The sequence below is a fragment of the Carettochelys insculpta genome, chromosome 3 (assembly GCF_033958435.1).
Source record: "Carettochelys insculpta isolate YL-2023 chromosome 3, ASM3395843v1, whole genome shotgun sequence".
NCBI lineage: Eukaryota > Metazoa > Chordata > Testudines > Carettochelyidae > Carettochelys > Carettochelys insculpta.
Window position 1 is genome coordinate 93,847,379 of NC_134139.1, and position 288,358 is coordinate 94,135,736.

Here is a 288,358-nt window from a genome sequence, read left to right on the forward strand (position 1 = left end):
AACCGTGCTGGTTCCCCTGGCATCTGTGCTGATGGCTGTGCCTGGGATGAGTGTTCCTGTGGTGATGAGGACTCCCAGTGCGGCTGTAAGAGGCCCTGCATGGCACTGAATGTCTCCAGTGTTGAGGGCAGCCTCGGAGAGCATGGGCTCTCATCTCATGCCAGCGTCAATGCCCACATTCATGACCCAGGTCATGGTGAGATCTGGCAGATGCCTTAGAGGGTTTTCCATAGTTAACCTTTTTGTAGGACCAGCCCCGTTCTCACCTCTTTTTCTTGCAAAGCACTAGGGACTGACTTCTATGGCACCTTGAAGTGCTAGGCGCCAACTCTTGGGCTCGAAGTTGGGAACTTTCTGACAGCACCAATGGTGCTGGAGTGCTCTGCACTGTTCTGAGCTCCTGCAGCAGAAATATCTGGGTGCAAGGCTGCCTCTGTCAGTAAAGCTTTTAAACATTGTGCTCTGTCCTTCAGAGTCCTAGGCTTCAAGGCCTTGCATATGGCGCAATGTTCTCAGAGATGTACCTCAGCAAGGCAACTCAAACAAGTCCTATGTGGATCACTTTGGTGCATTTGTTTGCCACATTTTGAACAGGTTTTGAAACACGGAGAACTAGTGCTGAAGCGCTAAGAGGGGTTAGAGTCCCGCCTCGGCTCACTAAGTGGAACTACTTACAAATAAAAGGCAACTATCTAAACTACTTACAACTATTTACACAAATTACTATCTAATTTACAGGTAATAGCTACCAGCCAACTACACAAGAAGTGAGAGAGCCCCAGCAACCAACAGCACGGCGAGAAGGAACTGAGCGGGTGGCGGGGCGGGCAGTGCATATATGAGCCGCCACATGGGCGCCACTCCAGGAGGCTCTGCGTGGACCCTATGGCTACTCACTAGGGCAAAAAGCTTCCGGTAACTGGGCAAGCACCAGTGCGCGCACACACCCAACTTGGAATGCACATGAGCAATCACTTGACGAAGAACTCATCTTTCTTTCGCAACTGCACTTCCTGGCCTTAACATCATGCACTTAGATAAAAATAATAAGGACTTTATTACATAAATCTGAACGGTTAGCAAGAAGCAATAGGCGAAAGAAGTTTTAAAAAAATATCCAACATACACCAAACAGACGTGGTTTTATTTAATTTTTTATTTTAACATCAAATAGGTTGAGAAAATCTTGGACAGGTTAAGTATGCTGCTGGATTTTTTTTTTTTGTTAAGTTCTTTGTAACATTCATTTCAAGGTGCAAAAGGTTTACATGTGTGTTTCATGTAACATAGCAAAACTTTAACAAAACAAGAAGACATCAATAACAGTATACGCATAAGCAGAATAATCCAACAAATACATGATGGCATTGAGCCGTGTACTAAAGAGAGGGCTCTACAGTGAAAAAATGGGTAGTGCACACAAAGCATCTTTGCATGCTACACAACAAAGGGACATAAAGTGGCTTTTTTAATGCAAGTCTTTTCATGCAAGACAAGCAACTTCTTTCCCTTCATTCTTAGATGGGCACTAGCTAACAAAACTGGTGCACAGGGATTCAGAGCACACTCTTTGACAAGGCGGGGTTGCAATATGGCAGCATAAATTACCTTAAAAGTTTAGGTAGATTTGAATGCAAAATAAATGAGATTTTAAAAAAAAAAAAAAAAGAGAAAACTTACCACAAAATTTGAAGTGCCCTCACAAAGGCAACAATCACTTAGAAAAGAACCTTTAGAACATAAAAAAAATCTACATTTGAGCTAAAACATAAAAAAGAATGCATGTAGAAAGAAAAGTGTTTTTTTAAATGAAATATGAATTTTTGGTACCCAAAATTTAAATCACTGAAGGCAATTTGAAATTGTGGTTTATTTTTGGGTACTAGCTAAGAATGCTATGCATTAAGACCTGGTCTTAGCTCAGTAAATACAAAAATATTGTAAAGCTGTAATATTTGCAAATATCTTTCAAAATACCTGACTCATATTATAGAGTAAAAGATCACAGTAGCTCTGCTGTCACTGTCTTAGTGTTTTCATCCAGACAATCCTGCTGGCTTTAAATTGTGTTGCATCCTAGTTTTGAAAGCAGAATATATGTACAAGAAGAGGAACGTATTTTGTTCCCATGTAAGTCTGTGGTAACATTTAGACTGACTTCAATGGAGCAGGACTGCTGGTGGAAATAGTTTTAATCCTTATATGTTTGGCTTCTTTTTAGCACAGTTCTTTAAGCATCAAATTAATCAATTATTGAAACAGATGAATCCAGTATGAGCTCTACCATTTCCACAGCCAAACACACTGACCCTGCATTATCAGAAAAAAAAAAACCACAAGCCAACATTCTTTCTTCCTTTCTTGTATATTTTCTAGTCTATCAGTCCCTTAAATGTACAAGAAGGAACAATTGGGCAGTGTCACTGACAATGTAACAGTAAAATCATCACACAAAACAGCTCCTGTTGTTTCTTTCTTAGGAGTTTTACCTTAGCCAAAGTTTGCAAGATCAAGTTCACTACAAACGAGAAGTGGCTTTCACATGCTGCTGGAAACCCAGACATCATCTGCTGAGCAAGTTCATATTACTACTTTCACATGTGCCCTGAACTTTTTCAAGGAATTGTTATTTGAATGGCAACAGATTTGCTATGCAAAGCAAGTTTGTCTGCTCTAGTATTATTTGGTAAAAGCATAGTTAGCAGCCCCGAATATTTTTCCTTCTCAGATATAGTTGCAACAGGATACTATTTTTCTTTTCATATCCAGCACAAGGCATCTGTTAGTGCTGGTTTCTCTACTGCACAAATAAAAGACTATAATCATGTAGGCTTACAATCAGTTAGGCTCAGGCACCAATAATTATATATGTGATATGGTATTTCAAAAGCATATGAAAATATATTTGTTTTAGGTATTATAGTTTTTATCAACTGGGTTTACTAAATGGCTACATTCAATTGTCTGATATGTGAGCAATGCATCTTTTATATATATAGCATTACGTAAGGTGCTTTTTAGAAAAAAATAAGTTTTGGACAAGTTAATGATGTCAATCTAAAACATTGCCACCAAGTTCAAAATATGTATTGTGAGCAATCACCAGTTTTCTCTCTTGGGGGTCCCACAGTATGTTACCATGTATGTTTGAACAAAATGAGTTCTTACTGCAAAGGCCAAGGCTAACGAAAAATCCCAAGTTGCTGGTGTGCACTCTATTTGTCATAATTTTTACTATTCTGGTGTACATTTTGATAGCCTTCCTTATGCCAGGTAGCACTTTATCCCACACGTAGGTTCATTGGCCTCAGTGGGACTCTTTGCAGAAGACTGTGCTATTCACCATGGGTAAAATATCAACATCTGGCCCTCTGTTTCCAGTTGCCAACCATGGGCCAAATTCATTTGTTTAAGGTCATCTATGGATTAATTGGCCCCTGGGTGCTTATTTGTTGGGAAAACTAAGGAAAGAGCCATTAATTAAATTATGTGACATTTAGAGGTGCTCTGGTCTCAATCTGTCTAAGTTATCATAAAGAACATGGTAGTTGTTAACACATTACATTTCCCAGGCAACTGTGAGACGTACTGGGCTCCAAATGGGCGACGTTTGCTTTTTTAAGCTTAGCTATACAATGTTCTGTGGCCCATTCAGATTTTCACCTCCACTTATTTATTTCACTAACAGATAATACGCCAAGATTTTCTCAACACATGATAAACTGCTACAAAATGAAAATAAAAATGTGTACATTTTGGACAAGGCACTTAGGAGCCCCCCAACAGCCTTCGGGAAAGGAGTTGCAAAGATACGGTAAAGCTTTCTCTGCAGAAGCACCAAGACAAGTGCTTTATCACATACACCAAAAAAATGATGCTACTGGAAAAGCACCTAATGATATGCATTAGCAAGCGAGCTGCTAAATTAAGATGAGATGAAAGCGCTTCACAAGTTTAGGGCTCACCAGCTTCCTAGGGATTCTGAAAAAAATACAACACGTGCAGCTAGTAGTTACTGGCAGATTTAGAATAAAGACTGGGTGCTGATATATACATTCTGCCCTCACCGGCAATGCCAACTCCCACCGAAGTCCACGTGTCAGTGCCTGAGGGCTTGCAGTATGAACTTGTAATGCCCCTCTCTTTGTCTGTTCTTCCCTACCACCATGCACACTGGGTGAACTCTCGGCTTAGGGAAGCTAGCCCTCCTGGCCCCACCCTCACAAAGCCCAGCCCCTCTTTGTGGCTGCTGGCTCCTGCCCAGTATGCCAGCCCCCCTCATATTGTATCCACTGCTTCAGGACAGTGGGGAGGGGAGCAGTCAGCAAGGCCCTAACCCCCTAGCCCCAGAGCATGAGGTTGCCATGTAGCATGGCCTCAGTCTCAGAGCACCATGCCGCGCAGTGCCTACGCACCCTGATCCCAGAGCACCGAGCAGCACAGCCCTAGCCCTCTGGTCCCAGAGGATGGGAAGGATGGGCAGCCAGTCAGGAGAGCCAGAAGCAGGAGGGGGCAGGGGGTGTTTGTGTGGGGAGGTGCATTATTCTTTAGAAGATGAGATACTGCAGTCAGCTGAACTGGAGAGGGTCGTATTGTCTAATTTTTAAAGGTACCCTGGACAGAGAGAGGATGAGAGAGTACCTTCCTCTTTATTAGATGTCCTTCATAAGTGGTTCCAACTCCTGTTAGTGTCAGTGGGAAATCCATGCATTCATGCTTCCAAAGCCCAAAGGGACTCTTGTGGTCACTTAGTCTGACCTCTGGTAGAAACACAAGCCACAGAGTGCCCTCACACTAAATGTATGGTGAGTTGAATGAGTCTGACAACACTTAGCAATGTTAAAGGCAATGGCATACTTCCATAGAAAGGCACCCATGGTTTCCAGCTCATTTCCCATCCAAGCACTACCTACTCCAGGACTGAGATCAGAGAAGATTAAATATATTTAATCCAGTATGGCCAGTGGATGAGATAATTGCAGCTGGATATAAATTCAATGTACTCCTGAAGGGGAAAATATCTGCTGAAGTCAACTAATAAGGGAAATCTTAAGGCAACGTTACTTTCCAAAAGGTGCAGTTTGTCACCCTGTGAATATGACAGGCTGGAATCTACCAAGATCTGAGCTATATAATGAGTCAGTCTTTAGTGGGGCTTCCTTGTGGCTCACCCTGGAGCCACTCAACCTTTCAGTAGAAACATCAGTTTACTCAAACTCAGCTTGTACTCAGGCTCAAATGATTCTCAACAAAGCCCAAAATCTTGTAAAGTAAATCTGGAAACCCTCACTCTACTTAACGCAAGAGGTACATCAGAGTAATTGTAAATTAAGCTGGCCTCCCATCCTTGCAGGTCATCTCTAACAAGTGATATGAGCAAGTGATCAATGAATACTCAGATTAGAAATCACTGATGCCTATTGGAGTGTTTATGCATGTGGCAATTTAACTAAAGTGATGTATGAACTAGGTAGTATGCTGTTGGGATTCTCAGAACCTTGTAGGCTTTTTTTAACGTGTGAAAGCTCATACTGTATTTTGCAAATTCTCCTCTTCCCTGCTTACATAAAAGGGCTGCAAGGAATGTGATGAAGTTGATGCAGTTGTCAGCTGGCTCTGATTCTCTTCTTCCAACTGGGCAGTATTTCTGGTTCCTCGGGCATGCAATCGGTGAGCATCTAGCATTTCCAGCAACAAATCATAAAGAGGGACTACATTTTTGCACTTCATGTTGTACAGGTGCTCCATCCCTTTATTGCTGTGGTTTTCAATGAAAACAAAGTCAAACACTCCATAATGAGATAACAATACATAATATCTAGCACCATCTAACAACTGTTACCACACTATGATAGCTCAGCTATCAGCTCCTCACCCACCCAAAAAATGTTGACTTTAATGATAATTTTGTGTCTGACCCAGAACTCCCAAACCAATGACTGTCAGACTTTTCATGACAAGAAAATAACAAGGTTTACAAATAGAAGAAGAAAAAATAATCAAAACCAAAAAATAGCCAGACAATCACTTTAGTTTTGCCTGAAGTGCTAGGTCACCTCAAGAACTGAATAATTTAATTGATCAGCATTGTAGAGATCTTTTGCTTAGACTAAGAGGAAATTAAATTCTTCAGACACATCACCTTTAAATGTTAATTGTTATTTAAAACCATGGAGGTAGAGTCTGACACACACATTCCTGACACCTTGAGAAAGCCTTTTACTATCAATGTGAGTAGGGGTTAGAGATTTGGGGTGTTGTATACCACTCCAATTTATTGAGCATGTTATAAATGGAGTGAGACATTGTGTATATAACAACAACCATCAGGTCCTGCGTCTACCATCAGACCCCTGTGCAGTGTAGTGACAGCAGAAGCAGAGAAACCATAATGAGCACAAGTGACAAAAGAAGACACAAATAAGGTTAGAGACAGTTTTCCCTCCCACATGATATTAAGCAGAGGGGCTGTTTATGGTTCTGAACTATGTACCACACTGTGATCTTCTCACTCACACTGATCTGTGGGAAGCCCTCACAGCTAGTTTAACTGAAGGAAAAGCCCACCCCCCCCCCCGCCCCCAATGGGGCAAGTTACTATTCAATATGCATTTATCAGAATCCTGGTGTATCAACAAAGCAAATCCTTCCCCACATGCTGAACTTTGCAGAATTGCCCAGTACAATACAAGAAGGCCGCACACGCACCCTCTTACCTCATGTGCCTGAAGTGTGAGAGTATGAGGAGGAGCTGAGCCAGTCGCCTGTGTTGCTGCTCTGGAGAGAGACCTGACTTGGCCATTAAGTGAATCAAGGTATCTGTGATTTTGTCCAGGACACGATGAATATGGTCTTTCTCATCCAAAGATCTCAAGGTGCTGGAAAGAAATGTATATACACCTAGAGGGGGTGGGAGAGAGAGAAAGAGAGAGAGAGCTCAGATTTCATTGCTGTAGTCTCACAGAGAGGGGGCTTTCAAGAGATCTGAAGAGGCATGAGAGCCAACCACACTGTGAACTTGTTCTCTTCTGGCAGTAGGAAAGTGGATAGGTGGTTAGAGACAATGCAAAGAGAACATGACTAAGTTAAAAATGGAGGTCTCTCCAAAATGGCAATGGTGAGAATCAGGTGTGGATGTGTTGGTCTAGATGAAAACAAATCAATGGGTGTACACAGTATCTATTATACAACTCAAACTGCAACTAAAAGTAACATATAGTACATAATTAGTTTTCTTGTTAAGCATCCTCTGCCCTGATGCTTCAGCTCCCAAAGATCATTATTTAAATGGTGGTGGCTTTCATGCATAAACAAACCCAGTCCCTCAGCCCACCCAGAGTATAGGGAGAACTCAAACTGTTTGGCACTTGTGTTGGACTCCTTTGATGTATCTAGAAAAAAACAGCGTTTCTGCATGAGAAAAAGTGTTTCTCCCAGATAGCCATAACACAGGCTAATCAAAGCGACTGAAAGGGAATCGTGCACTGCAGCCATTGCCCTGCCTCCTCCCTGTCTTAGGGTCTCTATATAGTCCAAAAAATCTGATTCTTCTCCAAGACAGGTGATCCAACTAGGCCAGTTACTGTTAAAACGAGATGGGATGGGTTCTTTAGAAATGCCAAACCACCTACCTTCCACAACAATCCACAATAAAGTCTAGCACTTGCCGGTCATTGGCTCTTCCAATGCAGGCTGATAAAACTGGTGCAGTCTCAGATGAGCCAGCAACTAAGGCAGTCATGCTTTCAGCAGCTGGAGAAATAGTCAAGAGTAACTGGAGCTAGAGGGCTGGCATATGAGCTCAGTTACTCCAGATGTAATCCCATGCGAGAGACCAATTTACTGTAGCTATAATAAATTGCCCACTTTCCTTCTTCCCCCACACTGTGTATTTGACCTCACCACGTATTCTCTTTGAGGTTACTCCTGTCCCCACCTCTACTCAGACCCTCCATTGGAGGGGGTGGGGAGGAGACAAAGGGGGCAACCACCCTAGGGCCCGGTGATTCAAAAGGGCCTGGCGCTCCCAGCTGCTGTCACCACCGCTTGGCAGCAGCAAAAGTTGAACCCCGGGCCCTTTAAATCTCTGCTGGGGCCTCATGCCGTGTGCTCTGGCTGGCTCTGGGAGCTTGCAGGGCTGAACTGGGGGCCACAGCTTGTGCTGGGCAGCACTGAGGGCTGACTGCCTGAGGCCCTGCCCCTTCTGGGAGTGAAGAGCCAGGACCGCCCACACCTTGCCCAGGAGCCTGGCAACGCTGTCGGGCCCACCCCCTGCCTCGACTGTCTTGACATGCCTTTCTCGCTTTCGTTAGGGGCTGGGACCCTGCTACCTCGCTGCACTGAGCACCACTTACAGCTCCATTGTACGCCACAGGAATCAGCAGCGTCGTAATGATCAGAACTGTACTGCTGTTGATTTCATTGGCATTTACACCAGTGTTAGACCAGACTCTATCCTACTGACTGAGAACAGAACAGACACTTACTGTAGACTGGCCTGGGAAAGGCAGCAGTCTCAGTGCTTCCTTTCATTGGTTGGCCTGCTCTAGATTATTGCCCTGAATTTACTGTATAAATATGAAGCAGTGACTGCTTGTCCCGTATCATTTTTCACACTGGAGTAACTCCAGCAAAGAGAACAAGGCCCTGAGACCTTTCTCAGCCAAATGATGTTCAACCTGCCTCACTCCCATGCTACTAAAATGTTTATGACTTAGGAATGTTCTAGAGGGACTAATTCTTTAGTTCTGACTGATTTGGCTTAAGCCATTAGTGGGAAATGTGTCCATAGTCCCACAGTAGCACCAGCACAGCTCGTGCTAGGCCGGGAATGCTGCCGTGGGTTATGAATCCTACTGGAATTCCTCTAATTTTAAACCCCTCTCAAAAGGAAGGAGCCCTGCCAGGAGCTCCCAGGTCTCACAAAGGGGTATCACAGAGCTTTGTTTTGAAATATTAAAACAAACACACGAGCCATCCCCAAAGACTTGGGCAATTGGTAGCTCCCTGATAACTGCACAGCAAAAGAAAGACAGCTGTTGGTTATCTGACTGCCCCAGGTGATTATTGCTGCTTTGCCTTACTGACCAGGCATTTCAGAAACAGGAATGTCAGCCATCCGTCAGCAATGAGAAAGGCTGCGGCCCTCAGACAAGTTCACTCAGCAAGGCGAGAAACCTGGCTGTCCTAATGCTGTCAAAGCTCTGCAGCAGACACAGGATCTAAGATTAAGTAAGTACTTTCGAATCTATTTTCTTCCAACTCTGTATAATAATCCGATATCATGGGAGGTGAGACCCAGGGAAAACAACCACTACTGTGAGCAGGGTAAGGCCTGCAATCTGTGCCAAAAGGTCAAAGCTGCATGTGGATTTGTGAAGGGATTACACAGTACGTTACCACATATACTGAGGCCGAATGGTAACAGCAGACTCTTTGGGTGCTCTTCTTGAGGAAGAAAAGCCCACTTCATTGTTTCTAGACCCACTTAAAGTGCCTGTTCAGCCATGGAGTGCAAAGACTGTTGTCAGTGAAGCAACATCCCACCCTGTCAAGACAAAAAGCAGTCAAGCAGCACTTTAAAGACTAGCAAAATAGTTTATTAGGTGATGAGCTTTTGTGGGAAAGACCCACTTCTTCAGACCACAGCCAGACCAGAACAGACTCAATATTAATTGTTTAATTTAATTTTAATTTAAAAAAAATAATTAATTAATATTGAGTCTGTTCTGGTCTGGCTGTGGTCTGAAGAAGTGGGTCTTTCCCACAAAAGCTCATCACCTAATAAACTATTTTGCTAGTCTTTAAAGTGCTGCTTGACTGCTTTTTGTTTTGATAGTGTATAGACTAGCACGGCTCCCTCTCTGTTACTGTCCCGTCCCGTGTGTTTCACCTGTTACACGGTAAAGTGATTTGTAACAATGGTTCGAAACCTGTGTTCTGCAAACCGCTGGGGTTCCACAGGCAATGTCTAAGATTTCCAATGAGAGCTACATCTCCAGTTGAATTTTTTGTAAGGGGTCTGCAGATAAAAAAGGGTTGAAAACTACTGATATGACGCCATGGGAAAAGATGTTTAAAAACATGATATAAATGGCAAAGAACACCAGGTGGTTAGGATGTCCCATGAAGCCATCCATCAGTGTGGTTTTAATGCTGTAAAATACGCTGCCTGGAAGACTCATAAAATTAACTCAGTTCTTTCAGCCTCCTGGGGCAAACCAATTACATTAATTTTCTGCACTGACAAAAACACCACCACATTGGTTTCTAGAGATAAAGGGTGATCGCTTTGCCACATACCACTGATCTTTTTATCATGCAAAACTGACAGCAAGAAATCTGGTTTTATGTTGCTGCTCTTGTGTTCCTTGAGCTCTTTCTCCGTGACCTCAAAGGTAAGGAAGAGCCCTTGAAGCACTGCACTGCTGAACTGAATGTGCTTTTCAAAATATAGCTTTGTTTTGCAGCTGAAAGGTTTATTTCATTTTCTGCAGCCCTGGAGGGGCAGATTCTGTTTTGTTATGGAGCTGGTAAAACAGCAGCACTGTCCTTGTTATAAGAGACAAGCTGTCACCATGGTATCTCAGGAGACATTCACAAATGATATCAATACAGTGTATCTTGCAGTTCAAATACAAAGTGCCACTTCCCCATACAGTGGGGAAGAGGGTTTATAGCAGGAAAAAAAAAGCCACTTTAACTTTTCTTTTTCTGATTAAGGCCACAGGGAAAGGAAGAAGTTACAAGAAACAGTGGAAGGGGGCAGAGACTTTGGTGATGGAGGAAGTGTGGAATTAGGTGATAATATGGAATTCTCATCATGGGAGGTTTTTGTGAACATGATGGACAGTCCTGGTTTACTTAGTCCTATCACAGCATAGAGAGATGAATTGGATGATTTCTCGAGGTCCCTTCCTGCACTATATACCTATAATTAATCCCAATAGTCTCTAATGTGACCATGCACTAAACATTTTAGGAAAAAGAAAATGTTCTAGATTTAACCAAAATCATTTCTATGGTGCAGTAAATCTATACAATACTTTAGAAATACGAATTAAATTAAGAGGTTAGATCTGAGGTTGATTTTAAACATTTATAGCTTCATATGCCTAATTCAAATTAGCTGAAAACACATTTAATTTCCTTTGAGATCATTTGTGTATGTTCCATATATATGTAATTTGTATAGCATGTTTCTCAATTAGGTTGTCCAAGATTTGTGTGTGCATTTTTCACTGGTTTTGTTATGTGCTATTTCTGAGTATTTTCTATAGGTTATGTTTCCAAATACAGCTATATGTTATATAAAAGTTAAATTAAATGGTTATGAAAGTTGCAAAGTCAAGCACTCAAACATTAGGAAATACAGGTTGACCCTCTCTAGTCCGGCACTCTCAGGACCTGACCGGTGCAGAACCAAGAATTTGAAGAAGGATGGGAGGTCAATATTGTCTAGTAGCATTACCAACACTTGCACTGCTTACTGGGCTCTTAGAAGACACTTGGGGGTAAATGAGAGGTAAATAAGAGCACAGAACACAGAGAGCCAAGACTGGCGGCTGCACACCAACGTTGCAGGACCCGCAGGATACTTGGCCACACCCATGAAAAGTGAACATGTGGCTAAGTAAAATCATGTTGGATTACGGATGTTGCTGTGCTAGAGAGGTTGCACCTGTACAAATATTTACGTTGTCTGGGCAGCGTTAATTCCCCATATTTGTGTGCACTGTTTATAATGTAGTCTTAATTAAATGATCACATACTATATTTTCCTGAAGAATCCCACTTGGTTCTGCATACAGGAAAGGAGGTAGCTGTAATTTTTTTCTTAAATCTTCCTCATTCAATGTATGGCACCAAGCATGATTTACCATACACTCTCCACACTCAGTGCAGCATTACTCAATTCTTTTCCCATTACTCTTCTCATGATGGTTTCTATGAGCCTCGAAAGTATTCATTAATTTATCTGTACAACATCCCTGGAAAGAGGCAGAGGTTTTACAGGTGGAGACATGAGGCAGAGAGTGATTATCAGCAAAACAGGCAAGGATGAATTATGGGTGGCTCAGTCCGTGGGTAGCCACATTAAGGCATGGAAGGACTGACTTTTCAGAGTATTTAGCATTTTTATAACACTTCTTCTGTGTTTTCAGCACTGCACAGAGACTTTGAATGAATCATCACAACATCCCTGTGAAGTAGGTGGATGAAATGCTATTTCCCCCTTTTACAGGTGGGGAAACTGAATACAAAGCGTCTTGCTTGGGATGTAGACGTAGGGCCTCTTTTTCCCTAACCCACATTCACTCCTTCAGATCATACTGCTAAGGCAGTGGTCACCAACCAGTCAACCACAATCAACTGTTTGATCCTAGAGCCTCTCCCAGTCAATCTGAGTCTCTGGTGGTATAGCAGGGCTGCTGCTAAGGCAGGCTCCCTGCCTGCTTTAGCCCCATGCTACTACCAGAAGTGGCCAGTATGCTTCTGTGACCCCAGGAAAGGGGTAGGGGAAAGAGTAGTGTTTCTGTGAGCTGTTCCTGTCTGCAACCACCATCCCTGCAGCTCCCATTGGCTGGGAATGGGGAACTATGGCCAATGGGAGCTGTCGGGGACAGTGCCTGTAAAGTTGTGGGGGGAGTACAGAGAGCCACATGCCTCTCAAAGTGTGTTGGCCCCTTCTGTGAGTGGTGGAGACCTGGACAGGGACGGATTCTGCCTTAGTCCCACTATGCCACTCACTGGGAACCTTCCAAGGTGAGAGCCTGCACTCCAACCCCACTCCTGAAGCAAGGATCCCAGGCCCACTCATGCACCCAAAACTTATCCTAGCTCTGAGCCAGCACTGCACGCCCTTTCCTGCACTCCAACCCTCTGCCCCAGCTCAGAGTCCACCACCCCACCCTGCATCCAAACACCCTCCCGGAGCCTGTATCCCACATACACCAGCACCAACCACAGCCCAACACCTCTACCAAGGCTCAGCCTGGAGCCTGCTCCCATGTTGCTAACCCTCCAGCCCCATCCCTGAGCCTGCGTCTTCTCCCATCCCTGCCCCCCAGTTTGGTGAGGATAAGGGAGAGCAAACAATTGAGAACAGGGTAATAGAAGGGTCAAGGCAGGGCCTCAGAAAAAGGAGCAAGGTAGGTCCTGCGTTGCCCTTAAATCCAAAAAGTGATCTTGGACATAAAAGGTTGGAGACCACTGTGCTAGGGGGTTTTCATAGCTCTAGCTCTCACTCAACTTATCTGTAGTTGCAAGTAGTCAGCATGCTCACAGCTGAGGCCCAGGATAAGCACCCACAAAATAAACACCATTAGTGACCACCTGGGGCCCAGCATCACACAAGAATATAATCCAATTCTGCAAGGTGGCAATTCAACATCTTAACCACAATATTGTCCTTTTCATTGTCTGTGGCCCATTACTTTTTTTTCTTTAGACACACTCCTGCAATAAATAAGCCAGGAGTCTTACAGACAACACAATCCTTCTCTATACAACTCTAATTCATTCCCACAGCGCTGCCTATCCTGTGAACTGAATGAGGTAGGATCCTGTGGAAAAAACAGCATGTGTAGAATTAACACTGAACCGTAACGTGTACACACAAGAGAACCTAACCACACACAAAAATGTGACAGACACTAACCTTAGGTGCCTTCTGGGCAATAGTCACTCCTGGGCCTGATTAAAGTTCTGATATTTTGCAGCCTGGTATAACTGGAGGTGGGGGAAGGAGAATGCCTGAAGTTTGGCTACATGTATTTTCAAAGGACACACAACATATGCCGTCAGTCTTACATGTCTCTCTCCCCTGCTGAAGTCTGTATAGTTTTCGCTTTGGTGCTGAGTGAGTAATTCAGCCAGGCCATCCCAAAACCCTTCCAATGAAGTGCTTCTTTTATAGCAAATCACCACATATAAAATAAAAACTTTCAAGAGGCAGAAAATAAAGTACTTGCTTTCATTTTCCAGTTGTGCATGCTGGACAGGAGATTTATTAGGCTATTTCGTTCATTACACACAGGCGGTAAGAATACATCAATCACAAGCTATTCCGTTCCAAGCGCACTGACTTCTTAGTTCTGTACATTTCCTCATTGTAGGAACAAACCAAAACTCTCTATAACAAAAGTCAGATGGATACCACAAAGTACAGTGGAGAAGGTCTGGCAAGGACACTGTCTAAGCAGGTCCTGGCCTGGCCAACCTGGGTGACATGGCATCTAAAATACTCAACTTGCTAAACCCAAATTGCGGGACAAAGTCATTTCAAAGTGTGAGTCAAGCAAAACAGACAAGACACATAAATGGAACCAAATAACTGAATGATATAGCAATCATGTTCTACGATTAAATCAGATATTTCTTGAAAATCAACAATATGCAAAGAGGATAATGCAATTTCAATGCGTAGGTGAAAATGAATATAATTGGCACGGTAATCATTTACACAGATCTTCATTATTTTCAGGAAGCATTAAAATTGTTTTCTCTTATGAAAAGACGACATTTTGCTATTTTTAATCTTCCATTTATCATATTGTTATCTATATTTGCCATATCAATTTAGAGTATGCTGTATAACTTAACTCATATGCACTTTGTGATAACTACTGACAAATGGTGTGGCTAAAGCTACAGGAACATGCATTAAAACCACAACTGGCTGTAATTTGAGAGGATGCACAGATGAGGCATGGCAGAGTTGATTTCCCATATAGAAATTGCCTCGGAACTTCCTGTGGCTACAGTCACACAGCCAAGTTATTTCATGATCCCTGTGTCTACAAGAGCCCCTTCTCTGGAGTTAGGGAGAAGGGGCTTTCGAAAACTGGGGGATCCTTTCAGAAAGTCCCCGTCTCCACGGGCGGCATGCGATTTGCAAGCTGCACTTTCGAATTGCTGTGGCTGCCGTTATGCTAATGAGGCGCCGCATATTCATGGCAGCTCCTTATTAGCACTTTTTGAACCTGCTCATTAACATGCCTCTTCCAAAAGGAAGGGGCTCGTGTAGACCCAGCCAACAGCAACTGTTATTTCGAAATAACTTTGCTGTCATCTACACTACAAACATGCTATCTTGAAATAAATTTGTAATAGCAGGTGCATTATTTCAAATTGGGTAAACTGCATTGCAGGAGGAATCACATCTATTTCAATACAAGCACTGTTCCCTGTAGCCATGTCTACACTGGCAAGTTCTTTTGAAATTATTTTTTTAAAGAAGAGGCTCTTTCAAAAAATCCAGTGGAGCCTCCACACGCTAAAACCATTCTGTCAAAATTAAATTGAAAGAACACGGTGCTCCTTTTGAAAGTGCCCTTTCACTCCCGTTTCAGGAAAAGCGCCTTCTTTCAAAAGCTTCTTTTGAAAGCAAATGTGCGTAGATGCTCTGTGGGCCCCTTTTTGGAAAGAGCAGTCCTCATGGCGCCTGATTTTTCGACCTCTGGCTGGTTCTTTCAAAAGAGCGGGGCTGTGTGGATGCTCTCTTTCGAAAGAGGAGATCACTCTTTCGAGCCACGTTTTTGTATATGAACACACTCTTTTGAAAGAAGTTCTTTCCAAAGAGATCTTCCATAAGGACTTCTCTTGAAAGATTGCTGTAGTGTAGACGTAACGGCTACATCTACACTAGCAATCTTCTTTCGAAAGAGGCACGCAAATGAGGCACAGATTTAACTATCTGACCCATCATTTGCATATCTTCTTTTGAAAGAAGAAAAGCTGTGCAGATGTGGCTCTTTCGAAAGTAATCGCTTTTGAAAGAACGCTTCTTCCTAATCTTTTTTTTTTTTTTTTTTAAGGAAGGGCCAGGCATGAAGGGATTGGGATTCAGGGGTGGATTCCAGGGTTGGAGTATAGGGCCCCAGCAGTACTTACCACAGCTCCTGAAAGCAGCCAACAGGTCACTGTGGCCCCAAGGTGCTAGGGTGGCCAGGGATACTCTGTATGCTGTATGCTGTTCTTGTACTTTCAGGCATCCATTGATCGTACTTCCCAGCCAATGGGAGCTGCAGAGCCAGCACTCAGAGGAGGGGACTACATGAAGCCTCTCTGCTACCACTGCACCTAGGGATGCAGGGACCTGGCAGCCACTTTCAGGAGTCATGTGAAACCAGGGTAGGTAGGGAACCTGCCTTAGTGCTGGGTAGTGGGCCCCAGGAGACATAGGGAGGAAGTGAGGGAGGGAGGGAAAGAAGTTAATCAACAGGGCTCACAGACTCCCTGGAGTTTCCTTATAGACTACCAGGGATCTGTTGATTCCAGTTTGAGAAATGCTGCTCTAGAATACTGCTATATACTTCAACTTGTAGTTAAAATACACATTTGTCTATTTTCTCTAATTTTAAACAGACAAAACATTCTGCAAACTTACATCCTAAACTAAGTGGAAAATATTATTGTTAAAGTTTGCAGCCCAAACTAGATGAACAAACATCTTGAACAGGTTATTAAGAGAAAGCAAAAAGCCTGCAAATAATGGAAGAAGGGCTGCATCAGCAAGGACAACTGTATCTTGAAGTCAGAAAGAAAGGATTCTTAATGAATGTCGAAGCTTGGGTGTTCAAGCCCTATGGCTGGAGGATTGCAAATGTAGTAGCTATACTTAGGAAAGGAAAAAAAGGGATCTGCAAAACTGTAGGCCTGTTAGTTTAACCTCAGTTGGATGCAATGTTTCAGAACAAATTTTGAAAAAGCCAGTAATTAAGGATATGAGAGTGAAAGGAAATTGGGACAAAATACAACATGGTTTTACAAAAAGTAGACCATGCCAGTCCAACCTGATCTTTTTGTTTGAGATCATGGATTTTGAAGACAAAAGAAATGCAATACATAGACTCTACCTGAATTACAATTAAGTATTTGATAGAGTTCCATGAGGGGAATTATTAACTAAATTGAACAAGATGGGGATTACTATCAGTATTTAAAGGTGGGTAAGGAATGGGTTAAAGGAATAGAGTACAGCTGGTCATGCCGAATGATCAGTTGTGAAACTGGAGGGCAGTTACAAATGCAGTTCCTCAAAGACTAGTTTTAAAGGCCTTGGTGCAAAAAGTGATAATGTGCTAATAAAACACCCAGAAGTCAAATTTGGGAAGTACTGCCACTATGGAGGAGGACTAGAAATAGCAGAGAAGATTTGAATACCCTTTAAACATGCTGGAACTGTTTGTAATTGTAAGAAATGTAATAGTGTAAATTCATACACTTAGGGACTAACAAAAAGAATTTTTGCCATGTGTTGTGGATGTGTCATTTGGAAATAATAAAGGAGAAGAAAGACCTGAACGTATTAATCTGTCATGGGATGACTGTAAGTCACCAATGTGATGTGACTGTGAAAAAAGCTAATGCAATCCTAGTATGCATCAGGTGAGGTATTACTGGGAAAATGTTGTTACTGCTTATTACTGAGGCACTGCTGAGCCCTCATGTGGACCACTGAGGTGTGTGTACACTAGGAACTAACTTTTAAGTTAACTTCAAAGTTAGGCACAATATCAAAGTAGCCATCAGAAAGTCTACACACATTTTCCCTTACTTTGAAGTTAACTTCAAAGTAGGGAGCCCAACTTGGAAGTCCTTACTCCATTCCCTGGAATGGAGTAGTGCCCTGCTTCAAAGTTTAACTGTGAAGTAGGGTGTGCGTAGATGCTCAGCTTCGAAGTTGCTTACTTTGAAGTTGTACTTGGAAGTAAGCAACTTCAAAATTATTTGTGTGGTGGAGACACAGCCTGAGCGCAGTTCTGGTCTCCCAGTTCCAGAAAGATGAACTCAAGCTGGAATAAGTGCCGAGAATGACCAGCGGAATGGAGAACCTTCTTTATGGAGGTGAGACTTAAGGAGCTTGGCTTGTTTGACCTAAGCTAATGAAGGCTGAATGCAGATACAATTGCTCTCTATAAATACATCAGAGGGATAAATGCCATGGAGGGTGAGGCATTAATGGCCAGTGTTAGTCAAAAATAAAGGGAATTTATGGGGCTACTATAGAAGACTGTGTCCCACAATGTCCAGGAGATCAGATTAGATGATCATAATGGTCCCTACTGGCCTGAAAGTCTCTGAGTTCAAGGTGGGGTCAATTTTATGTAATCACTTTTGGAAGCAGTGTCTTCTTTAACAGACATTAATATTATGGCTTCAGAAAAATCTTGTGTTAGTCTGCATTTAGAATAAATATTTGTCTATTTTTCTGACTGTAAACAGATAAAACCTTCAGGACAAAGATGCAAGACCTTTTCCTTTTTGTGCCTTCCTTCTCAGGTTTTATTTGGCCATTTTAACCTCAAGGCCTTTACAACTGTTCTGACAAATGTAACCATGTCTTTGCCTTCCCTTCCCTCAGTTTTATCACCTACAGAGGCACATTACTGTCTTAAAACTAACATTAGAATTACACCTTGACAAAATGAGGGTTGCCTCAACTACCGTCATCGCCTCCTCTCTGACCTTTTAAATAGTAGCCTGGACCCACTCCCAGTGCCGCTCACAGTCACCACGGCTCCTGGGGCAAAGGGGAAGGGGGGTCCAGCTCCACATCCCAGAAGGGGTGGGGCCAATGGCAGAAAGGGCAAGGCCAAGGGTATTTATCCCTCAGTGCTGCTGGGACCACGGTACTAGGTCTCTCTCCCCTACCCTCTCCCAGCCATGCAGCTGGAGCTGCACTGCCACATCAGTTCAAAGGGGCCTGGAGTTCCAGCCACTGGTACTTGGGCAGCTGGAGCCCTGGGCCCCCTTGAAAGGCCAGGCCTAGGAGCAACTGCCCCCTTTGCACCCCGCCCCCACCGATCAGTTGGCCTGCTCACCCCCCAATCCATTGAAAATACTGCCCAAAGTCATCCTTCAGGTCTGTTGATTTCAGTGCATCAATCCCTTTTGAATCAATTCCCAGGTTCTCTCTTGGGCTGAACAAGTTTATGCTTCGTGTCTTTGCCCTAAGGCTTTACATAACAAATTCCCTGTCCTATTCTCTGAGCCAGCTTCTCTTCACAGCCAAACAACAACTGAAATGAAACAAATTAAATTGCTAAAATTAAATGCGAAAAGTGTTATATGTGAACAAGCCACTTACCCGAATTGAGAAGGATAATTGACTTAAGGCACACAAATTCCTCCCCCTGGAGATTCATCATACGGAACCGAGCAGATGTGGCAAGCAGCATGTCAAAGATCTCCACCATGCCCTCTACACACTTCCCTTGATTCCTGCAAGAACAAAACCACAGAGCAAACTGTTCACAGCTTCATCCAAAACAGTGAGATATTTTTCATCCCCAGGTCTTTCCACTATAGCCATGATGTCCAATACATATACCACACGTGGCAAACAGGACAGTGGTGTGGCAATTCCAGCTCTGGAGCCGCACATGGCTCGTGGGGCCTTTATATGCAGCTCTACCTGGAGCCATATGGGAGTGCTGCCCACCCGCCAGCTCGCACACATGCCCCATCCCTGGTGGGAGAAGTGCACGGCAGCTCTGGCAGCCCTGGCTTGGCAGCCCCAGAAGCCCTGACAACCCCAGCAACATCCACAGCACCAGGAGCAGCTCTGGCTGCCCTGGCTTCAACCCTGGATGCTCCTCTAGCTGTAGTGGCTCCAGTGGCACAGCTGTTCTGTCATTAGTTTATAACCGGGGGCTGGGTATACCTGTCTCTGGGGGGGACCATTTATTTAGAGGGGGAGTGGGGAAGCCTGACTCTGAGAGAGAGGGAGGATGTCTATTTAGAGTGGATGTGTGTAGCAAATATAGAAGGATGACAACCACAAGTGTGGCGATCTTTCAATTCCTGGAGGACACCACTGCATAGTATGACTTCTCGACTTTCAACTCGAGCCTAATTGGAAAGCGCTTCTATTCATTGGTTTCAGTTTGTACCAATGTGCCCAGACAAAGTGGAAGGCAATGGAGGACAAGGGTCAACAGCTGATAACTAAAGTATAGAAATCTTTATTTTTTCCAAGCGTTGCTAATTACTCAAGGATTGATACACCTGTCGGAGTCATCATATAAGTTAACTAGGCAAACCATCCAAAAAAAAAGGTTTTTTTTAAAGATTTTTTTTCTTTTCTCCTTCACTGCCTTGATTAATTTGTCTTCTCTTTTATTTTTTTTTTTTTACATATCTCTACAAATAGCTGTCTTTATACTTCACCGTAGTTGTCCTGAATCTTTTGTTGTTGGCATTGTAAACTTGGTATTTTGGCACAGTACTTATATTTCTCTTCTTTTAGTGAAAAAAATACAAGAATCCCTTATTTGAAGAGGGTGCCACAGGAATGCTTATTGTTTTTAAAGTTACAGACTAACACAGCTACCCGCTGTGGCTTATTTTTAATGGCGCTCATGTCATGCTAGTATATTACTTTAGTATGTCTACACTACACAGTTCTTAGCAGCTGTCAGAGTAGTCCTGTTATCTTAATGCACTTTACTTAGTGGATGCTACTGAGGGTTGTTCATATTTCCTTCAGATTAGCTCAGGGTCAGCTAAGTTAAAAATGTATCTTTGTCTACACCTGCAAATGAACAACAAAGGTTTTGTCACTTTCAGGGGCTTAACTCCTCTTCCTGCCCCACCAATGACAGAAGCTTTGCCACAGCAACTACCACAGGTTCAACCTCTTAAATCTGGTACCCAAGCCAGAGCTGTAGCCCCTGCCAGCCCCTGCCAGCCCTGCTGCAGTGGGGAGGGGAGGCAGAGCCCACCCACAGCGTGGGGCTGGGGCTGTAACTTGTTAATCTACTACCTGCTGTGCTCCCTTCAAGTGGCGGGTAGCACTGGGGCCACAGCTGTCAGGGCAAGGAAACCTCAACTGGGGTGAGGATCCAGCACCTATGGAGCTGAAAGACAGCATCCCTGGTCCCAAGTAACTGCCAGTTCTATGAGGAAAGTGGCTGCCGGGGCTGGTGAGCAGAAGGGGAGCCCCAAAGGCATTGACCTCCCCTGGTCCAGCAAAATTCCCTGTCTGGGACAGCTCAGGTTCTGAGGGTGCTGAACCAGGGAGGTGCACCCTGTAGTGTAAATGGTGCTTTGGACAATGCCAATGCTGCTCATAGGGGATGGAAGTTTTGGGTTTACCCTGACTAAGCTGTGCAGCATAGACATACCCTAAGGCCACACGTACACTCTGAGATAAAATCAAATTTATTAATGTCAATTTTGTAACTCTGGAACGTATACATTCCAATTTGCCTATCCTCTCCTCCCCCCCGGGCTCCTCACAAAGTCGATATATTGCTGCTACACTCGATTGGCAAACATCAACTGTTGCAGCAGTGCATTGTTGAAACCTAGCCCACAAGTCCCTCAGCCCCGTAGCATTTTGGGTATGCTCTCTGGTCTTTGACATCATCTTCCCACATTGCATTTTGCTCATTCCCCTCCCGTGCTAAGCAAACACTCATTTTTCCTGTCAGAAGGCAGGAAGTAGGACATCCACAGAGATGGCAAAAAAAAAAAGTTCACTGCAATCGCTTTCTTCTGTAACTGAATTCTCAACTGGACATCCACTGAGTGTCCCCGCTCCTGTGATTGCATCCATCACTGAAAATAATACAGGGACCCTGAAAAGCTTCAAGAAAGAGATGATGGGAAAGTTTTTGCAAAAAGAGTGTTGCTGAGGGGAGAGTCTTGGGCTTTCTGGTGCACTATAAGGCTTCTGTGCACAGGCTGTGTTCTCAACTGGTTATCCACTGAGTTTCCCCTCCTCCTGTGCTTTCATCCAATCCCTGAAAATAACAAAGGGCCAGGCTGTGTTCTCAAAGCTAGAAGAAAAAGGATAGAAAAGTCTAGGAAAAGAGATCTTTTCCTTCCCTCTTTAATACACAGACATTGCTAATATGAGAGAGGTAGCCGTGTTAGTCTGTATCTTTGACAACAACAAGAAGTCCTGTGGGACCTTATAGACTGACAGACATTTTAGAGCATAAGCTTTCGTGGGTAAAGACCCACTTCACTCATGCATCTGATGAAGCGGAACTTTACCCACGAAAGCTTATGCTCCAAAATGTCTGTTTGGTCTATAAGGTGCCACAGGACTTCTTGTTATTGCTAATATGGGCAATGGCAGTGAAATCTCATACACTGAACTTATAACAGAAACAGAAATCTCAGCTGGCCCTCCTCCCTGTGTTGGGGAGGGGGGTGTCAGAGCATGAAGACAGATAGGAAAAAGAATTTATAACAGAAATATCAAAGCATCATTGGTCTGTGGCTGTACAGCCTATTGAAGTAGTTCCCCCGACTATCTTAGCTGTCAGAAGAGATTTCCTTCCAGCGGCAGCAAGTCCCCAAGTATCTGGGGAAGGCTTCCTTGCAGAGGCTGCAAGCCCCACTGGTCCCTTGCTGGGGTGTGGGAGGGTGTCCTCCATAGGGTGGGCAGTTGAATTAGTCCCCCTAAATATCCTAGTTGCTGGAGGAGACTTCTACCCAGTGGCAGAAAGGCCCTGAAAATATTTTTGGTGGGGAGCCATTTGAAGTAGTCCCCCTGAATGTCTTAGCCACCAGGGGTTGCAAGCCCCTGAAATTGTTTCCCATCCTTGGAACCCTAACCGCCTGCAAGCTAGGACAGGGTGCTGCCTGGCAGCATGATTAGTACCAAATGGCAGGCACATCCTTTTACTGGGTTGGGGGCTACCCATGTAATGTGGCTGAGTGTAGGAAGGACCCTGTCTGCATAGCGCCTGTGGGGGAAGGGAGGGTTCACGGACAAATGTAAACCACCAAGAAGGTTCTCGGCCTCTCATGCAAGCACAACCCCCCACAACAGTCTTGTTGCCACGTGGTGCAGTGGGGCAAAAGCTGGCACCAGGCAGCTCAGAAAAAAATAAAAACTGTAAAAACAGAACCATGAACTCCATGCTGGGGCTATTTGTAATGGATAGATGTGCTCACAGCGCTAATAGCAAAGAAAGAAAAACGTTCTTCATCAGCCTCTCATACAAACATGACCCCACAGCGGAAGGCTTCTTTTTCTACAGGTTAGTTCTGAAAACTCAGCTTGGATTCTGTGAACTTCAAGAGGTTGTGCAGATATAATTGATTAGAACATTGTTAAATAAACAAAAATGTAATTGGCGATGAACAAGTTAGATCAGAATCTTTAGATTACTTTCTGTTAGGAGTACACAGGAATATTAGCTAACAGGAATAAAAATAAGTAAAGTTTATTTGAATATATCAGAATATACAACTACAGGCACTCAGATGAGCAGATTTGATGATTAAGAAAGGGGCATCTTTATATAACCACTTTTCTGAGTAAAGCAGCACTTTAAAGATAAAAAATCAAATGTTTATTCAATTAGTTATTTCAATGTTCCTAGTGTAGACAAAATATTTGTAAACCTTCTAGTAGCAAACTAAGGACACCTGTAATTGCACAATATTAACTTCTTTCAGTGAAGGGAAGTTTCAATGACAGAAATTTCTCACCTACACCAATTAACACTAATTATTTGCTATAGTAGGAGCTCAGTTACTATGGTGGTAAGCTCATCGTAAAATCTTAGATGGAAAGGTATTTAAGTGGGTGAGAGGGAAACTACTGAGCAGAGTTCAGTCTAACGTCACTATTATCTTTAGTCCATTTATTACTATGCCCCAGTGTACAAAACTGAGACAATTGCTATACTCAACCCTGCTGTAAGTGGATGCAAATTTGTTGAATGAATGTTTGTGTCTCTTTATACTAGAGCTGAATTTGCATCTCAAAGTGGGCTGGCCAGAAAAAAAGAACTTAGTTTTGAGGAAAAAAACTAAGATTTTGCCATTTTTCATTTTGCTTTATGTCAAATGCTTTAAAGTCAAATGTGACTTTATGGACTTTTGTGTGGAAAAAAAAGAAAGATGAAGACACTCCTCATCCCTGAATAGCCAATAGGCTAGTGGTCAGGACACTCAGCTGCCAGGGACTTGAAAAACAGGTTCCACAGATGCCAGGCAAGTCCTCTAACCATGGGACCGTAGGCTATTTGGGATGGGTCAGAAGAGGCAAAGGAGTAGATTGACTATATCAATCTACTGCTGGAGCTGTTCCACTTTGTAGAAATAACTATTCATGGATGGTGCAAAGAAGGAAGAGGAAGAATGAGAGTGACTCTATAGCCTGCTTTAGTTGCCTAAATGTACATTCCCAGATTTGAAAACACTGGCTTGAGACTTGTGTCTTACTCAAAGCAACTTCACTTCCCACTGAAGTCAATGGGAGCTGCGTCTATTTAGCACCTTAAAATTATGGCCAGTGGTTTAATATTATCATGATGGCCAATAGGATCTTAATATCCTTTGTTAATAAACTCCATTTCTAACGCTATAGTGGAGAGATGAATAATATTTGTTCCAGAAGAGAAAAGAAGAAACCTGTCTGAAGAGGACTCTGTGGCACTTGTTTCTTTCATTTCAGAGATCCTTTCAGTCATGGAGGGTCAAACTTTAACAACCTCTCCAAGCAGTCACTTAAATTCTTCTTTTTACCATAGTATAACCAGTGCCTTTTTAGTTTAAAGAAAAAAAAAAGCTGGTACTCAGCCAGCTCCCTGCCACTCCTCTCACCACCCTCTCCCAAGTCCATGGCTGGGGTTGCCAAGGTGCTGGTATTCAGTACCAGCAAGTACCAGTACGAAAGAAAAAAAAAAAAAGCAATAACAGAAGAGGTGACACTAGGGGCTTAGAAGTATATGTGCATATATTAAAAAGCTTACAATATAAGCCACTGAGGAATTCTTATATGACAGAACTTATGGGGAAGAGGTTATGGTATGTCTGTACCTTGGTTTAGGAAGTGAAAAAATGAATATTTGATTTATCTACTGATTTCCTACACAATCAAGATTGCTTTCCTCAGCTTCAAGAACCTGCATGATCCCAATATCTCTCTGATTTCATTTCTACTTATACTCACTTTCACATTTCCCGCCGTAACCGCTCCTCTGACTCTTTCAGGCCCTCTCACAGGGCCTGTCTCTGTTCATAAACGCACGTCAGCTCTTTGAGCCAGTGTGCGTGGCACCCATTTTCTACATCAAGACTGTCAACTTATAAACTTTGAAGCTAAATTGTGAGCTATTCCCAGGGACATTTCGAGGTACTGCATATGTTGTTTTAGTACTGGAGATTTTCATTAACTACCTCTTGTTGATTTTAGTTCTTGCCAGATATCTCCTTTGTCTTATGCATTGAGACAGAACTCCAATCTGAATCCCTTGCAAGCGCAGAAAGATGTATGGCATACGTCATAATAGTCTTTGAATATTCCACATATCTTGGTCATCTGTGTTTCTCAATATAATCCTCTTTGAATATTCCATGTTTCCAAAATACCATATCTGTTGCACCCCTTTCTGCTATTTTGATGTATAGCAGAGGTTGATCTTTTGCTGCTGCCAAAGCAGTTAGTTGGTGAAGTCCCTCCTGAGGCCCTATCCCTTTGTCAAATACAGCTCAGAACTTCTCCCTCTATGTTGCCATAATCAGAAAGCTATGTAATTCATACTTGCGCTCCCTGTTAGTAATGCTTCATCTCTCTTCTCATTTACTCTCCCCTGTGTATTGTCACTCTTTCCCTTGCGGTAGCTGCCTGTTGCACAGTGACATATTGATACTGTTAACATATCTCCTTTCAGACGTCTGCCCCATTTTCCTCCATTTCTTCCAACAATGAATAAGTGTTATTGAACATTTAGAACTTGTGCATCTGATTCAATGAGTAGGCTAATTATAAAATACTATGGGAGAGGATGGTGATTTAAATTGTGACTAACTTGAAAATCATTACTTGAACTTTCAAATTGCTATTCTCTACGCTGTCATTCTTGTCTGTTTACCCTGAAATGAGAGCCTTAATTTCAAAAGAATCCTCAGTGTGTCCCTAGTGTCACCTGCTCTGTTATACTGTGATGAAAAAATGGATTTCAGGTGAATGCTTGGAGAGATTCTTGGAATGGTCTAGTTGCAGCAATTATTTATTACTGGTGTTGAGCCTTTCAACCAAGTAGCCAACTATGCAGCCAGTACCTGAGCACAGATAAAAGCCTTTGCTTCACCTTCTTTCAATGTAGTTTCCTCTTCCAAGGCTGAGTGAAAGGTTTGTATTTGACTACTGTGGCTGTGGCATGGCCTTCAAACTGGCACTGAGCACAGATATGCACAAAATGAAAAAAGTTAACTGAGCCTGAGCTTTTCATATTTCAAAAAGCTCTTTAGTTCTGGTTCTGATTCAATTTTGGACACAGATTTTGAGTGTGTGGAGGTTCTACTTTATCCATAGTGGTAGTTCTACCCTAGTACACTCTTGCCCTGCCCTTGCATTCATCCTATTTCTGAGCCTTTTATTTCTATTAAATTAGAAATAAAAACCAAATGTATTAAATTAGTCAAAGTTATGTCCTATGTATGGAACAGATTTCTTCAACTATCAAGATCTAAGGACATAAATATGGGTTGAAGGAGCCTGAAGAGAAGAAATGAGAGACAAACTGGAAAAACACCTTCAGATCTGATTTTCCTCAGCATTTGTTACCTTTGAATTTACTAGGGATTTTTTTCAGATTATTTCTCAAGCTGTAACAGCAGCTATTTTTGTCAGATAACAGTATTTTTGTCAATTTACGCAAACGTGTAAGTCAAGAAAGTCAATGTATGCAGCACAGTGTCAGAATCACAGGCAATACGGTGATTAGAACTGGGTCCAAATTAATAGTTAGAATCCCCCCTTCTTGGCCCCCCAGTTTTAATTTGTCCCTTTGCGACACCAAACTCTTTGTCTAAGAGGCCAGATTGGAGCGTGAGTTCCAAACCAAACTCAAACTGTTGAATTCACAACCTATTTTGAATCTGAATGCTTAGGCCCTTTTCTATTTTCAGTCCTGCCTCAGGATGAAATGGTATGAGGTATCATTTGGAGAATACATTTTAAGTTAAAAAAGCCAATACAATCCATTAGAATGTTTATGTGGCAACTATCACTGAAGTAAGTAGATGGCAAATTTGGATAACTATACAAGAGGATGCACTAGCACTGATCACCATAAAGCACAATGACTCATTCTCAGCCCAAATGGGAAATATGAAAATAAAACATAAGCAGCAAAATGCATGAGACTTGGGAACAGATAATAATGCAGCTCAGAATACCCATAACGCACTCTAACATTTGCAAAGAATGTTAGAGCTTATTAATATTTCAGAAATATTACACATTATCTGTTTTGTTACTGTGGAGTTTGTTGTATAATTACATGGGGTTAATTCAAATAGGCATTAACTGCTTTTATGCAGAGGCAACAGCATTAAAGGACATTACAATTGACATACACATTCCAGTTTTATTTCTGACCATGTTGGGTTCAGCTGTCTAGCTGGTAATACTGGGTGGTGGGAAATAAGCAGGAAATACTGAAACATACAGCTTTGGGATAGATAAAAGGACAGCCTCTAAAGTCCAGGCAGGAGAAAGGAAGGCAGGGATTGCTGTAGAAATGGTGGGAGTCTGGGATACGTTAAGCTTATTTAGGCCTTAAAGTAAGCATCTGATGCATGTAGACTGTTGGGTTGTGGGAAAACCCCTCTATCTTTTTATGCTTTGTTCCTACCACTAAAAGCAAATAATACTCTGTTTTGGGTCATTGTACAGTAAACCCTCAAGTTATGTGGGGGTTGCAGGAATTCAACCCAGCATAACTCAAATTTTCGTGCAAGTTGAGGGAAGCTGGGAACCTGGTTGCTGCCTCGTTCCTGGCTCCCCTGGACTGCAGGAGCCAGGAAACTGACCAGCCCACCAGGGCTGGCCATTTTCCTGGCTCCCAGAGTGGCAGGGAGACAGGAACCAAGGGGCAGCCTAGTTCCTGGTTCCCCATCACTTGTGGAACCCAGGCAAAGGACCAGCTCATGGCTGGTCAGCTTCCTGGTTCTCACAAGTGGGGAGCCAAGAACCAGGCACAGAGCCTTCTCTCTCCCTTCCCCCAGCCGCGAGGCTGTCAGACAGCCACGTGGATGGGGGAGGGAGGGAGAAGACTCCAGCCATAGTCCTGTGGGTCTCCTCCCCCCACCACAGGGGACCTCTAGCTGGATCTGCAGGGTCTCACCACCCCCTGGACTCCCCCACACACCCCTCTCATGTAAAAACAAGATACGCACATGTTGACTGCACGTATCTCAAGATATTACTGTATTCATTTTTGGTCATTGTTCCCAACAGAAGACTTGTAGTGGCTGAACACAACCAAGTCTACACAGGAAAGTGAAGGCCTTTCATTTGAAAGGGTGCAGTCAGAGATTAGAGTGATGCAGGGGGCAGATAGCCCTGAATCCTTATTCTCCGGGAAACTAAATGAAAGGAATTCTACTGAAAACAAACACATTGCTTACATGTAATCAGAATGAGTTCTTTTGTTATTGAAATACAGACTGTGCATATTTTTTATCTACATGGTGGCATCATACCACTGCCTTTTTCTTATAGCACTGTTCTGAAGAGATATTAACAACCTTTGCAAAGGTCTAGATCAGGGGTTGGCAACCAAAGAGCAAGAAGAGTCATTTTTTTCAAATTCGTTAAAAAAATTCAATAATTCAAGAGCCGCACTGCATGTGAATACGAGACAGTCCTTAATAAATAACATCAAACCATACTTCTTGTTATCTCTGTCTTAAAAACAATGCACACAGAAATCCCACAATGCACTGCACATATTGAAGGGGGCGTTATTCAGCGTTTCAAGATCCCATATCATTTGCTATTTAGATCTGAGTTGTTTGTTGTTGGGCTGTTACACATTCACCAAAATACCAAAATAATCAGGAGTGGTGGTTTTTTACTTTGTAATTATAGCGTCGGGAACCACAAAGAAGTTGTTAAAGAGCTACATGTGGCTCTGGAGCTGCAGGTTGCAGACCTCTGGTCTAGATCAAGTGTAGGCCATAACCTATAAAAGTGCATTTTATATTAGTTCATGGGTTAAAAGTGTCTCTCACTGCTCAATAGGAATCCATACTTAACTAGCTATTACAGAGACGAGTGCTTTAGAAATGCAAATAAATAAGTAATTTACTTAGCAATCACCTTTTACTGAGTGACACCATTATTTGACACTGCCCAATCAGTGTGTCCTCTATAATACTTTTAATTATTGGGGGAATAAAGCAAACAGGCATTGAACAATTCCATTTATTTCAATTTTGCCGTTTTATTAGCAAGGTCGCATTTACTATTCCATTGAGATTGAAGGTATTTCAAACTCAGTGAGGTGATTTCGCCTGAAGTCTGGAGGCAGTAAAACATCTTTTCTAGAGGGCATCATTTGTCTCCTTTAACAGATGTGTTAGTTAACAGGTGGCAGAAACCTCCACCTTTGCTCATGCCTCTGCTATAATAATTATAAATAAAATGGGGAGTGCTCTTTTGTTCAAAATATGACAGAAATTGACACAGTGGGGTGTAAGACTCTTATCAATGGTTGTTGCTGGGGAATCAAATGTACATGTCTGGGAGGTAACTTTGTCCTTAATAAAGGATCACCACTTCCACCACTATGGGATTTTGTTTATATTTCCAATTTCAAATATATCTCACATTAAATTATGTCACCACAACAATATAAATATGCAAGATGAGCCAAAACTCTAGACAGACTTTCTCCAGTCTTTTATAGTTATTTGAATTGTGGAATACCCTTGAAAACTGTTAGACACCCCAACTTCAAGTAAACAGAACAGAGAACTGTAAAGAGAATCGCACAACTGATACTTAAAACGTGTGTTTGTCTCATTCTCCATAGTCTATAATGGCAATGTGATAACAAGCTTCAAATTACATCAATAAAGCAAAAAGCGGAAGAGCATTTAGTTATGTTCTGAATTTTATTTCCCTCTGCAGGCTGCTGCACTCAGCTCTGTTAAGTAAGTGACTTGTTTACAGACTGGTTTGTTGGAGATCTGGTTTTCAGGGTGAGCCAAATCAGTGTCATTGGTCGACTGAAAATAAAATATACAGACAGGCTTTTAAAAATGTTTTTGAAGTGCAGTAGTGGATTTAGTTAGTGTTTATGTGCTTGCTTCCTTGGCAGTAAATACAAATAGTATGCCACCAAATTAAATTTCTGAATTAAACCTCTGCATTCACCTTGCTTCTATTTTTTCTAGTAAGTGAATGGTAAATTGGAGCAACAATTTTTACTTTGTTCTGCACCAAAGTTTTGATGTTCCTTTGATCAAGAGTTATTAAGAGTGTGATGTCCTGAGGAATCTGAAATATTTTATTAGATGAGTGGGACCATCTAAGCATCCTATAGTCCAATACTAATTTTACTGTATTGGACTTAGTCTTTTATTACAGACTTGTTGCTGTATTATCTGAGTGCCTGAAAGCACAACGTGCACAGTAAACTCAGTAAAAAACAGTTTTCAAATGTTGTGGGACACTTTCATACCATCCATAAAAGCTAAACAAAAATGTAAACTGTTCAGATGCATTCAGCTGATGAATGCAAAAGATTATACTAGTCATCAAAGTATGTGATTCGCCCATAGTTGTGGGCTAAGCAAGACACCCCGCCAAGGTCCTCTGCCATTGTTCAACAAAGAGGAGAATAAAAAGAGACATTTGTGCATCCTCGGAAACAAACACAGTGGCTGTGGCCACACTAGGAAGTGATGTTGAAAGGGGTAATCCCTGTCCATCATTTCCAAGTGAGCCGCTTTGAAAGGAAGCGACCACACACAAAACGCGGATCGACATTGTGATCCGTAACATTGAAAAGATGCCCTGTTATTTCAAAATGGAACAGCTACACAGCCACAGCTTCATTTCAAAATAATGGGGCAGGAAATGGCTAGAGCAGGGTCAAATGGCTGACAAGCCCCTCCTGGAGCACGGGCCAGCCGCACTATTAACCCCCACCGTGCACATGAGGAGGACCCTGGCTGCTTGTAGCACGTGACCTTCAGCACAGCACTCAGCAGAGCTTTGGTTAGCACCACACCACTGCCTGCCATGGACCCGCAGCACTTCACTGACAGGGACACCCTGGACATCATGGCCAGCCTGATGGCCATGCTGACAGCATGCCATATGAAGCTATGTGCTGCCTGACACGTGGCTGGCCTCCTGCAGGACCCTGCCACCCACGGTGCCTCCAGAGCACCCCCTGTTCCAGCCCTGCCATCGCCTCTCGTGGTACCCCACCAGCGGGGAATGGTGGGACGACATCGTCCTTGGCGAGTGGGACGACAGCCAGTGGCTCCGCAACTTCCAGATGACTCGGGCCACATTCATGGAGCTGTGCCATTGGCTCGCACCAGCACTTTGCCACCAGGACACGCACATGCAGCCCGTGCTCCCTCTGGAGAAACGAGTAGCCATTGCCGTGTGGAAGCTGGCCACCCCAGATAGCAACCGCTCAGTCGGCCACCAATTCAGGGTGGGAAAGGCCGCCGTCGGGGCCATCCTCCTTGAGGTAAGACACCCAGGGCGACACACCCACGGCGAGGCCCCAGGGAGTGGGGCCCCAGAAAGGCGGGTCCTAGGGAGGGGAGTCCCCCATATGCTACCACACACTCACGGGCACCTGTTCCCTCTGTCCCTTACAGGTTGTTGCTGCCATCAGCAGGATCCTCCTGCGCTACCTGATCTGCCTTGGGGACGTGGACACTGCCATGGCTGGCTTCCAACAGCTGGGATTCCCCAGCTGCATCGATGCATTGGGCAGCACCCACATCGCTATCTGGGCCCCACCACACAGCCGGGGACAGTACATCAACCGAAAGGGCTACCACTCTGTCATCCTCCAGGCCCTCGTGGATGCCCAAGGATGTTTCACAGACATTTGTGTGGGCTGGCCAGGCAGGGCCCATGATGCCTGCATCCTGCAGAACTCATGGCTCGGCCGCAGGATGGCAGAGGGCACCTACATCCCCCTCAAGGGAGCTGCCGGTGGGGGACATAACCATGCCCCCATGTATCATCTCTTCAGGCCTGGCTAATACGCCCCACACAGTACACACCAGTGAGAGCCAAAACCTCTTCAATGCCTGCCTCAACCAGGCGAGGAACACCGTGCAGTGGGCATTCGGCCATCTGAAGGTGCATTTCAGGTGCCTCCTGACATGCCTGGAGGTAGCCCTGCCCAGCATGCCTGCAGTTGTGGGCACCTGCTGTGCTCTGCACAACCTCATGGAGAACGAGCAGGAGCTCTTTGTGGTGCACTGGGCAGCCAAGGCCGTGCCACCCTTTGAGCAGCCAAGTGCAGTCCCGTGTCGTCAGGTGCACCGGGACAGGGTGCATGTGAGGGAGGCCCTCTGGGAAGCCTTCCCCGGGGGCCCCCATGACCTGGCCCCGCTCACTCAACGCAACCCAACCCCATTCTCACCCCTGCCCCACCAGCACCTCCCTTGCCATCCCCACCCGAGGCAAGACACACATCACCATTAATTTCAACTGCTATTTTTGGAAAACAAAGAACATGTGACTATTTACATGGAAGGGGTGGGGGTGAACTATTTACATGAAGAGACAGGGGGCCTCAATCCTCCATCAGAGAGGCTGGTCGGGAGCCACAATGGCTTCTGGAGGTGTGACCACCCCGGGTCTGGAGACCACGGTGGGGCCGGGATGGGGCAGGTGGAACAGGGAGGTAGGGCTGGACTGGGGTATCTAGGAGCTTGGACTCGTGGGGAGGAGTGGGGGGAGCCACAGACAGGCAGGTCTCGCCCAGCCACAGCCAGTGCGCCAGCTCCTGCTGCTTGGCTGGGGACATGTCAGCTGGAAGCAGATCTGCAACGGCGGGGCGGGGGGGCAGAAGTGGGGGCTGGGGAAGAGGGGGGAGCTGAGGAATTGGGGGGTGGCAGGGAAGGGGGAGAGACTGGGGCAAGGGCGGCCATGACAGAGGAGGGGACTGGGGAGGAAAGGGGAGCTGGAGCAGAGGGGGCTGCTGCAAGAAAGGCCATCCATGGGGCAAGTGGCTGGGCCAGGTGGTTGGCAACAGCCTGGGTCAGGATGTCAAGATACCCAGCCACCTGGTTCCAGGCCGCCCACTCCACGTAGAGCCATTCCTGCAGCAAGCAATTCTGCTCCCACCATGCAGCCGTGTGGGCTGACGCCAGATCATCTGCCCAACTGCGGCAGCGGCTCCTCCCACCACAGCACTGGGTCCGAGGAGGCATCATCCCTTCACCCTCCACTGCTGCTGTCGGGCTCCCAGGCACATCCAGGGGTGGTGGCAGATGTCGAGGCTGTGAAGACATAAGGGGAGAGGGTGGTGCCTCATCAGTCACAAGACTGGGTACTGTGGGCCAGTAGCCTTGTCCCCGCCGCCATCCCACCCTGCTTGCGGTGAGGGGCTCTGGAGTGGTCCATCTGCTGTGGGGTCCATGAACGTGGGGCCATTAGAGTGGCTGCTCCAGCCCTCCCAGGCTTCTGACCCTCACGGCAGCCCATGGCCACAAGCGGGGACCCCCCGTGTGCATGGCCCCCCCGGCAGCAATGATGTCCATCCCTGGATCCCTGGCCCATGGCCATGTGCCCGGGCCCATGCCAGCTGTGTCGGGGACCACCCCCCGCCCACATGACCAAGGCACCCCACGCCTGGTCCTACCTGAGGGTTCCTTGGGTGGTTCAGGAGAGGCCTGGGTGGAGGTTGCCCGGCTAAGGCCCTCGGAGGGCTCAGTGATGTACAGCAGTCCCTGGCTCCCGCTGTTGCTGTCCCTGGTGCCAGCAAGTACTTTGGAGCCTGCAGTGGGGGGGGGGGGCATCGAGGGTCCTGGCTGGGGCTCCTCGCCCTGCCCCTCCAGCTCTGCCATGTCCAGGGTCTCCTCAGGTGGTGCAGCCTCCCTGGGTCCCAGCAGCTAGTGGAGTTCCCTGAGTAGGGGCAGGTGGCCAGCACTGCCCCGATTGCCTGGCTGAGTCCCTTGCTTGGGCATAGCCCTGCCACAGCTCCTTCACTTTGGTCCGGAGGGGGTGGCCCTTGTAGCAAGGCTGCTGGTGAGGCGGGCAAAGGCATCCACAATTCTCTTCTGCCCCTCCATCCTGAGCAGGATGTCCTTGTCCCCCCAGACAGCCAGCAGGTCCTGGACTTCAGCTTCCAGACAGAGGGCCCCCCTCCTCTTTGGGGGCTGCCCAGAGCCCTGGGACCCCTGCCGCCAGGAACCCTTGGCTCCACGGGGATCCTGGGGGTCTTGGCTGCTAGCCATCTGTCGGGCCACGGAGAGGTGTCGCTTTCTGGAGGTACTTGGGAGTGTTATCTGCCCACCTTGTGCTCCTACATCTGCCAGCACACTCTCAGATTCCTACACGGGATTCCTGTGTCCCTGGAGCTTTACGGCATCCACAGCTGACAGCCATAGAGCTCCGGATGCTGGTCAGGGTGTCTCTGTGCTCTAAGGAGGGGCCGGCTCTGTGGAGGACTTTTCATTTCAAAATGGTGGCCACGGAGCAGCTACACACATTTCATTTTGAAATTAACATCGAAAGGAGGTGTTATTTCCAACACAGGAGTGGAATAATGACTTTGAAATGAACACCTTTTAATTTCTAAGTTGATCTCGAAACGAGCAATTTCTGTGCTCTCCTGCTCATTTAGAAATTGCCCCTCATTTCAAAATCGTTTTCGAAATAAGCAGCTAATGTGGCCACAGCCAGTGAGAAAAGAAAGCCCAGAATATGCTGGACATGCATTTATCCCAATCACACCAAATGGAACCAGCAAGACATTAGGTTTCTCTCTGACAAGACAAAACTAGACTGGCGGAAGAATTAAGGTTTGCATAACAGTATTAGTACCGTTATACATTTTCCAGGAACAAGGATGGGTCTTGCACATTACACGTACCTAAGAAATATTAATGATAAGTTGTTGTCTTATTAATTTAAATATTATTATTGTTTTGCTGGTGATTCCAGCAGTAGAACATGAATTTAAATGGACAGCCTCGCATTTAGATCACTGTGGTCATGAACAGAGGTACTCTAAGCTAGGCACCCATTCACAACCCTTCTGTTACTCTCCGGACCTTGTTATTCTGCCAGGTCATCATCTCCAACAAAAGACAGAAGGAAGAAAGCTGTCTGGCACCGTAGGTCATATAATTTCAGATGCTAACATTCAGATGAATTTAATTACATAGCTGGAACTTAATGAAGAACTACCAACATAGCACTGTACCAGGGCAAGAGCTAGTGATCTGAATTTTCCTTTGCTGTCTGTTGATGACATGGGAGAAAGACAACAGTGGCAGACCATATTTGTACAAAAAAATTTGTCAAGGTGCGCAGCAGAATGTTTTGTCAAACTGTTGCTGTTTTGGGTTAAAATATTTAAGTCTTGGTTACATGGACAATGAAAATTCATCTTTATTGTATGTTAAAGGCCAGCAGAACTGTTCTTAATAAGCTCTAGTTGAGGCAAATGATTACCACCCGCTGTGGGGTAGGTTTTTACATAGTGCTTGCATACATTTTGTTCCTATTGTAGTGTTTTCCCTAATTGTTGCTGATTTCCTTCTTCTCTTAATAAAAGTTTTCTTTTGCTTTTCAAAGACTTAGTGCATGTGAGAGAGAGGAAGAATTATATCTTAGGCTATGTCTACACTATGAGATAAATTTAAATTTATTAAAATTTACTTTGTAACACTGTTTTAGAAATTTGAATTGGAGAATCCTCACCACCCCACAGGCTCCCTACAAAGTCAGCTTATTGTTGCCACACTCAACTGCCAAATATCAACTGCTGCAGCAGTGCACTGTGGGGACCTATCCCACAGTTCCTTCTGCCCCAAAGCATTCTGGGTATTTTTGCTAATGCAGCATGGGAAAGAAATGCCATGCAAGTGGTCATCTTGCCACAATGCATTGCCCTTATTCCTCTCCTGTGAAAAGCAAACAGCTATTTTTCCAGGATGAAGGAAGGAAAAGTAGGACATCAACAAAGCTCGACAAATTAACTGAAATCTCTTGCTTCCACAACTGAATTGCTTTTTATAACAGTAGCTGTAATGGAATTATCAAAGATTTTACAAAAGAGCAGCAGGTGTCTGAGTCTTCTCAACAGCCACTGACCCCCACCTTGATTTCATATGATCCCTGAAAATAATACATGAACAATGCAAAGCTTGAAGAAAGAATAGGGTAGTAAAGGTTTTGAAAAAAAAAAAAAAGAGTTTGTGAGGCAGGGGTTTTGGCTTCCCCGTCCATTACACAGTTTTTGTGACCAGGGATCACCCAGCAGCCTGTGTCTTCTCAACTGGCCCTCCACCCACTCTTCCCTGTGTTCATGGGGACAAAGCTTGAAGCCAGAGGATCGAAAAGATGAGGAAAAAGATTTTTGGCTTCTCACTACACTACACAGTTGTCCAACATGGGGATGGAGCTCCCCAAATTTCAACAAGTGGTGCTGAGGTGGCGGAGCTAGGGGGGCAGCACCGCTGTCGGGGTGCCAGACCCCCCCTCATCCCACAGGGTTGGGGGCAGGTTGCGTGGATCGGAGGCTGATGGGCCAGTTGACATGGTCCTCAAAAATCTTTTTGTGCAAAGGTGGGGCTGAGGAACATGGCTGCAGAGCCAGTTGAAATGGTCTCCATGGCAGCTGCAAGCCCCCAAAAATATTTTTGGCTTGGGGATGTGGGGGTCTGTGGCTGCAGAGCCACTTGAAATGGTCCCCTGGGTGGCAGCAAGCCCCCAAAAATCTTAGCCATCGGGGAGACTAACCCCTGGTGGCAGCATACCCCCTAAAATCTTCCCCATCCTTGGAGACCTCACCACACACAAGCCAGGACATGGTGCTGCCTGGCAACATTGTCCACACTGAACAGCAGGCTTTTTCTGTTATTGGGTCAGGGGCTAGCCACATGACAGGGTTGGGCATGGGAAAGACTACAACTGCATGGTGCCTGTGCGGGAGGAAAGGGGGTGCCCCTGCAAAAATGTAAACTGCAGAAAAGAAGTTTCTCAGCCTCTCTTTCACGCATGACCCCACCCCAATAGCCTAGCTGCCATGTGGTGCAGTGGGGTAGGGGCTGGTGCCAGCGCTGAAAAAAAAAAATCCAAGTGCTCAGCTAGCAGAGGTAAAGATAGAACCATGAACTCTGTGTTGGGGCTATTTTGAATGGGGAGATGATCTCACAGTGCTGATATCAAAGAAAGAAAGAAGTTTCTCAGCCTCTCATACAAGCATGGCCCACAGCCATGGACTTCCAGGTGCCCAATTCAAATTCATGGGCTTCCTGTTACCTAATTCCTGCACACTTGGAAAGCAGTGGAGATGGAAGTAGCCAAAGTGGAGCACTGGGGGGATTGTGGGATACATACAGCACACTTCTGGAGGCTAATGAATTTGATTTTAAGATGTGGCAGCTTCCACACTGGCCTTCAGTCAGACTTCGAATTTGATGCTATGCCCAGATAGTTTCAATGATGTTATGAAAAAATTAAGGGGTAAATTACAGCTCAATGACAGCACAGAACACTGAAAGGCAGGATTGGTGGCTGTAAACAAACTTTATGGGATCATGGGAAACTTGGCTACACCCCATGATAAGGGGTCGTATGGCTAATTAAAATCATGCCGGATTATGGGTGATGCCAGACAAGAGAGTTCTGGATTAGAGAGGTTCAAGCTGTATTTACTTTTCTTCAACTCATTCTTCTTTGCGATGTTAAATTTTCCCCACAAATGACCATGAACTTGAGGTCAGGTCTTACAAATTTCAGTCCTGAAATACTGACATCTTTAAAGTCTGTTTTCTTGGGCACCATCCCGACTAGCAACATCTGCCTTGTCCTGTAGACAGCTCCCTTTTTAAACAGCTTAAAGAATCTATTTCTAGCCAAGCCTGTTCACGAGACAAAGTTCTCAAAAGTGCGTATCATTCAAAAGAAGCATCTTCATGCCATCACTTTTTTGAAGCATGTCTGTTTTTCTATTTCATAATAACTATTAACTGCACTTCTCCAAAGGTGTCAGGTATCATGTTAAAACTGTACTAATTGTACCAGACCTTGCTATTATTTTAACTCTTATAGAGATCCTGTCTCTTTAGTTACACTGTCAACAGCAGAAACAGATTCTTGTTTGAGAGACAGGAAGCAGTTGTATGCAGACAGCCTTCTTTGCTCTTAAAATCTGTTCCAATTCCTTCTGCACCAGGGTGGCCAGGAAAATGGCTCATGTGAGTGACCAACCCCTCCACAGAAAGAGAACAGAGAAGAAAATTTTGCCGGCCAGTGCAGCGCTCCCCTTCTCCTTGATTCCTCCTCTCCCCACCCATGCCCAATTTGCTAAAGGGAGGGTAAAAAGCACTTTGGCTCTGCTCTCTATTTTACAAATGTTTCTCTGCAATTTTTCTTAGAAAAATATCAAACTTAGAGCGGAAGGGTCCTTGAACAGTAGAGATGTAATTTATGTTCTATTTTCCCATACTATTCTATATTTTCTTTCCAGACCTAGTAAATTATACTAGTACCGTGCAAAGACATGAAGCCTGTTTTAAAACTGTACCAAGACTAAGTTTAAACGAACAGATAAATTCCTGATCTGTCCAGAGAAATGGTTTTATACATCTCCTAAAGCCAAGTCACACAGAAAGATGGTGGGCCTCAATAGGAAGGTAAGCAGATTTGGACTTTTCCTGGGGCAATAAATCTCTTTTTCCTGTCCTATTTCACATTAGTTATTATACTATTATATATTAGCATTTATATGGAGCTGCTGCTTGAAAGTACAAAACTCAAACTCTTGTTTCTTACAGATTGGGCAGTTCTCCTCTGATTTGAAGCAGTTCTGCTGGATCAAAATTTACAGGGCACGACTGCTCCAAAGGAATGTAACAATTGGATGAAGTTAATCATTTTCTATGCAGTATGAAATAATCCTGTGAAAGTTATTACCGAGGAAATTATGAAGGAAAATAGATTAACAGACTTTTCTTTTAATAGTTTTGGTAGGTTGTGACCCACTCCAGCAGCCAAGCATTCACTATTTTCACTGTTACAACAATCTTTTTACAAAATATTCCTCATGAGGTATCATCTGAAAACTAACTTATGTATTCACAATATGCATACATTATTTATTAAGAGTTATGGATATATGCTAGAATTATGACTGAAGTGTGTTTAAACACAATGTATATCAAGGGGGATTGGTAAACAGGGTCTGTTTGAAACAAAAGAATGTGGGTTTATCTCAATTTACATATAAGCAGTAATCAGGACTGTCAAAACAGCAGAGGGAGGAGTTTGCGGAAAATAGAACAATTTGCATTTTAGCAAACAGTGCCAGGGAGAAGGTGAACAGCACTGAGTTTCCTTCACTGCCAGACTCCATGTCACTTTCCTCATGGATTGAAGACCTTCACTTCCAGTGTAATCATCAAAACAATCCATTTAAAAGATTCACTGGATTATATAAGGAAGCAGCAGGGGGAAAAGAAATCAAGTGATCTCTTTCACCTACAAAGACAAAGGAACTTTGGGCTTCTGGAGAAGATCCTGACCAGGATGAGGAAATTAGCCACCATCTTGCTGGAAGACTGAGGGTGAGAAAAGTCATTGGGAACAAACCCATCTGGAACAAAACCTGTACTTTGCTAAATTAAGTTTTTGACTTTTAGATAATTGTTTTCACTTTTAATTGCTTGCCGCCATTGCTAACTTTCCCTCTTCCACTTGGTCATTTAAAATCATCTTTCTTGCTGTTACTCAACTTACTTTACTGTTAATCTCAAGCAACAGCGCTGTGCTTAAGTAAAAAGAAAAATAAACTCCAATCTGGCAAGTGGTTGGGTTCTGGCTCTTTACAACAGCAAACAGATCTTTTAATTCCTCTGAATGTTGCAAGAGGGGGCTGGACATTGCAGAGTACATCAGTCTGGGAAAGTGTTGGGGTCACCTGTTAACATCCACCAAGTCGGGTAAAGACAAAAGTTTGTCTGTGATAACTGTTGGCAGGCTGTTGGTTTCAAAGTAGTTTATTAGAGTTGTACGGCACACAGGACATGAAGCACATGCTGGCTGTTGGCTGTGTGCATGACCCAGACAAGAAGCCAAAACTAGCAGAAGCATTTTGGGGACACAGTGTTATAAGGCAAGGAATGACACAACCTTTCACTGATCTGAACTGCTCACCCGAACATTACATTGATATTGCTAATGTTAGGAGTGGTAACTAAAATAAGTTGGAGAAACTGTTTCTCTTCTAGCTCACTTTTTTCAGCTCTGTTTCCTTCTGAAAAAATTCCTTTGGGGCTGAGACATAACTATTTGCATGAACATAAGGAAAGCACTTGCATTTACAACACATGGAATGAATGCCAACTGAACACAACAAGAAATTCCCCACTTCCATAGAACCATATTGTACAATTAGATAGTCGTGATTCCATCTCCCTTTGAAGTATGCAGTAAGAGATACTAAGTTTCAGGTTACTGGATTTGACAGGGCACTAATCATGTTCTACTGCACTAATCTGTTTTTCTTCAGCATTCCTGGGTCAGACTTTCCACTCCACCAAAATTGAGTCCAGAAAAGGAAAGGAAAGGTGTATGAGGGGGACAGGACAGAGTCTGCTTTAAACCACTTTTTCAGCTCAGACTCCTGGTAAAAATTAGACTATCAAATGAGCCTCTTTAATTATGCCACTGCCCACAGTCCCGAAGGAGACACCTGGAAATCATAGTTGCCTGTGCTGTAGGAACCCTCAGTCACATCTTCTCTAAGATGCCTTCTGCAGCTGGGGTAAAGAAGAAGATAACACAGGAAATGCTACAGCAGCTGGAACATCCGTGTATTGCCTTCCATGAAAGCCAGCTTTTGGATGGCTTGGCAGGGGGAGAGTTTAGCATATGGTTTTCCTCTACGGTGGAAAAATAGTGACATCCGAGGTAGCAAGTGGCAGCTGTTTAATTGCACACAGCACTAATACAGAATGGCTGAAACTACAGGAGAGGTTTTTTAATAGGCTGAAGTAATTAACAAAATGGCTTCTGGTCAGGACGTTGGAGTCAATATCCTTCCCTTTGCCAAAAGTACAATGGACTCTTGAAGAACTACAAATGGTAAGTGTCTTAGTTTTCTGTCTCCTTTGAAAGAAAGTACGTGCAGCAGGAGAGGATGTTCTAACACAGTACTACCTCACAACTAACGGCACCATCTATTCAACCACCAAAATAACTTCCCACTGCTCCTTCAGTGGCATCCTTTAGAGGTCCTGCTTTCAGTACCGACTAGACCAGTCTTCCTCATGAAATGTGATTGGATCTCAACATCGGATGGGATGGCTGCAGGCTAAAATGACTACAAGTGATAAAGATACATTCATTTAAATAATAATTATAAATAGACTAACCTGTCCAGTAATAGATTGGGTGCAAACAAGAGTTTTCCTGGGTGTTCCATTGAACGCCAGACTAGGCCAATCATCAGTATCTCTAACCAGGCACATTCCAGTAGATGTACCTGATCATGGAGTGTTAAATCTACAAACCCTGAAAATGACAAACAAACAAACAAGTTACGGGAGAACCATACACTGCATGAAAACAACAATTATGTATTTTGTTTAATGAATCAAAGTATTTAGAATATCAGACATAGCAGAAAGTGCCAGGAGGCATTAGGGCTGGATGAACCAGTTGGTCTGGATGATTTTTTTTTTTAAAGATGGTTCCTGGTTTTCATGTCTGACTCATATCTACACACACAGCTTACCATTTTTATTATCCCAGTTAGAAAATATGACAAAATGAAAAAACTGTCTAGCCACATGCAATAATATCTCCAATCACCAGAACTCAGAACTTTGTGAACCATCATGGAGGAACGGATGTTTCAAGAGATCTGGAGCAACTAGCCACCTTGCAAATGTTCCATCTGTGCTTCTGCCTCACACAGTGCAACAAATATATTAGCAAGCAAGTATGTATGAAAGCATAACTGCAGCTCATGGACACAACAATTTCCTTTCATAGCAGGCTAGTCCAACACCAAAGACGTTGCAGTCTGTCTCTTAGTGCTTGTTTATACAGTACTTGGGGCAATGGAGGCTGATCTGAAGGTGGCCTCTGAGTGATATTGCAATATAAATAAATAAATAAATAAATAAAGGTGAAAGAGGCCAAGTCAGTAAGAAAACAAAAATAAACGATAAAATAAAAAGCGCATTGTCTGGGTAGCCGGGGGATATGCTAACTAGCTACACCAGTGTTTCTTAAAGTATGTCACATTGATGTTTCGTGACCAACTTGGAGGTGTGCTGTGAGCATCTGACACTTTTTTGATATCATACACTAATTGTCTATGTTTTCTGTTATTAAAGCCAGACACAATGTTACTACTTCATTGCTGTGATACCTGATTAAAACACTTTGTTTTGTTTTTGCTGTATATTTCACTCTTCCTTTGTTTTTGGTCTGACAACCATTTTTAAACAAGTTTCATTGCTGTTCCACATAAAAATATTATTGTTTGGTGTTCTGTGGTCTCAAAAAGTGTAAGAAACACTGACTTACAGAGTTTTTCAATTCCTATGACTCTGGTCTTAGCTACATTGATGTAAAGCACAAATGTCTTCAATGTAGTTATACTGGTTTAAAACCAGATTAGGCTCTACGTAATTGGTTTGAAACAAAGTAGGCGCTTAGAGCAGTGCTCCTCAATGTTCAGTCTGTGGACCAGTGCTGGTCCCTGAGATCTTGCTGACACAGTTTAGGAAGGCAGCAAGCCTTTTGCTGGTATCAAACAGACTTTGAGAATGCTCTTATGCCCTGGTTGTTTGCCATCATCGTCTGATTGCCATTGTGAAGTGAGCAGATGAAAATCATAACAATACACAGATGTCCACATCCCAAAAGCAAAACAATCCCACCCAGTTACAATCATCAGAGTAGATTCACCCAGGCTTTACTGAGCATAGGAACTATAGCTAAGTGATGCACTGTCACTTTACTGCTTGGCAGCTTTCTGGGTCAGGCGTGTGAAAACACAGGCATGCATCAAGTTACAGCGCTGTAAAGTGTCATTGTAAACCAGATACAGTGTTAGGGGCCACATTCCCCAGCACTGTTAGCTACTCCCATTGTGGAGATGGTTTACCTAGAGCCCTGGGTGTGCTCTCTCCAAGGGCTCTTGCGGCAATGACATTGTCATCTTAAATTGTGACTGTGGCTGCGCTTTAAACATGCAAGTGTAGTCAGTCCAACTCTGATCTGAACACTGGAACTATACTCCTGATCTTTATAACTGAAATATTTTATAAATGATTCATATTCACATCTTTACGCTCACAGGTTACATCATAAACAGCCTAATGAAACTGGTAAGTACTTTTGACTTTCAAATAATATTCTCAGAAGTAAATGACTAATTTCCAAGCAATATATTGTGTACTGTATGTAGTCAGTAAGTACCATTGGTTCCTCTCTCTCTTTTCTCTGTCGTGGTGGCTAAGAAACAGTCGTTGTTATTATCTCCATGTTTCAAGTTATCTGTTGTGTTAAAAATGTAATTTTGAATTACGGCATAAAATAAAGAGGTGAGAGAATGATTAATATGGTTTGTGGAATATGAAAAAAAAAAGTTTCACATCTTTCCCTAAATGCATTGAAGGATGCATTTGTAGCATGCCAAACAAGGCCATTTGTAATCTTTATCCTTCTCAAAGGCCAAGTCTACGCTAGAAAGTACATTTGCAATTGAGGTTGAAAGATGGCCTTCTTTCGAAATTCCCTCCAGAGCGTCTACATATACACACCAAGATCTTTCTAAATTAACTTAGTCAGTCCTCCATTCCCGTGGTGGGAACAGTATCCCCTTTTGAAAGAGTCTTTCAAAAGGGAGCAAGTGTAGATGCTCTGTGGATGGCTCTTTCAAAAGAGCGAGTCCTCCACGGCACCGATCAGCTGGCAGGCGGTGGCGCCGCTCAAAGCACAAGCGCAGCTCTATGGCTCTGGCATCCAGCCATGTTTAAACACCCCCATCTCCAACAACCCCCCCAGGCAGGAAGCTGAGAGCATGCAGGCAGCAGGGAGCCCACACTGTTACACAGTCCGCTCCCTGCCACGATGCCCCAGCCACCTGGTCACCCTCCCTGGACCCATGGCCAGCCAGCCAGACTCCTGCCCACCCCAGGGGCCCACCAAGAACACCAGAAAGTCCTTCCTGGAGGGGAGCAAGGCCCCGAAGCACCAGGCCCCCTCCTGGATGGAGGCTGAGCTGCGGGACCTCCTCTCTCTCTGGGAGGATGAGGAGGTCCTGCATCAGACAAGGGGGTCTGGTGCTGCAATCCCATGGCATTTGAGTGGCTCACCAAGGACCTCATCAACCGGGGCCACCCCACTCGCCCCCTGGATCAGGTGAGGTCCAAAGTTTAGGAGCTCTCTCAGGGCTATTGCAAGGCCCAGGATACAGCCAGATGGTAGGGGACAGTGCCCACCAGCTGCCCCTTCTGCAAAGTACTAGACCACCTCATTGGGCCCAAGGAGGTGGGATCCCTGGCCATCATCCTGGATGTGGCAGAGCCTGAGACCAAGCTGGAGACAGCAACAGGGGGTGAGGACAACCCAGGACCAGCAGCCAGCACCAGGTGCCCAGGGACAGTCTGGTGCCTGGAGACCATCAGCAATGATGGGGGCTCAAGCAAGGGGAAACTCATCATCAAAGTTGTGTCAGGACTACCCAGCCAGGCCCCATCCACCTGTGCCTCGCCCAAGTTCCTGGAGGGACTCCAAGGTAGGTGGCGGGTATGGCAACCACCCCAGAGCCTGTGGAGGAGGTGGTCAATCCCACATGGCCACCGGCCCTGGTGCTCATGGAACCCAGATGGCTGTGCTCCCTGGGCCCCGGGGTGGGGGCGATGCATGGCAATCAGCACCACTTGGCTGGGACAGCACCACAGGCTGCACAGCTCTGGAGGGACTGGGGGTCAGAGGGGGGGCCCATGCTTGCACCACCCATGCAGCAAACCCTGGGATGCAGATATTGCAGGGCCCTGGGACAGGAAGGGTCAGGGATGCAGGATTGATTGCCTTGGACTAATGCTCCATTCCTCTCTCCCCTTCTATCTCCACAGCTCCACAGCCAGCAGCTGGACCAGCCCTGTCCTGGGCCCAGGGAGCCCAACCACCGAAGGCAAGGAGCAGTGTCCCGGACCCTGACTGGGGACAGAACAGGGCCACTGCCATCCGCCCGTATATAGTTGCTCCCCGGCCCACTTTTGCTGTTCCCCAACCCACCTGTATATAGTTCCCTCACATAGGCAGAGGCACAGCTTTGCACAGTGCAAGTAAACTGTTTATTATTCTGTTTAACCCTGTGTCCCCTGTGTGTGTGTGGGAACAGTGGGGGGTGTGCATGGGGGTGTCAGTGGGGTGTGTGGATGCAGAGGGGGGGTCACAGTAGTCCCTGGGTGAAGGCCTGGCACAGGTCCTCCTGTACCCGCACCCTGTCCCGCAGCCTGGCAGTATGGGGCTTTAGGGGGCTGCTTATACCCGCGCCCTGCCTTGGCGGTCCACCCCTGCACAAACGGCTTATGTTTTGCCTCTACGAGGTTGTGTGGGGCGCAGCAGACCCTGACCACTGCCAGGATGTGGTGGAGGGCCACCTCCAGCCTGGTAAGGAGGCATCAGACGTGCCCCTTCAAGCAGTCGAATGCCTGTTCAACCATATTGTGGGCCTGGATGAGCCACTCACTAAAAACATTCTGGGCAGGCCGCATGTGTCCTGTAAACAGCCTCATAAGCCAGGTCAGCAGCGGGCAGGCTGCATCCACCACAATACAGGGCGGCATCGTGGTGTCCCTAACGGGGAGCTACCGCCAGAGGATGAAGGCCCCTTCAGCCATGTGGCGGCCCAGCTCTGAGTTGCAGAACATCCAGGCATTGTGGGCACAGCTGTACCATCCCACAAAGATGTCCTGGAACTGCCCATTGGCATCCACAAGCACCTGCAGGACCACAGAGTGGTAGCCCATTTGATTCACATAGGTCCCACTCCTGTGCTCTAAGGCCCAGATGGCAATGTGCATGCCATTGAGAGCCCCGTAGCAATTCGGGAACCCCAACTCATCGAAGACCTGGATGGCATCATTCAGGTCCCTGACATGGATCAGCTGCTGCAGGAGGACCTTGTTGATGGTCCGGATGACCTGCAGGGTGTGGGAGGTGAACACGCTCGTGAGTGTGGGGCAGGGTGCAGTGTGCCTGCTCATCCCTGTCCCATGCAGGGCAGGCATCCCCATGGCACCTGCCCCCTGCCCTCTGCATGCTTGCCCATCCCTGTCCCCAGCAGCCCCCCCACCCCGGTTCCCAACTGCACCCCTTGTGGGGTGCCCCCTCCCACTTTCCCCCAACTCCACACATGCAATGTGGGTGTGACCCAGGCATGGCTTACCTCACTGAGGACAACCCCGACAGTGGCCCTGCACAGCCCGCACTGGTGGCCGAGGGATCAGTGTCTGTCTGGGATGGCCAGCTTCCAGAGGGCGATGACCACCCTTTTCTGGAGTGGGACCACCGGCCTCATGCGAGCCAGTGGCACAGCTCCAGGAATGTTCCCTTGGTCATCCTGAAGTTTTGTAGCCATCGGTCATCACCCCAGTCCTCCATCACCAGCCAGTCCCACCAGTCGCTGCTTGTGGGGAAGCCCCATAAGCAGTGGACGACCCGAGGGACCAGGCGGGGGTGTCACGCCCTAAGGACAGCCTGAGGTGCCTCCTCCACTTGCTCTCCATCTCCATGCCTGGGGACAACTAGCCAGCGCTCAGTGTGTGCAGGCTGAGGCTCTGGGGTAGGGAGGGGGCAGGGCCTTTAAAGGGGCAGCAGGCAATGGCCCCGGAAGGGCTCGTCTGCAATGCAGCCCTGCCCTTAGCATTTCCTGGCACTGTACTTTCGAAAGGACACCCTGAGACATGTGGATGCTCTCTTTCAAAAGTGCATTGGAGCTTTTCGAATGGGTGGGTCGGACCTTCACTCCCTGTTTGCCAGTGTGGACGTTCCTTTACAAAAGGCCATCTTTTGATGTTTAGTGTTGAAAGCCATCCTTTCAAACAGGGCTGTAGCGTAGACACAGACAAATTTACCAGATCTGAAAGGGAGTGGGATATAATCAGCAAGCGTGGAGTGGGCTAGCTCAGCACATGTAGGGAAGCTGCTACTGTTGCAATCTTGGACGTAAAAAATAAAAGCTTTCCTTTTTTGAAAAAAAAAAAAAAGTAATATTCTACCCCTTTGAAGCTTCTCTTTGCTACTATAACCCACGCACTGATGTCTCCCTGAATCTGCAGATAGACTAAAACAACAGACCTGTGGCCTAAACATGAATATTGTTAACAATCACTGTGTTAATCAAAGTATTCAAGAAGGAACCCAGATAAAGATAACATGATGGCACTGCATGCAGATTATGCAAACAAGAATGGTGAGTCTATGAAAGTTACCTACTGTGTTAGTGTAACCACCCCCAGGCAGACTTTAACCTGCCTTCTCTGGAGCTTAGTGCATAAACCTCTACCTTTGAGCTAAAAGCCCCCTGGCTTCAGCCAAGGCTATCAAGGATACTCATGCTTTTCTGTGCATGTGGTGTAGGTACCACTGCACAGGACAGTAAACCACACCTAGATGTAGGGGTTACACTACATCTCGTTTTAGTGACTCAGGCTGGTAGCACTTGGGTTGTAAGCAATAACTTGTAAGAGAACCACAACTTTTTTTTTGCCAGTTTGCCCCCAATTACTATTATTTCATGTTCCTATTCAGTGTGTTAAAAGTCAATTGTATTGCCACCGTTTCACACTGTCCCTCAATGGAATGTTTCTAAGAATATACAGCAGACAATCTGAATGTTTTGCAATTGTCCTAATCCACTTCACTGTAAAACTGTGGTAGTTTTACAATACGTTGAATGCCAAATTTTTGGCACTCCTGTAAAGCCAGAGACATATTTCACATTGGGATTCAGTCTAAAAGCAAAAACAAAGCCACCACTTCCTTTCTGAAACTCAGCAGAGTAATAAGTTCTACAACAATAGCATCTCATATTTATAAAGCTCTTTCCATTTCAAAAGTTCCCAACTCATTTAACAAAACATAAGAACCTACTTCACCCACCTCAGAACCATGACTATTGTGGATCACGGTTTTTGCTTGGGAATGGAGTAAATAGAACTGAGCAAATGTCATGGAACTTAAAGTTTTGTGACCTGTTTATTGGGTTTGCAAAATAGGAGTTTGTAAGCCTTTTCTTCCTGCTATTTCAAATTATTTTATCCAACTTTTTAAAAAATCAAAACCATATGTTTTTCAAGCTAAATGCCTCAGTGCTAGACTGCCATTTATAAAATGCATTTATTTTTCCCGTTAGAAATTCTTTTCCTCTCTATTTTCACATGCTCTCTGACTTTGTTTTTCTCTGTGTCGTTTTTCTGCTCCATTTTTAACCCTATCTTTCGCTGGCTGTGTTGTGGCCTGCATTTCTTTCCCATAACTCCCAGCCCTGCCATGCTCATCAGAGGCATAACATTCAAGTATAAACTGAACTTTGAAACCCAAAAGGGAAAATTCAAAAAAAAAAAAAATTTTGCTCATTCTACCAGCAAGTTTACATGACTGAGAGTTAAAGGCAGGATGCAACAAAATGCCTACTTATTAAAGCACTTTGCCAGATCTATAAAATAGGATACTGCATTACTTTTTCATGACAGACAATCAAAATGTGCCACCCACATTTGTAAAATTGCATTTTTGGCAACGCTAATTTTCTTAAAGTCTGAAAGGTCTAGATTCTAATATCTCATTTTGTGCTTCAACCCGTCCCCTCCCCACAACCATTCCACTGCTGAAAATTGCTAATAAAGTATAAGACATAAAAACCATCCCAGTTCTGACTGTAAACAGAGTAGTCACAGTTTCCAGCTCAGACAGATACACAACCCATAATATTTCCAGTAGAAGATAGCAGTATATGTCTCATTTACCAGCTGGGATGTTATTCCTTTTTGGCGGTCGCTTGATAATGAGTAAGGCGTTTTCATGTCACCTTCCTATTTGTGAGTCTGTTCAGGTCTTATCAGCCCAGTTCTGGAGCTGCAGATCTTATCACAGAAGGGGCAGGTGTTGGTAGCTGTTGGAGGGGCAAGGGGCAGTTTTTGATGCTCTTTTCTTCTTCTCCACCTCTCCTCATCAGCAGGGCCTCTGAGATTGCACCACCCCCTCACAGATTACCCCTTTCCACTGGGGATGGTCTTGGGCAAGATTCTCCCACATATCAACACTGATGCTGTGTGTGTATCTTTCCATGTGTATCTTCATTATGTCCTTGTATTGCTTCCGCTGGCCCCCAACGCTCCTCTGTCCATCCTCCAACTCAGAAAACAGGATCTGTTTTGGGAGGTGCTGGTCAGACATCCAAACCACACGACCAGTCCAACAAAGTTGTTGATGAATGATAATGGCTCCGATGCGGGTCGTGTTTGACCCTTCCATGATGCTTGAGTTCATGTGCTTAATCTCCCTAGAGATAGTTGGTGATCTGAAGAAGTGGGTCTGCCCCACCAAAGCTCATCACCTAATAAATTATTTTGTTAGTCTTTAAAATGCTACAGGACTGCTGTTTTGTTTTATGAAGATACAGATTAGTGTGGCTACCTCTCTGTGACTATTTCCCAAGAGACGTTTAGGTATATCATACCTTATAACAGAGTGCATAGTGAAGCAGCAGCAAATCAGCGGAGAAAAGCAATACAATAGCCCTTCACTGACCTACTAGAAAAAGTGGACAAAGACAGGAGAATCAAAATTATCAGGTGTCACTATCTGAAAACAGGCAGAGTAATCATAAATGGTGGGAGGAAACACAAACCTATGTACAATCTCATAGCCCTCTGTCTCGCTGAGATTTGGAGCACTGCTACTTGAGGAAGTGTCACCATGAAAAGGATTTCAAAGTATTTGGCAAGGCGCCCAACCACCTCAGAAGCTGCTGGGGTAGAAATTATTGCCATGCTGGCTTCATGGACAATTGTGCACAAAGTTATTTTGCCTTGACACAGCACTACACAGGGCTCAATTGATTTTCACTTATTGCTACACTGCAGCACACACATTCACTTAAATTTAATTCAGAACACAAGAAATAATGTGTTTGCTGAACTGCGAGTGGAAGCAACTATTCAGAGTTCCTTGAGAAAGGATACTTCTCTGCTTTTAAGGGCCAACAACCACTTGTGTGTTAGAACACGCACCTCCACCATCAGTCCTAGTGACAGCTTTGAGGTGAGTTTCTGCTCTTCTGTGGGAGCTTTACTATCAACTTCATCTTGTTAATGAACAGTGAAGATATTTTAAATATAAAAGTGAAGCAACCCAGGAGCTGATTATTAAGAATTCATGCTACAATACCATTAGCTTCAGATTTCTAAAATGTCTTAGACAAAACTATGCACCTATGCAAGGAAGTGGCAAAACTCCCACCAGTTTCAAAAGGAACAGGATTAGACCCTATAAATTCACTGGAAGAAACTTTTGGCTTGGTTTACATCATGGCTACATCTATACTACAGCAATCTTTCAAAAGAAGTTCTTCCACAAGAACTTCTTTCAAAAGAGTACATCCTCACACAAAAAAGTGGATCAAAAGAGTCATCTGCTCTTTCAAAAGTGAGCATCCAAACAGCTCCCACTTGTTTGAAAGAACAGAACAGAAAAATTGGGTGCCATGAGGACTGCTCTTTCCAAAAAAAAAGGGCCCACGGAGTGTCTACATGTTATCTTTCTAAAGAAGCTTTTGAAAGAAGTTGCTCTTCCTGAAACGGGAGTGGAAGAACACTTCCAAAAGGAGTGCCATGCTCTTTTGATTTAATTTCGTAAGAATGTTTTTTGCATGTAGACACTCCTCTGGATATTTCAAAAGAGCCTCTTCTTTCGAAAACTATTTAGAAAGAACTCGCTAGTGTACAAGTGGCCCATTTGTATTTACAGCCCCTCCAGGCTCCCAGACAACAAGTGATCTAGAATATTTTTCTCTATTACTGCTTGGTAGAAGGGGTTTCAGAAAAGAGTTGTAAGCTTTCAAAAGTTCTGCATAATTACTTAATTATCAAAATGATGTGCAAGGACTTTTTATTTATTTACTTATTTTACTTTTAAGGGCTCTGCCCAGCTCAAAATGCCATGCCACAGCAGAGCCGTGTCTACACGTGCACGCTACTTCGAAGTAGCGGCACTAACTTCCAAATAGTGCCCGTCACGGCTACACGTGTTGGGCGCTATTTCGATGTTAACATCGATGTTAGGCGGTGAGACGTCGAAGCCGCTAACCCCATGAGGGGATGGGAATAGCGCCCTACTTCGACGTTCAACGTCGAAGTAGGGAACGTATAGTCGTTGCACGTCTCGCAACATCGAAATTGTGGGGTCCTCCATGGCAGCCATCAGCTGGGGGGTTGAGAGACGCTGTCTCTCCAGCCCGTGCGGGGCTCTATGGTCACCGTGGGCAGCAGCCCTTAGCCCAGGGCTTCTGGCTGCTGCTGCTGCAGCAGGGGATTCATGCTGCATGCACAGTGTCTGCAACTCGTTGTTGGCTCTGTGTATCTTGTGCTGTTTAGTGCAAGTGTGTCTGGGAGGGGCCCTTTAAGGGAGCGGCTGGCTGTTGAGTCCACCCTATGACCCTGTCTGCAGCTGCGCCTGGCACCCCTATTTCGATGTGTGCTACTTTGGCGTGTAGACGTTCCCTCGCTGCGCCTATTTCGATGTGGTGCTGCGCAACGTCGATGTTGAACATCGACGTTGCCAGCCCTGGAGGACGTGTAGACGTTATTCATCGAAATAGGCTACTTCGAAGTAGGCTTCACGTGTAGACGTAGCCCAGGTGTAGCAGCTTTCAGGGGCTTGGTAGACATGGCAAAGATGGTGGCAGGTTCATGCACCCGCTGACTGGTACGGCTCTTGCGCTTGGTGCTGCTCATGTGCTCACGCTGCAGGCATTGGGGGGGAGGCAAGGAGCAGTGGGCCAGCAGCATTGGTGGCTATGAGAAGAGGGACCAGAGCGGCCAGAGAAGCGAGCACCAGAGGACTGGCTACACTCCACAGCAAGGCGCTGGTAGGTGCTGCTACCTCTTCCACCACTCACAGCCCTAGCCTGGGGGTACCTGAAGGCAGCAGGGCACCCCGCTCTCTGAGCTAGCTCAGTGGCAGGGTAACAGCAAGGGCCGGATTGGCTCCTTGCAAGAGGCATGAGGGCAGCTTCTTGCATCTGCAGCCAACTGGGGAGTTGCTAGCTGCGGAGTGGGGGTGTGGCTTTCTGGGATCCCTGGGCTTCTTCGTGGAGGGGAAGACAGGGAAAGAAGACCTGCTGGGAGAGGAGTTGTGTGACTGGGCCCCCCTGAGCACAACTGCAAGGCTCAGGCCTCTTTGGAAAAACTCTGGAGCACAGAAAATCTGTCTCCCTGCCCCTCCTGTATCCCTGTGCCTGCGCAGACCTCAGCTTCCGTGAAATTTGATTTCTGCATGGTTGCCCAGGAATGCAATCTACACTTAAGTCAGGGGTCTACTGTAGTTAACTCTGCATAGGTATAGTCTCCGACTCAGATACATAATGTTAAGCATGAGCATGCCAGTGGCCAAAGACCTTAATTATCTTGGAGTAGCTATTGTCTCATTGACTTTAAGGGGAGCAAGATTGGGCCCTTGATTTTCCTGTGTGTTCTGTTCCTTATGTGGGAATTTACCAAAAAAAAAAAAATACAGGCTTTATGTTTTTCACAGGAGGGGTGTGTGTGGTAATGCTCTCTAAAGGTCACCATGAAGCTAATTGTCAACCATAACTTGGCTTCCTGGCTTTTGTCAGGATGTTTCACAACATATAATTTGACTGAAATGTACTTTCATTTGGCAATACGTTCATTTTGTGTTAATAAAAGAATATTCCAGAAAGTGCATTAACATGACCATTTTGTACAAACATGTTAAGGCTTTCCATCAGGTAAACATAATAAAAATACTTAGCACTCACCGAGCACTTCACATTTTCAAAGGGCTGTCTGTACAGACATCACATATTAAGTGCATTTTACAAATGGAGCATAGACAGGTTAAGTGCTCTGTGCAGAGCTGCACAGCGAGTCCGTGGCAGCCAGGATTAGGATTTAGACATGTCTGGCACCCAGGTACTATGTTCCAATCTCCTAAAATCTTCAGGCTGTAGAAGTGTCTTTGAAATCTAGTGCTACAGTGCTACTTTGACTCTGGTCCTTGTCAATCAATGAAAGGAACCACTAATATCAAGAGAAGCCAAACTGTTCCTTAAATGCAGGTGAAAGCCTCCAGAAATGAGAGCTGGGAGACCTGATAATAAAACGTGAGCAGAAAGTCCTGGCTGGAATGAAATAAAGATGCACATATTACTCTGTACACCACCTTCAATAATATGGGCAAAGCAACTAAGAATCATTGCATCCAGATTAACCCAACTTACCCCAACTCCAAATAAAATGAGTATTTATGTAAAATGCTTATTTCTAAAGACTATTTGTTAGTACATGCTGCCAACTCACCAGCGAGGCTGCATCTCCATGGGTAGCTTCTGTTGACAAAACTGGGCTTTTGTCGACAAAACTTGCTGAGCGTCTACAGAGTTAAAGCACCCTGTTGAGAGTTCGTTGACAAAACTCAGCTGTTCGGTCATCAGCGTTGTACCTCACCCCAATCAGGTATAGCGCCTCTGTCAACAGTGTTTTGTTTACAGAGTGCCCATGTAGACACTTCTGTCAACAGAGAGGGCTTCCAGTTCCCTGGGCAGCCTTGTTTGCAGAAATTCTGGTCAGCCATTCTGTCAAGATAGAGCAGGGAAGTCTGGATGCTCTCTGTCAACAGAGCAGATTGCCCTTTCAATCTGCTTTTTGGCATAGACACTATCCATTGACAGAAGTATTGTTGGGGTTTCTCTGTTGACAGTGACCTCTGTTGACAGAAGCTGTTCATGGAGATGTAGCCTGACAGTTTGAAGAAAAAATTACCTTGATATAATAAAGACCTACGTGTTCATCACTATTTAGCAGTCATACATAAAAATACACACTTGTTATCGTTAGCACACATTAATAATTGCCTCTGCTGTGCACCAAATCCAGTTGTCTAGTGATAGTTATCCTGGACTCATGCTGGGCTTTGATAAATGTATCACCTTCTTTCTTTTGCTTGTTCTTTCTTTCCCTTTAAGGTTGTGTGTTTTTCTTAGGAAATTCAGATTTACTATCCAAATGGGTAAGAACTTGTCTCCCTCTAGGGCAACACGATCCTGACGCTTTCCCCACAGTCAAACAGTCAGAGGCAAAACTCACTAGCTGGGTCTACACTACAGAGCTCTGTCAACAGAAGATGCCTCTATCAACAAAACTAGGGACCGTCCACACTCCAAATGTGTTCTGTCGAGAATCTGTTGACAGAACACAGCAGTTTTCCTGGCAGAGTTCTGTCTAGACATAGTGCCTCTGTCGACAGATTCAATTGACAAAAATCTGGTGTAGACGCTCCGGGGGGGGGGCTCTGTCGACAGTGAGGGCTTCTGATTCACCGTGCTGCCCTGTTTTCAGAGCTTCTGATTGGCTATTCTGTCGACAGAGGGCTGGGCAGCCTGGCCACTCTTTATCGACAGAGGGTGTTGACTGGGGGAGCCTGTATTAGGTGTGGATGTGTTCTGTAGACAGAGGTTCTATTGGGAAATATTTGTTGACAGTGACTTCTGTTGATAGAACTCTGTAGTGTAGACACAGCTCCAATGGCTTCAGTGGTCCCGGAGCAGCTTTCCCCTCCCAACTCATATGTACAGTGCCTCTTTTCAATCAGATTCGGAGGATATAACTTTACACCATTTGCGGACAATGCTACGTTAGTTTGCTGCTATTTAGAAACATTCAATGTTATATCCTATCCAGTTTTGTTTCTCCTTTTCTGATGACTTGATACTCATTACTGTACAATTACTTCAAGTTTCAGTCCAGTTTGCAAGGAGCCTTTGTTTCATTGATTAGTAGATGTTTGGCATGGCTACAAGTGGGTTCAGGGGGTTCCTTGAGAATTCAACATGTTTTATCATTTAGCTAGCTGATAATGCTACTGGAAGGCAAGTCTGTGTTCCAGGAGTGGTCTAAACCAGAGGCTGATGAATGCTAAAGTAAAAGATAAGGTGTTTGTTACTGTAGTTGTTACAGACCATTATCTGAGCAAAACATTTCAACTTTTTTACTATTATCTTATCACTCATATGCCAACTATAAAAGAAAGTGACTATTCAATTCCTTTCTCTCACAGAACAAAATGAAGTTGGCTACAATGGAATCCTTTTTTATTTTTTTTTAAAAAGTCCCTTTTAGGTTTCACAGGGACACTTTTCAGAATGCACAACCATCAAAATGGCCTTGTGAAAGCAAAACCAGCCTACAGAACAACTTCCTCATTTTCCCTTTTTCATCGGCCGCAACTTCACTAAACACTTTCAGAAATTCCCCTGCCCATGGCTTGGCCCAGATGTAACAATGGTGGGAGCATTACCATAGACCAGCTAAAGGCATTACACTACTGGATTTAGATTTGCTCAGAGCAGGTTGCATGACACCATGCCGGCACTACTGGTGTGTACTAATGCACTCATTATTGCTAGCACAGGCAGAGCTGCCCTGATTCTAAGCTAACAGTAAGAGAATGTCTGAAAAAGCTCAAGTAGACACGGGCTCAGGGCCTAGACACAGGCTCAGGGCCTTGCCATGTTACATATGCTGATGGTTGTACAACTGAAAGGCTTTGGCAAAAGAATAAACTGGTGCACAGAGCATTAAGATAGAAGTCGGGAGACCCAGATTCTATTCCTGGCTCTGCCAATGTCATCCTTTGTGACGAACATAGGCAAATCACTTGGTCTTCCTATGTGTCAGTTTCCCCCATAGATGCAGTAACGATAATGATATTTCCTCCCTTGTCAAATGCTTTGAGATCTATTGGTGAGTTTTGCAGCCATGGGACCAGGAGGTTGCCAGCTACTCAAATATTATGGAAAATAGAGAGGTATACCTAGCAGTGCAAAACACTATAGAAAAACAAGATTAGATATTAAGAAACAAACAAAAATGTATGCAGAAAACTTTACTTACCAATAACAGTAGTATTGTACACTGTAAACTTGTACTTATTTGCTGTATTTATTTGTATTTACTTTCACTATACTGTACTTAACGGAAAATGTAACTAAGATTTACTTATGATTAAAATGATGGTTATTTGAAAGCTCTGGATGATAGAATGATGGATATGAAAGAGTTTACTGTATTATAAGAGTTTTCTGAAGGCCTGTCAGTTATTTATACATTTGCCTTATATTTCCTTTCAGGAAATAATGTTCAACTTCTGAAATTGTCTTTATTTGTACTGCATGAGTAGTGAGAGGCCAAAATTATGACCAGGGCTGTGTTCTTGACATCCTACAGATCCAAAACAATACCATTTCTTCACTGAGGAATGTACAGTTTAAGAAAGTGTTCAACATCTTTATTAATGACCTGGATGAGGGACTGGACTGCACGCTTGGCAAGTTTGTGGATGACACAAAACTAGGGGGAGAGGTAGATATGATGGAGGGTAGAGAGAGAATCCAGAGTGACCTGGATAAATTGGAGGATTGGGCCAAAAGAAATCTGATGCAATTCAACAAGGAGAAGTGTAGAGTTCTGCACCTGGGGCGGAAGAATCCCAAGCATTGTGGCAGGCTAGAGACCGACTGGTTCAGCAGCAGAACAGCAGAAAGGGACCTAGGGGTTATGGTGGATGAAAGGCTGTACGTGCGTAAACAGTGTACCCTTGTAGCCAAGAATGCTAACAGCAGACTAGGGTGCATTAGCAGAAGCATTTTGAGCACATCTAGAGAAGTGGTTGTTCCCCTCTATTTGGCACTGGTGTGAGGTCACATCTTGAATATTGTGTCCAGTTTTGGGCCCCCCAGTATAAAAAGGATGTGGATGTGCTGGAGCAGGTTCAGCGGAGGGCAGCAAAAACGATTAAGGGGCTGGAGCACAAGACCTGTGAGGATAGGCTGAGGGATTTGGGCTCGTTTAGTTTACAGAAGTGAAGACTTAGTGGTGATTTAATAGCAGCCTTCAACTTCCTGAAGGGGAGCTCTAAAGAGGAGTGTGAGAAACTGTTCTTGGTGGTGAGAGATGGCAGAACAAGGAGTAATGGTCTGAAGTTGCAGAGGGAGAGGTTAGGTTAGATATTAGGAAAAACTACTTCACCAGGAGGTGGGGTGAAACACTAGAATGTGTTGCCCAGAGAGGTGGTGGATTCTCCATCCCTCAAGGTTTTTAAGTCCCAGCTTGACAAGGTCTTGGCTGGGATGACTTAGTGGAGGATGATCCTGCTTGAAGCAGGGGGCTGGACTAGATGACCTCCTGAGGTCCCTTCCAGCCCTAGGCATCTATGAAAGTGGTTCTCATCCATAGGTCCAGGATCTGAGGCAGCTATCAGGGACTCTGCAAACTTAGCCAGAACGAGACTTGCCACAGCTTAGGGCAGAAAGCTGAAGTCTGCTACATAGGACTGCAGCACCGGCTGGAGTCCCACCACCTGGGACTGAAGCTAAAGCCTGAACAACTTAGCTTTGCAGTGTTCCCTTTGGGGTGGGACATGTGATAATTGCCATGCTTCCTAACCCCTAATGTTGGCCCTAGCTTTTACGTACAGAAAAACAGTTGCTGTGGTACAGCTGGTCCATGGAGTTTTTATAACATGTTATGGGTGGTGGGGGAGTCAAAGAAATAAAAAGATTGAGAAACCCTGATTTAAGAGGAAAAGAAACATATGAAGGGTAGGTGAGATGGATGGACACACACACACTGAAAAAAATAAATATAGATAAAGTCATTATTAGTTTCCCTCTCCCGTTCCCATCAATGAGCTGAATTCATTTGTAAAGTTACAAGCATAAATGTCAAAAATTTGAGTGTTCCAAATTATTTTAAAATGTTCTTGGGTAAAATTTTCACAATCATGTCAGTGACTCAGCAACCTGAGTTCCATTTATTAAATGTTAAGGTATGAAAATGGGTCTCCAGATACCAAGTCATTTATGTGCTTTTGAAAATTTTACCCCATCCACCTTTAACTTTCTTTGACTTCCTGTTTCTGCTTTTTTTTCCCTTTTAAAATCACTGTTTTCTTACCTTTTTCTCTTTTAAAGCTTTACTTATCTCTATGCATTTTGAATGTCCACTGACATCTTGTTTTTCTTCTCTGGAAGCTTAAATTTCAGTTTTGTTTTTAAACCTGGGATAGTAAAATCACTTTCAGATATTTAGAAGAATAGAAAAAAATGTCAAATACATTTATTTATTATTATTACTATTACTATTATTAACAGTAAAACCAAAATTAAGATGACACTATCCTAGGGCATGTTTTAGACTAATATCTACTGTGATTATCTTTGCACCTGTCAGTAATTATCTCTGGTATAGTAATATATGGGCCAAAGAGAAAAGTGGATTCTTTTCCAATCCAAGGGGTCGGGAGGATAGCTGTCAGGTAGCTGAACACTAAAGCAGCTTCAAGACTACATTAGAAACAGTTCAGAACATACCGTACTGTACCCACGAAATGAAGAATAACCTCGGAGTTCATGTTCTAGTCATTCTTTTTAGTCATTAGAAAATAAAATCAGTCTTTGACTAAGACACCTGCTGCCATTTTATATCTTCATATGGCTGAATTTTGGAAAATTCCTTTTGCTTATTGCATGTATGTGCACAGTACCAACCAATGATAAATATATATTAACTGCATTGGCTTGTATATGTCCCCCAAAACATTAAAATAATATGTGGGCTTTAAAATGTAGCAAGTACAAGATTTAAATAGTAACTAGAGACAGTCTTCTTGTCATCAGAAAGTACAAATGAGAAAATTATCCTTTTTTATTAGAAAGTGATTTTATTTTCCTCTTTCATTCCCTGAACTCCCAAACAATTGGGTTTTGAGTAGAATCCAAACTCTGAAAAAAATCATCCAAGGAATCATGATGACACATCAAAGAGAAACGAGACAGCAAAATTAATTGCAGCAATTTCCTTTAACCACTGCAATAACATGAGCACTTTAGCTGCTGTGTGGGAGTTTTCACAATCTGAGAGAGCAGAGGAATATAGAAGGGGAGGATTTGGAATGCAGCTGACCATTTGTATCCATTTTTCTGTCTGGTAAAAGTCCACTTAACAAGCAGCAAGTTCCCAGAAAACACATCACTCACCTAACAAACTCAAAGCTCCTCTTGCTGAGAACTCTCTCTTGTTGCACCTCAAGACCTACTGAAGTCCCTGGCACCTGCCAAGCCTCAACCAACCAGAAAAAGAAACTTGTGGTAAATGAAAATCTTTTGCATTCATACACAATAGTTATTGTAACCGGAGAAATCTGTCCTTTATTTGTATGATCGACAACTTTCTAATCACACAAAAGCAAACATTTCTGTCCCACGTCTTCCTTGAGGCTTCTGACTCCTTCTCAAGAGCCCCAACTTACTCCATCCCCCTCCCTTTATTGCTCACTCTCCCCCATTGCACTCACTTGCTTTGGGCTGGAGATCCAGAAAGAAGATGAGGGCTCCAGCTCAGAACGCAAGCTCCTGGTGGACCAGATATGAGGCATGTCCCTGCAGCTCCTGGACAGCCAGCAAGCCTCTGCACACTACCCTTTGACCTTCAAGTATCAACCTAGCAGCTCCTATTGGTCAGTGTTCCTAGCCAATGGGACTTATGGATCTGGCACTCAGGGTGGGGGCAGTACATGTGTAACTGCCCACAGATAGTCTTGAACCTCAGACTTCTAGAGCTTAGTGCAACTGCCTCTATAGCTTGAGCTAAAGGCCAGTTTGCACTCAGCTGAGGCTGTAAAGGACACATGCTTTCTCTGTGATGTGGTTTAGGTACCACAACATGGGACAGTTAACCACACAGAGGTGTGTGGGTTACACATGGATCCTCCCTGCATCTAGAAGCTATAAGGACTTGGCAACTACTTACATGCAGAGTCAGAGCACCTAGGAAGCCTGTCTTAGCCCCACTATGTCACCAACCAGACTTTAGCAGCCTGGTTAGCAGTGCTGACCAGAGCTACCAGGGTCCAGTTGAAAACATGATGCCTGACAACCATAGGACCCATACAGATATTGCTGCTACAGCTGGCTGGAAATTCTCCAACTGAATGCTTTTCTGTCAGAAAATAGTAGTTTGATCAGAGCAAAACATTCTGCAAAATTGTTTCAATTTCATCAGAGCTGAGACTTAAATCTGCCCAGCCGCCAGCTCCTCACCTGAATTGCCATTCTTCAGGAAGATTAGAAAATTCTCTCTTTTCTTGTTTTCAGGTGAAAGCCCAAAATTTCCTAATGCAAATTATAGGAAAGATTATATAAACTATATTTTAAGGTACATTGTGGTTAGGACAGAAAAGTGCATTATTTCCAAACCGGCTGACATTAGGAAGCAAAGAAACTCTCATGACAGAGCCTGTTCCTTTCAACTTCTTAGCCAGATTTCCAGTACAAAGATATAGGAGATGTCTGAATAAGTATCTATAGCTGCATTCAATCTAAATTGGACCTATAAATCTCACTCATCCTTCATCACAGCTGAAGAACTGATGAGGATGTCAACACAGACAAAAGTATAATTAATTATTGCAATTCTGTAAAATAACTTGAGTATACTGGCAACAAAAGAGAAGAGGTAATTTATGTTATGATTGCGAGGAAAAAAATCTTGCATTAGAATTCCTGGGCAGACTTTTGAAATTCTAAACAACAGTCTGCAGTTTGTCTTGTCCTGCTTTCACAGTAGTTTGATTTGCTATTTCTTCTCTCTTCTCTAACTATTGAATTTGACAGCTAGGTGAGAATGAAAGCTTTGGCCATGGCCAGACAATGTAATGTTACTGCACTGACTAAATCTGAATTAGGACAACTTTTTGTGAACCATATTTATATCAAACCTAAAGAACATACCTGATAAATATTACAAATAGAGTTGAAAGTTTTACGCCACCACCATGGACAAATTATACTTTGTGCAGGAACAAAGGCAGCAGCAAATAACACAGTTGATGTTGCCCATGTAACTTGTAAAATTAAAAGTCATAAAAGCTATTTGGAGAACCTCAAATACACACAGATATCTAAGGCTATGTCTGCACTACCAGATAAATTCGATTTTATTAAATTCGATTTTATAACTCTGGGGCTATGTCTACACTATGAGATGAATTCAGATTTAAGGTAGTTAGCTCAATATTATCACAACTGTCCTCACTGTAAATACCATTAGCTCAATTTAAAGAGCACTAATATCGAGATTCCAATATCTCAGTTACCAGATGGGTATAGTGGCAAGCTCGAATTCAGAAGGTCGATTAAAGGCCAGTGTGGAAGCGCTACATCTTAAAGTTGAATCAATTAGCCTCCAGAGTTGTCCTGTATGTAACCTCTCTGTGCTCCACTGTGGCCGCTGCTCTCCAGTTAATTAGGTAACAGGAAGACTACGAATTTGCAAGTGGGAGCAGCAAGCCTTTGGCTGTGGGCTCATGTTTGTATGAGAGCCTAAGAAAAGTCTTTCTTTCTTTCTTTGCTATTAGCGCTGTGAGCGCATCTATCCATTACAAGTCACCCCTGCAGGGAGTTAGCGGTTCTGTCTCTACACTTGTTATTTTTTTCTGCTCTGCCTGAAACCAGGTGCTCCACTGCCACACCACATGGCAACAAGGCTCTGGTGGGGGTCGTGCTCACATAAGACACCAAGACACTTCTTCTCAGTGGTTTGCATTTGTGTGTGAACTCCCCTTCCCTCCCCCATAGGCACCACACAGTCGGGGTCTTTCCGGTGCTCTTCCGCATCATGCGGGTAGCTCCCAAACCAATAAAAGGATGTGCCTGTCGTTCACTGCTCACCACGCTGTGAGGCAGCACCATGCCATAGATTGCATGCGATTAGGGCTCCAAGGGTGGGAAAGATAATCATGAGCTTGCAGCCACTGGGGGAAGTCTCCCCCTGCAGCAAAGCTATTTGGGTGCTTGCTGCCATTGGGGGAAAAGTCTCCCCTGGTGGCTAAGAAACTCAGGGAGCCCCATCTCAACCGGCCCCCTGCACTCAACCCCCCCCCCACACCCATAGCATGGGACCACTGGTGCTTGCTGCCACCAGGGGGAAGGACTGAGGAGAAGGCTCCAGCCACATAGGTTTGAGAATGTTGATTTAAAGAAGAGACAAGCTGTTGAGAGCAGATTCCCAGAGGAAAGGGAAGCCCTAGGAATGAGGTCTATGTCCATAAATTAAACCCAGAGAGGGGAAGCTTTATTGGACAGAAGGGTGGGAGGCTTGAAGGTGGGAAACCGAGGCAGAGAATCACAGAGCCACACAATCCTTTGTTGGAGGAAGAGCACACTTAGGAGGCAGTGGCTCTGCCCAAGAGTTGTCTCATGGAAATGTCAATACCATAACCTCTCTGAAACTAATTTGACTAGCTTAGGCCCTTTCAAAATAGTTGAGGGATATTTCCACAGGAACAGTATTATAGAGAGATATTCAAATAAATTCTGTTTCTCAGCTTTGTTTCCTAACGAGTATATTCCTACACTGTACTAGAATGAATTTTTTCCAATGTTATATGCAATTCTCTTTTTCCATCAAGAAATTTGGACATTGGGGCCAACCAGACACGTGTCTAATGGCATGATAAAGCAGTATTTGAATCACCTGGGACACATGAGAGACTTTGTCCCAAAGAGTGATGTATGGTTGATCATGGGCACATGTAAAGTGGGAGCAAAATAATAAACAAAAGCAATAATGTGCAGTTGTATCACATGTTTACACCAAGAATGAATACTTTATAAAGGCTGATTAAGGAAAACTCACAATGCTCCCATGAAACAGTAATGATTGTGATAACTGGTTTACAAATGCATAAACAGACACAGAGAAGGTAAGTGACTTGCCCAAGGTCAAACAATGAGTCACTGGCTAAGCTAGGAATAAAACTAGGAGCTCTAAAGGGCACACTTTTATCCAACAGATGCTATGTAATAAAATATAATGTGTTTTGCATTTGCTATTCATATGAATGCCACTGCTTCTCCATAGCTGCATTCATATGAAAACTAAGAAAAAGAAAGAGCATGTTGTACATATAATAAATATTTAAAGAGCCAGTAGCCATATGGCAGTAGCCTTTATTAACATGCTGTGTCCCCATTTGCAGCTCCCTTCTACTTAAAATGCATTATCATCATCAAAAAATCAACCAATTATTGCTAACATTTCACTCCAGTACCATGGGATAAGATCACTAACTGATTCTCAATCAATTTCACTATTTGTCTCTTGATAAATTTCACAGAAATGAACATAATTTTGCTCCTCAGAAGAGGAGGAAAATTGGAGTTCTGTAAAATTTTGCCTTGAGTCTATATTGACTCAGACAGCCAGTTATTGTATGCAGAGTTCAAACCTCAGTCAAAAGGTCTTCTAGAAGTTACAAAAAGCTCTCAAGTTCATTCACAGACAACTCCAGATAGTAGCAAAATAAACAAAAAGTTTGATGTACTGCTGGAACGTGAAGGCAGAAGAAAGAGTTCTAAAGTAAGTAACAGTCACTGGGAATGACAATTATCACTAAGCAGAAAGCAAATTAGAGAATGTTTTTTAAGCCTTCAGCTAGTGCAAGTGAATGAACAGCAGAAAATGTGGAGGTCCATTCTACTGGAGACATTCCACAGAATGATATTAAAGACATCTAATTAAATATTTTAGAGCAAGTAACCCTATAAAACAACAACAAATGTGTACAATATACACTTCAACGAGTACAAGTTGTACCTCCCTTATCCAGCATGCTCAGAACCTGACAGGTCCTGAATAAGAGCATTTGCCAGACCAGCGGAGGTATAGGTCTTCTGCATGCAGACAGCCCTGAAATCCAGGGCTGCTGCAGCCCCAGCCCCTCTCCCTGGGACTCTGGCCCCAGCCCAGGCTCCCAGGGGCTGCTGGGGCTCTAGCCAACCCTTGCCCCATCTGCTGCCATGGGGCAGGTGGGGGATCTGGCTCCTACCCCTGTGACAGCTTCTTAGGCCTTGCTGCCATGGGACAATCAGGGGCTCTGGCTTCTGGCCCCGGCTCTACTGTGGGGCTGGTAGCCTTCTGGCCTCTGCTGCTGTGGGGTAGGCAGGATCTCCTGGCTCTGACTTCTGTCTCTCTCTGGCAACATCTGTGCTGGACCACAGATGTTGCCAGAAGAGAGGATACCGGATTTGAGAGGTACAACCTGTAGTATAAACACTGAATGTTACCAACATCTGGAGACTCTAATTGTTTGTAAATGAGGGATTAGGAAATCCTTATGATTAGAATGAATAAAGTAAATCAAGTTACTGTGAAAATTCTCCCAGAGCAGAAAGAAATGGACGTTTAAGAAAAAAGAAAAGAATAAGTGCAGGTTTTATCTTGTTGAGATTTTTCTTACTACTAAGGAGGCATTTAACCAATAAAGAATTAAATTAATCAGTGCACAAAAGGACTAATTCTTAAAACACTTGCTGAATTTATCAAGAGTGTTGATGGAAAAAAAATTACTTCAGAGAATGCTCTGTAAGGTCATGTGGAAGACTGGATAATGATCAATCCCTTGTTACCAGGTAGTTTTTCCTCACCCATCCAAACTTTTTTTTCAGGTTACTGCACAAAATAAATCCACTGTCATCCTAGCAAAATGCAACAACAGAAATAAGTGACTAGAACAATTAATAAACAAAGAGTACAATTAACCTCTCGGATCAAATATTGTTCAATGTTTTAGTGGCAGACATAGGACAGTGGCTTTAGCACTTTTACAGAACATGCTCAGTACAAGCCAAGCAGCAAATGGAAGTAAGGGGACCAACTCTGTCCCCGCTCCCACCCATACACATCACCTCTGTCCAGAGGCTCCTAAAACACTTGAAGACTCAAGATTTTAGGCAGAAAATTTAGCAACTAGCTGACAGGAGCAATACATCTAAGTCCTATGTAAAAGAAAGAAGATTAAATAACTATTAGACCCGCTCAGCTCTAACGCTAACATGCTCTGACATCTTGTGGCAAGTCACTTAAAGGACACCGGTAAGGCTTAAAAATGTAAGATATATATAGTCTATGTTACAATATCTCTCTCTCTCTCTCTCTCTCTCTCTCACACACACACACTGCATCTCAGTTCTGTGGGGCGGGTCTAGTGGATTACAGCAGAATGTCAGATACATCTGGATTCTACATAAGAATATCAGGCTGGACATACTGGGTCACACCAAAGGTCCATCTTGCCCATTACCCTGTCTTCCAACAATGGTCAATGCCAGGTACTTACTCATCCATAATATATACCTTAGATTACTAGTTGAGCTTCCATTTTCTAAGCATTATCAAATATAACATGAAAATTACAAATGCATGACAAGAAGTATGCTCCAGCAGTTTTGTACATGGCTGAAACAGTTGCTCAGGCATACATAAACATATTTGACCACTTCTTAATAAATAGACTATGAAAGGAATGAATGCTTTGAGGAGGAAGAGTTCATGCATGTGCATTCTCAATTTCTAGTTTTCTCACAAAGATGCTTGAGGTAGTAACTCTGGACACTTTAATAAGCTGGAAAATAGCTCTGTGTGTTGGCTGGTGAAAAGGTGAAGCTGAATAAACAGACTCAGAAACTGACGTTCATCTTTTTTGCCATTAACTTTCCTCAATAGTTTTATTTATAAGGGGTTTGAGCGTGCAGTCCTGATAACAAAGGGGGAGACAGGCAAAATGATCCCGCGTCATTGAATAGCAAAGAGAAAGATTCCAAGTGTGGGCCACCTCCTCAGTAGTGGCAGTCTAGCATTACTAATACATCCCATTACTGATAAAAGACCATTCAGAAGACATCTAAGTTCCCTGCTGGGAGGAGCTTGCCAGTTAATTTTAGATCATGAGGAAAGAATTCACTTGAATGTCAAATGAAGGGGGAATGGAGACCTCTCCCCCACCCAAATGCCTGGCAGTTAGAATACTCTGCTGGAATATGGGAGCCCTGCATTCAAGTTCTGTCTAATCTGGGGTAGGAAGTTGAATGCAGGCCTCTCATATTCCAGGAGAGAGCCACAACCTATTGTTTATAATGAGATGAGGAGTTATTTCTGGTTTTTTCATGAGAAAGGACTGACTTGGCTTAGATACCTAGTTTCAGAAGAGGGTTCACCAACTGCGAAGCCTGAGCAGAGATAAGCACCTGCTCTTGATGCGTAAATCATTCCCATCTCCTTAGTGTTTTCTACTCATTAGCTTAGGCCACCACACCACTCAGCTTCCTGGTCTCAGAGGATACCGTTCTCCAGGGCACCTGACTTGGGACTGTGAATTCCATTGGACAGCAGAGCACCTATGACCATTTTGTGGATCTCCTCCTTGATAACCAAGAATGAATTATATCAGGGTGTAAACCTGAATGCAGGCCTGACAATGGGAGGTGGCGGGCAAAGGGGACAACTGCCCCCAGACCCAACATTTCAAAGGAGCCCAGAGCTCCAGTTGTCACTGCTGCTACTTTGACAGTGGTGGCTGGAGCTCCAGGCCCCTTTGAATTGCCATGGCAGCACTACTGCATATGGCTGGAGGTGGGGGCGGGTCGCAGTGCTGTGGTCTGGGCAGTGCTGAGGGCCAAATGCCATATGTCCCATTCCTTCCACCCTTGTCCCCAACCCTTCTGGGGCACAGAGCCAGGCCCCTCCCCTCTCACCATCCCCTGGAACCTATGGCTTCTGTTGGAGCTTCTGCCTAAATCTAAATCCACTCAGCACCTTTTGAGGCAGAATACATAAAATTTGGTCAAAAACCCAGTTTTTCTGTGATCCATATTCCATCTCGTTCAAAGAATGGCCTACAAGTCTTTCTAGAAAAAGGGTTAATTCTTCTTTCTATTCCTCACCTCTTTTTCCCTCCCAACATTCTGAAAGTTCTTTGCCTCACTGTCTTCCATATCCACACACTGTGCACTAGGGCTACGTCTACACGTGAAGCGTACATCGAAGTAGCCTATTTCGATGTGGCGACATCAAAATAGGCTATTTCGATGAATAACGTCTACACGTCCTCCAGGGCTGGCAACGTCGATGTTCAACATCGATGTTGCGCAGCACCACATCGAAATAGGCGCTGCGAGGGAACGTCTACACGCCAAAGTAGCACACATCGAAATAGGGGTGCCAGGCACAGCTGCAGACAGGGTCACAGGGCGGACTCAACAGCAAGCCTCTCCCTTAAAGGGCCCCTCCCAGACACAGTTGCACTAAACAACACAAGATCCACAGAGCCGACAACTGGTTGCAGACCCTGTGCATGCAGCATGGATCCCCAGCTGCAGCAGCAGCAGCAGCAGCCAGAAGCCCCGGGCTAAGGGCTGCTGCCCACGGTGACCATAGAGCCCCGCAGGGGCTGGAGAGAGAGCATCTCTCAACCCCTCAGCTGATGGCCGCCATGGCGGACCCCGCTATTTTGAAGTTGTGGGACGCGCAACGACTACACGGTCCCTACTTTGACGTTGAACGTCGAAGTAGGGCGCTATTACCATCCCCTCATGGGGTTAGCGGCTTCGATGTCTCGCCACCTAACGTCGATGTTAACATCGAAATAGCGCCCAACACGTGTAGCCGTGACGGGCGCTATTTCGAAGTTAGTGCCGCTACTTCGAAGTAGCCGGCACATGTAGACGCGGCTTAGGAGAGGGAACGTGACTCTAAGCAAAATTCAGAGTAGACTCCCTGAGGTTAAAGATACTAATTCACCACCAGAGTAAGTAGCCCCATTTCCACTAACTGCTTCAATGGAGTTGGTTCCAGGGCCTTTTCTGACCCACCAACTTCTATTTGAAGTATATCTTTTCTCTGTGTTGGAGTGCAACCTTAAACGTAACACCATAGGCCTCTCCTATCTTTTCTATGCTCAGAGGACCTATTTCTGGCTGTATCCTTCCTCTAAGATTTCTTTGACCCACCCCTGTCCCAAAAAACAATGTCTGAGAGACTGATTACTGGAATTTGAATAGTTTGACAGTTGCCTGAGTGCAGACAGTTGTCAGACTATTTAGGGCTTCATGAGTTGGAGGATTTAATCAAGGAATAAGAAGAGGTATGGTATCTAAGTTCCATCTCAGAGGAAAGCTTCTACTTGAAAATATTACACAAAAGAAATTTAACTATATAGTACAGTTAAGTCTGAAAAGAAGCTTTATGAATAGGCACACAATGCCATTTGATTAGTCTATGATCACGGACAAACAATTACAGGCAGTGATTTCATTCATTGTGCCTTTACTCACACATTTGTCCAAAAAAGTTCTACAACTCTTCTAGACACAGAGAAACCAAAATACTGGAACCTATGCTTGAGCCAATCTCTCTCTCAGCTCCTGCTGGCATCCACAGGTACAAAATAACTGCACTTCTGGAATGAAATTTTAGCTTAGTTCTTCCTAGGAACTACTATGTTGCTGAGTCTGTAACCTCAGAAATTATTCATTATTGCAGTGCCTTTAAAGGAAGTCACACAGCAGATTCAGTTCTCGTTTTATCCACAGTGAAGTCAGCCACAGAACCTTTTTAGCCAGAGACCCAGGTAACAGACATGTTTATCTTCTATATCTTACTATGCTATAATATCAGGTGCAGAGTTGTCCCCCCCGACCCCACACACACACCTTGCTGCTCACACAATTCAAAAACAAGCTGGAACACTCCACTGGAGTTCCTCTATGTTCATTCACAGGCCTTCCTTTGTCCTGTAGGCCTTCAAACATATCATTCTGCTTAACAAACCCAACAATCTATACTAGCTTGTTGTAAATGTCAATAATGTAACAATCTCTGAAACTGAGTTTATGGGTAACAACAGAGGTGTGGCATTAGTATTAGGCTACTGCTTTAATTTCCTACAAGTTTTAAACATTAAAGATGGAAAAGGTATTAGGTCACCTTTCTGTACCTTCACTGCTAAAACCCTTGCCCATCACTTAGCCAGTCAGTTTGATTACTATAACCCTCTATATTCTGTCTTTCCTCATATAACTCCACATCAAATACAAACACCTCTCCTCACCTTCCAGTCGATATACACACAAACAACTCTGATCTACCCTTACTGTCACTGCTCAACACTATGCTCCACCCCAGCGCTTTCAATTTAATGTTCCTTTTGTTTATATTTACCTTCTCATTGTTTCTTCTACCCATCCATGCAATGCTCACTTCCAGTTTTTCAAAATTCTTCTCTCCCCTGTCAAATCAATTTCTCTACACAGATAACTTCCTTCTTCTCCTAGGGTGCATCTACACTAGCCAGCTACTTTGAAGTAGCTGGCACGACGTCAAAATAGTCGCGTCTACATGTGCTGTGAGCTATTTCCACATTGAAATCAACGTTAGGTGGCGAGATGTCGAAATTGCTATTCCTAGCCAAAGGTGGAAGTAGAACCCTAGTTCGATGTTCAACTTCGAAGTAGGGCATGTGTAGACGATCCGCGTCCCGTTACGTCGAAATAGCGGGGTCCTCCATGGCGGCCATCAACTGAGGGGTTGAGAGACGCTCTGTCCAGCCGCTGCGGGGCTCTATGGTCACTGCATGCAGCAGCCCTTAGCCCAGGGCTTCTGGCTGCTGCTGCTGCAGCTGGGGGTCCATGCTGCATTCACAGGGTCTGCAACCTGTTGTCGGCTCTGTGGATCTCGTGCTGTGCAGGGCGAGTGTGTCTGGGAGAGACCCTTTAAGGGAGAGGCTTGTGGCTTTGCTGGCCCCTTACTTCGATGTGGACTGCTTGTGTGTGTGGATGCTCCGCATTTCCTTCCGGGGCGGCTCCTTTCGATGTTCTCTGTCGCTACTTCGATGTTGAACATCGATAGCACCAGCCCTGGAAGATGTGTAGACGATACACATTGAAGTAGCCTATTTTGATGTTCTTACATCGAAATAGGCTACTTCAACATAGTGTGCTCATGTAGACGTAGCCCTAATGTATAGTCTCTCCTTGCAGTTTCTTCTCCAAACTATGCTTCCATGTCTTGTCATTTTTAATTTGTCTGGTCCGTCTTATACTGGAAGCTCAGTGAGGCAGGGAACATACTTTATGTTTGTAAAGCATGATGTATAAATGTGGCACTGCATACATCATTCCTACTATTTATTAATAATTTTGGCCATTGCCTTATCAGAAGAGTATTTCTCCTGATAACATGGAGATACGCACACATCTCATAGAGCTGGAAAGGACCTCAGGAGATCATCAAGTCCAGTCCCCTGCCCTCTTGGCAGGACCAAGCACCATGCCTGACAGCATTTTTTTTTAATCTATTTGCTAAATGGCCTCTTCAAGGATTGCACTCAACCCTGAGTTTAGCAGGCCAGTACAACATATTCCCGTCTTTTGTCCCGACCAGCTCCTGACCAAGAAAATCATCCACAAACTAAGTATTAGAAAGTTTTTATTTGATATTCTTTTTTTTTTCTTTTGATTATTCCTAATTATACTTTTCTTGGACTGATACCTCTCTCTATTTGGCGTCTATGATCTTCAGAGGCTTATAGGTGGTTATTATATCCTGCCATAAAGATTCTGATCTCATGACCATGTAAATCAAGAATAATTTCATTGAAATTATATCAATATGCAAAATGATCAGAATGAGAATTGGATTATTCTTCTTTCATTTTGCTACATATTTACTTGTTTTAATCTTCCCTAAATAGGTGGAGTTCCACATCTCCAGGCTATGGTATATACCAGTTCTGTCAAAGAAAGCCACAACTGATTACAAATAGAATATTACTTGATAACATTGGCACAGTCGTGAATGCTATTTATTAGCCGACAAACAAGAAAGCCTAAGGAATATTTTTAGAGGGTTTAACAAAATCTAGTCGCTTCCACTAAATTAGCCTTTATTTACGTGAATTGACAGCATCAGGGATACAGATTATCAATTGTCAGAAAGACTATCACACTGAACAATGCCGAAAACTGCCACGTACAGAAAAATGCACAGTACTAATATGCACTGAAGTATATCAGTACCTTCCTTCAAACAACATTTTTTCAAAGCTTTTGGTGTCAGTAAAACACAGTGTAAAATAGTGGCTATTGTTGGTCCCTTCACACACTGTTCTGAATTAAACAAACAGAGCAATTTAGAAGGTCAAACAAGAAAACAATATCTTAAGAAAACAGCAACTTCTGCAGCTTTAAAACAAAAAATTCAGTGCCAAAATGTTTATCTTCTCAGTTCATGAAACCATAAAATAACTACAAGCACCATGAATTATCTCAAAACTTCAAAGGCAGTATGCCCAATATACCATTTTAGGGCCATTAAATTGTCCAGCTACTGTACTCAGAGTAAATAATTAGTCAAATTTCTACCGGCTGTGCCAAAAACTGCACCTTTTTAATCCCAAACTCCTCAAAACTACCATCTCCCTCCCCTCCGCCTCTCTACTTTATTTATACAACCTAAACACCTACCAAACATGTCCTTATACATGCTCATCGACTGTAACACTGAAGTTACTAACTTCCTTACTTGCCCATAGTACTACAGATAGGAATACAGTGATATATATGAAACATAAATTACAGTGCACAAATTCCCAGCATTGCTATTTCATTGGGCTTGCTATAGTATTTTGATGATTGTAGATTTGTTATTGGCAGCAGGGATAGAACTTATGACACACACACATACACACACACACCCCTGCTCCAGTTTAGAACAGTGTTCCCCCTATTTTTTTAATCTGTGTTGAATAAATTTTGTTCTGTGCACTGAGGTATGTGTGGATGTGCACCACCAGCAGAAAAATATGCTGCCAGTTGTGGGTGCTCTGCTAATCTGCTGTGTGGCATTTGAATCTCTCTTGGGTGGCCAGCCAAGCACTCAGCTCACAGGGAACACAGGTCTAGAACCATGTACCTTTACTGATTACATTCAAAAAATAATCCCCAGTATATTAGCTCTTAGGCTGTAGCATACTCAAAAACCTTTATACAGTGCAGTGATTAGAGGAGGGAGTGCCAGGCTTTGCTGTCCCAGAGCAGACTTTGCCCATCTGGACTAATATCTTATCTGCACCAGTAGTCTGGACAGGATTTTAAAAGGAGGCAAAAAGTGATCTGTAGTATATCTAGCCAGTTCTGAGCTGCATTGTCACCTGAGACTTTTTTTTTGTGACCTCAGCTGGCCATTGTGTTACACTTTGACACTAGAGATTGCTTTTGGGGAGCACAGAGATTATGCTATCACATAAGGAAACAGTAATTTAGGAACATCACGGACATTATTGGACCAATTCAGATAAGATAGGCTAATGTGAAGTTAGAATTGATCCAGACCTCAGACCCTGGATCCTGGTATAAGCGAGATCTGGATCAACAAGGTACAAGCCACCAGGGGGAAGTCTCCCGTGGTGGCTACGATACTTGGGAGCTTGCTGCCACTGGGAGGAAGTCTCCCCAGCGGCTAAGATAGCCAGGGTGACCACTTCAGCTTTCCAAGCAGCTTTGCAGCTGCCAACCACAGCACCCCCACACACCCCGCCACAAATATTTTCAGGAGCTTGCTGGTTTGATAGTTTGGTTATAAAATCTTTTTGTTAACATCTCCAATATGTCTTCATGCTTTGACCCACTCAGGAACACCAGGGCGGGGTAGATTCCTGTTTCTTTCTGTTATAAGTTCAGTGTACGATATTTCACTGCCATCGCCTGTGTTGGAAATATCGCCGTAGTGAAGGGGAAAGTCAACATTTATTTTTTCTTAGGCTTTTCTATCCTCTTTCTTCTAACTATGAGAATAGAGTCTAGGCCCCTGTATTGTTTTCAGAGATCACATTGCAATGATGGGAGAGGGGACACCCAGCGAATGGCCGGCTGAGAACATAGTCGCTGCACAGAAGCCTTATAGTGTACCAAAAAGCCTCTCCCCTTAGCAAGTCTCTTTTCTGAAAAAACTTCCTATCTTCTCTGCATTATTTTCAAAAAAAGTGAAAAATCTTTTTTCCTAGACTTTTCTATCTTCTTTCTTTTAACTTTGAGAACACATGCAATGTCCCTGTATCATTATCAGGGATCAGATGCAATCACAGGAGGGGGAATACTCAGTGGATGGCCAGTTGAGAACTCAGCTACAGAAGAAAGACATTTAGGTAAACTTTCTTGCCATCTCTGTGGATGCCCTACCTTTCCTTCCTTTCAGTGGGAAAAAAAGGGTGTTCGCTTAGCATGGGAGGGGAATGGAAAATGCAATGTGGGAAGATTATGTCAAAGGCCAGCAAACATAACCAGAATGCTTCTCTGGACTGTCATCCAAGGTGCCAAGCAATGCCAAATTTCATAGCATTTTATGATCTGGACGCCTGTTTGGTAAGAAGTAAACCCGAAAAAACAAGCTGATATCGCACAGGCCACTGCACATCTTTGATACAGCTTTAACTTGTGTTTGTGAAAGATCAAGGCAGAGCTGGATTCACTAACCTTCCAATGAAAGAGTATAACCTGGTGCCAGTTACTCTTGGTGTATCCAGTGTATCTTCCAGACAAGGTATTATATGATATAATGAAGGATTTTTGAACCAGATTTTCCCTAAGATATACATTCTAACACGTATTTCATTTTACAGATAAGGATAATGAGTAAAATCCGCACACTTGGAGCAGGGAGAGGGAGAAGAAAGGTTCTTTTTTGAAATGTTATATTGTTATATATATATTTCCAGTTAATCAGTCTTAAAATGATCTGTTTTCTTACCTGGGACTCTTTTGGCCCAGTTGATCATGTGCACCAGTTCTCTGTCTGCAAGGTTAGTCAACAGGGTCATCATGGAGGATTCACTGAAAGGTCTGTTAGGATCATATTCAGAATAGACTATGGGTGGCTCAGCTTCCAGTAAGGCACTGACCATCTGATCTGCTGTCAGAGCCAAGGCCGGACTGTTTTTCTTGCTATGCTTAATCACAAGAGGACTTGTCCAGAGGGTGTGGGTTCTCATCTCAGTTGATGCATTTCCTCCATTCCTGGCATCTTGCTCCTCTCTTTGACGTTTGTGTTTCAGCATACGCCCACCTCTCCGGTCTTTTCGGATCCCTGCAGAAACATACCAATGCAATTAGCTTCCTTTCTTTAAACCTGTACAACTAATCACATTTATAATTTCAACCAATCAGCGAATGTTGGTGAAAAGTCATGCAGCAATCCTGTGTTTGTTTTCCCAAGAATCAACCATAAACATAGAACTTAAAGCTATTACACAGGGTGAACATTACCAATATTTGTAAAGTTCACCATTGAGTGTCTCGTTAGCGTAACAAATAACAAGCAGCCCTCTAGCGTCTTAGAGACTAACACATTTATTAGGTCATGAGCTTTTGTGGGTAAGACCCACTTCTTCAGATGATTAGAGAAAAAATGGGTTTTACCCATAAAAACTCATGACCTAATAAATTTGTTAGTCTCTAAGGTACTACAGGACTGCTTGGTTTTTGTGAAGCTACAGACTAACATGACTGCCCCCGAGACTCTTTAGCATAAGTGATTTGTAATTTTTAAATGGATTTGGCTTTGGGAAAGACCAAACACCACATTGTGGAAACCATGATTTGATGCTCCAGTCTTGTTAAAAAAACCTCCCCAAATAAAAACAAAACAAAAACAAACTGCCAAAGCGTACCTTAGCTTCTGGCATACAAGTCATCACCCATGTTTCAGAGTCTTCTTCTCACAAAGCAGGTCAATTTGATCCCAGATGGGGGACCCCAAACCTGCTCATGAATCCTGTGGTGCTAACACTAGAAGCCTTCCAAGGCTCCGATACACTAACTATTTTAATTATAGCTTAATCCAGTACTAAAGCAGGACTTGTTCTTCATTAGTGGGGAAGAACCACTCAAAGTTTTCCCGTCATATGTTGTTCAGAAAAATAAGGATAAACATGAAGTGATAAAGTAAACAGGGTAATGCAGCAACCTTCTTACTAAGTGAAGAGACACACAGAAGATACATCTAAATGGTAAGATTTTTGGGGCCAGGAACAGTCTTTATTACTTGTGTTATCCATATCACAATGAGGCCATGATCCTTGTTTCAGAAACCTGCTATAGTAATAGTAGCCACAGCAGTTGCAGCAACAGAAGCCCTAACCATAGAACAAAATCTCCTTTTGTGGAAAATGTCACAAGGAAAGTATTATGAAGGAACCTCAGTGGTTCCATCAATACAGAGAAAAGTTGGAGCTCAGATAAGAAATTAAGGAGGTAGCATGGGTAGCTGATGACAAGAAGAGTAATTTAGAAGAACCACAAGAAAGTGTCCAATAGATATCATGCTGATTAGGTGGAGTGGAGGTGTCATCTTGGACACCTGTGGAAAAATAAACAGTCTCAAGCCCTCTCAAAGATGTTAAATCTTCAGTAAGTCTTACGGGCATGATTTAAACATTACATGGGCCCCAAATTTGGCACCCCGACCAGTCTCCCTCCAGACATAGTGCTCTCTTTACATAAGCAAAGATCAACATAAATGGTTTACAAAATTTTCCATAAAGTTCTCCTTGAGACTTGTTCATGAACTCCAGGCTGAGAATCTGTGATCTTCCTGCAGATAATGACATTTCACTAAACTAGGGTGAAGAGTTCAGAATGTTTATTCCAATCTATTAATATATTGTAGTTCCCCTAACTATATTAAATTCATTTTTCCACATACATATGGTTCATTGAAGCTCTCAAACCCACCACCTGACCTTTTACTATTTTGCCCATTAGTTAAACAAATATTTTTTCTAAGCCAAGTGCCTTAAAAGATTTGCTGTTCCCATTTTTCACAAATTTATTGATATTTTTCCTACCACAAAAGATTCCTAACAGCAGGAACAAAAAGACCTTTTGGCAAAACTTAATCCTGTACCAAGTCTCCCAAGCAGATTACTGGAGACTACTGAATAAGAAATCTTAACTGCTATTTTTTGTTGTATGGTTTATGTGACTATGATTTTTGAGAATTACAATTTGCCAATGAAATCAGTATGCACAACTGTGTGAAAAGAACCATGTGGTTCACATATAGTTGAGCGCATAAATTCACCACATCCTGGATTATAAAACTGTTGATTCAACACAGCTCTACTTTTAAAAAAAATCTGTTTCATGGGAATATAAAATGTATATGTGTTTGAAAATTGTTAACATTTACCTACTTGCTGTGATGAATTAATAGTGATGTATGTAATATAATCAATAGCCAGCCAGACATGCAAATTCATTCTAAAGGCATTACGGCTACGTCTATACTAGACATAGATTTTGACTGCCAACGTGCAATTTTAGCTACACCAATTGTGTAGCTAAAATTGACTTATCAGCAGTCGACTTCGATGTCTGTCTATACAGATGAAGGTTGACGGGAGTGTTTCTGTCATCAACCTTCCTTAATCCTGGCTGATCGCAAGCAGTTCCAGGGTTGACTTTGACCCCAGAAAATGGTGTTTCATATATGTGTGAAACAAAACCCTGGAAGATCGACCAGCTCAGGTTCAATCTTCCATAGTAGTATAGACCTAGCCTAAGAAAATGCTCATTTTGTGTATTCTAAATGCCCTCCAAAAAAAATCTATAAAAATGACCATTTGTCATTAGCAAGCATGACAAACTATTGTGTGTGAAAAAGTCTCTCTTATATGCTTTGTTTATTCCTTTATTTCTTCTTCCCAGATCTCTGATCCCAGCTTCCTGTTTCACAGAATAACGAGTTTGGTGTTATTAGAGGTTGAAAATGAAGACCACATATGAATTGGCACTGAGAGGTCATAGGAAAGCTTTGTTCTTGGGGAACAATGTCTCAGCGCCATCCAATTAAATGATAAAGTCACTTAGCTCTTTACAGGAAAGATTATTAGAGAACATTCACTTACTTTTAGAGCACAGTATTGATATGGTGTAAACCAACACCAGGTAATGATACTCTTTAAAAACACAATACACTCTTCCATAGTTCAGGTTTAAAGTCTGACTCAGGAGCTATACATCCATATTCTAAAAGTTTCCTAAAAACTTATTTTCCAAAAATTTTGTCTATGTTCTCAAGATGTTTCTTCCTGAAACCTAACAAGCTGCAAAGCTGATCCTCCTGGTTAAGGAGAGCTTGGAAGGTGAGTGAGGAGAGGGAAGGAGATCTGGAGGGACACCAAAGACCACAAAAGAGGAGAGGAGCCTCAGCAATCCGGGGGGGTTGGACTGCCCCAGTCCAGGGGACCTGAAGCTCAACTAGAGACTGTGGGGAACTAGTCAGCTGAGGGAGCCAAACAAAGGAGGGAACTTGCTGCCATGGCTACCACTAGGGGAAGAAGGTACCGGGGCAATTGTCTGGGGAAGTGGCCCAGGGAGTTGAGCTGCAGGGGCAAGGGTGAAGGGAGTCAGCCATCACTGGTAGTGGCCATCCAGGGTCCCTGGGCCAGAACCTGGAATGAGTGGGTGGGGACCATGTTCCCCCCAGACTGCCCTCTGCCCCAGCAAGGGTAACAGGGTTTGTATGGTGGGGCCAGTGGACTGAACAGAGGACCTGGGGCCCAGGAATGAGATTGGCCCTGCCACAATATATACACTTCATTCCTGAAGCACCTTCCAATAGCACCCATGGTTATTGCTAGGAACAGAACTTTTGAAGTAATTTCTAAAGATAAGGCACTGCATTGTAGGATGGAGCTAGAAGGAACAGATGACTTAGTGAGTCTGCTAAACTTGTTGCTTTCTATCCATACTTCAGAAGAGTCTTTGTAGATCTTCATCAGTTCAACCAGAACTAAACTAAAAATGTCTTTCTAGGGATGACTAGTGCAATATTCAACTTGTACACACAACATGGTAGAGTCACAAACATAACAATCATACAATCATCTCATTGCCTATGAATGCAATTTAAAATATTGAAACTGATCTTCAAAGTCTTATGTGGATTGGATCACATCTACCTGATGGACGACCTATCTCTCTGTTTCACCTGGATCTTTCAGATCAAATCGGGTTTAGTGTTATTCCTAATATTGCCTTGATTTGCATGTGCGGTGGTTGTTAATAAGATACCTACTACTCTGGATTTCACTTCTGCATTGGTTCAAAATAAGACAGTTTGTCACTCTGAAGTGCATGTTGTAAGGACCAACTGTTTTCACATGACTCTGATGGTAAAAGAGGGGATATACGGTACTGGTGATATGCTATTTTCTAGATGAAGCATATTGTTTTTACTTAACATCTGTTAGTTGATCTTATTTTGGTTAAATTATGTGACAAGAGACAAATGAAATGGATACTTTATTAGAAATCAGGAAAATAAAGTTCATATAGAGAATATTATCTTTTAGATTGGAAATTACACCACTTAGATTAGCATTTAGATTAATTGTGTCCTAATCCAGAATTTTTCCTCTTCATATACTAACAAAATAGTTGTGGTTCCTCTGACATCTGTGAGATAAAATGTTTCAGTGGGAAACTTTTCTAAATGGTCCACTTCAGAAGAAGAATACAGAGTAACCTGTTGATTTCATTTTCTTGCTGGCACTCTTCTTTTGGACACTTATCAACAAAGGCTGAATTAGCAACTGAATATTCATCACTGATGATCTGCTTAATTAAACAGGTCCACTTCTGCTACGTTGTAAGTGAAAATAATCTGTTTAAGAAAAAATATATTCCTTTTTACATTTCCCCTGAGCACATCTGCACCTCCATGAAAAGAAACCTGAGCCAGCATCACAGTTTGAAAACAAGAAGTTTAATCTAAGCAAATATTTTAACCAAATTTATATAATCTGTCTGCTCAGTAGCTCCATATTAGGCTGTCTCTGTTTTGAAGTCAGACAGAGAAGTGATGGGCACAGGCGGAATATGTCTGCCAGGTAGTTTATGTACCATATGTTGTCACTGATCTGTGGCAGAACTGGCTACTCGTACTCATACAAATAACTCACATTTAAAATGTGTCTATTGGATTGATTTTTGAGATTTTCCCACTAACTTTATTTTAAAATGAGGAAAGAGGGTTTTTTCAGAAGTCAGCTGTTTGATGCAAGAGAATGGATCCAATATACCTTTGTGGAAGCCAAAGCTTTATATTTTACTTCAAAAGAAACATCTTAATAACCTAGGTTCTAATTTGTAGCCTCAGAGATTGAATCTGAAAATTTAAATGCATTCCTCATGTCTCACATCAGACACTCAAACCATTCAGATCACATTCCAAAAGTCCCTTAAATCTGTATAAGAATTACTGCTCATCAGAGTTTTACAGAAGTTTCTACTATTAACTCTTTACTTATCCCCTAGATGGAGAAATGAGATGGCTATTCTGTTATTCATGATCTTGAACTAAGAGAAATTTGAAGGCCTCCACATTTCCTTCAGCTTATCAAATTGTAACTTGGATTTCTGCAAGAAAAAGAAGGGTGGAAAAAGCAATGCACAGACACTGATTCCTAAAACAAACATCTCTGAGACAGCAGGAAAATTAATTTTGCACAGACTTGACCCCACACTGTACTTTTTCAATATCTTTGAAGTCCAAATAGTTTCACTGTGTAAAAAAACACGAAGGCTGGAATGATTTATATGTTGCTATTTTATTTCTTCCGTAGTCCTCGAAGCTTTGGCAAAAAGGTCTATCAAAAAAGTATTTGTTTTCTTAGCAGAGCAGTACTAAAACCATGGTCCTTTTTTAAATTAATTTTTTCTTTTAAAACAATGGTTTGAATTAAGAAAGAAAATATTTCATGAAACCGGAAGAAAGTCTGGTGAAAGTTCTGCGTGTTTTGTAAACTCCAAAACACCACTGGATTCTTCAGGCACTGGTTCCAGCCACAACCAGGCTTCTAGATGTGGTCTGGTAAGTAAAGGCTGCATCCAGTCCCACCCAGTGGTCAACTTCTTAGTTTTACATTGCATTCAAAAGGCAGGAACTACAGCAGTCCAGATCTTACCTTACTACCAAGTTGGGCCCCGAGTCACTACTGGACAAGACTGAAAATATTACTGAAGTGTCCACACATTACAGCAGTGGCATTCTTCTTGAGGTGAACCATTAAAACAAAACAAAAAATAATCCCATGACCTACTCCAACTCCTTGTGGTTTGTGAGAATGCTCCAGAGCACTGATTAACATCGCCATGCAGGCCATATCACCACCTTTCTTCAAGAAGTCACCTGAAAATTCATCCCCACCATCCACCTTGACCCCAACCTAGCCATTCATTTTCAGTGACAACTTTTTGTTTGTGGATCTCAGTCAATGTATGTGCAAATCTATATGAATTACTTCAATCTTTGGTATTCAGCTGAGCAGCAAATGCATACCCTTAACATCAGGTCAGACAGGAGATCTTGGCCCAAAGATGGTGCACTGCTAAAGGGGATTTCTGACTCCATACCATAAGGAAATGTGCATTTCAACTTTGAAACACAGCCTGGGAAAAATAAGAATTAATTTAACTTTTTAAAAAATAATCTAGTTTTACTGGAATGTGCTCTGTACTCTTATTAATGAGGATACTTAGACTTCAGCTGTGCAGGAGGCAAATTACAGATCCACATCATTCAAAAGAGTCACAGTAGGATATGTGTACATGTATAAATTCTCATAGCAAAATGACTGATCAGATATCATTTTACCAGTTATAATTGGTTAATAACATAGTAAAAGCATTCTGATTGTGTAATATAATTATTAACCAATGTTTTCATATCATGTTACAAAGAGCTACTTGCAGCTCACAATTCTCAGTCTGAGTACCACTATAAAAACACTAATTATTCTGTTTTTTTATTTGTTTTCTTTTTTTTAAGCAAGCACTGCTGGATCAAAAATCAAAATCTGGTTTCTAGTGTTATACGCATTCTGTTGGCATATATTAGCATAAATAGTAACATTGGCTGTACATACTCTAGCCGTGTCTACACGTGCACGCTACTTCAAAGTAGTGGCACTAACTTCGAAATAGCGCCTGTCACGGCTACACGTGTTGGGCGCTATTTCGATGTTAACATCGACGTTAGGCGGCGAGACGTCGAAGCCGCTAACCCCATCAGGGGATGGGAATAGCGCCCTACTTCGAAGTTGAACGTCGAAGTAGGGCATGTGTAGACAATCCGCGTCCCGCAACATCGAAATAGCGGGGTCTGCCATGGTGGCCATCAGCTGAGGGGTTGAGAGACGCTCTCTCTCCAGCCCCTGCGGGGCTCTATGGTCACCATGTGCAGCAGCCCTTAGCCCAGGGCTTCTGGCTGCTGCTGCTGCAGCTGGGGATCCATGCTGCATGCACAGGGTCTGCAACCAGTTGTCGGCTCTGTGGATCTTGTGTTGTTTAGTGCAACTGTGTCTGGGAGGGGCCCTTTAAGGGAGCGGCTTGCTGTTGAGTCCGCCCTGTGACCCTGTCTGCAGCTGTTCCTGGCTCCCTTATTTCAATGTGTGCTACTTTGGCGTGTAGACGTTCCCTTGCAGCGCCTATTTCGATGTGGTGCTGCGCAACGTCGATGTTGAACGTCGACGTTGCCAGCCCTGGAGGACGTGTAGACATTATTCATCGAAATAGCCTATTTCGATGTCGCTACATCGAAATAAGCTACTTCGATGTAGGCTTCACGTGTAGACGTAGCTTCTGTGTGAGATGAAATAATGGGAAACAACACTATCCTGTGTCTACACATGCCCACTCCTTTCAGAGGGGACACGTTAATGAGGCAGTTCAGAAGATGCTAATGTGGCTCTGACATGAATATGCAGCCCCTCATTAGCACAACGGTGGCCGTGTGTGATTCATAATTGATGCTTTCGGAATGCATGCCGTCAGTGTAGATGGGGGCCTTTCGAAAGGATCCCCTGACTTTGAAAGCTCCTTCTTCCTGTTTGGTTTTAGGAAATACATGTAGATGCAGCCATAGTGTTTTTTCTATTATTTTATCACTCACAAAGTATGTTCAGCCAGTGTTACTATTTGTGCTAATGTATGCCAACATACTCCATATAACACTAGAAACCAGATTTTGATTTTTGATCCAGCACTGCTTGCTTGCACGCCCCCCCCAAGGAGGGGGCATGTGTAGACACAGCCAATATGCACTTGTATTATGACAATAATTTAGTTTACTATCACCCTTTTCAACTGAGCATCTCAAAGCAGCATACGTGAGTTAAGCTCCCAAAGCTCCTGCAAACTAGGGAGCTGGGATACAATATGGTTAAATTTCTCATCCAAAGGCACTCAGTAAAATAACTAGCAGAACTGAAAGCAGAACCTAGGTCACCTGACACATTGCTGTGCCCTAACCATTAAGCCATGCAGGTAAGAATGAGTATCTTGCATATTAAATCAATGTTAGATGCCTTTCAAACTAAAACTTTTGACCCACAAAGTTGAGCCACTTTCTGAGTACATGCAGGCAAACAAGCTGTGGTGATTTGTGGATGCAGCCCTGACAGAGGCATTTTGCTTATGAAGTTCATATACTTTGGCATATGTATTTTTAAAAATCTGGATTCCATGGCAAAAAAAAATGTTTTTTTCTCACAGAAATGAAAGATTGCTTTCTAGCTCTCTTGTTTAATTCTGCAAATGATATTGACTAATCTGGTACGGGAATTCTGTGTAGTCCCAAGGAAAACATATTCTAGCTTTACCTCAAATTCCCTACTTCCTTGGGTAGTTGCAGGCTATGAATTTAATGGTAAATATAACCAGAGGATTTGGAAGAAAAATCATCTCACATTATCCTTAAAACCCTGCTCCCTCAGGTAGAATGCAACTTCCTTAACAAAATATTAAGATTTATAGCATTGATTTGTTGACATAGGCTGTGTCTACACTAGCCCCAAACTTCAAAATGGCCATTTAAATGGCCATTCTGAAGTTTACTAATAAAGCGCTGAAATACATATTCAGCGCTTCATTAGCTTGCTGGTGGCCGCAGCACTTCGAAATTGACGCTGCTCGCCACCACGTGGCTCGTCCCGACAGGGCTCCTTTTCGAAAGGACCCCGCCTACTTCGAAGTCCCCTTATTCCCATCTGCTCATAGGAATAAGAGGACTTCGAAGTAGGCGGGGTCCTTTCGGAAAGGAGCCCCATCGGGACGAGCTGCATGGCGGCGAGCCGCGTCACTTTCGAAGTGCTGCGGCCGCCCGCATGCTAATGAAGCGCTGAATATGTATTTCAGCGCTTCATTAGTAAACTTCAGAATGGCCATTTGCGTGGCCATTTCGAAGTTTGGGGCTAGTGTAGACATGGCCATAGTGACCTAACATAATTGCTTCGAAAAAAACAGCCCTTTCTATCTGTCTGCCCTCTTCGTCCTCTGACCTTTAAACACTCTAGAGTAAAGCTACATCTAAGCATCCCACTGTCTCTCAATATCAGGGTCCTATAATTACTACTTATTAGACTGAAACCCTTACAGACAACAGACATAGGCAACAATTCAAAAAATTTCAAGGCAAGGAAGCCAATAGTTCTGGAAACTTGATACTTCTATCAAGCTAAGAGAGCAAATAACTAACAGGGCAGAAGGGTTAGAGTCCTGTTACTAGGCAACTGGATTGTAGGTAGCAGCTTATCTCCAAGGACCAGAGTGTTTGTTTTTAATATGTCAGTGCTATTGCATACAGAACTTCAGCTGATTTGCCAGAAAAAAAAGGCAGATTTTAAGATGGGAAAGAAGCTGCCATCAAGACACTTGCTGCATAGCTTTGGGCTTTAGCTTTCCTGAACCAGAAATTTTTTCCACTAATTTTGGCTTCCAGGTACATAGACTGCAATTTTTTGTCACTTTATTCCATTTTCAATTATACAGTTGGTTTATCTTATGAGAGTTGATCAGATATATGGTTTTAAGCTATCAATCGTTTTATCAGTGGAATTCGTATGGCACTGCAGTGTTTTACTACAATGACCTACTCTGCTGTATACTGATTGAACCTCTCTTGTCCTGAACTCTCTCAGCCATAATCCAGCATGATTTTAGTTAGCTGGATGACCAATTTTCATGGGTGTGGTCAAGCTTCCAATGGTCCCATAAAGTTTGTTCACAGCCACCAGTCCTGGCTTTCAGTGTTCTGTGCTGTTATTTAGCTGTAATTTACCCCTAAATGTCTTCTAAGAGCCCAGTATGGCAAGGAAGTATTGGTAAAACTGCTCGACAATATTGACCTCCTGTGGTTCGGCAAATTCTCTTGTTCTGCACTGGTCAGGTTCCGAGGGTGCTGTACTAAAGAGGTTCAACCAGTACCTCAATAACAAAACCTCATGGAATCTTCTGTCAATACATGCAGCATGCTTTTACAATATTATTAACCAACTGTAGTTGCCAAAATAATACTTGGTCAGTCATTTTGCTGTGAAAATGTATATACATGAGCAAAACCAGTCAATGAAACAATGGATTCACACTATTGTGGCTCTGTTGAATAATGTTGATCTGTAATTTGGCTCCTGAACCACTGAGATCAGAGTATCACTTGTTCTATAGGAAATTAGTGAGAACCCACTCTATTTTGGGAGGGCAAGGATAGTAATTTTTCCATAAATAGACTGGAACAACACTTATCAGATGTGTCTCTCTCCTTTCCTTCTCCCTAAATCTGGTACCAGCTCTATGAAATATACCCATTTTTAGGCCATGCTCACAATTGTAAGACCCTTCCTGTACCCATTGTGTATATTGCAGTTCTCCTATTTAGCTTCAACCACAAAGGTTTATTAATAATGGTGCATTCTCTGATTCTGAAGGACCTCTCTCCTGCACTTTTAAATTTGGTTAATAACCAAATAACCATAAGCCATATGATTTTTTTAGTTCCTTCTAAATGTGAGATTCTTTACAGGATGCTAATCTAACTAAGCGGGGATTTAAAGACCACATTAAACAATCATAGAATCATAGAACAATAAAGGTGGAACAGCCCTGAAAAAGCCATCGAGTCCAACCCCCTGCTGTAAGCAGGACCAAACCCATCAGATCAGCCCAGCCAGAGCTTTGTCAAAGCGAGACTTAAACACCTCCAGGGATGGAGACTCCACTCCATTCCAATGCTTCACCACCCTCCTAGTGAAAAAGTTTTTCCTAGTGTTCAACCTTGACCTTCCCAACCACAGCTTGAGACCATTGTTCTGTGTTCTGCCATCTGTGACCACTGTGAACAGCCTCTCTCCAGCCTCTTTGCAACCTCCCTTCAGTTAGTTGAAGGCTGTTATCAAGTCCCCCCTCAGAATTCTCTTCTGCAGATGAAACAGTCCCAATTCCTTCAACCTTTCTTCATAAGTCATATGCTCCAGCCCCTTAATTATTTTGGTTGCCCTTCGCCGGACCGTCTCCAGTGTGTCCACATCCTTCCTACAACTGGGGGCCCAGACTGGACACAGTACTCCAGATGGGGCCTCACCAAAGCCAAATAAAGAGAAATAATCACTTCTCTGGATCTACTGGCAACGCTCCTCTTGATACAACCTAACATGCCATTAGCCTTCTTGGCTACAATGGCACACTGTTGACTCATGTCCAGCTTTCCGTACACTACAACTCCCAGGTCCTTTTTTGCAGAACTACTAACGAGCCAGTCGGACCCCAGCCTGTAACAATGCTTGGGATTCTTCCGGCCCAAGTGCAGGACTCTGCACTTATCCTTATTGAACCTCATCAGATTTCTCGCAGCCCAGTCTTTCAATTTATCTAAGTCACAATAGAAACATCCAATGAAAAGAAGGAAGATTTCAGAACAAAGTAAAAACAGGGAGAAACAAGTGAAAAGAATAACATAAGAAACCCATCTCATACAAGTGGAAGGGACCTCAGGAGGTCATTGAGTCCAGTCTCCACCCCTCTTGACAGGGCCAAGCACCATCCTCTCTTTCTTTTTGCTTTTTTCAAACCTATTTGCCCCACATACCTCAATGGCCCCCTCAAGGACTGGGCTTACAATTCTGGATTTAACAGGCCAATGCTCAAACCACTGAGCTAACCCTCCCATAGCAGATAAAAAATGTCCAATAGAAGAACACAGAGAGAAGTTAAGAGAAAACTGTAAAAACTGATAAGAGGGTATTGGAGAGAAATCTAAGAAAACATCAGTTATTTTGCAGATGACTTTAAAGAGGAAGAGGAGGAAGCTGAACTGCTTAATAGAGAGCCCATGCTTTTTGGCCTAGTAGCACATAAAGCTGTCATCCAATATAGGCAAGACAAACAAACTTTAATGAAATAATGAGTCATTATACTTCATAGAAATAGGAAATACAAAGTTGAATTGCTACTGTACTTCTGAAATAGCCAAACTATCCAAAACCTTAAAACACATTAATTTGTGAGAGAACAGTGGTTACTTCCATCAAGTTAATCTGTGTCATTCTGACAGGTAAGAATACAAAGGGAAGGAGGGAATGTCCCGCTGCTTGAGCTTCTTCTTGAGAGCATAACAGTGGATGCAGTTTTTCAATATTACACTGGACGGTGCTCAGCCTTCCAGTCCTCTTAGGGACTCAATATCTAAAGAGGCCAGTTCTAAAGAAATAGGCACGTTCTAACTGTTCTAGAAATAATCAACCTGTCCTAGAGAAAAGTTGCACATTATCTGAGGATAAATACAGTGACTAAGTAAATAACTGTCCAATGTACCAAAGGTACCTATTAAACTGTCATCTTAATAATTCTAATTTGCATGAGTGAATATTAGTATGAATTGGGAGAAACATAAGAGAATAAAGTACATGCAAGATACATTATTATAATATCATCATTTGTGATTTTCTCCAATTCTTTGCACTGAAATATGGAAATGACAGGGTCTATTCATGGACTGCTGTGCTTTACATTTGAAGGATGAAGAGGAAATGGAAACTAGCAGTGTAGTGGATGAGTGGCACTGACTACACAGACTGTAGGTGCAATTCAGCCCACTTACACGATGAAAAAAATGGTACAGCTATTAAAAATCAGATGTTCCTTCCCAAAAATGCACTTGGTTCAATTATTTTTCTTACAGACCATGACTGGATACTAAAATTCTCATCACAATGCAGATAATATTGGGGGGGGCAAGGGTCGGGTTATTCAAGGCACTCTACAGTCCACATTGATTTGCAGATGTGATTTTTACCTCCTTGCCAAAACTGAGAGTAAAATCTGGAAGCTTCTTCACCCCACGGCTGCCAAAAATACATAAAGTGAAGTTAATGATACTTCTAATTCATTTGGAAATGGATTTGATCAGCAATGTGTAAGTATACATATGGTAGAGTATGAAAAGTGATTTAACTGAGCAGCAATGAAAACAGGAGTGTAGACAGGGCCTTGACAGAAAAAAAGGAATGAGCTAGAGATGGACACAGAATGCCGTCAGCAGGACGTGGCTCAATACCCCCTAATGTGTCCTGCCACACAAAGTACAAGAAAGAGGGATTCGACCAACTGCTTTGTGTCTGCACTAAAACCTCTATCATTGCCTCCCCTGGTGGAGCTACACCTGTGGTAGTACACAGGTGAGAGATTTCCCAGGAATAGTATAGGCAAGCCAAAAGTGGCATGGTTGGCACTAAACTTGGTATGATCTGAGCACAGCACGGTCAAAATATGGTGTATATGGCAACTAGATATGTTTCACTCTTCCCAAAGGTCTTTACTGGCACCTCTAACCACTTCAGTGCCTTTGTTTTGCTTTACATACAGGAACCCTCTATCATGCACTAATTTTAATCAATAGTTTTAATTAAGTGAAGTGAAACCAGGCCCTCAGGATGCCACAAAAATATATGGCTCCTAGGGCTGCTATCTGGCCTACATAAGAGCAGAAGGCTGGATTGTACTGTTTTTTAAACCTATTTTCATTATTTTAGGAATTATGTTTATAGAAGATGGAGATTTGCCAACGCCATTTGTGACTGTATTCTAGGTCCAAATGTCCTATTATGTTTCAGCATGATGGTCCTCCCAAACAGATTTAGAGGCCTGGCAGATTGGGTTGCTCTCTTTTTCCATTTTGTTCTCACTCTGTAAATTATTGCAATCAGGGGGACACTAACTGTGGAAAATATTCCAAATTCAAGATTTATAGATATGAACGTACTACCTTTGGATGCAATTCAGACAATCTAAACACTCACTTATTACAGACTGCTTTTACAAAATGCCATTAAATGAAGCTTGAATGATACTGGAGTCCCAGTTGGGTAAACAGTTACTTTAAATGAGAAATGTTTTTAGGAATTAACTGAAAAAAATCTAGAACTCAGGACTATCTTGAAACAAATATACAGTCAGCTATTGAAACACTGTAAGACAACAAAGACCTTGGGTCACTGCAAATGTGTGACTTTAGAAGAAAAGTCAAGAGAGACAAGAATAGCACTGATAGAACTCAAAAATTCATAGAAACTGGCAGAAAGATCAAGAAAGGAATGAAGTTAGCCAAGAAGATATGAATAAAAAAACAATACTCTAAAACTAGTGTATCAATAATAAAAAAAGCCAATGGGCCTTCCAGGCTGTAAAAACTTTGACATTGGAAAGAGGGAACAAAGCCAGCTCAATTCAAGACAAAGAAGGGAACAGTCCTGCAAAAGAAAGGGACATCATCAACAAGTGAAGAAACTATTGCGCTATCAATACCGCTACCAGAGAAGAGGAGATCCTACTATCCTAGATTACCTATATTCAATAGAGTGTGACAAGTTTCCAATAGTGGATGAGGAAGTAGAGACAGCTGTGAAATTTCTGCAGAATGGAAAGACTGCAGCTATTGAGAACATCCCAGCTGAACTGATGAAATTTGGAGGAGAAATATTAATAGATGTATTCACCAAGGTCTGCAACAAGATTTAGCAGATGAGTGAGTGGCCCTTCACATGGACACCATCATTAACCACCATTCTAACAAAGAAAGGCTAGCTGCAATAGTGTCAAAATTACCAAAACGCAAGCTTAGTTAGCCATCCCAGAAAAGTGATCCACAAGAAGAAAATATCATAGTGACTGATGTTCTAGAAGATCACATGGTGTGAGCACTGGGAGAGAATAAACACAAATCTTCAGTTCCTGATGACATTGACAGCCTGCCGGGTAGCAAAGATGAACTTGCTGACCTGTGGAATGAACGGATGAAATCTCCATGAAACATGGCCTGGAAATCAGTCCAGAGAAATCCAAGCTGATGACAGACAAACACGATGGAATCAGCTCGCATATCACTGTTAGGGGGGTCCATCATCATGGACGAAGGATCAAAGGCAGAAAATCTGGAAGGAGCAATAGCAGAAGGGGCAAAGCTAAAGTCGGTTTGGAAGAAAAAGAAAATATCCCTGGAATCCAAACTGAAACTGCTGCATGCACTGGTCACCTCCATTTGTCTGCATGCATGTGAGACATGGGGCCTTACAGCAGAACTTGAACAGAAAATTCAGGTAGTAGGCTACTTCTATAAAATCATGGGCATCTCCTACTTTAACCAAATCACTAATGAAGATTTCTGCATCATCATCACCCAATACACCCAGTCCTTTGAAGCCTCCTGACAACCATGAAGAAGCTCGAGCTGAAGTGGTACAGCCACGTAACAAGATCATCTGGCCTATCCAAGATCATCGTCCCAAGGACAGTACAGAGGAAGAGAAAAAGAAGAGATGGCAGACAGACAAAGAGATGATGGATTGGTAACATTTAAGAGTGGACAAGAATGAACAAGAATGGACTTTGCAGAGAGACAAACGCTGGCACACAATTATCACGGTGGAGACAATGACTGATTGCTCACCAAAGATGGTTCCCCAATGACCAATGTGTTTATGCGATTGATGTTGATATTCAACTGCACAATTAAGGTGGCAGGTCAGCATTTCTCAAACTGGTGGCTGCAAGCAAATGCCAAGAGGCCCATGGGCCCTACTGATCACTCCCTTCCCCATCCCCCAGGTGCCTTCAGAGGTCTGTGGCCCAAGGCTAAGGCAGGCTTACCTGCCCTGGTTCTGCACAGCTCCTGGAAAAAAAATCAGGTCTTCGTGGTCTCCAGGCAGATAGGCAGCCTGGAAGCTCTGTATGCTGGCTCAGCAGTTCTCACTGGCTGAGAACTGTGGGGATGGAACCTGCAGGAACAAGGGAGGCATATGATGTTTCACTGGCTGCACCATTCCCTAGGGGCTGCAGGGACCTGACTGATGCTTCTCAGAAGCCACAACAAGTGCTGCCTAGAGCCCGCAAGACAAGACCTTCATCATCGGCCCAAACCCAGAGCTTGCATCCATTGCCAGATCCGTTCCTTCCCACACTCCACCTCCTTGCCCATCCCAGTCCCTTCCCACACCAAAACTCCCTCCTTTGGGAATCCAAAGTCTGCAGCCTCACAAGCCCTCATGCTCCAATCTCTGCCCAAGCCTGGAACAACCTTCTGCACACCAAATCCCTCCTCTCTGGCCACATCCCAGAGCCTTACTTCCCCCCTACACACACACACACACACACACCAACATCCCCAACATTCTGCCACAGACCAGAGCCCCCATCTTGATCCCAAACCCCTCAGTCTTGGCCCCACCCCACAGCCTCCACTGCAGCCAGAGCCTTTTCATCCCTCCTGCTTCGCAACCCTCATGCCCCTACCTGGTGAAAATGAGTGAGGGTGAGAAAGTCCAAGCAACAGAAGGAGAGAGGATGGAGTGAGTAGGGGCAGGGCCTCAGTGAAGGAAGGAGGTACGGGCATGACTTTGCTTCAAGGGTGAGGAAAGGGGTCCCCCAAAATTAAAATAAGATAGAGGTCCTCAAGTTGTTTATGCTGCTTGTGCCCCATCCATATACCATGGATATAGAATGAGCAGAGACTGGTCTCATGCCACATCACTGGCAAATAGAGCTGAGTTAGCACAGAGAGGGTTGTGCTGCCACCAGCAAATTAGAAAGCCCCCTGGTTGACAATCCCCACCCTCACAAGCAAAAATAAACACAATGACACTGTGCGTCTCATTGATGTTTCCCGTAGTCACAATGTCTCAGGGTCATGTTTATAGGCATACAGGTTAAACACCACCACCCTGCTCTCCTGAATCCTTCCCACATCATCAGAAGTCAGAGAGTATAAATAAGTCTTCACCATCCCTATTTATCCTGGGCCCTCTTTGCATGTATGCCATGTTAAGTCCCATCTGTCTCCCTCTCTGAGGATATACAGATCTACCTAGCTTTGATCTAGTTAGCTCAAAAACAGCAGAGCTGCAGCAGTAACAACAGGGAAACACAGATTCATGAGTGGCCATTGACTATGCTGCCACAGCTTCACCCCTACCATTACTCAAACTAGCTTTGATATAACTAAAGTCAAAATTAACTTGAATATGTCTGCATCACACCCTCAAACTGCATATTAGACGTGCTCTAAGTTACATTTAACAAAGAGGACTTTTGCATATTTCTGATGCTGCCCACCGAGACACCTGCCATAGCAAACACTCTTGCCTCATTTTTTAGCAAATGTCCACTCATCTGGATATCTGTAGAGATAAGGGGTTGTTAAATCTGAGAAATCTCAACATTTGTCCTTAATTCATGCCATTTAAGACCTGGACTTTTCTAAGGCATTTGCTTTCAATGTCACTGAGGCATTCATCTGCAGCCCTTAAGTGGATTTACACTAGCTGAAGCCACATTCTACTCTTTAGGCAGTAATAACTACCTTTAGCAATGCGAATACTGTGATGCAGCAGTACACAGACGTATAACAGGAAACTGCTAATAATTACTATAATAAAATCAGCACTTTTTCAGTGCACTAATTCTGTAGTTTGGACATGCTGTTACTGCAACTGTCAATACTAATTAGTTATTTGTCCAATCAAATGGTCAACTATGTGTCTGATGTACCATACTCCGGTACAAGTGCTCGGTTTTCACATGCAAGCACAGTAACTGGGTGTGCAAAGCAAGTATGCAGTTGCTTGCAAACTAGGTGTGCGGTTGCCTGACTTTATTTTTTTACATTGGTGTCTTACAGTCTTAAATCACTTTCCATCTTAGCAAAAGGAATAAGAGTTAAAATATGAGAATTCTCAACTATTAGCACAACGTTTGAAATAAAAATTAATGTAATGCATTTGCAATTTGTTGAATGCCATCGGTCTATAGGAGGTGTACAGAAACTTGAAGTCTAATTCCCCTCCCACTATCCTGCTGTGCTTAACTACCATCAAGTAGGAACTGTAACTGCTTTGAAAGGTTGTTTAGCTTTCCTGTAATTTCTGTAAGTACCTCATTAGACCAGGAACTGTAATGTTTCTTATACGAGCAGTACACTGGAATAAGAGCTTTTCTGTAATGGTGTGTCAGAGCTGACCTAAAGTCTAGACACAAAAGCTGCATCTACACTAGCCGGTTCTTTTGAAAGAGCAGGCCCCACTTTGAAGTAGCACCCTGCATGTCCACACATGTCACATGCTCTTTTGAAGATGAAATGATGTTAGGCACTGTAGGAATCAAAACCACTCTTCCAAACAGAAAATACGAAGAGGCTGCTCTTTCAATGTGGTTTTTTGAGAAAGGACGTGTATAGATGCTCCAGGCCCCTTTTTTTCAAAAGAACGGGGTCCGCCATGGCAGCAATCAGCTGTTAGGTGGAGACATGATACCTGGCCCCTGTGGGGCTCTATGGTCCGTGCATAAAGCCACACGGACCAGGAAACTCCATTGCAGAAACTGAGAGTGAGCAGGCAGCAGCCATCGCATGTGCTGCCCCTGCATGCCTCAGTGCGACCCTGAGCAGCTGCCAGACAGCCATAGCCAGCACCAGGCAGGTTAGCAGTCCCAGGGCCTCCCCTCTGAGCATGCCCAGGGCTCCCAAGGGTCCAGCCAATGGGGGGAAAAGCATACCCCTTCCTGGAGCAAGCACGAGATCTAGGACCCACTGGGGCTCTGGCAGGAGGAGGAGGTGCTCCAGGTGATGGGGAGCAAGCGGTGGAACATGGCTGCCTTCGACCAGCTGGCCAAGGGCCTGAGTACCCAGAGTCACCCTGCTCTCACTCCTGACCAAGTCGGGAGTAAGGTTAAGGAGATGCAGCAGGGTTACGCCGGGGCTTGGGACCCAGCCAGCTGGTCGGAGGCCACTCCCACTTTGTGCCCCAATTACAGGGAGCTCAGGACCATCCTGGGCCCCTGGGACACCTCGTTCCCGCCTGCCCTCCTGAAGACCTCAGCCAAGGAACCCCAGCCATGAGAGGAGCAGGAGCCAGGATCAGCGGCCAGCCTCACCCACCAGTACTGGAGATGGAGCCAGCCTCAGCCAAGTACTGGTCCAGTGAGGAGAGGGACCTGGTCATCAACCTCCTCTCCTGAATCTCCAGCCTGGCATCGGCCAGATGGCCATACCCCAACCCCAGCAGTGGACCCTCAGGTACGTACACAACAGAACACACACACCTGACCAGGGGGCAGGGGCACCATGCATGACCAGGAGCCCCCACACACTCCTAGCAGACCCTGGCCCACCAGAGCCCAGCTGGACCATGGCCCCGGGATGGCCGCATGGCCACCAGTGCCCATCGGCACCCTCTCCCATGGACAGTGCTGTGCCCTGCCCGTGGGGGTCAGGGCGGACCACACAAAGGGTCCGGCCCCAGGGCCACCACACCCACAGATGTGGGACAGGGGCCCAGTGCCCACGGGGGGTTGAGGAGACATGGACCACAGGGCAGGGGTCAGTACTCATGGCCTGTTCCTCTCTTCCCCGTTTCCTCAGCTGTACCATCCAAGGGCCAGGAGAGCCTTGCCCTGTCCATGGTCCCAGACAGCTTCCCAGAAGCAAGGGACGGTGATCAGCCAGAGCCATCACCAGCACCAGGATGGGCCTGGTCATGGCAGAGCCAAAGGTAGCCAGTGGAGGACCCCCACCTCGCCACCTCCATCCAGCACTAGGTGGAGCTGGCTGAGTGCCAGCTCCACTTTGAGGAGATGGAGGCCACCTGGCACTGGGCAGCCTGTAGGGAGTTCCTGACCACCTTCAGGGATGTGGCGGCCATCTACAGGGAGCTTCTTGCCCAGCTACCCTCTTCTGCTGCCTCCCCGGCTACCCCTCCTGCTGTGGCCCCACCTGCCAGCCTCCTGGAAGAGGACCCCACTGGTCCAGACGGCTGCCCTGAGGCTGATCCCCGGCCCTACCTCCCTGTACTCCCTGCTGCCTCCCAGCCCCGCCAGGGACCCCAGATGTGAGGGGGGTAATATGACCTGGGGCCGGTGGGGGTCGTGCCCCTCCACCCTGCCACAGTCTGATGGCCCACTGGGCAGACCATGTAGGTCCCCCTCCCTCTGTAAATAGTTACCTCCCCCCTTGTAAATAGTTGGATGTTCTATTATATTTAACAAGAAGTATTACCCACACAGTTTTTGTAGTTAACAATATGCCAGTTTATTTTTCCAAAACCCCTTTGTGCTGTGTGCTTGGGTGGTGGTGGGGGGGTGTGTACGGGAGGTTGGGGGGTGTGTGGGAGGCCCACCACGGGCAGCGGGGGCGATGCTCACTGGGGTCCCTGGTCAAAGTACCAGCGCAGGGCCTCCCAGATGTGCATCCCGTCCTGACGGCAAGGGGCGGTGGCTGGCTGGGGGTAGCCTGTGTTGGCCTCAACCACCCACCCCTGCATGAAGGCCTCTCCCTTACTCTCCACGGTATTGCGGATTGTGCAGCACGCACCCATGCCCTGAGGAACACTGAGGATGCCCACATCCAGGCGGGCAAGGAGACAGTGCCGCTGCCCCTTCAAGTGGCCAAAGGTGTGCTCAACCACCTGATGGGCGTGGTTGAGCTGGCCATTGAAGCGCTCATGGCTGTGGGGTGGGGTGGCCCATATAGGGCTGCATGAGCCAGGGTTGGAGCAGTTATGTCAAGTTGGCCACCAGGCAGAGGGGCACGGTGGTGTCCCCGAGTGGGATCTCCTTCTAGGGAATGTAGGTCCATGCCTCCAGCCAGCAGCACAGGCCCAAGTTCTGGAACACCCATGCATCATAGGTGCAGCCAGGCCAGCCCACATATATGTCCTTGAACTGGCCCCGGCTGTCCACCATGGCCTGCAGGGCCATGGAATGGTAGCCCTTCCTGTTTATGAATTGTCCTCCCCTCTGCCAGGGGCAGCCACTGGCACTGCTCTGGGAAGGTCTGCTGCCGCATCCGGAAATTCTGGAGCCACCAGTCCTCATCCCACTTCCCCATGACCAGTTGCTCCCATTACTCAGTGCTAGTGGGGTAGTTCCAGAGCTGGTGGAGCTCCCTGCAGGGGGGCAGAAGACCCCAAGGTCTGTGGCATCCCCTTTTGCTCCCAGGGGGGCAGCCTTGCCAGGAGCTTCTGGGAGGTCACCAATGCTGTGGCCAGCAAGGCACCAATTCCACTGGTGGTAGCCAGCAGGGCTTCCAGCTGCTGCTGGCCCATGGTCTTTCCTGCAACCACTGTGTCTGTGGGGCTTGTGGCAGCTCCACAGGCCTTGTGCTGTGCAGGCCGAGGATGCTGGGCAGGGGCCCTTTAAAGAAGTGACCCTGTCCACAGCATTTCCTGCCACATTCTTTCGAAAGAGGGCGTGGGTGTGTATGGACGATCTCTTTCGATGTCCTGGATGGCCCCTTTCAACATGGCACGTAGCTCTTTCAATGGCGCTCATCAACTGCACCAGCCCCAGGCTGTGTGTAGACGCTCCCCTTCAAAAGGGTGTCTTTCAACCACTCTCTTTTGAAAGGCACCCTTTCGAAAAAGCGCTCTAGTGTAGACGTAGCTTAAGTAAAAGAACAGGCACATTTGGGAAATAATATACGTAACAGAAGTAAACTACACAAAGGACTCTGATGTTCTTCTCATCTCATGCTCAGTATGCTGGCCTTGATTCTGGATTTCATTTACAAATTCCAAAATATGGGAAAAATTTAGTTTAGAGAAAATCCAAACAGGAATTTACAAAGTGTGTTCATAATATTAAACACGTCCCTGGATTTTTCACTGCGGCAGTGCAAGTCTCCCATACATCTTTCCTTATTGCCATCCTTCCCAATGTTAGTCTACTTATACATTGTAAACAACTTGGGGAGATGATTTTTATGTATGATACTGTGCAAATAACAAATGTGGTGGAATAATGTATTCAATTAACTTTACTGCACAAATAAATTATTCAATTAATTTTTCTCGTTATTCATCAAGTTATAATAAATACAAATAAAACAATTAGTAATTAACACAGGTTGATTAACACTCAAAATTTAGGCTTTTACACACAATAAACTATGGTTTTGGTTTACACATTCCTTTGAAGCGTTTTTATCCCAAGGTCTGTAACAGTGGACCAGTCCCTTTGCAATAGGCTATGAGACTAAAAGGAAACTGACTTTGCACAAAAATCAGACTAATGAACCTGTTTTTACTATCCAAGTACACAGAAAGAGAAGACAGGTGGAAAATAATTATAATAGCCCTTGCCACCTATATCGCACTTTATAAACTTTAGTAATCAATTTTCGCAACATGCCTATGAGATAGGTAGATGGGATATTGTCCCAGTTTTTGGATGGAAAACATTAAGGCAAGGAAATTAGAGGACTTTCAAGGTTGCACAGTGAGGAGATTTTTTTTTTTACTATTATTTCGTTTTTAAAACTCAAACCTGTTATTTGTAATGTAAGTAAGGAAAATAGACTGTTTTTCATATGTAATTTTTCACCTGGTATTTTTATCTCAAGATAGGCTGGGTTACCTCAGTTGCTTGTTACTACATTAAAAAGGCATGTAGTGACATGTAATGGAAAAATATGCCTTTTCCTAATACTTAAACATTCAGAAAATAAAATGTGATTTATTAGTGTGATAGCAAATGGAGATACCGAGTTACAAATTTTTCCTCAGCTTTTTGTGTCCATTGCTTACATTTAATCATCCATTCATAAAATGCGAAGCCTTGCAGGGGAACAACAGCTTGCTCACTTAACACAGTTTGCTCCCATATGTATCTCTATATTCTCATAGAAGTGTCTTCGCTGCAGTTCTCCCTGTTTCATGACTAAATAGTGCATAGCACAGCAGGTTGTTTTACGAGAGATGTAGCTAAATCGGGAAACTGTAGGCCAGAAAGCACAAACTGATATACTTTGGTATTTGGATCATGTGTCAGTGTCTCATATGTTGGATTAAGTGGTTATGTAGGTGCTCACAAAATATATTGTACTTTCAAGTTTGGTTTGTCAAGAAATAGAACATGTCCAGACTTGATGTAGGACATATTTTGGTTGACTCTGACATTCTGTGCAGGGGATGAACCACTGCCGTATAAAGTGACAGACATGTAGGTATACAGTACGTACAAATGGGTCCAGAAAGCAGATTAATGGATGGGAAACTGCAGTTTACAGCTAATAGCTGAAGACAGCAGACACAGAATTTCACTGAACAAATTTGAAGTCCTCTGTAAAAGAGTTCCCTTGCCCACCAAACAAGTATTGTATGTAAAGTGGCCTGGAAAAGCGACTGCTGAAAAGAGAGCTCCTAAATTTATATATAAGTTAGGGTATGTGAATTTCAGCAAAACTATGAGGAGGTCAATAACTTTGGCTACACAGTTCCTAGAATGCTTTCTATACCTCTGCCCTCACCCTCCCTCCCCCGGCACCCACCTTCTGGTTTGGTTTTACAACCCCTCTGTTGGCTTAGCAGAGTTCAAACTTCAATCTCTGCAAAAATAGTCTTTGGCAGTAAGAACACAGAGGGCCTGAACTGTGAAAGTAAAAAGTTAAGGCCCACACCTCCCCCCAGTTTTCTTAGCTGTAAATTGAACTGATTATCAAAAATTACCCTTTTGTCTCACAATTGGTTTTCCTCCGATTGCCTTGTATCTCAGTTCCAACTATCTATATATCAAAGGTTTTCTTTCTTAGCAAAAAAAAAAAAAAAAAAAAAAGTGATTTTTGATTCAAATTTAGACTCTCGGATTTTCACAGGAGCTGAAACAAAAAAAAACCACAAAAACACACACAGACAAAAACAAAAATGAATATCTTTAGGTAGGTAGTTCAAATGAAATGAAAAAAAGATATCAAATTAGATTTCTGAAGCCCCTGGAAACTAAATGTAATGGTATACGCTCCAAACAGTTTTGTGGAGGTTCTAACTATTTAGTTTGTTGGCCATTCTCTCATGGGCAAGTGAAGGTTGCTGGAAAATTCTATTGACAAGCATGCACCTCTATGAAGGGAAAAACAAAACTGCTGAACTTAAGAGAAAGGCCAAGCAATTTCCACATGGACACGGCAGCGGCTCAGGAGCCAGAAGATCCTGACTCATAACTGCAGATTCTACAGGTTTCATGCAAGAGCACAAAAACAGAAGCACCAGATGCACTGAGATGTGACTTCCTTTTGTCTATGGTCAAGGGGCATATCGTGAATGCACATTCCTCTGGATCTCCCTGTGGAAATGGGTACCACCTCACCAAAATAGCCTCTCTCACCTTGAAGAGGCTTCAGGAGAGAACAGAATTGGCAAGATCCTCTCTTTCAGACCAAATCTGGATAATCAACAAAGGAAACTGCTCCACTGCCTGAAATGCCCTTGTCCATGGAGTCAAAAGAGATTCAGCCTCCACCCACATCTATTTGACATCTTATTTATAACATCAAACCACTCTGGGGAAAGTGCAAGGTAAACACACATTTAAATGCCATCAACACTCAGGTGACACTTTATGTCTACTTTACATGAAATGAAAACTATCTCCAAGCTATTGTAATGGTGAATCCATGCATTCCAAACAAGCTTCTGATAATTTATACTACTGTATTCCATCATGTATTTGACAAACCACATACCACAGAAAAATAAGGTTTCCTTATACCTACAAATCTAATTTTATGAGCTTCAATGGCAGATAGAAAATTGTAACTACAGGTTGAACTTCTCTAACACAGCACTCTCTCGTTCAGCAACGTCTGTAGTCCACCATGATTTTAGTTATCTGGGTAAGCACTTATCACAAGTGTGGCCATGTTTCCCATGGTCTCATAAAGTTTGTTTACAGCCACCAGTCCTAGCTCTTAGTGTTCTGTGCTGTTATTTAGCTACAATTTGCCCCTAAATGTCTTCTAAGAGCTCATTAAGCAGTGGAAGTGTTGGTAATGCTGCTAGACGATATTGACTTTCTGTGGTCCAACAAATTCTCGTTTGGCACTGATCAGAACCCCAGAGTGCAGGACAAGAGAGGTTCAACCAGTAATATGTTTCTGAAACCTCCACAAGTTACAAAAGCTTGCATGTAAGTCAGCTTCTCTGTAAGACTGTTTTGATTACATGGTCTGATATGTCATGACTGCCGTGTTTAAAGTGCCAGGACTTATGCAACTAGGTATCAGAGCTCAAGGAATTTTTTAACTTTCATCACTGACATGGCAAGCCAAGAGATGTCAGGGCTATAAACTGCCATGCCTAGAGAGGTACTGTGGCTCAGCCCTGGCATATATTAAGCACTGCATGACTGGCAGTAGAATCAACTCTTTATACAGTTAGAAATCATGTAATCTCAGGTCTCCAGTACAATACTATAACCCAAATGATTAACCATCCACAACCTCATGTTTTATGCAATACTGGTCCAGAAGTTAATATAGCCATACTAACTCAGCCTGGTAATTCCTGATTTTAGCTCATCCCAGTAATTTTATTTCTGAGGTGCAGTGAAAGAAACAAACAAGTTGACATGATGTTTTCAAAACCCATGGCTATTTAAATATTGATTGGTTTGAAATACTAGAATAAATCTCAGGGAAGATGGATTAAGAGGCAGAGTGCCGAAGTAGTAAAATGCTATGTCTACACTATAAAAATAATTTTGAAGTAAGCAACTTCGAAGTCGAGCATCTACACACACCATACTTCAAAGTTACACTTTGAAGTAGGGCACTACTCCAGTCCTGGGAATGGCGTAAGGACTTTGAAGTTGGGCTCCCTACTTCAAAGTTAACTTTGAACTTCAAAGTTAACTTTGAAATAAGGGAAAATATGTGTAGACTCTCTGCTGGCTACTTCGAAGTAGTGCCTAACTCGAAGTAGCCTAACTTGGAAGTTAATGTCGAAGTTAGTTCCTAATGTAGACACAACCAAAAGTGTTTTATGAAAAATATTTTTCATGGTTCTCCTGTCAGCCACAGGGTTGAAGAATTAAGAAAGGTATTCCATAACTATAGCCTTTCATGTGCATGCAGTGGGAGAGAGAATGAATACACGCTGGTGTAGGATGGAATCAAGGCCTGCTTTAGATCAAATGGCTGCCAAGATGAGGAACATCTTTGATGCTCTCCTTCCATTTGTTAAGATTTTAGATACCTTTTCATTGCCTTTTTAGCCCATTACATGACTTTGACACATGGTCTGCACACGTGGTTTATTCCCGTCATGAAAAATTATACATTTGCATTTATTTATGCCCTGTATGAGTAAAAAATAAATCACTGCCTGTAAGCTTATAGGAACTTTTTAATATTAAGAATAACTGATACATTTTAACATTAATAAATTGCACCAACATTGGGTGGACTGGCATTAAATAGCTTTAGAGTAGGTGTCAACCATAGAATATTAACCCTAATCCTGTAAACAAAAGGTCACTTAAAATTACACAGTCAAGCAAGGTTTACAGTATCACAGCTAGGTTCTCATTTCATTTCTTTCTTAATAGCTCACTGACTGTTGCTGATATCCTGCCCTTTATATTCCTGTGAGGGTATGGGGAGATTCAAGGAAAATGTAGGTCTCAGAAAATCTGGAAGATTCCATAAGATTCTACAACAATATAGAACATTCTAGGTGATTAGTGAAAAAATAATCCACAAACAGAATACTTGAAAACTTTTTCTTAAAACATTCTTTATTGTCTTTCATTGCTAACCTTCCAAGCCTGGCAATGGACTGTCTGTCAGTAAATATGGCCCTGGATTGTGCGAATTTTTATTAGCATGAATTTGGAATGATAAGCTTTACTCATTAGTGTCAAAGCCAGGAGAGTCAGATACTCATAGGAAACTGAGGAATTCTAAAGCTGTACACGGAGGCAAACCCGTTAGCTGAAGAGCTCCAAAACTCCACAGGATAGTGCACGCTGTGCATAAACAGAGAACCTACAGTCCTATAGGGTTCTGATTGTATGGAAAAGTTGGGGAGGGAGCTGGTAATCCCACAGTGATCCTAAACTTTTCCCTGACTGTTTTTTAAAGGAAATTTAATTAATAAACACTTATGTTATCTATAAATTAAGGTTGCTTCGTTAATATATCTATTGCCAAGGAAAATCACAGAAACAAATAGATAAGTAATGACAAATAAACAGCCAAATACGCTTAGTTCACACAATCTTAAACATACTTGTATAAAACATAAAAATACTGCACAACATAGAAAACATTCTTACAGCCCTACCAATAGCCTAGCAGCCATTGCACGTGACATTTTCAAATAATAAACAAGCATGTGTGCAGCTAAGAATCAAGGTTCAATACAATCTACCCTTTGCTCTGTTTGGGGAACTAATTAAACTTTGGGACGATACATCATCTGCTCTGCACGTGTGCACAGTGGGTGAACAGAAATTTCAATAAAGAGTCAGATATCAGCTCCAGCTTCCATCTAAGGAGCTCTTATAAACAACGCTAAGAAAGAATGGTTTTAAGAATATTTTATCTGTATCCTTTTAATCAACTACTGCTTTCAAATAAGCAATTACTCATTTTTGTATTAGTTCTTATCACCTGTACCAATTTGCATAAGTACAGAACAGCATGCCTGGAAAATATTATAGAGAGTCAGTTCAGGCACAACACAAACAGTTTTGTGGTTAAGCTACTTTCTTCTTATTCACCAATTTCTATTTTTAATAAATTGTTGCATTAAAAGATAATTATATGGCAAGCTACAATATTCAGAACATTTCCAGTTTTTGCACTAAACATCTGCTTACTTCTGTTTCTCAAAATGCTTGTAATAATTTCCCTGCTTCTTTGTTTGGTCTTTTAACATCACATGGACAAGCACTATGAAAAAACAAACCACAGTTCCCCTCCTTAAAAGATGAAAAATCAAGGCATTCAGAAGTTCCTCACCAGAAGGAAGATAAGACCTTCCAAGAATTTTTTTTCTGTTCTCTTGTCTGACCTTTTCTCCTGCTTGACCGTTCCAGCCTAGCTAAATCAGACTGAAAGGCCAGCACTGGCCCATATGGATACAAATGGGCACTTGGTCGAGCTGTAAACTGATAGGAGACTAGGGAAGTGGAGTGGCTTTTTGCATCCAATCTTGGTGATAGGAGTTTCCCTTACTCTCAACTGATTATAAATGAATGTATCTGTAAGTTTTTATTAGCATGAATTTGGGATGATCTGCTTTAATGACTAATGACAAAGCAAGGAAAGTCAGAAACCCATAGTAAACAAAGGAATTCTATAGTTCTATAAGGAGAAGAAGCCAGTTACTGAAGAACTCCACAACTCCAAATGGAACGTCAACCAGAATGCGGGCAACACTAATGTTATCACTAACTATTGTAAAGCTCTCAGGGACATGGGGTGGAAGACAAGCTCAGAGCATGGGAACTGAAAACTGCTGCAGGAAAGGTATGATTCTTATGCAATAATTTCCTGTCTATTAGTAACGTCTTGCACATACTTGAAATGTGTGAGTTATATGCCTTCTGTCTACAGTTTCCAGAGGCAGTTCAGTATGGGCTGTGCCATCACTCTAACTTTGCCCCCTTGTGTAGCCTGCCACCAGAAGATTCATTCCAAAGCTGTGTAAAAATTCATAATATACAATCAGTAACAATATCTTCAGTACCAACCAGCAAACTGTGTATAGTAGCTATGGTCAACAAACATATCAAAACCAAATACTGCCCAATGGCTAGGATGTCAACCACAGAAGGTACCATTCTGAAAGAAACTACTATCAGAAAGACAATCAGCAGATAAGAAATTTACCGTTTTTCTGTTCACCATCTCCCACAATTCTGGAAGAATTAGAGAGCGTTAACAAAAGCAGAGAGCGATGGAGAAGACTTCCCCCCGCCCCCCTGCTCTCCTGGTAATTCCAAGCTAATTGCCCAAATGGCAATATTATTAATAGATCACCAGCTGCAGTATCTTTCTGCCAGAAGGGACTTCTGCTGAGGACAGAAAAGAAACTTTAGAGTGTCAGATAAAGGTGTTAATTGAGGATGTTGTTGTGCTGCAGATTTCTGCAATGGTAACAAATTCTTTCTGACCATAAACTCACCATAGATCTTGTGGCACAGGCCTTTATGCAATCTGGAACAGAAGCACATAACATCCTTTAAGCATCAACAGTGCATAGCTTGATCTATTCTGGCTGTTGTTAGCTTGGATGCCCAGAGCCCATGGTACTGCAGATGGAAACGAGACAAACAAGGAGCCTGAATCTTCTTGTTGATTCAGTGTGCTTAACAAAGGATTGATTCTCAGTGTTCTTCAAATACCTAAGGTGTGCCACAACTTTTCTTTCATATGGCATGATTTTGCTCACGATGAAAGGAGGAAAATCTCCTGGAAGGCATGGAAGTAAATTAATTCTAGTCAAGAATAATTATTGGTTTCTTCGCACTGCTTTGTCACCATGGAATATACATCAGAGTTCCAGTACAGATAAATCTGCCACTTCAAAAAAGAAACAAAAACACTCAAAAACACAACAGTTCTCCTAGATGACATGATGGCAACCAAAAAACAAGTTTCACTGGATAGATAGAATAGAGATATTGATGTCAGTAGCTCAGAAAATCACAGTTAGACCTTACAATACCAGCGGCAGATCCTACTTAGAAAAGATTGTTCTAACCACAGGTTTAGACAGACTGATTGCTTCGACAAGTCTGTGTATCTGATGGTGCTCTGTCACAGAACCAGAGGAACCTGGGAATATACCACTATTTTTGCTGACATCTTTTACTCTGTGAAGTTAGACTAAAGACCTAAGTTTTCATCTAGGAAACAGTATTCTTGGGATTTGTGTTGTGTTTGATGCCAGGAACTTAAATGTGTCAGATGGAGGACTAGACGTTTAGTGCTGAAGCTCATTCAGAGCAAAGGAGAGTTTCAATCTTTTTTGAAGATTGTTATGCTTGATTAAGGCTTTCTTCTCAGTAGGCAGGTTGTCATTTAATGGCAATCTGTATCTGGAAGGGGTAATGGGCCTTGGTAACGGATGTCTCATCAATAGATACAACTGGTACCATTTTCAGTTGTAACTGATGAATGAAGCATGGTCTCCTCCTTTGCCATCAAAGTGAAAAATCATCTATTCCTAGTAGTTTTGGATCTGCCTCCTTGGCAAAGCACTGTGAAATGAAAGTGAAGACTTCCTGATTCAGGCTTCATTCTGAGTTGCTGCATCTGTTGAGCCAGCCTGACTTTTAGTTCATCTTCCTTTGAACATGTACTACACCATAGAAGGAAGTTTCTATTCCATTATTTCCACTGCTTCTTTGTTTAGAGTCACATTTCTCGTTTCCACTTGGGTTGTTGATATATACCACTGTGATTGCATTGCCAACTGGACTAGAACACATTCACCTGTCAGGTAGTTCTGGAATAGCTATTTGGCAAGCCTGACAATTCTGTTTGCCAGCAGGTTTATTCTCCAGTTCCTTTTCCTGGGAATCAGGGTACCTTAACTATACTGTGCCCCAGGTGAACTCCCCATTCTGTTAGGTAGGCATCAGTTATGTGTGCGTGGACCTGAAAGGCTCATGGGAAGACCCTTGCAGACACGTGTAGGACTCTCCACCACCTCAGAGATTTCTGCATCTTGTTCAGAATCAGTACCTGATCTTGTATGTGTCCACAGAATCATAGAAATGTAGAAGATTAGGGTTATAAGAGACCTCAAGAATTTATCTAGTCCAACCTCCTACTCAAAGCAGAACCAATACCAACTAAATCATTCCAGCCAAGGTTTTGTCAAGCCTGTCCTTAAAAACATTCCCCATCAGCTTGAAACGGTGGGGGAAGGAATCAAAAATCCCTGACAAAAATAAACTGGATCTCTGTGATGTTTGGACTTGGGGAAGGCTCGATTTGCATAAGCAAAGGATCCCTGCTGCTTGAACTGGGTTAGCCCTAAAGGGTTTATGGAACTTGCTTCCCATAGAAGCTTTGACCACATTTTGGGACCTAAGACTATAACTTGTTTGTCTGTATATATTTAACCTTGCAAATAACATATTTTTTTTTTTTAATAAGCCTTTAGTTAATTTATTATATGATTGGTTACAAACATTGGCTTTGGTGTAGGACCTAAGATGCAATAAACATGGGTCCTTTGAGACTCTAGAGCTGTGTCTACACGTGCACGCTACTTCAAAGTAGCGGCACTAACTTCGAAATAGCGCCTGTCGTGGCTACACGCGTCGGGCGCTATTTCGAAGTTAACTTCGACGTTAGGCGGCGAGACGTCGAAGTCGCTAACCTCATGAGGGGATCGGAATAGCGCCCTACTTCGACATTCAACGTCGAAGTAGGGACCGTGTAGACGATCCGCGTCCCGCAACGTCGAAATTGCCGGGTCCTCCATGGCGGCCATCAGCTGCGGGGTTGAGAGATGCTCTCTCTCCAGCCCCTGCGGGGCTCTATGGTCACCGTGGGCAGCAGCCCTTAGCCCAGGGCTTCTGGCTGCTGCTGCGGCAGCTGGGAATCCATGCTGCAGGCACAGGGTCTGCAACCAGTTGTCGGCTTTGTGTATCTTGTGTTGTTTAGTGCAACTGTGTCTGGGAGGGGCCCTTTAAGGGAGCGGCTTGCTGTTGAGTCCACCCTGTGACCCTGTCTGCAGCTGTGCCTGGCACCCTTATTTCGATGTGTGCTACTTTGGCGTGTAGACGTACCCTCGCAGAGCCTATTTCGATGTGGTGCCGCGCAACGTCGAAGTTGAACATCGACGTTGCCAGCCCTGGAGGACGTGTAGACGTTATTCATTGAAATAGCCTATTTCGATGTTGGCTTCACGTGTAGACGTAGCCTAGGTTACCTGAATATTTTTGTGATTTTTGGAGTAAGGAGCTATGTATCACAAAGAGGATTGTTCCTGGGTGGCAAGGTAGATCACAGATCCACAAGTAAGTCTCCATTGTTGTTATACCACTAGAGGAGCTCATATTGATACTTCCTTGGTGAAATGTAAGAAAATGGAATTCACAGCTCGTTTGGGGCGTTTTGCACTGTTTCGTAACAGTTTTCTTTGGACGTTGGTCTTCATGCTCCTGAACCACTCCAGACAGTTTGACAGACTAGTTTCCAGATATGTCAGTGTTCACTTGGGCCTTGGGAGGGGATGATCTGGAAGATGTGGAGCAGTTCACCTACTTGGGAAGTATTATAGGCAGAGACAAAGGAACAGATAAGGATATCAATGCCAGGATAGGGAAAGCAACAGCTGCATTCAAGACTCTTCATCCCATTTGGAGTTCACAGATAACACCTGTGAAGACAAAGCTGAAGATCTTCAACACAAATGTGAAGACTGTGCTCTTGTATGGATGTGAGGCCTAGCATACTAAAAAGTTTTCAAATCACAAGCTACAGACATTCATAAACAGATGCCTGAGGGACATCCTTCACATCAAATGGCCAGAGTTTGTCACAAATGAGGAACTTTGGAACAGGGCAGGACAAGAGCCACTTGACATTCAAATGAAGAGAAGAAACTGGGGATGGCTAGGTCACATGCTCAGAAAACCATTATCGAGCATGGTCTGTTAAACTCTCGAATGGAACCCAAAAAGAAAATGCAAAAGAGGAAGCCCTTGGACAATGTGGAGAAGATCTACTGAGACTGAAGGACAACAACTGGGATACTTCTGGAGTCAGCTAGAAATTTTGTCCCAAGACAGATTGAAATGGAGGACACTTGTAGACGACCTATGCTCCAATCCTGTACAAAGGTTTAAGTCAAGTAAGTCAAGTCATTTGGGACTTAGAGGTCCTAGCGTGAGCCAGCACCCTGGTCTGCCACCATTGCATCAAACTTAGCCAATAAACTAACCCCCTCATTGCCAATGAGTTTCTATGACTCATGCATCTGTCATCTGCAGATTGGACTACTGTAACTCACTGTATCTGTGAGCAAAGGTGGCAGCACTGCAGCCCAACTTGTCTGGAGTGTGCTGGCACTTTCTATTTTCAACTATTAAAGTGAGTTAAAGGAAAGCTAAAATATATTAGAATGTTTTTCAATATAATCAGTTGCCGCAGTTGCCATTTGGATGTTAGGTCACCACTAATGGAAAGGTCGGTGGGACTGCAAATGGGAAGGATGGTGACCAGCAAACCTCTCTCTATTAAGATGTGGTCCACATTGTGAAAAAGTTGGACATTCCCTGAATTAGATGGGGATAGGGGACAAATTAAAATTTAAGAGCAGTGATTCCTTTTTGTTCTCAATTTAATCCCCAGAATTGATGATGAAGTTATACTACTGGTAAACAATAAAATTATACGTACATTTTTGTGGAAAAAAATTGTCAGAAAATTATTAGAATGAATACCTAAGAGGAAATATAATATATATATACCACAAAGTCTGAAGTCAGAGATATACTGGATCCTTATGACAATAAAAACAATGTAAATATAAATGAATGAAAATTTATCAAGTATAAGTGTGGAACAAAATGGTACAAATACATTGTATTTGAGAAATAGTACGCTATGACAAAGCTGAAGATTGTGATATTGCATATATACAATAGGGCAGAGCTAAGGTAGCAGCTGCAGCTGATTTCTTAAATATATAGCCCTAACGCTATTGTTCGCTTTATTTTGCAGGGATTATGTTTTTCATGATGTAAATGAATTCCAGCCAGGTGGAATATACACACATGCATTCCATGAATCAATTATCTAAGATCTATTTCAGTCTGGAGCAGAGGCCAAATAAGGGGGGAAAATGGTTGGTCTGAATCACCAGGATGATAGAAATAATGACAGAGAAAAGCTGGAACATTCTGAATAGCCTAAAAAATGGAGTCCTGAGTCAAACGTCCCTCACCTGAGAAGTAAAGAATGAGCATTGGAAACTCTCCAAGAGAGTCTAAACATTCAGAAAATATCACCATCCAGATTTAAGTCTCTGCAAAATGCTGCTTCTAAGACTTGTTTTACAAATGGGTTTAGATAAGGTTAGTAATCATTTTAATTAATAAACCTTATTCTGAAATATTTTTAATTAACAGAGAAAATATTTTCCTTCCATTTTAAATCAGGTGCATCTAATCTCCAGTTTTATAATTATCTTTCCTTTTTTGTACATTCTTTTAGACAGGCTTTTTTTTTTTATGTTTAAAAGTTAGGTTATTTTTCCTCTGCTTGCCTCATCCCCTTTTCCCTTCTGCCTGTTTCTTGTAACGAAAAGGAATGGAAATTTAAAGAGGGAGGAGAGAAGACATCTCCTGGGGAAATGTTCAAAATGTGCTACTAAAACATCTCCAAGCCTTCTTGGAAATAAACTTTGCTCTGAGAACAACATAGTAAAGGTTATTTGATGGCAGTGTCATTTATTTATAACATTTTTCCTGTAAACATTAAACACTGGATATCTCTAGCACAATCAGTGTGAGGATGTGCAGCAACCAGAATCGACATCAAAGTCTGATTCTTCTCTTGCACCAGTTCAGCAGAATCTACAAAAGTAGTACAGAAAGAGCAGTTTCTCCAAACCATCACACCTCCATGTGCTTCATTCCTGATATACATACAAGAAAGTAATTAACCATCTGTTCCCATACAAGTCTTGACCGACCCTGAGAAATTGTCCACAACATTGCAATGCTGTTGCTGGGTTTTGCAATATGGATACTTGTCCATTGGGGACTGAGCTGAGAGCACCAATGTGTTTTACAAAAATTGCTGAATGGCAAAGTGCAGAAAAAAACTACATTTACAACGAAATTTCACTGATGATAGCCTGGCCCTAGGTTACAGTGTTGTAAGAAAACATAAATATTAAGCATGAAATCCCACCTGAATTGAAGTCAATGGCTAAATTTCCACTGACTTCACTATAGCCAGGATATCAGCCTAGCTTTGTTGTCATGGTTGGGGTTTTTGGCCCAACTTCAACATTAATTGCCTGTTAGTTGTCCAGGTAAGCAGCTATCAATGCTGAAAAAAAGTGTTTATTGTTGTGTACATACCACCTTTCATCATCCCCACTTCATAGCACTTTCGCAGTCGGCAGGCCTGGCAGCTCTTTCTCCTGTTCTTGTCAATGGTGCATTGGTTAGTAGCCGGACACATGTAGTCATTGTGCCCTGCAAAGCCAGAGGAAAAATATAAAGTAGAATTAATGAAAACATAGATGATCCCTGAACACAGCAGTTTCCACTGCTCCTGTAATACTTATTCTTAATTTTCTCTTAAAGTATTTTTCATGATTGAGCTAATCATAAGGAATTTGATAGCTTTGCCCAAAAAAGCAGATTAGGCATACACAATATTTGTGCTTTATTATAGACACAGTGGTAGTGATTCTAGAGTTAAGATGGAATCTATACTTCCATTCTATGTTCCATTTTAAGCTGGCCTGCTGACAGAGGAAACAAAAAGGGAGCAACTGCTCTGGGGCCCGGTTATTCAAAAGGGCCCAGGGCTCCCAGCTGCCACTTCTACAGCCACATTTAGAGGCTTGGGCAATTTAAGATGCCACCAGAGCACCAGGCAGTGTGCTAGGGGTTGGGGCTGGCTACTCTTAGCCTCGCCCCTTCCTCCTGAGGCCCTGCCCTTTCCAGGGGCGCAGAGCTGGACTCTTCCCCCACCCTTTTTGCCCAGGGGCCCAGCAAGTCTGTCAGCGACCCTGATTTTCTGGATCCTATGTCAAAGCAGTATTAGAAATGTAATGTCAGCACTAACTTAATAAAAAGGATTACCTCCACAAATCTAAGAGTCAAAACAGAGGACTGATGGGCAGGACTCACACATACTATTACCAGTTCTACCACTGACTTTGAAGTAATTTTGGCACGTAACCTAGTGCCTCAAGCTAATCCATCTGGAAAACAGGTAAAATACCAACCCACCTCCCTTCCAAGACTTATTGTGAAATACCGAAATATCCTTGGAATGGAAAGGCTCACCGAATACATTTAAGCATCCACTATGCTTCTGGCCAGTGAAAAATGTGCGTGAAACCATAAAACAACATAGAAGTGCCAAATATTAACCAATCAACTAATCAAGTTTCTTATCTGTATGGGCTTCAACTCAGGTTAGGCACCTACTGGCAATCCCATGTCAAAAACACTTATTAACTAATTACAAATTTTAAAAGTGGCAATGTTTAAAAGAGTATTCCAGAGCCAGTGCCTTTTCACTGTGAGCTCCCCTTGCTTACTGCATCTGAAACCTGTTGATTCTTGTTACAGACAGCTACCATGTCTTTAAGTCTGCCATAATAGAGGCTATGACTTTCAATAGGCATGTTATCTATTCCTAGTATGAGGTATTACATTTAGCCTCAAGGACTTTTCTCATCTTCCATATTTAAAAATGTACAACTTCCCAATTATAGAGAAAGTTTGGTGAGAATGGAAAACATTGTCCACACAGATCTTGCCCAGTGTTTTGTTTTTCCAACTAAACAGGACAAGGTATAGCACGTAATGAAAAATTTTACTGCAGAACTGTTTGTTCCTTACTCAGGTCAGGGATCAGTCTGAGGTAGAGTGGGGTGGTGGCTTGACAGAGACCTTGGTCTCTTCAAACCCTGTTTCCTTGCTTATGCATCAGAAAATACAGAGTAAAAATGGCTATCAGATTACACCAAGAACATCTGCTCTCTTATGCTGCATAATTAGGATCTAATCACAATAAGCTGGAGAACTGTAAACTTGCTAATATGGTGACAGCAGACCACACACTGCCTGAGATAAACAGGCATATTAATTATTATAATTAATATTATTTACAAGCCCTGGCTAATAAAGCAGTGTGACTAGAACAACCTGAATTTTCAGGCTATGCGCCAGGGCTGAGCTAAGGAAATTGCTCAGAGATACTACCTCAATTTAAGCAAACCCGTTTAAAATGTTCACCTCCTTCTATTATATAGTTTGTTCTATATCTGATTCAAAACATCTCATGTAAAAAAGTCAAGCTGGAAAAAGAACAGTCCTAACCACATAAAGATGTGATATCTGTCAGAAAAAAGGTAATGTTTAAAAAAATCTTTTTTATATGGTCAAGTTAAACAATAACAAAAATCACAGAAGATCTTGTCCCCATTCCTCAGCTTCAGTTTATAATCCAAAAGGAAGAGCTCTGAAATGGGAAAACAAAATGAACCACATCCTCCCTATTGTCAGTTGTGTGTGTTATGGTTACTGATTATCTTGACTGTTAAAGATGCTAACCATTAAAGATGCTCCCCTAGCAGTTAAACTAGGTTAAACTGACATAGGGATCAGGAGCAGGCCCTATCCCTTCAATTCAGCAAACTACATAATGGCTGTATCTACACTAGCTCTCAACTTCGAAGGGAGAATGGTAAGTAGGGTGTCGGGAGATTATTAATGAAGTGCTGCAGTGCAAATTTTGAGGAGTAAAGGGACTTCAAAGTAGCCCAGGCACTTCGAAGTACTGGTGGGTTAGCCATGGCTACATGCAAGCCTGCACTTCAAAGTCCTGGCTTGCGTGTATAGCACTTCGAAGTTGCCATGGGGGAGAATTAGCCTAATGAAGTGCTGCATATGCACAGCAGCACTTCATTAATAATCTACTGACACCCTACTTACCGTGCTCCCTTCAGAGTTGGGAGCTAGTGTAGACACAGCCAATGAAATGTTTAACTTTAAGAAGAGAGGTAAACCTATTGAGGTCAAAGATAATATATGATCAAGTGTTTTGCTGAATTGACACTAAAATGGTTAAATTTCCTATTGTAGGTGCTTTATAGGTATCATGGGTTTACACAGCTCAATAGTTCTAAAGTCTTCCTTATTAATGTGTAGGAATATAACATTCAGTATAGCTTACAGCACTTAAATATATGCTACAGCACCATTTACAAAAGCTGGTTCCTTCCACAAGGAGCTTACGTGCCCTTTACAGTTCATTCAGAGAATGACTTGTTTCTATTGCGTCATATGCCTTATGCTGAAATGTCAGTACAGTATTTCTATCCCAATTCATTTGTTTGATAAGACGGTAGAAAGTCAGCAGGTTTTCAGTAGTAGTCTTCTATGATATTTTTACATGGTTTTGTAAGTAAGTAGTTTTTAAGTGAGGTGTAACTTGGTGGTGTGCAAAACAAATCTGACTCCTGGAAAGGGTATAGTGATTAGTAATCTGAAAAGGCTAAATGGCACTTGTTTCAAGACCTCAGATTACCTTAGGACCTAAAAAAGAGGTGCTTTAAAAAAAGGTTGACAAACACTGCTATACCCTACCAGCATATGCTAGAGTCCCTTTCTCATCTCGGCTGCCTTCAAGAAGGCAGGAGATCTTGCTGAGGAGATAATGGTGGCTGACTGAAAAGAGGGAAGTTTGCAAGTTTCCTATCTATAAAAACCTCAGCCTTGGTTAGCATGAGACTGAGAATGCAGATCAAAGTTAACCCAAAACTGCCTGAGTACTTTGGGGCTTTCATTTGACATTTCACACTTTTTTAATTTTGAGCTTTAAAAAGGGAGGAACAGCAATAATGAACTTGATCATACAAGATTTAAGCTATGTCTGCAATAGAACACTATGTCGAAGTAGCGTATTATGATGTAGGTCCATCGAAATAAGCTACTTGGACGTGTAGCATCTACATGTCCTGCAGGGCTGGCGCTGTCAATGTTCAATGTCAACGCAGTGATGTGAAACACTGAAAGGGCACCCCCCCCTCCCTGGAGAGCATCTACACCCAAAAGCGGCTCCTTTTGAAATAAGGGGCCAGGAAAGCCTGCAGACGGGGTCACAGGGCAGACTAGCCCTTCTGGGGCAACAGCAAGGCACTCCTTTTAAGGGTCCCTCCCAAACACACTCAGCCTGCACAGCACGAGGCCTGCAGAGCTGACACCACACTCACAGACCCAGTGCACACAGCCCTGGTCCCCCAGCAGCAGCAGCAGCAAGAAGCCCTCCAGGCTGTCACTGAGGCAGGAGCCGCCCTGCTTGGTACTGTGCAGGAGGCCACCTAGCAGCTCCTGGAAGGCAAACCCTCCTCAGGGGGTGAAGGAATTGCCCCAGACTATGGGGCCCTCCTGATCCCCCCCACCCTGCTGGGTGCTCTGCCCAATCTGGAGCTACCCCACCACCTCAGAGTGGTGGGAGTGCCTGGTCATAGGGGATTGTGACGATGGCCACTGGCTCCAGAATTTCTGGATGCAGTGGCAGACATTCCTTGAACTCTGCCAGGGGCTCACCCCCACCCTGAGGCATCAGGACACTCACATGCAGCGCACCCTCACTGTGGAGAAAAGGTTTGGCATCACTGTCTGGAAGCTGGCCACTGTAGACGGCTACCAATCTGTCGGACACCACTTTGATGTGGGCAAGGCCACAGCTGGGGCCGTTGTCATGGAAGTAAGGCGCCCCGAACGGGGACTCACTGGGGAGTTGGGGAAAGGGTCTGGGGAGGGGGCCCAGGGGGAAGATCCATGGAGGGAGGGTGCCCGGAGGGGGGCCAGGCATACCCTGCACACCCTGAGGGGTGCCTATGTCCCCTCCCTGCAGGTGGTCCTTGAGCTGAACGCCCTGCTGCTCCACAGGCTCATCCAGATCGGGGACCCAGACACAGCCATCATGAGGTTCACTGGCACGGTGTTCTCCAACTGCTTTGGGGCCCTGGATGGGATTCATATTCCCATCCATGCCCCAGACCACAGCGGGGGAGTTTTTAAACAGGAAGGGCTACCACTCGGTAGTCCTCCAGGCTATGGTGGACAGCTGGGGCTGCTTCCAAGACCTCTATGTTGGCTGGCCCGGCTGCACCCATGACGCCCATGTGTTCCGGAACTCAGGCTAGATGGAGACAGGGACCTACATCCCCCAGAGGGAGATCCCTCGAGGGACACCACTGTATCTCTCTGCCTCGTGGCAGATGCAGCCTAACCCCTCCAGCCCTGGCTTATGCAGCCCTACACAGGCCACCTCAATGCCAGCCAGGAAAAGTTCAATGGCCACCTGAACCATGCCCACCAAGTGATGGAGTGAGCTTCTGGCTGCCTCCTCACCCATCTCAATGTGGGCCTCCCGAACATCCCCCAGGTTGTGGGTGCATGCTGCACGCTCCACAACCTAGTGGAAAGCAAGGACAAGGTGACTGTGCAGGGGTGGGCTGTGGAGACCAGCATGGCCTACCCCCAGCCAGCCACCGCCCATAACCTCCAGGCGCACCACAAGGGGGTGTGGGTCCAAGAGGCCCTGCGGGCATATTTTGACCAGGGGACGGAGCAAGCACTGCTCTGGCCATGCCTGGCAGGCCTCCCACACGCTGCCCCCATCACCTGCACACTGCCGCACCACCTGCACACTGTTCCCCTAAACAGCAGATGACACACGTGTTGTTGAAAAATAAAACTGGGATTGTATTATTTACAAACAAAGCATGTTAATGAATTCTTTAACGCAACAAATGTCTTTTGAGAAGCTATGTACATGGGGGGATTCTACTTAAAGAGTGAGCATAACTATTTACAACAGAGGTTGGGGGAGAACTATATACAGAGGAGGTGGGCCTGGGGGGCCTAGTCCTTGGCCCCCACTGCCCCACCTCCGGCATGGAGGGGTGCGACACCCTCTCATCCAGGGTCCCCACTGAGGCTGGGTGGGGGGCTGGAATGACTGGCAAATATGGCTGGGCCAGCTCTGGATCCCCATGGCCCTTCCAGTGGGCTCCGGAGCAAGGGGCTGTCAGGAGGGACAGCAGGTGGAGCGGTGGGGGTGGCAGCTGGCCTGCTATTCACTCCAGAGTGCTAATGCCTGCTCCTCCAATTGGAGGTGATGCTCCGCCACCTCCATCCAGTTTTGGAGGGTGGTGAGGACCTGGGGGTCGGCAGCCACTTGTGGCTGGCTCCAGCAGTGGAAGGCCAGTCCCAGTGGTGGTCCCCAGCCTGGCTGGCTGCCACGCTGTGATGCACCTGGCGCATTGTCCAGCATAACATAGACTGCAGGGCTGTCATGGCCCTCAGACAGTGTGGCTGCAGATGGCGAGGGAAAGAGAGAGGACAGCCATTATTACTGGGCCCTGGCCTATGGCCCATGTCCATTGTCCCCCCATGGGTGCCAGGTCCCTGTCCCCTGTCCCCCAGCCATGGGCATGGTGTCCCTGTGGGCAACCCCCTTCAGGTGTTCAGCACCCCCACACCTCCCCCTGAGGACAGGGCAAGGTCTGTCTGTGGAAGCAGGTGCTGATGGGCCCTGGTGGCCGTGTTGCTGTCCCAGGGCTGTGGTCTGGATGGGCCACAGCAGGCCGGGGTCTGCTGGGAGTGTGGGGGGCCCCCAGTTGCATCCAGTGCCCCTGCCCCATAACCCAGGGTGTGCACCCTGTGGGGTACATACCTGATGGCCTACTCCCGCAGTCAGGGGACACCTGTCAGGCAGATGCCCGGATGGAGCTCTGGGATGGGAGCTCTATCTGGAGCTCCCCATTGCTGGATCCCTCCTTGGCGGTCCTGGGGGCTGGTGATCCCAGGGCCCCTGGGGTGTGGGGCTGGCCTCCGGGACAGACTTCTGGTCCAAGGCCTGCTAGGGCTCCTTGGCTGCCTTGTCAAGGATGGCTGTGGGGAGGAGGTGAACCGGGGGCCCAGGCTAGCCCTGAGCTCTCTGAAATCAGGACAAGCAGCGGGGGTGGCCCCAGACCAGCTGGGCAAGTCCTGGGCCTGAGGGTAACCCTGCCGCAGCTCCTTTACTTTGCTGCGGACATGATCTGGAGCGAGGGCAGGGTGACCCTGGGCGGCCAGGCCATCAGCCAGCCATGCAAAAGCTTCTGCGTTCTGCTGCTTGCTCCCCATTACTCGGAGCAGGTCCTGGATCTCAGTGTCCATCCAGGAGGAGCCCTGCTGCCTCTTCCCCCGACCCCCAGCTGGATGCCTGGGAGCCCTGGGTCCCCTCGGGGGGGGGAACCCTGGGGGCACTCAGGGGACTGGCTGGCTCCCATGGGTGGTGAGTGGGCAGCTCAGGGTCTCTCAAGGGCATGCAGGGTGAGCACGTGTGGCTGCTGCTGCTGCCTGCATGCTCTCAGGTTCCTGCCACAGGAAATCCAGGTCCATGGTGCATTAAGGGCTGTGGCACGTGGTGATCAGAGAGCTCCACAAGGGCTGGACAGCAAGTCTCAACCCCTCAGCTGATTGCCAACAGGGAGGACTCCACTATTTCAAAGTAGCAGGACACGGATCGTCCACACACACCCTACTCCAACGCTGAACTTTGAAATAGGGCTCTATTCCCATCTTCTGCTAGGAATAGCGATTTCAACGTCTCGCTGCCTTAAGTCGATTCTCACTTTGAAGTAGCGCACGGCATGTGTTGACACAATGGTGCTACTTCGAAGTTAGGCCAACTACTTCAAAATAGTCGGCTAGTGTAGACATGGCTTTAATGGCTCAGCTGCAGAGTAATCTCTGTTCATCACTATGAGGCTATGTCTTCACTACACATTGAACCTAAAGCACTTAGCTCAGTTTTAAATTGTGACTGTTCATGCATCAAATAATGTTATCTCAAATTTAGGGGAGCTACAGCCAACATTCTTACTCCAACAACCCGAGTGAGATTAACAGGAAGTTTGAATTTAAGTATTCAGATTAATGGTATTATGGAAACAGCTTCCATTAAACCAGCTTTATTGGCCTCCAGAGGAGTTCCACATGTATCCCACAATGCCCCACTGTTGCCCATTTTGGCCAGTTGCATCTCTGATGCTCTCCAGGTATGCAGGAAGTAAGGTAGCAGGAAGCCCACAAATTTAAGATTTCAGGGGCTGGCTGTCACCAGGGTAGGGAAGTCTTCCCCTCCCCAGCAAAGATTTTTGGGGTCTGGCTGTCGCTGGGGGGAAGTCTCCTGCTCTGACAAAGATTGCAGGGGCTGGCTGTCACTTGGGGAAGCCTCTTTCTGAAAAAATTTCCATTTGATTTCCACAGGAGTGAAATGAGGGCAACGCAATGTGGGAAGATGACGTCACATACCCACAACCACTTGCGGAGCATTTTTCCCCATACCGCACCAGCAAAAAAAACCCAGAATGGTATGGGGCTGAGGGAACTGTGGGATAGGTTCCCACAATGCACTGCTGGAACAGTCAGTTGGCGATTTAAAAAGTGTGGCAGCATTAATTTAACTTTGTTGGGACTTTGTAGGGAGGTAAGGATACTCACATTTGAATTGATAAAGCCTAGCATTACAAAATCAACTTTAATGAAATTGAATTAATCTTGTAGATGTAGCCCGTTGATCTGGTGTGAAATGATGGAAACAGCTACTAGTATGGCTGAGCACTTTTTGACTGTTTAAACTACTACCAAATGCAATCAACACTGGATATGCAGTATGTTGCCATTCGGTATTTATGTTCTCAGCTAGACTGACTTTACTAATTACATTTATGTAGTATACAGCAACAGGAAAACACATTTCATGTCAAAAGACCTAATCCGGAGGTAACTCAACCAACTCCAACTCTTAACTCTACAACTAATTCTATGCAACGATTCCATAGGTTGTATGAGGTAGACTTGAGAGGTGGTGGATTGCATAGCCAAGCTGCCACACCCATGTAACATCAGGGGCTTTCAGCTACTAGTGTATAGCAAGCACTGCCCCATCTCCCAGGTTTTGTATATCACTTTCAAGTTCCAGTGAAACCCCTCCATCCTCATAAAGGCCTCTAAGCCTGAACAGCTCTATGTCTTCAATAAAATTTGACTAGAACTACCTAATAAGACGACTCTGTGCCTTTCACCCCTCTTTCTGCCAATCAAGTTATGTAGATGAATCGGAGCAAACAAGTTGGAGAAGACACATTGCACAAGAACTGGTGCAAACAGTGAATATGCTGTTATCTGGACTATTCCATGACCATTAAGCACAGAAGTCTGTAAAGAATGGCACATAAAAAGCAAAGCATTACTTTAGAAATGCAGCTGATTGTTTTCTATAACACCAAATCAGTGCAGAGCTTTTCTCACCAACCTCCTAGTCCAAACCTTAAACGGCATTTCATTGTTTTCTACTCAGCACTTATGTAACAGAATGAGGAAAAGCCTAAAGCAATTTTTGTGCATTAAAATTCCTCCCCAAACCAATGTGCATCTTTTCAATTTTAGACAAGATAATAAAAAGGGAAGCATGTTTTTTTTTCCACATGGCCATTTTTTTAAATAAGACTGCAGTCCACTTGGCTGTGGCAGATCCCAATCTCTGAAGAAGTCTGGCAAGGAACTGTGACATTTTCTTTCAGGCTCTCTCTATCTGATAAATCACTATTGTTTTAAATGTCTGGCACACGATCAGACCAACAGCTGTATTAAAGAAAAAGCATGATGTATCACTCACAGCCATCACATTGTGATCACTCCAGAGACAATAAGTATTTTCAGTGATGGGCCTTATGGCCCAGAAGGAAAGTCACAAACTTAGTTATGTAGGACCTAATGCAGGCCCTGGCTATTATTTCTGAAACTTTAAAATAACATTTCTTACATCTCTAGCCACTCAAATTTCTATGTTCAGAATAAAAAAAAATACTACTATGGAAACACTCCATACCCAAATTCAGGGATACACCCTAAAAATTAATTATTAAATCACCCTTGATCCACCCAAAATTCAGTCAGCTACTCCACAGGACAAAACTAATGTATCTAATTCAATTTCATGTATAGACTTTATTGTTGGATTATCATAGGGTACCACATAAATTTTGCTAACTCTTAAGTACTTTTATGATCTCATCTGCTCTAGTATCTGAATACCTCCTCGTTTTACCTTGAAAGATAGGGAAGTATTATATTACCCCCATTTAACAGATTAGAAACTAAGGAAGGCTAAGTGATAATCGAGATAATTGATAATTGAGATAGTTGAGAGACTTTTCAATGTAAATAACAGACATCAGTGATCATTGCTGCTTTTAACAACGTTTCCAACATTTGTTTAACTGAATTTGTCATGGTAGTCCCCTAATATTTTTGTTTAAATATTTTGATTTTTTTTTAGGTTACTTTAATAGAAAGCCCATTCTGCCTATTCAGCAATTGCACTGTAAAATAAAACCTGCTGTGATTATTTTTCTACCTATTAATGTAAACCAATACCCCCTTGGTCTACTTTGTACAATTAACACACACCAGAAAAAGATTTTAAAGCCCAAAGGGGCCATTAAGATACCCAATAAGACATTGAGCAAACACAAGTCACAGAATTTTGTTAATTAATTCCTCCAGTAGAGGGAATTAATCATCTCTTATATGTAATTGAACATCCTGGAGCACAATAATTGGTAGCTGATATACAATTTTTAAGAAAGACATACGCTTTTGGTTCAGATAATCAAAACAACAATGAATTTGCCAGTTCTGCTGATAATTTTTTCAAGTTAATTACAACTGAAACATGGCAAGTTTAATTTTATAATGACCCTGTGCTAGTTTCAAATCAAGCTGTCTGCTAGTCTTCTCTCAAACATAAATGTCACCAGTTTTTGAAATATATTTTTCACAGGTGAATCTCTCCCACACTTTTATTTATTTTAGCTACCCTATGATGCTCTCCAATTTGACCAAAACATTTTTTCTCAAACAATTCAATCAAAACCAGACATTTGAGGAAAACTCTGCTTTCAGGTACTCTGAATTCCAAGGAGACTTCACCGCTGCAGCTCAGCATACAGTTTAAATTGGTGCACAAATGCACTATAAAGGTATTTATTTTTCTGGTGCCATTTCAGGTCTATTATGCAGAGAGCTGTGAACAAAGAACTTTGGGCCTGTTTTTCCACTTCTCCAGGTGTAAATCAAAAATAACTACACTGAGGCTGACAAACCGTTTTGGAAAGAGAAACAGCCGAGCTGGCTTTTATATTCAAATTCGGCACATTAACACATGGTTTAAATCATGATGGGAACTTTCTGAGTCACTATAGGGGCTCGTCTGCATACTTGGCTCAATCTAATTCTTGACCTTCCCCCCCACCCCTCCACTCTCTGATTTGCTCACCTTGATTATCTTTTTCTGATTTGTCCTCCTTGCTTACCGTTTTTGGTTCTCTGTGTCTTAAATATTGAGTCTGTTCTGGTCTGGCTATGGTCTGAAGAAGTGGGTCTGTCCCACGAAAGCTCACCTAATAAACTATTTTGCTAGTCTTTAAATTGCTACGTGACTGCTTTTTGGTTTGATAGTGTATAGACTAGCATGGCTTCCTCTCTGTTACTATTCAACATGTGAGGCTGACAGTTACACTGAAGTAAAACTGATTTGATAAGAGATTTAAGCCCTTTGCTAGACAATATACCAGCACTTCTTAAGGATAACATTCTTGTAATGAGGGCTTTCAGCTCTTATATTTCAGAGTAAATATTTGTGCTGCTGAGATAGATGGCACTGAGTATAGCATGAGTTAGCATTGGGTGCATCTAATATAACCGGCTCTGCCAGTCATTTCTAGTGATCCTCCAACCACTTCAAAATGCTTTCCTCTGGGCACTCTTAAGATTGACAAGCCAATGTGTTCATACTGTTATTTGTGATGAACAGTCCTAACTTGCAATGAAAAAAGCTAGCTCCATGCTAAGGAATCCAAATGATCAGATCAATACTTCATAAAAATGGTAGTGGTGGGGTTTTGAAATTCATATATCATCATTATGGTGGGATTTTTAATAGGGCACAAAGACTCTAGGTATCCAACTCCCATAAAAAGTCACTGTCAGTTGGACACAACTCACTTACGCTGTATGGAAAATCCCACACTTAAATGTTAAAAAAATATTATGGTCTATCACTTAGAGCTGGGGTCTGAAAGTCATGAGTTCTGATTTAGTTACTGGCTCTGTCACTCACTGTTTGACTTCCAGTAAGTCTTCCAATCATCGCAGCCTCAGTTTATCCATATAAATTTTTAATTTTACCACAACAAATTAATCCTGACAACTCCCTAAAGCACTCTGAAATCCTTCTATTTTCATGACTCACATGAAGAGATTAATTGCATTTATTTAATGGGTTTAAATGCACAGTCTCATCAGCCTAGATTCAAGTCTGGAAGTGCAGAGTGCAGTCTGAAGTGTGAAATAATCTGTGAGTTAATATGCAGTTCTTTCTAACAAAGCAAATATACCTTGAAGGAGGAAAGAGGAAATATTAAATGAGAGACTATTGAATTTCAATCACGCATTAGCAAGGCCAAAGAATTCTGCCCAGAACGTGTACACAGCATTGGAGTAGTAAACAGAAGAATTCTATACTGTTAATTTAAGAATAGTTTTGATTTGCTTCAAATTTAAATAAGTTGAACCGCAAATAAAGGGAATATTAACTGGGTTATGATAACTTTTCTTCCAGTCTGTAATTCTTATCTCATTGACCTCTAAGACAGTGCAGTAGTATGTAGAAGAACTCTCTACTAATCTATGTGATCAGACAATAGGTTGCATTCTGCCCATACTAGTGAACTATGTTGCCAAGTAAATACAAATTTTAAAACAGAAATTAGGGAAGCCCAAGCCTTAGCTGGTCTTCCACAAGCTTCCGTGCAAAGCTGTGCTTTTGTGGAACAGAGAAACTCTTACCACCAAAACAGGACTGAGACTTTCCTGAGTTTTATTCCAGGCTCTGTCAACTAACATAAGTCTTTTGTACCTTGCTTATCCATCCATACCAAAGGCATAACACCACTTATGGTTCCTATGTCACTAAGGTAAGTGAGGTTTACTTCATTAATGCTTATAAAATGAAATCAGGTACTCAGCTGGAAGGCACTGTAAACCTGTAAAGTATTATTATTAATTGCTACTGTGGACATTACGCTGTCCTCTGCTGAGTAACCTACATAAGATTAAGATTGGATGCATTTTGGTGTTTTGAAGTCAGTCATTACATTTAATGACATTATGCCCCTGAAGCCTTCAGGATATTCATATGTCACTTGTAGCCTGGTGAATATTTCTGACCAGCCAATCCTTTCTTAGCAAATTCAGTTTCATACCTGTGATTGGCTATACACACCACTGCACCATGTTGGAGTTTAGAATGAATTATCTTAGAATTACAGACCTGAAGAAGAGTTGTCAAAACCATTCTTAAATTAACAATGCAAACAATAGACTACCCGGAAGCCTGAACAAATCAATATGATCTGAATAAATCGTTCTAACCGTACCATAAGCAGGTGATATAGGATTTAGTAACTTTCAAACAGAAGTGTGTGGATTCATATAAGATGCCTAAGCAACTGGTATAGACCAAGTGACTGAATGAGTTAATGAAAAGAGATGGTTCTATTAAAGTAAAAGGTATATAATATTAGCAGTTAAGTGGCAAGATAGAAAGGATTTGTTCTCAAAGTGCAGCAAATCAATTTCTTTGGATTTCTCAAGATCAAAAGCATCACTAAATGAAACTGCATACTAAAGTAGAAGGAGAGAACACTAATAAGTGTAATGATCTTGTGAGTCAGGTATTTCACTGTTATCATAACTGAAACATGAGCATGCTAGTAATTTATGTCCCTACTTCAGGCCTTTCAGCAACATCTTCATTCAGAACAAGTTTTTTTTTCATTTTTTTCAATCACCAACTGTTCAAAAAACAGCACAGATCAAAAGGCAATGATTTGAACTTGTAACTTCCAAACAGATTCTGTTAAACAGTATTAAACCAATGAAGCCAGCCAAGCACTCCAAGGCTGTGTCTACACTAGCAAGTGTTTTTTGGAAAAGCCTGACCTTTTTTGAAAAACCCACGGAGTGTCTACAAACAAAATGTGCTCTTTCGATCTGAAATCGAAAGCACGCAGCCCTTTTTCCAGTGACTCTCTTCCTCTCCCACATGAGAAAGAGAGCCTTTTTCAGAAAGATTCTTTAAAAAAAAAGTATGAGTATATGCCCTAGAGGCCCTTCTTTCAAAAGAGCAATCCTCGTGGCACCAGATTTTTTGATCCCTGGCCTGTTCTTTCGAAAGAGCAGGGGCTGCATGGACACTCTCTATCAAAAGAGCAGATTGATCTTTTGATCCACGTTTTCTGTGTGGACACAATCTTTCAAAAGTAGTTTTTTGGAAGATCTCTTCCAGAAGAACTTTTTTCTAAGGATCACTTCAGTATAGATGCAGCCCAACATATGAGTAATTTAAATGTTTGGGTCCACTAATAGACGGAACTTTTAAAGTAAGAAAAAAACAACACTATTGATATTTGAGTGAGCACAATGCTTAGCTGGAACTGAGAAATAATCTGATATGGGATACAAGCTGGCTTGGTATCTGGCAATTGGTAACAGTTTCCCATACTGGGAAAGCACAGATTCCTATATAAAGTTACTGATTGTATTTCATAAAATAGAATTGCAGGATATTGTGGTTGAGTTGCTGAAGATGCAAGCCAGGCGTTCAGAGAAACACATGAAAAGGCATTTGCCAGTTGGTCAGACACAGGATATAAAAACAAAAAGTGAGAGAACTTCTCAAGTGCACACATCCTAAAACTTTGGACATGTACATGTTGAACATATTATGTAATTTTTATTGAGGGAATAAATAATATTTGCAGGCATGTTCTAAAACATGTTGCAAACATTCATAAACTCTCCTATAACAATCCACAGCCTCCAAGCTGTCTGACTGAAATAAAATTGATACCCATGAACCCCAATGGCATCTGTGACTGCACATTTAGATCATCTGCCCTAAGAATACTCAAGTTTGCACTGAACATAAAGAGAGTTTAATCAAAACATGTAATTAAAACAAGGGACTCCACAGGGAGACACTAAGTTTACAAAAGCTACTGAAAGAAGTTTTAAAAGGATTTGGAAGATTAGGAAGTAATGGCACTATCACAGTTACCAGGCTAACTTGGTCACAAGTTTCTAGCTGTCTCTTGTGTGATTGCAGCCTGAGACAATTCTCGCATTCTCACACTGGGTCATTGGCTGCAGACCCCCAACACTAATTTCCTCTGTACTGAGGAGGTCTGACTTCAGCTTAGATCCATAGGTATATTCATTCTCATGAAACAACCATGGTAATTAGTGACCAAAAGAACTTTCTTGAAGCAAAAGCTTTTAAAACATTTAAAAGCTATTTAAAACAAAAGCTTTTCATTAAAAAAATGCTTCTTAACAAAACAGACTGTGAAAATCTCTAGCTAGCCCTATGGCTTATCTTTCCACAGAGCCAGTGAGGACCATTTTCTTTGGACACTCTCTCTCTCTCTCTCACACACACACACACACACAAAGAACTCACCAACCTTCCCTTGCAACTTGCCCTCCGTCACAGGAATAAAGGTATTTTAATTGTTTAAGACCCACCACATGGACCATACATAGCACCCCAAAATCACCAATTTATCAAGACTGCCTCTACTTAGAGCTGAATTACCTGTACTCTCAAAGGACTGAGTTTCTGCTCCTCCATAGAACTTGATATCATAGCAGTATGTGGAGAACTAGAAGAATTCTTTGGCCAACTCCACCTCAAAAATTCTCTCACAACATCATCACTGGCCATCACCCACAGCCCCTCAGATAAAACCGCTCCAGCACATCATTAGTGATCTACAACCCATCCTGGACACTGATCCCTCACTCTCGCAGACATTGGAGGCAGGCCAGTGCTTTCCTACAGATAATCCACCAACGTGAAACAAATTCTCACCAGCAACGATATGCCACACCATGGCAACTCTAACTGAGGAACCAATCCCTGCAACAAACCTTGCTGCCAACTCTGCCCACTTATCTACACCAGTCCAGGACCTAATCACATCAACCACACCATCAGGGGCTCATTCACCTGCACATCTACTAATGTGATATGTGCCAACAATGCCCCTCTGCCATATACATTGGACAAACTGGACAGTTTCTATATAAAAGAATAAACGGACAAAAATCATATATATCAGGAATGGTAACATACGAAAACCTGCAGGAGAACACTTCAATCTCTCTGGACACTCAGTAGCAAATTTAAAAGTAGCCATGCTGCACCAAACAAAAAACTTTAAAAACAGACTCCAAAGACAAACTTCAGAGCTACAATTCATTTGCAAATTTGACACAATCAATCAAGGATTGAACAAAGACTGGGAATGGCTGGCCAGCTACAAAAGCTGTCTATCCTCTTGGTGTTGACACCTCCACATTAGCTGTTGGAAATGGGCCACATCCTCCCTGACTGAATTGACCTCATCAACTTTGGCCTTCCTCTTGATTGGTACTCCCTTCTTTTCATGAGCCTGTATATTTAGACCTGCCTCTGGAATCTCCACTCCATGCATGTGATAAAGTGGGTCTTTGCCCACAAAAGGCTATGCTCCAAAATATTTGTTAGTCTATAAGCCGCCATAGGGCGTCTCAGTTTTTAATGACACTACTACCACTCACAACCAGCACATCCCCCATCAACAATCATAAGAGAAGCAGCTGACTAGACACCCCACAACAAGTGAAACCATGCAGTCATTAATTGACGGCTTCACAAAAAATTGACTGAGAACTTTAAACATCACATCCATCACAATCACTGCACTGCTGAGAGTCCTTAAAAACTAACTTCCAGATATTGATTGAAGACAACAGAGGTTCAATCATAGTCCTCAACTTTGACAACTATATTAATGAGGCCAACAGACAGCTTCCTGATACTACTTACTATAAAGAACTATGAGAAGACATTGCATCACAATTCATCCAGGAATTTAAGAATATCATCAAAGTGTTCTTTTCGCATCTGACATCTCAGTCCTCATTCTCAAATGGAAATCTGAACACTTTCAAAAGACAAGCCTGGGAACTTAGCTTTTGCAAAACACTAAAAATCATGGACTTCAACCTTACATCCAGTGTCTTTATTGTGACAAATTATAATCTACTAACCCCCTTTTTTGTCCTTTGAATTCAGAGATATTAACTGGCCACTGCACTTTGAATGGTCTTTCATAACGTGTGTTAACTACTTATGGAAACACTCTGTTCCATCTTTTTATTTAGCTGTGACTCTGAGGGTGCACGTACACTAGGAACTAACTTCGAAGTTAACTTCAAAGTTAGGCACTACATCGAAGTAACTAGCAGAGAGTCCACACACATTTTCCCTTACGTTGAAGTAAGGAGCCCAACTTCAAAGTCCTTACTCCAGTCCCAGGAATGGAGTAGTGCCCTACTTCAAAGCAACGTGTGTGTAGATGCTCTACTTCAAAGTTGCTTACTTCAAAGTTGTACGTCAAAGTAAGCAACTTTGAAATTATTTCCATAGTGTAGACACAGCCTGAGTATTTTTCTAGATCTAAATAAAAAGTCTGTGTAAGTGCAAAAAGTTTGTCTTTTTCACCAACAGAAGTGAGCCCTAAAAGATTGTCTCTAATACAATCTGGGACCAACCTGACTACTACAGGTTGAACCTCTCTTGTCTAGCACTCTGGAGACCTGACTGGTGCTGGACAAGGGAATTTGCAAGACCATACAATGTCAATATAGTCTAGAAGCATTATCAATGCTTCCACTGCTTACTGGGCTCTTAAAAGACATTTAAGGGTAAATTAGAGATAAATAACAGCACAGGACACAGAGCCAAGAGTTGTGGCTATAAACAAACTTTATGGGACCACGGGAAACTTGGTCACACCCATGGTAAGGGGTTTTCCATCTTATTAAAATCATGCCAGATTATGGATGTTGCAGGATGAGAGGTTCAACCTATACCACAGCATTGCTCTTTGATTTGTTAGGTCCTAGCATTTATATTCAAGGGTGGATAGGAATGTTTTTAGCACTTTCAATAGTCCAAGGCTCATAATACCTCATATTCAGAAAACAACATTCATAACAGTATATCAGCATCAAAGGAGAGATACACAAGAGGTATGCCTAGATACAGCAAATAGGCACATAGGGTGGGGAACAGGGAAGAGCTGTTGAAATTATCATAAAGCTGGCATTCAGCAGTTTCATTTCCAGCTCTAAATCTCATCAGAACATAGGAAAAATATGAAAGTTTCCCCCCAAAAGATCCATTTTTGTTGAAATTTTGAGAGCAGTTCTATTAGTTAAACTGGAGACTTAATTATTGAGTTCTTACACTTTACTTTCAATACTGTAAACTTGTCATTTGGGCTAATCCAAGGGTATTTACATTTGAAGAGCAAATTACCTGTTAGGTCAATCACATACTATGTGATTTATTTTTCATTTTATGAAACCTGTGGGTGTTGTCAGGAATATTTAATGTCACCTCTCCCTTCCCTGCTTCCCCGGGTTGGGAAAAAAATCTCACTAACTCTTCTAACTGAATGCTCTGATTACATTTTCCCTGGTTCCACACTGATGAAAAATATAAAGCTTTACCTTTTTTATGATTCAGTATCACTGAAAACTAGGCAAAAACAACTATTCTGATAATACTTATGATGCAGCCTTCAGTTGCTATTCACAGCAGAGCAATGCAATTGTCAAACAAGTGAGTTACTGGACACACCAAGGTATTAAAGAGTTTCTGTCTTCTTGGCTGCAGGATGATTTATACAAGTTGTAACTACTATCAAAGAGATTAAATATGGAAATACAATGGAGGAGAATGGCCATAATGAAATAATGGTGTGAGCAGTTCATGAACCCATCTTGGACTGCCTGAAAATACTGCAGGTAGGGTGGTGGGAGAGTAATATCTATACTGTTCTTTTTAGGCATCTTTTGCTAGTGAAAATGAAAATCATTGGAATTCAATCCTTGACTCTCTCCACCCACAACACAAAAAGAAAAAAAGTCACTACCAACCCTGAAAGTTTGCAGTTCAAACGTTTATTTCAACAGGGTCAAGCACTATCGCTCTGCAACTAAATCAACAACTGATAAAGGCTGGTATCCACTGCCAAGAGATTCTCCTCCCTGTGGCCCAGAATGCATGACTGTACATACAATCCATTCTCAGCTGCATGACTGAAATATTTTATTTCACTGGGCTAGCCCTGAAGGGCTAGAGACCCAGACGTCTGGGAGGTTTAAGAGAGTAAAGAATGTTCATTCACCTTATCAGCAAGTTTGTGTTTAGGAGCTTGGGAAAAATATATTTTCTGGTCTCAACTCTTTCCTTGCCTTACTTCAGAGCCTCATTCTTAACTAGAAATCTCGGAATTATCGTAGGATTTGTAAAGACCTGAAGCTAGAGAGAGAGAAAAAGGAGGAACCAGGCAGAAAATAACGAGGGGTGAGTGGAAGTGAAAATTTGTGACACTGATAGTTCTGTGACTGAGAACTGGGGGAGGAGTTAGTCCTGCTAGGTTCTAGGCATCCTCAACTCACATTGTAATCAGTGGAAGCTGAGGGTTCCCAGTACCTCAATCATGCCTGGCACTCTGCTGGAGACAGTTCTGGGAAAGCAAAAGTAATTCCTTCACCTCCCAGGTCCTTGACTGCAAAGAAGTACAGCAACAAACAGGGGAGGGAAAAAAGAAGTAGAGAGGCAATTGTCCTTCTATAAGTGGCACTGAAAAACCCATAACTAGATCCAGTATGCATATCTGCGTTTTCAAAAGGATGGAGATGTTAGAAGGCTAGGAAAAATTCCTTACTCTATGAACTCAAACTATTTAGCTTTTGATGATCAAGACGTTACTTGATTGTGATTTATAAGTACTTCTAGGGGGATGAATAGAAGTTCTGTACTCTAGCAGAAAAAAGCAAACAAGACTCAATTGTTAGACAAAAATCAGACACAAGTTTTAACAATTAGAACAAACTACCAAGAAAAGTTCATAAACTTACACTGGATGCCTTTCAAGAAGGTGTGTTTTAATTAACAATATTTTGGATTCAAAAGAGCAGGAGGAGACAAACTATGACCCGTGGGCCAGATTCGGCCCATAAGACCGTTCAGTTTGCCCCCACCCCCTCATCTCACACTGGTGAGTAGGGTCTGGACAGCAGTGTCATGAAAAGCCAGCCCAACTGCCGGGCAGTGCAGTAAGCCAGGACATCTGGTTATCCAGCTGCCCAGAGAAGTTAGCCCCCAACTCCTCTGCTTCTGCCTCTCACCTTGCAGTCTCAGCTCCCCCAGCACTTGGGCATCCCACTTGCCATGCTCTGGGTGGCATGGCTGCAGCTCCAGCCAAGAGATGCGGCTGCAACAACACCAACCTTGGTGCTCCAGGTGGTGCAGCCAGAGGTTGGGAAGCGAGGGAGAGAATTCGTGGGGTAATCAGTGGGTGGGAACTAAACTACACCCGGCTGCCTGGAGTGACACAGCATCCCCCAGCCTTCCCTACCTGCCCCCCATGGCAGCAAACACAACTCCCAGTAGGACAAATCCCAGTGCCTTAAGTGCCAACCTCCTTCCTTTTCAGCCAGTCACTAGGGTCACATCCTCCTGGTCTTCTACAGCCCTACCCTTGAGACAGAACCTTGAAACTACCCTTATAGAGCCTCCCCAACATGTTATATATACACCCATTCAGTTCTTCTCCCCCACCTTGGTAACATCAATGTTCATATCGCTCTGTACAATTTCCATTCCCAGATGTGGCCTTCAGACCAAAAAGTTTGCCCAACCCTCAAAAGAGGGACAACTGGGTGAAATTCTCCAGCATGTGTTCTAAGAAATCAGACTAATAGATGTAATGTCCTTTCTGACTTTAAATCTATGAATAGAGAAGTACAACTTATTGCGGCTGTTTGCGATGCTAGAATGGCATTTTAGATATGACAATGTTACCTTCCAGGTCACTTCCCATGGGAAAAGTAAGGTAGAAAAAGCAAGTCTGTGGATTTGGAAAGCCTGAAGTGTGCTGGCAAGCTCTGAAACTCAGCAACACTTAAACAAGGTGCCAGGGCCATGGAAGAAGAGGAGAACACCAAAGCTGTGAATGTGTGCAAGTCAAACTATTTTTCCTCCTTATTTTAACTGAAAAAGATAGAACGTAAATGGAACTGGTTTATAATTACAAACATATGCTTGGATTCTTTTTTCCTGAATTTAGAACACGGGAAGTTCAACTCTTAGAAACAGAAATTACTAAATGGCTGTTCTTGCTGAAGTACCTCCCTGGAGGTCTTACAGAATTAGAAACAGACAATAAGATAACTAAAACCTTTTAAAGAGCTTTAGCCAATTCATTATAGATTTTGGTGAGCGCTCTTAATTGCATTGGCCAGTGACCAATATCTTTTTTTTTTTAATTTAAGGAATCTGAATAGTTTTAACTGATTATTCTAATTCTATCATACCCTCAATCTGAAACATTTCTAATAATTCTGCTGGAGTGTGCCTGGTACAAGAACCACTCCCACCATACCTCTGGGTTCAAGGTCAGTCAAATCAGCACACCCCTGCCCATAACGCCTACAGCCTGCATGCCTCTGAGGAGTAAAACACCCTTACATCACTAAGCCAGGCACGCAATGGTTTGCATTCTTGTTCAATATTTGAGAATATGCTGAGGACTATTATTCCTATTAACACCCAAATTACGAGACACTAAAATATCATTTCTAATAGGGACATGAACAGGCAAAAGGCTTGAAATAGAAAATGGCAGGATAAACTTGATGCTGCCATTAGATCCTGCTTTTGTAGAATCAAAAGGAAAACATTCACAACTTGTGACTGCAAGAAAGCAGTAGAGCATCCAACTCTGGCTTTATTTTGAGCTTTCAGCTATTTGGCATACGAAAAAGTCATTCAAAGTCTGCAAAAGATCTAAGTCATTTCAGTCATTGTGGGAGAAATGCAAGAACTTCGCCATCACTCTTTGCCCTTACTGACCAAGAGAACTGTTGCAAATTATTTATATTTTATGAATTAGTGAAATAGGGAACACATTTAAAAAAGTCCCTCAAGGATAACAGATCACAAAACGTGCTACATTTATTTAATTGAAATCTGTAGCTTACTTATTTGTAAAACCATTAATAAAAACTCTGAACATTTTGAAAACAAAATCTTCATCTGGTAGGTCACTATAGCAACTCTACTATGAAATAGTAACAGAGAGGGAGCCATGCTAGTCTATATACTATCAAAACAAAAAGCAGTCCACTAGCACTTTAAAGACTAACAAAATAATTTATTAGGTGAGCTTTCATGGGACAGACCCACTTCTTCAGACCATAGCCAGACCAGAACAGACTCAATATTTAAGGCACAGGGAACCAAAGGGGCTCATCTGCATACTTGACTTAATCTAATTCTTGACCTTCCCCACCCCACCACTCTCTGATTTGCTCACCTTGATCATTTTTTTCTGATTTGTCCTCCTTGATTACTGCTTTTGGTTTTCTTTGCCTCAAATAGTGAGTCTGTTCTGATATGGCTATGGTCTGAAGAAGAGGGTCTGTCCCATGAAAGCTTGCCTAATAAATTATTTTGCTAGTCTTTAAAGTGCTACTTGACTGCTTTTTGTTCTGCTATGAAAGTCTGGAGAAGAGAAAAAAAGACCTATAATGATTAATCAGTCTGTTCTGCTGTATTTGAAGCTGTTTCACTTCAATACAATGAAACAAAAACATGATCTATAAAAAACATTGCACAGTATTTTAGATTTGCACACATGCACACTCCATCTATGTCACTACAATTTCCTCATATGGATCCAAAAGAATTCCTCTCTTTCTCACTCTCCACATATTCAGACCCTTTGGATCATTCACAGCTACCACTGGAAACAAAGCATTTAGCACTTCACAAGATTAGGCTCCTGCATACAAGCTATTTCATGTAACTCTTTTTAGAGAGGCTTTTTGACCCAACTGATTACCACAATTCTCTGATAAAACAGCTAAATGCTTCGATTATTCATCCTCACTGGCATTAATGTCGCCAGTCTATTGTGCCAGTGAAGGTGTTCATGAATACGAAGTCATAAATCTGTATATGTATATTTAAAAGACATACACACTAGGGCTGCCTACGCTAGAGAGTTTTGTCCACAGATGGGGGCCCTCTGTCTGCATAACTCAGGGAGCGTCTACACACTTAAAGTGTTCTCTCGACAGAGTCTTGCCAGAACTCTTCATTTGCCTCGACAGTATTATCCCTCAAAAACTTGAGACATAACAATCTCTCGGTATAGTACTGTTGACAGAAATGTACTGTAGACACTTCTGTCGACAGAGACGGCTTCCGGTTGCCATACGACCCTTTGCAGAGCTGCCATTCCATTTTCTGGCACCAGAGGGCAGTGCAGTCTGGCAGTTCTCTGTGGACAGAGCAAGTTGTGTGTAGCTGCAATCTGTCGACAGAGGCACTAACTTCTGTCAATAGATGCTTCTAGTGTAGTCATAGCCTAGAAATGGTTGTGTGATAATTACCAAGTAATTTATCTGATTAATTTCCTAATACATAAAGAAACATAACATTTTTCATAATTAACCCACCTTTTACAATCAGGTGCATTTCTTTGTGTTTGGGTTTGAGTAATATGACAATTTTCATATTTTCAAAATAAGTTATTCATCAAAATGTTTTATTTCATATTCGCCTGTCTTAGTGCACAGCAAAGAGCATTTTCAAGGCTCAAGCTGTAAAGTATGGATCTGGATCAAAATTTTTCCCATTATTCAATTAGGATTTTTCAGTCAGATTATTTTTCTGACTTTGGCGATTTTAAAAATATCCAATCATTTTCAAGCTGTAGCAACATTGAAAAAAGAGTATTAGAGGCAGCTAAGTTGTCATCAGTTTTACATTACTAGTACTCCAAAACAAGTATAGCATGCTTTTCAGCCTTTGTCTATAGAAATGTTAACCCTTAAGAACAGATCGTACAGGGCAGTTCATAACAAAATAAAGCACTGGAGCAGTATTAAAAAGAATCCTATTTGTAGATCCCCTACTGAAAACCCTAACTATCAGCATAGGGCCACGTGTGAGAGATCTTGGGAGATTCTCCATTTGCACCACTAATACTAAAACATCCTCTCTAAGATAGCTCAGGGGTTTGAGCATTGGTCTGCTAAAACCAAGGCTGTAAATTCAATCACTGAAGAGGCCATTTATGGGTTTTGGGGCAAATAGATTTATTAAAAAAAAAATTCTATCAGGGATGGTACTTGGTCCTCCGAAGAGGGCAGTTGACTGGACGCTATGACCTCCTGAGGTCCCTTCCAGTTCTGTGAGATGTGTATGCCCGTTTATATTATTATAGTATAAGAAGAATAATTTGTGGAGGAAACTAAAATGCAGGACTTATCCAATAAACACCTATACAAGTAACCTGCATTTGTGTGACTGTTTCCATTCACCTCAAGACAACTGCATGTGAGACAAAGGATCACTGAATGAGAGAAAAAGATCTTTTAAAAGGGATGTTTGAAATTATAGGATAAAAATGTAGATGAGAAGTATTCCAAACCGTTCAAAACAATTATTGTTATTAAGGCATTATGAAAATTTAGGTGGTATCTAGGTGACCTGTTAAGAAATATTGCAAGTAAATTTATATTTATTTGCCAGGCATAATTTTGTGTTAATTATCTCAAAGCCAATACATACTCCAAAATACTCTAGAGAAAAAAAATTCTTAGAAAAGAGAAAGACAGAACTATTATTTCTAGTATCCTTGCACAACTCCCAAAGACACACATTTTAAGGCCAAAATGGACCATCATGATCATCTAGGCTGTGTCTACACTATGAGATAAATTTGAATTTAATTCAGTAAGCTCAATATTACCACAACTGTCTTCACTGTAAATACCATTAGCTTGATTTAAGGTGCACTAATCTCGAGATTACAAAATTGCAGTTACCTCAGGCTCGAATTCAGAAGTTCAATTAAAGGTCAGCGTGGAAGTGTCATGTCTTAAAATCAAGTTTATTAGCCCCCAGAGGTGTCCTGTACGTAATCCACAATGCGGCTCACTGCTCCACTCTGGCCGCTGCTCTCCAGTAACAGGAAGACTGTGAATTTCCAAGCGGGAGCAGCGAGCCTTTAGCTGTGGGCTCATGTTGATATGAGAGCCTGAGAAATGTCTTTCTTTCTTTTCTATTAGCACTGAGAGTGCATCTGCTCATTCAAATAGCCCCTGCAGGGAGTTCGCAGCTCTGTTTGTACACTTGTTTTTTTTTTCTGTGCTGCCTGGTGCCAGCCCATACCCCATCATTCCACGGGCCAACAAGGCTGTGATAGGGGTCATGCTTGCATAACACGCTGAGAAACTTCTTCTCAGCAGTTTACATTTGTGTGATAACCCCCATCCCTCCCCCACAGGCGCCACACAGTCTCAGTCTTTTCTGTGCTCAGCCACGTCACGTGGGTAGCCCCCAACCCAATAAAAGGATGTGCCTGCTGTTCAGTGCTGACCATGTTACCAGGCACACATTTAGGGCTCCAAGGGCAGGAAAGATATTCAGGGGCTTGCTGTGCCATGGGGAAGTCTCCCCCCAGCAGCTAAGATATTTGAGAAGGAGCACCTCAACTGGCCCCCACTGAACATCCCTCCCCATGCCCAGACCAGGGCTTGCTGGTGCCAGGGGGAAGTCTCCCCTGGCAGCTAAGGGGCTTGCTGCTGCTGGGAAGAAGTCTGCTCTGGTGGCTAAAATACAGAGGGGCTTGCTGCCACCAGTGGGAAGTCTCATGAGCTGCAGGGGCTGATTCCCCATGAAGGGACCATGTCAACTGGACCCTCCATACTTGGCCCCCACAACCCTCAGAAACATGAGCTGTCCCCACCCCCGAGTCAATGAGATTTGGGGCTTACACCATCTTCTTATTATACCTACAGTGACATTCTTTCTGTGTTGTTCTGTTTTGTTCCAAAACTACCTTAGCAGAGGTTCTTCCAGGAACACCTTTTACAAAACATACATTATTTAAAACATTCTCATTGTCTATATTATTTTCTCTCTTATGTAAGGATTTTGCCAGTGGGCCTAATCTCACAGCAATATAGTGAGGAGGCGAAACCAATAATCTTTTTTCCTAGACATTTCTATCCCCTTTCTTCTCACTTTAAAATACAGTCTGGGTCCCTGTATTATTTTCAGGGGCCACATGAAGGCAATGATGGGAGGTGGGACCCTCTGTGGATGGCCAGTTGTGAACACAGTGGTTGCACCTGTGTGAGCAATACAATGGGTGGGGAAACCAAAAATTCCTTTTCCCTACACTTTTCTATCCTCTTTCTTCTCACTTTAAAAAACAGTTCGGAACCCTGTATTATTAGTGGGGATCACATGCAATGATGGGAGGTGGGACACTCAGTGGGTAGCCAGTTGAGAATACAGTCATTGCACCCGTGCTGGCAATGTAATGTGGGGGGAAACCAAAAATTCTTCTTTCCTACACTTTTCTATCCTCTATCTTCTATCTTTGAGGGTCCCTGCACTATTTCCAGGGATCGGCATATTTGCAGGGATTGGGAGGGGAAGGAGGAAAATGCAATGTGGACAGATGATGTCAAGACCAGTGAGCAGACCCAGAATGCTACGGTGATGAGGGAACTGTGGGATAGCTTCCCACAATGCACTACTGCAACAGTTGATATTAGCCAGTTTGAATGTGGCAGCAATGACTCAACTTTGTGAGAAACATGTGGGAAGTGAGGATGGTCAAATTCAAACTTATAAGTTCCAGAATTACAAAATCAATATGAACAAATCCAAATCTAGCTCATAGTGCAGACATAGCCTTAGTCTGATCTCCCCATTCCTGTAATTTACCCACATCCTCTGGCTGAGTTACGGAAGTTCTCAAATTTTGGTTTAAAGACTTCAAATCTTGGACTTCATCTTTTATTCTAATTCAGAGCAGCAAGTGACGTGCCCTCTGCTAGAGAAAAAAAGGACACACACACATCCCAGGACTCTGCCAGTCTGACATATGGTACAAGAAAATGCCTTCCTGGCCCGAAACATGGACACTGGACTGAGGCATATAGGTAAGACCCACCAACCAGACAGCTAGGAAAGAATTCTTTGTAATAATTCAGAGCCCTCCTCATTTTGTGTCCCATCTCCAGCCTTTGGAGATATTTGCTAATATTAATCACAGATAGTCCATATGCCATAGTAGACAATCTCTTCATACCACCCCCTCCTTAAACTTAACAAGCTTGGTCTGATAAATTAGGCTTTTTGTCCCAACTACTTCTCTTGGAATTCTGTTCCAGAACATCACTCTTCTGGCAGTGAGAAACCTTCCTCTAATTCAAGCCTAAACATCTTCATGTAGAGTTTAAATTCACTTGTTCTAGTGCCAACAATGGTCTTTACTTTAATTAGTGGGTAATAAGGTTGGCATTCTTGCACAGTTTGAGGTTTATGGGTGGTACTGCCACAACTGAGTGCTCTCTCCTTATTTTTCTCGTATTATTATACTAACCAGTGTCCAGTCCATCTGGCCACGAAAAAATACTTAAAATTGCAAATGCATGTGGTAGAATAAAATTACTTTGTGAGTGCTAATGATTTTCTTAGATGTGAAGGATTTTTTTTCTAATTCTTACATTCAGAGATTAGATTACCATCCAATCTGCAATTCTAGCAATAACCAAATGGAAGAAGTGCTACAAAATGAACAGACTGCTGAGCACCATGCATAGAATGGAGGATACAGACTCAACACCTGAAGGCGAGAGATATGACGATAAAAAGTGGGGAAAGACAATTGCCCTGGTTTAGAAGTAATATCATGTTCTTGTGTTAAACATCAATTACACCAAAGGAGCCATTGGAAAAGTGGGTGTTCAGGACAGAGACATGGCCACAGGTGGGTATAAATGGGCTGTGGTCCACTCATTTTTCATCCAGGCCCATGCACAGCTGGGGATCAGGGCCAGGGTGGTGGGGCTTACCTCACTCCTCTTGGCATTCCTGAACAAACTATGCTCCTTTCTACAGATATTCTATTCATGAGTTTTACACCATGCCTCTGTCTTAACAGAAGATCATTAAGCAAATTAAGGTCAGAAGGGATTTCCTGCATAACACAGGTCAAAGAATCTCACCTAACAACCACTGAATCAAGCCTATTATTTCTGTTTGAACTATAGTATTTTATCTAGGAAAATAGCCGGGATTGATTTAAAGATGTTAGGTGTTGAAGAATCCACCCTACCACTAGTTGTTATGGTATTTATTTTTGCTGTTGAAAATTTGCACTTTATATCTAGTCTGAATTAATCTAATTTCAGTTTTCACTCTTTTGATCTTATGTCTTTGCTTCTGTTGGATTAAGAGCAATGTATCAGAAATATCTTCACTTTGTAATTGCTTGTAGATTATGACCAAGTTACTTCTTAACCATCTCTTGGATAAACTAAATACACTGAGCTTATTTAAGTCTCCCACTGCAAAGAAAATTTTCCAGACTTCACATCTTTCTTGTGGCTCTTTTCTCAATTTTTCAATTAAGTGGTAGCTTCTGACATGCAGGTCTGCTAACTTCCCAAATTAGTGTTCTGTCACTTGAGTTCAAGTGCTATGGCATGGTATAAGACATATGAGGAGGGTCTATATTTTACCCTCTTCTCTTTCAGAAGTGGCAGTGAAATGAGATAGCATCCTTTAAATCTCTTCATTTAACCTTAGGTCTAGGAATGTCCATCTAGAGAAGGCTTATTCAATGGAAGAGCTGTGACCCTGATGAAGAACAAATGAATAGAGCTAGGTAGAAAATTAAAAAGAGGTCCTGCAGCACTTTAAAGACTAACACTATAATTTTTTAGGAGATGAGCTTTCATGGTACAGACCCACTTCTTCAGATCAGGAAAATTCTGATAAATGATAACTGAGACAAAGAGAATTTAACAGAAGGATAGAAAAAAATGAAATAAAAACTGACAAATCAGCTACATAGGACAGAAGAGGGGCTAAAGGGAACAAAAATAGTTTCTGCAAGTGTCTAGTAAGTTAAATGGGTCACCCGGGATCACTACAAATAACAAAGGGTGGGAAATTGTCCTTCTAATGCGTAAGGTAATTGATATCTTTGTTGACTCTCAGGTGAAAAGTACCAAACTTGAGAATGAACTCCAATTAAGATGTCTCCCTTTGTAATCTGGTGTTAAAGTCTCTTTGTTTTAGACCACTTAATAGACACTTGCAGAAACTGTTTTTCTTCTTTTGTCCTCTCCCTTCTGTCCTATGTAGCTGATTCATCAGTTTTTATTTCATTTTTTCTACCCTGTGGAACAGAGTGCTACAGGACTGCTTTTTTGTTTTGTGAAGATACAGACTCACATGGCTACCTCTCCGAAACTAGATGGAAAATTGTTTCTGCCCATGATAATTTAAAAAAAAAAAACTGATACTGAATCAGCAGAAAGTCAAAAATCCCCAATGTTTTCAAGAACTAAAAATTCAGAAAAATAATTTTCAAGAATCTAAATGTTCAGAAAAATGGGAAGTGTTTCCTTTTGAAATGTTTTCCTTCTTTCAGGATACATTTTCTATTTTTTTTTAAATGAAAGGTTGCTTCAAACTTAAAAATTTAAAACTTTGTGGACTAACAATATTAAAGTAGGGTCATTTTGATGGTCTCAAAACTTTTTTTATTTTGGCGGGGGGGACTTCCTGACTAAATCTACAAACTAATTCTTTCACAGATGTATCTGCACACATTGTTATGAAGAGACTACAAACTGCAGGAACAGAAGCATATTTCATCTAGAATCCTTTCCATACCTATACTATATGTATATTGCAAAAACAGTACATTTCTATGTCAACTGTAACTGAGGACTCCCTGTGAGGGGCTGTCTTCTTTTATGAAAGGTCAAATACATTAACTCTATTTTTTTTAATCTTAGACTGACTAATTACAATGTTATCAGTATGTGTATATAATTTACCAGGCAGGGACATAAATACATGTGGAAGAGCATAATGGTTGTCAGCTTGTAAAAGATAATATTTTATTCTCCAGGAATCAATGTGTAGCCTCCATGTCTTCACAAATACACAATTCCCTAGGAAAAAGGAGCTTACCACCACACTTCTGCAAGTTATTACCTTGAATGCTTCTTTTGAAGAAGGCCTTGCAGCCCTCACAAGACCAGACTCCATAATGGTAGCCTGAAGCGTAATCATTGCACACAGCACAGTAGCGGGTTTCCTTGGTGGATTCCATGGACAGGCTGCCCTTTTCACTGGTGCTGGACATCCTCTCCCTGCTCCCTTGGCGCCTGTTATCTGAGCTTGGCCTGTAAAATGAATATTCAGTGATTGTATTGACCTTAAAAAGTTTCATCCTCACCCGAAAGCTAAGAGGCTGTAAGAGAGTATAGCATGTCTGTGCTTCCAAACACTGATGTACTAGTGTGGTGGTGTATTCCCTTATTTCCAGCTGCTGAGTTACATTAAAAGATATTAAATACTCTAACGTTACTTTTATACATAAGCAATTGTCGCAGGTATGTTATGTGATCACGAAGTGGAAAGGAAGAGGAGGAGGAATGGAAATGATCTGAAAAAAACTGAAGGGAAAGTGGTCAGTGAAACAGCCTACTGAGATGCAGAACACACTACAAAAATAGGTAATATAACTACTCTGAGAAATAGAATGTAACTGGCTGAGACAGAATCATGTGATCAAAAGTAGTAAAATTATTTGGCTGATTAGTTAACATTTTTATCCACTTACCAAATATAAACTTACCTAATTTTCAATTCTTGAACAGATCTTAGTTATCTTACCAGCATTACATGTCCTTGTCCTAGCCAACTACACTGCACTTCTAAAGCCAAGCCCTTCTCCAGTTGTTTTATTTTGAAAGTTGACATATTATTCTCTTCCTCATTGCAGGAAGAATAATGCTTACTTCAAAATAAGCATCAAAGATGTGCAAGTACTTTGAAGTGCCCATGGCTACAATGCTTGCCAGCGCTTCCAAGTTAGGAACTTCGAAGTTTGCGCAGCGAGAACTATACTAACGACAGCACCTCATTGCTATTCTCCACTAGCGCTCATTTACATGCCCCCTTCAAAGGAGGGGGCTTGCGTAGCTAAGCCCCTCATGAAAAAGAGGTTTACAAAAGTCATCTTTAGAGCCCCTTAAAATCAACCTCATGAGCCCTGAAGTGAAGACTGATACTTTATAAAATTGAACTAAGCCTCTTAAATTCAATTTTATCCCCTAGTGTTGACCAGGCCTAAGTCCCCTCTCTTCTAGAAAGTCACTCCCATCTCCCTTAAACCTGCGGGGTAAGGGTTAAATGGGTTCTGATGACTCAAAGTGATAGGCTAGGGAGTTTCAAGGAAACACTGCCAAATCGTTACACCCACCTACAAACTGAAATTACGGTTGGCTTTAATCAGTCATAAATCTGTCTTAACCACTTTGTGCCGTTTTGTTAGGTTCTCATGTTTCTTTGACGCTTGGGCAGTTCCTCTTTTTGACTTTTTAGTGCTTGCATGATAAAACAACTAAGGTTAACTAACCGATAAACTAGTTTAAAGTATTATACTGCCTTTAACTAATTCAAATTGCATTATGATGTTAAATGTGTAAAAATTGGGGATTTTGTAGGAAACCAGCTCTTCAGGCATTGAAACAAGAAAATAATTGCTCCCATTTATTTTGAGGTTAAAAACAGTAAAGCTGTGTTTACATTTGCATTCCTCTTTCTAAAGAGGCATGCAAATGAAGGAAATCAAAAAAATGCAAATGAGGCACTGATTTACATATTTGGTGCCTCATTTGAATATTCTCCGTTGGAAAGAAAGAAAGCAGTGCAGATGGGGCTCTTTCAAATTAAACCCCTTCTTTGAAAGAACACTTCTTCCTGAAACAGAATAGAAAGAAGGGTTCCTTCGAAGATGGGGTTTACTTTCAAAAGAGCCCTCTGTCTATTCTGCTTTCTTTTTTTCCTGTCTTTCTTTTGAAATAAGTGCTTTCAGGAGGAAAGTATGCAAATAGGGTACCAGATATGTAAATCAATGCCTCATTTGCATTTTTGATTTCCTTCATTTGCATGCCTCTTTTGAAAGAGGAATGCAAGTGTAGACACCGCTTGCGATCTCTGTTAATACTGAATGTTTACAATATGTACTCTGGCACATCTTTCCATATCATTAATGAGAAAATGAAGTATAAGCTTAACTGAGAACCCTTCACTGTACACATATGCAATACAAAAAACAGATGTGTGTTTTACTTTTTTCTGTTAAAAAATTCATTGAAAAACTACTCAACAACTTTCCCAACAGCACTGGAAAAATTAGAGAACCCTGAACAAGACAGTATCTCCTTTGACCTTATTCTCATGGATGGACAGACCAATTAGAGTCCCATTACAATTGTACTGAGGACACAGTCAACTTGTGCTGAGGACACAGGTAAACAAAGCTGGTTGGAAAATAGAATTTCCATTCCATAGGAGAAGCTAACATTTCAGTATTTATTTTCTTTCCAAATTGGAATAAAGGGTCATGAAAATTCAGAAAAACAAATTCAGATGGAAATTAGGTAGAGCAGAGATTTGAGAAGAGGTCTCCTATTTGTCCACTTATTTCCCTCTATTGCAATTCTTCACTTGCAAAATATTCAGCTAAAGTCAAGTCAAGCCAATCCAGTCATTTTTTATATCAGAACCCTCATGTTAATATTTGACCTCCACTATTCTAATATGCAGCTTCTGTTTAACATAATGAAAATTATATTGCATTTTATTAAGAATAGTAAGGATCAAATTCATATCATTAATGCTCCCAAACAGTTACTGTAAATCAGTCATCCGGAAGTTAAAAGGTTAATGCACTAACCAATCCATCATATCCTAGTAGCAAGTCAACTCCCTTTTAATACTTGTCAATATATAAGAGCTATACAACTATGTGTTTGCAACTTCTGGCAACAGTTGTACAAGCATGATCTATGAACCAGGGAATTTACATCCTGAATTAAGGACAGAAGCTCAGTTGGAAGCCGTTGAGTGGTTCACCAAGTTCCTGTTCATACAAAAAAACAACAAGAACAGATAACAATGAACACTTAGATCTGGTATTTGATGGAAACCTTGATTCTATAAAACATGTTGAATTAGCTCATTGTGTATGATACAGAGAAGCATACAGATGTGCAACCAAACAGGTTCTACTAGTACTACTAGTTGGCTGTTACAGTGTATTTGCTTGGCCTGCTTTTGGAAGACAGGAGCAACAAAGGGAACAGAGATGTTCACACTTCTTTTTCTTTTGGAAATGGGTGCAGGTTTTCTTGAGCTAAGCTGACATTTGGTAATTAAACCATTTGCAGCTGGACAATTACTGAACGCCTAAGCACAAACAGTTACGTCCATTTAAGAACTTTGGCACTTTTAAAACAAACAAGCAGTCCAGTAGCACTTTAAAGACTAACAAAATAATTTATTAGTTGATAAGCTAACACCAGTCCTGGCACTTTTCTTTGCAACAAAGCCCGTTGCCAACTTTGTCCACATATCTATTCTGGAGATACCATCACTGGACCTAACCAGTTTATTCACAGAATCATGGGCAAATTCTCATGTTACTCAACTAACATCATATATGCCATCATGTGCCAACAATGCCCAGATGCTTTGTATATTGGACAGACTTCAAACTGTCTTAGACAAAGAATTAATGGGCATAAAACAGATGTAAAAACACTCCTGATTCACAAACCAGTTAGTCACCACTTTAATGGAGTGGGCCATTCTGTTAATGACCTGAATGTTTGCATCTTACTGAAGAGGAATTTTCACACCACTTTGGAAAGAGAGGCTGCTGAATTATCTTTTATATTCAAATTCAACGTATAAACATATGGTTTGAACCAGGATGGGAATTTTTTAGGTCATTATAGGGGCTCTTTTGCATACTTGACTTAATCTAATTCTTGATCCCCCCACCCCCTTCTGCCCCTCTACTCTCTGATTTGCTCACCCTGATGACATTTTTCTGATTTGTCAACCTTAATTACTATTGTTGGTTCTCTGTGCCTTAAATATTGAGTCTGTTCTGGTATGGCTATGATCTGAAGAAGTGGGTCTGTCCCACGAAAGCTCATCACCTAATAAATTATTTAGTTAGTCTTTAAAGTGCTACTGGCCTGCTTTTTTGTTTTGATAGTATATAGACTAACACGGCTTTCTCTCTGTTATTATTTGGCACTTTTGTGATTCTTCACCATGTTCCTTCACAGTTTCCTACATCATTCTCCAAATATCTGTTTTGAGAGCAGGGTTGAAAGCGGTTTACCTATACACACCCTATCTTCAACCCTCCCGCTTTGGCCTATCTGAGTGGACCCTGCCTCTCCCATTCTGGGTTGTCAGCTGCATGATTACTTCCAATTGCTAGGTTTTTAAGTGGATACTCCATCCAGTTCTGCACTGGGCCATTTCATGATCCTTCGCTTCCTCCTTCCCTTCTCATGGACATGTCATGGAGAAGTCCTATTTTCAATAAGCGGACTGGAACAAAGAGAGCAAATCTGAGAATTTGACTCTGTGCAGTATACCAGTAGTTAGGGCACTGCCAAATATGTAGAAGAGCCAAGGTCAATTCCTGTCCACTGAAGAGTTAACTATCTGAAGTGGAACAACTTCAGTAGAAAAAACTAATATCCCTTCCCAACATATCCAACCGCCTGGTTGGTAGGGCATTTTCTTAGTCAGTTGGATACCTGGGTTCATGTCACAACTCCAAATCAGTGGAGTGACCATCCACAGGTGGGTCTCCCATTTACCTCATGAATGCCTTAACAACTGAGCTACCAGATATTGCAGGATGTGAATTGTACATCCTAGCTCCCCACCAGTCTGCTAGGTCTGCCAGGGTTGATATTTTCTTTAATTTCCCTTCTACCATAAATTTCAAAATTTAGCTTTTTTATTCCAAAATTAAACTAAATGTCTTTTATATTTCCTATGGAACAGAAATTCCAACTTTTGACTGACTAGGCCGGTACACCTGAAAATCAGGAGGATCATATCTCAAGTGGAGCCCTAGAATCAGAGGGCCCTTTGAATTATTTTGGCTTAAGACTACAGGGACATCAGCGCTAAAATAATCAAGGAAAAATATGAAAAATAGTGGTAAGACAAACTCTGTTGCATTTTTTCCTCATTCTACTGTCCTTATTTTGATTATATTTAAATTTCAGGGCCTCCTGGCAAGGATTTGTGTTTTTCATTTGTATTTGGGTGGCAATTTTCACAAGAGTGGGTGTTGAATAAATAATTGTTATTCTTGTACTGGGACAATTAGCACTTTAATTATGCCTTCAAATTATGCAGTCACCACAGGAAAAAAGGATGCATATTAATATGCACATAATGGATGAAAATGCAATGGTCTGTTCTGTACCTGTTTGCACTTGAAATTGCCAACAGATGTATTAGGGGGTTTCAACTTCAGCAACTAAGTTTCAAAAAATTAGGCACGTGTATGTTATGCAGATGTTCTTACTCTTGTCCTTTATGCTGACAATAATTTTCCTGCAAAATTTATAAAATAAAAAGTTCTATTTTGTTTCTCACAAATACCTCAAATCTACTGATGGCATTTTTACAATGTTCAGTCTAATGGAGAATTCGACCATTTTTTTTGGCTTCCATATCATGGTACTTCATTAACTTTCCCACCATTTATTGTCTTTGGACTATAGTTCTCAGCTTTTCTACACAACTACTGGGCTGGGAGGAAGGACAAGTCTAAAAGAAAAGCAGGGATAGCTAGGATTACATGGTGGACACTGAGCCAGCACCTTCATCATTGTGTTTTATAGTCATATTATCACCTGCTCATATGGCATAACTGCAGCATGCTGCCAATGCACAAGACTCAAAGTTTCCCTTGAGAATCCCATTTATCCCTTTTCCAAATATGTGTGTTTTTCATATGTGTAGAAACAATCAGTTGTCATCTAAGATTATTTACATGATAATTTGTTGAATTCTGTTTACAGTGTGAATTCCAGCCATGTACTTGGGTGTCTGGAAAACAGTATTACACACCTTGTCCAAAGTGTTGAAACTTGGGTAGCTAAATTAAGCCCCTTGAAGTCAGATTTAGATACATACATAAGCAGACGGATTTTCAAATATAATGAGCACTCACCAGGGCTGACAAGAGTCTTTGCCTGGCCCTGGGGCAGCTGGTTCTGGGCCCCCAGAAGGCTAGGCATCAGGTGGAAGGAGTAATGCTCAGGGCTAACCCCAACCCTCAGCCAGCCCTTCAGCACTGCTGGGGCCTCAGGACATATTCCACCAGGGACTCCAGCAGTGATTTAAAGAGCCTGGGGCTCTGGCCATTGCCCTGGTAGCATTGGTGGTGGCCAGGGGTGTCGGGCCTTTTAAATCACCAGATCCAGGGCAGCTGTCCTCTTCCCTACTCTCTCCACAACTTGTCAGCCACCCTGGCACTAACACATCCCACTGAATTCAACTGGGAGTTGTGATCAGCACAAGAGCTGGTCAGAACATTTTCAATTAATTGTTTTCCATTGAAATATGCTATTTTGTCAAAGCTGAATGTGTCGCAGAGGATACAAAGGACTCCCCAAGAACTTGCAGGGGAAGATGGAAAGGGAAAACACAGAGAAACAGGCACCATATCAAAACCCAGACCTATTCCATTTGAAAAGAGGACAATTTATCTATGTCTTACTTGAAATTTTCCTTTCTTGAAACAATTAGAGCCACAGACACATGACACTCAGCTCTAAGACTTGGAGGCAGACCAAACCTGCCAGTCAGAGGCAGTGAACTTATGGTTCCCTCTCTGAGTAACCGCCACCAAAGACCTTCCACAGCCTATGAAAAACTAAGTACTCTGTATCAATAAGGAAAATTAAATATTGATTAAAATGAGCAGAGCAAGGAATTCAATAAACAACAAGCTTTGAGCGCCAATTCCTAATTTCATTTCTTGTCCCAATTAATACTCAATTCAGGGAAGGTTGGATGTGTGGCTCTCACTACTCAAAGCAAGGAAAATTTCAGGCAAGACTCATAACATTTTCTGTTCTTTGTCGTAATGAGGTCCGCAAACCCATAACATTGGGATTTTTATAGTAGTATCCAATTAAGGGGGGTGGGGGGGAGGACCCTATACATTCATATATAAATGTAAAAGGGAATAACCCTTTCCTCATAGTTATTGTAATGCTACAGCAAGGAACACCTGCCTACTGAAGGCAGCATAGGATGAAAACTGATGTCCAGCTTGTGCAAGTTTGAAAGTGGCATGGCAAGGTCGCTATTTTATGAGTTTTCTGGTTTGAGGCACGCGGCCTTCCTCATGAGGCTGCCCTAGCTCTCAGGGAATGAACTCTTGGACTGGAATGTGGAGCTAAACTTTCTGACTTTTAAGGTACAATATCTCATCCACTTGGAATGGAAGATTTTGAAACCTTCTTTCCCTTTTATACTGAGTAATAAAACACAATTTGCCAAAGCATTTGTGCCTCTGACGTCAGCTGTGTGCTTAAATTCTTTAGTAAGAAGACTGGGTTGGTTCTGAGTACCACTTTAACTGGAATGTGCAGTATTGATGCTGTAGCAAAAGAGCTCTGAACTCAGATACAATGCCAACAGATATGACTGTCATGAAAGAAGCCATGGGACAGCTGTATGAGTTGCTCAAACAGAGGGCCTGTAATGAATTGAGAAGCATCATGAGATAGCAAAGATACTGCCCTCAGAAAAAAGCTGGACGTGTCGGTGACGATGAAATGCACGACTTGTCTGCTGTGCTAAGAATGCCAGACAAAGCAGCCATTTGACCTTTTAGAGTCTTAACTGACAGGCCTATGTGGGGTCAAGAACTCTGCTGTGGCACAACTTGTTAAAGTTCAACCAGGCCCCTGAATATGCTAAGTTAATAGATTTATTTCTGGAAGCTAAAACTGTGGATATAAGCTCTCTGAATAACCTCTTTGGTTTAAGAGGATCTGTTCTTCAAGGACATGACAGTTAGGCTCAGGCTGTCTGGATCCTGATGCACGATTAGCCATTGTAATATCACATACCATAGTTGAAGGAAAGTAGATGGAGAAATCTTTATGCCCTGTCAAGGACATCAGAGAACAAATGCCTCCTTGATCAGAACGGGAATAGCAAACTGACCAGTGCTGCTTCTCTCCTGACCCAGTCTTGTGGAGCATTCTTATGAGGACTGGAAAAGGGAGGAAAGGCATATAAGAGTCTCTTTGAGCCATGCTTACTAATAAGGCATCTGCTGTGGAGCTGTGACCTTACTGATAAGATAACAACACTGAAAGCTTTTGATTCAGGTGGAAGACCAACAGATCTATCACAGACACACTATATTTTTTGCCAGGAGATGAAACACTTCTACATATAGTTCTCATTTTGGACGACCTAACTTTTGCCTGATGAGCCAGTTGGCTGTAACATTCAATTTTGTCTTGGATGTGAATGGAGCATGCTGACGGCAGATTCTCTTTTGACCAAGTCATCAGGAGTTGAGCTAAGCCTTGTCCCATTTCTCTATTGATGTGTGTTATTACTGAGATGCTGTCTGTTACCATCAGCACTTGAGGTCAGTCAAAATATGAAAGCAGAACCTTAAGACCACATTGTGTCACTCTGAGGTATCTCAGGTTTGTGCTGTGCTTCTTCTCTTGTTTACACCAGATTCATTGCACAGTCCTTGAGTCCATGTGAATAATCAAGAATCCTCCTGGGGTCACAAACTGTCACTGAGGGACAGATAAGAGACAATTTAGGAACCGATAAAAGGAGTTATTTGGTGGCCTCATGAGCACTGGCCCACTAAGAATATCCACATGGGAGACCAATAATCCCAGAAGACAGATGATAGGCAGGGTATTCCCCTTAAAAGATTGATTGTTTTGATAACTCTGATTCTCACAAAACTGTGGCACTGCAGTATCCCTAGGGTTACTTTTGTAAAGCCTTAGGCTATGTCTATACTACTGTAGAAAGTCGACCAAAGTTGCACAACTGCACTTACATGAACAATGTACATACATTGTGCTGGATTAAATAAAGACATCCTGTTCTTTGTGCTCAAGGCCCCAGTAAATCCTAATCCAGCTCTGACAGACCGTTTAAACTGGCATAATACTGTGGTTTTGTGTGTGTGTTAAGTTAATTCTCTGTCTGTCTGTCTGCCATCTTATAACAAGTTTTCAGTCCCTCTAGCTCAGTGGTTCCCAAACTTTTTGGTATCACGCCCCCCTTTCGATTTCTGAGAAACCCTCATGCCCCCCACCTCTTCTTTACTGTCACCCAACCCCCATTTTTAACAAAAAATTCAATTTGTAATTTAAAATAAACACAAAGGCTTGATATAAAAATTATGTTTAAAATTAAAAATAAGCACAAATAATTTTTCTTGGTCCCTGGTGTTGCCTGGTGCAGCCCCAGCTGGCTGGCTGGCTGCCTGAGCCCCATACCAGCCTCTAGAGGTGCCTGTCCACCTGAGACCTGCACTACCAGAACTGCCCACCCGAGGCCCATGCAGCTGGGGCCAGCAGTCCACCTGCCCGCAAGCTGCCTGAGCCCCACACTGCTGGGGCCAGCCACCCATCCCACCAGCCACCCACCCAGCCGCAGGCCAGCTGCCCAAGCCACCTGCCCAAGCCTCATGCTGATGGGGCTAGCCGCCCAAGCCCTGCTCTGTCAGGGCCAGCCACCTGAGCCCCACAAGTCCCACAAGCTGGCCGGCCACCTGAGCCCCGCAAGCCCTGCGAGCTGCCCACACAAGCCCCTCCCCTGTCCTCCTACAAAGCCAGGCACCCCCAGCTCCCCCATCTAACTCCATCCTCCTCCTCCTCCCCACAACCCACACACACTCTCATTAGCAGGAGGCAGCCAGCTCCATGTGGGTCTTTGCTGGCTGCCTGCTTTTTATAGTGGCTGCACCAGGTCTCCACGTAAAATGGCAGGGGCTGAGAGCCAAAAGCAAAGGCTGGATCTTTCTTCAGGTGGGGGCAAATTGAGGGGGTCATGGGTCACCTCATGCCCCACCCCCGGAATTTCTTCACACACACCCCAGAGGCATGCCCCCTCCCCCAGTTTGCGAAACCATGCTCTAGCTGTTGGAGTATATAAATTGATTTACTGCTGCTAACTTACTCCTTTCATGCCAACAATGGTTTTTGAGATGTTATTACAAACACTGAATAGACTGCAAGCTGAGTGACTAATCTAGTAAAGACAAGTAACAGAGAGATAACCGTGCTAGTCTATATACTATCAAAACAAAAAAGCAGTCCAGTAGCACTTTAAAGATTAACAAAATAATTTGTTAGATGATGAGCTTTTGTGGGACAGACCCACTTCTGATCTGAAGAAGTGCGTCTGTCTCACGAAAGCTTATCATCTAATACATTATTTTGTTAGTCTTTAAAGTGTTCTAATAAAGACAGTGTTTCTTCCCAAATGTACTGGCCCGGCCTGTAATATGATGGGTTCTGCAGCTCTTCATCTTGTAGCAATGTGACCGAAAAGGTTTCTTAGGAACCTTAATAAATACAATATACATACCTTTCATAAAGTTTAATTTTATCTTGTCTATTTCTTATATTTAAAATGAACATGAACAAATGTAAAAGCAGAAAGTGGGGAAAAAAACAGTAACATAAACAAAGCTATAAACAATATAAAAATGAATAGTCCGTGATCCCAGTTTTACTGCACAGTGTGCTTGCTACATAGGCTGAGGGCCACTAAACAGCACACAATGTACCCACATATTTACCAGTTTCAGAAACACCTGCTATAATTTTCTTCTGATCCCAGGAGACATCTAATTCTTAAGGGTAAGCTTTTTAATGTTTCATTTAAACACCATGTGTAGAATTCTTCACCTGAACTGGAGCATTGTAGGAAATTGGGAAGACTAGCTCAAAGAATGCTTGTCAGAAGAAAGAAACAAAGTTGGTTCCCTCTTTTTGTGCGATAGTCCCTCAACTACTTACAAAGTAACTATCTACAACTGCAGTAAACCTGAACATACATACTTGAATACAAATTTGAATTTACCTAAAACTAGCATTCAAAGCTTTTCCTACTGACTTCTAGAACCACTCTCACTGAATTTGGAGGCTATGCTGTATTTTTCCTCATTGTTCAACGTGTGCCTCCCTGCCTTATCCACACTTCACACTTTTCAAACTCCGCTCTAAAGACAGAATTATTAATTAATTGCTAGATTGTTCCATGTGCTCATCACTATAGCATCTTAAGCGCTTCACAAACTTCCCCGTGAGGTTGGTGTAATTATTTTCATTTTACAGATGGTGATCTGAAGCACAGAGAGCTTATGATAAAAAAATGAATGTGAATGTTGGGTGCAAAATTTGATGCTTGGAACTGGATTTTTCAGCATATTTAGTAGTAGATACAACTATATATGTTAAAAGCACAGCTCTCATTGACTTTACTTGCAGCTGTGAGTGCTCAGAACATCTTCAAAATCATGCAACGCTGTCTCAAGCTGAGCAAGAGAAACACGAGGAAAACACAATTCGTGATACACACACACACACACCCGTGAAAGATCTGGTTTAAATGACTTTCTCAACATCACATAGGAACTTTGCGGCTGATAGTGGGATAGAATCAAATTCTTCAGGGCAATACAGGTTGAACTTCACCAATCCAGAACCCTCTCATCTGTCAACATCCACAATCCAGCATGATTTTAGCTAGCCAGATGACCACTTATCATGGGTTTGACCAAATTCACAGGGTCCCATCAAGTTTGTTTATAGCCATCAGTCCTGGCTCTCAATGTTCTGTGCTATTATTTAGCTGTAATTTACCCCTAAATGTCTTCTAAGAGCCCACTAAGCAGTGGAAGTGTTGGTAATGTGCTAGACAATATTGACCTCCCAATGGTCCAGCAAATTCTCTTGTTCAGCCCTAGTTAGGTCCTGAGGGTGCCAGAAAAGAGAGGTTCAACTTGTACTCAGTTGCCTTAACTATCAGATCATCCTTTCTGTTTCTGCAGTCCTCTGCCTTTTCCATTTCACATCCTCCTACTTTTGCAACTACTAATAGAAGGGTCCTACAGACAACAGCCTCATTCACTACACAAGCCTGACTGATTTGCAGAGCAAGCTACATCCTGTGCAGTGAATGATGTAGGAATCTTATGGACAAAATAATATGTGATCATGTAATTAAAGTCAGTACAATACGGATAAGGCCCAGATTTTAATCACAGGTACTTTTTAATAAAAGTCATGGACAGGTCACAGGCGATAAAGAAAAATTCACAAAAGCCAGTGACCCATCCCTGACTTTGACCAAAAATATCCATGACAAAATGGAGAACTACTGGAAAGTTGTGGGTGTCGGGCTGGGAGATCAGGGGCCCCCACCACTTGCAGCTGAGGGCTGTTGGGTCTCCTGCCACCTGTAGTGGCCTGGCCAGGATCTGCAGGATCCCTTTACTGAACCCATGGTGGCTCAGAGCCTGCTGATGCCAGTGATGACCAGGAGCACTGGAATACCCCTGCTACCTCTGGCAGCTCAGAGATCAGAGGCCTTGCCTCTTCAGGTTATAGGAGTACCCCACAGCTCCTGGATGTTGAGAGCAGTGGCAGGACCGACAGCTCTAAACCACCTGCCAGGTGAAGTCATAGATTCTGTGACTGCCTAAAAACTCCATGACAAAATAAATATGGATACTGATGAGGGCTCAAACAACCTTACTTCAGACATTTTCTAGTTTTTGTGAGTTTGACTTTACAATCCTAACATTCTACTAATTATGTATTTTTTTCCTAGTTTTTTTAAAAAGTAATTGTAAATCAGAAATTCTCCATATGGAATCACTGCTCCACTGCCAAACTGTTCTACATCAGGATGCACTACACCATCTCAATTTAAAAAGAAACTTCAGACCATTCTAATACCGGCAAAGCAAAGTATTTTTCCTTCATTCTCAAAAGCAGCTGAACCATTATGGTTGAAACTTTGAAAAAGAAGAAAGTCAGCTTGAGACAGACACTCGGCAAAGAAAATTTCAGCCCAAAGAGTGAAAATTTGACTAAATTAGAAGCGACTGAAACATGGGTTTTTAAATGGGAAGCAGAGGTCAATAGACTGCATGACCAGTTCACTTCGTCCATGAGAACAGTGAAATTTTCAACCAAGACATTTGTAAAAAATTCTCTTGATAGTATCCTTCAATGTGTTTCCTATTTTTGCCATCATGTTTGTTATACTTGTGATCTAGACCAGCAACACACAGTGGTAATAAACATTCAATCAGCCACCCAGTCTTAGCAACCTTTGCGTTCCCTGAGGTGCTGTGCCTCACACACTCATCTATACCTATTCCAAGTGTACAGATCATCACATTCTTATAAGGAAGATAATCCAATTATATAATTTTATGTTGCATCAGCTTTTACTTGATTTATATTATACCACCTTTCTTCACTAACAATTAACCATTTTAGATTTTGAAGGTTCAGCTGAATTAGCAACCGCAGGATTTGCGTGCTTATCCCTACTACTGATATAAAAGAGAACAGAAGCTATAAAAAAATGGGACAAAAGATCTCATAGGGGATGAAAGAAAGAGAGAAATATTTCTCTACCTACACATTTAAGTTTAAAACACTCCACAAGCCATTTCCAGGTAATAAAAAGGCTACAGGAACTTACATGTTAGTGGCGCACACATTTTTCCTTCAAAACAAAAAGCAGTCAAGTAGCACTTTAAAGACTAGCAAAATAGTTTATTAGGTGAGCTTTCGTGGGACAGACCCACTTCTTCAGACCATAGCCAGACCAGAACAGACTCAATATTTAAGACACAGAGAACCAAAAACGGTAAGCAAGGAGGACAAATCAGAAAAAGATAATCAAGGTGAGCAAATCAGAGAGTGGAGGGGTGGGGGGGAAGGTCAAGAATTAGATTGAGCCAAGTATGCAGACGAGCTCCTATAGTGACTCAGAAAGTTCCCATCACGATTTAAACCATGTGTTAATGTGCCAAAATGGAATATAAAAGCCAGCTCGGCTGCTTCTCTTTCCAGAACGGTGCAATAATTCTTCTTCAGTAACACACATACCTTTAGGTCATTGACAGAATGCCCCATTCCATTAAAATGTTGACTAACTGGTTTGTGGATCTGGAGTGTTTTGATGTCTGTTTTGATGTCTGTTTTGTGCCCGTTGACCCTTTGTCTAAGGGAGTTAGAAGTCTGTCCAATATACAAAGCATCTGGGCATTGTTGGCACATGATGGCATATATGATGTTAGTACAGGAGCATGAGAAAGTGCCTGTGATTCTGTGAGTATTCAACATTTTTCCTTGTTTATATTAATTGGTTTTGAACAAAGAGGGGTATTAGTCCACTATAGCTATGTCTATACTATGAGCTAGGGATGTGGTTCCCTGCTCATATACAGATACTTGCAGTTGATCAGTGAAAGGTATTAAAAGCATAACTAGCATGGTATTTGCAGCAGCAAGGAGAGTAGCAAGGAGATACTCAGGCTATGGCTAGACTACAGCCCTTTTCCAGGATACTGGAGGTTTCCCAGAAAAGGTTTGCTGCATCTGAGAACACTTCCCGAAAAACAGGCATGCTCTTTTGCCATCCCTGTAAACTCCATTCTACAAGGAAGAAGGGGCGGCCTGAAAGAGGAGATTCTCCTGAAATTTGGCACCATGTAGACAGGCCAAATTTCAGAAAAGCCCCTCCTGACAGAAAAGCAGGAATAGACACACAAATTGCGGTGCACAGTGTGTGTGTCTTTTTCTGACATTTTCCCACAGACTAGCGTCATTGTTTGAGGCAGGTTTGTACTCAGCACAACTCAGTCATATCTCCTCTGATGCTAGATAACTCAAAGCGCAGACAAGCCCTCACAAAAAAGGAAAAAGAGAGTGCTGTACTCTTGTGAATTAGCTATCGAAATTATGACTGGAGTTGGCATGTAAGCTCCAGACACACCCAAGTAGTCTTTGCAACTGCCACAATGATTTTAAGGGAACACATTTGCCACAAAGAGTCTGTGGCACACGGGTTGGAACAGGGACCTGACTGTTGTGCTCAAAGTGGAGGTAAAACATACACATGGGTCACTTTTTTTAATTTATTTTTCTTTGGACACTGGGAGTTTGAATCACAAAGAGACTTGAGTGTTACAGCACCTAAAGTGTAGGGTTCCTGATGCCCAGGTGGAATTTACAGTCCTAAGTTGGGTGACCAGATGTCCTGATTTTATAGGGATCATCCCAATATTTGGGGCTGTGTCTTATATAGATGCCCATTACCCACCACACTATCCGTATTTTCCACCACTCCGCCACCAGCAAAAGGGCTGTAAAATTACAGAAAAACAGCAGAGGATTTCCATTTTATGAGCTTTAAAACTTAACCTTTCAGAGAGCTCTAAAATCAGAACAGTTACTCTGCCTGCTTAGACATCCACCTCGTGGAGATGCAGAGGAGCACTAGTGATGCAAATTTGGGGTCACTTGACCAAGGGACCCCTGATTTACTAGATAAACCCCACACCTGCTTCTTTCTGTTCTGTGAAACCGAGAGTGAGGTACTAAATATCTCTAGATGAGTCACAGACATATTTCATTGAGCTAGATGGTGTGAACACACTCCATGGTCAGTTAACATAACTAAGGACAACTCAATCACAACCCCTTTGGGAAAAAAAAAGAATCATTTTGCAACAGGTGCCCAGAGCGTGCTACAGTGTGTGACTCAGGGATACTGGCCATGTGATTTTGAGGATGGAATCTGTCAGGTGGTGGGGGGGTGGCAGGGGGACCAATCAGGCACGTGAATGCTTCCTGGCCAGGGACCAGCACTAGGAATCAGAGTAGTGCGAGACATTAGAGGGAAAATGGTGTCGGCCAAAGGGAGAAGGGATTGTGGGGAGGGAGGGGAGGAGGGATGGGGAAGGGAAGTGAGAAAGACTGGGGGTTCAAGTGAGGAAGACACAGCACCACCCAGCTCTTCCAGTGCACCTGCAGACCTCTGCATTCCTCACCCCTGCATTCTGCTGCTCCTCAAGGGGCCAGTGCACTCCTGCTCTGCACTCCAACATACCTACTCCCCCAGCTCGCATACATGGGCGGGCACTAGCAGGCAGAGACAAATGGAGACAAATAGCTTGGGGTGATAAGGGAATTCTTCCCTGAGGGAAAAGCACCACCCTTCATCCCTTCCCTTTCTTAAATCACTTGACAGTGCCTTCCCAAACACAGCAAGAGCACACAGGATTTTGCTGAGAATCCCAGTCAGTGTGGCTTCAGGGAAGCGAGCTGTTCTAAATTAAACATTATTGAGAACTACCTACAGCCAACTACGCCTCAAACCTGGCTTACCAGGATCTGGTAACAATGTGAGCTACTAGGAAGTCCAGGAAGGTGGATTTCAGAATATTAGTAGTGTGACACTGATCCTGACCTGTGAAGGGAGTTTTACTTATATGAACTTCCTTATAAGTACAAAAAAAGTGACAATATAACAATTTTACAGCTGGGTGTTATCAATATTTAACCTGAAGTCAACAGCTGCCCTTGAAGTTCACTACAATCAGATTTTGCCTGTATAAAAAGTGCTAAGGGGGACCCTTCCCCCTGTGACAGCCCCAACAGTAGGAAATGCCAAAGAGCGGGGTGGGGCTTAGTGGGGCACAGAATCTGTTCCTGGGGGTCTGAATTCTATTGCTGCACTTTCTCCCTCCCACCTCTGCCCCTCACTACTGAGGCTTGAACTTTACTGTCAGGTTTACCTATTTCTAGGGGTGGGAACAAATCTGCCGCTCTATCTGCCAGCCATCCCATAACTGAATTTGCTGTGAGATAGTACAGTGGGTTATAGGATATCCACACCCCCACTAGTGCTCCAGAATCCCATGGTAGCTGGCACCCATCAAGACTGAAGCAGCCAGCAATGAAAAAGGCAGCCTATTCAGGCTGAGCCCAGGCACAGCTGTGTCACACAGCAGCACATGAGACAGAAAGAGCCTGGCCAGTTCCAAGGAAACAAGGAAAACAAGCATGTTTTGCTAAAGCCACCTGGGACATTAGGAGCCTTCTTTGACAAATGCACTTACTTGCAAGTATGGCACATGGATGTTGAGTGAAATGTTCAGGTCTGCCAATGGGGGAGGGCTCAGCAAAAGGGGCAATTGCCCAGGGGCCTAGATGATTTAAAGGCTTAGGGCAGCACAGCAGGCCTAAGCAGTTTTCTTACCTGCCCTCACTCCATGCCACTCCTGAAAGCAGCCCACATTATACCAGCAGCCCCCATGAGGGTGTTCCTCACACTGCTGCTGCTGCTGCTGCTACGAGTGTCAACTCTGCAGCTCCCATTGGCTGGAAGTGGCTGTTGGGGTGGGGCTTCCATGCAGCTGCACATGGAGACCCCTTCTTCACTCCCCCACCTAGGAGCTGCTGCCAGAGTGATGTGCTGCTGCCAGTGTGATGTGCCACCTGAGGTAAGCCTCTCACAGCTCCCTCACCACACCTGCCCAGCCCAGAGCTCAAAGCCCACCCCAACCCCCCTGCCACACGCCAGAGCCTGCACTCCCTCCTGAACCCAAAGTCCCTCCAGGAGCCCACTTTCCTCAGCCCCACCTTCACCCAAATTCCCTCCCAGAGGATGCACCCCTCACCCGCTACTTCACACACACTGTCTGCCCCAGCCGGGTGAAATTGAGTGAGGTTGGGGGAGAAGGGATGGACCAGGGGCAGGGACTCAGGGAAGGGGTGGGACGGAGTGTGGATTCATGGATGGGATAGAGCAGGGGCAGGGCTAGAATTTTTGCATTTGCATGGTTGGAGAACGGTCAAGCCAATTATGTGGGCATGGAGAAGCCAAGACCATGCCAGAATAACGTGCCCACCAGCACAGCCGGCAACGCAGCCAGCACAGGTGCGGCACCGTCCAAATGTCATGCAGAGCACATCCACATGGACTCATCTTGTGCGTGTGTGGGGCACCATTGGTTGCTCTGCCCTAGGGCTGGGCTAGGAATTGTAAATGGGTGTGAACTCACTATTTACACACACAAAAGGACTTTAACTGCACATGGGCAGGGGATCTCTTCCAACAGAACAGAATGAAATTATTATAAAATTACATGCATAGAGCAAAATCAGATTCCGTGTTTAAACTCAGCATACTGTCCAGTTGGCATGCGGCATTCATGCTTACTCACTACTGACATTAACTGGCCACATAGTTGCTCTCCTACACTGCTGAAGCCTTGTAGCTCTTCCTCCAGTACCTCTTCCTCCAGGTATTCTTACTAGAAGAGGAAAATGCTTTCTCCCCCCAAACCCCCTTTAACAAAAACACTCAATTTCCTCCTACTGCTGTTAGGCTCCAACTACTGACCAAAAGGGCAAACTGCACTAGTCCTTCACATTAAACTACACTGTAATACCATGGAACTTAAACATGTCATCCTTCTGTCATGTGTCATTGGTAGCAGAAAACGCCAGATTCAAACATCCAGCTCCAACCCTCTCCCCGAAATCTGCAAAGAGCTAAATACCTTCACTGCATGCCTCTATTAGGCAATATTCCCCCCTCTTAAAAGTACCCACTGAGTCTGTGAGTAAAACAAAACTTTACTGGGGGGAAAGGAGCGTGGCATTATTTTGGGACACACAACGATATGGTTAAATAAACAGTAAATAAAACAGCCAGTCCCTCATTAGCTTGGGGTGCAGCCCCTGCTTCCGTTTGGTGAGAAAGTCCAAAAGACATACGTTGCACTTAGACTCCTCATTTCTTCCTCTTCTTCTTGTGTGCCCCCTACCTACCATTGTTGGTAGTTAGTCAAGTCTCACAGACCAGGAATGCGCTTAGGTTGGTCCAGAGGTGGCCACTGATTGCCTGCTATGTTATTGCTGACTTCTGAGAAACAAAGGGTCATTGGAGTTACCCTAATCTGAAGGCACTAATTCCAGAGGTCAAGGCCTTCCACGAAAATGAGTGTGGAGCGCTCAGGGAAGGTCATGGGTGCACTGCCCTTTATGTTCTTCTAGAGGAGCACAAGGAAGCAATGGGCACTAGTACGAAAAACTATTCACTCTTCAGTCCATGGGGCTTATGTCCACCTATAGTGGAACCTACAATGACACATACCTGAAGAAGACCTAGTAGTTATAGATCTCTTAGATATTTTTACAGCCCCGCCCCGCAACCATAAAATCAGAACACTGCACAATCTCTAAAGGGGAGTTAGTCTCACAATACTCCTATAACATAGGGAACCATGTGACCACCATCTTTCCTCTATAGCACAACCATTTATGTAAAACTGAAAGGGAAAGGACAGGTACTATAAACAGAACCATTCCCAGTGTTCAGGACACATGGTCAGTATTTCTATATTATATTATAGTAAAATATCCGTTAGTCTATAAGGTGCCACGGGACTTCTTTGTGTTTCTGAAGTTACAGACTAACATGGCTACCTCTCTGATAGTTCTATATTATGGGTGTCTAATGCCAATTATGAAATCAAGAGACTACTACATGGGTATTCCCATATGCTAGAGCATGCCACATATATTTTAAAAGAAAATGAAACACTGCTCCTGGGATATTGGACATAACATGGAACATTTTAAAATTCTGCTCCCTCTGTAAACAGCCACAAGGTTTAGCCACTGAAGAGGTCAAACTAAACAAAACATCTTTGGCTGTCTTCTTCCAAATTCTGATGTCCTGTGTGGGGATTTATGAACTCTAGCAGGATAGGGATCAATGAATCTTTGTCATTTTTGGATCACTTCAGGAAGTGTTAAGAATTAATATGATCACATTGATGGGAAACAGCCAAGACACATTTTATAATTCAGCCTTAATAATCTTTGGAGATAGGCAGCATCTGCAAAATTAAGCAGATACTTTGACTGTATTAACTTATACTCTGGGCTGGAAATACCAGAAAAAATTCTGGGTCCATTTTGAGTGAGAAAGACAGATTGAAAGTGTTAGTGATAGACTATTTCCAGTACATTGACTAGATTTGGTCTTGTATTTCGCTACTGACAAATAAGCGTCTCTATAATCAGTCAGAATGAGCTTGTTCTGAATTTGGTGCTCTGCAGACAGACTGAAGGCAGACAAGTGTTTATTTTGACCCTTATGCCAGGCCTGTAGGGAAGCATTTTAGTTTGGTAATTGGGCAACAGAAAGGAATTAATTTGTTGCTGTCTATTGGAATTTACAAGTGTTAAATTAGCCACTGAGGGCTCCTCTTGTGTTTCCTAAATGAGATATCAACTTATTGCAATGTACAATGAAAACTTTGGCACCAAAATCAAACATAAAAACTGAGATAGGCTGAAATAACTTTAATAGCAAGGCACCTGTACACATAAAATATTATTACAATGTTTTTGTTAAAATATATAGTAATATTTGATAAATTAAGTACTGAAAATAGTGAAAAGATAATAAAACATGCAAAAGTCTAAGAAAATTGTAAGATTAACTACTGCTACTCCTAATCGTGGTTTGAGCATACGATATTTGTAAGATAAGAAAAGATATTTAGTACTAAACATACAGTATGTCATTAGCATTCAGTGAAATTAACTGGAACTGTTTTGCAATGGAAATGTATTGAAAATTACATGTAAAAATAATTTAAAAATCAAACAAATGACACTGGATTCATACATCGATCTAGCAGTATACACGCATAAAGTCATGCAAAGTTAATATAATTTCTGTTTAAATTCTTCAGTAAGAGAATGAGGAGGAGGAAGCAGATTTCTAACATTTTAACCATGTGTTAAAGTGGGTCAGCACACAGCAGAATACACCTCTATTTCCTACTTATCTTAAGTAGTTACTTAAATAACTATTGCTCCTGCTGATTTAGCCTCAGAAAAGGCAACCTTTATAGCTCCACCATAATATTATTGTGATGCTCCATTGCAAATATTATGACACTCCAACAAAATCAGTTTGGCAATATTACACCAAAGGGCTAAATGCTGCTCTCCTTTCTCATCTAATCCCATTAAAGTCAATGAGACAACTAAAATGAGTATAGCAAACTGGAGATGTGTGGAATTTGTACCTTCTACTGCCTTTTTGGACTTTAACCTGTGACTTTATCATTAAATATCTTCATAAACTGAGCACCTATGAAAGTTATTTATTTGATGGGATTTCTATGATTTGATACAGGCCCAATGGGAAAAAAGAGCTAAAGTTTAGCATTTTCAGGACAATATCCTATCAAGTACAGCCCTATGGAGATAGAAACAGCACTGCTTCTCCTTCGTTTGTCACTTTCATGGTTGTTCATGTGAGATAATTACTACAGACCATCTATAACGAGTTTATTGAAGCAGAGTTCTATGATGTTTTAAAAGATGCTGCCTCTGTTTCCATCCGACACACACATCCTTTTCAAAAGTACAATCTTCCTCTTTGATATGTGGTCTGATTTTTATTCATGCTGAGTTTTATTCTACACTATAAACAGTGCCCCTTAAGTAATTTACTGTTCAACAGAGTAAAGGTGCAAGACTCTCTCCCTGGATATTGCAAGCAATAATTTTTCTTAAGATGCAGTTGTTGCTAGCAAACTCATTCAGACCTCTTAGATAACTGAGACAGAGACATACATTAAGAACAAATGTTACTTTTAACGACACCTGGCACCATATACTGAAAAACTTTGCTATCAAATATTAAAATTTGGGAGAAAGTGAATATAGGGGAGTTGCATTCTTGGTATTTTACCAATAAAGGAAAAATACATTTTCATTTTGTGGGTGGGGTGTTTTAATTTTAAATCAGGAATGAGGAAGGAGAGTTGATAAAATCCTTGGCATTTCTTGGACATTTTATGTGTTTTATGACATCTAAAAATTCTCTGCAGCCCCAGTACTGGTAAATTTCCACTGCCCAATCCAAAAAAAGTACAGGAAGGCATCTACAACTATAAAAATACTAATGCCAATACTCCCATACAGCACATTTTTATAGAAGTGTTCCACTAATATACACGAGAAGCTACAGAGAAAAGAAAGTAAAAATGCTCTGTCTTTTAATAAAATGCACTAGTTCAGGGAAACTTTATCTCCTTATCTCTCTCCAACTGCAAATATCCATTTCAGGTACACGGCATTTAGCTCAGCTCCTAAAAGCTTTCCATATGATTGAAATGCTCTTTGTCATTAAGTTGACTACAGCTGTTTTGCTAAGGAGGCTATTGCATTTCTGAACAAGTTACAAGCCACCCAGTGCATTCTATAGGCAGCCAGGGGTAACAGCCTCATGCCATGGACTCAAACTACCATTTGCATGAAGTGTGAGCTTGACCAAAGGCGATGGAGAAATCCCTTCTAGTGTATACTGAACTCCTTTTTATTGAATGTGGGTTTTGTTCTTGTTTTCCATTCTTTTGCAGATTATTATTTTGGGCTTGTTTTTCCCAGGTCCCATTTATGTTCCTTATCAGACTTATTTTTGTACACATACATTTTCTAATATTTATAGCAACAATACTCAACAGTCACAACAGCTATTTTGTTTACTCCACACTATCATTTACAGTCTAATTATTTACCAGGGACTCAATTGATCAGACTATATGACCCTTTATACGGAGACAATTTTGTGTGCTTCTGTATATTCCATTTTGCATGTCTTATTCAAATAAATCAAAAGAAGTACTTACCTGTAGAAGGCTGGAGGGCCAGCTTCTCTCATCCCAAAGTTGCTTTGATCATTTTCAAGGTAGTAGGGTACCTGCTGGCTGTGGTGATGGATAAAGGGTGAGAGCTGCGGTGCAGTTTGTAAGAACACCACAGGGCTTGGTGGGACATTGTTCAGAGAATGAAACCCTCCCAGACTGCTGGACCCAAATGATTCAGAAGCAGGAACATAACTGAGGCTAGTAGAGCTATACACTGGAGCCGCAGTGGCAAAGTCATAAGTGGTTCCTTCTGGGTAGTTAAACACCCCGTTCTTGTTGCTCTCCACGTACATCTCACTCAGCGACCGATCCAGGGGAATCTTCATCTGAGGTCTGTTCAAAGGCTCCAGTTCAGCGCCTTGAATCTGGTGGAGCATGGCAACTCCAGAGGTTTTAGTATGAAGGGTCATGGTCATTGTTAATGGCAGCAAGCAATTGGCATAGCTGTTTCTACTGTCAGCGGAGGGATCAGCAGCTTATAGTCCACCTGAAAAAAGAGCAGAGCCCGGTGTCAGCCTTGGCAAAAATCATGTTAAAGCAGCACTGCACGGGCACTCAGCTGGACTCCGCAAGGAGGAGAATACAATCCACTGCCGCATGAGCAGTGAGAAAACTCTCCTCTCTCTCCAACTTATAAGAACTCCTCATCTGTGCTAATATGCATTACAAAGGTGCTGGACAGAGGCCAAGAACTCTCGCCTTGCACTGACATTGGTTTAAACATCTTCAGAAACAATTAGTTTTGGAACGATACCAAATAATTGTTCCACTAAATTTTACTCCTATTAGTTGTTTCATTTTTCGCTTTATGGGTTCCCACTGCGCCAGGGTGGCTAAGGCAAAATGCTCATTATACCAAACTAGGGAGGCTAGTCCAGTGGTGGTCAGCTTACCGCTTTTTATGCCCCCGTCAGGCTCCAATCTATCTCTGTTTATCTCTACTCCTGTTTGATTCATTTTCATGTTTGCTAGAAATATGTAATGTGTACATTGTAATGACCCTGGGTAGGACTATGCTGTAACTGAGATATGGCAGAGTGTGTGTGTACATGTTTGTGCAGCCAGCCAGTCAGTAAAACTGTCTTTAACAGAATCAATAGATGCACTCTATCTATGTAGGAGAAAAGTCATATATAAATGTGCTAAATTACAATGATTCCTGGTATTCAGCTGAAGAGTAAAAAGTAATGCAAAAAGGCAGGAGAAATCCTCCTCCTTGTTCAGCGTGTAAAAATCAGAGCAACATAAACTTAAATATAAAACAAGCCATCTTTCAGACCAGTATGCAAAACCCCAGACTGTTAGACAACATTCATGTTAGTCACATGAAATATGAACTAGATATTAATAAATTTAGCAGGCGAATTTTCTTCCACCTTGCCCATGGACAATACCTATCACACTTCAACACAGACAGCAGAGTTTGGAAATCAAAGTAATCCAAAAAGGACCCATTTTAAAGTCAGCCAAAATAATTCCCCACCCTTAGAACTATATTCAAAACTATGTTTAAAACTCAGCATGAAAAAACAGAATTGTAGAGGGAAGGTGTGGCAAGCAAGTTTCATCTTGCAACATTTTCCTATACTATTTAACTTTGTGAAGATACTTATCCTGCATCAACTGAACAAAAAACCTCTGAACATGTTTCAAGTTCTATAGCAGTGCTGTCCTAGTCTATGGTTCAGCTCCTACAGTAAGTTAGTGTTATCCTTCAACAGATGCATGCATAGGCCTAAATAACTTAAGTTTGGTATTAATTGTAAATCCAAGCCATACTAAAATAATTCTATATTCATTTGGCCTGTCATTTGGAAATTCTGACCATCAGATCAGATGATGTTTAAAAAGAATCCACCTAGACATCTATTTTATGTCTTCACCTTAATATAGCTTCAAAACACTTTACTATAAATTAAATTCTATAGACAATGCTTGAATCATATTACATTTTTAGAAATTTTGCTAAAAAAGCCAATGTTTAATTTGCATATGCAAGACTTCACCAAAGTAGATGCATTTGAACGCCTGCATACATACAGAGACAGCAGCATTTGCTTAAATATCTATTAACTAAACAGATTCCCTTCTGCCCATCCTTCGTTCCCAGCTCCAATTTCAGGTTCCAGACTTTGATCAAGAGATAACAGTATTTAAATATAGCTGAATTATATAGGTACCTGGTAAGAAAAACGTCAATCATCACCAGCAGAACAGCGACATCCTTCCAAGAGATTCTAAAAATATGCAAAAGTGTATAAGAGGGTGTGTAGGAAAGGGAATGAGAGCAAGAAAGTGTGTGTGTGTGTGTGCACGCGCGTGAGAATATATTTGCCGGGGCTTGTGAAAGAGGAAGTAAGTACACCTCTCAACATCTTCCTGAAAACAAGAGCCAGTAGCTGTACTCCACTGACTATAATGAAGGACAATTACAAGTTTAAGGTACACTACTGCCTACAGAGTTGCTTGGCACATCTCTAATATTCAAACCATAATGCTGTCAAGCATACTCTGTTCTTATACTGCATAATCTGAAAATCAATGCGACAATGTCCTGGAGGATGAGTAATGTTTATATTTACAACATCCTGCAAGAGGGAATTTTAAGGCTTTATTCAAAATGTTGTGTGATATATTACTGTGTTATAATATGCTACATTATAATACATATACAGAAGAGAACAGATTGGAGGTTAAGCACACAAATTTAACTTCACTGCTTAATGACTTCTAAATATTTCACTTGGCAATCTTAATGTTCTTTGAATATTTTTTAATTAAGTCTACCTATGCCCAAGTATTTACTAGATGGCATCAGACCCCTCAGTGTGGTTCAGTAGGAACAAGCCACAGTGTAGGAGCCTTGATTCCTTCCCTGTGTCACCTAAACTCAGGGACACTGTACCAGTTCTACATAAGCCAGTGTGGATAGTTGCAAGGAGGGCAGGCAGGACCCAGAAGAGCACTAGAAACACAGGATCTGCATTTACATTGGCCCAGCATCTCATGCAATTGATGCAGAGTGGCTGCAAAATAAAAAACACCTGATGCAAAACTGTAATAAGTTGTCAGTGTTTGCCTGAATTACCCAACCTTGTCAGCAGAGGTTGAGCCTTCTGCAAAAGTGGGCTCTGCTGACTCACTGTCTCAGATGTCTTGCTACCCTATTTAGCTACAGGTTGAAACTCTAAAATCCATGACTGCCAAAGCCAGACACACCGGGGCTGGAGAGTGGCAAGCCCCTCCCACCACCCAATATCCTACCCACCACCATTCCCCTGCAGCCAGGGCCAGGGAATCACGGCAGGGTTGGGGAGCTACAGCCAGGGCTGGGGAGCTGCAGCCCTGTGGCAGGCAGACCAAGGACTCAGTGGTCTGCAGCCAGGGGCTGGGGCCATGAAGCAGGGACGGAGCTGGGAAGTGGCTGATGGCCAGGAGTGGAGCCTGGGAACCAGGCTAGAGGCCAGCAGTAGATTGACCTCCCCTGATCTGAGACCACTCAGGTTGAACCAGGGAGGGTGCCGAACCAGGGAGGTGGAACCTGTGTAAGGAAGGTGGTATTGGCTCTCTACTCAGAGGACCTAGGAGGTGAGCTGAGCAATCCTGTGGCAGGAGTCCTAGAACATAGCCAAGACTGGAAAGAAGGTTCTGCATGCGTTTTATATTTTCTTTATAAATAAAGCCAAATTACTAAGAAAGGGTTGAAATCTTGTCTCTGTATAGCGTATGGACCTTGTTTTGGAGGAAGAATAGGTATCAACACATAAAACTAGAGAAAAGCCTTAGATGAGGAGACCTTTACACTTTTACTTTCTTCAGTACATCTCAGAGCAATTTAAAATTGGGCTAAATGTTCTGCACAAATTCACATAATAAATGAAAGTGAGACCCAGAGTCTGAAACCAGGTCTTTATGCTTAGCTGTCAGGGGCTTATTCCATCACACACAAGTCTACCCAAACAAGTCACTCTGATTTACTGTACCTCAGATCTTCTGTCCGTGAAATATGCTTGATAATAATAATGTGTACTTGGTCATTGGTAGATCCCAAAGTGCTTTGCAGAAAATGTGCGCACAGAAACTCCACTTGGCAGATGACGTGAAAAATCAGGCATTTGTCTAAGTTTACAGGGCAAGGTGGGAGAGGGGCCATAAAGGGCAGGGCCAAGGGCATGCAGACTTCAGCACCGCCCAGACTGTGGCATGGGCCTCCCCACCTCTCCCCTAGTCCCCGACAGCCACGCACAGTCAGACCAGCACTGTCGCAGCATTTCAAATGTGCCTGGAGCTCCAGCTGCCAATGCTGCTAAAGTAGCAGTGGTGGTGGCCAGAGCTCTAAGCCCCTTTCAAACTGCCCTCTTTCCCTTCCTCCTCTGCCCCCATTGGCAGCCCTATTTGCATCACATCTTGCAAAGTGAAGCCTGCCTCATTTGCTGTGCACTCTAAAATATAGGCACATTACCTAAACCACAAAACTTACCCGTAGGCATGAGCCGCCATGCCTTTACTCTACCCACCAGCCAAATGTACTTTTAAAATACCCAGTCAGTGGCGGATCTACTGGTTTCAGAGGGTGTGCTTCACTTAATGTTCATCCAGTTCCAGCCAAGCTAACAAACATCTTGGGTGTGGTGCCAGAGGAGCGCAGAGCTGGGTGTGGAATATCTGGGAGAATGCCCACGGGTTGGTGTGGGGCAGCAGGATGGGAATGTGTGTGTAGCTGTTTTTAAGGCTCTCTCTGTACTAGACATAACAGTCGACCACCACCATGCAACCTTAGATACGCCAATTGCATAGCTAAAATCGACTTATCAGCGGTTGACTGCTATGGCTGTCATCACAGAAGAAGATCAATGGGAATATTTTTCCCATCGACCTTCCTTAATCGTCACTGCTCATGAGGAATTCCAGGGTCATCGTCAACCCTGGAAAGCATCATTTTGCACATGCACGAAACAAAACCACAGCTGCTAGAGATAACCAGTTACACAATCCCCATCACAGCTCCTACATATGATTGAACTACTTATGTGCTATTGTGGACTAAACATGTTCCAGCACCAGGCTGCAGGGACTCAGAAGGATTTTCTCTATATTTGCTAGTCCCAGCTGTTTGGGGCTGGAGTAGGGCTGGGCACTGGAACTAAGAATATTGCTCTCCTGCTGAGCCTAGGGGGTGTGGAAGAGGAAGATTCCTGATTCAAATGCCAAGGGGACAAAAGCCTGACTGGAACAAGAGGAAGGAACAGATTGGGGTGAGATGGAGACAGTGAGCTAGAGGGGAATACCAGGATTGACTGGGCAAGGAGAATGAGACCTGGGGTGAGACTGGGACAGACGGTGTGGTTATGCACCCCAGCTTCATGGCAGATCTCTCTCCTCTCCCACCTCAGGACCAGTCTTACAGGCAGTCAAGCGGGCGTTGTGTGGTCAAGAGGCAAGAAGTGCTGGGGGTTTGGTTGCAAGACAGTGGAAGGGAGCTTGGGGCAATGTGTTTTGGAGGCAGCAGGGCTCAGAGGACATGTGAAGTGGGGAACCCAGGGAGACAGAGAGGATGGCTGGGGAGACCGGAGAGGCAGTGGAGGTCAGGGGTTATGTGGAGGCAATGTGACTAGGGTGCCAAAATATTAATTCACCCCATGTGTCATTTTCTCTAAGGCCATTCCTGGCCTGCTCCACTTCTCCCTCATCAAGCCATGGCCTCAAATGCCAGAACTCTGAAATCAGTGGGACGGAGAGGTGTCCCAGCCAAATGGAATGGACTCTCCCTAAGGGTCCCCACTCTGCTTTAACTTGCTCCTCTCCACTATTCCAAGACAGAACTGGCTCCATTAGGAGCTTTTATTACTTTAAGTGCTTAAATTAGAGCTGTGATGGGATAGCATTTCTGTCAAAAGCTGAAAAAGCACTGAAAGCTGACAAACACTGACCTGCAAAGGTCATAACAGAGAAGCAGGTGGCAGCAGAAGTTAAGCGACAATCCACCAGCAAGTGCAGCAAGCAGTAAGTAAGTGGCTCTGGCTGGCCACTTTTAACTTCATTGCAAGTTTTTGTTCTAAACTCAGAGTCTGTGCTCATGAATGGGGAAGTATTGATTCTCACAGGTGTCCAGAAGCAGCATGGAATTTTCACAGGTTACTGGTCCAGGGCTTAAGCTGGTTCTGTTCTGTATTGCTGCTTTGTACTGAAACTGGCCCTGGTGGCCTGCTGGCTCTACCTGGCAGATTGGTTACGCCCGTACAATGCTGTTTCTCACAGAGAACTCTGACTTATTATTCAGTGTTTAATTTGTAATGAAAGCAATGCTTGGGCAATTAGGTGCCAGAGCTCAAGCCTTTTTTTTTTTTTTTTTTTAAATTTTCAAAATTGACGCAGCAAGTTCAGAAGTGCCAGAGCTATAAACTGTGAAACCTAAAGATGCTGAGCTCAGCATTGGCACAAATTAAGCACTGCTACAATTGTTAGTTACTAGCATTTGCAGTGCTATGGATCTTAAGATGCCCATCCTGCTGATGAACCAGATTGATGTCAACATGGTGCAATATGATGGAATCTGTTTTTTCACTTTGCTTGTTTAAAAACCTAGTCAATTACATTGAAAAATCTATATTCAAGGAACCTTACAATTGAAAAATAACAAGCAGTCCTGTAGCACCTTAGAAAACTAACAAACTTAGTGCCAGCAATGCCCCTCTGTCATATACATTGGACAAACCAGATAGTCCATGTGCCAAAGAAAGAATGGACAATTAAAAATCATGAACTGGAATACAGAGACCTATAAGGGAATTCTTTAACTGACCTAGACATTCAATAATGGATTTAAAAGTAGCCATTCTTCTACAAAAAATGTTACTACAAGATCACAGAGACAGACATCTGAACTGGAATTCATTTGCAAATCTGACACATTTTAAATGAAGCTGTAACAGGGATCTCAACTATCCAAAACATTACAAAGACAATTTCCCCACTTTTTATGTTCTCAGTAATGGGACACATCCTACTTAATTTGCTTCATCTGCTGGTCCTACTAATGACAGGTAACACCCTCCCCATTCTCCCCCAACCAACTGGGTTTTTCCTGCTTCTTTCATCCCTCCCCTCCTGGTATATAAACCCTGGATTCTAAGAAAGTGTTCCAGTCATCTGAAAAAGTGGGTCTTCCATGAAAGCACATAACCTAATAAATTTGTTAGTATTTAAGGTTCTCTCCCACCTCAGGACCAGTCTTACAGGCAGTCAAGCGAGGGGTTGTGTGGTCAAGAAGCAAGAAGTGCTGCAGGTTTGGCTGCAAGACAGTGGAAGGACACCTTCTATGAAATCTTACTTTGTTCTGCTCTATGTATAGATCTTGATACTATCTTTAATTACATATGTCATGAGGCAAGAAGTGGGAAATACTTATATTACCTTTTATAAATGTCTTATGTTGCTCCATGTATTTGTGTGATTTTTACCCTGGCTGAAAGCATAAAGTTATCGAAAGCAGCTCTGTGGGAAAGAGTTAAACAATGGCCTAGACTACTTTTGCTCTGCCCCAGCTAGGGAGCTGGTCAATAAACTGCTTTTACGATGAACCACTCCAAGTCACTATAGTCTCAGAGATTTTGAACTACAGCATGGTTTCCCAAACTGGGGGCATGCCCCCCGAGGGAGGGGGCATGAAGAAATTCCTGGGGGGGGGCACAAGGCAACCCAGTCCCCTCCCCATAATTTCCCACACCTGAAGAAAGAGCTGGCCTTTGCCTCCAGCTCTCAGCCCCTGCCATTTTATGTGGGTGACCCGGCACAGCTGCTATAAAAGCAGGCAGTCAGGGAAGATGCATGTGGAGCTAGCTGCCTCCTGCAAAGGTAAGAGGGTGTGGTTTGTGGGAGGAGGGGGAGAAATAGGAGGAGGGGTTAGATGGGGGCTGAGATATCTGGGTAAAAGCCGGGGGCTGGTGGTGCCTGGCATTGTGGGAGGGAGGGGCTTGAGTGGCCAGCTGGCTTGTGGGACTTGCAGGGCTTGGGTGGCTGGCTCTGGCATCATGGGGCTCAGGCTGTTCGGGCTGGTGTCTGGCCCCCGCAACGTGGGGCTTGGGCAGCTGGCAGGCGGGTGGCTGGCCCCAGCAGTGCAGGGCTTGGGCTGGCAGGTGGGTGGCTGGCCCCAGCAGTGTGTGGTTCGGGAGGCTCGGGCTGCTGGGTGGGCAGCTGGCCTTGGCAGTGTGGGGCTTTGGTGAGCAGCTGGGGCAGCTGGTTTGCAGCTGGGGCGGGTGGCTGGTGAGTGGGTGGCTGGCCCTGGCAGCACAGAGCTCAGGTGGCTGGCAGGCGGGCGACTGGCCCCAGCAGCAATGGGCTCAGGTGGCTCGGGCTGGTGGGAGGGCAGATGGCCCTTGCAGCATGGAGCTCGGGTGGGCAGCTCGGGCAGCTGGAGCAGGCGACTGGCCCCAGCAGCGCGGGCCTCAGGTGGCTGGCTGTGGCTCTGGCAGCACAGGTCTCAGGCAGGTGGGCAGCTGGTGCAGGCAGCTCTGGCCAATGGCACAGGGCTCAGGCAGCTGGCCAGCTGGGGCTGCACCAGGCACCTGCAAAGGGCCAAGAAAAACTATTTGTGCTTATTTTAAATTTTAAATAACATGTTTATATTAAGTTTTTGTATTTAAGTTATGAATTGAATTTTTTGTTAAAGAGGGGTGGGATGATGGTAAAGAAGACACGGGGAGGCATGAGGGTTTCTCAAAAATCAAAACGGGGGTGTGATGCTGAAAGTTTGCGAACCATTAAACTACAGTGACAGCACCATAAACAACCCTATAAGGTAATGAATAATTCCATCCTCACAATAATCAGATTTGAATACTGGGCAGTAAAAGCATTGGTCACACATTGAACAATGATGACAAAACAAAACACTGAATAGCTACTCTTTGAGTGGGAGGAACCTATATTCAGTGAAAAAAATAATTTGTAATCTTGTAATTAAAGACTGTATCATAATGCCAATGCACACAAAGGAGTCTGAACGAATGCTGCACAGGCAAGTTAGATAATTCCTAACTTTTCAGTGCTTAAACTCTGCAACATTAATAATTATCTTTTCATGTACATTGCTTGTCATTTTTTAACAAAATAATAAGAATTATGCACAGCCATTAAACCCCTACATATAAACTGTAAAGAAAAAGAGAACTGAAATTGCCTACTTGAGAGAAATATACCTAAAAGGAAATTAGACTTATGGTATATTGTGATGGATAAACATTCTGTATGTCATTCACAGCACATCAAAGCAGCATGTCTATTCTTAAAAAAAAATGTTTACATTGTAAATGTCTATAGACCCTGATGCTCTAATACTAGTACTCAACTGCGAATAAGATTGATGTTGACAATGTAAGGTATATGTACCTTAAAAAAATCAGCTGGGATTTAGACTGACTTTAGATCTGTTTTCAATAAATATCAACATAGTATATAAAGTGGAAATTACTATGAACAGAGTTGGCAATGGATTGGTCTCCTGAAAGAATACATTATTCTTTCTTTCTTTCAATAAATGAAATCTAGCCAACCTCCTCTTTTGTTGGCAGCCGTGTTATTGACAAATGAAGATATTTAAAGTAGCAGTAGATATTAAACATGATAAATTAGGAAATGTTAAATGTAGGAAATTGAAGAGGAAAATTGAAGTCATCAGGGAAAACTCTGTGGCTAGAAAAGCTAAGGACAATATGAGAGACAAAAGAAATCTTAATGGTGATTTAGACCCTATACTAGATAGAGATGGACCAATTCAGGGGTCTGCAACATGCAGCTCTTTAAGGACTTATTTGTGGCTCCTGACGCTATAATTGCAAATTAAAAAGCCCTCCTGATTATTTTCAACAAATGGTGAACATCTAAAAGCCCAACAATGAACAACTCGTATCTAAATAGCAAACAGTATGTGATCTCAAAACTTTGGATAACTCTCCCTTTAGTGCAATAGTGTCCAAAAGCAACTGAATGGATCGCCACATGCCCCCCTTCCTCCACAGCCAGGCGCTGCCCCCCACACCCCCAGCCAGGCACCCTACCCACCACCACCATACATACTGCCGGTGACTCACTGGAGCTACCTGAGCCCCAAGCCACACCACCTCAAGCTGCCTGAGCCCCAAGCTAAGCAAGCCACCTGCATCCCACGTCATGCCTGCTGCACCAGCCGCTCAACCCCAAGCTGTGCCAGCTGCCTGAGCCCTGAGCCACTGTGCGAACTGTGCCGCCATGAGCCGCCCAAGCCTCGAGCCATGTGGGCAGCCTAAGCCCCGAGCCGCCAAGCAAGCTGCTCAGCCCAAGGTACCTGTGTTGGCTGCCCATAGCCCACGCAAGCCATGGGAGGAGCCACCTCTGCTGCAGTCACCATGTTTGTCCCACTAAGTGCTAGGGAGTGTGCATGGAGGGGCAGCGGGTGTACCATATCCACATGTGCTGCTCTAACTAGCCACTTCGCCACACCACGCTGTTCAGTTTGCCACATGTGGTGAACGGACAGAATATTGGACACTGCGGCTTTCATATGCGCAGTGCATCATGGGATATGATACTGTATCTGTGTTTGAATCGACTTGCTACTAAAGTCTTGATTTTTCAAAAGGAAAAGGAAATATGTGGCATTCCTGCTGTGAAGGGCAACACTTATTTTAAGGAAGAAAATTGAAATTAAACATGAAGTAAAATTGGCATAATTAAAGTGGGTTTGGGAGTGAATGTGAGGAATTCACTGATACAAACATAAACATGTAAAGTGTGAGGAAATAGAATACGTAAAAAATCTGTGAGTGTCCTGCAGTGAACATGTATCACATTACAAGTCATTGTGTGTGTGCTGTTCTTAACATAAGGGTTACAAAAAGTATGGTTTGACATTATTAAGGACTGTCTCATATTTGCATGCCCTGCGACTCTTGAGTTATTGAGTTTTTATCAACTTTGAAAAAAATGGCTCTTCTTGCCTTTTTAGTTCCCGAGCACAGTCAAACCTTTCTCCATTTAAAATGACACAAAAAAGGAGAAGTGTTCAATAAATATTTCTGTTCTGTATTTGGAAAGAAGTAGGATGATGTACTTGTATCACATGTGGTTAGCAAAGTATTTTCCAATTTTTTAGTACAAATGATTATTTTAAACAGCATGTACTGGTGGTAAACATTTTGAAATCACCAAGCTGAGTTAAAAGCCATTAAAGAATTGGCTGGTGAGATTTCTGGCACACTGATGTTAATTTTTACTAGATCTTGACATTCTAGGGAAAGTTCAGGGCTAAAAGAAAGCTAATGTGGTGCCAATATTCAAAAAGGCAAACAGAATGACCTGGTAATTATAGATTGGCTAACCTCACATTAATCCAGAGCACAGTGATAGAAAAGCTAGCAAAAGAGTCAAACAATAAAGAATAAGGAAGAAATATAGCTAATGCAAATCAGCTTGGATACATGGAAAATAGATCTCATCAAACACACCTGATTTCATTTTTGATGAGTTTATAGATTTGGTTGATAAAGGTAACTACACCACTGTGATAGACTTTTGCATGGCATTCAACATAGGACTCAGAATATTCTGATTCAAAAATGATCACTATATAATATCAGAATAGCGTATGTTACATGGACTGAGTACTTACTAAGAGACTTCAAAATGTAGCTGTAATTGGAGGAATCATTATTTAATGGGGGCATCTCCAATGACTGCTGAGATCAGATTTAGGCCTGACACCATTTAATATTTTTGCAATTATCTGGAAGTAAATATCAAATGACGGCTGATAAAAATCTATCACTCAGACAAAGACGGGACGAGTGATAAATAATGATGAGGAAAGGGCAGTCATCCAGAGAAATCTGAATGCTTGGTAACCTGGACCTTTAGTACAACCAAACGCTGGTCATACATCTGGGAATAATGAATACAGGCCATACTTACAGAATTGGAGACTGTATCCTGCAGTGAATCTGAAATAGTTTTAGGGGTCATAAGCTGCAAATGCAACGCTGTGGCAAAAAGAGTCAATATGATCCTTAGATGTATGAGTAGGAAGTAGTGTGATGGAGTAAGGAAGTGATTTTTACCATGGTGTATGGCACTGGTGAGACAGATACCAGAATACTGTGTCCAATTCTGACATCAAACTCTTCAAATGCATGCTGAAAAATTAGAAGAGTTGTAGAGGAGAATCACAAAAATTATTGGAGACTGGAAAATAGTGCCTTACGGAGAGAACCTAATGGAGCCCAATCTGTTTATTGGGGAAAAATGTTTCTTCATTCTTGTAGGTAAAGGCATGACTAAAAAGAATGGCTGAAACTTAAAGTTAGACAAATTCAAATTATACATAAACACAATTTTTAACGGTGGGGGTGTCTAACACTTGGAAAAAGTACTGAAAGATGTGTGGGTTCTGCAACAGGACTCACAATGATAGCTGATCGCACTCCTATCTACTTCTGGATAGGTGATTTAGTGCCTGATTGAAACCTCACTGAAATGAAGGGAGTCTCTGCTGTGGTAGGTACTAAAGATTTCCACCAAACTAGACATTTTTTACTTAACTTTAGATAATCCCTATTTTGTCATGCTGATTATTTGCCAAACTTAATATTTTTTTAAAAATTAACACCATAACATTATTGGAATTATTATATCTTAGACTTTCTGAATCAAGCAGGATTCCCTAAAACAAGTAAATAAACTAGATAGCTGTTAAATGAGCAGCATGAAAATTACATTTAAAATGTTGACCTTAGGCACTTGTAACAAGTAACTAATGACAAAAAGGAACTGGGCATTTGCTTATCTGAAAAAAAAAATGACTAGGAAGTTATAAGAAGCAGAAATTATTCAAGTCTGAGGCCAAATTTGGCAAAATGCTGGCCAATTTATATAAATTCCAGCTTCAAAAAGCTATCATATGCCACATATGTATATTATTTATAAACTACTATCTCCATTTACTGAAATACTCTTGAACTTTACACAGATGTATACTCCTGAAGAGAAGTCAGGCTGACATAAAAAAATTCCTGCAGAAGATACAATTCCCCAAATTAATAAAAAACATACCACAAAGTTAAAAGAATGACATTAGTTTACATGCAATCCAAGAAGCTATTAGCCCCAAACTAATAAAGAGCTGCAGGCCCTGAAGGATATAAACATACAATTTAATATGAAATTTTCTAATACTACAATATATTTTATCAAAAGTATAACAGTGATGGTATTAATTAATAGGATGCATGAAACCAGTTAATGCTTTACTACATATGGGTCACTGAGTTGATGGGACTATCCGTGAGCTTACTGTTAAGTATGTTCTTAAGTGTTCTGCTGGATCAGGGCCTAAACTCTCTTCCTCACACTTGGATCTTCAACAAATGCAGCAGTCAAAGCTGGCAACCATGGAAATAATATTTCACTCTTCGCTATCCTCTCTCCAAATCTTTGCACCTCAAACACTAGGTCTACTTCTTACTTTAGGGAAGCTGCCCCATCTTAAAACTGACTTCATGGCTTTACAGTTATGTCCACTGGAGCTAATCTAAAAAAGGTCCTGTCAGGAAAATATTCCTTTACAATTATTGTTATTTGCAGTAGACTAGAACCTACAGTCCCTACCAGGAACGGAGGCCCATTGTGCTAAGTACTCTACACATATACACTAACAGGTAACCACCAAACATAAATGTCCAGGCCTTATAAGACCAACAAATAAAAATAATACTGTTAAAAAAATAATGCATTATTCCTTCACACCTACAGAGAGATCTGATAATGTGGCAGAATCTCACACTTTCAGCATGGAGCAGTGTTCTTTAATAAAAGAGAAGGCTACTTTATAGTGATAAAAATCCTTGTGTCAAACTATCACAAAATTGGTAATAGAAAACAAAAGGTCTGGATCTACACAGAGCTCTGCCCAGCACTGCTGCTGGCAGAGTTATACAAAGTGAGCTTCTTGGGATTGGAAATAGCTGTCCATTGGCGTACTCCCAAAGCTCGTTACCATAGCCACGCAAATGTTTGAGGCATAAGGGACTAGTGACTGGGGGTGTTCAGACAGCAGAGGCACATCCACACAGCCTCTGCAGTGCCGGCAAGCACTTCTGCCGGCACCGAACTCTCACATAGCTATGGTAAGGAACTTCGGGAGTATGCAAATGGACAGCCATTTGCAATCCCAAGAAACTCACTTTGCATAGCTCTGCCAGCAGCGGTGCTGGGCACAGCTCTGTGTAGACATAGCCAAGGTGTTTAGGAGTTGCATTAGTAGTTATAACTGTTGAAGGAAGTAAAGGTTCGCACTCTGACACACCAGAAATACTATAACTATGAAGCCACACAACATAAGTTATAGGTATGAAGTCCCATGTTAGTCTGCATCTGTAAAAACAATGGGGAGCCCTGTAGCACTTTAGAGACAAACAAATTTATTAGGGCATATGCTTTTGAGTCAAACCCACCTCAGTTCTTACCCAAAAATAAGAGTACGCACTGTCTCTCTCTCCCTCTCTCTCTCGCTTGCTCTTCAAGTTTTTTCCAAGCACCATAAACTGCAGTGATGGGTTATCACAATCATCCATAGTATGCTACAACAGTAAGCAACACATCATCCGATCATCAAACCAACAGCAGAAGAGCAAAAAACCTGACATTGTTGGATGGTTACTGCAAGTTTTCTAGGTTGCCTTTATGCTACTGTTGAAAAATAAAAATACATTGTCATCTCTCAAGTGGAACAAATAGGACCTCAGTGATGCAGTTGCTCTTTCTTGGCAGATGTGTGCTTGTTTAAGGCAGAGAAGATTAAAGGACATTACTTCATGCCAAAAACAAAAAAAGTCAACGTTATTTATTATTTCAACGTTCCCATTTCTTTATTTGCTTCTCTACATGTTCATTGTTTCCTGCAACAAGATGGTGTTCCTTCTGAAGTAGACAGCTATAGTCAATAATGTGGTGAAATAGCTGTTTTGCAATGTCAACTGTTGAATAAATTAATCAGATCTGCGTAAACAACAAGTTTCTTATAGCTAGGGCTGTTTGCCTCCGTTGCAGGCCCACCAACGGAGCATTGTGTGGCACAATCCAGGCAGCTCTTAGAACTGCTGGGGGGTGTGGTGTGACATGCCCAGATGGTGCTGGTGTCTGGATATACCCAGCCCTGCGCCTTCTACATGAGGTCCTGCCCTTCAAGGGGCGCAGAGCTGAGCACTCTCCCCCCCAGCTCTCCCCGACTTTGCCCAAGAGCTCAGTTTACTGAACCCCTTGTTAGCTTCTGGTGAAAGTCTTTCACTTACAAATTCTGCAGTGAAACTGAGGGCTGTTTTCAAAAATGCTTTCTGTTACTATGCACTAGAAGAGGAATAATCTTCATGATTAAAAGCACATTTACATATTTTGGAACATTACTCCTCATATTAACATCATCAGTGTAAGCCTATGTCCATCAATGACTGAAACCAAGGCAGTAAGAGTGACAGTCTTTTGTTCCAATCATCATAAGGTCAGAGTTAGTGCATTTACAGAAGATTAAAAAGCCCTAGTATGAACTCAAAAAGACTCCAAAACTTATATCCAGTCTGACAAATCATTTGCCATAGCTGTTCATAAATGCATGATTTTCATATTTTTGAGAGATAGCATTGCAAAACAGTTCGTTGTGCCAAATAGTAGAATACATGCCGCACAGCATTCTATTTGTTAGACAACACTGAGCTTTAGCAAATACCTTATAAAATCTCACACCCTGTAGCTCATGTCTTGTAATATAAACAACTATTAAAAGTTCTTTTCTAGTTTGGTATGGCCCTAACACAAAATATACAGTTACAGAGTATTTGCAGGAATTATTGGTTTTGAGACTCAATTCTGCAGCCATTATTTTTCATGTCAGTTAAACAACTCACATGAATAAGAACCATAAAAACAGATTTGGGTAATTTTTCCCCATAGATTTTAATATTCTGGCCTATCCAACAGGCTTATGTTTATATTTCTGGAATGTCCTTTCTTGGAGTTAGTTATTTTGGGGCAGGTGGATTTCTCAGATATGGCCTTTAAATCAACTTTATTGGCTTTGGAATGCCAGTGAGACAGTTTCAGGGAGTGGTTGTGGTTAGCTATGATCTCACTGAGTCTTGCCTAATATTTCTGTGCTATTTAGAGTTTTTAATATAGCAATATACTTGCAACATATTCAAACAAGATGGGAGAGTACATGTTTGGTCTGAAACCTAAAATGCCTTGTGGGCATAATTTTGGATGGCTTACAATATCAGTTGATTCTTAATTCTCAATATATTTTAAACCCTAGTTGCATTGGCAGATTATGTGCATATCCATCGGTTGGAGATTTTCACATGAGGTTGTTCCCGTGGGGAGAAAGTTGGCACCTCAATTAGCCCATTCACTGTTCCCTGGGTGGCAGCAGTCCTGTGGCCCATATAAACCTGGACCTCTCAATGAGTCCATCCCCTTCTGGAGGGTGGGAATAGTACAAAAGAGTACAGAAAAAGAACAATAGTTTCATGAGCAACAAGAAACTAGATCACTCCCTGATGCAAAGAATGGAAATAATCTTTCAAAATCCACAGGAAGTCTCCTCTCCCATCCCCCTACACAGCCAGATGCTAAGACTTAATCCTGGGCATTTCAACAAAAGAAATAAACTAGCCTGCCTTCTTACCTCAGAGGGTTCAAGCTGCAGTGCTCTGAAGCCATGCATCGAGCACAGCGCCCTGGTCTGCAAGCTGCAGCGTTTTGTTTTGTCCAGAGGAATAGCTGGGTTAGTCTGTTTCAGCCAAAACAACAAGGAGTCCTGTGGCACAATGAAGTTTAGCAAACATATTTTGGCATAAGCTTTTGTCATCTGGAAGCCACTCCATCAGACACACTCCAATTAGAAATGTTATTAGTTTAATTATTTGAATTGATTGAAACTGGGGTCCCATATATTTTTTTCATACTTTCATATCTCAGTGTCAGCAAAACCAAGTTTCTACCCTCCATGTAGTTTTGGATGGGCATATTATGTAAGTGAAGGACTTCAGAATTGTATTCAGTTGATCACCAAGTGAAAAAGGTCAGGTTTGTTACTTGATTGTATTCTAAAGACCTATAATTTGTAGGTGAGTGTAGAATATTGACTGGTTTTCACTGGAACACTTGAGAATTGCTTAATCAAATTTGTCTTCCATATGGCTTTATTATCTTCTAAAACCTCTTTAAGACGACTCTTAAATTTTATCCACCACCTCTGGACATGTAATAAGGTCAAGGTAATAGTCTGTTTTTACAGTTCAAAAGTTCATTCAAATACCTAAACAAAGGGTGCATCTATACTAGGAACTAACTTCAAAGTTAACTTCAAAGTTAGGAGCTCCTTCGAAGTAGACTGCATAGAGTCTACACAGCTAGGTCTACCCTAGCCCCAAACTTCGAAGGGGGCATGGTAATTAGGGTGTCCGGAGATTACTACCGAAATGCTGCAGTGCCTATGCAGCACTTCACTAGTCAAAATCTCCCCCGCAGAAACTTTGAAGTGTGAAACTTTGAAATGCCGGCTTGTGTGTAGGTGCAGGTACTTCGAAGTGCCCATGCTACATCAAAGTCCCTTTACTTCTCACACTTTTTAGGAGTAAAGGGACTTTGATGTAGCATTCGCACTTCAAAGTACCCGCGACTGACCCACGGCTATATGCAAGCCAGCACTTGGAAGGTTCACACTTCAAAGTTACTGTGGGGGAGATGTTGATGAGTGAAGTGCTGCATGTGCACCACAGCACTTCATTAGTAATCTCCCAACACCCTAATTACCATGCCCCCTTTGAAGTTCGGGGCTAGTCTAGACACAGCCCATACGTTTTCCCTTACTTCAAAGTTAACTTAGGGAGCCCAGCTTCAAAGTCCTTACTCCATTACCAGGAATGGAATAGTGCCCTACTTCAAAGTTTAATGGTGAAGTAGGGTGTGTGTGGACGCTCAACTTCGAAGTCTGTTAATTCAAAGTTGTACTGCAAAGTAAGCAACTTGGAAATTATTTTTGTAGTGTAGACACGGCCAAAGAGTAAGACCTTATCCACCTACTGACTCAATCTGCCACATCTCAAACTTGTTCAGTTAATAGGAATCCTTTTAAGCTCACAGCAGCTGTAGATGTTGATTACCACCTCTCACATTGCGTTGCGTGCTTTGCAGTATTCATTCTACTGTCTAGAATACCGAAATACTTGCAGTAATTTCTGTTGAAAGTATAGAAGCAATAGAGTATCAAACAGTTATGCATGCTTTTCAGAACACGTGTAGGTGTTTAAGTCCATGTTAGGGATTTTCAAACTCTCTTGTGATCATGTTGTTGCCCCCCCACTACACACGCACGCACAATAAGGCTGTGTCTACACTTGCATTCCTTTTTCGAAAGAGGCATGCAAATGAGGGAAATCAAAATGCAAATGAGGTGCAGATTTGCATGTCTGGCACCTCATTTGCATATTCTTCGTTTGAAAGAGCTTCTTTTGAAAGAAGAAAACCAGAGTAGACACTGCTCTTTTGAAAGTAAAACCCCTCTTCCCATAAAAAAAGGGAGGAAGGATTCTTTCAAAGATGGGGTTTACTTTCAAAAGAGCAGTGTCTACACTGGTTTTCTTCTTTTGAAAGAAGCTCTTTTGAAAAATAAGAATATGCAAATGAGGTGCCATATATGTAAATCTGCACCTCATTTGCATTTATGATTTCCCTCATTTGCATGCCTGTTTCAAAAGAGGAATGCAAGTGCAGACTCAGTCTATGGCCGTGTCTACACTAGCCCCAAACTTCGAAATGGCCACGCAAATGGCCATTTCGAAGTTTACTAATGAAGCGCTGAAATGCATATTCAGCGCTTCATTAGCATGTGGGCGGCCGTGGCGCTTCAAAATTGACATGGCTCGCTGCTGCGCAGCTTGTCCCAACGGGGCTCCTTTTCGAAAGGACCCCGCCTACTTCGAAGTCCCCTTATTCCCATCTGCTCATAGGAATAAGGGGACTTCGAAGTAGGCAGCGTCCTTTCGAAAAGGAGCCCCGTCGGGATAAGCCACGTCAATTTCGAAGCACTGAGGCCACCCGCGTGCTAATGAAGCGCTGAATATGCATTTCAGTGCTTCATTAGTAAACTTCGAAATAGCCATTTGCGTGGCCATTTTGAAGTCTGGGGCTAGCGTAGACGTAGCCTATATGACACAAGCCTTTCTCCAGTGGACAATCATGGGCAGTTGGTGAAGGCCAGCCCTAACCCTGCTCCTTCCATGCCCACCTGCTCCCATTGTGGCCAATGGCTCTTGTCCTGCCCCCCTCCCCCATGAAAGGCTATCGCATCCCCACACCAGGACTAGACAGTTGCACAGGCCCAGCTCCCACCATTCCTTGCTCCCAGAATAGGGCAGCCCTAGTTTCAACCCCACCCTGGCTTGCAGCCCTAACCTTGGGAGAAGCTGGATGACCTTGTGGATGCAGCCCTGGAAGCAGCTGCGTGGCCCTGCCCCAGGAACAGCCACATCTCCCTGGTCCCGGAAGCATCCAGACAGCTCTATGGCCTCGATCCCAGCCCCAGGAGCATCCAGGAGACCCTGCAACCCCAGCAACAGCCAGGCAACTGCACAACCCCATTCCAGGGAGGAGCTGGGCAGCTACACTGCAGCTGTAGCCTTCCCAGATGACCAGAGCACTGGTTGAAGGGGCACCCATACTGCAGCTGGAGCTCCAGCTTTCCCACCTGGCAGAGTGTAGTGGGTGGGGTTTTGGGAAGGCAATTCCTTCCCTTGTCGCTATTACACACCACCTATGCAGACAATGGAGCTTCTTCTTTAGGTTTAGCTCCAGTGGTGGAGGCTTGTGTTTTCAGAAAAGGTCATCCGTTTTTTTCTCCTGATGCCACTCATGAGAAAATGGTAAAATGAGAGTAAGGACTTACTGAATACAGTAAACTCTTCCATATCCAGCAGCCCTGGGACTGGGAGGTTGTGGGAAATTCATATATATATCTGTATTATCCAGAATACCTACCAATGCATAATACCAAAGAAAAACAAGATTAGCTTGTTTGCAGAGTACTTTGTTTACCAACAACAGCAGTATTGTACACTGTAAACTTATACTGTATTTGCTGTATTTATTTGTATTTACTTTCAGTGTACTGTACTGTACTTACAGAAAACATAATATAACTAAAATTTACTTATGGTTAAAATGCCAGTGATAAATTGCTGGATATGAAAGAGTCTACTATAAGTATGATCACAAAGAAAAAACAATATTTACTGTAATAGTTTCCCCCTTTTTAAGAGTATGCGTCCTAGGACCATGAAATGATATATTTCCATTCTTTCCTGCAGAAATTCATTCCCATGTGTATAGGCTATGCCCTCCTCTCAAAATCATCAATGTTTCTACCCTCAGAAAGCAGTGCAACCTACTGACCTAGAAAATAACGTTATTAGGAAGACACTGTATGTCCATTTGGAACCTTAATATCTTCCTGTGCAGACTTCATCAGGACTTCTGATATAAAATCCTGTGCAAAGGGCAAAAGGATGTTTTTCTCAGCTCATCTCCCATCCCACATTAATTGTAAAAGACAGCATTTTAAAATACACACTGAATGGATCAGACTGTCTTTCTACCTTAAAAAAGAACCAAAAAAAAAAAAACCCAAAAAAACAAAAAAGAAGCTGAATTATTTTCTAAGATGCTGTCATCTCTTGGAATGGATTAATAATAAGCAGATTATTACCTTCAGTAAAAATTTGTTCTCTTAAATAAAACACTGTAATTTGGTTTTAAAAACATGTATATGTTTTGACTTTAAAATGACTAAATGCAATAAAATTTAAATTGGCAGTCAATACTCAATTGTTTCTTTAGCTCAAGCCACGACCTCCTCTTTTCATGAGTTAAAGATTGAATAGCAGGGCTAACTTTTCATTTCCGAGCTTCTGACAATGTTTTGAAGTAAGTTATGAATGTAAATCAACAGTGTGAGCTTTGGAGATGTCTCAGCTGACTGCCAATCTATGAAAGAATATCACTTGAGTCAAACTGCAGGAGAATCTGTTCTGCATCCACTTCTTCCCAGCACAGAGAAAATGATTGACAATGTGAAAATAATAGAGATGCTTGGAGCCATTCACTGCAAGATATTTGAATTCAGCATAGGAAGGAATCTGACCAGAAATTATGTTCAAGGTTAATCCATTTCAGAAAATTAAATTGGTGGAATTATTAAACCTAGAGCCCAATCCTCAAACCTTAACTTGTGAGTGTAGTCTCAGTTGTCCAATGGAACTAGCTTTGTGACTAAAAAGTATCAGAAAGGTAGCCGAGTTAGTCTGTATCTTCAAAAACAAGTCCCGTGGCACCTTATAGACTAACAGATATTTTGGAGCATAAGCATTCGTGGGCAAAGACCCACTTCACCAGATGCACGAGTGGGCATCTGACTAAGCATGTCTTTGCCCAGAAAAGCTTACACACCAAAATATCTGTTAGTCTATAAGGTGCCACAGGACTTCTTGTTTTTTGAGAGTAAAGACTACTTCTGTTAATATGAATTACAGAATTAGTTCCCTAGCAAGTAAAGGCCGATAGATGAAGCGTTCAAACCCATAATTGAAAAAGGAGTATTGGAAATCCAAGATGATGCCATAATTAAGTCCCAACATATTACAATTCCCCTGAAAAAAAGAACACAAGTAACAAGGAAAGAGACTGTTGGTGATCCCAGGCTGACAGAACAACCTTTTTTTCACTGGGGCTGAACTGAACCTTTGCTAGTTCCAGGAATAGAAAGCGAGGAATAAATATTGCATACAGCCACCTTTGCCCTCCCTTCCCAACATTCTGTGTTGAGCAGAGACTGACCAGACCTGATGAATTAGACTTAGAGCATAAGGCATTCAGAGAAGATAGCAAGGTTGTGCAAACATTTGTGCAAACAGTGTTAGTATTTCCTCGCTTATGAGTGCTCCTGTTTGTGAACGTGGTGATTTCTTCTGACCTGATTTGTATTTAATTTTAATTATATTCCTGGGGTTTGTTTGTTGCAGTTTTTTGAAGAAAATATTAAAAATAAAATATATTAGTTTTATTGAAACTAGGTGTGCTGTCACTACCTTGAAAACTTCATGCAACTCAAGAATTTGGGCCAGATCATAGCTAGTATAAATGGCTCAACTAGGTTGATCTGCATCAGCTGAGAATCTGGTCTTTTAAAGTTGTCAGTGGCATCAGATTCCTCCATTTAACATGGAAAATTTTATGTTAAGGAGGTATTTTCCAGGACCCTTGGAATCCCTTATTCCATGCTGTGTTTGTAAATTATACCTTCACAGGGTACAGCTACAGTATGGTATGTATCTAGGCCATACCAAGAGTCCTAGACCACAGATATCAGAATTAACTCAACTAATCCCACCCTTAAGTACAGCGAATTTTCATGTAACTACGTCACTGGTTATATGAGGGAGACTGCACATATGGTTGATTATTTGACCCAACTGCCCTGGTTCTTTGAAACAACCCACATAGCAAGACAACCAATCTGAAATGCACGTAGCCCCTCTCAACAGCACATACCCTTCATTTGCCACCCACAGAAAATCAACACAAATCTTTCAGTATGAAGCAATGGCAACAGTTACAAGCAGGGCTAAGACCCCTTTTTGTTCAGAATGTCATTGGGTTTTGTCATCACTGAGCCTTGTAAGAGCCAAATGGAATATTGGAGTCTAAGGGTTCTATGGCCATTGGAACGTGCCAGTAAATTAAAGAAATAATATATGGAGATACACATCTCATAGAACCGGAAGGGACTTTGGGAGGTCATTGAGTCCAGTCCCCTGCCCTCTTGGTATGACCAAGCACCATACCCCCCAACCCTTTTTTTTTTTTCCGATCTATTTGTCCCAGAATCCTAAATGGCCACTTCAAGGGCTGAACTCACAACCCTGGGTTTAGGAGGCCAATGCTCAAACAACTGAAGTGGGAGTATGAACTGTAGGGCATAACAAAGAAGTACTTGTGCCTCCAGCCAGGGGGCAGGCATATGACCCATGTTCGGGAAACATATACAAACAAACATTTTTCACTACAACACAGCACCCAGAAACAGTATCCCCAAAATACTACTTTCCTATGTGGGTTTCCTCCTGCTCCATTGAAAAACATGCTGCTTGTGTTGTGTTAGCATGTTTATCATGTTTTGCGAGTGTGCTTCCTGACATGGTATTCAGCAAAATAGTATGCCGGCATAGTGGTGTGAAGGCATACCACCAGCACTGGAATAATCTGATTCTAAACCATACAGAATTGGGCACAAGGGAAAACAGGTCCCATATGTTCTGGTATACAGCTTTGACCACACAAAATGCCAAGAAAGCAAACTAGTCTCACTGGCCACTGAAAGGATAAAAGAAGGAGAACACTGAGGGAAAATTAATTTGATACAGAAAGTAGATGATGGCTTTTGTGGCCCAACCATGCAATAGCTTTCAGCTACTGAATGTAAAATATATTAACTGTCACATGACACAGGAATGGCCTGAGCTATTCTGCTACCCAGAATAAAAAACATTTTCAGCATGGACCCACCAGTAGGAAAAAAAGGAAAAAGAAAATTTAAAAAAAAGAAAACGGGGGAGCCAATCATAGCAGATGGGAGGGAGGGGGGAGAGGACGATTGCATAGCACCTGCTCAGCTTGTTTTCCCCTGACTTCAGACATAAATTATCTCTCAAGCAAGCTTGGCTGATGTGGCATACAAATGGCATACGAGTGCTACAATGCCTGTGCAAAATACCAGTTCACCACCAGGCTACTGCAGAATGGAATACTTGTCCTCACTATAGTGTACTGCAGTACACAGTAAGATAGATACATATATTCATCTGTGAATTGTTTTCACTAACCTAATATCTTGCCCAACACACCTAGATTTTTAACCTTCCTGCTTCCCTAGCTTATACACTCCCTCCAGCTAGGCAATCCCCCCATCCTATAGCCATCTAATAAAATTAGTAATATTAATACCCCTTTAAACAACAGCATCCAGAAATATTCTCAAAGTTAGTTAATAAAAGTCAATAAGCCTCTCTATACAGCTACAGAGAAGTTACCTGGCTTGTCAAAAGTCCTAAAACACATTGGTGGCAGAGCAGAGATAGCTAGAACAAGGTATCCTTGTTTCTAGCTCCTTCATCTACCCACTACACAATGCTCCCTCCTCAGATGTCGTTCATCCGGAAACTGCATAGCATTATAAGGCTAATGTAGCACTTTAGGCACTTAAGGCTTACCTCAGTGAATCTGTAGCTTCAATAATATCAGTTACATGAGGAAAGTAAAAGTTAAGGGAACACAAATGTAAATCTCTGAAAAACCAGAAACTACAGTTAAGGCGCATGCCTCTCCCAGAGCACAAAATTAAACTCCCCCTGCTTGAAGCTGGCAATAACCACTCAGAATAGTAATAGGGTGTGATGTGGTGGGTGCCCTTCATGCCCTCATCTAGGCTGTGACTACCTACCTTCCCTGGGCTCCCCACCCCTTTGCCATCCCCTCCCACGGCCCCTCCTGCAGCCCCCGCCCCACAGCCCCACCCTTGCTGCCCTGCTCCCATGCAGCTGGAATTCAGCCTGTGGCTCACAGCTAGCATGGGCCTTAGCAAGCCAGCCACCCTTCTTCCCCTGCACTACCCCTACCAAGGCCAAGGCTGCTGCACTCCCTGCCATGCTCCTACCTACCTGTAGCCCCAGCCCCGATGGGGACCCTGGACCCAGGATGGTAGGGGTTTATGTGGCCAGCGCAGCTCATGGCTCCACCCCCCCCGCTGAGGACTACGGTCCCCCCACCCCTGTCTTGGGCACCCCTCCAAGTTCAGATGACCCCCGCCTCACCCCAGGACCCCACCTTGTTTATAGTTTCCCCCCAGTCCTCACCTGTAAATAGTTCCTGTTTCATGTCTTCATTATAACACAGTTCTGATATTTATTAAAAGTGTTTATTGCTCACTACTCCAATGTGCCTTGTGCAGGGTGGGGGAGCAGTGAGAGTTGGGTGTGCGAGAGGGGCTTGTGGTGGGGGAGTGGTGCACATGGGTTGGTATGGGAAGGTCATGGGGGGAATCTGAGGGGAGGGTCATTGGGGCCCCCTTTTGAGGGCCTCCTGGAGAGCCTCCCTACCCACACCCCATGCTTGTAGCCAGGTCTGGCCTTGGCAGCCCACCCTGCACAAAGGGCTCACGCTATCTCTGCACGTTATTGTGGAGACCACAGCATGCCCCCACCACAGCAGGCATATGGCGGAGGCCAACCTGCAGGGGTGTCAGGGGGCACTGAAATTGCCCCTGCAGGAGTCCAAATGTGCTCTTGACGCTGTTGTAAGGCTGGTCCAGGCAGGCATTACAAAGGTCCTGGCTTGTATCTGTGTGTCCCATGTAGGGTTGCATGATCCGTGGGTGCAGGGGGTAGGCAGCATGAGCCACTATGCAGGGGGGCATGGTCATGTCCCCAACAGGGAGCTCCCCCAGGGGGCTGTAGGTCCCCTCCACCATCCTGCGCTAGAACCTGGTGCTCTGGAAGACCTGGGCATCATGGGCTTGGCCTGACTAGCCATGCAGATGTCCATGAAGCATCCATGAGAGTCCACCAGGGCCTGGAGACAACTTTTGAAAAATTGCTTTTCAAAACAGTATTGTCATGTAGCTGTAGCCTGAGTGTTTTGTTGCAAGAGTAGGGTGCTCTTCTATGTGTTATCAGTATGTTAAAGCACCTCTCAAAGAGGGCAGAGTCAAGATTATGTTGTGAGCATGACATGTTCCACAACTTTCCATCTCCTGGTTTTCAGAGGTTAATCTATGTTACTTTTGCACTTCAGCTCCTTGTTTTCAAAGGTCATCTGAACTTGAAGTTCTGCCTGTGCATCCTTAGCAACCTTAATTCTGCTTTCATTCTCCTTTCACTCTCAGTTTCTTTGCTGCAGAAGGGGTTAAGAATACGAGTCATGATTACATCACCCAAACTGTTGATTGAAGGCTTTAATCTTCCCTTTTTTTGATTACTGTTAATTTCCTTAACAACAGAATCAGAATTTACAAGTGGATTTTGGAGTACTTTAAAAAAACTCACTCTTGTAAGAAAAATGTTGGTCAGTGGGCAAATCTTCCAAAAGGAGACCCTGAAGAACACAAAGAACAAGCAACATACACAATACACATTCTTGGAAAGCTGTCAAGGCTCAAATGCACAATGTAGAAGTTCAAATTCAAAAGCCACAGCATATTACTTTAAGGCACCCACCTACTCACACAAACTGCCTGGAAACTACCTTGTGTCAACAGAGCCCTAGTCATGTTGCATGTCAGAGTCAAGCATCTGCTCTAGCCACTGAGTTATAAGGGGCCCCTCCTCCCACAACCATGTCCTCCTCTCACCAAAGTTAAAATGACAGGTGGTTTTCAAGCACACCTATTGGATTAAGCCCCTTATGCCACTGAGGTACCCAAATGCCTATCTTCCTCCCCATTTGTGAATCATTCTGAGGCTTAGGGAGAGAGGTGGTCAGGTGCCTAGAAGGAATCATTAGTGAAGGTGCCCAGAGGCAGACATGAAGGCACCGAGGGAACTTGTACCCTGAATATTTAGGTGGTGGGTTAGTTCAAGCACCAACAGTGTTCAGAGGTACCAGAGGGGTAGCCGTGTTAGTCTGGATCTGTAGCAGCAACAAAGGGTCCTGTGGCACCTTATAGACTAACAGAAAAGTTTAGAGCATGAGCTTTCGTGAGTTAACTCACTTCTTCAGATGCTGGTCCTGGAAATCTGCAAGGCCAGGTATAAATAGGCCAGAGTAAGGCTGGGGATAACGAGGTTAGCTCAGTCCGGCAGGCTGAGTTGTATTGTCATCAGTAGATCTGGAGGTGTGAACTTCAAGAGAGGGGAAGCTGCTTTTGTATTTAGCCAGCCATTCACAGTCTGTTTAATCCTGAGCTGAGGGTATTGAATTTGCAGATGAATTGTAGCTCAGCAATTTCTCTTTGGAGTCTGGTCTTGAAATTTCTTTGCTGCAGGATAGCTACTTTTAAATCTGCTACTGTGTGTCCTGGGAGATTGAAGTGCTCTCTTATGGGTTTTTGTATATTGCCATTTCTGATGTCTGATTTGTGTGCATTTATTCTTTTACGTAGAGACTGTCCAGTTTGTCCAATGTATATGGCAGAGGGGCATTGCTGGCACATGATGGCATAAATTACATTGGTAGATGTGCAGCTGAATGAGCCCACGATGGTGTGGCTGATCCGGTTAGGTCCTGTAATGATGTTGCTGGTGTGTATATGTGGGCAGAGCTGGCAACAAGGTTTGTTGCATGGATGGGTCCCTGAGATAGAGTGACTGTGGTGTGGTGTATAGTTGCTTGTTAGGATTTGTTTTAGGTTGGCAGGTTGTCTGTGAGCAATGATAGGTCTGCCTCCCAAGGCCTGTGAAAGTGTGGGATCATTGTCCAGGATGGGTTGTAGATCCCTGATGATGCGCTGTAGAGGTTTTAGCTGAGGACTGTAGGTGATGGCTAGTGGTGTTCTGTTGGTTTCTCTCTTGGGCTTGTCCTGTAGTAGGAGGCTTCGTGGCACACGTTGGGCTCTGTTGATTTGTTTTCTCACTTCCTCAGGTGGGTATTGCAGTCTCAAGAATGCTTGGTGCAGATCCTGTAGGTGTTTGTCTCTGTCGGAGGGGTTGGAACAAATGTGGTTATATCTAAGTGCTTGGCTGTAAACGATGGATCATGTGGTGTGTCTGGGATGGAAGCTGGAGGCAAGAAGGTAGGCGTAGCGGTCAGTGGGTTTATGGTACAGGGTGGTACTGATGTGTCCATTGTGTATAAGCACAGTAGTGCAAGGAAGTGGATCTCCTGTGTAGATTGGTCCAGGCTGAGCTTGATGTTGGGGTGGAAGTTGTTGAAGTCCCGGTGGAATTCCTCCAGAGTCTCCTTCCCATGGGTCCAGATGATGAAGATGTCATCAACATAGCGTAAACAGAGCCAGGGTGTTAGTGGACGAGAGTTGAGGAAGCATTGTTCTAGGTCAGCCATGAAAATATTGGCATATTGAGGGGCCATGCGGGTACCCATAGCTGTGCCGCTGATTTGAAGGTATATATTGTCACCGAATCTGAAATAGTTGTGTGTGAGTATAAAGTTGCAGAGCTCAGCCGCCAGATGTGCTGTAGCATCATCAGGGATACTGTTCCGGACAGCATTTATTCCATCTTTGTGTGGGTTGTTGGTATACAGAGCCTCTACATCCATGGTTGCTAGGATAGTGTTTTCTGGTAGGTCACCAACGTATTGCAGTCTTCTCAGGAAGTCAGTGGTGTCGCGGAGGTAGCTGGGGGTGTTGGTGACATAGGGTCTGAGGAGAGAGTCCACATAACCAGACAGTCCTTCAGTGAGAGTGCCAATACCGGAAATGATGGGGCGTCCAGGATTTCCAGGCTTGTGGATCTTGGGTAGTAAGTAGAATAACCCTGGACGGGGCTCTAGAGGTGTGTTGGTGTAGATCTGTTCCTGTGCTTGTGTAGGGAGTGTCCTGAGCAGACGGTGTAGTTTTTTAGTGTATTCCTCGGTGGGGTCTGAGGAAAGTAGCCTGTAAAATCTGGTATTGCAGAGTTGTCTGGAAGCCTCCTTCTGGTAGTCAGACCTGTCCATGATGACAGTAGCTCCTCCTTTATCTGCCTCTTTGATTATAATGTCAGGGTTGCTTCTGAGGCTGTGGATGGCATTGCGTTCCACACGACTGAGGTTGTGAGGCAAACGATGTTGTTTCTCCACAATTTCTGTCTGTGCGCGTCGGCGGAAGCATTCTATGTATAAGGTCCAGACTGTTACTTCTGCCCTTGGGAGGAGTCCATGTGGAGTTATTCTTCTTGTGCTGCTGGGAGGTTGTCTGTGTAATGGTGTGTTGGTCAGTGTTGTGTTGAAAGTATTCTTTGAGTCTGAGACGGCGAAAGTAGGCTTCCAGATCACCGCAGAACTGTATCATGTTTGTGCGTGTGGTGGGGCAAAAAGAGAGTCCCCGAGAAAGGGCAGACTCTTCTGTTCAGAGGGACTCAAGACTCAGGTGCCTATAACTAGGATTTATACACTTAAATCACTTTGTGGATCCCACCCTTGCTGAATGGATAGCCTAGAGAACACGGCTGGCACAAATATATTTATTCATGCATAAACAACCAAATTCACATGAATAAACGTCAATTCCCTCCCCCCACACCAAAAAAATGTATGAATAAAAAATAGGGTTTCAGGTGGTCACAATAAATCAAATTGAACAATGGGTACAAATTTGAATCAAATTTAAATAAGTAAGTTCACAGATATACTATTTTGCCACAGTTTGCCTGGTTCTATGCTTTAGAATTCTATCATATGTTACTGTTCTCTGAACTGAAGCAGCATTTTACCAGGTTTCACATTTCTGCCAATTTGGATGAGGAAAATTGGTATTAACTCTCCCATAACAGCAGTGAAAAAGCCCAAGTGCTTCTTCAAGTATTTTTTACATATGAGGAGGCCAGTAAATAATTAGGCTATTGAGATAAAGAAATCTGATGGTACGGAGAAAAACAAGGCATCAGGGAATCCAGAGAAGCCACAAAAGTTTGTGTCATGGAACAAAAATCTGTGCAGTGTCTAGATTAGGGCAGACAATGGTAGTACTTAAGCACTGGCAATCAATTACTTCAAGTGACAATGGGACCACAAGGTGAATTAATCATTCACTTCAAGTTACAAAGAGACCATAAAACCTAGCCTAGACATATCCTTTGAGGCCATTTCTCCTTGTGTAAAGTGGAAATAATAATACCTAACTCAAATGGTGGTTGTAAAGCTTAATTCATTAATCTTCACAAGTGCATAGGGTACTTCACATGGAAGACAATATCAAAATGTTTATTATTATTATTATAAATGCTAAGAAACTTGCATAAACTGGCCAAGCATAAAAATCTTCAGCTGACAATGAAGAATCCTCCTGGTATCTATTTTTAATAGGAATGTTATGATGAAGAACATCACCGACATTACCGATGACACTGACAAGATGCAAATGAAATAGACTGTGCTCCAGGGATTGATTAAGGGATTAAGGGATTGATCTTGATCTCCCTGATAGTTTTGCTGCTGACTTAAATGGGAGCTTTGCCAGGACCTAAACATCAAAATGCAGATCAGGAAACTACTAATAAAACAGGTGACTTTGCTTACGGGCAGGTTCAGTCGACACAAAAGTAAGGGGAAAAAAAAATGAAATACACTCCAAGAAAGTAGCAGAAAGGAAGGATTTGGCATAGGAACAAATGTGGAATGTACTCACTGTAAACACGAGCAAGGGGTTATTGATCATAATGAAACAAAAGACACAGCAAATACAACAAACTGGAACACACCGAGGTGATCCACTGCACTAAAATGGTGAAGTAAAAAATGGCCATAGGCACAGTGCAGAAATTAGGAAAAATATCGCATGTAACAGTGCTGCCATATGCAGGGACAGTGAAGTTTAAGATTGATGTCGATGAAGATGTCATGATAGAAACCCAGAATTCATTCCAGTACAACACATATAACTGGAGTCTGTCATAATACAAAAATGCACCAAACAGGGAAATTATATTTGGGTTATTAACTTTAATAACAAACAATGATTTGCTGATTAATATGCAGTCTGTAAAATGGGCCTCCTGCACCCAGGAAAGGAAATAAACCTAGAGGTACAAGAAAATCGGAATTAAGCTTCAGCTAGTTCAAACTGAAATGAAGGATCTTCTTACAAATCAATCTACTTCCATAGTTTTGATACACCTCACAGTATATTCTTTTCAAATGCTTCCAAAAATGAAAAACATTTATCAGAATATAATGTATGGGCTTCCTAGAGGAAATTAGTAAGCCAATGAGTTGTGGTTTATGCTAATGTCCTCCAGGCAAAAAAAAAAAAAAAAAAGAATGGAAGAATAAAAATTTGAACAGACCTTAACCTGTTGAATAGGCAGTGAAACGAGAAACATTTATGCTTCCTACATTAAATTAATATTGTTCCTAAATTAACTGGAGCTTGTGTTTTCTCTTAACAGGGTTTTGGCTACCTCTGCACAATGACAGTGTCAAAACCACATTTATAACTCCATTTGGAAGAGTCTGTTTTCAGCAAACTCCATTTGAAATTGCTTCTTTAATTGAAATCGTCTAGAGAATAATGTCTGAGCTCCAATGTGCTCATTAGTGATAATAGCTATTTGTGCCAAAGGAGACAGTGTGGGCTGGAAGAGTTTGAAAGAGAGGAGTAACCTACTGGTGAAAAAACATGGACGCTAAAAAAAAAAAAAAAAAAACAGGGACAACAGTGGAAAAGCTCACGTAGCATGACAAGCTGTTTAATTAAGAGGAAATTCAGAGATCCCAGATCACAGGACCTACAGAAAAAAACCTCAATTTTTTCCAGCATCAGTTGAATTGGATCTTACTGAGACAGACTCTTGCAGATGCCTGTAAACCCACTTACCCTAGAAGTGTATGTGGAATGGAACATAGGAAGACCCTTCCCTCCAACTTCTCTTTGCTTAAGAGTCCCAGAGCTTGCATCCAAGGCCAAATGTTTACACCACAATTAATCAGCCCCTTAGCCCGAGCCCCACAAACCCAGATTGGTTGGTTCGTAGGGTACATATTCTGATATAGCCTCAGGGCAATGTTTGCAAAGTTGCAGTGTCAGCTGTACTGGTCCAGCCACAGGGCCTTCAATTCTCTATTCCCACCTTCAGTCAGGCCCTCAGCTCTCTAATGGAGGGAGCTCTCCTTCAAATAAATCCTTCCAGTTAATGTGAAAATCTCAGGGTTACCAGATTTAACCTTCAAAAGAGAGGACACCCCTGAGAGGGAGTGGATTTGAATTAACATCTGTCAACTCACATTGTATTAATGTACCATATATACCAGCGGTCAGCAATCTTTCTGAGGCAGAGTGCTGAAATTTGACCTTTTGACTTCTGTGTATCGTCCAAGTGCTGGTGATACTTTTTAAAGTCATTAATGATCCTGCTTACAAAAGCTTCATTAATAAATAAATGAAGATGCTGAGCTTTACTGTTTAGGTGGTAATTAGTAGCATTAACTGGCCTTTTTTTAATTCACAGGCAACATGGCTTTGAGCAATCTCCCAGCTGCATGGGGGAGGAGAGGTGGGACTGAGCTCCCACCTCATGTGCCGTTGAAAACTGGCTCACTTGCCACTCTTGGCACCTGTGCTGGGGGTTGCAGACCCCTCATATACCCTATAACACATTAACACAATGTGAGTTGGCAGATACTGATACAGATGTACTCCCTCTCAGGGGTGCCCTCTTTTTACATGGTAATCCTAGCAAAATCTTAAAAGTCTGCTGGTTACTTCCAATCGTGAAATGAGCTGTGGCAGTTTCCCAAACAACAAAACAAATCCCATTATCAAATATTCAAGCTTTGAAGGCCCAACTAAACACAGTCCTGGGATAGTAACCCCTTTCCAAAACTACAGGTGATACAGGCAGCCCAAAGTGACCCATGGTCACCATGACATTCTTGCGCTCAGGAAGACAGAAGAGGTACATACATACTTCATGTTTGAAAACAATGCTGAACACTATGATTAAAACTAAAACAGGGCAAGTGCCAAGTTAAAAAAAAATGGAAACCAGGGACATAAGAGCAGTTGTATGGGCCCTTGACTGTAAATTCAAATTGAGCACCAACTTTCATGGCATCATTCTCACATTCTTTGTCTGTATTGGTGATTATATTATGTCCATCGCCATGGCATCTGACGGTCATCCAAAGTGACTGTCCAGACCATGCCATCCCCTCTCCAGTCCCTCGTGGTTCTGCCCTCCAGTCCTCATTCTCACCACCAATTGAGACTTTGGCCTGCTCCTCACTTCCTTCCCCATGTCCTTGATGGTTTGGTCTACCTCCCAGCACTGTGTCTCTGCGTGATCCTAAAGTAGTGATTGGCCAAACAAGCTGCTATCCGCTGCTACTTTCCCGGACAGATGGCTACCTCCCAGTTTAGAGTTTTTAAGGGATCGGAAGTTCAGGAAGGCAATGGTCACATAAATGTACCTGCTCCCTGAGAAGTGGGAATTAACTGTCTTTTTAAAATGAAAATAAATTAACAAAATGGGTTGGTGAGTTGCCCATAACAAGTCATTAGCTACTTTTGTCACTTCCTTGCAACAAATGGCGCTTCCTGCAGCAAAGGAAAGATCATTCCCCAATAATGCTGGGTCTCTGCACAGTGACCCTATTGTTTGGAATCTGTCTCTTACTCTGGAGACTCCTGCAGATTCCCCTGAAATCATGAGTCCCCAAGCTCTGTTGCACTATGATTTACATTCAGGAGGGAAATTCAGAATTTTGGACATATGGGCTAAAATGAAACTGAGCCTTAAAATGCAATTCAGTTCAGATCAAAGCAGCTAAGAGATCCTAGCTCTTGGAACATCAGTTATGTAAGTATTTATAATGGTTAACTGTTTAAAGACATTGCCCCCAAACATGACATCGGAGAGCCAGGTAATATGTGTGTGTGTATATATATATCTCCAGATTATATTTCCAGGTTAATATATCACTCTTGCAAAGGCTAAGACCGACAGCCCTGCAGGCATTGCAAGCACTTCTGGTACTGTCATTTTAGTTCTTGTGGGGAGAGGTGTTCTTTCACATAAGATTAAGGTCAATTTTTCTACAGTTTGCCATGGGGGGCGGGAATTTCTCATATTTTATTTCTATATTTAAAATTAATGTTTGCATTAATTCAAATGTGGGATCAGTAAGAAAATTAAAGGTAAATTGTTACCTTTCAACAACGTGTTGCTAGTTGCTCTCCTCGTAGTGCTTTTTTGAAATTGATTGTGTGAGAAGCAGACTTTCCCCATATCCCTCAGCCCCTTTACCAGTTCCTGCTTTGTATGGAGAGCTCATAATCCTGTGTGATCTCTGTCATTGCCAAATCCCAGCCATTCCCACAGCAGCAGTTTGATGTCACTAACAGGAAACAATGAATACTAGGAATGATTATGAAGGAAACAGGGTCATTTTACAGGGAAGAGGCCCTGGACTGGACAACATATGGATAACCACTTTACTAGCCTGACATAAAACAGGTGAACGGAAACTTGCTGTCCCTAAGAACAGCAAGCATCTAAGGGTTAAAATAAGGGGGTGTATGCAAAACCAAAATTTGCCTCTTTCTGGATTCAGCAATGGGAGATTTCTGCCCCCACTCCTTCCCCCTGCCTCTTCAGTGGATGAAGAGATAAAGATTCATCAGCTGGGAGGTTTAAAGGTGCACCCTTTTCCCGTGAGGGCCAGGCAACAGAGAAGGAAAGAGACAGCCTGCTGCCCTCAGTTCTTCCCTACATGGACAAAGGAAAGCCCTGTCACTGACTTCCTCATTCTGTGCCAGATCTGGGGGAAACATGACCCTGTTCATTCTCTCTTTTCTTCTGGCACTCTCCAGTGGCACCGAGGGATGAAGAAGGAGAAAAAGCTAAAGGTGCTTGGAGCACAAAGTATATTCCCTACACACTGTGCACTTTTGCCAGACAGATACCCAGCTTTCTTTGGATGACAGTGGACTTGGGCAGAAACAGATGACTCCTTTCCAGTTCATGTGTTTCCTTTCCCCTGTTGTCTGCCCTTTGCCATTACAAGATAATGCAGTGTCATGCCATCAACGGTCAACATTGATGGCAACACACAACCATCAGCACTGGTGAGCTGCCCCTTCAGATTTCGCTTGACTTTATTCACCACTTTTAAAAGTACAAGCAAAAGCATAGGACGCTTGTTGGGGCCTCTCACATGGGTAAGTGGCAGTTGTAACGTTATAAAACTACACTCCAGCCTTCCTCCTGGAAAGAGCACTAGAAAGAGGATCAAAGCTCCAGAAGCCAAGTAGAGAGTCTTTGTGACATTCTGCCACTGTGAAGCAGAAGAAAGCAGACAGACTAAGGGGGAGTAACACACTCTGCATTGGCCTTTCCCATGCAGTCCAAAATAAGGGTGTCCTTCCACAGTTGCCTTCAAATGGATGCCAGTAGGTGTACAGAAAAGGCAGGGCCCCGCCCACCTGCCCAATTCATTAGACAATGTCACTGGGCCATGAAATACCACTGAACACATAGCTAGTCCCTCTGTAACAGTCATGGAATGCTAGTGAAAGCATTCTGCCAGGGTACCATGCAGAGTCAATAACATAGGCAAAGAGGCTCCATGTGCCTTTTTCCTGCCAGCATATTCCAGTAAGAGTAGCCAGAATTTAGGCTATAGATCGCAGCTAACTACCTTGGGGTATTAATCTGTAAATGTTATATGCACATTTACAAAACATTTATGCAAAGTGTGTTAAACAAAATTTGTTTATGGGTTGCAAATAATAACCCTAATAATTTAATAGCCATTGTTCATTCATCAGTAATTGAATAGTCCCACCTTGTCACACATTATAGTCTCATCACCTAAGTCATTCTATAAGACCTGCTCTTTCCAAAGCACTGTAATGTATTCAGTCATAAAACTGATTTAATTACATTATAGGGATGATGGTAGAGCCACCAATTCTCATAAGACTCAGTTTTCAGTTGTTTATAACTTTAACCATTTGGGCTGAAATTTTCCTTGATAGCCTTGGGCTGATTTTTTTTTTAACAGAATAACCTTAGCAAAAAGAAGTTCAGCTATTTCTGAGAAGAAATCAAGGAAGAAACATGTCATTTTGCAGAGGGCAAGTAACTATGGGGACCTATTTTAATAGTTCTAGCACCCCCATGCTTTAGTGAAGAATGGTCTCCTGGTCAGTTTGAGACCATGGGGACAGATCTACAGAAGAGGTGAGCACACATGCTTATAAATCAATATTACAGCCATGGGAGGGCTCACATTTTATAGCCACAGATTCAGCTGTCTGCAACTATAAATTAATATCCGTGGAGCTGCAGGGCTGTACTGGGAACCACAGCAGCAAAAGCAACAGCCCAGCGGGGTCACCACCTCAAGCAGCCTGATCCCTGTTCTGAGAGCTCGTCTGGCATGGCTGTACTGCCTCCAACGCTGCTCTCTGGAGCAGGCACCAGGCTCACTGACAGCTGTCCCTGGTCGAACTAGTGCAGTGAGCAGGCTTGGGAGTGGTATAGCCCTCACGGAGGTGCTGCCAACACAAAGCACTCCAGGCTACTTCCTTTGCCTCTGTGACTCCCAACAGAGCCCTGCAACCCAGTGGGTATCCGGATCCATGGATGTAGATTTTATATCCATATGGAGCTCTAACAAATATCAATGGGAACTGAGCTTTGAATGTATGAAGTGCTACACCGTGATGATTACTATTAGAAATCTGGCTCTACATGTCACAGACTAGGCTCTCACCCCCCCGCCCATCTTATCCTGTCACCTGTTCAGCATTTAGCAGACAGCTCCTGCAATTGCCTTCAAAAGGTAAAGGGCCAACCATGGGACATAAAAAGCAGTTCAATCCTGCTGTTTTTATTTAAATGTATATTACAAATTTAAAATCATATTAAATCTGTTTGTAGAAACAGACAAACATCTGAAATCTATATTTCACATGCATTTCACAAAAACATCTGAAAACCTATGTGTATTTAATGCAATTTGATTTCATATAAATTCAATACACGTTATGCAATCTGATTTGTTATTAATGTGCTTTCATATCAATTTGCTTTCATATTCATATTTAATAGATTGAAAAGTACTTTGTTGTTCAGGTAACAGGCTGAAATGGGGGCCATTAGACATGGTTAACACAGTAGGAATTGTTGTGATATTTACCAGTGTGTAGAGGGTACATATATTTTTTGTGACAAATACATCCCTTATTCTCATACAAAGCCACAGAAAATGAATGTTGGGGGCGTAAGAAAGACTGGGAGGTAAGCAGTGCTTAAGGGCTCATAGCCATGGAAAAAATACTGCTCTGACTGTGATTTGAGAACATTTTCAAACTTTTTCTCAAGTAGAAGTAAAACACTACTGGTGGGGGGCGTAAAATACCAAGGGTGCCTATACACTAGCAGGTACCTGCAAAACTGAGGTCGAAAGATGGCCGTCTTTCGAAATAACCCGCGGAGCATCTACACACACTGCACGAACTTCCAAAAATAACTGTGAAAGAACGGGGCCATTCCGTCGAAGTTGGTCCTCCGCTCCTGTGGTGGGAAGAGCACCCCCCTTTCAAAAGATTATTTCGAAAGACAGCAAGTGTAGATGCTCCATGGCCTACTCTTTCAAAAGGAGTCCTCCATGGCAGCCATCAGCTGTCAGGCACCAGTGCTGCTCCCAGCCCTAGGGGAGCTCTATGGCTCTAGCATCCGGCTGCGTTGAAGGAAGCAGGCTCCCACAAAGCCCCAGTCAGGAAAAGCTGGGAGCATGCAGGCAGCAGGGAGCCCATGCTGCTGCACAGCCCGCTCCCTGCCACGACACCTCTGCCAGACCGCCCTGCTCTCCGGCACCATGGCCAGCACCCCGAACCCCGGCCCATGCCAGGGGCCTCCAAAGACACTGGGGAGTCAGGCCCTGAAGTGCTGGGCCCCTTTATGGACCAAGGCTGAGCTGTGGGTCCTCCTCACCCTCTGGGCAGACGAGGAGGTCCTGCACCAGACGAGGGCCCAGCACAGGAAAGCAGCAGTGTTCCAGCGCCTTGCCACGGGCCTCACTGGCCGGGGTCACCACACCTGGACCCCGGACAAGGTGAGGTCCAGGTAAAGGAGCTGTGCCAGGGCTACTGCAGGGCCCAGGACATGGCCAGGCGGTCAGGGACAGCACCCACCAGCTGCCCCTACTATAAGGACCTAGACCGCCTCCTTGGGCATCTACAGCTCCCTTTCAGGTGGCCAAATGCCCGCTCAACTGCATTGTGGGCCCAGTTCAACCACTCATTAAAAACATCCTGACTAGGTGGCATATGGCCTCATTAGCTAGGCTTGCAGGGGGTAGCCCACCTCTGCCACAATGCAGGGCAGCATTGTGGTGTCCCCAGTGGGGAGTTCCTGCCTGAGGATGAAGGTCCCCTTGGCCATGCGGTGTCCCAGCCCTGAGTTCCAGAACATCCTGGCATTGTGGGCATGGCCAGCCCAGCCCCTGCAGATATCCTGGAAGTGACTGTTGGTGTTGATGAGCACCTGCATGACCACGGAGTGGTAGCCCTTGCAGTTTACATAGGTGCCGTGGCTGTGCTCCAGGGCCCTGACGGCAATGTGTGTGCCATTCAGGGCCCTGAAGCAGTTCAGGAAGCCCAACTCCTTGAAGCCCTGAATGGCATGTTCCAGGTCCCCTCAGGAGCACCTTTTTGATGGCCTCGATGACTTGCAAGGTGTGGTGGGGGGCATGCTTGTGAGTATGAGGTGGTGTGTGAAGTGCCCACCCCCACCCCTCACCCCCTGCATGCCTGCCTATCCCCATCCCCAGCCCTGTCCCCAGCGAGGACTGCCCCCCAAATCCCTGATGGCACCCCTTTGTAGGGTGCCCCCAGCTCCCCACATGTGGTGAGGGTGTGACCCAGGCATGGCTTACCTCATTGAGGACAGCCTCAACACCGGCCCTGCTCACCCCAACTGGTGGCCAATGGATTGGTGACTGTCCAGGGTGGCCAGTTTCCAGAGGGTGATGTCCACCTTTTCCTGGAGCAGGATCGCCAGCCTCATGTGGGTGTTGTGGTGCTGGAGGACTGGGGTGAGCCAGTGGCAGAGCTCCAGGAACATTGCCTTGGTCATCCTGAAGTTCTGCAGCCACCGGTTGTTACCCCAGTCCTCCAGCACCAGCCAGTCCTGCCTGTCGCTGCTTGTGGGGAACCCCCACAAGTGGTGGATGACCCGGGGAACCAGGTGGGGACATTGTGCCCTGAGGATGGCCTCCAGGAGGGTGGCTAGCAGGGTGACCAGCCAGAGCCACTGGTGCAGAGAGGCCAGGACTGCACCCCATGTCCAGCCACAGCCTTGATGGGGAGGGGAGCTGCTTGGGCTTGGGATGTAGGGGCCCTTTAAAGGGATGGCAGACAGCGACCCCAGAAGACCCAGCCCGCGGTGCTTCCTGCCCCTGTTCTCATGTGGATGCTCTCTTTCAAAAGTGTGGTGGTGGCCATTCGAAAGGGCGGGTCATGCGTTCACTCCCTGTTTGCATGTGTGGATGCTCCATTTTGAAAGGCCATCTTTCGATGTTAAGTTGCGATAGCCGTCCTTCCAAAACGGAGCTGTAGTGTAGATGCAGCCCAACACACACCAGGAATTCTTCCTTTCAGCACATGTTGTTTAGTATCCCTTCATTCTCCAGGGTTAATTCAGGAGAAAAATTATCTTTTCAACAACAAATGTAGCAATATGAAGAGATTCAATTCCTCAGAAAAGTGCAGCATTCATGCTACATGCAGATGTACATGATTACTGATAATTGAAGATATTTGCTGATAGTAAATGTGGTAGATAGGAAAAGCTGTCTCTCAACAGAAAATTGTTGCGTGGGAGATAAAGAGATGTATTTTACATCTGATTGGCTGTCTAACAAAAAAGTCCTCTCAAAAAGAATTTGCTTGCTAAACATAAAAGACTAAATTGCTCCACTGAATGCATTTGACTAACATTGAACTATAACCACTGGGAGACCCACACATGCATCTAAGATCAGAAATTGAGATAAAACCATTTCCAATTTCAGAAACAGGGTTGGATGCTGATTGGGAGCAGAAGAATTAACCTCCCCCATTTCAAGCGATGGATCAGCAGCAAAGCCCTTCAACAGGCACTTCTCCAGGCACAAAGACAGACTGTCCGGCTGTGGGAAATTCCAGTGAGTCCATAAAGGGTTTGACTACCTGATCACCACATGCATTCAAGCACACACGTTCAAACAATTTCACAATTATTTTTTTCTTCTTTGTTTTCATTTTTTTAAGAAATTATGTAGAATCATATATTTGAAAAAAAGTTACAACTGACAGTTTATAGGCATAGATTAGGACACTGCATATGATTCTCGGCATTACTGTTCCAGTAACTATCTGTTTTGGTCCTGCAGTAAGAACGAAGCCAGATGAGTCTGGCATAGATGAACAGTGCCAAGTGGCCTGTATGGTTCTGATCACAAGTTCCAAATCTTAGTTTTCCTGGTAAGTAGTCTCAGAGGGGTAGCCGTGTTAGTCTGTAGCTTAAATAAATAAATAAATAAATAAAACAGCTCTGTAGCACCTTAAAGACTAGCAAATTTATTGATTAGGTAATGAGCTTCCATGGGTAAGACCCACTTCTTCAGATATTCAGACTGAAGCAGACAATTAGAATCCAGGATTTATGTAGCAGGGAGGGTAGGGGAAAAAAAGTGTCACCTGTCTCGAATAGGCTCAGAGGAAGAAGTAAATTAAGGTCTATATGATGAAGATGCCATCGATGTAGCATAAGTAGAGGAGGTATGCTAGGGGACGGGAGCTGAGGAAAGGTTGTTCTAGGTCAGTCATAAAAACATTGGCATGTTGTGAGTCCATGTGGATGCCCGTAGCTATGCCCATGAGTTGGAGGTATAAATTGTCGCCAAATCAGAAATAGTTGTGGGTGAATTCAAAGTCACATATCTCTGCTACCAGATGTGCCATGGCATCATTGGAGATTGTGGTCCTGATAGTGTGTAGTCCATCCTCATGTGAAATATTGCTTCTATACCTATAGTGGTAAGGATGGTGTTTTCCAGATGATTACGGATGTTCTGTAGTTTTTCAAGGAAGTCAGAGGTATCTTGGTGATAGACAGTAGTGCTGGTACCATAGCATTTGAAGACAGAGTCAGCACAGGATAGATCTGCTGTGTAAGGGTGCCATTATCCAAACTGATAGGCTGTCTGGGGTTTCCAGGTTTATGGATCTTATTTAGCAGATAGAATATTCCTGGATGGGGCTCTGTTGGTACATCTGTATGGATTTGGTCCTGAGTTGCAGCAGAGAGATTCTTGAGCAGATGGCGTAGTTTCTTTTGGTATTCTTCAGGGTATGTCTGTACTTACCACAGGTTCAATGTGCCTCAATCAATCCACCAGAGTTTGATTTTTTGCGGCATCAGTTAAGATGCAGCAAAATCAATCTCTCTTGGCTCAGCCATCAACCCTGAAGTAAGGGACATCAGCATGAGCCCAAAGATCCCTGATCTACACCAGGGACCAAAGTCGATCCTGATACATCGATTCTAGCTACGCTAATGGTGTAGCTAGAATTGCATATCTGGGATCAACTTTGTTCCGTAGTGTAGATGAGGCCTCAGCGGGATCAGAAGAAAGAGGCTTGTAGTATGTGGTGTTGGTGAGTTGCCTAGCTACCTCCTGTTCATAGTCTGACTTATTCATGATGACTACAGCACCCCCTTTGTCAGCCTAATGTTGACATTTTGCATACAGACATGGGTTTCTGGGTTATGGTTTTAGGCAAAATCTGACTCAATTTTAGAAATAAAAATTAGTTTTTTTTTAAATCAGTATTTAAAACTTGCTTTCCTTTATGTTTTTAAAAAAAACAAAATTAGGTGTCATCCTCCAAAGCCCCTTCCCTTCTGGGAAGTTCTTCCTGGCAACATGGAAGACCTTCAGAATCTGCTAGACCCTTCTTGAAACAAATTTCTACTCAGCAACGTGTGTGAGAGAGAGTGAGTGTGAAAGAATTGTTTTGTGTGCATGTGCACTTGTGCATAATATTACATTTCTGTGGAATATCTGCATTTTATTCTAGATAGGCAATGAGAGATCAATGCATGATTTTTACTGCCTCTCTTACAGCTGGAACACTAAGGCTGCATCTATACTAGCAAATTCTTTCAGAAGACTTTTGGAAAGAAGGAGGCTCTTTCAAAAGAGCATGTGGAGCATCTACACACAAAAAGTGTTCTTTCAAAAGTAAATCAAAAGAATTTGGTGCTCCTTTTGAAATCATACTTCCTTTCCTATTTCAGGAAGAGCACCCCCTTTCAAAAGCTTCTTTAGAAAGAAAACGTGTAGATACTCCACAGGGCCCATCTTTCAAACGAACAGTCTTCATTTTTGATCCCTGGCTTGTTCTTTCGAATGAGTGGGGATGCTCTCTTTCGAAAGGGCAAATCACTCTTTTGAGCCACACTTTCTGTGTGGATGCACTCTTCCGAAAGTAGTTCTTTCGGAAGAGATCTTCCAGAAGAGCTTCTTTTGAAAGATCTCTGTAGTGTAGACAGCCTAAAAAACTAGACTCTAGAAAGGGTATTAAAATAATCATGCAGCAGGTTACAAAATGTAATCAGCAATTATCATAAAAAGACAATTAAAATCTTAAGACAAAATTTTAATTTGCACTGGTGTGAAGAATCAGAAAGGTCTAACTAGAGAAAACATTTCAGTGGTTACAAAACCTTAACCAAAGATCATACCACCCACAATCCGTCAGTGATTCACTCATTAGATGTGCCACATGCAAACAAAATGTATTTGTGATGCTCTCTATGAATTTGCTAGTGTCTCTTTTAGACTTAGGCTATAAGGACTTTCGTGTACACAATATTATCTGTTTATAAGAAACTTACTAGCAGCACGTACTCCCCTCTCCAGTCATACTGTGCTGAATGATTAGCGAGGGAGGGAATAACATAAGCCTTTGAGCACTGTAATTGCCTTTGTACCCATGAAATACAAATAATTTAATCTTGCACAAGACTTCACCGGATAAAACTTTTTTTTTCCTGAAGATGAGGAGAGCAGACTTCATACTTCAAATGTCCTGACTGTGAAAAACATAATGAAAATATGTAGGTTGCATTTGAGAAATAAAAGTTGTAACTTCATTCCATTCCATAATGAAAAGCTCCTTTACAAAAAAGTTACTACCTGGGCTCATCATCTTGTGAGCTCATGCTCCATCTCTGTCTGGTTGCCACTTCTCTCAGCCAGAACAATAAGGTTGACATCAATGAATCTATGCATATAATGTATTTGCATTAATATGAAGGATATTTAAAATAACATTCATGCTCAATGATCAGCTTCGCCTATATTAGTCAACTAGTTTCAATACATATATCTGCTCTGGCTGAGACAGAATTTAGAAATATTTTATGTAATTAATTGCATTATTTACTACCTGCCTGACAAGTGGATTTTCACGTTTCTCTCTATGTGACTGAGAGAGAGAAAAAATGAAAAAGGCATGCAGACACTCTAGCTCATACAGGATGTCAAACACAACAGTTACTTAAAGCCTATGTCTTGATTAGAGGGATTTATCAACAGAAGTTTTGTCAGAAGTTATCTTCTCACAAAAATTCTGTAAACAGATCACGGCCAGACCACAGGGCAGATCAAAAGAGTGATCCGCCCTGTCGACAGAGAGCAGACGGACTACCGGGCCCCTCTATCAGCAAAACAGCCAACCAGAAGCACAGCACACAAGGTTGCCTGGTGTCCCAGAAGCCCTTTCTGTTGACAGAAGGTCCCCCAGAACATCCAGAATGTCTTTTTCTTGACAGATCTCTGTCTATAGAGGCATTGTTCCTCGTGGCAAGTGGGGTACAGCTGTTAACAAAAGCCCTGTACTCTGTCAACTTACTGTCAACAGAATGCCCTTGAGAATCTGGATGCATCATGGGCTTTGCTGACAAAACGGCTGTTTTGCTGAAAAATCCCTCTAGTCTAGACACAGACAGAGAAAGAGAGAGATTTTCTCAGAAATCCCAGAAACCCAGTGAGAGACAAAAAGCTATAGAACTCGTTCTGCAAACCTTCAATGATGACTCGTAACTCCACACTAGCCACAGTGCCTGAAGTTACAGCTCCCCCTGCCCTCCTAAAAGGAACTGTAGCAGAGCATAAGCAGAGAAGAGAAGAGGAAGATGAGACTTCAATGCAACTCTTATCACGAATTTTCTGTAGATGCAAAATGCTTTCTTTATAACTTGCCTCAATTATATTTAGTGGTAAGCAGAATGTAAGTAAGGCCCCAGATAATGAAGCCCAGTCGGTACTTCGTACATCCTATTGCTCCCGTAAGACCTTATTTCTATTCAGTTGCCTGGCACTCATTAGGCTACTATAATAGCTACAGAAAAGGCAGATAGAAGATCTAGATCTCCGTGATCCACAAGACCAAAGGACAAACCCATACTGATTCTTAAGCAAATGCAAGAAAAAATAAAGAGGTTTTACTTTGTCAAGTGACCTCTCATTTCTGTTTCAATAGCAGCAAGGTTGAAGAGAGAGTCACTGTCTCACTAGCAAGTGGAGGATGTTGTAAAGAAATTCAAAGAGCTGACAAGACAGGAGAAAGTAAGAAAGAAACAGGAAAAGCAGGATCTAAAATAGCAATCTTCAGCTCGGATATAATGTGATGCAGGAGTTTGGGAAAGAGCAATACAATATAAATAAGTTGTTCATCACACACAATCTGAAAGCTTTTATAAAGCAAGTATCTTTTGAAAAAAATAAAATAAATTATTAGTACTGTAAAAGACAAGGGTACCAAACCCTTAAGGCTTACACAGCCCAGTGGCCTATAACACTAGGATGATACGACTTTACACGTCCACAGACCCTTCCATAAGAAGATTAAAAAGAGTTCTACCAACACTTACAAAGTAAGTCTCACAACAAAGCTGTGAGGCGCACTGCCTGTTCTAAAGATGGGGACATTTTCCCTGGGGTCACCCAAAGGCTGGGGCCACACTAGCAAGGGATTTTGAAAGAGGAAATCCCAATCCGTAATTTCGAAGAGAGTCGTTTCAATACGAAGCGACTATGCACAAAGTTCAGCTTGACGTTGCAAGGCTGCACAGCACAGAGCCTCCTTTCAAAAGAATGGGGCAGGAAATGGCACAGGAAGGGAGCATGGGCAGTCCCCTCCCCAACACCCCTTCCCCGCCGCGCACATGTTGAAGGCTCAGGCTGCATGCAGTACATGTTCTCTGGCACAGCACCAGCAGAGCCCTGCTCAGCCCCAACACTGCAGAGGGCCACAGACTGGTAGCACCTCCAGGACGAGGACGTCCTCCACATCATGGCCGACCTGTCGGCCATCCTTGCTGTAGTCCATCTCAGGCTCTGGACTGCCCACCAGGTGTCCAGCTTCCTGCAGCCTCCCCCTCCATCCACCCCTCAACAGTGCAGCCAGAGCATCCCCTTCTCCGGGCCTGCCGTCGCCTCTGGCAGTATCTCACCAGCAGGGAATGGTGGGAAGACTGGGACAACAAGCGGTGGCTCCAAAATTTTAGGATGACCAGGGCCACCTTCGTGGAGCTGTGCCAGTGGCTGGCACCAGCACTATGCCACCAGGACACTCGCATGCAGCCTGCATTCCCCCTGGAGAAAAGGGTGACCATTGCCATGTGGAAGCTGGTCACCCCAGACAGTAACCACACATTCGGCCACCACTGTCGGGATTGTCCTTCGAGAAGTTGGTCAGGGTCATGCACCCACAACGGATCCTAGGAAGGGGGCCAAGGGATTTGGCCTGGGGAAGAGGCCAGGTGATGGGCCCTCGGGTGGGGGCATGGGTAGGAGGCCTTGTGGCGGGGGTCCCAGGGAGGAGTCCTGGGTAGGGGCCCCCCTTGCATCCTGCCACACACTCACGGGCACTTTTGCCCTCCATTCCATGCAGGTTGTCGACACCATCAACCGCACCCTCCTGTACCGGCTCATCCATGTGGGGGGTATGGCTAGGTTCCAGCAGCTGGAGTTTCCCAGCTGTTTCAGTGCCTTGGACAGCAGCCACATCGCCATCCAGGCCCCACCACACAGCAGCAAATGTTACATAAATCAGAAGGGCTATTATTCCAGGCCCTCATGGATACCAGCGGATGGTTCACAGACATTTGAATGACGTGGGTGGGCAGGGCCCATGATGCCTGTATCCTGTGTAACTTGTGGCTCAGGCACATGATGGCTGACAGCACCTATGTCCCCCCGCAGGAGCTCCAGGTGGGGGGGGGACAACTATGCCCCCATTCATAGTTGCCTATGCAGCCTATCCCCATCCAACCTGGCTAATGCACCCCTAAACAGGCCAAACCACTGAGAGCCAGGGCTGCTACAACCAGGCTCAACCAGGCCCGGAACAAGGTTGAGAGGGCGTTTGGGTGCCTGAAGGTGTACTTCAGGTGCTTGCTCACGCACCTGGATGGGGGCCTCCCCAGCATGCCCGCAGTCGTGGGCACAGTCTGTGCTCTCCACGGCTGAGCAGCCGAGGCTGTGCCACAGTATGACCAGCAGGTGTGGTCCCATGCCACCAGGCATACCGGGACAGGGTGTACATGCAGGAGGCCCTCCAGGAGGCCTTTGCCTGGGGGTCCCCATGATTTGGCCCCAGCCCGCCCTGCACAACCCCATCCTGCACACCTACGCCTCACCTCTGCCCCACCAGCACCCCTGCCCACACACACATCCCTTGACATCCCCACAACACTGATATCGTTCAATGAAGTCTACTGTTACGTGTTCAAACTCAACCTAGCCTCAATACAACTACTTCCATGGGGGAAGGGTGTGGGGGGAACTCCTTAATGGGGGGGTGGGGGTGAACTATTTACAAGGGGAGACCAGAGGTGAATGATTTACAAGGGGGGGCAGGAGGGCCTCACTCGTCTGTAGGCACAGAGGGAATGGGAGCCACGGTGCCCCCTGGAGCCATAACCACCCTGGGTCTGGGGCCCCCTGAAGGTCTGGGACAGTGCCAGGAGCACCAATAGATATGGGCCTGGCGAGGGGGCAGCGACGTCGGGCTTGCCAGGAGCAGGGCGGTGGAGCTGTGGCCAGGGTGGGCATGCCAGCCTGCATCCACCGCACCAGCTCCTCCCTTTCGATCATGGTCTGGCAGGGTGGAAGCAAGTCAGCAAGGGTGGGGCTGGTGGGAGGTGCCATCAATGGAGCTGGCAGCTGAGCCAGGCGGGTGGGAACAGCCTGGCTGAGGGTGTCCAGGTACCCGGACACTCAGTTCCAGGCAGCCTGCTCCAATGACAGCTAGTCCCGCTGCCGGCAGTTTTGCTCCTGCCATGAGGCTGTGTGGGCTGCCACGAGGTCATCTGCCCGGCTGTGGTGGTGGTGGGCCTGCCCAGCATGGCACCCGATCCTGGAGGGTGTCGCACTTTCCCCCTTGCCAGCTGCTGCAAGGCTCCCCAGCACATCGAGGGGACTGGGGTGGCTCGCAAACATTGAGGCTGTGAAGACACAAGCGGAGAAGGTGGCACCCCATCAGTTGCATGACTGGATACTGTGGGCTGGTGGCCACATCCCTGTCGGCCACCCCCCCCACCCATGGGGGAGGGCCCTGGGCCATGGTGAGGTCTGTCCACATGTGGGTAGTGTGCAGGACTCGGTGGCACCCCCCACACACACCTTCCCATGGCAGTGCCCTGCACGGCTGTCTATGGTCCTGTGCGAGGATCCCCATGCATGGGCCTGTCCCTGACAATGACTGCAGCTGTCCCCAGGGCCCCTGCCCTGTGATTGCTGGCTGTGTGCCCTGCCCTGTGCCAGCAGCGGCAGGGGCCAGCCCCTCCCCCTGAAGGCCCCAGGTGTCCGACACACCCAGCCCGACTTGAGGGTGCCTTGGGAGGCTCGGGAGAGGCCTGGATGGAGGTGGCCTGGCTCGTGTCCTCCAAGGGCACGGTGATGTAGAGCGTGCCCTCACTGCTGCACTCTCTGTTGCTGTCCCTGTCATCGCCCTGGGGCTCCAGGTGCGGGGTCAGAGGTGACACAGAAGGCCCCAGCTATGGCTCCCTACCCTAACCCTCCAGTTCAGTGGTGTCAAGGGCCCATTCTGGGGGTCCTGCTTCCCTGGAGCCGAGGAGCTGGTCCAGCTCGGAGAAGTAGGGGCAGCTGGCAGGTGCTGCTCCAGACTGCCTGGCTGAGTCCTTGGCCCTCGTGTAGCCCTGGCGCAGCGCCTTAACGTTGAAGCGCACCTAGTCGGGGGTCCAGGGATGTGGCCCCTTTTGCTAAGGTTGTCAGCCTGCTGGACAAAAGTGGACGCATTCTGCTTCCACCCCTCCATCTGGAGCAGGACATCCTTGTCCCTCCAGATGGCCAGGCGATCCTCGACCTTGGCCTCCAGCCACAGAGCACCCCTCTGCTTTGCCGGCTGCCAGGGGTCCTGCGAGCCCTGATGCCTGGTGCCTTGGCATCCTTCAGACTCCCAGGGTTTTGCCTGATGGCCACGGCTCTGGCTAGATGCTTTTCCACCATTCTGAGGGGTTCTGGGCAGTGTGCAGCTGCGGGCATGTGCTCCTGCGGCTGCCAGCCCACACTCAGCTTCCCGCACAGGGTTTTTGTCCCCCTGCAGCTTTAAGGCAGCTGGAGCTGGCAGCCATAGAGCCCTCAGTGCTGGCCAGGGCATCTCTGTGCTCGAGGGCCGGGGGGGAACGGCCTGTGGAGGACTTGTAATTTCAAAATGGCAGCCAGTGGAGCAGTTACACACATTTCCTTTCAAAATTGACGTTGAAAAGAGGGATTGTTCCCAAGACAGGAGTGGAACAACGTTTTCGAAATGAACGCCTTTTCATTGCAAAGTTGATTTCAAAACGAGCAGTTTGCGTGCAGTTCCTCTTCTCCTCATTTTGAAATCTCCTCTCCTTGCAAAAATGCTTTCGAAATTACTTCTTATTGTGGCTACAGCCAAAGAGTTTGTGGCAGAGCTCAGAACAGAACCAAGGATAATACAGTGGGAGCACTGAACTTGTCCACTACAGGATAGGAGTAAGAAAATTGCTGGAAGTCACCCAGTTGTGGGCCCCATACTTCCAGCAATGTAGTGCTCACTTCACAAACACACAACTACCACATTTTGTTTCTCGGTACTTAACCATTTTTCCACTCCCTTTCACTTCTATGGAATGAATTGATGCATTCTCATTTCTTCCCTCTATGTAATCTCATTATGTATAGCTTCACAATATTATTGATAGGGCAGGGAAACACAAAAATAGCTTGTGCTTTCCTTTTGTTGATTTTATAACACTAAGATACACTATTATTCACACAACATAGATCTCCAGTCATATTTGCAAGCATCATATTTCATAAAGCTATATGAATCATTTCAGAGAAAATATGAAGTCCTTTCCCCAGCCACCACAAAAATTCCAGTTGCTAAAGAACTTGTATCTATACAAACCTAACCTATTTATTAGCAGGGCAGAAAGTAGTCTTATATATTCTATTTTTGTACATGGCTGCACTTCCATGAGAGACTGCTTGGACACTTCAGTATTGTTGCTTATTATTGGGTAAGCTATCTGCATTCTTCCTCCAGTAAAAGATACAAAAAAAAGAGATGTTCCCTGCCCAAGAAACATCTAGTCTCAAAGCTATTTTTTCCAGTATTTCCACCCCAACTGCAAATATGTAGCACCAGGAAAGTCCACAAGAAAAACTGTTTGTATGAAATTTCCACCCAAATATTGTAGACCTAAGAGGTTTAAATAAGCATGTAGATTCTTCTTTGAGCTGACCGCAATGTTCATCTTGATCTAATAGCAACACAAGATTTTGCAGAACATGATATATTAAAGCACTAAGGGCTGCATCAGCAACTTAGCATTAGTAGTAGTAGTAGGCATCCTTCAGTCTGCATAGACTATGGATCGCGCCCTTTATAGTTTCAATTGAGGGCTTCATTTACAGCATCTACTGTGACTATGAAGACCCACACGAGAGTGACAGTCCTTGCTGCATCTCTTGCAGATGTGGTGGGTGTCTGGCAAGTCCTTAGTGTGCTTTCTGTGCGCTCACTTCTCCTCTGCTAGCTGTCTGATCCTCATCTCGCCCTTCTGAAGGCCCTTGTGTAACCCCTGCCTCTGTCTGCCGTGGTCGTCTGCTAGTTCTTCCCAGTTGTCCAGCTCGATGTCTACGTCTCTGAGGTCTCTCTTGCAGACATCTTTGTAGCGCAACTGGGGGCATCCGGGAGGTCTTTTGCCAGAGGCTAGCTCACCATACAGGGTGTCTTTTGGAATCCTTCCATCATTCATCCTGTGGACGTGGCCAAGCCAGCGGAGCTGACACTGCCTGAGGAGGGTGTGCATGGTTGGGATTCCAGCTTGCTCGAGGATGGCGGTGTCGGTCACTCTGTCCTTCCATGATATTCCAAGGATGCGCCTGAGGCAGCGCAAGTGGAAGACGTTCAGCCTCTTTTCCTGGCAGGCATACAGGGTCCAAGTCTCACTGCCATAAAGGAGGGTGCTGAGGATGCAGGCTCTGTAGACTTGCATTTTGGTGTGAGTGTACAGCTTGTTGTTATTCCACACTCTCTTCCTAAGTCTGGACAGAGTTGTGGCCGCTTTTCCGATCCTCCTATTTAGCTCAGTGTCTAATGACAGGGTGTCAGTGATGGTGGACACGAGGTAAACAAACTCGTGGACGACCTCTAATGTATAGTTGTCAATTCTGATTGATGGGGATTCAGCAACATCCTGACCGAGTATGTTTGTCTTCTTTAGGCTGATGGTAAGCCCAAAGTCCTTCCATGCTTTGGAGAACTGATTCAGCAGTTTTTGAAGCTGATCTTCTGTGTGAGACGCTACAGCAGCATCGTCTGCGAACAGCATGTCTCTGATGAGGATGTCCCGCACCTTAGACTTAGCTTTCAGCCTTGCAAGATTAAACAGTTTCCCATCAGATCTTGTGTGCAGCAAGGTGCCCTCTGTTGAAGATCCAAAGGCATGCTTCAGGAGGAGTGTGAAGAAGATCCCGAACAATGTCAGAGCAAGCACGCATCCTTGTTTGACACTGCTCCTGATTCTGAAAGCATCCGATAAAGCGCCGTCATATTGGATGGCTCCTCTCATGTCTTCATGGAATGACTGGATCATCTTGAGTAACCGTGGAGGACAGCCTATCTCGTGGAGCAGTTTGAACAGACCATCCCTGCTGACCAAGTCAAAGGCCTTGGTCAGGTCAATGAAGGCTATGTAGAGTGGCTTCCTCTGCTCCCTGCATTTCTCCTGCAGCTGCCTTAGGGAGAAGACCATGTCAACGGTAGACCTCTCTGCACGGAATCCACACTGCGATTCGGGGTACACCCTCTCAGCAATCTTCTGGAGTCTGCCAAGGATGACGTGAGCGAACAGTTTACCAGTGACGCTTAGGAGGGAGATTCCACGGTAGTTGTTGCAGTCACTTCTGTCTCCTTTGTTCTTATACAATGTTAGCGTCGCACATATCCTGTGGAACCTCACCCTCTTTCCAGCACAGGCACAGTAGCTCATGTAGGGGTTCCAGGAGTGTGTCCGTGGCACATTTGATTACCTCTGGTGGTATACCATCCTGGCCAGGGCCCTTTCCTGCTGCAATGCTGTCGATGGCTCTCTTCAGTTCATCCACAGTCGGTTCCTGATCCAGTTCGTCCATTACTGGTAGGAGCTCGACAGCATCAAGTGCTGTGTCAACTACAACGTTCTCGCGTGAATACAGCTCGGACTAGTGCTCAACCCAGCGCTCCATCTGTTTGGCTTTGTCAGCGATGACTTCACTAGATTTGGATTTCAGAGGTGCCATCTTGTTCTGGGTGGGTCCTAATGCCTTCTTCATACCCTCGTACATTCCTCTGAGATTACCAAAGTCAGCACAGGTCTGGATGCTGCTGCAGAGCTGGAGCCAGTGGTTGTTGGCACAGCGCCTGGCTGTCTGCTGTACTGTTCTTCTGGCCGCTCTAAGCGCTTCCTGGGTACTCCGGCTCGGTGAGCATTTCTACTCCAGGAGTGCTGCGCGCTTCTTTTCAATGACTGGAATCATCTCATCAGAGTTAGCTTCGAACCAGTCGTTCATGTTTCTAGCTCTTCTTCCAAACACCGACAAGGCCGTGCTGTAAACTGTATCCCTCAGATGTTGCCATTTGGATGTCACATCGGCGCCCCCAGGGCCACTGCGCAGATTTTCCTGGAGGGTCTCTCTGAACTTTTCAGCTTTCTCCGAGTTTGCCGTCTTTCTGGCGTCAATGCGGGGCCTTCCAGCAGGTTTAGAGCAGTACAACTTCTTGGGTCTCAGCTTGAGCCTGGAGCAAACTAGCGAGGGATCTGTATCACAATCAGCACTATGATAGCTGCGTGTCAGAAGGACGTTTTTGAGGTTATTACGCCTAGTGATGACCATGTCTAGTTGATGCCAGTGCTTCGAGCGTGGGTGTCTCCACGACACTCTGTGCTGTGGCTTCATTTGGAAGAATGTGTTTGTGATGCACAGATTGTGGTACGTGCACAGTTTAAGGAGACGCTGTCCATTGTCATTCATTTTTCCCACACCGAAGTGTCCTAAGCAAGGAAGGCCATGAGGCCCAATCAGCTCCAACTCTTGCATTGAAGTCACCCAAGATGTATAGTTGTTCATGAGCAGGTATTTGCACTACAGCAGCACTAAGCATGTCACAGAACTTGTCTTTAACGTCTGGTGTGGCATACAGGGTTGGAGTATAAGCGCTGATCAGGTGGACGGGACCGGAGCAAGTTTGAAGCGTGATCCGAAGAAGTCTTTCTGATCCGCCCATAACTAATTCCACCATTTGTAGAAGGGTGTTTCTGACAGCAAAGCCAACACCATGCTCTCTGGGTTCTTCTTGGGCTTTACCCTGCCAGAAAAAGGTGTAGTCCTTTTCCTTTAGAGATCCTGAATCTGCGAGACGCATCTCTTGCAGTGCAGCGATATCAACTCGGAGCCTCTTCAGTTCCTCGTTGATGACAGCGGTCTTTCGAGTGTCACTGATGGCCTGAAGATCTGCAGTCAAGCCGGTCAGCATGGTCCGCACATTCCAGCAAGCAAGCTTAAATTGTTGATGTTTCTCATTTCTTGTTGATTTTCTTATTGGTTTGCCTGGTGCCCAAATTCCAGTCACTTGTCAGGTTCAGGAACCTTAAGCCTCACGCACCCAGCGAGGCAGGTGAACTGTAGCAGGACAGTACCCTATTGGCTGGGGGCTGCCCAGCTTGAGGCGGGTGGTGACTGTCCAGTGAGATGTGAGGATCTCTCCCACCGTCGAAGGCAACCCCTGGCGCTCGTTCTCTATGCCAGTCGAGCAAGAGCTTATAACCGGTATCTGTTGCCTCCCGTGTTGATGCAACACTGTTCAGCGATGCCGGAGTACCTCTCCGGGCGCAAGCCTGGGCACTTATTATGGAGACTCTGGGCTGCCCAGACACCAGTGTCCCCCTCTCGGCTTTACTGATATAGTCCAAAGGAGAGGATAACCTCCACGTCTGGTACCAGCTCAGCTGCAGGAGTTGCCGGGACAGTGCCAGAAGTTGACACCGAGCCACCTTTGGACTCCACTCCGGATTTTCTGTCAGGGTTTACTCCCTTAGCCTTACTCCTTCCCAGGATAACCCACAAGGCAGTGGGGTGTGGAGAATGTGGTCCCTAAGGGAAGAACTGAACTTTCTTACACGTGTACATAGGACTTTAGCTGCATAAATATATAGCCATTCTTCAACTGCAAATGCCTCTAAGGGTACACTGCAGAAAAAAAAAAAGACAAAATGTGTTTTTCTGGGACTGCAAAGGAAGAAATACCAATAGCTAGGCTTCTCTGACATCACCTTCTTGATGTGTATTTTATCTTTGTGGTAGATGCATGTGACATGGAATGTCAGCATGAGGCTTTTTTCTAATAATTTCTTCAGTTTCATGGTAGAAAAGGTTTGTTCAAAAATGCAAGTAATTGCAAAGCTGAGTGAACAAACATCTTTCTTATCATACAACTCTGTCACTCAGAGATCCATCACTCAATTCAACAGCTTGTAGGCATGACTCCAGAGCTTCTGTACATCTTTGTGAACAAATGGCTTTAGAATTAAGATTGATAAGTATATTATTTGATAGAGGTGGACATCATGTACCATTTTGGTGAAAAACTTAGCTTGTGGCTTCAGTTGCATTTTGTCTTTGGGCAAGGCATTTCCAGGATCCATCTCCAGTCTATGTACATCCCTCCCTGTTTCTTCTCATAGCAGGGCATTCTAGACTGCTGCCAAATGGCACGCATCCTCTGGACTTAGCCCAAGAGAACCCAAGCCATGAGATTCAGTGACTCAGTGTTCAGATGCATCACCTGCACGTGGTTCCATTATAACAGGTCCTTGATGAAAGGGAAGAGTAGAAGTGGCGTATGTCTGAGTTCCATGGTTGCTTCACCCCTGTTGGGGCAAGAGGATCATTTTCTTTTGTTCTTGTTTCAGCTTAAGAAAGTCGCTGGGAATAAACCGCACTGCAGAGTACGCATAGAGGCAGCTCCTGACTCAGAGGAGTTAAAATGCAGCCAAGGTGGACCTAGAGCGGTGGCCCAGCCTGGAGCAGACTTAGAAATATTTCCTGTTCTGTTGGCATGAGAATAAGTCCACTTTTGGGATTCTCCCTATTTGAAACACTGATTTATGAATAGCCATATTGAAAGAGTGTTTGTGATTCGAATTGAATGAGCTGGTCAATCAGCCCACGAAGCCATAGTGAATCCCTGGTAGATGGGAGGCTCTGAGAATCAGGGACTTCTGTATGCAGAAAATTCCAAACCTGACTGCCCCCCTGGCACAAGCTGTTTGACCTTGTGCTCCCCCCGCCCCCGTTTCTCTGACAAAAAATGGTGCTTGTGGTATTGTAGGTAACACCTGGATAGTCCTGCCCTGTATACACAGCAGGGACTGGTGGCAAGCTCCGGTGATCCTCCATAACTTTAGGCTATTCTGTGTAGCCTGGCCCCTTGAATAGTCCACACACCTGGAGCTTGCATGTCTCCTAGATATGCTCCCACCCAAAGGCTGAAGAATCCATTACCAAGCCAAGAGGCGATAGCTGGGGAGAACAGGAGTCCTGTGCAAACATTGTCTCTGTTAATCCCCCAGTCCAGGAATGGTAGGATGTTGTCTTGGATAGACATGAGTCTGTCCAGGCATTGCCCTCACAGCAGTGCACTGACATAAGCCACATCTGTGAGGTTCTGAGATGCAGCCTGGCATGCAGGGAGGAGGAAGAGTCAGGAGTCCCCAATGACAGAAGCCACAGTGAGCTGTGCACGGGTACTTCCTTCAACATGACTCTGGCAGCTGAGTCCACAGCATCCAAAGAAACCTGCAGAGCTGACCTTGCAACCAGCGTTCTTTCTTCCACAAAGTAGTACTTGTCTTCAGACAGCACATTGCTGGACCTAGCGTCCCAGTATGCAAGATTCCAATGGTTTGCACGTGGAGAAGGTTCTTCTCTCAAGGGATATGTTTCATTAGTGTAATGGTTAGTAGCAACTGAACAGTTTTTCATCCTTTAATTTAACTTCCATCACTCAGGGGTGTGGAAAAGCCACACATCTGAGCAATGCAGTTGTGCTGACCTAATTACAGCATGGACAGCATTGTGTCAACAAAAGGGCTTCTCGGGTAAGTGGAGTACCTGTGCCACTGGAAGAAGCTGTCTCAGAGTAGGTAACATCTTTGCTAGTGCTCAGCCTCTGGGAAGAGTGGTTGCTGAGAAAATTATAGCTGTAAAATGGCAAGCACATGAATCACTGCAAGGCAATCAGTGCTGAGTAGACCCAGTGGCTGCCTGACACCAGTTCAAGCTGGTTAGCGAAGGTAGGGCTGGGTGGAAATTTTCTGACAGAACATGCTGATTCATCAAGCCCTAAGCTTACCCAGTCTGCAGCTCTGTGGCAGCCCCAGCAAAAGGGCTGGGCACCCATTACAAGGTAAAGTGATACAGATTAAATGAGTCAAAAAGCCAGGGAAAAGATGTATTTTCCCAGCTACCTGAACCATTTGTATGAGTTTAAGACAATGAAGGTTTTTGTTCAAATTCCTATTGTAAGTGGCCATGTCTACACTAGCCCCAAACTTCGAAATGGCCATGGCAAATGGCCATTTCGAAGTTTACTAATGAAGCGCTGAAATACATATTCAGCGCTTCATTAGCATGCGGGCGGCCGTGGCACTTCAAAATTGACGCGCCTCGCTGCCGCACAGCTCGTCCCGACGGGGCTCCTTTTCGAAAGGACCCCGCCTACTTCAAAGTCCCCTTATTCCTATGAGCAGATGGGAATAAGGGGACTTCGAAGTAGGCGGGGTCCTTTCGAAAAGGAGCCCCGTCGGGACAAGCCGCGTGGCGGCGAGGCGCATCAATTTCGAAGTGCCGCAGCCACCCACATGCTAATGAAGCGCTGAATATGCATTTCAGCACTTCATTAGTAAACTTCAAAATGGCTATTTGCATGGCAATTTCGAAGTTTGGGGCTAGTGTAGACATGGCCATCGGGATATAAAATCACTTTTTCTCTTTCAGTTACCAAGAAAAAGCGAACAGAGCTGCTAAAAATCGATGATGCAAATTCTTCTAGAAGTATTTTCTTTTACTGATGCTTCCCAGTACATGCAAACATCCTGTGAAAATAGCAGGCAATTTATAGGCATACATTTTAGTTAGCAATTGAAATATTATAACACTCATTCCAGTAGAAAGGGAACATTTACTCTTCAAGTTCCTCACAAAAATCCTTGAACAGCAAGTTAGACTTATTTGAGTTTTCAGATACTATCTCTTAAAAAAAGAAACAGGCACAGAGCATGCAGCTGTCACAAAGTAGGAGGTAACATCAGTGCTCTGATGTACAAAGAAGGGGGTAAAGGTCATGGCTGCAAGTGCATGAGTTTCAATGATTTTGAAAGAAGCCCATAAACCCTGACAAAGCAGAACAGCTAGTCCTTTATATCTGGCGTTCGCTTCCATGGCGTACTTCTCTGTGTCCCAGAATCTGCTTTTCCAGCACTGCGGGATCAATATTTTTTACAAAGTGAGAGAGAACAGACTCAATTTTTAGCATAATCTCCAGCTTTTTCACCCAGCTGTTATGCAGTTCATACACCTGCACAGCTCTCTTACTTCTCCTATCATTACCTCAGCAGTTAGAATTTGAAAAAGAAACATGTCATGGCTTTAGTAACTTTGTGGGTTTTGTGCTGTTTGATGCCTCTATCTTTACAACATGTAGCCCCTTTTACAATACAAGAGGCTGCTTTCTAATGCTATCATCAGACACTGTGGATGAACCCTTCGCCAAGAATAGTAACCTTGATAGCATAAAGCCAGCTTGTGTAACTCACACTTCAGGGCCAAAAATATTCTAGAGAGAAAAAAGGAGAAAGGAGGAGGAGGAGGGAGAGGAATTGAAAAGGGAGGGAAGGAGAGGAAAAGAGCCAAGAAGGGACAGATAGAAGAAAGCACTGTGGGACTTGTAGGCAGGATGAAGAAAAAAAATATAGAGGAAAGTGAAAAGCAAGATGAAAGAGTAAGAGTGGTAATGAAAAACCAGCAACACCAAACTAGGGCTGTGATTCAGCCAAGCACTTGTTTATGTGCTCAGCTTCAACCAAATTATTAAACCCTGAAGTCCACCATTAATTGAAAATGTAAGCATGTGCTTAAATGCTTTGCTTGCTAACTAAGGACCAAAGAGAAAAGGGGAGAAGAGAAATTCATGAAGTACCATTTATGTAGAGAAAAAGGAAAAGAACAATGGAAGGAGAGTAAAAATATAATTTGCTTTGTCATGTAGCACCCCTGCTTGGTGGTTTGGAGGTATTGCAACGTACTGGCAGATGGATTAAAGGGCCAACAGCAAGCACTTAGGAGAAGTGCATCAATTCAGAAAGGAGGGGTGAAAGGCTGCAAAGAATCCAGGAAATATTGAGATCTAAGTTAAAAGCACAGTACCTTGAGGGTAGAAGCTCCTCTGCTCCTGTCACAAATCTTATCTCTCCCTTTGAGAGTCTGCCTATCAAAATATTAACTGAAAATGTAAGAAAAATAATTCAATTTAATTGTTCCCTTTCGACCTGAACAAAAACAGTGCCATGTGCATCTCAGAGTGACTAACATGTACCCTACATGACAGTATACCAAGTTGCATGAGGTTCTGATTATTTAATATCTTATTCACTATCTGGTAAAGGAAATAAAGAGCACATCAATGTAAATTGAAGAATAAGCTGAATTGACCAGAGCAGTAAATCCAAGGAAAAGCAAAGAAACAATACCAAAGGCTCTTTAAAAATTGTGAACTTGAGTAGAAAATAAAATAAAATTCCACTTGGGAAAATGCAGCTTTTGGACTCTGAATAGATAAATGGATTAGAAGAAGATATACAGATATGGAAACATTCTCTCGGGAAGTTAAAGAGCACTTTACAGCAGTATAACTTAAATGGTCACCAACAGTAACTTTTCTTTAACTTCTCTGGGCAAAGCTCTTCTGTGCCTCAGTTGCTCCCAAATTCCTTTTCAATTTTACTTCTCACTGCCCAGCAATTTGCTTTGTTAAAGGGAAAGGGCTCCTGATCTTCTCCATCTGTCCTTCTTTCTTTCTTTTTCTCTCTTTCTCTGCCAGTGCTCCAGGTCTTAGGCCATGCTATCATTTTTCAGAATAGCACTGGTAATGAACATAATGGACTGATCCACCAGTACAATTTAGAACTATACCTACTTTAACTTTCCCATTGAGCAAAGCTCTCTGTTTAATGCCATTTTGAATGCGTTTTTCAGGATGTGAGCATCACTCTACATAAACACCAGTACTGAAACTATGAGCTCATCCTTCCACTTTCCTACACAGGCTCATACATCAAGGAAACTGGAAAAGAACAAGCTGAAGAGGACAGATGACTGCTACAAAACAATCTAGATTGCTTTGTAAGCTGTGTACAGAATGTGCTTCAATATGTCCACATGCAAAGTCACACATCAGGCATCAAAGACTGAAGGCCACCATCAAGAATTGGGCACTCTATCATGATAAGCATTAACTTTGAAAGAGACTTGTGGGTCATGGCTGATAAATGGCTGAACATGAGCTTTTAAGGAGACAACGGCCGCGTCTACATGTGCATGCTACTTTCAAGTAGCGGCGCCAACTTCGAAATACCGCCCATCACGGCTACACGTGTTGGGCGCTATTTCGAAGTTGAAATTGATGTTAGGCGGCGAGACGTCGAAGTCGCTAACCCCATGAGGGGATGGGAATAGCGCCCTACTTTGAAGTTGAACGTCGAAGTAGGGCATGTGTAGACAATCCGCGTCCCGCAACATCGAAATAGCGGGGTCCGCCATGGCGGCCATCAGCTGAGGGGTTGAGAGACACTCTCTCTCCAGCCCGTGCGGGGCTCTATGGTCACCGTGGGCAGCAGCCCTTAGCCCAGGGCTTCTGGCTGCTGCTGCTGCAGCTGGGGATCCATGCTGCATGCACAGGGTCTGCAACCAGTTGTTGGCTCTGTGGATCTTGGGTTGTTTAGTGCAACTGTGTCTGGGAGGGGCCCTTTAAGGGAGCGGCTTGCTGTTGAGTCCACCCTGTGACCCTGTCTGCAGCTGTTCCTGGCACCCTTATTTCGATGTGTGCTACTTTGGCGTGTAGGCGTTCCCTCGCAGCGCCTATTTCGATGTGGTGCTGCCCAATGTCGAAGTTGAACATCGACATTGCCAGCCCTGGAGGACAGGTAGACGTTATTCATCGAAATAGACTATTTCGATGTAGCGTGCATGTGTAGACGTAGCCAACGTGTCGTATAAAGTCTAATGCAATCCATGAATATATAAACAAGAGGCTACTGAGTAGAAGTAAAGAGATACTACTTCTTTATGGGGCACTTGTAAGACCACTACTACTGAACTACTGCATCCAGCTCTGGTGTCCACAGAAAAAAGAAAGATGGTGGATAAACTGGAGAGGGTTCAAAGAAGATCCATGACAATGATTAAACAACTGGAAAACATCCCTTTTCATGAAAGACACAAGAAGACCAATCTGTTAAGCTTAACAATAAGAATGTTGAGGATGATTTGATCAATCTGTAAGTACCTATGTGTGGAGAACAAAAATCTGATCTCAGAGTTCTTTGATCTAGCACATAAAGGTATACGAAGATACAAGGGCAGGACATTGACACTAGCCAATATCATAGTACAAATAAGGTGCAAAATTTTATCAGTGAGAACTACTAACCAAGGAATGTGGCAGATTCTCAATCATTGACATATTATAAATTAAGATAGGAAGGTTTTCCAAAGAATGTGCTGTAGTTCTAACAGGAATTAATTCAGGAAGTTGTATGGCCTGTATTATACAGACTATTAGACTCACAGTAGTCCCTTCTGGCCCCATAAGCTATTTAAAAAAGGACTTTAAGAAACCAATAGTCACAAGGAAAGAATTCCCCTGATACAGACACTGCAGAAGTCTGCTGTAAGCCTGCCTTCTAAGCACCCTATTGCAAGCCCCAGCACAAGGTATAAGGAGGGATATACCATAGATAGGGTTGCAGTGAACCATGGTGTGGAGCCTCTGGACAGAGCTGGCACACATGGAAAGGCCAGAGAAGGTGCTATAACTTAACTAGTCCTCCAGAGAGCTCTTGTGCTCTCTCTTCTTATATGTATATTATCATGAACCGCACTAAAACTAGGAGACAAAAAGTTCTCTATCTACAGAACAGGTGGGGCATTAACTAAGAATTGCAGATTCCCCTATTCCATGACCATCACCCCTCAAGTCCTGACCTGCTCTTACGTGAATGAGAATAAAATCTCAGAGGGTTAGCTGTGTCAGTCTGTAATTTCACAAATTACAAACAGTCTTGTGGACCTTAGAGATTAACAATGTATTAGGTCACAAGCTTTCCTGAGTAAAACCCCATCAGATGAAATGGGTTTTACCCACACAAGTGAATGATAATGTCATTCAATTAACAGGCCCGTTCAACCTTCGGCATCTTTGCTTAAGTTGCAAAAGTACAGATAGTAATGGTGGCATTTTCTGATATGAATGTCATATTGGAGTGGGATCCTAACAATTTCACAAGGCTCACCATGTCATCAACTTTCAGTCACCTGGACTACATGTAAGCTAATTTTTTTCTGGGAAAAATGAGTGTTCAATATTTAGTAAAGATCCCTACACTTTCTTCTTGTTTTGCTTCAGTTTTTTAACTCCCTGGCTCTTTTACAAATCCAAAGCTTGGGTTCAAGGATGCTACATGGTTAAGCAACAGAAAACAGAAATTTGTTAATGACAAAATGTATTACATTTCCCAGGCCTAAAATCTCTGTCTTGAACATAATTAATTAATTGTCAGTGTTTTGTCTAGCTGTCAGTCATTTGAGATTTAGAAGGTCAAATCTGTTTGGTAGTTTCCTTGACAGAGCCTGGGATATATCCATTAGGTAAGAAACAAAACCTTCATTACACATGATTTGTCTACATTTTCACCAAAGCACCATTTATTTCAGTTCTTGATTCATGGTACATGAATCATTGCTTTCTTGAGTCCCCACTGATTGTTGCACTTGGCTATTTTTCTCTGTTGCATTTCTAAAAAGTATCTCCTTGTAAAACAAGGGAAACTGTATCCTTGATGTTGCTGTTTTGAGAGAGAAAGCTCAAAGAAAAAAAATGAGGTATTAAAAAAAAAAACACCTCAGTGCTGTGCCAACTATCCTTCAAGAAGATAAAATGTGCCTGTGCCCTGTTCCCTTTAAATCAAATATTTCCCCAAGCTAAAAATACTTTATTATGAAAATGAAGAAATAATACGGAATGCATTGTTGACAGGAAGACTTTCCAAGAAAATGAGGTGCTAACAAAATAGTAAAAATATATTTATTAGTGTCATTAATCCCCAGTATATAAAAAGTTATATATAGAGGAATCACTGTACATACAAACATCACTGACATGCAACTATGTCTGGCGCAGAGTACATCAGCTGTTTAACAGTTCATCGCAACTTGACAAACAGTTTAGTACAAGAAGTGAATCCAGGTGAAACATATTTAACGGGAACTTCAAAGAGAATTCAAGCTGGCACAATCCATATTGTAAATTGCCCAGGATACTGGTGTTAAAACTGTCACTCTTGTGAAAAGTGCTATAGGACTTTTAGCACCCATGAGCAGCCAAGATCTCTGTTTTCCTTCTCATCCAAAAATGGGATATAAGGCAGGACATCAGTACCTATATTAAAAGGGCCCTTTACACAAAGCCAGAAATCGTTAACAGCAATAGAAATAGAATGATTTATTGGCAGTAGAGGGATATTGCTTGGCAATGATCATGGATAAACATACAGCAGGCAGCAGAGCTCTCTGAGTTTTGTGGTATTCTTGGAAGGGATTAGGGAGTTGCTTAATTATAGTAATATAACAAATAATTACATTAGAAACAGAATTCCATGCATAGAGATGATCCCAAAACCTGAACTCCACATCCCAAGGTCAGGGGTTTAGATAAAACTGGATCTGGCTTTAAGACCCCAGTTTTAGTTTTGAAAGCAAAATCCCTGTTCGCTAGTTCACACGACCAAACCTAGTTTTGCCCGCCTCTCTCAAAAACACAAATCTGACAAACCACAATCATTTACCCTGCACCTGCACAAGCTTTCAAAGGGCTCATAAAATTAAACACATATGGAAGCCACCCCTGATTTTGGATTTGAAAATTAAAATCCAACTAATGGTGGCTTTCAAAACTCCTTCCACTTGTGATCTCGTCAGTAGGTGCCTCTCTGGAAAGGCTTATTACATATGGGTTGATCATACAGATGGAAAATAAGAAAGCACATAAACTGTCCTGACAAAACTGGCCATAAAATTCGACCCATTTTGTCAGAGAACTGGAGGACAGTTTGGTGACGGACAATACAGAACTACAAAAATCTTCAACCACCATTATGTGAATCTTTCATGCAATTTAACAGAAATCTACATATTATTGATAAAATTCATGATTGCCACCTGACCCATTTTTGACCAGTCTGGATGGATTTTTTTCTAGTGCCTGGCTGGTTGTTTGTCACAAGTTGTAATTATTTAGGTTATTTGTCCACTTGTGCCACAGCCGGCCAGGCACCACAGAAGACCATCTGGTTCCCTAGGTCCTGCTTAGCATGTGTGCAGCATGCGAAGACACACACCAGCCTCTGGGGAACAGGCCCTCAAGTCCTTCCTTAATGGAAATGTCCTAAATAAAATGACTTTTTCTTAAAGATTTTTTGAAACATCTGCTATAGAACTGAATGGAGAGTTATAGCTGATAAAATGGTTAAAAAATGTACAAAGCAGAGTGAATTCTCAGTGCAGTTCTAAAGCTCTCTTATATCACCCTATTTCATTTCTGTACAATTTTATTAGTTTTAATGGTTGAAACCCTGTGCTGTTGTCAAAGGGTGATTCGCAAATCATGTGAAGCCATAGCTGCTGGAAGAAAATATCAGGCAACCGATATAGAAAGAATATCAATGCAAAACATGCACTTTACAGTTAACTTAGAAATTGTTTCCAATGATGAAATCAAATTCCTAAGAAAATCAAGTGAGAGTTTTCATTTGAAAATAATTGTGAATGTTTTAAAATATGGCTCCAGTGATCAAAGTCTGATCCTCATCCCCTTATTTACTGACTCATTATCCCAAGCAATGAAACAAAGATGACCCGCCCGCCCCCCGTCAAAAAAAAAAGTGCAGGAAGGCAAAATTTGAAACCTGAGGGTATGTCTGCTTGCAGATGGGAGATGTGACTGTAGCCCATGTAGAGACACCTGAGCTGAGCTGAGCTGATCTAGCTAGAGCAAAACCAGTTCCAGTAATGATAGCAGTGAAGCCATGGCAACTTGGGTGACTGTACGGACTAACCTTACCAATCCAGGGCCCTGGTTACATGCTCAAGCTACCACTCTGCATGCTCAAGGCCAGATTGGCAGATAAGCAAACCAGGCACCTGTCTAGGGCTTAGGGCCGCCATTTCTCTAACTGCAAAAAAAAGAACACTCCTGCTATGCCCCTTTTCCAGTGTCCCAAACCTGCTCACTCTATCCCCCTCTTTGTCCATCACTTGCGCTCCCCCACCCACACTCACTTGCTCATTTTCACCAGCCTAGGCCAGGTCGTTGGGACATGAGAAGGGGTCAGGTCTCTGGCTGCTGCAGGAGGGGGCTGTGTGCCAAGTGGGAAGGCTGAGAGACTCAGAGTGTGGAAGGGGGCTCCAGGTTGAAGCAGGGTGTTGGGTTGCAGGTGGAGACTCTGGGAGGGTGTCTGGGTGCAGGAGGGGGCTATGGGAGGGGATGGGGTGCTCACCGGAGCCACTGGGGCCCTTTTTGACCAGGTGTTCCAGTCAAAAACTAGACACTGGGCAATTTTATTAGGACCCAAATTTGGGTGCAGTGGAAATTCATGGAGGAGCTGGTGGCATGGACTTCCCACTTTCATAATTGGCCCCAACCTGGGAAATGCTGCAATCCCATGCAACACTTCACAACACCCACTCACCCAAGTGTGTCCCAGCCACCTGACCATCATGATAAAGAAGTGACTGGGGCAAATTTGAGCAAGAAGCATTGCAAGTTAGTATAATGGATTACATTAGCAGATAGGGACCCATAAGTATATGCTAGCCTGGGCCCAGTGATGGAGTAGTCTGGGCCAGTCCATACTGCTGCAGCCTCAATCACATCTCCAAAATGCAGTATGAGCATAATGTAAGAAGTTATTAATGCAGTTAAGGAGACCCCACTATACTAAGCATATTTTATTATGGGAAAAACAGTATTTTTATACCAAGAGATCAAAAGGCCACGTTGCTCATGACAGAATATATAGAAGGTACAACCCACTTCCTAAGGAAATGAAATGTACCTGTACCATGTGCATTTACCAAATGTTTAATATCAAGTAGTATAATTTAGAATACCACAGATGACATATCAAGCTTTCTTTTCCTTCTCAGACCAGCTTGTTGAGTGCTAACTGAATAGTTGACACAGATACTGATTTCTTAGCATGTGTTAATTTTGTCCCAAACAATGAGAATGAATACAATTTACAGCTTTAAAAACTGACCAAACAGAATTGGATGCACCACAAGAGGAGTCTAGTGTGAACTTCCATCTGGAAAGAAGTACTATGTGAACTCCTATCACGTTGTGCCAAGGGTGTCGTCACTGCAGAAGAAGCCAGACTGAAAGAATTCAGTCAAAAGAGATAGTCAAGTTCGGGACATATTTTTAAACTTTGTCTCTGTTACTAATAAACCACAACATAGGGCCTGATTCATAGACAAATTTAAATACAGTAGTCCCTCCAGTTACAGGAAGGTTGTGTTCCCATGCACCCTCACATAACTCAAATTTTGCGTAATTCGGGGGGGGGGGACGGGGGGGCTTTTTCCCTGGTGGAATGCATGTTCTGCAGCCAGGGAAGCAGCAGGAGCACCTGGGGCTCCTTTGGAAAGGTAAATCTTGGGATTGGGGTGGCAGCTGGGGAGGGTTAAGCCTGGTGGTGGGTTGGGGCTGTGGGAGGCAGAAAGGGGAGGGTAAGTCTTGGGTGGGTTAGGGCCGCAGGGAGAGGGGGGTGGAGTTGAGCTGGGGCTGCTGTGGGGGGTTGAGCTGGAGTCGCATGCAGGGAGGAAAGGGGGTAAGCTGGAGCCACAGGGGATGAGCTGGAGCTACACAAGGTGGCGGGGTTGAGCCACAGATGGGCAGAACGGGATTGAGTTGTGTTTAACTTCCACTAATGCTTCACTTTAAATAAGTACTCATATCCAATTGAAATCAATGTGACTTCAGAATGGAGGTCAGTAAGTGAAGTACGAAAGCTAAGATTACAGAGGAAGAAAAAATAGGAAATCTAATCTGCTTTTCCAAACAGAATTTGATTTGAAACTATTCACTATCTGTTTGTTATTTAAAATTGATATTCTATGTATTACTATCTGTAAATGCTTTAAGGTAGCAAGTTAAATAAGCCTTCTGTATTTTCATGCTTTGGTGTTTCCATTTTATATACAAAAATAGTTTTACTTTGCTTGTCACTCTATTTGCTGTTTTATTTATTTAGACTTGCCAGATTCACATTTGCCTCCCTACCCCAGATGCTCACTGAATTGGACCGCATTCAACAAGGTTGTACAACAGTGTGGGAGAATTTCTTTGGAGAGTGGCAAGAGTCCATTTGCAAAGATCTGAGCTAAGATTTTCCCACCTATTGCTGGGAGCCAGATGCTACAATAGTTTCCACAGTCCGATTTCTCACCCTTCTTGAAGAAACTGATGATGGGTGTGTCCCTGAACTCCCTGGCATCCCTTCCCTATTCCAGATCTTGAGACTCTGGAGGTGGAGTTGTTTGTGGAGTTCTGGCCCACCTCATTTGAAGACTTCAGTGGGGATTCCATTTAGTTCAGTTGCCTTGTTGCTCTTCATTACTTGGTAGCAGCTTGGACCTCACTCAGCATAGGAAGTGTTGCAAGATTGTCCCTAGGCTAAGGGTCTACAACCTGGAGCTACGGAGCCACATGCAGCTCTTTAAGGCCTTTTTTGTGGCTCCTAATGCTATAATTGCAAAGCAAAATGAATAAAAAGCCTCTCCTGATTATTTTCAATATTTTGGTGAACATCTAAAAGCTGAAGAATGAACAACTCATATCTCAACAGCAAACGATATGTGATCTCAAACCATTGGATAGCTTCCCCTTTAATATGTGTATTACATTCTGGGATATGTGTGTGCTGTTCTTAAAATAGGGGTTACAAAAAGTATGGTTTGACATTGTTTATCAAGGACCTTCTCATATTCACATGCATTTTGGCTCTTGAATTAATGAGTTTTTTTAGTGAGTTAAAAAAATGGTTCTTTTTGCTCTTTTGGCTGCCAACCCCTGCCCTAGGCAGTCGCTCAGGGATTCAGTCAAGAGATTCTAGGGCCACAGTGGAGGGGCAGTTCAAGAGTTCATAAAAGCACTCCCTCCAGTGAGAAGCCCTGGCTACGTTATCTTTCAAGAGGTGGGTACCGTTCTTTGATCTCAGGGGACTGAATCCACGGTTTCTTGGTCCATAAAGAGCTTTGGTGGCCTTGAAAAAAATCTCTTGTATCATTGATATCAGGGAAATGCTGGAGTTCTTGTGTCTTCTCAGTCCACCACTGGTTTTTCAGAGTCCTTGTTTTAAGTTGGACATCTGTCTTGATATGCTCTTCTCTCTTTGTTTTGCCGTTGATGTCACTTTGCCAGTCCCTACAGGCTTTCCTTTTTGCCTCAGTCAGACATTCAATTTCCACATCATTCTCATCAAACCAGTCCTGATGCTTCCTGGACTGGTATCCAATTGTTTCTCCACAAACTACATTTTTCAGCTGACATCAGTGTTCTTCCATATCTTCAGGGAGTACTGATGGCAGCTTCCTTTGGAGCACTACCTGGAAATGACTTCATATGATGGGGTCCTTCAAGCCTTGTATGTTGATCTTTTGTCAGATCACTTTACTGACAATCCGAATCACACATTGAATAAAGTAGTGATCAGTCCAGCAGTCATCAGTGGTAGTCACTGCACATGTGAGGACATCATGCTGACCCCAAGTGTGGATATGACAGTCTATGAGGAGCCAGTGCTTCAATCAAGTATGTTGCTATGAGGTCATAAATTTGTTTTTCTGGCAGAAGAGGGTGTTTGTGATGACAACCATAGGTTCAGCACATTTAATAAGGAGGTGCACCCCACTGGAGTTGCTTCTTATGGACTCCTTTTCCAATGATAGTATGTCAGAGGTTCACATCTTTTCTGACCCTGGCACTGAAATTCTCCAAGAGAATAACCTTATTTGGGAATGCCGATCAAGACTGCGTCCAATTGGGTGTAGAACTTCCTCATGTCATCTTCGGTATCTAGTGTTGGTGCACAAGCACTCATAACAGTTGCCTGACACTCTCAGAAGAAATTCTCCCAGAATCTCATTGTGGTTTCTAACCATTCCAAGAGGCAATGGACATTATATTAACCACGCAGCAACTGCAAGAAAAATGTTGCAAACAAAACCAAGTCTTATCCATGAGTTTCATTGACCTGAACAAAGTGTTAGACTAAGTCAATCATAACGCTCTGCAGACCATCCTCTCAAAGATCAGTTGCCCCAAAAAATTAATTAGCATCCTGAGGCTGCTTCACAACATGACTGCCAAAGTGTTGAGCAACAAAGGATCCCAAAGTGATCCCTTTAAGGTCAAAATGGGAGTCAAACAAGATTGCTTCATTGCCCCAGCACTGTTCAGTATCTTCATCATCATGACACTTCACTACATTGCTGGCAAGCTTCCAGATGATATGAAGATTGTCTATAGAATGAACAGGAAACTTTTCAATCTCAGGAGACTGAAGGCTAAAAGCTAGACCATCACAACCTCAATCATGGAGCGCCAGTATGTGGATGACAACACAGTCACTGCTCTTTCTCTCATAGCCCTTCAGACCATCTTAAGCACCTTTGCCAAAGCATACAAGAATCCTAGCTTCACTCTGAAAATCAGGAAGACCAAGGTGCTCCATCAACCCTTACCAACAGGATAATCTCATTTACCTTCTATTGAAGTCAGTGGAGAACTTCTGGAAAATGGGGAGAATTTCCTGTACCTTGAACTATCTTTCTACGAAAGTCAACATTAACATGGAAATCCAACATCATCTGAGCTGTACAAGCTCTGCCTTCACCCACCTGAGAAAAAGGGTCTTCAAGCATAGGTACATCTGTGCCAAGACAAATCTCCTTGTACAGTGCACCATGGTTGTTCCAACACTACCGTATGCACATGAAACCTGAACATACAAGTGTAATTTGAAGGCACTTGAACAATATCATCAATACTACCTCAGGAGACTCCTAAATATCTTTTGAGAGGACTGGCACACAAACACTAGCGTCTTGGAAGAGTTGAACATGACCAGCACTGAAGCAATTATTATTCACCAACAACTTTATGGAACTGGTCACATGGTTTGGATGTCTGATCAGTGCCTTCCAAAACAGATTCTGTTTTCTGAGTTGAAGGAAGGATGGAGGGGTGTGGGGAGCTAGATGAAGCGATTTAAGTACATGCTGAAGGTACACACAAAAAAATGTGGCATCGGTGTCGACACTTGGGAGAATTCAAAACAAAAAGCAGTCAAGTAGCACTTTAAAGACTAGCAAAATAGTTTATTAGGTGAGCTTTCGTGGGACAGACCCACTTCTTCAGACCATAGCCAGACCAGAACAGACTCAATATTTAAGACACAGAGAACCAAAAACAGTAAGCAAGGAGGACAAATCAGAAAAAGATAATCAAGGTGAGCAAATCAGAGAGTGGAGGGGTGGGGGGGAAGATCAAGAATTAGATTCAGTCAAGTATGCAGACGAGCCCCTATAGTGACACAGAAAGTTCCCATCACAATTTAAACCATGTGTTAATGTGCCGAATTTGAATATAAGTGTCAGTTCGTCCACTTCTCTTTCTAAAACGGAGCGATAATTTCTCTTCAGTAACACACATACCTTGAGGTCATTGACAGAATGCCCCATTCCATTAAAATGTTGACTAACTGGTTTGTGGATCTGGAGTGTTTTGATGTCTGTTTTGTGCCCGTTGACCCTTTGTCTAAGGGAGTTAGAAGTCTGTCCAAAATAAAAAGCATCTGGGCATTGTTGGCACATGATGGCATATATGATGTTAGTAGATGAGCATGAGAAGGTGCCCGTGATTCTGTGAGTTACCTGGTTATGTCCAGTGATGGTATTTCCAGAGAAGGTATGTGGACAAAGCTGGCAGCGGGCTTTGTTGTAGGGAAAGGTTCCAGGACTGGTGTTCCTGGGTTATAGACTGTGGCTGTTAGTAAGGATCCTCATGAGGTTGGGAGGTTGTCTGTAGGAGAGAACAGGCATGTCACCCAGGGCCTTCTGGAGTGTAGCATCCTGATTAAGAATAGGTTGTAGGTCTTTAATAATTCATTGCAGTGGTCTGAGTTGGGGGCTGTAGGTGATGACCAGTGGTGTTCTGTTCTTGGCTTTTTTGGGCCGATCTTGGAGTAGCTGGTTTCTGGGTATGCGTCTGGCCCTGTCGATTTGTTTTTTTACTTCTCCTGGTGGGTAATTCAGGTTTATGAATATTTGGTAAAGTTCTTGTAGTTTTTGGTCTCTGTCAGTTGGATCAGAGCAAATGCGATTATACCTAAGAGCTTGACAGTACACAATGGATCTAGTCACGTGTGCAGGATGGAAACTAGAAAGGTGTAGATAAGTATAGCGATCAGTAGGTTTTCGGTACAGTGTGGTACTGATCAGGCCATCCTTGATTAGTACTGTAGTGTCCAAGAAATGTATCTCTTGCATGTTGTAATCGAGGCATAAGTTGATGGTGGGGTGTAGATTGTTAAAGTCTCTGTGGAATTCTTCTAGAGCCTCTGTACCATGGGTCCAAATCATAAAGATGTCATCAATGTATCTTAAGTAGAGGAGTGGTAATAGGGGACGAGAGCTGAGAATTCATGGAGGTTACGTCCATAAAAGGCTATTACCACAGGGCAGGAATGGTGTCCCTGGCCTCTGATTGTCAGAGGCTGGAGATGGATGGCGGGAGACAAATCGCTTGATCATTGTCTTCGGTCCACCCCGCTCTGGGGCACAAGACAGGCTACTGGGCTGGATGGACCTTTGGTCTGAGCCAGTATGGCCATTCTTATGTTCTTAACCTTGCCCAGGAGTGCCCCAGTGGAGAACCATAATCTGTGAGGGGGTGGCGCAATTTAAGAGGTCCACCACAGCACAATTGAGGAGAGGGAAAAAAAGAGAAAAGAACACCAAAAACAGCCATGCACCCCTCCAACAGCTACCAGCACCTGCCTCTTCTGCAATAAGACCTGCAGCTCCAGAATTCAACTGGTCCAGCCATCAACAGATTCACAAATAGGAGAGTGACAGGAAACCATCCTACTAGTTATCAAGTGACTGTCAAGACAATAGTGTATTTCTTTCTTCTGCAATAGCATGTTCCTCTAACTTATAATGGCCAATCTGAAAAGTACCTCCTCATTTCCCTTCCCAGCTCTTAGTGTTTCTTCTGCTAGCTCCTAAAATCCTTGTTCAGCCTGTGCCATGCATCTTCCCTGGTGCAATAAGCAGTTATATTCAAATATGGTAGGTAGGGAAGTGTTGAGATACCATTGTGCTGAATAACTAGAGATATAGGCTGCATCTACATTAGCAAGTTCTTTTGAAATATTTTTTGAAATAAGGGGAGCATCTATACACAAAAAGCATTCTTCTGAAATAGAATCAAGAGAACATGGTGCTCCTTTCAAAAGTGCTCTTCCACTCCCATTTCAGGAAGAGCACCTTCTTTCGAAAACTTCTTTCAAAAGAAAACCTGTGTAGACGCTCCATGGGCCTTTTTTTCCCCTCCAACAGAGCAGTTGTCTTAGTGCCTGATTTTTCAATCCCTGGCCCATTCTTTCAAAAGAGCGGGGGTGCGTGGATCCTTTCTATCCAAAAAGTTGATCAATCTTTTGATCCACTTTTTCTGTGTGTAGACACACTCTTTCAAAAGAAGTTCTTTGGGAAGAGATCTTCTGGAAGGGCTTCTTTCTTAAGATCACTGTAGTGTAGACACACCATGATGTTTTCCTGCTTTTAATGGGACTTGACTCACTATTCTGGGTAGGTTAACATTAGACTTCCTGTTCTGGTAAGAGCTGAGCAACTCTTACACAGTGTAGACTATCCTCGGTTCCTATTGATGTCAGTGGGAGTTGAGGACACTCACTACCAGGGTGAAATTGCTCAGGATCGTGAACGAAAGGTTAGGTTTTGTTAAATAAGATTAGAAGTATTCTTTAAAATTTTATGAACAACCCTATTCGCTAAAACGACAATAACTGAATATATGACTACATTCCCATTCCCAGCCTGTTGAACTTGGACACAGAGTTACCATCAAATACAATCGCTCCTGATTTCACACTCAAAATATTAGTAAATCTTTTCCTTCCTGAAGCTCATTCAACCAGAATAATGCAAACAGTCTTCTCTTTCTAATTGGTTTTCATTTATATAGTGCAGTGGTTCCCAACCTAGTGTCCACAGACACCTGAGGGTCCATGAGGGTACTGCAGAGGTTCCATGAAACAGATAAAAGATAAATAAAAATGATCATAGAAAATAAGTTTTAAATAAATTGCAAAGTTTCAATCAATTCTTATTTTTAAATTAAATATCTTTCAGTAATGTTATTAATTGTCCAAAAATCTACGTTGTGGTTTCCATCTTCATTTAATGATGTGTACATAGCAGCTAGAATGGGCTTTGATAGGAGTCTGCGAATGGTTTGGCGGGGGGGGCACAACTGGGGATCTGTACTAGTCAAAATGTTGGGAACCACTGCACTAGTGCATGGTTGCTGTATTTTTGCTTCTAGCACCACAGAGGAATACTTAAATCAAATACAACAGGTAGCTGAACACATGGCTATCTTTCATCACATGCACTGAAATAAGGAGCTAGATTTAAAAAAATGTACTTCTCGCCCCATTTATTTCCTTATAAAGATTCCAAAACCTCTCACTTGTTTTCCACAACACCTGCTTTTTCTGAATTTTTTTGTTTTATTGTTTTGTACTGTATTAAAATAATATACGCACCTTTCATTTCAAATTAAGCAATTAAGGCAAAAAACCTATTCATATTAAGTCTGTCACAAAAAAATCAAAAAGAAAAATCCCAAAAATTATGAGCTTGTCACAACTAGTTAAACAGAACTAACTTGCACAGAGTCACTGTCTGCTGTTCAGTAAAGAAAAATGCTAAGATGCTTTTCGGCTTCTTTTAATCACTTTTCTTCTGTGAGATTGATTCATTATATGTACTCGAGATATACCTCTTGATTAATTTTATACATTAATAAATGCATAAGGTAATATAAGCTCTGATGGCCCTAAAAGCACAGCAACATGGAACCTGATATGAAGGCCATTGAGTCAATAGAAAGCTGCCAATTACATTTAGTGGGTGTTGGATCAGACTCCCCCTACAAAGTTTACCTCCCAATTCAATGTAAAGCCCAAAACTACTTAATTGTATCACCCAATACTGACTTTCAAAATTGAAAGCGGCCAAAAAATGACACTTGCAAAATTCACGAAGCGTGCTCGTAGTCTGCTGAAATAATGAAGTAGACACTACCTGTGTATGTGCTACCCAGGAAAACAAATATGAATCATCTCAAAAAGGGCTCACTATCTGAAAAGAATGTTCAAAAATAATTCAGAGATAACCTTTGTTTATTAAATGGAAAATTTTGTCCCAGGAATCCTATTAATGGAAAAGCTGGTCCCCAAATAAAAACCCTCAGATCAGGTTTTGTGCCCGATCAAGAATGTGCCCGTAACTGAAAAGAAAGAGAAAAAAACTTTTTATGCCCACTATATAAATATCATACCCTTTAAGTAAATATCATCATTAGGAACAAAGCACAATATATGCACTTATTGAAGGGTACCATGTAGTCTTTGTGATTCATGAAAATAATACATACATCAACCCCAACCAAAGATGTTACATTTTCTCTCTTTTTATGCATTTTTTATTTCACTGAAATGAAGTTTTTTCAGCTTTTCAGTGGTTTATTTAATTGTTCTGTTTAATGCAGTTGGTTGAGACAGGATCAAGAGAGCTAACAATTTCATTTATAATAGTTCTCCAAGCTGATCAATTTTGTCAGAGAGTTATGAGACTTTGTGTCTAGAGCTTAAGCACAGGGTAATTTTCAGGCTATGGCACATTTAATACTAAATACTGCATAAGAGATTTCCACTCGTCACTTATTTCATACCTAATGGCAATATTTGAAATGCATTGCCTTGGATTTCTGCTGCTTTTTGCAGGACACGGAAAACAAAGAAACAGTAAATAAAAACTGACATCAGAAAAAAAGAGTTATAACAATACTTTTTAAGCATTCCCATGGGCACCATGATGTGTGCGCAGCAATGTTTTGAGTAAAAACAACATGTAAAAGTGAGCATGAGGGAAAGAAACTGCAAAAAAACTGAGAGCTATTTTCACTTACATTTATCCAAGAAGGCTGTTGGCATTACTTCTGGAATTCTGTTATTGGCTGAGAGGATCACATGACCCCGTAAACTAAAATAGAAATGCCTCAGTAGAGGGACACTAAAGCAGCAGCAGCAGCAGGTCCGAGACAAAAAACATGTTAAATGGTATACAGAACACATATTCTAGACTGGAGCATTTAATTTTTAGAGAAATTATTGTCCATTGGATTGAAAAGGTGATCTCTGATAGGCCACGATCTTAGCCTTTGACGTTGAGTATTATATCCCAATATCACTCATCTTTTTAATCTAGGAGGGGATACAGTTTTCTGCTATAAATTACAGCTCCCATCAGTGTATAATTGCAACTGGTGATTGCACTAATAATTCTCAGTAAAATTACCAATACCTTTAAAATATGATCTGATTCATTTAAACACCAAACCTTTCCACTATGCTAGCTGTTTTCATTCTGTCTCTAAAGTATCTCAGAAATACGGCTGACATCTAAAAGGGAAGTCATAAGAAAAACGAGTGTTTTCTTGAGGTAACTGGCAGTACTATACAGCATATGCAACAGAGCAGTCCAGCTTTCACATTCTTTCATAAATAAAATCTGTCATTTCAGAACTACAAATTACTAAAACATGTGCCATAAATCTGAAAGTTATAAATAGAGATGAAGTGCAAAGGATCCAAGACTCCAAAACTATGCTGATGTCCTAACAGCTAAATGCAAATTAGCTAACGTGATAAAATGCTGCCTGATTTCAAGGTTAATGCTTAATTGCACCATTCAAAAAAGCAGCTTTTTCCAGACATTTTATTTGAAAAGATTGAGGCAGACAGCACATTGACACTGCAGTATGAACTACTACAAATTCCCTAGGTAACTTTCACACCAGGAAATTGTTCATGGTTTATTCTGGTTTCTTGTTGAGCTTTTTAGATTGATGTAGCTTCAGCTTGATAAATTGCCAAGTGTATCCTTTGTTTTATATGTCTGTCATTTATGTTACTGAAAGGGGAGGAACACATAGGGAGGCTTAGAGCAAGAATGTGTAGGGGAGGGCAATCAAGCAGCAAGGGACGTCTGCTATCATATGATGGCAGGACAAGGGCAACAGAGAATTTATTGTTTCACTTGAGAGTTTTTCACTGGAATGACCCTCACCTGACAGTTCTAAGGAAAAACATTGGCACTCCAACCCTTTTAAAGAAAATATTCAGACAGGCTTTGGGACCAAAGTAGATAAAGGGAGCACAAACTTTGCTCAGAGATCCACACTGTTGAAAAGAAGTGGAAATCACAAAAGGAGGGGAAGGGTAGTAAACCAGGCTTGCCTCCCTTTGCTGAAGTAATATAAAAGGAAACGTATTTGAACTGTATGATTTCAGATGAAAATTTAGAGGAACAAACCTATATATGCTTACCAATGAACTAATTATAAATCAATTCTGACAAAGAGAAAGCAAGGTTTTTTATCTACCATTCTGTAAACTACTTAGGGCCAGATTCTGATACATTTTATATTAAGCAGGATTTTATTCCATAAGAAGTCTCTTTAATTAGGGTCAGAATTCTTATGGAGTTAAGTACCACATAGCATGAATATGGGTATCATAAACCGTCCCTTTGTCGTGTCACCCTTTATTCATTAGTACTTGAAAGGGAAAATGTTGGTATTTACTATGGCTACGGTTACACTAGAGAGTTTTGCCAACAAAATGCCAGTTTGTGGAATGCCCACATAAAAAAAGTGTTTTGTCAACAGTTTGTTGACAAACTCAGCAATTTTGCCAGCAGTGTCCTGCCTCTCAGCCATGAGGCATAACACTGCTGTCGACTAACTCTGTCAACAAAAAGGCTGAGTGGAAGCTTGGGGGGCCCTTCTCTTGGCAGACAGGGCATCCAGAACAATGGACAGCCCTTTCTGCTGTGCTTCTGGGTGCCTGTTTTGTCGAGAGAGCGGCCAGGCAGCCCAGCCACTCTGATGGAAGAACAGAGCACTCTTTGGATTGGCTTTTGTGTGTGGCTGAACTCTGCCAACAGAAGCTTTGTTGGGAAATCTCTTCTGACAGTGACTTCTGTTGACAGGCGCTGTAGTTTAACCGTAATCGATAGGTATAGGAATGGAAGAATGTGACTAATCGAAAGAGAGCTTATTTGGTCTACTTTTTTCTTGTAGAAACGTGTTATACTCTATTATGTGAGTCATAGAATAACAAAAAGCTTCATATTCTTATTTATATCCGTCATGCAAACAATCCTTTCTCTGTGCTATCTGGATACAACTTGATAGTTTGGATTTGGCTATTCATCCCTCAATCCTGCATCTCAGAAGTCCGTGAGAGTTATCCACTGACTTCAAGAGGAGCAGGGTTGTCCCCTAGCATTCCAAATAAGGGGGAGACTGACACAGCATGCTCCCCAAGACTCTCAGTCTGAAGAAAGAAGATTGAGAGGAATCGGATCAAACAGGTAAAAGTTTACCCTTCCGTATTATGAATCAGTGAGGCCTGGGCAAAAAAGGAAGTGTCCTGAAGCTCTTTACAAAACGAGGAAAGGCTCATGCTTAAACTTATTTTGGAAGCAAATGCACTGCAAAAGTGTAGGTCCTCCGTTGGAAATATCCAGTTAGCAGCGCCCAGAAGATTCATCTCTGGAATATGGAGTTTCATGGTTCCAGAAAGCGCGATCGGCAGCAGCCTTCAGATGATGTGGTCATGCTACAGGCTGCCCTAGTGACCCTCGATGAATTTGGATTTTGTCAATAGGAACTAGTGCCCTTTAATTTCATATGAAAGTCAATGGAGAACCAATACAGGGAATAGAAATCAAGAATGAGGTGTGAATTTTGACATACTTTACTCAAAAGACGGGTGGCTGCATTCTGGAATAGTACAGACCTTCCTAATGGCTCTCACAAATAGCCTGTGGTAGTGTTACCTGGATTTGTCAAATCAAGATATTACAAAATCATGGATTGTTGAGGCAAGTTCCATAAAGCCAATAAATAAATAAATAAATAAGAACAGACTCTTCCAACACAAACGAGAAAAGATGTTACTCTGGTGAATAAAATAATAGACTTTCAGACTGTAGACCAATTCAGCGATAGCTGATCAGATTATCTCAGAGAAAGGAATCATTATATTTTTAACTAAGGCCTCAAAATCTTTCCTCTTACTGATCAGCATTCTCCTCCTACTTCTTTAGGTTGAGCTGTTTGTTATTAACTTTCATCATAATTTCTGATGTATACTAGTGAGACTGGAGACAGCAGTGTCTGGGTCAGATGAGGAGCTGGGTGTCATTGTCATATTGATGACACTGTGCCCGCATCATCTCCTCCACTTCAGCACTGGCTTTCAGCATATGTTGAACAGAACATGATAGAACTGAATCTTATCTGGGCAGGAGCCACAGCGGATAATATTTGGGAAGAAGTAGTCACTACTCACCACAATCTGGGAACCACTCAAAGGAAATTCTAAAGGCCCTACCAAATCCTGCTCACTGTCATTTCAGCAATATCTCATGATCAAAGACACATCTTGATGGTGACATTATAGGTTCTTATTTCCAACCTTTAAATTTGCAGCAGTGCCATCTGCCTAAAATCGTGCAATTCCCAAAATGCATCACAGTAGCATGCTCAGGAGTGCTAGAATATACCACACCGATGTTTGTGGCACAGAAGTCTAATTATAGCAACAAGAGAGTCAACCTTTAGCAGAAGAGTAGTCAATAAAGGAAACAGGGAGAGGACTGGCAGGGTAAGGACAGAAATTGGTTCCTGAAGTAACAAATGGAAAGGTATGGATGGTAAAGAGAAAGAGATGACACTTAGAAGACAACTTTAAGGATGGAGATTAAGGTGAAAAGAAGTGCAAATAAAGTCAGAGAACAAAGGAGGCCTATACAACGTGAAATTATAAAGAACTAAGAAAAATATTTTTAAAGATGAGAATGACACGAAAGGCCAGAGGTGGAACTAATCGGCATTTACTACACTTCAGAAATGTAAATGATTTTGTGGCATCTGCTTTTTAACTTCCCATTTTTATGAGCACTTTTCATTCCCATCCTAAACTGCTCTATTGCGTCATGGTGAACCTCCATGGAGTAGCCATATTCATCAAATAACGAGAAACGCTTCTCTTCTGCAATATTCAACCAGCTCTTCAGTTAGCCAAATAGCAGTGTGTACATTATACAGAAAATACCAGGAAAATTAATCAAATTGTATGTTCGACAAATATGTTGGAGTATGGGAGGTAGGTTGCTATTTGACCTGCCCTAATAACACATTCCATATTTTAAGTGTATTTAGTAGAAAGTTGATTGACAGTAGGGAGCAATTAAATATAGTGTACAACTCAAGAGAAGAGTGTAGCGCTTTGAGACTTTTATATTCTGGCTGATTGGCTCAGTCCTCAGGCTAGTAGACGCTAGATAATTTTTTTTTCAGGCCTGGCACAGGTTTTACACTTATCCCCAAATAGTCTTAGTATCTGAAGAGCACCTCTCCCAGGGCAAAATCAAAAAAGCAATAAAAAAACTTCAAGCTGCAAAGCAGCTAGGCTGACTGGCTATTCCCTGTCTCTTTTAAATGCAATAATATCATCACTCCCTGTTTATAATGTATATATAAGCATGTTACCACGGACATCCTGAAACCTAAATCACATCACTCTGACTGAGTTCCCAAAAAAAGCAATGAATTCCCTAGAACAGCAAAATTCTGTCAACAGTACATCCAGCAAGAGTAATATTCTTTGGTCCTCTGTATTATTTATGCAGATTAATTCAGAGGTACTTAACAATAGAACAGCCATCAAAAATTGTAAAAGTATATCAAGTATTTCCAACTAATTATAATGACATAAAACAGACATGCTTATCCTGTCTTGATTTAGAAAAGATGTTCAATAGCACGTTCTGGGATTTTCTTTTGCAACTTAGGTCCTGCATAACTTATCTTCCCAACAACCAAAAGGAATAAACATTTATAAATAATATACAACCTAAATGGATGAAATTAAAAATATAAGACATATAGGGCTATACACTTTCACCTGTCATGTGTAATGGTAATCAAACCAGTAACTGTCTGCATAGCCATTTGAACAAACTCTAATATCCCTGGTATAAAAATTGATCTCCATGAACATAAAGATAAGCCTGTTTACAGGTGACCTCCTCGTTTATTTCAATTCACCCCAAATCTCTCTCTCAAGAATTCCTAAAATAATGTGGTGACACATGTAATTTTAAAAAATAACATACATGAACACAAAGTATTCTTATAGAGCCACTCTCCTGGAAAACATAATCTCCCATATTTTCAATGTAAGTGGCTACCCAATGGATTTAGATTTCTATCACTGGAAGAAAGATTGTATACACAGTTGTCAGGGGGAAAAATTCTGTCATTCCACCTACAGAAAAATCTGGCCTGTTTTAGTAAAATAACACAATCCACTCCTCTCACTCTTGGGATGCTTACATTTATATCTACCCAAAGGCACTACTCTGCACTTCCAAAGACATTCTCACGTAGCTTATCCCTGCAAGGAAAAAAAGTACAATCACTAGAGAAAACACTTGCTAAGGAAAAACAAACACTAAACGAGGGAGAGTTTCCTTAAATGACAATTAGCAATATCTAAAGGAGGTCTTACCTTATCAAACTGAAATATACAGAATTTCACAGTATCATTATCAGAGGGGCAGCCATGTTATTCTGTAGCCACAAAAACAACAAGAGGTCCTGTGGCACCTTATAGATTAATAAATATTTTGGATGATGAGCTTTCATGGGCAAAGACCCTCTTTGTAGATGCAATGTCATCAGTATCACTAAGAGCACTTTGGAAACCGAAACATTTCGTCCACACATTCTTTCACTCAGGACCAACTTGGCCCACTATTGAAAAACTCTTGAAATAACTCACAGCCTCTCAGACCATATTCTCAATAGACAAGCCCGATTTATTTCTTCTATATTGTAATGAAATGGCAAGACACCAGGAAATTTCTAGGGATGGGACATTATCTAATGCCCACCCTCCCAGATGCCGAGCTATCACAATTTCAACCTGTCTGAGAGAAGTATTTTAGAAATTAACCATCTAAAATATTGCTACCAAGATAATCTGTTTGAATTGTATCCACACAATAAGTGGGGCAGGGAAGGATCCAAGACACACACAAAATCCAATACACTGTGTCTACACTAGAGAGTTGTGTTGATGGAACTCACAAAGCGTCCACATTACAAATGTGTTCTGTTGACAATAAATTGACAGAATGCAGCATTTCCATCGACAGTGTTCTGCCCTTCCCCCAGGAGGCAGAACACCTTTCTCAACAGAATCTGTCAAAGGAAAGCCAGGGTGGATGCTCCAGGGAGACCTCTGTCAACAGCCAGTGCTTCTGGGACACCATGCAGCCCTGTCTGCTGTACTTCCAGCTGGCCATTCTGTACAGGGAACAGCTGGGCAGTCTGACTGCTCTCTGTCAACAGAGTGGATCAGCAGAGCAGTCCGCTTTCGTGTCTGGCTGCAATCTGTCGACAGAAGATTTGTTGTAAGATCTCTTCCAACAGAGGTTATGTCTGCAGTATGAGATAAAATTTGAATCTAAGTCCATTAGCTTTATATTAAAATGTTGCTGTCTTCACTGTAAATACCATTAGTTCAAATAAGGGAATCACTAATATCGATATCATCATATCGTCGGAACTAGCTGGGTGTAGCATCAAGTTCAAATTTAAAAGTTCAAATAAAGGCCAGTGTGGAAGTGCCACATCTTTGACTAGTATTCATTAGCTTCCAGAGGTATCCAGTATGTATCCCACTATACCTCACCGTGCTCCATTCTGTCCAATTCCATCTCCACTGCTCTCCAGGTGCACAGGAATCAGGTAACAGAAAGCCTGTGAATTTGAGTTTGGCGCCAAGAAGCCCGTAGCAGTGGGGTCGTGTTTGTGTCAGAAGGCTGAGAAACTTCTTTCTTGCCTGCTATTAGTTCAGCTCTGGTTGTGTCTTTCCTTCTTTGCTATCAGTGTGGCTGTGAGTTCATGCTTGCATGAGAGGCTGATAAACTTCTTTCTTTCTTTGCTATTAGTTCAGCTATGGTTCTCTCTCTACTTCTGCTAGCTGAGCACTTTTTTTTTCTGCGCTGGCACCAGCCCCTGCTCCACCACACCACATGGCAGCTAGGCTGTTGGGGGAGGTTGTGCTTGTATGAGAGGCCAAGAAACTTCTTTTCTGTGCTTTACATTTGTGCGGGGTCCTCCCTCCATCCCTCACAGGCACAATGCAGTCGGGGGTCTTTCCTGCACCCAACCACATCACATGGCTAGCCCCCGACCCTATAAAAGGATGTGCCTGCTGCTCATTGCTAGGGTGACCGCCCATCCTGATTTTGGCAGGACAATCCCCTATTTGGGATGCCAAAAAGGCATCCTGACTTATTTTATAAAAGGGACTAATTGTCCCGTAGTTCCTGCACAGGCGCAGCTGCTGGCCAGAGGACATGTACTGTACGTCAATACATGCTCTCCACAACAGAGGGAGCCAGGAAGGCTGAGGCTCGAGGAAGGACAGGAGCAAGAGGGGACAAGTATGCCATCATCTCAAAGCCGAGTGCGCCACTTGATCTTGCCAGCTGAGATTTTGCAAACACCAGGCTTTAATTTGTGAAAGGAACTTTTGTTACTCACAGAGAGTGAAAACTGGCCTGGTGAATGGCTGTTTTGAGGCCATTTTTAATGAAGATTAAAGTCATCCTTGACAGTAGCAGTTTTGCAAGTGTGGCTTAGTCTCAAAAATTCTTGTCTTGGAGAACTGACGGGTTGAACCTCAGGCTTGCTCTACGCTAGGCAAGTAAGTAGATTGCAGACGTAATTCTAGCTATGGCAGTTGCGTAGCTATAATTGGCTTATCTGCAGTCAACTTACCTGGCTATCTTCACATAGGGAGTTCAACAGGCAAAACTCTTCTGTCAACCTCCATTACTCCTCACGATAGCCACTGCTGCTGTTTGCCAATTGTAGGGTTTTCGTATCATATTTGCATTTTTATTTCCTGGTTAGAAGCAATGTTTTGCTTACCAGAGGTTTGATAATAAATTGATGCATTAGTTGGGGTGCATTGTGAGTTCTATAATTGTGATGATGTTTGTTCTGTGTAACTGATGTGCTGAGGTCCAGTGATGATGTCTGCACAGTACATATGTGGACAGAGTTGGCAACAGGGTTTGTTGCAGGGAAAAGTTACAGGATTAGTATTTCTGTGGCATGGCGTGTGGTTGAAAATGAGAATTTTCCTGAGGTTAGGTGGTTGCCTATCACCCAGAGGCTCTCAGAATGTAGCATCGTGTTCCAGTATAGGTAGTAGCTTGTTCATAATGTGCTGAAGGGATTTGAGTTAAGTGATGACAAGTGGTGTTAAATTATTGGCCTTCTTGGGCCTATGTAGAAGTAGCTGGTTTCTGGGTATTCGTCTGGCCCTGTCAGTCTGTTGGGTTTTGTTTTGTTTTTTTCCTTCTCCCAGTGAGTAATTAAGTTTTACAAATGCTTACTGTGCTCACACTAAAATTCTTTTGTGGTCAAATTTCTGATAGGTGTCAGCAGCGACAGTTGCTGAGGAACCTGAATCAGTGCTGGGTGTGAAGTGCTGCAAGGTTACAGTCACATGAAGTTCTATCTTTGTTCCAGAAATGTTTAAAAAGTCTATGTTCTTTTAATGATAACCGTCAAGAACAGTTTAAGTTTTTGAAAAAGGACTCTTCAGTCAGTGACAACAGGCAGGTTATATGTCAAACATGTGGAGCACGTTTTTCAATTGCTCATGGTGGCCAAAATGACATTACTCAACTTCTTCAAACACAAAAAAAGCACAGGAGCACTGAACAAAGTAAGTGGGAAATGCCAAGTGTTTCAGAAGTTTTGGTTAAGTAAAATACCAAATCTGATTAAATACATACTCATGAGGGACTCTTTGCTTACCATGCTGTGTGCCATGGACACAGTTTCAGATCTAGTGATTATACCTTACAGTTGATTAAAAAACTCTACCAACCCAGGTTTTCACCTGCACGTACAAAATCTGAAGCAATAATTTGCAATGTATTAGCTCCATTATCAGCAGAATTACTATAGTGTGATCTGGAAAAGTGCTTGTTTATCACAATTAGGCTGTGTCTACACTGCAAAAATAACTTTGAAGTTGAGCGTCTACACACACCCTAATTTGAAGTTAAATTTCAAAGTAGGGCACTACTCCATTCCCAGGAATGGAGTAAGGACTTTGAAGTTGGGTTCCCTACTTCAAAGTTAATTTTGAAGTAAGGGTAAAGGTGTGTAGACTCTCTGCTAGCTACTTCGATGTAGTGTCTAACTTTGAAGTTAGTTCCTAGTGTAAAAATACCCTTACTGTGGAGCCTCAAAAAAAAAAAAAAAAAAAAAAGAATCTAAAGCTATTCCCTATCGTTGTGTGCTATTTTCACCCAGTTGGTGGGATACACACAAAAATGATTGCGTTTTCATGTCTAGCATGTGAAAGTTCTGATATCCAGTGTGAATTTCTGTATCAATTGATTGAGCAACATTCTCTTAGTGAAAAACTTGTTGGGCTTTGTATAGACAACACCAGTACAAATTTTGGTGGTGCTAAAAGTGATGAGAAAAAGAACATATGGTGGAAATTGCAAGTCAAACTAGGGAACGAGATTTTTGGTTTTGGTTGTAGTGCTTTCTTTGGTGATAATCAACCTGCAAACAGCATCTGACTGTCTTCCAATTGATTTGGAATCCTTTGCTGTAAAAGTTTACAAATATTTTCATACTTACAGCATTCTTGTTGAGGAATTGAAAGACTTCTGCCAGTCTGTCAACCTTGAGTATTCAAAATTGCTAGAGTATGGTAGCACACGATTCCTTTCTCTTGAACCAGTGCTAGAAAGAATTTTGTTGATTTTTGATGGACTCAAGGCATATTTTCTCTCTCAAGACAAATGCCCAACACTGTTCAAGAAAGTCTTCAGTGACTCTTGCACATAACTGTGGCTTGATTTTGCTACTAAGCAAATATTAATCTTTCAGTGTATAGTGGAGGCAATTGAGAAAAATGACTCATCAGTGGTGGAAGTTACACTGCGTATTTGTGCCCTTCAAAATCATTCAGCAGAGAGGCTCAGAGAAAGATATGTCACATCACACACAGAGATCCTGCTGCAGTCTTTGGCTGAGAGTGGAGAAATTAATGAACAGGAGTTTTACAGAGCAGTTGAGAATTTTTATTCAACATCTCTGAAACATAAACATAATTGGAAACCTGCCTTTGAGAGCACAGAAAAGCTTGAATGGGCTCTGTTGAGAAGCATGCCAGTGTGGAATGATATATGAAAAAGTTTTGCCATTTGCCAAACAAGAATTTCTTCCCTAAGTTTGATAGATGAGAATCATCTTTTTGCTGAATGGACACATGCAAAACCAATAATATCCTGTCATATGTCTGACTGGAACACTCAGAAGGATGGCAGAATCTTTTTCAAGAGATGGACAAAAAGGCAGTAGAATATTCAAATCTGGCAAAGATAGTTGAGTTTGTTTTGTGTTTGCCAGGAACCACAGCCCCTGGTGAACATGTCTTCTCAGGAATGAATGCAGTTTGGTCACCTGAAAAATCACATCTCAAAGTTTGTACCAGGAAGGCTATTTTGTTTGTGTGAGTAAATTTTGATCTAGACTGTGCTGCATTTTATGACAAGTTGCTGAAAAACAAGTGGATCCTTTAAAAAATTGCTTCACATGACAAATACAGTGTACAAGAAGCATCACATACTGGAGGGCAGCAAGATAAAGACATGGCAGGCCCTTCTAACTTGTAAATACATATTTTAAATTTTTCACTGTAATGGTGCAGAGCGGCTGCCCACTGACCTGGAGGGGGAGGAAACCCTTGGGGAGCCATTTTGTGACTGAGCCTGACCCTTCCCAGTCACGTGACTAACTCAGGAGGCAGGGCCAGGACTATAAAGTTCAGCCTCAGTAGGAGACTAACCTCCAGGGGAGCCTGAGACCTATTCCAGGCTTCTGGACCAGGAAGTTGAGAACCAGCAAACAGCTGCAGATTTGGTGTGGACCTCCTGGACCCCAGCTGACTCCGGAAACCCAGAGAGACCGCCTGGACACCTGCCAAGGGGGAGACTACGTGTAGATCTGGGAATAGTGAGAACTGTTAAAGATCCATGGGTCAGCATGTTGCAGTCTGGATTCCCTGCTGACCCCCGCAGCAGACAGCTCTGCTAAGACCAGGGCCTTGGGCTGGGACACAGTGGAGTGGGTGAGTCCATGTCCCCCCTGCCACACACTGGCCAGGTGCCAGTCTTCCCCGTCTGCCAGCACAGGCAAAGTGTCAGTCCCCTTCTTGAACTCTATGAACTGTTGTTTGCTGCTCTGCCCCGAGCTAGCACCCAGGCACACTGGCAGTGTGTGCGCTGCCCTGACCTAGGGCTAGGCCTGGACCTGAGCCAATTTCTTGTGAGCCCACCTGAAGCAAGGCGAGGCTTTTAAACGGCCTCCTCTCACCCACCGGAGGCAAGGTGGTACTCAAGGAAGTAGTGACTGCTCCAACAGTCAGTGTTAGGTGATTGAGTGTGGCAGTTGAATTTGTGGGGGACCTGTAGGAAGGTGAGGATACTCAAATTCAAATATATAAAACCCAGCATTATAAAAATCAATTTTAATACATTCAAATTTATCTCGTAGTGTAGTCATACAGAAGTACAGATCGATGTAGTGTAGACATACTCACAATAAGCAATTTTTAATGTAGCTACAACTTTTTGAATTAAGCTTATTTTAGCAGACTCTGGCAATGCAATGCAGTTGTGGTGGAAATTTTACTTGTGTAACAATTGGAAAATCAAGCCTTTTATCTGAAAGATATTATCCAGGGCCCTTATTTTTCCACCCAGAAAAATACAGTACACAAGCTAATGCTCAAAAATAATTAAAAAACCAAATAACCAAACAAGCAAATAATTAAATAAAATAATTAAACAATCACATAACCAACAACAGATAACCAAAATTAACTCTCCAATATGTTTACCCCTACAGCCTCAAGCAGTAAAAGCAGCAAGCAATCACACAATAATGTAAGAGACACTGAGATATTTAAACTGAAGTGTCTGACTGGTGAGTAACACTCAGATTTTTATATAAAATCTCTGTTTGCATACAATTTGTCCAAATAAAAGGCAATATTACCAACAAATTATATTATTGTCTGGTTATTATCAATAGGCTGTGGGACCTACCCACCATATCATAATGCCACTCAATAAGGGTCAAATTTCCCCACCACCAACCATTAAATAATTCAGAATTTCTGGACTCCTTCTATCCTGCTACAAATGAGAATGTTACACACCTCACTTCCATGTTATGACTTCTGCATATTACAGCCCTGATCCAGCCAGTAAAGCCAAGGGAAAGACTACCATTGACTTCAGTAGTCTTTCGATCAGATTTATATGAAATGCCTCAAGTGCATCATGAGTGTTATATGCTTTTCCTATTTGCTAGGTGAAACCTACCTGGAGTGTCTCACCTCAGCATATCCATTCATACTAGCCTAGACTTTTCCCAGGCCCAAGGCTGGCGTCTGACTGCGAGAATGCCTAATATACGTATTTGACTTTCTCTCATTGAGGTGGGAATTCTGTCACTGTCTTCCACCGGATCACAATCGAGCATGCAATTGTAAGAATGTTTTCATTACACTAAAGAGACATCAAACAAATAAATTCCCATTGATTTGGCTGATATAGGAAATTACTTAATCATTTGTAGACAAATACTAGGTCTTCATTTTCAAAAGTCACTAATGATTTGCAGTACCCCAATTTTTGGCTATCCAGCTTGAAACTTATTAAAGGGACCTAATTTTCTGAAACTGATGAGCAGATGCCTTTGAAACTCAAACCTTTAAGAGATATAAAGTCAAGTACACAAAAACAGAGATACCCCAAATACTCGTCATTTTTGAACGTGTAAGCTGTGGAATAGTGAGTTCTATAGAATTCAATAGTTACGTAGAAGCTATTCTTAAAACCTGCCATTTTAATAGTGAATCACTTCCTTTTCTTAGAAATTTTAAATTAAGCCATAAAATTTGGTAGAGAACAATATCATTCTATAGCAGGGTATAACTGATTTTAAAACACGGTTTTAGAGCCATAAAGGGGACCAGAGAAACCAGCACTCAACAGCAATCATGATGAGGTAATTTAGGTAATGTCAAACAGAAGCAAGGGAAAGGATGTAAAAATGTTGGAGAGAATTATTCATGGGAGAAGAAACAGAGGAGTTCCAAAGATAAAAGAAATTGAGGAGGAGATGAAAGTTTGCAGGTACTGAACCAAGGGCTTCTGCAGAGCTCTTGCCCAGGTTATGTGTTGTTTCTTTTGTTACACTGTTCATTGTGCAGCCATGTTAGCCACTCAGTAGCAGTAGCCTTTCATGGCCATGCACTTTAAGTGCTCTAAAGAAAACCTCTCTGCAAAATACACTGTATCTGTTAAAAGTGTGTTTTATTAAACTCATAGCATGGCCTCGTTAAAGCTATTTTCATAATACTCAAAGCCAATTATTCTCACCCAAGACTGTTTTCATGACAAATTTTTAACTTTCTATCTTCAGAAGTTCCTTTGTCGTGCTGTTCAGAAGTTACACACATTTTATTATAATGACATAATGTATTTTTACACTCTAATGATATAAATTTGCTAAACAGTGTTTTCCCCAACTTCCCACAAAAAAGAAAACAAAAATCATCTTTGGGCAGAAATCCAGCACAGAAAATTCCATCCGAAACACTGAAAGTTTTGACCAACTAAAAAGAGGAGAGTGCAGTAGAACTGGTCGTACAAGCTACCGCTTTACCTGGTGAAATAATAACTATGACATTAACTAGCCCAAGCCAGGTAATTCAAAAGTCACACTCATACTCCACCATTAACACAAGCATCTGTAATTTTTCCATTAGCATCTGAATTAAGGTCACTGCCATCCTTCAATTTTAACCACTTGCCCTTTTTGCACTGCTGTCACAGATTAATTAAGTTCTGTGGGTTCAGTCCTGCAGTCATTCCACACAGAAATCCTTCTGGAGTCATTGCAGGGGGGACTATGTGCAAAGTGCCCAGGGTTTTGGCATTTCATACTGCAGTATGTATACTATTCCAGTCTAAGGTTACACAGTCCAGTGCGATGTATTTTAAGAAGATGATACTTGCAGGATGTGATTCTCTTATACACTTACAAAACAAAATAAAATCTATTACAGACCCAAAGAAACAAACAGATAGTAAAGTACAAGCCCCAAATGTGGGACTGTGAGATGGACTCCTATAGATGTAAATCCAGCAATTATAATATCTGAAGTCTGTACATTGATTGATAATGGCAGTTTTTTCTTCAGCCTTACCAGAACCAATATTTTAAGAAACTAATTTGCAAATGCTCTCTAGATCATGTTTTTAATACATTTCTTTTGAAGTAATAAAGGAAGGAGGGTTGGAAAGAAAAGTGTTAAGTGATGTAGCCCTTTGATTTTTATTTGTGTTGCCATAACACGGGAGATTTGCAGCTTGTAAAAGTGGATTTATTTATTGCTATTTTTCCACAGGCCTCATGAACAAAATGAACCTGGCATTCCCAGACAAACACAAAAGAATTGCATATACCATTTTCAAATGAGTTTGGTACATTTAGAAGGCAAATTATATACCATTTTATTAATTCTATAAATGCTGCTGTTAGGGCATGAGAATGAATTTTATTTAAAATAAAAAAATAATCTGAGCATCCAAATAGATTTGCTCAAATGAATATTTCAGCAAATAGCCTACCCGCCAACATCAAGCATGAAGGGCCTTTAAATTTACCTGGGTTAGTATCATATTAATGTGTTTGTCTAAAACTAATGAACAGGTTTGCTTAGGGGCTTGCGGCCTGTCTCAGCCTTGGAGCAGGCACTCCTAAAGTATGGGCAGTACAGGCCATATCCTCTGTCGCTGGGGTCAAGGCATAGGAGGGTATGTTAGATTCTGACAGCACGAAGGTTGGGTGAGGATGTTGACATGGCAGGGCATGTTGACCCCTCACCCAGTGGATGCTAGTGGCAGGTGCTCCACTGTTTTCAACCTTACCCTCAAATTTATAGTCTAAAAATAACTGGGACAGAGGGGAGAAAGGAATAGTCTGAATAGGAAAGAGGGAATCTAGGGAAAAATGATGCCTAGATCTTTGTGAGGAGACACTGAGGAGCCAAAAGAAGAAAGTAACCTCGTTCTATTCTTCCCCATATGCTCCCATTCTCTTTCCCTCCTTCTGTCATGATCCATGGCTCTCAAACCCAGGCCACAGTAGTAGCCACACTCCAGCCCTCCCCCTGGCAGCCAGCTGATAATTGTTTCTGGGATCCTTGTAGCCTCAACCCCAGAATGAAGCTCCATTACTGAGATCTGATTGGTGGAGTCCCATCGCAGTTGATTTGCCCCATGGCCCTACTTAAGCCATAGGCTGGACCAGGAAGCTATCCAACTGATTTCTGTTTCCTCCTCCAACTACAAGATAGGGCTGCCCACCAGCCAGCTATGTCACTTTCTACCAAGCCCTCATTCAAATTCTCCCTTTTCCAAACACAGACAATTTAATTCCCTGAAACGGGATGTGGGCAATACCAGTTTTTTCCTCTCACAGTGGGGATAAGGCATCAATGGCCAAAAGGAGTAGATCTGAAAGGAGCATGAAGCCATCAGCTCTTCAGAAATTCCACGTAGCTCAGAAAACTTCAGCTTCAGCTTGAAATCTATACAACATGCTCTTAATTCAAATAAACTTCACTGTTAACTTAGGGCACATAGCTCAAAACACTTCAGCACATTTACTCAGCAATACAGACAACCCTGAGCACATCATATCTGTCCTCCCCGCTCTACAATTGCCCCCTGTAGAATATCAATTCAAATTTAAATTCTCAGCCCTTTTCTGCAGGTGCCCCCACGGGCCTAGGCTAAGATTATCTAAAAGAACACTGAAAGCTCCAGGATGAAGACCAAAATTGACAATTCCAGGCCTCAGATTCAGTGGAATTTTCTTCCCTACAAGTGAAGCTTCTCTGTGCAGGAAAAAAAGATGTCTCAAGGGCAGAACCAAGAACATGGAATGAATTCCCACAGAGGCTTTGAGGCCCCATAAATCTGACCATCTTCTGCTCCAAGTGCAAGGCCCAACTTCTTCTACTTTGCCTTCTTGAATGTAAACACACTGCAGCATGTACACTTAAAAATAGGAAACACAAAACAACAAAATAAAACTCTCCACACTCAATTCTCTCCCAGAGGCAGAGAATGAGAACAAGAACAAATACATGTGACAGAGACAAGATGGTTATCTTCTATGCTGACAGGTGCAGTAAAAGAATTTGTATGGCATAGAAAATACACTCCCAAATGTTGGAGCTCTTGCTGGAACACTCTAACCCCCGTTTTTGTAGTGGGAGGGAGTCCTAATCACTGCCACATGATAAAGAACTAGGAGGGCCTTCTGCACATGCAGTGGCTCCAGTGGGCTTCCCTTAACCACAAGGAAGCTGGAGAAAAGACAGACAAACAGGGATTTCCCCATAAATTAGGGTGCTGTCTGCTGTCTTCTGCCAGAGTCAGGAAATCCACAGTGTAGCGGAAATCTGAATTTGGCAAATCTGAAATACTGCAATCCAATGGGAAATGGACTGATGTCAATACAAATACAGGCCGTACTTCTCTCGTTCAGCATCCCCGGGACCTGAGCAATGCTGAATAAGAGAATTTGCCAGACCATGGAAAGTCAATATTGTCTAGCAGCATTACCAATACTTCCACTGCTTACTGGGCTCTTGGAAGACATTTAGGGGTAAATTACGGCTAAACAGCAGCACAGAACAGTGAGGGGCAGGACCGGTGGCTATAAACCGACTTCATGGGACTGCAGCAAATTTGGCCACACCCATGATAAGTGGTCATCCAGCTAACTAAAATCATGCTGGATTATGGAAGTTGCCAGATGAGGGCTCTAGAGTAGAGAGGTTCAATCTGTACTTACGAAGTCAGTTGCGATTAAACCACAAAGCAGGTATAAGAAAAATGGCCCTAATTTATCAAGTGATAACCGTGTCAAGTTTGTCACATGGAGACAGACACAACATGGATACTAGCAGCAGCAACAACTTTATTATGCAAAAGGAATGTAGACCGTTTCCAGGACCATGTAAATATGTGCTGCAGTAATCCTTAGACTGGGGTGAGCAATAAGCAGCTCACAGGCTACGCTCAGTTTACCAGGTTAACCCCTGGCAGGCCACCAGATGCTTTATTTACCTGCATTCACTCACAACTCCTGTTGGCCACAGATTGCTGTTCCCAGCCAATGGCAGCTATGAGAAGTAGCACAGATGGGAACATCACTTCCCACACAGATCCTCTTGGCCAGGAATGGCGATCCACAGCCAATGGGAGCTGTGAATGGCTGTACCTGCAGATGCACAGGTAAATAAAGTGTGGCAGCCTACCTGCTACTAACCCTGGTGAACTATGTCCAGCCAGTGGGACACTCATTGCCCACCCCTACTTTAGATAATGCCACCTAGGCCATGGCATTATCTACCCCCTCCTTCCAGAAGGGCTATGGTAATGTGACACTTTGGAATATGCTAATGAGGCACTTCCATTAATATGCAGCACCTCATTACCATGATGACAGCAGCATGCACTTTAAAACTTCTGGCTTCAAAACACATACCACCCATGTAGCTGGGGGCCTTTAGAAATGAACCCCCCTGATTTTGAAAGCCCTTTCTTCCCATCTGGCATATTCATAGCAGCACCTCATTAGCATATACCAAAGTGCCACATTATCATAGCCCTTCTGAAAGGCGGGGCTTGTTTGCCCACAGCCCTAGTGACTAAACATTATGGCTACATCTACACTAGCATTCTTTTCCAAAGAGGCATGCAAACGAAGGAAATCAAGCATGCAAATGAGATGAGGCACATATTTACATATCTGGAACCTCATTTACATATTCCTCTTTCAAAGGAAGAAAAGCAGTGTAGACATGGCTCTTTTGAACATAATCCCCATCTTCAACAGAACCCTTCTTCCTAAAAACAAAAACAAAACAAAAACAAAAAACAAAAAAAAAAGGAAAAAAAGGGTTCTGTTGAAGAAGGGGTTTACTTTCGAAAGAGCTGCATTTACACAGCCTCAGTGTTCTTGGGCCATCCTGCACCAAATTAACTACAAACATCCTAAAGTTGCTTATCTGCCAGTGATGCATTTTGCAGCGTGTATAGTCTCTCACGTGACACTGATCTGTAAGCTCTCACTGTTTTTACATCTTCCTCCAGCCAGGCCCGCTGACAGCAGGCAGGGAACAGAGGGGGCAACTACCCCAGAGCCTGACATTTCAAAGGGGCCCAGAGCTCCAGCCACCACTGCTGCTACTTTGGCAGCAGTGCCAGACAGAGCTCCAGGTCCCTTCAAAGTGCCACAGCAGTGCCACATTGTCACTCCATGTATCTTGGGAAGGTAAGTTGGTGGGAGGGGTGGGAGTAGTAGTGCGGCATTCCCAGCAATGCTAAGGCCTAACTGACCTACGCCCCACCCTTCCCGCTCTTGGCCCCACCCCTTCTGAGGTGCAGAACCAGGCCCCCCTCCCACATTGCCTCAGGGCCCACAGCGACAGTCTTCCCCACTGCCTCTAGCCCACAAGGGTTTGAGTGAAAGTTTGGGCTCCATGAGCATGTGTGTGCTATCATCAGATTTTTCCAGGGAATACATTCAGCAATTGGGTTAAATTATATTAGCGTCATCAAAAGGTGCTGGCTTCTCAACAGTCTTGATCCAGGTCTTTTCTGTTGGTAAGGGTTATAAGTGGTTTGTACTCAGTTATCCATTGCAAAGAACCCCAATCCATACAGCTATCTACAGAAATCCCCAAATTCTGAAACTCTCACAAGGCGCTCCTTTTCAGTCTTCATGTGCCATTCTTATTCTTCCCTAAGTGTAGCAAAGCAGAATGGAGCTGGCTCCCATTCAGATCCAGAAGCTGCAATAATACACATCCTGGGCTATAGCTACTGGCATCAGTCTTGACTGCTGAGAGTTTCTTTACATCATAGAACCTTAAAAAACTGGAGCAGTTGAGACATTTATTTTACACTTGTGAAAGGCATTTCCTGATCTAGCCCCCATAGCTAAGATGTATCAGACCTTCGTAGTTAATGTGCTGGTTTTTGTCAATGTAGAAATATCTAACTGGTATCAACCAAGGTAATTTATTCTGCTCAGTATGTGTCTCAGTTTTGGTGCATTTATTGGTGCATCCAATCCTCTAATTGCTTTTACTTTCTCAGGGTTAGGACTAACACCATCTTTGTCTCTTATGTGCCCCATAATACCATTTGGCGCAGGTAGGAAACACATTTGTTTGCGTACCTTGAGTTCAGACCTGTTGGTCAATCTCAGAACTTCGTTGAGGGTTTTGTCATATTTTTTGCATGGACAACCCTATACTAAATTGTTGCACATTAAAACAACTGCTCCACTTGTGTTCTTCGGCAGCTCTGCAATCAGACTCTCCCAAATGGTAACAATTTATGTAGCCAGCTTGACACTTTAGCTAAAGGAATTTGCCAGAAACCACTTAAGGCATGTCGCTTGGAGAACACAGTAGTTCCCACCACTTTAGGGATGAAGGGTTCTTGTGTTGGAAAGATATATTTTTCTCTCACTACTGCTTCATCAAGTCTTTCAGATCCATACAGATTCATATTGCTCTATTTTTCTTTGTAAGAGTAAAAATTGGTATGCATCATGGTATTGACCCAGAGTTTTTCTTTTACATTTCTTTAACTCAGTTTCTGCTTTATGAAGTAATGGGATGAGGTTTCTGTGGAATGTACGTGCACCAAATTTTTTCAGAATTGTCTCAAGGTCATTTCTACTGGGTTTCCTTTCAAAAGTCCAATACTAGCAAATAGTCCATTAAAGTCTTCCAACTTTCAGACTAAATCCATCATGACAGTCACACTGAAACTAAGAAGACTGTTATGCTCCAATTCTCTAATCACGTATAGTTTACAACTGAACCTTACGACTTTGTATATTATTTTCTGTGGAAAATTGTACAATGCAGTTCAAAAGAACTCCAGGGCAATCTAGGACAATGTCTGCTGGTTTCAGCTCCAGGAGGGGTTGGGGATGATTGTATGTCCCTTCTTCTGTGACTATGTTTGCACCTGAAAACTATTTTAGAAATAACTTTCTTGCCAACCCTCCAGGCTGGCTCAGAAGATTAGATTACATTGATCTCAGAAACAATAGCTCTTGAACCTCAGTGGTCATATCTTGAACGGCTTTTGTATGGCACATACTAGGAAAATGTCCATTTGGGAGGCATTTATGGCATTTGACTCAACTGGATAATCCTCTCTTGGATAGGGGTCTTTCTCCTACCTTGTACATCTAGTTGGAAAAATGTTCTATTTTACCTGAGGCTTACCTCACTTTGCCTTTTTGCAGGATGTGCTGTATTTCCTATTATAACGGCAAGCAAGTTCCTCCAGGTTTCTTTCTGTCAGCTGGTAATCTTCATTTTGATTTTTAATGTTCTCTGAATGTTTTGCCATGTCTATTGTTCAGAAGGTAAAGCTCCCTTCATTTAGAGCTTCTCTGTCAGTTCCTCGTCTAACTGCCAATCACTAATCTGTCTGTAAAATGCTCTTCCTTTTTATCTTCAAAATCAGTGTCATTCGATATCTTCTAACAAATTCCACAGATTGTCCAGGTTTTTGAAAATACTGATAGACTCACTCATAACTCACACTATGCTGAGGTTCAAATTTAGCCATACCTGTTCTTCCTCTCCTGTGGAAAGGGGAAAGATTTAAAGATACGTTCAGCTTCCTGACAGTGGCATAAACCGGGAAATGCACCTACTCCTCACCGTTCTCCTTAAGGAGCTCAGATGCAATGTAAAATCATGCAAACCTGCCCTTCCAGTCAGTTCAGTTAGCTGGTCTGTCAAAGTTGAAGCATTCTGGGGTATGACACTATGGCATTTTGATAAAATTCAGCAGCTTCTCTTGTTCTTCTGTCATGATGTTGGGTTAGTTGCACAGAGCCAGAGACAAAATGAATGCTAACAACAAACTTTATTGTAAAACAAAAAAGAAAAGAAAAAAGAAAGGAGATAATATTCGTCATTTAGTAAAAGATGTGCTATTCTTCACATAAAAGCAACTAGCGACTGAATATTACAGTTCAGTTTAAGCTTTCCATCACAAATTTGGCTAACAGATTAATGATGGCTAGATAACGACATGCAAGAAATTCAGGCCAGTAAGAGACTGGGTGTGAGAGAGAAATCATTGTTTTACATCCCTAGTTCTTTAAAGTTTTTGTTTTATGGGCTACTTTAGAAGAGCATCCCTATGGACTAACCAAAATGTTACTGCTTGTTCCATAAAATGTTCCATTCTGAAGACCACCAAGTAGGGCTTTGCACATCACTTGTGATCCATGGACCACAGTTTGGGAACCACATCTTTAAGCAATGTTGATGGGCCCCAGAGGGATCTGAAGGCCATCCCTCTTAGCCAGGGCAGGGATGGCCACGGTAAAAGATGGGTTTGTTTGTGAAAAGAAAAAAAAGAGAAAAGAGAACAAAATCAAAAGCCTGTCACCCACACTCCCAAAACGTAATCTCTTAACAAGTTATGTTTTCAGTAAACATGATCTTGAGGAAACCCAAGTCAGGTAAAAAGCAAGGGAAACAGACATGGAAAAGAAAATAAAGGAAGCTGTTTTATGCTGTTCTCTTTCTTGACCTCCCCAAAACAATTTAGCATAAAGGATCAGCCAATAAACCCTTCTAATAGCTGCCATTCTTATACTTTTGAAATGTCTTTTAAAATGTCATATTGTTAAAATTTGTTTATTCATCTAAGGACTGCATAAACATAATGTGAAGAGCAATGTAAAGGGGCCAGTTTTTACCTTTGTACATTGCTCTCTCTCTGAAACATGAGTACATTCTGTTTCTTTTCAAATACCAGGCAGCAATGACCTAACTTAGGAACTTCTTCCCTATGAAAGAAAAAAAATTGAGAGTAGAAAGTTTCAAATTGTATTTAGGAGACTTCAAAATCAGGAGGTATACACTGACAGATTTACAAGGACAGATGGACTGATATCTACATTTGTGGGACTGGGTGCTCTTCAAGTGTATGAAAACAGCTGCTCCCAAGAGGGCTGTTAACACTTTCTTCAATATGCAGGGCAAGAAACACCCTTGGATTTTGTGACAAGGAATCTCGGCCTGTGTGAGCACAAGAATAAACTCTAACATCCTTGATGTGATCTGGTTGTTTCTAGAACAAAAATAAAGAATCCAGACATGAATAAGAATACTAACAAGGTTCATTCAAACTACACGAGCAGGAGAGGTTTTAGTTTTCTGGGCTTTCTTTTTTTTTTTCAGGTTTATCAGAGCACCCCATTTGAAAATCGTTCCCAGCAGGATACTGAGTGACTACAACCTAAGCCAATGGAGCACAAGGCAGAGATATTTACATCATTAGTACACTCACTGACTAAATATCCTGACACAGTCATTTTTACATAACAACTAATAAGAACTGATTAACTTTTTGTGGGGTTTCATATACCAGAGGATTTTTGCCTTTCATTCAAACCTGGGGCAAAAGATCAAAGCCTCTGTTTTAATCACATATCACTGTAGTCTAGGTCCTGTATTTAACTGATATAGTCCACACAGTGAGTGAATAGAAAAAGCTGTAATAGGGAGAATAACATAATTATAATGAGAAAGAGGAAGAGGGAATACCAGCTAAGTACAGTATGAAAGTAAATAATTAGAGTATGAATATGCAATCAAATAGAAGAATAAAAACAAAAACAAAGCAAAAACAAAGCAAAAACAAACATAACAGTAAAACTAAAACAAATCTCTTGCTAGCAATCATAGCTGGTAGATTATATCAGAGATAAACATTGGATGATTCACGTCTCAATATATTTAAAATTAAATTAGTCCAAATTCTAGAAAGTGTCCTGGAAGGGATAATCTTGCTGCACATTGGTAAGAGCATGAACAGGCCATCTAATAAGTTTTTTGCATCTTCAGCTTTTATGGTTCTAATCTACTTAAGCTCACATATCGTAGTATACATTTCAATGTCCTCGCAAGTTTTTCATTCTTTGATTCCATCTACAAAGGGCTTCAGGGAGCCATGTTTATATTCGGTATTGTATAATATCATTTTCTCTAAAAAAAGTGTCTAATGTGGCTCCTCTGATGGCTGTGTGAATGTAGTAATATGCATTAAAATTAAGCTTTTTAAATATGGTTCTACTATAGCTTGACACTGTATTTTGCCCAAGTATAGCCAAACTGAATTTAAAAATAATTCTGTACTCAATTTTGAAGCCCATTTTAGGACTAACACTTACAAAAAGCCTTATTACATCATACAGTACATTACATTAATTAAATATTAAAGCTGGAAAGTCAAGCCCTCAAGAATTATGAAACATATGAATTAATATTGCCTTGTGAAATCTGACCATGACTGGCTTATTTATATGTATTATGATGTGGCCTTTAACTACATGGTAAGATACTATTTTTCCCCGATGACTCCTACCTTATTCAGTACACAGGATGGATAATGCTCACTTAATGAGGAAAAGTCCTGCCCAGTTCTTGCAGCCTCAAGATACGGCAGGCTCGGTGGAGATGAAATCTTCAGAAAATTTAGTTACTAAACTCTAACAAGTATCTACTGAGTGTGTGCAAGCTGACATTTGCCAAGGATCATAACTCGGCCACATTTGAGTGGATTAGCACGGGGAAAACAAAAAGCAGATGACTGACGCCAACGTGACTGCTCTATCAAAATCAAGACCATGCTCAAATCATAAGATTGCTAGAGGTTTTCAACTGAACTTTTGAACATGGACAAAACAATGCTTTTTTAAGTAACTTAGTTTTTGGAATAATTATTATGTTTCCAGATCAAACATTCTCAAACTTTAAGAACTTGCTTACCAATGTAAACTTCAGAAGTAGCTCCTTAGCAACTATAATCAGGGTAGTCAGAATAGATTCTTATTCTGACACCTTACAAGTTTATACAGGTTGAACCTGTCTCATCCAGCACCCTTGGGACCTGACTGAGGCCAAATGAGAGAATTTGTCGGACCACAGGAGATAAATATTGTCTAGGAGCATTGCCAGCACTTCCACTGCTTAGTGGACTCTTAGAAGACATTTAGGGGTAATTACAGCTAAACACCACCACAGAAGACCAGTGGCTGTAAATAAATTTTATGGGACCATGGGAAACTTGGTGACACCCATGATAAGTGATCGTCCAGCTAACTAAAATCATGCTGGATTACGCATGTTGCCAGATGAGAGAGTTCCACATTAGAAAGGTTCAACCTGTATATCATATTCACCAAACAGCTAAATGGTGTGCAGAATGGATGGAGCTGTCTCAACTAACATAAGGCTGTAGCCTTATTTTCTCTCTTTCCTCTCTCCCTACCACCTCCTGTCTCCTCCCAAACCTCTTCCCCTCCCCCCAACTCCAGTCTCTTTCCTCAGAGTTCTTTCATTCTTTCTGGGTGCCATACTCGATCATTCAATAATCAGGAATCAATCCTGAAAGATCATGGGATTTTTAAAAACTAATAAATATGGAATTCTTTTATTTGCCAACTTATTTTTTGTTTTGGGGATCTTGCTTTCCTGGGTGTCTCTGGAACAATGAAAGCTAGAAATTTACTGCTGTAAATTAAATCTGAGATTCTCACATAATCACAACTTTCGGAGCAGGGGCCTTGTAAAACACACTAAGTATTGCCAAACATGATAAAATCATGAGTTGAGAATCTTTACTCTCTACAGAGAGCATCTTCTGCCAATCCTCCAAGCCTCCCACTCCTCCAAACATCCCTCCCTCTCTCCCCAAATCTCATTCCCCTAAGTCTCTCTTCCACTTGTTTCCTCTCCCTTGTGTCTAACTAGATCTTCCTACTTCCACATCAGTCTCTTTTTTCCCCTTTCTGGTTGATCCTCAATCATTCCCCTGCCTCCCTTAGCACCCTTACCCCCTAGGCCTCAGAAACTCACCCCTATCATCTCCCCTTTGCTCTCTCCCCAGATAGGATCCAATTATCTCTTTCCATTCCCCCTGCCACTCCCGTGTCTACCTTTCAGGGCCCCATGACAACACCCACTTTTCTCCAAACCACCCATATCCCTCTCACCAAGTGCCTCCTGGTCTTTGCCTCCCTTGCTTCATGCATGTGCTGCTCAGTGAGCACCCCTCATGGCCAGGGGTTGCTTTGCAAGCACCCTGGCCCAGTAAGCTCCCTCTTACTGGTACTCCTGACAGTCTCTGCTATGGCTGACAACACCCCTTTCTGGGCCTCATTTAATATCTAACAGTCTTCACAGGTCTAAATTACAAAATTATCCAAACAACCCACAACGAGTTCCCAACATAAAGTCCATACTCGTAATTTCCACAGTTCTTCTGACATATCCAGAGCTGCTCCTCTGTCAAGTCTGCCCCATATGGAACCATTCTACATTACAGAACTCCTAATCCCCAGCTATGAAGGATCTACACACAAACACCCAACTCCCCAGAACTACTTCCTTCTTCCAGCACCAGGCCATCTTCTGGCCCTTTATTCATTCAACTCCCTGTTTTCTTAAAGAACCAGTACACCTGTGACAGGATGTAATCTGTAAACCATTAAAACACAGTTTTAACCTCTCTAATCCAGGACTCTCAGGTCCAGCAACATCCATGTCCAGCATGATTTTAGTTAACCAGATGTCCGCTTGTCATGGGCGTGCCCAAGATTATAGCAGTCCTCCAAAGTTTGTTTACAGCTACCAGTCCTGGTTCTCAGCATTCTGCGCTGTTGCTTAGCTCTAATTTACCCTTAAATGTCTTCTAAGAGCACAGTAAGCAGTGAAAATGTTGGTAATGCTGTTAGAGATAGACAATATTGACCTCCTGTAGTCCAGCAAATTCTCTGGTTCAGCACTGGTCAGGTCCCAAGGGTTCCAAACCAGAGAGGTTCAGTCTGTATAATTAATGTCTAATTCTTTAATGGAAAATAGATTTTATCAAACAAACCTGTTATTGTTTTGTGATGGGATTAGACATTTGGTTGATATTGATAACTCTGCTGACATAATATATTTGAACAGGACAAGTATCAGAGAGGTAACTATGTTAGTCTGTATCTTCAAGAACAACAATAAGTCCTGTGGCACCTTGTAGACTAACAGATATTTTGGAGAATAAGCTTTCGTGGGCAAAGAAGCGGGTCTTTGCCCACGAAAACTTATGCTCCAAAATAACTGTTTAGTTTATACGGTACCACAGGTCTTCTTGTTGTCCTTGAACAAGACAGTCTTCAATGCCTAAATGCCAGTGCAGAGAGTATGGGAATCAGGCAGGATGAACTGGAAGTCATAGGTATGTGAGGAAAATTGTTACTTAATTGACTTTACAGAGACTTGGAGGGACAATTCCCATGACTGGAGAATTAGTATTGAGGAAAATAGCTTGTTCCAGAAAAACCGATATGGCAAACAAGGGGGCCATGTGCTGTACCTCAAGACATACATACTTGCTCCAAGGTCCAAGAGGAAGTGAGTGGAAGACCTCTTCGGTGTATCTGGAAGTGGATGAAAAGGGATAAAAATAGTAGTGATGTAATGGAGGACTCTGTTATAAATCACCAAATCAGGAAAAGAAAGTAGAATGAGTCATTCCTCAAGCACGTAGCAAGATTAACTAATTCACGTGAGCAAACATTAATGGGGGATTTTAACTTCTTGATATCTGTTGGGAGGCAAATACAGCCAAATACAATGTGTCCTGCAAATCTGTAGCAGTGTAGGAGACAATTGGAAGTTGAGAAAACAATTGGGGGTGGGCCTCCATTTTGGATCTGGTTTGTATCCATAGGGATGAATTAGCTGCAAATGTGAAGATGGCTGAGAACTTTGAAGGGAAGTAATCATGATATGATAGAATTCAAAAAGCAGGACATGAGGACAGCATAACAAGAACGCTGGAATTCAAAAAGGCCAACTTCAACTAACTCAGAGAAACAGCAGGCAAGATTCCACCAGAGACCAATGAGGAAGAAAAGGAGTCAAGTGGCGCTGGCAGTTCTTAAAAGATGTAATTCAATAGGCTGAACATCAAGCTATTCCAATGAAGAAAAAGATAAAAAGTGGCTGCACAGGAGCTTTTTAGTTACCTAAAAAACCGAAAGGTATACATACAGGAAATGGAAGGAGGTGCATGTCGTGAGGGTAGTATACAATGGAAGAGTTCAAGCATGTAGGGACAAAATGAGGAAAGCCAGGGCAAGGAATGAGTCTAACGTATCAAGCAATATTTAAGACAACAAGAAGGAATTCTACAAATATGTAGTACACAAAAGAAAGCTCAGGGAATGCATAGGCCCACTGCTCGATGTTGAAGTTGAGCTGCTAACAGAAGATAAAAAGGAGGAGCTGCTCAACACCCACTTTGCTTTAGTGTTCACAAACACAAAAATAGGGTGACTGGACAACTGACAAAGTTATCATAGATGACGAAAGGGAAATGGTGCAGATCAGCATAAGTAAGGAACATGTCAGAGATCTTCCAACTCATCTGAATGAATTCAGGTCAGCAGGGCCTGCTACTATTCACCCAAGGGTGCTGAAGAAATTAGTTGAAGAAATCTCAGAGCCACTGCTAATAGTATGTGCAAACTTACGCACAGGAGAAGTCTACGAAGACTGCAGAAGGGCTAACATTGTGCCATCTTTAGAAAGGGGGTAAAGGGACTGGTAGCCCTGCCCTTAATGTTAGGGACGTTACCAAAGCAATGTATAAAACATTCAATTTGTGAATACTTGGAGGATGAAGGGCTTATCCCTAGCATGCAGCAATGGCTTACTAAGAACACATCATGCCCAACCAGCTTAATTTCCTTCTTTGATGGGGCAGCTGGTTTAGCGAATAGTGACAACGCAGTAGACATAACATACTTGGACATTAGCAAGGCTTCTGTCAGTCCCACATGACGGTCTCATAAGTAAGCTGGAGAAATGCAGGCTTAGGTAGAACTACAATTAAGTAGATACATGTAATAAACTCTTTCATATCTGACAATCTATCATCCAGAATTCTCAGATAGGTGACATTTTAACCATAAGTAAATTTTAGTTATGTTTTCCATAAACACAGTATAGTGAAAGTAAATACAAATAAATACAGCAACTACAGCATGACTACATCTAAACTAGAAAGTTTTGTCAACAAACAGGTGTTTTGCCGACAAAAATTGCAGAGCATCTACACACAAAATGTGTTTTGTCAACAGTCTGGGGACAAAACTCAGCACTTCCACAAACAGGGTTCTGCCTCTCTGCAATGAGGAATAACACCTTTAAAAAAAGCCACATAGCCACTCCAGTGGGGGCCCTCTGTCAACACACAGGTCTTGCACTTCACTGGGCAGCCCTGTTTGCTGAGCTTCTGGTTGGCCCTTTTGTCGAGAGTGGCCGGGCAGTCTGGCCGCTCTCTGTCGACAGAGCAGATTACTCCTTCAATCCACTTTTGCGTATGGACATGATCTGTTGACAGAAGGTTTGCTGGAATATCTCTTCCAAGAGTAACTTCTGTTGACAGATCGCTGTAGTGTAAACACAGCCTATAAATTTACAGTGTACAATACTACTGTTGTTGGTAAAAAAAGTAGACTGCATACATTTTTGTTTGTTTCTTAATATCTAATTTTGTTTTTCTTTAGTGTTATGCACTGCAAGGTACACCTCTCTATTATCCAGAATATTTGAATATCCAGCAACCTCCCAGTCCTAGGGCTGCCAGATATGAAAGTTTACTATAATTGTTTAAAACATTTCAACCAAAGAGTAACTATTAACAGAAGGTCAGATGGGAAGGAGGCCTCCAGTGCAGTTTCACAGGGATCTGTTCTGGGCCCACTGTTATTTAACATCTTTATTAACTATCTGGCTATAGGAATACAGAGAATATTGATCATATTTGCATATAATATAAAGCTAGGAGGGGCTGTAATTACTTTGGAGAATAGAACTAAAATTCAAAGGGATCTTGATTAATTGGACAGCCAGGCTATAAACATCAAACTGGAATTTAATAAAGGCAACTATACGGTGTTATACTTTGAAAAAAAAATAATTGCTCAAATACTGAATGGGGGATTACTAGCATGGCAGCAGCTTTGCTAAGTAGGATGTGGGAGTTATGGTGGATAACAACCTTGACATGAGTCAACAGTGCAATGCTGTTGCAAAAGAAAAAAAAAAGTAAATTTAATTTTGCACTGCATTATCAGAGACAAAGCATACAAGTCACAGGAAGCAATAGTACTGCTCTACTCAGTTCTGGTTAGGCCTCAGCTGAGTACTATGTCCTACTTTTGTCACAACTGCATTGAAACAACGTAGAGAAACTGGAAAGGATCCAGAAGCAAGTAACGAAGATGGTCAAGGGATGAATGTAAGCCACATGAACGAAGTCTGAAGGAACTGTGTATGTTTAATTTGGAAAAGAGGAGAGAAGGAGGGGCATAATAGCAGTCTTTCAGGCCCACCGGTGGCAGAGATAAAGGGGGTAGTTGGCCCAGGGCTCACCATTTCAAAGGGGCCTGGAGCTCTAGCTGCCACTGCTGCTACTTCAGCAGTGGATTGGAATTTAGCAGCCCAGCCCTGCAAATAAAAAGGGCTTCCATTATGAAAAAATCCCTTTGTTTATCGTATTGCACTGCATTGGTAGCCATCACACTGCTTAGGTAGCAATTATCGGTTGCCCTGTACTGTAATCATGAGCGCTCAGGGTAGTGATCTGACTAGCACTTCTCAGGCTTGCAGGAGAGCCCCATCTTAGACCCACCAGGAGATTCTGGATTTCATTGCCATTTAGGGAGAACAATTGGTGGCAAAGAGACTTTGGGTGGCCAATAGAAATGCGGCCGTCTATGATCAGATGGTGCGCAAGATGGTGGCCTGAGGTTATTCATGGGATTCTATGCTGTGCCAGGTGAAGGTGAAAGAACTCTGGCAGGCCTATCAAAAAGTTAGGGAAGCCAACCAGCAATCGGGTGGCTCAACGGACCTGCCGCTATTATCAACAGCTCCACATACTTATGGAGAACGACCCCACCATGGAGCCCGAACTGAATTACAATACCCCTGGAGGCTCTGGTATGGATTCTGGGTTGAGCCCAGAGGAACAGTGTGGACTGGAGGAAGAGGGCAACAAAGAGGAGGAAGGGAGCAATGAGCAGGGGACAGAGGAAGTTGTTCCAGACAGCCCTGAACTCTTCACCATAGACCTGGAACCGGGCCCCTCCATGCCGGTACCCGAGCCCTCTGGAGCAAGCAGTTTGGGTGAGTATTTATTCTGCATGCTAGAAGCGGGTTGTGGGGGTGGGTATATCTACAGGTACAGGTTTGCTAACTGTCCTTCTGTGCCCCTCAGAACAGCATGTTAATGTCTCTTGGGATGGAGCGCTTCTCCTTTTTGGAGATCTCCTCAAGTGCCTCATCCAGGCACTCTTGTATTGTTTTCACAAGATTATTGGGCAGGCCTGACTTTGTTACAGCTTCCACAGTGGTGCACCTTGCCACACCAGGCAACCAGATAGTGATCTGGTGTCATCGCACCACACAGCATTTTAGCAAGTTTTCCAGGCTTTTGGTCACACAGCAGGAGTAGCTGTTCTCTCCCATATCTGTTAGTTTTAGGAGGGTGATGTCTTCTTTGGCTACTTGCAGAAGTATGGGAATTTGCATTTTTTAACATGTTTTCTGCCCCTTTACTTTTGCCTGCAGCAGCCGGCGCACATGCCATTCCCCACCCCACAACACTTTTGGCAGGCTCGGGGGGGGGTTCCCCCCCCCATGTCCCTTCCCAAACAGCATTTCTTTTCATTTTTCATGCCTCCCCCACACCACGCCACACTACTGCTGGGCATTTCCCCTCCCATGTCCCTTACCAAGCACCATTTGTTTTCATTTCTCAGGACCTCCCCTGAGCCATGCAGGGAATTCCTCAACTGGGATTTTCCTCTCCCATGTTCCTTTACATCCAGCCTTTCTTTGGATACCTTTTTCTTTACAGTATTTTTATTGTGCATCAAAGCCCAACATGCAGCCATCCATTTCTCACTGATACAGGACACCCGACCAGGAACCTGGCAGCTGCCCCTGCTTTGCAGACCTTCCCATTCCCAACAAAATAGGACAATTGCTTGTGACTTACCATGTCCACAAAGCAACGTGCTGGAGAAGTGATGGCAAGTGAGATAGTGTGAAATGCACACTTACAGTCCCATCCTTAATAATCCATGTGTCCTTCAAAAGTATACTTCAGTGATAGTAAACAGAAAGACCCATTCTTTGCACTTGAAAGCACATTATGTCAATTGTACCTTAATTTTGATCCAGCCCAGTATTGTAGAAAAAAACAGGAGAAGCAGGAAAGCAAAACAAGATATGATCGTGCAGCACATGCAAGACACTCATGCAGAGTGTAAGAACGTGACAAAGAACTCTGCTCAGTGGCATAACAGTACAGGTGAGTGGCATCAGTCAAGTAAAATTCAGTGAGAGAATGCCTGACCTGCAGCAGCAGCAATTGTCCAAAATGAATGAGATCACAGCAAAGCAGACCAAGGTCGTGGCAAAGCTCATAATGGCTGTTACTCAGCAGATGGAGATTCTGTGCTCTCTGCTTGAGTTTCAGAGGGACTCCCAAAGTGCTGGCTGAAGTCCCCTGAGGAGAGGGCACCCACCCCACATTGTCGTGTTCCCTGCAACAAGTCCCTGAGGAGAGGGCACCCAACCCCCATTATCATGGTTTGCACGATGAGTCCTCTAAGGGGAGGTCACACACACCCTGTCATCGGGGGAGGGAGGGGAAGGCTACCCTGCCACTCCAGCCCCAAGGGCCATTGCAAAAGGCTATTCAAGCACCCGTGAGAAGGCTTCTTTTCTGGCCACTTAAACATCTCCTAACCCCAAAATAAAACCATTCCTTTGAGCTGGGTGTGATTTCTTGTCCTGCAGGAGTGGTGAGGGAAACACAAATCAAAACGGGTGGTTGGGGGGAGGGTGTGCACTGCTGAAGGTACAACTGCCCAGTGATACTCCCTTGTCCACAGCAGACACACGGCTGAAGGAACCAGACGTTGGGAGGGAGGGTGAATGCCACTGAAAGCACAGCTGGGCAGTGAAACTCCCTGGTCCGCAGCAGATGCATGGCTGAGGGAATCAGGTGGAGGTGGGATGTGGGGGAAGAGGCAGTGAAACTCCCTTGGCCCACCAAAAAAGAGCATTCATTCATTATGGCACAGTTGACTTATTGGCATTAGGGCAGAGACATACACAGGTACCATGTGTGTTACAGATCAGTCATAAAGCTGTTTTTTAAAGTGTCCCTTATTTCTGCAGCCTGAGCGTGGCTATTGGTGGATGGCAGTGTAGACAGCTGTAAGTAAACCCTGCCTATCACCTCCACTTCAGAATGCCATACAGATGGGAAACTCTCCCACCTTGATTCACATAAGTTGTGCAAAATAGTGCATGCTGTAATAACATTGGGGACATTAGCTTCAGAAACATCCAAACGGGTCAATAAACAGCTGAACCTCACTTTCAGACATCCAAAGGCACATTCCATGATCATTCTCTACCTGCTCAACTTGTAATTAAAGTTTTCCTTGCTGGGGTCCAGAGCTCCTGTTTAGGGTTTCATCAGACAGGGGAGCGGAGGGTAAGCAAGGTCACCCAATATAACAATGGGCATATCCACATTGCCAATCTTGATTTTCCAATCAGGGAAAAAAGTCCTATCTAGGAGCTTTTGGTACAGTCCCAAATTTTGGAATATGCGCGCGTCATGAACCCTCCCTGACCAGCCAACGTTGATGTCACTAAACGACCTTTGTGATCTACCAACCCCCGCATGACCATGGAGATGTACCCTTTTTGATTAATATAGTCCGAGGCTTGGTGTGCCGCGGCCATGACGGGGATGTGTGTGCCATCTATTGCCCCACCACAGTTAGGAAAGCCCTAGGAAGCAAAGCCATCCACTATGGCCTGTACATCTCCCAGGTTCACAGTCTTCCTGGGAGATGCTGACAGATTGCATGGGCTACCTCCATCACCATGGACCCCACTGTAAACCTGCCCACCCCAAACTGATTTGCTAGTGACCAGTAACCGTCGGGGGTTGCAAACTTCCACAGTGCAATTGCCACTCAGTTCTGTACCATTAAAGCCTGCCTCGTTTTGGTGTTGCTGCGCTTCAGGGCGGGCACCAGCACATCAAAGTCTCATAAAGGTGGACTTGTGCATGCAAAAGTTCTGCACCCACGCTGGTCATCCCAGGACTCCAAAACGATGTAATCCTACCAGTGTGTGCTGGTCTCTTGAGTCCAAAAATGCCACTCAACTATCATCAATGCAGTCATAGCAGCCACCAGCTCCACATTCTTGGTCCACAGTTGGCACAATTGCTGTTCCAAAACACCATCCTCATCATCAGCACCACCACCACCACCACCACCACCAGGATAGATAAGCAACATCGAGCTTTTGAACTGAAGGACAAATTGTGTTACAGCTGTTGTGGTTGCTGAATTGAGCTATGCTATGATTTGGATCCATGCTTGTGCTGCATTGCTGCAGCAAGAAATGGCACAATCTCCAGTACTTTTTTTGCGTGATTACTGATGCAGTGAATTATGGGATATGATTGGAATTCTGGGATTCCAACATGAAACACTCACAAGCAACCAGAGCTAAGGCACTGTGGGGTAGGTACCCAAAATGCAGTGCTCATGCTGTCGAACTTGCATAGGGCAATGGCAATGCAGAGATTCAACGTGGACAAAAGGTGGATCGAATTTCAAGAAACTTTGTGGGCACTTTATTTGAATTCATGATATTGAGATTAAGTATTTGATTTGATTTTATATCGAGTTTATCTCACAGTGCAGACACAGTCCATAAGTCTGTAATTTCTGCAAGGCATTTGAACTTTGACTTTTGAAATATTACGAGCATTTGGAAAGGTATCAGAAAAAAAAGGAAAAAACAGCCTATAAATTTAATCTCTATTGTTGATATAATAATGGAACAAATATTCAGAAATACAGCTACTAACCATCCGGATGGTGACAGCATTGTATTAAGAATAAAAAAACTTTCCAGACAAACTTGATTCTTTCCAAAAGTGCAATTACAAAATTAGAGAGGTGAATGCATTAGAAGCAATAAATGTGGAATTTAGTAAAACATTTGATATGGTGTCTGACATAGATCTTAACTGAAAAAATTAATTCAAATTGTCTTGGATCACAACACTTGTAAGTGCAATAAAAACTAGCTAAAAGGCCATAAGAAAGGATAATGATTAATTGCAATAATTCATGTGAGAAACAAATCTAACATGAATAAGGCAGTGATATATGTTACCAATGGTCTTACTGAACACGTTCATTAAATGATTTATAAGAGAGCGCAAACTAAGTCAAAGATTACATTGTGACTGTCTACACTACAGGTACACATTGGATTTTGGAACAAGACTGAGACTACTCTCATCCAACCTGGTTATAACATACTAGGTACACAGTTGGGTTGTGTCCACCAAGTAGCATTTTTCACATCTGTGGCCCTGACTACATTGGAGAGATTTGGCGCACTAATAACCTTTTGGTCCCTCCTACAAGTACATCTTTAACACACCTTGCAGAAAATTGCTTCAAATAAAGCAAAGACAGTGCATTGCCCTTTGGATGACCGATATTTTAACTTTGCTTGCACATCCACACTTACCACCCCTTCTAACTGGGTTTATAACACTGGATTCTGGGAACAACTGGGCAGCATCCCATAGTGCCTCAGAAATGAAGTAGATGAGCTGAGCAGCACCAGCCACACATGGGTCAGTGCACACCAGGCTGTCCTAACACACACACAGCGAGGAGGATGAAAAAGTTGGAAAAATAGTTAAACAGGTATGAGCAGCAGGGCCAGCACATATCGCTGAACAAACCAAAAAGGACACACAATTTTCAGGAGAACAAATACAAATTTGTTTTTTTAACCATGTTCAGACCACTCCCATCTGATCTGATAAGACAAACAGGTTGAGTTCTGGCCACTGAGAACAGCCACATGTCAACTTACACCTCTAGACAGGGTGGAACATGCCAGATTGTGTATGGACACAACCTATGTTTAGGATTAATCAAAACAAAAAGCAGTCAAGTAGCACTTTAAAGACTAGCAAAATAATTTATTAGGTGAGCTTTCGTGGGACAGACCCACTTCTTCAGACCATAGCCATACTAGTTCTGGCTCTGGTCTGCTGTGGTCTGAAGAAGTGGGTCTGTCCCATGAAAGTTCACCTAATAAATTATTTTGCTAGTCTTTAAAGTGCTACTTGACTGTTTTTTTGTTTTGACAGTATATAGACTAGCACAGCTCCCTCTCCATTACTATTTAGGATCAATGTTATCACTAATGAATTACAGTCGTTAGTATGGAACGGCCTTAATTTTGATGAGTTTCAGACTCAATTCAATCTAGAAAGATCAGTCAAACATCTCATCTTCACCTGGGTCCTTCACAATTCTGCCTCTGTTCACTTATCTGCTTTATCTTGTGCATTCTTCAAGCCTCCAGCTCCCTCTGCTTTACCAGGTAAGCCAGACCGTCCATTTTTCCCACAGCCATCTCAGAGCAGTTTTCCAGTGTGTTTGAAACAGCCTCCCTGAACTGGTCTGAAAGGCCGCTCCCCTCTCCTACTTGTGATAACTTTTTTTTTTCTGCTACACACATAAAAATTAACCAAACTGTTAACGGGTTGATGGAAGGAAGCTTTCACTAAATGTTTTATCCTTTTTCTCTACCAGTCCTCTGTCGCTTGTCTTCTACTCTGTAAGGTCTTAGGAGATGGGCCTGATCAAATAATCATATCCAAAAAAGGCATCAGGTCACAGAGCAGGATGGTGACAGGCCCTCTCTGAATGTCTATGGTGCTACTGCATAAATTTGATGGCACCAAAATCAGTAGGTAGCTGGAGAGTTTGACCTATGAGGAAAGATTAAAAGAGCTACATAAATATGGGTCGGATAACTTATGACTAAGAGTCAATGGTTTAAATATAGAAAGTGTACCAAGGAGGGAAAGGAATTATTTTGTGTCACGTACAGAAGCATAGGTAGGAATAATGGTGGGAAATTTTTAAAGGAAAAAATTATGATAAAGCCATATGATAAATGAAAAGCTTTCAGACTGTAGGATCTATTAGATTGGGAATAGTCTTCTAGAGGATGTGGCGAAAAGCCAATTGCTTAGGTCTTCTCAAACTAGATTGTGCAAGACACTAAAAACTGTACTCTAAGGAACAGTCCTATATTTGCCTGGAGAAGGACTGACTGATCTAACAAGTCTCTCCATTTTTAACTTCTATTGTGCTGTTTCCAAAACCCTCTGTTGCAGAAACCCACCTTGATAATACTACTTCTATAAAATCCATACTTCAAGGATTATTATTAAAAGGAATCTGGTGGTCGCTCCCCCTTTTGTAATGAAGCAGGAGATTGCTTATAAAGTGGACAAATAATGTGAATTTGATTGTGCATCTTTTACTACCTCCAAACCTTGGTGATGTATGCTTGAACGCACTGACATCCTCCAGAAAACAAATCAGCCTTCTTCCTTTCTGAATGATTTTTGAGACACGGTTGTCTTGAGTTCTGTCTCGAGTCCAGAATTCAAGAATGTACCCCACTGCCCAAATTCTTTCCAGAAGTTCCATGCTTCCTTTTGCATGTCTGCCATTTCAGTAGGCCATTCTGATAATTTTTGATGTCTGATGTGGCAGAAAGAATCTGCTCCTCTGAAAGATTTTAAATCCTCTATTCTTGATGCTGGCACCTATCTCAGCTAAAGACAAGTGTTTCAAAATACTTTCTGCGTTCCAAGATGTAACCACAGATATCTCTGTGGTCACACTGGATGCCATTGCCCTAACTGGAGTTCGTTTACCACCCATAAATGCACCTGCTAAAGAAGGGTTGTAAATGAGTGGTTTGAATTCCCCGTCCTTATTCAAAAATGTATCCATATATTATCCCTTTCTTCCAGCATAGCAAAATATATTTCAGATACTGTTGATCATCAAGTTACAGAAGATTCTACATGGCTTATTTTTAAATTAAGATCTCTTTCTATTTTCTTTCAGTTTAAAGTCTTCCTGATTTAGTAAAAACTCAATTTGCTCTACCACTCTCTTATGCATTGTATCTATCTAATCCAGGGGACCAGACAGTCAACAGCCTTTGATTTTGAATTTTGGTCCTTTCTTTGAGAAAAAAAATTACACAGACTATACGGAAGCAGGAAACCTTGGGGTTTGGCTTTTTTAATGTTCTCTGTATTTCTTTGATTTCTTATTGTTTTTAACAGCACAAAATTAACTCTGATTTTTGCGTCTGACTTAAATCTTTTCAATATTGCACATCACAGATACGCTTTTCATTACATCACTATGACTGTGTTAATGCAGTGCTTTTTTGTGCTGGCAGTTGCCGGTACTTGAGTACCGGCACCTCCACAGCCCCAGCTGCGGGATTGTCTGAGGGAGCGAGTGGGGAGCTGGCTAAGTACTGGCTCCTCTTTTTATTTATTTAATTATTTTTTATTTATTGCAAAAAAGCACTGTGTTAATGTATTATATTTCAGTTAATAACTATCCCTTACCTACCTTACAACTGTGTTCTCTGGCATACCTGTTTAGAGTGGGCTTAAATAAAACCTGATAAGTAGTCAATTTAAATGGTATGGGAAGAACAATACCTGTTTCCCTCAACAAATAAAAAAGGAATCCAATTCTAAACCTCCAGTGGAATTGTGGCATTAGTAAAGTACTGCCTTGGTATTACACAGCGTAAGTTAAAACTTGCATTTGGCTTTGCTTTGTAAGGTTTCAGAATTGCCATTCATCACATACTTCCCTGTGGGGGCATTAGTTAATTCTCATAGTCATACTCTGCAGATCCATATTAAATTTAGTTTACATATAGGGAAACTGAGGTACATGGGCATCAAGTAACGAGCTTGAGCATAGACATGGCAGAACCAGAAAGAGAAGCTAGAAGTCATGGTTCCTAGTCATGTACTTTTACCACTAGGGAACAACCCTTTCCTCTGTTTCTCCACGTGAAAAGCTGGAATTTTGCCTGTTTATTTTCTTATTCAGTCTGTTCCCTGAATACAAAGGGGGAAAATAACCTCTCTCAGAAGCTCCTGTTCTGAATCCAAAATTTCTAAATTGCTAGCTGTGCTAAGTGGAGCTTAGCGGACAGAATTTGCTCTCAAGAGCAGGCATCATAATTGCGAATTTGTTTCCATTTTAACAGCAATTTTCAATTGCATTTGTTTTTGGGTTTTTTTGTTTGGTTTGATTTGATTTGGTTTTTTGGGTTTTGTTTTTTTGTTTCTTTACCATCATAATAAACTTGGTGGGGTAGGACCATCTGCTGTGTGTGCTTCCAAAATAACAACAGTTCTCCTTATCATACACTTTCAGTGCTCTCATTTCTGGATTTACATTAATTGTGCAAGCAAGAAAACATATACAATTGCTGTCTTGAAAGAGGAAACACCTATGACATGTCCTTAAATAGGACAGCACAGCATTGACAGGTGTGGATCACACCTTTTGCAGACTGGTCATCTTTGGGATGAGTGAGAATGTTATCTTCCTCTTTTTTGTCCATGCTATAAACCCAAAGTAATGATCATGTGTGTTAGAACTTCTCTCTCCCGCAGGGCTCTTTTTCTGCTGGATGATTTCTAACCACAGCTAACAAACTGTCCACCAAAGACTTAAATTTTGACAAAGTATTTGGCTCCCCCAAGGTATTTGTTCCTGGCCCTGCCATAGTAAAAAAACAACAGACACACACAAAAATACTGAAACATGGCGGTTTGTCACATGAAAATTGAATTTTTCTCATTCGGGACATATCTATCTCTTATTTTGTGCTTCAAAAAACAGTGAGGAAGCAGCAAGAATGGTTACTCACACTCAGTACAGTTCAGTCTCTAGGATCACTGAAAAACTATAAAAATTCACTCTCATTCCTCCAGGAGGCTCATAATGGAAAACAAGGTAGAAAGCTACCCATACATTATGATTTACACTTGGCATGAGAGATCCATCAGGAAGAAAAGAAAAATTTTGTAAGCCCTGAATAGAAATACTATATTTAACTGATCCTTTTGACATAGCTAGAACTGGGAGATCTATCCATTTGCCTCTTCGACTTTCCTGTCCAGCTTGTATTTGCATGGATAAAATGATACATGTGAAAAATGCCAGCCACCAGAGTGTAATTCAGAGTACTCTCCACATTACTGTCTCAGCAAAGATCTTTTTCAGTTTCCTTGTGTTTGGCATGGAAAAGGAGCCCTGCTACTTCCCAGCTTGTGGTTTGTGTATGTTGCCTAGGGGAAATGCAACTTCACTTCAGAACACTAGAGAAAAAAATTGTGTGGAAACATTGCAGTGGCAATGCAGTATCTGAGGAAGCAAAGCAAACTCCTATTAGGATGGCTTAAATCTATTTGCCCCTATCTCTAGCACCTGACTCCATCCTCCTTGCCGTGGCTGCTGCAACCGTTTGAAGCAGTCCAAGAAGCAACTGGCCAGCGTACAAATATGGAGCAGGGTCTTAGGATATTACAGTGAACTAGCCCATTACTGGAGTCTACAGAGTGAGGCTGGCCATCCCCAGACCAGCAGTCTTCCTGCTTCATTGTAAACGACAACGCTAGGAACAAATGACCTGTGTTATTACAACTATTAGTAAGGTCTAGGGTGAGGTGCAGCATAAACAGCATATGAACAAAGGGCTGGGTAAACACTTACAACCAGTTGTTTAGATACTCACAAAATGTTTACTCCCTCAAACCAATGTTACAATACAAACTAAAGCTTTACATAGACACCCCAACTCTGAGGGGGAAAAAGTTACCACAGTGTTGTCATTTAATGCTGGTCCTGTGCGTAAACTCCAAAGCTTCCCTTTTCTTACTGAAAAGGGGTTGTCTATCTGTGCACCTCTGGGATTCTGTCTGGCAGTTCCAGACTGCTCACAACTATAAAAAAAAAAAAACATCCTCTGAATGGAATCATCAGGTAAGTAACCATCTTCCCTCCCAACAGTGAGTGCCCTGCAAATCCAGCAGCTCCCTCGTTTGAAGCTGTTTGCACTTTGGCGGCCCAGTGACTAAGAACCAGTGCCACAACATTCCAAATGGAAGTTTGTGAGCTTCGATGGACAAGTTACCATGGCTGATCTGCTTGTGGCTGCACAACATTTCCTTAGTCAATAAACATTTTGAGAGACATCTCTCTAGACTGCAAAGGAACTGTATTTACTTTGTAGCTGACAAATACTTAGTTAATCTTGCGTGGATTCAGTATGTACACTGTGAAACCGTACACCAATCACCACTAATTTCATAGGGTACAGGGTCATCTTTAGCTCAGATAATCTCTGTCAAGTCCAACGCATAATCAACTGAACGAAGAGCTGTGTGATGCCAACAGGTATTCCTGCATTGTGGCACTTCATACACAGGAAGCTGTGAGCAATATATACTGCCAGGAGTGCAGAGGACAGGCTGTCATCACTGCTGTGCAAAAAGGACACCCTTTTCACACGGCAGCACAGCTCATTTACTGTCCCAGATGTCAGTTTGCACTGCAGTAAGCTTAGGCAGAATCCCTTCTCTCAGCTCTCGTAAACCCACCTTGTAAAATGCATAGCGGATGCACACACGAACATCGAAGAATACACACCTAGGCACTGCATGTATACATACCCATGCGAACTAAAGTTACAATAAATATAAATCAAGACATCAATGAATAAGAAACACAGAAGATTACCTACTTCCACAGGAGCGTATGAGTTGCAATCAGCCTTCTTATTTTAAAGGAAAAATGAAGCGGATGGAATATTACAATTTCATGCCCATTGAATGGCTCCTGTGCATGTGTGCCTGTATTTTCAGCTGTGACGAGATCCGTTTACTGGCAATAACCAGGAGGCTGATATGACCATGAAATGAGGAAACACAGTCACTGAAAAATAAAGTACTAGCACCACCATTCGCTTAGGGATGGAAAAACCTAACATAAACCTTAAAGGACCCTTTGGATCCTGTCTTTACACTGTAAGCATGATTTTTAACTTACTTACCATAGCTGTTATTGGAGATGTTAGATGAAGATACATTGTTGGCGTTATAAATTTGCCAGGAAAATCCTAATTCGGTCCAGATGATTTTCTCTCCCAGTGCTATAAATCTTGGAGACATTTAAGACTGTTTTGGACTGGGTTTCTTAAAAATATATTGGTTGGGCAAAACAAAAAAATAAAATTCAGAGGTAAGCGCACGCCGGGAACGAATCGTGTGCAGAACACTGGTAAAGACGTGCAGAAATGGTATAGGATTTTCATACGCCCCATTAAGGAACAGGTTTTTTTTTTTTATTGCCCATGCATTGCCCTTCGCCTTCGTACCACTTAATAGCTGGGTACTTGTCTGAAGTGGCCCTGGAAGGGATTAGTTCCCCACTGACTCTTAAGCCCTTCCCCTTCGTCACATGATCGCCCCATTTCTGCCTGGTGTTTCCTGGAGCAATTTAAGTTTGCCTTTGACTCTGAGATAGAAAATAAACTAAATATAAAGCTGAGCAATTTAAAGAGACACTCTCCTGTTAAAAATAATATTTGTTAAAAAGCCAATTTTGACATCTTTTACAAACTGCAATTTAGACTTGCACCATTGAAATGATTCGTTAAAATCTAACTTTTTTGCCATCCATGCTGTTTGCTAGTTTACTGCATTTCAATCAACTCAGGAACGAAAAACAATAAATCAGTCACTTTAACATTCATGTATAGCCACTTTTTAATCTATTGCGCTTTCCGGTTCTCGTGAAATACAACAGCACTGCAACTGTTAGACTGAAAAAACTGCTGACTAGAAAAACGTCTAATTTTTTTTTTTAAATCCAGGAACTTACATTTTGTTAAACCTTTTCTTTTCCTTTTTTTTTTTTTCTTTTTAACTGTGATCTAGGCAGGCCTAAATTATCTATTAAAATCTATTTTATAGTGTAATTAAATATGAATTCATAATTTCCGTAACCAGGCCCCCTCCTCCTTCCAAAAAACATAATATAGAGGCATTGAAAATATTCATTACTTTCCACAGATTTTGATTTTGGAAGAAGGCTGAACTTGGTCCTATGATGATGGTGTCATTAGAAACGCATAACAGATAATATAACAGTAGATACAGGCATGATGAAAAAGTGTGTCCAAATTTTTATGAAGATGGGCACTTTGGGCTGGGTGGGCCTTCTCCAGCTCAAACAATGAGAAGTCTTTTGGCACTTCATAGACTAAGAGATTTGTAGGACCATAAGCTTTCATGGGCAAAGACCCACTTTGTCAGCCGTAGGTATGACCTGCCTCTGGAATTTCTGCTACACTTATCTGATGAAGTGGATCTTTGCCCATGAAAGCTTATGGTCCTACAAATCTCTTAGTCTATGAAGTGCCAAAAGACTTCTCATTGTTTTTGCGGATACGGACTAATATGACTACCCCCGATACTTTTCCAGCTCCTAACATTTCTATCATTTTAGCTAACATTAATGGTTTCACATCATCATAACTGTTAGAAAGGGCACTGAATACCATTGTCCCATCTGATATATCTCCCTGACATTGCCAGACTGCTTATTTTATATTTAAGCGTGCTTTTTCCAGTGTCATTTTAAAAGTTCCTATACAGCAGGGTTTCCATTACTTGAGTTGGCAGATTCTGCCGTATCCTAAATACACCTCACTGTCCAGAACTTTGTTTTGATATTCAGTTTATATTTTCTATTTTTCATCCTATCCTGTGACTTCTGGTTCTATGCACTAAGAGAAGGTTACTCACCTTGTGCACTAATGAAGGTTTTTCGAGATGGGTGTCCTTGTGGGTCCTCCACAACCCTCCCACCTCCCCTCTGGTTCAGATCAATGTCTCATGCATCTGATGAAGCAGGTCTTTGCCCATGAAAGTTTATGCTCCAAAATATCTGTTAGTCTATAAGGTGCCACAGGACTTGTTGTTGTTGCACAAGGTGAGTAACGCTCTCGTCTTCTTCAAGGCGTGTCCCCATGGTTGCTCCACTTAAGGTGCCTTTGGAGCAGAATAATTTTGCCGGAGGCAGTGCTTCGGTGTCGCACTGTCTGTAATGCCCAGGATGGATTTGCCAGGCCTGCATTCCATACTGGTCTATGGCATAGTGCTTTGTAAACATATGGACGGATGTCCAGGTAGCTGCTTTACATATGTCCTTCAGTAGGACGTTATTGAGAAAAGCACAAGACATCACTTGTGCTCTTGTGGAGTGTGTTCAAAACAATGCTCGGTGCTGGGAGACTGTTGAATTTGTAGCACAGACTTATGCACTGTGAGATCCATTTAGAGTCTTCATTTGGGTGCCATTTGCCGTTTTGATTTCTCTGTGGTGGAGAGGAAGAGCTGTAAAGATTGTCTAAAAGCCCTTGTCCTTTGCAGATCGAAGGCAAGGGCTCTTAGGATCTCAAGTTATGGAATGCTAACTGTCTGGAGTCTGAGTGTGGTTTCAGGTAGAATACAGGTTGGTATACTTGCTGATTGAGATGGAAAGAAGAGATAACTTTTGATAAGAATTTTGGATATGGCCTGAGAATTACTTTGTCCTTTTGGAAGACTGTGAATGAAGGGTCTACCATGAGGGCCACTAATTTTCCAGCTCTTCTGTCTGATGTAATTGCCATGAGAAAAGACACCTTCATGGAGAGATGCAACAGAGAGCATGTGGCCAGTGGTTCAGATGGTTTCCATGTGACCGTGGGCAATACCATGTTTAGGTCTGACATTGGTGTGGGCTGATTTAATCGGCAGGTAAGTTTTATTTAACCCTCTGATAAATATCTTCATAATAGGATGCACAAATAGTGAACACTTCTCTATTTGGTTGTGTTTAGCTGAGAGTGCTGCCTAAATGTACCTTTATGGATGCATTAGAAAGTCTCTGTTGTTTCAGGTGCACACTAGGCAATCAAAAAGTGCTGGCAGTTGTATCGAGCATGGGGAGAATGCATGAACTATGCACCATGCCTGGAATCTACACCATTTTTGGTCATATACCTTTTTTGTACTAGCTTGCAGCTATTAATGAGAATTGATTGAACTTCTGTTAAATATTGCAGTTCCAGGAGTAGTCAGCCCTGAAGAAGCCACACTCAGATGTACAGAAGCTTGGCTTGTGGGTGATACATCACTCCTCTGTCTTGTGTCAACAGGTGAGGAGTCTGTGGGAGCTATAAACATGGAGCCAGTGACCTCTGTTTGAGGTATGGATACCAGGCTTGTCTGGGACATGCAAGAGCTATTAGGGTGGCTCGAGCTTTGTCCTGTCTTATTTTGTACACCACCTTGGATTATGGGTATCAGAGGGAAGGCATAAAGCAGAGAAGCATCGTTTGGTGAGCTCCTGCCTCCTCCTGCTTGAGAGCAGTGCTTGGGAGATTTTGCATTGCTATTTGTCGCAAAAAGATCTATAACTAAGTATCCTCTAGTCTGAAACAAGATATTTACAACTGACAGGCCTAATTCCCATTCATAGTTGTGGTGGAAAAGCCTGCTGAAGTCATTAGCAGTCATGTGCTGCTTGCCTAGGAGGTATGTCACTGAGATTTATATATTGTTTGCTATTTGCCAATTCCAGAGATGGATCACTTCCGTACAGAGCGTGTCTGAGTGCAGTCTGCCCTAGTGGTTTACGTAGTGCATGGTAGCTGTGCTGTCACTGAAAGTCTTCACTGATTTCTTGCTGATGAGCAGAAGGAAGGGTTTGCATGCTTTGCTGACTGCCCTCAGTTCCATGATATTGATATGCAGAGTTGTCTCTGTTGGGGACCATCATCCCTCTACCATGTATTGATCTGAATGGGTCCACTGGCCCCATGGAGAGGCATCTGTTGTAATTGTCAGCACAGGCAGCTGTGCTGCGACTGGAATACCCTGGCAGATGTTGTGTGGGTTTGCCCACCAATTCTGTGATAGCTTGACCGGGTGAGGCGTATTGTTTTTTGTGGATGATGTCTGTGCAGTTTGTAAACAGTGTTTAGTCATGCCTGGAGGATCTTCATATTGAGCCTTGCATGGTTTACCACAAAGGTGGTGGCTGCCATGTGGCCTAGGGGTTGCAGATATTGTTTTGCTGTAACCTCAGGGCTCTGCTGGACAATATTTATGAGTACAGTAATGCTTTGGTATCTCTCTAGTGGAAGTATTGCTCTGGCTCTGATGGTGTCCAGGTGTGCCCTTATGAAGTTCAGTTTCTGGGTAGGTGCAAGGTAGGACTTGAAAAAAGTTGGATCTGGAATCCTAGGGATATTAGAGTACATAAGGCATCTTTGACTGCCTGCTTGACCCCTTGGTATGAGGATGCTACTATCAGGCAGTCTTCCAGATAGGGAAAGATTTTTATGTCCCTTTGTCATAGATGAGTGGCTATTGCTGCAAAAACCTTTGTGAAGACCCTTGGGGCCACAATCAGACCAAATGGGAGGACCAAGTATTGAAAATGTTGGTGTTTGCTCTTGAACCAGAGGAATCTTCTGTGTTCCAGATGTATTGAGACATGAAAGTTGATATCCTGTAGGTTGACGAATGATATCCAATCCCATTTGCTTATTTATGGGATTATTGTTACCAGTGTGACCATCTTGGCACAGGTGTTTGTTTAAATCTCATAGATCTAGTATGGGTCTCCATCCTACACTTTTCTTTTCGATGAGGAAGTATCTTGAATAAAACCCCTTTCCCCTGTGTTGTAATGGTACTTCTTCTACGGCCATGTTGTTGGTATGGGCATAAGGAGCATCCAGGGGAATGGCTGCCAGTGCTGTGGTGGCTGCTGCAGCTGTTTGGGCAAATTCAGCATAGATGGTGCAGGATGGAAATTTCTGAGGCAGGTTGTGGTATTCTGCCAAAGACCCCCAATTCAAATTTTAAAGTCTGGAGTAGGCCTAGAATCCTATATTTCAGAAACCCAGTTAGCCGGAGTGTAGGTTACCAACGCTTGGTCCCCCCCATCTCACTCACAAGACCCAGGAAAGTCTGTCCCAACTTGGACAGAGCCTTGGAGTTTGGAGGGAGGAATAGTTGCCCTGGCAATCACATTCCAAGAAGAGGCCATGCATGTGAGAACAAGGATATAGCACCATCCCATTTGCGATGCCAGGCTGGTACATAAAAACAAATGTGCAAGTGTTATATGCTTTAGTCTTCTAGATAATGCACCCCTGGATATGCCCATGTGAAAGCACCATCATTATTCCTGTAGACCCATCATTAATCCAATTAGACTCATAGTTCTCATTAAATGTCTGCTTTGTTTAAGGAGCTTGTTAAGAAAAACCACTCTTACTAGAGATCGTGTGTTCGGTAAGCTATGGGTGAAGACATTATGTAACCTTTTTTAGGTTATTGCTTATTGGGCTCATTTTCTCTTGCTGCCAGAGAAAACACCAGGCTTGGAAAACACCCATGTCGCAGTTTCCCCCAGCCCATCAGCATCCCATGTGATCAGTTGTAACCTATTGTCTGGCAGTGTTCACTCAGCCTAAAAACTGAAGTGACACTCCACCAGAGCTGTGGGTAATAAACCCTCCTGCTTGCTTCATACATGTTGTCCAGAATTTGTTCCAACAGATTGGATCTCTTCTTCTTTCTCATCAGATAAGAAGCATAGTTCCGAACTGAACAGCACAGAGATGAAGGTAGGTCCTGAGCTACTGGCAGTGGCATCGGTACCAAAGAGTGGTGTTCCTGGTATCACTGTTAGTAGTGGAAGTACCACAAACACTGATACTGCAAGTGTTTGTATTAGAGTGCTTACCACAAATTGTGGGGTCAGTGCTGGTGTGGCACGCACTGTGGATATTGTCAGTATTGAGATGACAGTGATAGAGGTGGGTACTGTAGCCTTCAGTGCCTACCTAGTGAGCCTGACATCATTGTGTTTGAGGAAAAAGTTGCCTGGTATTTTTTGTGCAGTGACAGGTGGGAAAAAGAAAGAAAAACAGCCATGTGACCAAGATGGCCAGCCAGAAAGATAACTTGGAGAAAATCAAAGGAAAGTTGTTGGTTTGTTTTTGCTTTTGTTTTTAAAGAGAAAATGAAGGGGTATAAACCTGGATGAAAGAACTGGGGCTAATAACTAACATACATTTTAAACTGTTTTATCTAAAAACTGAGAGCTGCTTGAGTTCCAGTCTTAGCCAAGGACAGCAGAGAAGGAACTGAGGGACAGTTGGTATCATGCAATGGGTAACGGCTTGCAGACAAATGAGATGTGTGCCATGCGTGCACACCATGGCAGGGTACTGCTGCTGAAAACTTCTACCTGTAAGCTCAGAGGTGACAAACACCTTAAACGGAGCACCAACACTCCTCAAAGGGACACTCCTCGAAACACTGATTCTCCCTCCTTGGGATCTACACTCCCCAGATATTTACAAAAAAATCACACCTTCAGTAACTCTATGCTGACTCAGCTATGAATGTGTGGTCTCTTAAACTTTCCCCAATCAGCATTTCTCTGCCCAAAATTCTGTGCAATCGATTTAGGGTGTGATCCCATTACAAATGTCTAAAAAAGATTTATTTACTCCAGACACATTCTGGGCTGTAATGCCAGTGTGAATGCAGTACACATTTGAGTTGACCTTTTTGGCACCTTAATATATTTTTTGCTTGAGTTTCTTTTTTCTAATTTCACTAGACGCTACTGAACCCCTGGCCAAATGCTACTTATTTCCCACCTTGTAGCAGAAAATCAAGCCTAAAAATTGTGATGATTGCATTACCAAAAATAAGGGATGCAGGATTAATTAATTTATGAATCAGAATAAAATACACAAGACCCCTCTTAAAACACACTTCATGCCTCAATCCTCTCATTTTCCTATTCTATTGCCAGCCCAGATGGGATGATGAGGCTAGAGGAGAACTGAACATTATTAAGGCAGAGGAAGGAAACATTTAAATTCTCTGCTCAGAGATGGAGACGGTCTGTGAGTTGAGAGTCCACAGGTCATTGCCTTCCCTCTAATCATCTGGCTTCAGACTCTGTCCGCTATCAATCCTCCTTAAAACGTAGTCCCTCCCATGGTGACTCTCAAGGCTGCAGCGCTGCTTCTCTTCCCTGGAACCATTTGGATCAGACAACCGTCGCTTTCTCACCTAATCTGGATCATGTGGAGTATTGAAACGAGCAGGTGGCATCAGAAGGGATTGGACCAGCCCGTAGCCATGCCGCCTTTACAGGCTGGGCTGCATTGGGTGCCATGGTGAAAGAGGAGGAACCGCGCAACCCAGCCAGATGCGTTTTGCCAGCCTCTGGATGAACCCAACAAGAGGCTGTGCTGTGTGAGATGCAGCCTGTACATCAGCCTGAAGCCCTTTTCCCTCAACTGAGGGGGGCAGTGGAAGTTAGAGCCCTCAGTCCAGACCTTGTCTCTCTACTGCTTATCAGCATTGTACACACAGAGCTTCCAGCCAGATACACAGCAAGGAGCCTTCCAATGAGCCCTATGGAAGGACATGGTAAATGGCAGCTTCCAATTCCCCCGAACGTCTCCCTCCCTCAGCGAGCTGCGTGGCTCAGAGAGCGCTTGTGCTTTAGCTTGCTGTTCTCCAGAGAGACTCCAGCTTACTGGACCATCCATCCCCCTTTGCTGGGGTTAGAACTTGCTCCAAATTCATATCCCCCTCTTCCTGCAGGAGTGCAGCTGGTGAGCAAAGACAGAAGCAGGGGATGAGCAGGAGCAGAGGCTTCTGTCTCTAGCATTGTGAATATGGCACCTTTCAGAGAACTTTACATAAAAACACACATCCATCCAGTGGACCCTTGCTCCATAGATACTATTCTTTCAAGCTACAACTACACTTGAGAGTTTTGTCGACAAAAGAAGAGCACATCTTTAGTGTGGCCTCGTTGTCATACTGTTGACAGAGCTCAGCACTTTTGTTGACAGCCTTCTGCCTCTCCCCAACAAGGCAGAATGCCTCTCTCAACAGAATCTGTCAAGAAAAAAGAGCCACATGGATGCTCCAGGGGCGGGGGGGCCTCCATCAACAGACCAGGGTTCTGGGTCACCAGGGACCCCTGCCTGCTGTGCTGCTGGTTGGCCTTTCTGTTGAGAGAGTAGCCGTGCAGTCTGGCTGCCCTCTGTTGACACTGTGCATTGACAGAGCAATGCGTTTTCATGTCTGGCCACGACTTGTCAACAGAAGTTTTGTCGCAAGATATCTTCTCACAGTAACTTCTGTCAACAGATCACCATAGTGTAGATATAGGCTCAAGGTTAGTAGGTTCATGGGGGGACAGTGACACAAGCCCTGAAGTAAGTGGGGAAGGAAGAGGGAACAATCAAGTAGATTTTCTGGGTGAAGAGGAGAAAGTGGGCCAACCAGCCACTTCTCTAAGATGCTTGCACACAAATGCCAGAAGCCCAGGGAATGAACAGGATTGGAGGCCCTGGCACAGTCAAAGAAGTATGAGGTGGTGGGAACAACAGAGACTTGGTGGGACGATTTGCATAATAACTGGAGCACGGCCATGGAAGGTTATAAACTGTTTAGGAAGGACAGACAGGGTACAAAAGGAGGAGGAGGAGTTGCGCTCTGTGTGAGGGAGCAGTATGATTGCTCAGAGCTCCAGTATAAGGAGGGAGAAATATAAGGAGGCTTAAGTTTAGAGGCAGAAGTAACAGACGTGATGTGATTGTTGGTGTCTGCTATAGACCACCAGATCAGGGAGATGAGGATTTCTTCAGGCAGCTAAGTGAAGCTTCCAAATCACAGGCCCTGGTTTTCATGGGAGGCTTTAAACATCCGGACATTTGTGGGGACACCAACACAGCAGCACACAGGCAATCCAGAAAGTTTTTGGAGAATGTTGTGGATAACTTCTTGGTACAAGTGTTGATGGAACCAGGCAGGGGCCGTGCACAACTTGACCTGCTGCTCACAAACAGGGAAGAACTAATAGGAGAAATAGAAGTGGGTGAAAACCTCAGCTGCAGGGACCATGAGATCGTAGATTTCAAGATCCAGACAAAAGGAAGAAGGGTGAGTAGTAACATACAGACCCTTGATTTCAAAAAAGCAGACTTCCACTCCCTGAGAGACCTGACAAGCAGGATCCCTTGGGAAACAAAGATGAAGGGGAAAAGATTTCATGAGAACTGGAAGTATTTTAAAGAAATCTTACTGAAGGCACAGGAACAAACCATCACGCTGCATAGTAAGCAATGCAAACATGGTAGGCAACCAGCTTGACTTAACAGGGAAGTCCTTAGTCAGCTTAAACTCAAAAGGATGCATACAAGAAATGAAAACATGGACAGTTGACTAAGGAGGAATATAAACATACGGCTGGAGAATGCCGGGGAGTAATCAGAAAAGTGAAACCACAGTTAGAACTGCAGCTGGCAAGAGATGTGAAGGGTAACAAGAAGGGTTTCTACAGGCATGTTAACAATAAGCAGGTTAGCAGAGAAGGTGTGGGGCTCTTACTGGATGAGAGAGGTAATCTAGTGACAGATGATGAAAGAAAAGTTGAAGTACTCAATGCTTTTTTTGCCTCTGTCTTCATGGACAAAGTCAGCTGCCACACTACGGTGCTAGACAATGCAGTACGGGAAGGTAGAAGACAGACATTTGTGGGGAAGGAACAAGTTATGAGCTATCTAGAAAAACGAGATGTACACAAATCCATGGGTCTGGATTTAATGCGCCCAAGGGTACTGAGGGAATTGGCAGATATCATTGCTGAGCTTTTGGCCATTATCTTTGAAGACTCTTGGAGATCGGGAGAGATCCCAGATGACTGGAAAAAGGCAAACATAGTGCCCATCTTTAAAAAAGAAAAGGACACTCCAGAGAACTATAGACCAGTCAGCCTTACCTCAATCCCTGGGGGAAAAAAATGGAGAGGGTCCTCAAGAAATCCTTTTTGGAGCACTTGGAAGATGGGAAAGTGATCAAAAGTAGCCAGCGTGGATTTACCAAGGGCAAGTCCTGCCTGACCAATCTCATTAGCCTTTATGATGAGGTAACAGGCTCTGTGGGCATGGGGAAGTCAGTGGATGTGATATACCTTGAAGCAAAGCTTTTGACACAGTCTCCCACAATATCCTTGTCCATAAGTTAATGAAATATGGATTGGATCCTTGGACTATAAGATGGATAGAAAGCTGGCTTGATGGTCAGGCCCAATGGATAGTGGTCAATGGCTCATTATCTGGATGGTGGTCAGTTTCAAGCAGAGTGCTGCAAGGCTCAGTTCTGGGGCTGGTGTTGTTCAACATCTTTATTAATGACCTGAATGAGGGACTGGATTGCACCCTCAGCAAGTTTGCGGATGACACAAAGCTAGAGGGAGAGGGAGATACATTGGAGGGTAGAGATACGATCCAATGTGACTTAGATAAATTGGAGGATTGGTCCAAAAGAAATCTGATGCGGTTCAACAAGGAGAAGTGGAGAGTCCTGCACCTGGGGCAGAAGAGTCCCAAGCATTGTTATAGGCTGGGGACCAACTGGCTAAGCAGCAGTACAGTGGAAAGGGACCTTAGGGTTATGGTGGATGAAAGGCTGGATATGAGTAAACAGTGTGCCCTTGTAGCCAAGAAGGATAACGGCACATTAGGGTACATTAGGAGGAGCATTTCGAGCAGATCTAGAGAAGTGGTTGTTCCCCTCTACTCGGCACTGGTGAGGCCACATCTGGAATATTTTGTCCAGTTTTGGGCCCCTCAGTATAAAAAGGATGTGAATGTGCTAGAGGAGGTTCAGCAGAAGGCAACAAAAATGTTTAAGGTGCTGTAGCACAAGACCTATGAGGAAAGACTGAGGGATTTGGGCTTGTTTAGTTGACAGAAGAGAAGACTTAGGGGTGATTCAATAGCAGCCTTCAACTTCCTGATGGGGAATTCTAAAAAGGAGGGTGAGAAGCTGTTCTCAGTG

At 43.1% G+C, this 288,358-nt stretch overlaps 1 protein-coding gene across 2 annotated transcripts; it reads right to left on the bottom strand.

Annotated features, from left to right (window-relative positions):
• Positions 1 to 989: 989 nt before the first annotated feature.
• Positions 990 to 235,977, bottom strand: ESR1 (estrogen receptor 1). Of its 2 annotated transcripts, none has more exons than XM_074990365.1 (9): positions 235,962 to 235,977; positions 161,951 to 162,455; positions 139,294 to 139,484; positions 109,347 to 109,463; positions 73,888 to 74,223; positions 41,356 to 41,494; positions 19,094 to 19,227; positions 6,717 to 6,900; positions 990 to 5,758 (listed from the first exon to the last, which is right to left on the bottom strand). In XM_074990365.1, the coding sequence occupies exons 2-9, from the start codon at positions 162,382 to 162,384 to the stop codon at positions 5,527 to 5,529; spliced, it is 1,767 nt and encodes a 588-aa protein (XP_074846466.1). In that variant the 5' UTR covers positions 162,385 to 162,455; positions 235,962 to 235,977; the 3' UTR covers positions 990 to 5,526. The 2 variants fall into 2 exon arrangements, with proteins under 2 accessions (XP_074846466.1, XP_074846467.1); XM_074990366.1 differs by lacking the exon at positions 235,962 to 235,977 and adding an exon at positions 181,935 to 182,022.
• Between the last annotated feature and the right edge of the window lie 52,381 nt (positions 235,978 to 288,358).

Bases quoted from the DNA above. Each gene is read 5' to 3' on its own strand.
- ESR1 (XM_074990365.1), bottom strand. From the start codon at position 162,384: ATGACCATGACCCTTCATACTAAAACCTCTGGAGTTGCCATGCTCCAC. The intron at 109,464-139,293 runs GTAATAACTTGC...CTGGCTTTGCAG, and splicing joins CTTCAAAAGAAGCATTCAAG to GGCACAATGACTACATGTGT. The intron at 5,759-6,716 runs GTAAGAGGGTGC...TGAAAACCACAG, and splicing joins TCACACTTCAGGCACATGAG to CAATAAAGGGATGGAGCACC.